The 255,846-nt window shown below is 33.0% G+C and overlaps 3 protein-coding genes across 5 annotated transcripts; 2 read left to right on the top strand and 1 right to left on the bottom strand.

The window, feature by feature from the left end:
• Positions 1–18,918: 18,918 nt before the first annotated feature.
• Positions 18,919–197,856, top strand: FER (tyrosine-protein kinase Fer). Of its 3 annotated transcripts, XM_072537447.1 has the most exons (14): positions 18,919–19,620; positions 68,117–68,307; positions 113,007–113,103; positions 124,214–124,409; positions 141,921–142,058; positions 146,785–147,018; positions 152,313–152,499; positions 157,287–157,454; positions 175,624–175,821; positions 180,898–181,074; positions 182,240–182,453; positions 187,735–187,887; positions 189,729–189,974; positions 193,172–197,856. In XM_072537447.1, exons 1-14 carry the CDS (start codon positions 19,425–19,427, stop codon positions 193,324–193,326), a joined length of 2,550 nt encoding a protein of 849 aa, XP_072393548.1. In that variant the 5' UTR covers positions 18,919–19,424; the 3' UTR covers positions 193,327–197,856. The 3 variants fall into 3 exon arrangements, with proteins under 3 accessions (XP_072393548.1, XP_072393549.1, XP_072393550.1); XM_072537448.1 differs by lacking the exon at positions 157,287–157,454 and having other exon boundaries at positions 18,921–19,620; XM_072537449.1 differs by lacking the exons at positions 18,919–19,620; positions 68,117–68,307; positions 113,007–113,103; ... (3 more) ...; positions 152,313–152,499; positions 157,287–157,454 and adding an exon at positions 161,825–162,133.
• A 3,832-nt stretch (positions 197,857–201,688) lies between these two features.
• On the bottom strand, positions 201,689–233,443 carry LOC140445434 (uncharacterized). The gene is made up of 11 exons (XM_072537446.1): positions 233,237–233,443; positions 223,086–223,431; positions 220,086–220,164; positions 218,790–219,270; positions 215,388–215,642; positions 214,188–214,387; positions 209,859–209,992; positions 209,426–209,673; positions 202,803–202,909; positions 202,602–202,745; positions 201,689–201,809 (listed from the first exon to the last, which is right to left on the bottom strand). Exons 1-11 carry the CDS (start codon positions 233,313–233,315, stop codon positions 201,717–201,719), a joined length of 2,166 nt encoding a protein of 721 aa, XP_072393547.1. The 5' UTR covers positions 233,316–233,443; the 3' UTR covers positions 201,689–201,716.
• Positions 233,444–235,151: 1,708 nt separating this feature from the next.
• On the top strand, positions 235,152–240,988 carry RpS13 (ribosomal protein S13). Its single transcript, XM_072537444.1, has 3 exons — positions 235,152–235,309; positions 235,580–235,707; positions 240,637–240,988. Exons 1-3 carry the CDS (start codon positions 235,287–235,289, stop codon positions 240,939–240,941), a joined length of 456 nt encoding a protein of 151 aa, XP_072393545.1. The 5' UTR covers positions 235,152–235,286; the 3' UTR covers positions 240,942–240,988.
• The last annotated feature ends 14,858 nt before the right edge of the window (positions 240,989–255,846 follow it).

Raw genomic sequence — 255,846 nt, 5'->3', positions numbered from 1 at the left:
TATGTTGTGAAGCATACTCATCAAGATGATACTTATCGTATTGATCTTTAAAAGCACGCGCTGCTTCTAATAGCTCGGATTTCAAATAACACTCCTCGAAAAAAATGTTTTTTTCCACTAGCCATTCCTTGATTGCAGCTTTATTCCAGGATTTGTTAGGGAATCTCTCTTTACGGGAGTGGTACGATGCATTGTCCATTACAATGACATTCCTGCGACCATTATTTGGTAAATTTGATATTAATGTCTCCTTAAACCACGACTCAAAATATGCGGCATCCATTTCATCGTGATAGTCGCCATCATTTTTCTTTGCCAGAAAAACACGCTGTGTGCCAGGAAGGAAACCTCCTGAAAAACCTGCATGCAATAAAACATATCGTGGACCTCGTTTAGTAGGTGCTTTTAAGCCAGTACTTAAACCTTTGAGAAAAGCATCTCGACTGTTTTGTATCGTAGTATCGCACCATTCGTAATTTATAGATTGGCCAACATTAACCCACGATTCGTCCAAATATATGATATTGCAATGGTCTTTTCGCAAACGTCGTATAGTTCTCAAATAATTATGACGCCAATGAATAATATCCTCTCGCTCCACCATGATGCTTCTTCGGCCACGTTTCTTATAAACAAATCCAATATCTTTCAGAAGTCTGTATAAAGTAGAAAGAGACAACGACTGTATATTCTCATTAGTGTATGAAGTTATGTATATGCTTTAAGAATGGCGGCAAATTTTTCATGAAAAATTCACAATGAACAATTCTCCGTAGAATACTTCTTACACCCTCGTCTTATGTAAATATTCTAGAATTTGATTGACACACTCGTTTTTTACGTTTTTTTGGCGATTTCAACGTTCCACTCTGTTCTTTTTCTTTTTTGAAATTGTAAATGCTTCTTTCGCTAACACCAGTCATCAACGAAGTACGTCTTACAGCAGCACTTACATTAAGTTGTTCCGTATTTTGTAAAAAACACAACACATTTAACACTACGAGTTTAGCGCAACCGTTAAATAATTCACCGGATTTAAACTTATGGGACTCCATGCTCTCGTTTTCCAAAAGCACTTTCACCCTAAGGATGGGTAGGGGGTGAAATAGGGAAAGCTTGGAGTTTATCAAATACTAATTATGACAAACAAGTTTATGGCCATATTTAGGTGATTATGTTAATGATGGTAATTTGTAGCAGAAGTTTTACAAAAGAAATGAAGACCTGTTTATAGAAACAACATATCTGTATTTTTAATATTTTACATACAATAGAAAAAATCTAATTTCTATGAAAGAATTGGAAATTTGAATATTATATATAATATCTATAAATAATATCATTTCCAAGTTTTCAAATTCTTTCCTAGAAATTATGTAGGTTTTTTCTATTTTATGTAAAACATTAAAACTACAGTTATTGTATGTTGTTCTTGTAAAGAGGTGTTCAAATGTTACTCTTATGAATATGATTCAATTGTATATCTCATGTTGACGTTTTATATGCAAAATTCATAGTTTTCGTTGTCAATAACTCATCAATGCCTTTTTATTCTACTGTATACGTATACATGATATAAAATATTTTACTCGTACTGCCGGCAGATGCATTTTATCCAAGTCGGTCCTGTGAGACAATGAGCAATCAACAGCTGGAGAAAACCGCCAACCATGCGCGTTTATTCTCCATAAGAAAAGCATTGCCGTATCTTACCCGTACTGCGCTCTCAGTGTGACATTTTCTATAGACCAAAAATGTGCTCTTTTTTCGACAAGCAGACGAACTCGAACGTGGCCGATGGCGATTTTTTTTTCAGTTCCTGAACATTTCTTCCGTAAATTCATATGTTTTATATACATACACAAAAAAATAGTGAAGACAAATCTAGATATCAGTTTATCAAACAGCTTGCTTTTTCTCTCGTAAAACCTCAACTTCATAGAAGAATCGAGAACACACGGGTGTTACGAGAACTCCTAATTTCCATTGGAAAAATCCTGCAAATTCCGTTGCCTGGATTGCTATGGATGAAAACAATTTAAACAAAAGAAAACGCTGTGGAAAGTATCCTAGGTCCAAAGATAAGAAACCTGTATCCTCTTGTAAATTTTGTAATACAACCAAATGTGCGGAATGTACAGAAAAAATTTGTAAGGATTGTTGTGAACAATATATTTGGTCCAATAAATCTAGTGTTATTTCTTAACAAATATGACTTTTTAGAATTGCTATTATATTTTTTCTATAAGAATATGCTTTCATTTTGTGGTTTTGAAGATTAACTGTTAAAATTCTCAACAGAATTTGTTTTAGTTACTAATAAAGTTTTTGCTTGTCAAAATAAAGGGTTTATTCAGAATGTGTTAAATAATCATGTAATAATCAAGGTAGCTCTTTAAAATCTAATATTTTTTATTTATTTTATTTAAAATAAGCCGAAAAACATTATTTTAAAAATGGGCTACGCTAAGACCTCACGTCACTTAGTACGCAACATATTGTGCACCTCACCAGTTAAGAGTTAAAAAATGATATAAATGGCTCATTTAGAATAACAATGAAAATTACGAAAATTTACTTTTAATACTTTGGGAATGTGACAGTTATTACTAGAACATGTGCTGTATTTACCTACTACTCGTACTAAATAAAATATCAAACCCGTGACACCGTGAAGACATTACTTAAAAATTTAACACATTTTGGTTGTTTTCAACAAAAAGTTATCGAAGTGAAACCTATTGTTGATAATAATGATCATAAAATTAATATCCTTAGTTACTATGCTGTTTATCCGGAAGCGTCATTATGTTATGGTGTATTACGAATATCAACGAATTAAAAAAACATAAATTCCAACTCTATTCTTACAGCCCAGTTCAAACTTTAAAGGAAACAGACTATAATAAAATAATATAGTTTGCAGAATTTGTAACCATAAAATATTATACGGTATGACGAACCGAAATTTAAAAAAATAAATGTTTAATAGGCACAAATCGCATTAGTGGAGCGAAGTAAATTAACATTTAACAAGAGTACGTGGTTTTCAGGAGAGATGGGAGTTCAATGTGTTTTGTGGGATCAGAGACAACCAAGTTGTAGCTTTCCACTTTTATGATGGTAACCTAAATGGTTAGAAATTGCGGTTCAATAATTTTATAATGTTTCATTTGCTAATAACTACTTTTTTAGGTGAAAGATATCACAATATATTAGAAGAATTAAAAACCAACTATTAAGATCATTTACCACCGCAAGAATTTAGAAAAGTATTTTTTGAAACAAAGAAACAAAGGAAGATTGTGAACTTAGAGTTCTCAATGCATTCAATTTTCTCCCTGTAGCAATAATTAGACGTGTAAAAAAGGAAAGTTTGATAAAAAGGCTCTATAAATGCTTGGAAGTTCAAGCACAAAATTTTGAACACACAATTTTTTAACTTGTTATTAGAAACAACCAATATGTGTTAAATTTTTAAGTATTCTCTTCAGGATGTTACGGAAGGATCGACGTTTGGTCGATCTGGATACCTTGTAGCAAAGAAAGAACATGTTCATAATATATGAAAAGTACATATACGTAATTTAATAGGATCAATTTCTATCACTTCGTAAAACTGCCAGTAACCAAAAATAATAACAACTATGACAATTATGATATGATGATATCTTCATACACGGCCCTAAAATAAAACAATAAATATCTTACCTTTAACTCTTTTCTTCTGGCAACCCTAATTCGCGACCATTTTTTCTCAGAAAACCTTATATCATCATATTAAAAAAAAATGGTACAGTAGGCGGTACATTAGACTAGCGCGAAGCTTCTCTCAAGTCTATTCTACTATTTTGTAGTGGCTATTTTACTACCCAGTACTCTATGCAGTCGAATGCCTTTTCGAAATCTATAAATGCCATATCCGAGGGTAATTGATATTCATTTAATTTCTTAATTAGTATCTTCATAATTTTAGAAAGGTGATCACAAATTTAGAAGTTAGCCTGTTGGTTATTGTTTTAGTTAGCAGTTTTTTCAGAGCAGCCGTCTCAAAAGTCTGAATAGCTATGATGATTGCCGACCTTCGCCGCGGAGATGGCACTTGAAGAAGAAGCGTAATTGATTCATTCCAGCTACTGGATATGTTTCTTGTACTTAATATTTTGTTGATTAAGATATTCAGAACTTCTCCTGTCACTTTCCCCTCGTTTTCATTCATTTGGACTAATATAATAATACCATGATGCCGTCATTTCAGTATAGTTTGGTTCAAGTTGGAGAAAGTCTTTTTAACATTATGTTCTAAAAATATTTTCTGACAAATAATGCCTATTACCCCTAATCTTACATTTTCTGTATAGTTCAGGGTCGCTACTTTAAGGACTGACTGTCCTTCAGTCAGTGAATTGTTGGATGTAAATACTAGGTTTCGAATGATTTTTTTTAATTCAATGTATAATAAATTTTCTGATATTTTACTATAAGAACGTGATCAATTAAGGAAATTACAAGGTAACAAATACTACTTGTGTAGTATTATTGATTAAAGATAATTTATATTATTGATTGTTATCCATAGCTACAAATAAAATTACAATTTATGAAATGTACAATAGACTGTGGTATTATATTTTTTGTTATTATCGTAAGTACCGATGTGTAGATTACCTTTCTACTTATGCATGTATTTTAACAATATTGTTATCTTTATGATTACGAAACACATAATATTGGCGCAAATTAATATTAGAGTTTTAGGCCAGTTTTTAATTTTTTTTAAACTAAATATTACTTAAAAACTCGAAAATAATGTTAAATACAAAGTAATAGAATCAGTAAACTTTATATAACAGAACAAAACATGTTTACTTTTCATTTCTGTCCTTTTTAACATTATCTTATTATTCTCTCTATCATGTGAGCACAGTAATAGGGATATGTGAAGGGTGGCTCTAACATTCCCTGTTTTCTCTATTCTGTATAGTATAAGAGAATAATTCTCTATATATTTTATATAGTTATACTGTTAGCTAAGAGACAAGAGAGTAACTCGTATGGCATCTGGCAGTGGAAGCACAGAAGGGTTTCTTCTTCAATTAACAGTATTGGCTAACTACTTTAACCTTCCGATAGGCGCGTCCACCAAAGTATCTAGAATGGTCGCGCGTATCTGTGACATACGCGTCTTTAGTTATAACATTTTAAGCAATAATTGAAAATAAAATTAATACATATATAATATTTATTTAAATCTTCATAGAGCTATTTTAAAAGACAAGAAATCATTATGGAAGTAAAAATCTCGATATTTCCGTTGTAATAAGGTACTATTCAAGAACTCCAACTAAGTATAATTTCAAATTTAATAATTTTAACATAAATTTATTTTCGGTAGCTTAAAAATAAAAATTTATCTAAAACTTTATCATTGTATTGGTAGTTTTGTGCCATTTCCAAAAAAATAGCTTTAAAATTTTTTTCTCCTTAATGCTTTATAAAGTCAAGACTGTAAGTTTTTAATATCATCTTCGTCTTCAGATTCTATAGCATTTTGTTCTGTGTCAGAATCCCGTTCACATTCCTGGATAGCCTCAACTTTATCGATGCCACTGTCGTCTATAAAGTTTTCTTTATCACTCGAACCATTGCCTATAATGATATTTGTAAGTTCTTTGACATCTCCTGGATTATCGAATTTGCCCTATTGCAAAACAGTACATTTTTGTAATCATATTAAAAAATTACATAAAAGGTCGCGCATATGTACCACAATCCGCACATACGGATTTTATTAATGGATTACCCAAATTACTTAGGTACGTTATATGTAGTACAGTATAAATCCCAACTAGCGAGTCTCTGCGGCATGTGGATCTGAAAATTCGTCTTCCAACACCATCACTCCATCCTTAGCTCAGGATAATTTGTACACTGCGAGGTTTTGTCGCGACTGAACCTGTAGTTTTGTATCTTCTAACTATATTTCTTATACTATATGTGATAATTTTAAGAAATTTGAAATTTTCGAGTTTGCATTTCAAAAATTAAAAAATGTGACAATTATTAAACAAACATTTTCTTCAATAATCTTTCCTCTGCTGATTTCCAAACCACACAAATACCAAGAGACTTCAAAATGTATGATCGACATATGAGGAATATAAGTTTTTCTCATGGCATCGCAATAGTCAGGTATTTGATGAGTTTTTCTGTTAATATAGGGTAAACATATCAGTTATTGGACATCCTAATTATTTTAACTAAAACCAAGAATTCTGTATTCAGTAGTGAGCGAAGTTTTGTTGGAATGTCGCCATTGTAGGTACTATAAGTATCTATATTGACATAAATGGCATTTGATTGACGTTTCTGTTTTGCCACCAAATGTGAGATTCTTTGGTTATGCACCAAAAAGACGGTTTTCTTAACCCTATTTTAAGAAATCTTTGGTGAATTTTAGTATTATAATTAGTGGTGAAATTTTACCACAGAGCCCCGCAGAAATAAAAAGTTGGTGGTATAGTAAAAGTAAGCATTTTTAAGGTTTAAATCACTATATTTAAGTCTAGCTTATATGTTAGATGGGTGTCCAATAACTACAACATATAAGCATTTTCAGTTGTTGGACATATATCCAATAAATGCATTTTTTAAAGTTTATACAGTTTTTGTGTGAAATATTTGTGCTTTTTCTTGTTTTTTGGCACTTCCATTTTGGTGTCAATATTCACAGTGTAACCAGTAATTGGACGCCTGTCCAATAACTGGTTCACAATCTGTGTCTAGTTTGCAATCATGCCCAAGAAAAATGAATATAATGCGGAATCGATGGAAGCTGCGGTAAATGAAGTCAAGAATATGTCTTAAAAGAAACGTGCCTTAAAGTTAGAATTAGAAAATGAAAAATTGGAGGGAATATGAAAAAGAGAAGAGAATGCAGCAGCAAAAACTTTATAAATGCGGCCCGAGATACTGACAAAAATAATTCATGTATTCTGTGTAAAGTTCGGACAATAAAAAATAATTATATAACATGTAATACCTGCAAGAAAAGAATTCATCGACGATGTGTTCCAAAAAAATATAACGTACATGTTCTTGAAGAAATTAACGAGGATTTATTCATGTGTCACATGTGTTATTCTGACGAAAGCGATGATGGCGTTATTTCAGAAATAGAAAGTGAAGAAGACGGCGAAATGTATAATGAAAAAGACCACATAATGTGTAAAAAAAAATTAAAAAATAGAAAGTGAAGAGGATATCGAAATAGATTATCAAACAGAATCCAACCTCAAATATGTGAGGAGCCGAAAAAAATAGAAAGCACCAAGGATTACTCCGATAGAGAACCAAAAGGAATTGGCAATAAGAAAGATAATAAAATAAACGACCCGAAACAAATAGAAAGTAACGAAGGTAATGAAACTAACAACGAAGTTTATAAAAACCCGGGAGAAATAGAAAATGAAGAAGGAGTCGAAATAGACAATCCAATAAAAACTGAGAGCAAAATGTGTGAGGAAACAAAAATAGTAAGTAAAGAAGATCTTGAAGACTATGGAACAAAAGTGGGCCAGATGTCAGAAAATAATGCAAACGTCGACATGGACGTCAAAAGAACTATTTAATCTATACCAAAATGAAATAAAAAAATAAGTGATTTATAGTAGGTAGATTTAATAAAAGTTTTTAAACACTGATTTTAACTTTTTATTTGTTTTTAATCATTACCTTGACAGTGTCCAATAACTGAAAATTTTAAGTCCAATAGTTGAATTTTTTGTCCAATAACTAACTTTTTTGGAACCGTTCAAAGTCTTTTCAAATTTTCTAAAAAAACTGTTATATTAGGTATATTTAAAACCCGTTAACTTAAAATATCATAATGTATACTATGATCTGGCATAGCAGAATAATATCCGTTGAAAATTACACCAGCGGCAGCGACTTAAAATTGAAAAAAAACTTAACTGTCTTATAACTGATATGTTTACCCTATACCTATAATATATATATATATATATATATATATATATATATATATATATATATATATATATATATTTATAATAACTTTTCTATGGATGTTTGGTTTTTCATATTGTTCTTTTTAGATGAACTGATGATGCTTTCTGATTAGAAAGCGAAACGTCTTCAATAAATAGATGAAGTAGCCACCTTCTTTATCTTTTTTCTCTCCACCTTTTGACCGAAGAACCCTTTACTCTTCGAGTGATCCTTAATATATATATATATATATATATATATATATATATATATATATATATATATATATATATAAATAAGTTCAAATTATTGGGTATAGTGGTCTATAATAAAAATCTTTCTTTTTTCTAAATTACTCAATATTTCGCTATTTATTTAAAAGCTTCCTCAGGAGTAAACTAAAAACAATTTGAACATTACAAAAATGTATTTATTAAAATTTTTTGTAATGTTCAAATTGTTTTTAGTTTACTCCTGAGGAAGCTTTTAAATAAATAGCGAAATATTGAGTAATTTAGAAAAAAGAAAGATTTTTATTATAGACCACTATACCCAATAATTTGAACTTATTTATAAATTATTTTTTGGTCGAAATAATCACTTCTAATATATATATATATATATATATATATATATATATATATATATATATATATATATATATATATATTATAGTAAGCAAACTTATACGTTTTCTGTAGAAATTTTGGAGTGTTTTTTAATTATTAACAATTCAGTGCGATAAAGGCAATTTTTTCGAATTTTCGCTTATCATTTAAAATGTACTTTTTATACTTTGACATGGTAAATAGACTACAACCTTCCCTGGACTATTGCAATGTCCTGAACACGTTTAAATTTTGCTTATTTCCGTGGAGTATTGTAATGTGTTGCATTTTGATATTGTTGTCAAATTTTAAAAAATAACCGATTAAATTGTTTTTTCCATTGAATCTTATTAAAAATTATACGTTGAATAACTTAAGATTCAACGAAATTCTGAAGTAGGTATATATAATTTTTTATAGTGACCAAAAAACTTTAATTTTAATAATTGGGCCAACAAAGAGGGAGAGGGGTTCGTATATCATTAAAAACTTTTTAACAGTTGTTCTGAATAGTATTGTAAACTATCATAATAGTATAAGGTTAAGGGGAGAAAATGTAATGCTACCGAAGATTTGTAAATCTTGTTAGTTATTTTCTGTTTATCTGCTTTGAGTGAAATGAGTGGTCATGTTTGTCTCAAATATATGTAACCGACCATCTTATATCTATTACGAACCATGAGATGGCGACTCTAATGAATTATCCAGACGGCATTTCGATAGTGGCAACTTTCAAAAGCATACTATTAAAATTTCGTATCATTCGAAATATGATTTACCGAGTTACAGTCCTTAAAGTGACGGTACTTTTATGATTTTTATAAACAAGTGATTCAAAGCAATTTCGTGTGATAATTTACTACTATTATTTGATGGGAAAAAGTACCGCCCAAACGGAGCAATGACTCAAAAAGTGTTACCGAGACTTTACTTCATCGATTACAACCATTAAACGATGGTTTGCTAAAATTCAAACGCGGTCGTACCTACACCAATGATGTGCGCTCTGGAAATCCACATGAGATAGTTATTGCCAAAAACATCGAAAAAAAAAACGCTGAAAATTATTACGGAAAACTATAAAAAGATAGCTGACACTCTAAAGTTATCAAAATGTAGCGTTTTCACTATTATATGAGCACATTTGGGTAAGAGAAAGCTGTTTTCCAAATGGATACATCATTTTCTCACACTAGAGCAAAAACAACAACGAATTGATGAGTCACGGCGCTGTTTGGAGATCTTTTACATCGGTATGCCACAATGGAATGGATGAAACATGGATCTATCACTTCTCTTTGGAATCAAATCGGCAGTAATCTGAGTAAAAAGCACCGGGAGAAAGCCACCCAAAACGACCAAAGACGAAACAAACCGCTGAAAACGTTATGGCCTCTGTATTTTGGGACCTGCAAAGAATTAGTTTCATTGACTGTTTGAAACATGGAGAAACAATCAACAGCGACTATCACATTGGTTTATTGGAGCGTTTGTAGACCGAAATTGCAAAGAAAAGACCTAATTTTTTTAAGAAAAAATTGTTGGTTTATCAAGGTAATGCACCGTGTTATGAATTGCTTCCACAACCGTATAGTCCAGATCTGGCGCCAGCTGCTACCACCTTTTTTCCAGTTTAAAAAAATGTTTCGTGTCAAGAGATATCGCTCCGATGATGAAGTATTTAATCGCCTATTTTGAAGGCAATGATAAATCGTTTTACAAGGGCAACATCGAAAAATTAGAAAAGCGATTGTATCGCCGCTAAGCGGATGATTTTGATACTTACAAAATAATTTTTGCAAAAAATGTGGTTTTAGTAGTTAGGCTCAGGACTTGACCGATAATATGTTGGTAATTATTATCTGTCTATCTATTTTGAGTAGGATTGGTGTTTGTCACTCATGTTTGTCACAAATATATGTAACCGACCTATATTTACAAAAGTATTCGTCGAAGAAAAAATAACTTTGTATTCCATTTTAAAAGTTAGTTGTGGTTAGTAACATCTTATTTTTTATCTTGAATATCATTTATCATTAGTTGTTTTAGTCTAGCAATAAATTATGTTGTAAAGTAACACTAAAAAACGGGTTTAATATGAAAATATATAATATGTCAGCGTTTTATTGTATAATGAAGTAATAATAAAAAGACAAATTTGCTATATAACCTACTTTTAATGTATAACGCATTAATTAATTAAATTATAGCTGGACGACCCAATAATTATTTTTGTAATCAATCAGTCTGTAATTGATTGAAAACCAATATCAGTTCATAATTAGTGATATAATTAGGAACTCCTTGTCTTTGTCAAAAGGTAATGCACTGTTTAGAACCAATACAGCGTCCAACCAATTTTGCTTTTAAATATAAGTCAGGCATATTTCAGTAGGCGTGGAAGCTTGTACCAATAGTCCAATCCGTATGTGCTGATTGAATACTTAAAATATGGATAGAAGTAGAAGAGATTATGTTATAAGAACTACATTTTACCGAGTTAACTTTCTAACATTCTTTCTTCTGGATCATTTTTAAATTAGGTTTTCCCCATACAATATTTTTAACCTGTCTCATTTCCATTCTGACTAAAAGCCCTAACCATTGTAGTCTTCGTGTCTTTATAATGTTATTTATTGTTGGCTAAAAATTTCGTACAGGTATTTATTACTTATAATTCACTCAAGACTACACAAATATATTTTATCCATTCGGTTCAGAGACAAACGCAATCACTTGGTGACTACCACAAAAGATATCATTTTAGCCTATAATGTTTCTTCTACTGGGCCTGACGAAGAGGTAAATATTCTAAGCCGATAGTTTATTTTATTATGAATATTTTTTTTAATTTTGAGCAGCTCAGCAGATCACCAACGTTTCCTAGTATTTTTTTGATACCACTTTAAAAAAAATTTTCAAAATTTTTTTTAAAAGCTCTAAATTTTAGTGGTATTGTTTATATGTAGTTTGCTATGTCTACGTGACATTCCAGTAATCGGCTCAATTAAGAATTTATAAACCTACCAAGTGATTCCTAATGGATGGTACATATTATGCGATGATTTGCTGATTTTCTTGAGTCCTCTATTGTTTAACCTGATTATAGATGAAATAATAAAAAAGTAAGAACTAAAAAAGGATATCAAAGAGGAGAAAAACAACTTTTACTATCCTCTCAAATTGAAGATGATTTACAACGTATGCTGCACCAATTTACTATAACCGCCAGAAAATTTCACATATTAATTTCCCCAAAAGAAGACAAAATGCATGATTATAACAGACAAATTTACTAAGATGTAAATTGAAGCTGGAAGGTCAGATAATAGAACAAGTGATGGAGTTTAAATATCTAGGCATCACATTTTCTAGCTACGAAAAGCCCGAAAGAGAAGTGGAAGATCAAGTGAATTGAGCGAACAGAGCCGCAGGTTCGAGGAAAGAAATGAAAGGCAGAATTTACAAAACTGTCATCAGACCAATAATGACATATGCGGCAGAAACATGACCTGACACGGAGAGGTCAAAAATGATGTTAGGAACAGCAGAGATGAAAAAACTTAGAAAAATTGATCGTAAAACACTATGGGACAGAGTTAGAAATACAGATATACGACTTAGATGCAAGGTGTAGCACATCAAGAAATAGAGGAGTAGAATGGATCGATCATATAAGCTGAATGACAACAAATATAGTAGTAAAAACGGCAAGAGACGGTTCCCCAATAGGAAGACGATCAGTAGAAAGACCACGAGAACAATGGAACGACAATTTCCGGAGGCACATTGAAAAACAGACATTGTCATGTCTACATAAAAAAAGAAGAAGAATATTTGCTACACATAATTACTTTTAGTTCTTTATAGAAACTAATCATGGTCTTCTTCTTGTTTTAAACTAGTGAAGCATTTTAAACAAATCTTGAATGTCTGCATTTTCAATTATTGTTTGTCAAAACACAAAATAGATTTTTTTTACACACAGCAGCATCAAACACGAAAGGTTATTAAAGGGTGTTAAAAGATTACAATACAATATAAGTTTGTATACAAATAAAGTTATATTTATTACATTCTGTAACGATGTGCTGGAATGTTATCAGGCACCTTCAGTATGAGTAGCTTTTAATTGCTCGAAAATTAATGCCATATGACCAGTTCCTGGTTGATTTATCACCACCTGTTGTCTTGTTTTTTCTCATAGATCGAGCCGAATATTGATAAAAGATTTTTAACTATTTGGATTTCAACTGATAATTGGTAGGAACTGAACAGACTTATTTTATGTTTTTGAGTACAAATCATGAATCTGTGATAGTAGAAGTTTATTTACTTATTCCGTTACAACCCTTCATAGGTTTTAGCCGACTTGACAGACGGCCTCCATTTGTCTCCGTCTCTATCTAATTCTCCACGTCCATAGCCTCTTATATTATCTCTCCACCATAGTAAAATGTTGTCATCTGTATAATTATCGGTAAAAATCTTAATATAGTAGTCATATTTTGTGAGAAATTCTTAATATGATATTATTGAGGTTATACTTTCAACACTCTTTGGCTAAGCTGTTAGAGGGGTATTCATTTTCCAGGTTTAAATATTTTGATTGTATGTTTCTATCGTAGGAGATGTTATTTGTAAAGGGTGTTTTTTTAGAGGTATAGAACTTTGAAATAGAATAAAACAAAGATGATTTTTATTAATTGACTTACTCGAAAGATAATCTTTTGGCATTATAATTTAAATATGATTTCTGGCGTATATCCGTCATGGCTGGCTCTGACGTAGTCTAATCTGAAGGTCCAATCTATCACTTTTTCCAATATTTGTCGCTGTATATCGGCAATAACGCTGCGAACGTTGTCCTCCAAGTGGTCAATCGTTTCATGTTTATCGGCGTAGACCAGCACCTTCACATATACCCACATAAAATAGTCTAGCAGGGTTAAATCGCACGATCTTGGAGGCCAATTCACGGTTCGAAACGTGACACTATGCGGTTACCAAACGTTTGCTTCAATAAATCAATTCTGGCACGAGCTGTGTGACATCTTGCTCCTGCACATCATGATTGTTTAATTAAGGAATGAAAATGGCAGTAATCATGGCTCTATAGCGGTTACCATTGACTGTAACGTTCTGGCCAGCATCGTTTTTGAAGAAGTACGGTCCAATGATTCCACTAGACCATAAAGCACATCAAGCAGTCAGTTTTCAATCCTCAAAATACATTTGAGGATTATCTTAACTCCAAATAGGGCAGTTTTGTTTGTTGACATAGCCATTCAACCAAAAGTGAGTTTCATCGCTAAACAAAATTCGATTACGAAAATCGGAATCAACGGCAATCTCGTTTTTAAGCACGCAAAGCAAGATCTTTTCGCATAATCTTCCATAAAGGGGATTTACACGTATCCAACTGCTGTGCACGATTGCAGATAGATTGATTCGGGTCTTCCTGTATGCTCCGCTCTACAGCAGCAACAACTTCTTCTGTACGCACTGTACAACCTATCTGTGGATGTATATTCATCATCATCACTGGCTCGACAACCCTTTTTGGGTCTTGGCCTGTTCCAGGATTCTTCTCCATTCTGATCTGTTTCGTGATTTTTTTCTCCAGTTTTTTATTTTTAAGGTTGTTATATCATTTTCTATTTGTTCTAAGTATCTCAGTTTCGGTCTTCCTCTTGTTCTTTTTCCTACTGGCATCTGTTTGAATATTTTGTTTGGTATTTCGCCTTCTTCCATTCTTTCTACATGTCCTATCCAACGCAGCCGTCCTATTTTAACGAATGTTATAATATCCGGATCCTGGTATATTTTGTATAGTTCAGAGTTGTATCTTCTTCGCCATATTCCGTTTTCTTTTGTGCCCTTATATATGTGTCGCAAGATTTTTCTTTCGAAGGTGGCTAACAACGTTTCCTCTCTTTTAGTGAGTGTCCAGGTTTCTGAGCCATATGTGAGTACCGGTCTTATTAGGGTTTTATATATTTGGCATTTTGTTTTTCTTGCGACGTTATCTGATCTTAGTTTCCTAATTAAGTCATGGTAACATTTATTTGCAATAAATCTTCGCCTCGTGGATGCATATTATCATTTAGAATAAACTTGGTGCAAAAACGTTCCATTATTAATCAAATTACTTGCTCTGATGGACTATTATGTTGACCATAAAATGGACATAGTGCATGATACGTATTTCGAACATAATCACAATTTTGTAACATAAATTGGTACAATTTGAAAGCGTTGTTCAGGCGTCAAGTCTATTCATGTTGAAATGCCAAACCAAACTTAACATAAAATACTTGACAGCTGTCAAAATGGCCGACAGTTAAAAAAGTGTTACCAACTTACATTTATATACCTCTAAAAAAATTACCTTTATGTATGAGAAGGTAGTTAGGATTGCTAATATTGCCACACAGTTTAGCAGCGTATCTTAGGTAAATATTATGTTGTCTTGTTATAAATAAAGTTGGTTCGCTTAGTGCAGCTTGAAGACTTGCCACTGAACTAGAACAGAAAACACCTAGAAAGTTTTAAATACGGGCTTTGGTTAATATATAAGATTATTCAGCACCCCAATATCTGTTAGATAGAATTTATGTTTATTTTTGGCTGACAGGATAAAACTATCTTGTTATATAATTGGCCCATTTTAGGTGGCTGTAGAATGTTATCCCAGCACGTCAGTTAAATCTACTTGTTCTGTTTTAATAGCATTTAGAGTAAGAATGGCTTGCTCTAGATTTTATTTTTACTTAATAAATAAAATAGGTCTAAAACCACTTATAAAGAAGTTTATAAAGAAATGACTGTAGGGTTTTTTAGCAAGACGGATATTTCAACTTCTAGTTTGAACTATTAGATCATCGGCATATAGATTTGCTTTTAAAGATGGCTCTATTTCTTATACAATATTAATGACAGCTAATAATAAAAAAAGTATAAGAAAACCTTATATATTTTACAAAAATCCCTAGTAAGGTCGGTAAAGAAATGAAAGGATACGTGAATTCATGATAATTAATCATACTAAGTATATAAAACTAAAACCAGACAACTAAAATGATATAGCCATGTCCAAAGAGTCTAGAGGGTATAGAAAAAGCTGGATTGAAAGCATATACATTTGGAAATGCAAGAGAGACTTAAAAAAAGACCAGTGAATATAAGGATGAAAGTGGTGACTGCCTACTCACATACTTACTCTCACTGACACCTAATCAGTTGTAGTAATACAAAATATTAAGACTGGCAATTTTGAGATCAAGAACGGGGTAACATAAGGAGAAGCCATCTCAGCGCTTTTGTTTAGTCTCTTGCTGCATGCAGCATTACCCAAAGTTGACATCCGCGGAAACCTTATAATCAACAGTAAACATATAGCTGCATATGCGGATGACGTCATGATACTTGGTTGTAATGAGACAGCATTATAGAAGTCTTTTGAAGACCTTAAGAAAGCGATGCGAGATGTATGATTGAGAATAAATGAAAATAACACGAAATATATGTTTATATCAAGCACAAGACAAAACAATAGAAACTTCTTCCAAACACGTCTCTACAGCTTTGAAAGGGTAGCAGATCTCACGTACTTAGGATCCCTAGTAAACAAAAGTAATGATGTAGAAATAAAGAAGAAAATAAGCAAAGGAAACAGAGCATATTATGCAAATAAAAGAAATTCTAAAATACTAGGGCGGAATTCGAAGATACAATTTATTATACAAAACACTAATAAGACCTTTTGTGACCTATGACTATGAAACATGGACCCTGCTGAAGGAAGCCTTGATTAGAGAGCGTCGAGAATGATTTAAGGATTATGGGAGTTCGGAATTGGAGAAGAGATGATAGCAGTAGGAAATGGAATACAGTTGTTGAACAAGCCAAAACTCACAGAGGGTTGTAGCGCTAGAGGAAGAAGAAGACGTGGTGAGTGAATTTTATATTATAAAAGTTCTAAAACATGAAACTATTTTCTTATAAGTACTTAAGTGTTCCTCTACGTTGTTCTGCGATATCCACTTACAAATTATTCTTCTTCCTATATAGTATATATTCAGTCACAGCATCCTCCTACGAGGACACAAACATAATAGTATCATATTGCCAAATAGTGGCATTTAACCTTACGAAATAATATGTTACCTGTATGTACCTCTGTACCCCTACAGTACCAATGAAATACAGTTAATTACGTCAGTTTCACGCGAACTGTCTAACCTCCATATACGCATAAGTTTCTAATTGATTTACACATAGAATTATGTTTTATAATCTATAAGCTTAATAATTTATAGTTTTTTTATTTAAGTACATACTTACCGTTCTTGTAAACTTTTATATTTTTGTAAACATCGATGTTCTTCAGGAAGAACAAACGTACTTCATGATACAAATTGTGACAGCAAAATTTTTCGATTTTAATTTATTCTAGTTCTGATGTATTTCTAATTTACTTTGTCATCATTATCTAAGCATATTTTATATTAGACTATTTATAAAAATTTAATGGGCTATTAGAGATGTCAAAAAGTAAGAAGAATCGTCATCACGAAGTGGTTTGATAATAAACCAGTGATTTTTACGTTTAGCTTTGTTGGTATATGACAACTGGGTAATTGAACAAGATATATTGATGTACCTATTCAGTTTCATGTCCTCCTCGTACAATTCTGCAAAAAATTGTGTCCATCTTTCTGCTACGTCTTTTTGTCTTGTAAGTATATCTCCTTCTTTCCCTGTTATTTTTGATTTTTGTTTGCTTGTGCCTCCTTTCAGGCTTTTTGTTATTACGTATAGCGTCTTTGTGTCATGTATTTGTGCTTTTGTTTCTGCCTCTTTTGCGATTTGCTCTATGTGCAAACTTTTATTCAATTGAGCTAGTTTTTTAGCTCCCTATTTTTTCTTTGTATTCGTTCCTCTATGTCTCTTCGTCTTATGGGATTTGTTGTCTTGATTAGTTTTTTTCTATTGTTCTTCTCTCTTCAATGTTTGTTTTAGTGTCCTGGTTATCCACGGTTTGTCAATGTTTCATTAATATTCAATATTGTCTCTATTGATGTGTTTATGTTTGCCTTCTTATATATTCCCCATATGTCCTCAACATTTAATTTTTCTTTTTGTGTTAAATTCCCGACATATTTTCCTAGCTTAACTTGGTACTCTCTTTCTGGAAATATTCATATGATTTTATGAATATCCTTACGTGGGAACAGTGTTACTCCTATAATGAAATTTTCGAGCAGAACAGAAACAATTTCCTATACTTTACGTTTTCTCCTCTCATTACATTTTACTTTCCGTCGTTGTTTGTTCCTACTTTAGCATTACAGTCTCCTGTAACGATTTTAAAATCTCGTTTATGAGTTTATTGTAAGTTGGCTAAGAGCATATACATTTGTTCATAAAACTTGCCTTTGAATTGCATTTCTTGTGAATTTATTGGTGCCTAGACGTTGAATATGATTGTTTCTAAATTTGCCCCGGAGTCTTCCCCATATTATCCTTTTTGAAACATTGTTTTACTTACTCCCAAAATATCCATGTTGTATCTTTTTATTTATGTTAAAATACATAATGCTCGGCTGTATCATTAACTCCATAGTCCGCCAATTATCATTCGCTGTTTTGTCTATTCTTTCGAGATATGCTCTGAACTATCCATGACCCGTTAGAAAAAAGAAGTAGTTCGTTACTCTTATAATTTAAATTAATCCACTCCTCCACATCCGGGATTAGCACTCTCGTCCACGTAGCCCTCCGTTTATTTTCCCATTCTTGTCACATTCTTATTGTTTCGCTTCTTTTTTCTTTCTTTTTTTACTAAGACTACCTAAAGTAACTTTGTCCTTGTAAAAGGATATTTAATAAATCAAAAACCAAAAGGGCTATAGCCAAATTCTCTGTTTTGAAAATCTTCAAAAAAATAATAGAAAAAGGCTGGTAAGTTTCAGATTTATATATATATATATATATATATATATATATATATATATATATATATATATATATATATATATATATTATTTCTTCTAGCATGACTGAAAGGGATATTATATTCTTTGACTTTTTTTAATTCTACACTTTTTTAATATTTTCATTTATTTTGTGTAATCTATTTTATGTTTCAATCTTCTAAACAATACAATACTAAAAATACACTAAAACGCAAAACACACACATGAGAATTTCACTGTATTCTATTTTTGTTACAAGGTATCGATACCTCACAGACAGGCCTACAGCGGTTAAGTAGGTTCTGGCCGGTCGAGGAATCCACGTTTACGTTTCTTCACTCCGCGCACGACAGTTCCTCGAATCGAGACAAAACAACTTAAGTCTGTACCTACCCGTTGTTGCCTGCTGCATGCAATTCACAGGTATCTCGCGGCGGTCCATTCTCCAGTCCTCGACGTATTCATATTTTAGTTCATTCCTTTGTCCAGTCGGTTATGCAGCAACGCTAAGTGAGTAAGCTGCGCGGGTGATAAATGATTTTTCAATTTGAAAATATTTAGTTAATTTGAAAACTGTTTACACAAGAGCCATAAGCTAGCAGTGGTGTATGTGCATTTAAAAGAGATACAAAAACAGCTGTTGTAATGTATTCTAATAGATGTTTATAAATATATGGAGAAGTTAAGTTTTACCGTTCTTGTTTTGGAATTACCGCCGCGGTAGAGAGCAGTTGACACGATTTATCGAGTTCTTGTTACGACGTACGAATAATAAAGTGATGGTGAATGTGTTTTGTGTTGACCTGATGTTATAAACGGCCTAATTATGGGGTTTTCGACCAATTTACAGGGCAAGATCGCGCACGAAGCGCTCTTGTCTAGACAAGAGGCCGAATTGAGACTTTTGGATTCTATGAAACGGTGTATTGTGTCCAAAGTGAAATGTGATAGGGATTATGCGGTAGCGCTGAGTTCAGTGGCCACGCAAGGGTTGAAATTTGACAGGAGCGATGAACTTTCTGGTATGTTTATTTTGAAATTTATGAACAAGTAGCTTTATTAACTTTTATTTTAAACATGATATAAAATTCCTAAATAATCAGTTTATTTTTTTATTTTATTTTAATTAAGTGCTAAATATTTTCATTTTCTTCTACATCAAGATTTAAAAAAATCGTATGCATACTAAGTTAAATTGCATAGTCCTAGAAGATACAGAGATTTTTAGATCTAAATTCTAAAAAAATATTTTGGGTTGAAAATCAATATTTAATAATATTAAATAATTAATCAATAATCATTAATCAATATTAATGTCATGTAATGAGTATAATATGTCATGTAATGAGTATAAAAGTTCAAATTACGGGACGCCTTTACTACCTACTGATAACACAGAAACAAAATTAAGGACTTTTAATATGTATATACGAAGAAGGTGTATAAAACGATGTAGAAGATCTTAATACCATGAAAATCAGGCAGTGGTGAAGGAAAGTATGCGACAGGACAGGGCAGAATGGAAGGATGTTCCATTCTACTAATATATTTTTATACAGGGTGCTATGTCATAACAGACTGTACATACTCCATACTCCTACCTCGTATGGAAGCCCCTATGGGGAATAAGGAATGACCATTAAACAGTGTCTGCACCCATTGTTTAATAATATACAGGGTGAGTTGTGAATTTTGACTACCCTTTCTATACGTCATAACTTTTGAACGGTAAGTTCAATGTGTCTCATATTTTGGCCTTTTCGTAGCCGAGCTACAGCAATAAATTTTTTCTTTTCGTAATAAATTAGGAATAAATTATAGTATTAGTCTGAATTCGGCCTTATAAAATGGATATGCTAACTTTACAGACATCTGATCGTCTTCCTATTGAAGAACCCGTCTCATGCCGTTTAGACTATGTCGTCGTATATCCAGGGACGGATACACGGGGGAAATGGGAAAATCCCCTCCAACAAGGTCCAAAATTAAAGAAGATCTGACACTGCCTATATCTGTACTTTTAGCTAGATCGCATAGTGTCTTACTATCAATTTTTCTAAGGGTTTTCATCTCTGATATTTCTTGCATTCGTTTTGTTCTCTCTGTGCCGGGTTGTTTCTGCCGCGTATGCCATTATTGGTCTGATAACTGTTTTGTAAATTCTGCCTTTTATTTCTTTCGCGAGATTTTCATTCCTTCGTATTGTTTCATTCAGGTATCCTGCAGCTCTGTTTGCTCTATTCTCTTGATCTCTCATTTCTGTTTCGAGCTTTCCGTAGCTAGACTAAGTGTGATGCCAAAGTATTTAAACTCCATCACTATTATTTGTCCCTTTCGCGAGATTTTCATTCCTTCGTATTGTTTCATTCAGGTATCCTGCAGCTCTGTTTGCTCTATTCTCTTGATCTCTCATTTCTGTTTCGAGCTTTCCGTAGCTAGACTAAGTGTGATGCCAAAGTATTTAAACTCCATCACTATTATTTGTCCCTTTTCCAGTTTACATCTTAGCAGTTATAACCATTTTTTTGTTAAAATTATGTTAAATTTTCTGGCGGTTATATTAAATTGGTGAAACGTACTTTGTAAATCATCTTCACAGATTAGTACTGCGTCGTCTGCGTAGCAGATTATTTTAAAAAATGAAAAGACTGTTATGTTTTTGTACACACCTGTGGCAAATCAAAGAATGGAAAGGAAAAGTATTTTTAAAGTGTGTAAACATTTATTTTCTAGCTGAGCGCTTTCGACTTACAAATCCATCTTCAGAGCTGTGCTACAATAGAACACTGATATAAATAAATAATTTATATTTTACAATGTTTCATTTATGTCAAGTTTTTAAAAAGTACCACTACTAAGGAGAGATCTCATTTTGGTAGAATCCGCAATTTTTCTTTAAGCTATTTCTGTATGTTAAAATATTTTTTTGGAAAAAAACACAAAAATACTGTACACTGGACTCCACAAAACACTAAAAAATTTGGTTATGGTACGGGTGTCAGAAACAAAAAATGACAATTGAAAATATAGATTATTTTAAGTTGTTATTCTTCCATTTGAATCTTTTTTTCATTCTTACTTTCTAATAATTTAATTCGTTTAATCCATGATCGGGTTGAACAATAAAGGACTCAAGAGAATCCCCCTTTTTCCATGACAGATTCCCATAGATCTAATGAACAATATCAAAAATATTTCGGAAAAGCTGCAGCTCCCATGGTACAGATGATCGAAGAATTGGGTGACAAAGGATCTCTGAAATACAAGTTTTTCGTTGATAATTTATTTACCAGTACAAACTTGTTAAGTACTCTAAAAGCTAATGGGTACGAAGTTACAGGTACTGTGAGGGATAATAGAATTCCTAGAAATTGTCCTCTTGTTTCCAAAAAGACGATGGAAAAGAGGGCACGAGGGGAATATTGTTCAACATTGAATAAGGAGACTGGTATTCAATATGTTCGCTGGAGGGACAACAAAGTTGTAACAGCTGCAATCACATGTTTTGGTGTTGAGACGGTCAAAAATGTGGAAAGATATTCCAAAAAGGATAGCAAGACAATACAAGTACCTAGGCAATATCTTCTTTCGCAGTATAATAACAGCATGGGAGGAACTGATCTCATGGACAGTAATATATCTTGGTAAGAAATAAAAAGCAATATTTATATGAATGAAAATATATGGGTAATTTTTTTTAATTACCGAGCCTGCATACGTCCCAAAAAATGGTACTGGAGAATATTTACGTAGCTCATAGACGCAGCTCTTCAAAATGCTTGGACGATATGTAGGAAATCCGGGAAGAATATTAGTCTCTTAGAGTTTAGAAGAAGTATTTGTCAGGTAAAAGTATTTTTATACAAAACTCAGAAAATGTTTACACGATTCATTCAATTTTTAGACCTACTTAACGACATATAAAGTCCCCGCTAAAAGAACTGGAAAAATAGGTAGAGCAGCAGGAAGTGATTTTCGAGTGTCTGACTGCGTCAGGTTTGACTGCAAGGATCATTGGATTATCTCTGTACCTGAGGGTAAAAGAAAGAGGTGCGCCATGCCAGTTTGCAGTTCAAAAAGGCGTACGTGTTAAAAATGCAACGTTGGGCTTTGCATTTCATGTTTTAAACCATTTCATACAAATGGGACAAATTAATGAATTGTTTCAATATTTGATCTTGCCAAACGCCTAGTGGTCCCGTATGGGATCACCTTTTTTCCAATTTTTTTTATTTCGGCTTAAATTTAACAAAAATAAGTTGTTTTTACGTAGTTTTAAATAAAATTATTGTATATAAAAAGAATTTTCTTTTCTCGTCGCTAATGGGTTAAGATAAATACACATTTTTCATACTAAATAGTCTCGCGCAACCAACTAATATTTTTAGTACTGAAGTCAGTAACTCAGTACTGAAATTAGCATAATGGCAAGCGGACCTAAAACTAAAAACTTGAAAACGCCGCCTACACATAAATTAATGCTAGGTTTATAATTTCTTAATTGGAAACAATTAAGAGTTTGCAAATATGAGGACCTGTAATTATGATCAGATTTATTATACCTAAAACCACAAATTACAAATAAATCGATGTCTCAAGCTCAAGCATCTTTTTTGGTTAATTGTTGTCCCCTTCAGCTCATTGCTCATTTCCAGGAGTTGCTAAGTCACAGCATGTCTACGTACCGTAGTACGGCGTTTTTATGCAATTTATAAAATAATGGAGGAGGATAAATTATATCTATATTTGTTTACTCAATATAATTTGAGTTTTCGTATTTTTGACTGTTTCATTAAGTAAAAAAGAGCTTTGCTGCGGCTTTTGCACATTTCGTACAGCTCAAAAAGACAGAAAACGATAGTCCTTTTTGCTTAAGGCTACCAAAATAGGTTACGCTTTTTGCAACAATACACTAGAATAGTGGAAATAGCAGGACACATTCGCTGGATTTCCGTATTTGAGTTTGTATCTTCCCCACTGTCTGAAGAAGTAGGACATACAGAAATAAAGTTATAACAGTCTATTGATATTAATTCATACACGGAAAGTTTGACGAATTATGTTCCTTTCGCCGTTTATTTTTATATATTTGGCGTCTTAATTCATATATATATATATATATATATATATATATATATATATATATATATATATATATATATATATATATTTACGATTATATTACGATAATTACAAGCAAGGAAATAGACTACACGTAATATTTACTTACAACTTTGTAAAACAAAATTAGAACAATTAAAAATAGAAATGAACTATTTATTTACTTTGCATTCCAAAAGATCTTTTAATTATATCGAACATCTAAGAGTGTCTAGTTCAATAAGTAAACTTTTGGCAAGATTTATGAGAAAAGTAAATTTTTCGAAGGCGGAACCTAAATCTGCTATCCAGACGTTGTGTTTCTAAATAAAGTTGTTAAAAGGAGAGTGAGTTTTGGTGTCTATTACTCCTTTATGTCTAATGATATAAGGATAAAGTTAACACAAAAGAAAAAAGAAAAGTGGGTGTATATATTAAAAGCGGTATTAGCTATTCAAAAATAAGTTTTTTTGTGTGATTATCTACAAACCAGATGAAACAAAACCGATGAATTATATCCAAAAAAATAATCATCAAGAATCAGCTCCAAAGATACATATTCAATATTTAAGGGAAAAACAATACAAACAAAATGCAAAAAAACATAATTAGAGTTTTACGGGAAATTACTATTACAGAAATTAAATGGTCCTAAGAAAAAAAAATTAGAAAAACTTTATCACATGTTCAAGATACATCCATCTCAGAATCTGCTTTACATCGAAGATTTCGATGGCTTGGTCATGTAGTGAGCGTGGATGATGGCAGATTTCCAAGAAGAGCTCTAAAAATAGCATGCTGACGAGAAGCCCAAAATGGAAACCATGAAAAAATGTAAGAGCGAAGATACTAACGAAGGTGGATGGAGCGACAAGATGGTAGTAGAATTAATGTAAATTGGATTAAATGATCCACTTGGATCCACAACAAAACAAAAGTGACCGATGTATTAACGCAGATAGCAAAACTTAAGTGGAAGTCCGCTGGACATACCATAAGACAGAAAGACGACAGACAGAATAAGATGATTATACACTGGAGACCATATAGTTATAAACGAAAAAAAAAAAGAGGCCAGAAATGAGATGGTCAGATAATTTGAAGAAACACGCAGGCCCGAAGTGGATACAATCTGCCTACAATAGAGAGACGTGGAAGAAGGATTAGGAGGCCTATGTCCAAAATTGGACTGCAAGGGCTGTATAGATAGATAGATAGATCCACTCATCATCATCATTCTGGCTTAACAATCATGTGTGGGTCCTAGTCTCCTCAACAATTTCTTTTCAGTTCACACACTTCACTTTAATACGTTACTATAGAGTTCATAAATGCTCTTCCAATCCTAATGTTTGTTGCCTCTGTTAAATCTCGGTCGCACCATACTGAATTACAATTCTAATTTCTTTTCCTGTTGTATTTGGTGTCTAATTTCCTCTTGATCTAGTCCATACGTTTTCAAAATTGCTCCTAGATATTTGAACGATTTTACCTGCGTTATTTCTACGTCATTGTTAATCATAACCTCAAAATTAGCTTCATAGTTAAACACTAAATACTCTGTTTTTTGGAAACTTATGTTAATCCCATTATTTATATGCTCCCTATAGTCGTCTCAGCCTAAATTTCAGAACATAGGAGTCTTGTGTAATAATCACTTGGTCATCTGCGAAGTTAAAGCTGGCTAAATAGCCGTCGCTCACTGGTATCCCCATAGCGGCATAGCTGCATCTTCACTGGTATATAATATTCTTTCTAAATTAACTATAAAGAATAGAGGAGATAGACTGCATCCTTGTCTTAACCCTTTAGTTGCAAATATAACTTTTGACAACATTTTATCAACACGAATGTAGGATTTTTAATATCTGCAATTTCTGTCAAAATATTAAGTATCGCCAGAGTACAATATATTGCACTATAAAAAAAAATTTATTATATTTACCACATGGTTCTTGGGTTTGACGTAGGAGTTTATACTTCTTCTTCTTCACTTGCCATATCAGAGTTATTCGACGTTGGCGATCACCATTGCGAAGACTTCTCGATCTTCTCCCACATTTGATATCTCAGTCCATTCACGAATGCTTTTTCACCAAGAAACCTGTTTTTACTTTAAATTAATATAAAATGTAAAATTTTTGATGCCAAATCCGATAACACTTATAGCATATACTATTTTTTCTCTAATATTTTGGGGTTAAAGGTATTTCGTACCAAAATTCAGAAGTATTGACGTTTTTGTCTAGTTTTCCTTCGTTGCCTGTAGTAATTGCACCAAACCAGAGTTATGGAGCTGATTTGTAAAATACGATTATCTCGAAACCTGTTGAGTTTTGAAGTTGTTAAAAGACTTATTTTTTTTGGTGAGATAATGTATCTTTAATATTTTTTGACACAAACAGCGATAACTTGAAGAGCAAAAAAGTGTCAAATTTATGCCACATATGTGGCGTCCTTTATTAGCTACATCAAATTATCTCCTCATACTCAAAAGCCCCGTTATAAATTTTTATACATAAGTAAATGTCTAAAAACATGAAAGTTGTAGGGAAAAAAATGTTTTCATTATAACTTGTAACAACCTGTACCTTTCTTAATACCAACATTTTATTAAAGCAAGTTGGCTTAAATCGTAATATTTTAAAGTGTAGAATCTACTGTTTCTTTTTATACAATTACTTACAACTTTGCAACAAAGAGCACAAAATCGAAATGCATGGAGGAGTTTAAGGGAGGCCTATGTCCAGCGGTGGACGTAATAAATAAAGGCTGGATGATGATGATGATGATGATGATGATGATGATGATGATGATGACGATGATGACCCTGTGTAATTATGTGTAAAATTACTCGCCGGTTTATTTCGTTTTCGCATCTGGAGGTTCCTTTTCTGAATCTGACCCTAAACCATATGATGATATCATACTCCAGTCATCAGAGACGAAAATGTTACTGAACCTCTAAAAATTATACGAACAAGCTGAATTTTGCTGAGAATGTTAATTTTGGGATCACCAAAAAGACGCAAAATAGTTTACCACTTTCACCCTCGGGCTTCCCTTAAACCCCCCCCCCCTCTATAGGGGGGTAAAACGCAAAAAAATCGATTTACTAAGAATATGTACACCGTAGGACAAAATGTTTTACATAAAAAATGTAGCTGAGGTAATTTTAAACAAAAATGATTATTAGCATTTTTTGTGTAGAATGAACCGCTTCTCTTAGAAACAACGCTTAAAGTGAAAGTCGATTGTGCATGTCAGTTACGCGCACGAAATCAATGTTCAATAACATTTTTATCAGCTGGACGGTCAAAAATTCGATATCTTTTGATATCGAATGACCTATCGACAAAAATCAAGTGCGTTTTAAAGTAAAGAGTTCAGCTTTCGTATGCAGTTTTGGTATTTTGCCGCAAATAAACTCAGGTTTTATACAGGTGTTAAATAAATAAACGTGGTGCGATTTTTATTTTTTATGATTCTCATGAGATCAATACAATCTATCCCTTTCATTGACTGGCCACTATGAAGTTTCTATTACTAGATCCTAACCTTTAAAAGCTTTATCATGAAATCTTAGTTTTGAGTTTTGGCAACAAGGCATGTGAGGCATTTGAAATATGCTTAAAAAACGATGGATTTAAACTTTCACACAACAAACGATCTAAAACATTTAAAACTTTTTTTTACAATTACACTAATACGTTTTTTCAAAAGAACAAAACTTTTGCAATAAATTACACCCAAAACCGTCTTGTTAAATGCATTTCTTGTGACGTGTGGTCGTTTGTAATGTAAAATGTAGGGAAAGTATATACTATTTGTTTTCATAGTTTTACATTTAATATTTTTCTTTTAACGTGTACTATAATGTGATCTAATTCAATCCTGTATTCTAACGACTTTGGTAAAATATATTGCTTCCTGTAAAATTGTTAAACTGGCCATCTCATGTATTATGTTTTAAGTACGGAGAATTTGACTTCTCTTTTGTATTCTGTGTCACAAATATGCACACAAGTGTACGGTTTCGTATTACGGTCTCAATTAACTTAAATTATCGCATTCAAAATCACAATACAATAGGGTGATTTATTGATGTACCCTCTTCCACCCAACGGCCAAAAGGTTCTTTTCTGACCTGCAATCTCAAGACACTTCCTCCCAAGACAGCGAACGAAACACACGAAGTTTTTTGGCTCTCGTGCCATAGAGCCGCGTCGGCGGACGTCCCGACGTACCAACGAGATTTCCTTGGCTAAGAATCCATCAATATTTCAAAGGGTAAGTCTATATTCTTTGTACAAACATCAATAATGAGTAAGACCAGTTAATTTCTTAATTTTTTTACAGTTGTGTTTGCTATTTGTCGCTAATTTATTCACAAACAAAATATTACATTTTTATCTTTATAATTATTTATCTACTATCATTTAACCAGCGACCTCTTAAGTTTTATACAAAACAGTTACCATAACTCAAAATTGAAATTTCATGTCATAGGTTTTAAAGACTAATCTCTAAACTACAACTGGTCAATAAAAGTGATCAATTTTATTGAGCTCATGAGAATTGTAAAAAATGGCAAAAATCGCATAAGAAAGCTGCACTCTTTGCCTTTAAAACGCCTATTGATTTTTGTTGATAGGACATTTGGACCAAAAGATATCGAATTTTTACCGTCGAGCTGATACAAATTTTTTTGAACATTAATTTCGCGGGCTTAACTGACATGCAAAATCGACGGTGACTTCAAGCGTTGTTTCTAAGAGAACGGTCCATTCTACAAAAAAAAAATGCGTATAAATATTTTTGTTTAAAATTATCTCAGCTACATTTTTTATTTAAAACATTTTTTTCTACGGTGTACAGATTCCTGGTAAATCGATTTTTTTGCGTTTTTACCCCCTGCGATGGGGGTTTTAGGGATTCGCGCGGGGTAAAAGTGGTAAACTTTTTTGCATCCTTTTTGGGGTCCCAAAATTAATATTCTCTGCAAAATTCAGCTTGTTCGTATAGAGGTCAACTCTCTGAGTATTCGTGACATCAGCCTACTATTCCCGTAATGCTTTAAATAAGATTGGGATTGCCTCAAAACTGGCTTCAAATAAAACATTTAGCAGCCATAACAAAGCATTGTGTGATGTTACATAACCATCATTGAGCTGTTTTTATAATAATAAAATATTAATTTTGTGTATCCACGGGTATTCAGTGCTTTAACGCACAAATATCAGAACTAAGAATTATTATGCAGCTGATTTGTAAAATGCGTTATTAACAGATATATCTTTATTTTAGTTGAAATAATATATTTTTAATATTTTTTGACACAGATAACGCAAAATGAAGAGCAACAAAGTTAAGCGCAAATTTACTATCAGCTACATCAAAATATGCATCAGATTATAATTCCTTATACTCAAAATCCCCCATTTATAAATTTTATACATATATGTTAACAAAGATGATTAACGTCCTGTATCTTTCTAATATTAACATTTTATTAAAGCAGGTTGGCTTGAATCGTAATATTTTAAAGTGTATAATCTATAAATTTATTTTAATACAATTACTTAAGGACTACCTTGTATAACCAATACACAAAAAACATTACTAATTACACACAGAATTTAATTCTTCCTTGAAAGTTACGATAGGGTATTCTAAGATTTAAAGCCTCCAAAAATTCATTTTAAAATTCCTTTTAAAAGAAATGTCTTTATTTGTCTAAATTCTTGTAAACACATTGTGTGTGTTCTCAGGTGAAAATTATCAGTACAATGTTTACACATAAATCAACCATCAATTTCCGTCCCTTTCGAAAATGAATAGGTCCGCATTCTTTACCTAGTTCACTTCTTAATTTTGTTGTTGCTTGTTCTTGTTGGTGTATACCTACTTCAAAGAAGTCAAACCCATCCCATTCATAACTTGAATGACCTCCTTTTAATCGCAAATTGACAAAACGTCTACATAACTTCTCTGAACGATTTCTACAGTGGCGGCACGAGCGCTGAAGAGTTCGTCTTGGTGTGTGGCCTCTGACTAATCATGATGATGCTTTTACCTGAAAACACAATGATAAATAGAAGTTATTTTATAAAGCGTTCAAAAAATTGGAAGCTATTACTGTGCTATTACAGTAGACTCCCTCTATAACGAGAACTGAAATGACAGACTAATTACCTCGTTATAAGCCGATCTCGTTATATCAGACAACAATAATACTGTGCATACATATGAATATGTAGTTTTCTAAAATATTAACTCCTATAGTGAAGCCATTCGGAGCAATATAAGATGCTAATAAATACCTATTGTTCGAGTGGCTTTTGGAAAAAAAGTTGTTTACTTTTATTGTCAATGAAATACATTAAAAGAAAAAAGAGTTGTTTATTTTTATTGTCAATGATATACGTTAAAACAAAAATTCTGTACTTACATTTTTTTCCAACTGCATAATGTATAAAGCGTATTTTAAAGGATAATAATATAACCTATTGCTTTTACAATTGGAAGACGTCTGTCATTTTTGACTTCTTAAATTGTCCAGTATCATTCTATCTATCATATTTTCTAAAGATGTGAAACAGTTGTATTTATTGTAAAGAAGTTTATTGCGAGCGGCAGTTAAGTTTATTGCTGGGCAGTTAAAAAGGGTATTTATTTATAACTACGTCGGGTCAAGAGCGTAAAAAACACGTTTTTCGATCTTATTTTCTCTCGTTATAACTAAATTTGCTTCGCTATAGAGGGTTACAATTCAATAGAAATGTCACGGGACATCTAATGTATCTCGTTATAAGCGAAACCTCATAATAACCGTGTTCGTTATAGAGGGAGTATACTGTAATATTAGCTTATTGGTATTCAAAGTTATATAATGTGTATAAAGATATATGTACAAACAAATAATAATATATGCTTATAATATAAGACTTCTTCGTTGAAGAAATCAAGAAGGATGATTGAGGAAATAGAAAATCAGGGGAATATGGATCACTTGTAACGATTTAATTTGCCTACCACATTGGGTATCACTTATAGGGGGTTGAAAGTGGGGACAGCAATTACTGGGCTGGAGATAGGGTAAGCAACCAAAAAGAATCCTTTGCGAACGGCCACTCTTAATTTGGTTGGAGAGCTGGGTCGTAAGTAAGTGAATAAGAGGGACTAGAAGGGGTAACTACAAAGAAAGAAATAAAAAAATACTTACAGAGATTTCCTGGGCAACACACACACAAGAAGGTTCCTAAACTATTTGAAATGGACGCTGTTTAAAATAATCCTCTTGCTGGATAGAAAGAAAGGCTTTTCTTTGCTAAATATTAAAGGGTGATAATCTTTTTTAAAGGAAATAATTCTACAACCCCTGGTTTAGAGAGAAACATTACATATTTATTATTACTTCACATCAACAGTTATTACAAATAATATTAACAAAATTTATCAACAAACCTTACATGTTGAGCGCTATTTGTAACGATTTACAACAAGTTCCAGACGTAGCGACACTTATAGGAATTATAAATGAAAATTATCTAAATTTTTCAACGGAGCTTACATTGAGATTAGCCTTTAAACAAAACAGAATTCAAAATTCAGAAAAGGCTAATACCGACTATCATATGTCGAAATGAAATATCAAACCTATTTGAAATATTAAATATTAAAATTAATTGTATTTAAAAGAAGACTAATATGACGATTAGCTAATCCATAAAACTTATAATTTTATTTATTTATAATATTTTAGTTTGTCATGAAAGAAAAATGTTTTTTTATGAAAAAAATGTTTATTTTTACTTTGAATAATTTTAACAAAAAGTACCTGGTACCACTGGCTGATGTATTTCCTTTAAGAAAGTTTTTGGGATTGGAATTGAATCAAAACACTGCAAACAACACACAACTGTGTCCCACACAAACTGGAATTGGTCTGGGGGAAAAAAGTTCTGTGAGGTAGAACACTGATTCCGGCTTCGGATTATCTTGGATTGACAGCAAACTGCAATATTCAAAACTCGGCCCCTCAATTTCTTCTTTAAACCATGTGGACCTCCCTAATGGTTGGAAACGCCGGAAACATAGGGCACAGCATAAACAACCGCTGATTAACTCAACACAAAATTTCCAAATAGCATCTTGAGCAACTTAAAAAAAATTGCCGGCTTTGAAGACTACACGCCGAAAGCTATCTCTTCCACTTTACACTTGAATTTCCGTAACAAAAACGAATAACGAACAACAAAAAAACAATAACGAATTTAAAGAAAAATCCGGACTCAAACAATAACTGACTGCTTCCGTGGTCCATCGTTGAGTTACATCATAATCTCTCCGCATCACTTTCCCACCAATCTAAGTGGATATTTATTTGATGCGCAATATTAAGCGGAATCAAGATTAAAGAAATACCAATCTGTGATATATAAACAAAGTAAAAATGTTTATATTATCTATCTCAGCGACGCAGGAAGATCGAGAATGTTTTTCGATGTTTTAACATATACGAAAATCGAAATGCTACAACTTTAATGACCGGACTAGTCGAGAAAATAGTCATACAATAATTGAACAAATTGGAGAAAATATGGGGAACGACAACGGTGAAAGCCATTGATATACCTAACCGAACGAATAATGAAAGGCTTTTAAAAGCATAAAGATATTTAAAAAATTAACTTTACCAACCATTGATTAACAAATCCTTTATTAGATGCAATTTAATTTTTTGTTATTATGTTGGGAGGGTACGTATAAGCTTAAGTTAAAGTTTATCTTGGAAAAGGGCTGCAAAGGGTTTTCGCGCAAATTAAATTGTTTATAACTGTATATCATTAAAAGTTAACAAAAATAACTAAACATTTTTGACAAATTTTATTTTGGGCCATATTAACTTTTTTCCAGTAATTTTACAATAAATTAACATCAGAGCAATATTATAGAGAGCTTTTCAAAGAATAATTTTCACTACAAATTTGTATAATTTCATTAATTTTTCTGGGTTTTACAGCGCTCCAAAGTTAGTAAAAACGAACAATTAGACTTAGTTTTCTGTTATATTTTTTTTATTCATATCATTTTAAATCAATTTATCATTTTCGTAACAATGTTATTATTAATTTATTATAGACCCTTTCTGACCCCACAAAACTTACACCACCTCGTGCGCTTGAGTCTCACGGAAAAGCACCAATTGACAGACATAAAGTTTAATAAGAGCACCGTATCAGGATTATCCCAAGATAAATTTCTTAATAATGAAAAGAACAAAACAGACTTAACAGACCTTCTCAAAACAGCTCTATCAGAAATGGGTTTTAGTGTCACCGGGCTGAATGTGATGCAGATACAGTCTTCATCCTTTCTGCGCTTGCTGCATTCCAATCGTATGATTCTGTGACTATCGTAGCAGAGGAGATTGGCATCCTCGTCTTGCCCACGGCATTAGGAAGGAAGCAAACCAATGTTGTGTGTATAAAGTGTCCAATTTTTTTAAACCTTTAAAAGGGTGTAAGTCGTATTAATTATAGAGTCCTTAAAGTTTTATATATGGCGACGGCATTGCAGAGAATTTGCTGTTTCTACATGCTTTTTCAGGATGCGACACAACATTAGTAGCTTATAAGATCAGCAAACTTAATTTCATCAAAATTTTACAAAAGCTTCCTAAGTAAGCTAGCGGAACAGCATTATTTTTCAGTGAGAAAGCCGAGCCATATTTGCCCATTGTCGTTGGCGAACGTTTTTTCATCAATTTATATGGTGGAAATAAAGATGATTCTCTAACAGCATGATTGTTGACAGTGACCAAAATTACATTTAACTTATCATCGCTTCCGCCAACACAAGATGCAGATCGTTTACACAGTGTTAGAGTTTATCTCCAGGAAACACTGCGATCCTAAAGATTGGGACTGGAAAAAGCGTGGAAAAATTTGGATACCAACAAAACTTTCAAACCTCCAGCAGCCCCCGAACTTCTGAATTTAATTTTCTGCAGATGCAAGGGAAACTGTGAAAATATGTGTACCTACTTGCCGATAAATAGACCTCAAACGCATTCAGTGTGTCTCAATTGTTTTGGTGAAACCTGCAGTGACATCATGGATATATTAAAATCAATCAAAAACTTCGAAGAATTCGAAGATGACTTACCCACATTGACGCCAATTCTAACTTCCGACACATTCAAATTCGATACTGAATTATGCTCAATATTATTTCGCCTGGAAATTGTGAGTGAATTAGGCCTAATGTGGATACCACTTAAAAAAACACGCCTCCAGACTACTTCATAGGTGGTCCGGAAAAAGGTCGATAATAAACTAATCATCATCATCATCATCATCATCACCCAGCCCTTTGCGTTCACTGCTGGACATAGGCCTCCCTCATTTCATCGGGGTAGCGGGTGGGAACTCCTTTGGAGTCCCTTGGATTCTATTGGATAGTCTTATCAGAGAAAGTGAATCAATTCCTGCCCTCCGCAGATTCCAGGAGCTTCTTGACCTGGGAAGCTAGCACCTAATAAAGGTTCCTTGTCCAAGGTCACGGATAAAGTCCAGAATGGCATCCAAGGCGACGAAGAAATACTTTCGGTACGGCGAAGATGGCGGAGTTGGCAACCCTTGATTTTAGGGATAGTATAAGACCACAACCCGCGGCGTCTGATCCAGAGTGGGCGGCCGCAAACAGCGTCGGACCCAGAATGGGCGACTGAAACAAACACTCTAACACGTCTAGCCAGCGTGGCGTTTAAAGGCTAAAACCCCTCATGAAAATGTCAGTTGAAAACACGCAAATACCCCAGGCAAGTAGGAAATTATTTCCAGGATCTTGCACTGATAAATTATATCAGTCTGTCCCATGGATTCTGGGGGGAGGGGGGACAAAAAAAATTGATAATAATACTAACTAATTAATAATACTAACTTAACTAACTACTTAATAATACCGTAGAAATGTTAACAAAATAATAAATTAAATGAATAAAAAGATATATAATAAAAACTAAGACTAATGGTTCGTTTTCATCGTATTCTTATAAGTATCAAGTAAAAGTTCGGAGTACTGTAAAATCTGTTTATGAAAGAGAAAAATTTCACATCAACACATTTGTAGTGAAAATTATCCGTTGAAAACCCTCTATAATATTGCTCTGATGTCTTTTTATTGTAAAATGTCCAGAAAAAAGTACAAAAAGAAAATTTTTTCAAAAATTTTTAGTTATTTTTGTTAATATTTTTTATTTTTCATTTTACAATTAAAAGTAATAGGAATAAAGATGTAGACAAAATAATATTTGCTCCAAATAATGTTTAATAAAATTTTTTGTAGTGTTACAAGTTTACGAGATACAGCGCGAAAACCCTTTGCACGCCTTATTCCAAAATGGTGAGTATTAAAGAACCATGTCAACTTTAGAGCGCCGTAAAATCCAGATAATTGAATAAAATTAAACAAATTTGTAGTGAAAATTACTCTATGAAACCCTCTCCCATTTGTCCAAGATGGCGGCCGGGGGACAAGGGTGGCGACCCCACAAACTTGATTAAGCCTATAATTACCCCTCCTTCATATAAAAAAAAATAAGATTGGGTCCTCTCAAAAATGTAATCCCAATTCAACTTTTCAATGGACTAATATCATTATCGACAAATTAGTAGTTATGTTTTTATAATTGTGTTACTGAAGGGATTTTTCCAGATGTACAAAAATTAACAAAACTACTATCACTATTAATTCACAAAGGAATCTTTAGACGAAATTGGAAATTATCATCCCATCTCAATCATTTCCATTTTCTGAAAATTTTTTTAAAGTATTCTAAATGTTTGTTTGACAGAATATCTAGAAAAACACATTGTAATCTTTAAGGCTTTAGAAAAAAGTACAGCATTACACTAGCTACACAGAAGATTGTGAGAAATAAAGTTGATGGCTTGGAGGGAGGTCATTTTGTGTCTTTGACATTATGTGACTTATCCAAAACTCTTGACTGCGTTTCGCATGAATTACTGTTGTAAAAAATGCATAAATACGGTATTAGGGGAACCACTCTTAATCTAATTAGATTACACTTAACAAATAGGAAACAGGCAGTTTTTCTTAATAATAGCTATTCTGATTTTATCACTTTCGAATATGGGGTTCCTCAAGGTTCGATACTAGCACCCACTGTGTTTCATATTCATCTAAACGATTTGTTTCACTATTCACTTTTCCTATAAAATATGTATGCTTTGCAGACGATACAAAATCTGATTAAAATACATGCCAACAAAGGCAAGTTTAATATTAACTCTAACTTTCATGATCACGATACAAGATCTAAAGGGTATAAAAAATTCGACTAATGTTGGTTTGTATAACTTTTTGCCAGATGAAATAAAAACTCCACATTTATTATTATCGTTTAAGCATAAAAACAAATCATACTTTTTAAAATATTGTCTCTATTCAAAAACAGAGTAGCTAAGTACAGCTTTTATAACATAATGCTAGTTTGGTCAGGGTATTTGCGGGTCTATTATGACAATGTTTCATGTTTTTATGTTTTTATTTAGTGTGTTGGTCGTTTGTTAAATTGTTAGTATTAAATATTTGACTGTTCTATATTTTAAATCCTTTTGACGTTTCAAAAACAAAACTATTTTGTGGATTGACCAAATAAATTCTTTTTTAGTATTACTTACTCCTTAGTATTACTACTTAGGTTCCGTCTTCTTGCGAAATTGACTGTTACTGTTTTGCTAGTATTGACAGGGAGTCTTTCTCTGCCGCACCACCTAGTAAAGATATTTAAGTCCAAAATAGGTATCTTATTTTGAAAATAAAAATAATGCACTTTTGCATCGAATTATTTGCAGCTGTTTTCTTCCTATTGATGTTTTCGATGCTTCTATAATGGTTCCTTGCTTGTGTCGTTTAAAAGTCTATAAATGGTTGCCTCCCCAACTCCAGGGATGGTTATACACTTAAAACTATACTTCGAACAGTACTATAGAAAATGTCACACTGAGAGTGCAGTACGGGTAAGATACGGGCAATGCTTTTCTTATAGAGAATAAACGCGCAGGGTTGTCGGTTTTCTCCAGCTGTTGATTGCTCATTGTCTCACAAGACCGGCTTGGATAAAATGCATCTGCCGACAGTACGAGTAAAATATTTTATATCATGTATACGTATACAGTAGAATAAAAAGGCATTGATGAGTTATTGACAACGAAAACTATGAATTTTGCATATAAAACGTCAACATGAGATATACAATTGAATCATATTCATAAGAGTAACATTTGAACACCTCTTTACAAGAACAGCATACAATAACTGTAATTTTAATGTTTTACATAAAATAGAAAAAACATACATAATTTCTAGGAAAGAATTTGGAAACTTGGAAATGATATTATTTATAGATATTATATATAATATTCAAATTTCCAATTCTTTCATAGAAATTAGATTTTTTCTATTGTATGTAAAATATTAAAAATACAGTTATGTTGTTTCTATAAATAGGTCTTTATTTCTTTTGTAAAACTTCTGCTACAAATTACCATCATTAACATAATCACCTAAATATGGCCATAAACTTGTTTGTCATAATTAGTATTTGATAAACTCCAAGCTTTCCCTATTTCACCCCCTACCCATCCTTAGGGTGAAAGTGTTTTTGGAAAACGAAACTACACTTCAAAATTTAGACCGAGTTTCAACAGAGAGCATGGAGTCCCATAAGTTTAAATCCGGTGAATTATTTAACGGTTGCGCTAAACTCGTAGTGTTAAATGTGTTGTGTTTTTTACAAAATACGGAACAACTTAATGTAAGTGCTGCTGTAAGACGTACTTCGTTGATGACTGGTGTTAGCGAAAGAAGCATTTACAATTTCAAAAAAGAAAAAGAACAGAGTGGAACGTTGAAATCGTCAAAAAAACGTAAAAACGAGTGTGTCAATCAAATTCTAGAATATTCACATATGACGAGGGTCTAAGAAGTATTCTACGGAGAATTGTTGTACAGCCGTTGTCTCTTTCTACTTTATACAGACTTCTGAAAGATATTGGATTTGTTTATAAGAAACGTGGCCGAAGAAGCATCATGGTGGAGCGAGAGGATATTATTCATTGGCGCCATAATTATTTGAGAACTATACGACGTTTGCGAAAAGACCATTGCAATATCATATATTTGGACGGATTTGGGTTAATGTTGGCCAATCTATAAATTACGAATGGTGCGATACTACGATACAAAACAGTCGTACGATACAAAACAGTCGTGATGCTTTTCTCAAAGGTTTAAGTACTGGCTTAAAAGCACCTACTAAACGAGGTCCACGATATGTTTTATTGCATGCAGATTTTTCAGGAGGTTTCCTTCCTGGCACGCAGCGTGTTTTTCTGGCAAAGAAAAATACTGGCGACTATCACGATGAAATGGATGCCGCATATTTTGAGTCGTGGTTTAAGGAGACATTAATATCAAATTTGCCAAATAATGTTCGCAGGAATGTCATTGTAATGGACAATGCATCGTACCACTCCCGTAAAGAGAGATTCCCTAACAATTCCTGGAATAAAGCTGCAATCAAGGAATGGCTAGTGGAAAAAGACATTTTTTTCGAGGAGTGTTATTTGAAATCCGAGCTATTAGAAGCAGCGCGTGCTTTTAAAGATCAATACGATAAGTATCATCTTGATGAGTATGCTTCACAACATAATGTTTATATTTTAAGGCTTCCTCCATATCACTGCGAATTGAATCCTATAGAAATGGTGTGGAACCAAGTTAAGCGATATGTAGGTACCCATAATACCACTTTTAAAAACGACGAGGTACGCCAGTTGATCGACGACGGTTTTGCACGCGTCACAGAGCAAAATTGGCGCAATTATGTCACTCATGTTGTGGAGAAAACGGAAACTGAGATGTGGACTGCGAACAACCTGCAAGATGACGTAGACCAATTGATAATACACGCGAACACAGGGGAGAGTAGCGAAAGCGAATCCGACCTCTCGGATGTAGAGGACGACTTTAGTATAATTAATTGAATATCTGTGAGTAACCTCGATTATTTTACACTGTATAACCAATAAAATGCATTTACCAGTCCAATCAGTATGGGCTTTTCGGATATTGGGCTGGGTGCACGGAAATCGAGTTCCCGGAGGTTCCACCCTGTATATTTATAGCTATCAAGAAATGTAATTTAAAATATATTTGTTAGTTTAATAAAGTATAAATATAATATAATGTTAAATAACTTACACTATAAACCTTATACCTGCTCATCTGGTCAAGTGTGGGCAAGGAAAACCATGATCCCATATGGAATAACACAAGGTTTCGCTGAAAACTACCAGGTTGCTATGCCAAGGAACTAGGTAAACTTATGTTGTGTGTAAAAAATGCGAGACTGCATTATGTTTTAACAAGGACAAAAACTGCACTTAAGATTTCCACAAAAAAAATTTTCATAGTAGGTGTTAAAATTTCGCAGTGATTCAAGTGAGCAACTTGTTGTTTTAATAACATCGCCGGGATTAAAAAATGTGCAAAGCTTTTTCGATATTCCCGTTCCTGATAATTTTTCACATATTTACAAAAGAAAAAGTTTTTCTTGGATATTGGGCTGGGTGCACGGAAATCGAGTTACCGGAGGTTCCACCCGGTATATTTATAGCTATCAAGAAATGCAATTTAAAATACATTTGTTAGTTTAATAAAGTATACAGTTTTATAATAAAATTCTCGCTAAAAACTTAAGGTCTTTTTATTCAAATGCATGCCTCTTATTTGGCTACTTGAAGGCAATTATTTTATCAATATATTATTTTATAATAAATAACAGAGCCCGGCGTAGAGATCTGGGTACGGTTCTGTGACTACCACTTGGACCTGTTTGTATCGCCAAGCACAAGGCGTGAAATCCGGCAATTGTGCATTCCTATATTAGCCGTTCTGCACTCTCGGTGTGACATTTTCTATAGTTGTGTGTTCATGTACAAGAGCGTCATGAACATTTAACTCTTCATTTAAGTCTTCAAATGCACTGTGCTAAATGAAACTATAATCTCACAGGAGTAAAAATTTTCATTTTCTTTGCGATGATATTGTTCTTGCCGTGCAAGAACAAATACAAAAGAATGATGATGAAATGCTATAGAGAGGATTCTCCATGGTGCACTATGGCTTTGTGTTTATCCAAATAATTTTTTCAAATATTTTTACTATATTATTCAGATCTTCTACAAAAAAAAAATACTGTAGACTGTATTGACTTATCACTTTCATCTCGGGTATGACTTTTTTCTCAACTTATACAGTTGTCTACTGCTTTATCCAAACTGCTTAATTTTAGAAAACTACAGTATCATCGCTAATACTTTATATACGAAGTATACTTCATAATTTGCTATCAATCGTATCGATCTTAGCTACGAGATAGGAAAAGTAAATATGGCAGCGAACAATAAAGTTTTTTATTAACGAAAAAACCAACTCTATCAATTAAATTATAAGCACTAGATAATTCGTATATCAAAAGTATCTAATATTTATCTACCTAAGCTTATTCCTTGCAAACAATGCAATAAATGTAGTCCTTGATACCAAAAATAGTTTTTATTTATCCTGTTTCTTTAATAAGTTTCTTATTTATTTATCCCAAAAACAAACAAAAGAAAATATAATTTTATTATAACTTTATAACTAACATTATAACTTTTATATCAAATTTATGAAAAAATTAAGATTATTACTGATAAGCAGTTATGTAATTATTATATATTTAGACCACCTTACAGATCCTCAAGTTTGGTTTTATGTAGTCAAGATCATATATGACTTTGACCTTCATAACTCAATCATATTAACCTATATATATATATATATATATATATATATATATATATATATATATATATATATATATTATTCCAGATTTAGCCATACGGCTCACACTCCCTCTAGGGGGAAAATTCACTCATCCCAGATACCTACGGTATCAAAAGGATTGAGCTCTGGTGGGACTCTTTCCATGAGTACTAGGTGACTTGGTACGTCGGTGTATCTCCCAAAAATTTTAGCACGCATCTGGACGTCGAAAGTAGCACAGCTTTCTGCATGATCTTATATAGATGTTCATTTAGACCCAGCTTTTTTATGTTTTCTAGGAGGTTCTTCAGGATGACTCCAGTAGTAGAAAGAATACTAGGTATTGTCTGGGTACTTTCCATTCTCCATTGTCTCCTTATTTGTATTTCCAGATCTCTGTACTTGGCGATATTTTCGTTATACTTAACACGCAGATTATTGTTGTTAGGTATCGCCACATCGATTAGTGTTGTTTGTCTTGTTAGTTTATTAACTAGCACGAGATCTGGTCTATTATGTGCTACAGTTTGGTCTGTAAGCACAGTGCGATCCCAGTATAGCTTGTAGTTGTCATTCTCAAGCATACTCTCAGGAACGTATTGATAACATGGGAGATGGTTTGTTTGTAGAAGTCCCAGTTTAAAAGCTATCTCTTGATGGAGGAACTTCCCTACTGAGTCATGCCGTTCCTTATATTCAGTTTGCAGCAAATGCCTGGCAGCCCCCGGTAAGATGTTGGATAGTTTCTTGGGCTTGACATCCATATCGGCATTTGTCTTGCTTTCCTGATGTCAGCTAATAGTTCGACGCTATATTGTCGACATAGTCTTGACTGACTTCATTCGGATGTCGCCCGTGCAGAGGTTTACCCATCCAGATGCGCATTTTTTCGTTCTTAGTAAGATGGTTTATGCGCATTTCTTGTTCCCTCAGTTTAATCAGTGTTGTGTCATCTACTGCACAAATCGCGCGATGAAGAGTAGATGTCTCCGCCTGCACCTGAAAATAAGTTCGTAAATTATTAATCTGTTTTTCTAATTGCTCGCTTATATCAATAAGTCCTCGTCCTCCTAAATACCGCGGTAATGTCGTTCTTTCTACTGCACTTCGAGGATGGTGTTTTTGTGCCTTTGTGAGGTGTGTTCGTACTTTTCGCTGAAGGGTTTCTATATCCGTTTTAGTCCACTTAATAATCCCAAATGAGTAGCTAAGCGCTACACATTATAACAAGAACTAGGGCGAGAACTGCGGAAATCCTAACCGAGCTAGTAGCAGCAGCAGAACGAATGGGGTTACAGATAAATCAAAATAAAACCAAATTCATGGCGACTAACACAAACACAAGAGCTGGAAATGTTGACACAAATTTAATCATCAATGACCAAAACTTCGAAGCAGTCAAAGAGTTCATATATCTAGGGACATCGGTTAACCCCAATAATAACACATCTGAGGAAATAAAAAGGCGAATAATAATTGCAAACAGGTGTTATCATGGTCTATCAAAGTACTTAGCTAACAAACGTCTGTCTCAAAAAACTCGTATAAGGCTGTATAGAACACTGATAGTCCCCGTTCTCACATATGGATCAGAGGCATGGACGCTAACGAAAACAGATGAATCCGCTCTATCGATTTTTGAAAGAAAGGTGCTACGCAAGATATTCGGAGCGGTCTGTGAGAACGGAGTATGGAGGCGTAGATATAACTTTGAACTGCAGAATATCTACAAGCATACGTTGGGTGGTAAAGATATTACCACTATAATTAAGCGAAACCGCCTGCAGTGGGCAGGACATGTAGCCCGGGCCCCTGAGTCAAACATGATAAAAAAGATTCTAACAGCGTAACCCGTAGGAATGAGAAGACGGGGTAGACCAAAGCTAAGGTGGATGGACGGGGTAACACAAGATGCCGAGAAGATCGGAGTCGGCAACTGGAAAATGCAAGCGAGGGACAGAATAGAATGGCGTAGAAAGCTTGAGAAGGTCGAGGCCCTCTAAGGGCTGTAGCACCAAGATGATGATGATGATGAGTAGCTAAGCGCGGAAAATGCGTAGGTGTTTAATGCCTTAAACAAATTTTTACTATTAAGATGTGAGCGGAGTAGCTGTTTTACTCTTCGTATGAACTCTGACGTTAATTCGATTTTCATTTGTTTATGGTCAATTTTCCGCGCTTGCTTTACTCCTAGATATTTATACATGTCATTTTCGCCCATAGCCTCGATGTTTTGGCCATTTTGCATATTTGCATTATTATTATTATCCAGATTTAGCCATACGGCTCACACTCCCTCTAAGGGGAAAATTCACTCATCCCAGATACCTACGGTATCAAAAGGATTGAGCTCTGGTGGGACTCTTTCCATGTTATCGAGTCCTAGGTGACTTGGTATGTCGGTGTATCTCCCAAAAATTTTCGTACGCATCTGGACGTCGAAAATAACACAGCTTTCTGCATAATCTTATATAGATGTTCATTTAGACCCAGCTTTTTTATGTTTTCTAGGAGGCTTTTCGGGATGACTCCAGTGGTAGAAAGAATAATAGGTATCGTCTGGGTACTTTCCATTCTCCATTGTCTCCTGATTTGTATTTCTAGATCTCTGTACTTGGCGATCTTTTCGTTGTATTTAACACGTAAATTATTGGTGTTGGGTATCGCCACATCAATAAGTGTTGTTTGCCTAGTAATTTTATTAACTAGTATGAGATCGGGTCTATTATGGGCCACTGGTTGGTCTGTAAGCACAGTGCGGTCCCAGTATAGCTTGTAGTTGTCATTTTCAAGCATTCTATCAGGGACGTATTGATAATAAGGAAGATGGTCGGTTTGGAGAAGTCCCAGTTTGTCAGCTAGTTCTTGGTGGATAATCTTTCCTACTGAGTCATGACGTTCTTTATAATCAGTACCGACAAATGCCTGGCAGCCACCGGTAAGATGTTGGATGGTTTCTTGGGCTTGGCATCCATATCGGCATTTGTCATTTTGGACTTGAGGATCTTTAACAATATATTTCAGGTAATTTTTAGTTGGAATAACCTGATCCTGAATGGCAAGTAGGAAACCCTCAGTCTCGAGAAACATCTTTCCTGATGTCAACCAATAGTTCGACGCTGTATTGTCGACATATTCTTGGCTGATCTCATTAAGATGTCGCCCATGCAGAGGTTTACTCATCCAGGTGCGCATTTTGTCTTGCTTAGTCAGGTGGTTTATGCGCATTTCTTGTTCCCTCAGTTTAAGCGGCGTCGTATCATCTACTGCGCAAATTGCTCGATGTAAAGTAGATGTCTCAGCCTGTACCTGAAAATAAGTTCTTAAATTAGCAATTTGTTTATCCAATTGCTCACCTATATCCATAAGTCCTCTTCTCCCTTGATACCGCGGTAATGTTGTTCTCTCTACTGCACTGCATATTATTATTATTATTAAACACCTAAGCTGTGTTAATACCACTGAAATCTGGTCACAGTTGACCAATTATCAATTTTTCTTTGACTTAAATTACTAAATTATACATATATTCTAAGAGCTTCATCCTATGGTGTCTTATTTTATCTAACGACTATGCTAACACACAACACAGCACTAGCTCTGCTTTTACACTAATTAGCACTTTGGACTACACTAACTCAAATGGTTTTCTTTGTTTGAGTCTTCTTTCTAACCCAGTATTATCGAAGAGTTGGATGGCCTCGAGGTTTACATAACTATGGAGCCGTTGTTCGTGACTACCTGCCATCTTCTTGATAACTTTATATACATCTTCCATCTCAGGGTCCTTGTGAAGGTCGACATTGATCGTTGAATCTCTGGATGATTTGGATATTACTTAACTTGGCACAGCCCCAGAGTTGGCAACCATACGTCCATACTGGTCTCAGTATTTGTTTGTATAACAGTTGTTTATTATATATGGACAATGCTGAGTTTCTTCCCATCAGCCAATACATTTTTTTGTAACGGATACCTAATTCCTTCTTTTCAGTTTAATATGGACTTTTCAGCAAAGTATTGCATTAAGTGGGATACCTAAATATTTTGCGGAAGATGAATATTGTATTTGGGCATTATTTATTCTAATTGGAATGTTTTGGATTTTTTTGATTTGTAAATTAACGTGAATTAATTTAGATTCATTTAGTTTGATTTTCCATTTTTTAGTCCAGTTATGAATTTTATTTATTAACAACTGTAACTTTTCTGCTGCTACTGCTAACTTTTTTATATAAAGAGAAAATTGTGTTCAATTGTGTATGTTCAATAAAAGTTAAAAAAGGAGTTAACTAACGTGGGAGCAAAGTAACCATTTGCTGAATGGATTGCATTCGTGTCGATAATCTTTAGTGAAGGCCTTGTCATATACCATATTTTTCGTTTTGTTACCAGGCGCCAGAATGGACAAAGCGGATGGTTTGCCTACACGTGAACATACTACGTACAATAGGTACCAGTGATATATAACTTACGGTACGTAAAATGGTAAATTTATAAATGTTGATTACTACTTTGCTGAACTTAAAAAACTAAGATCTAAGAATTCTTAATTTTCAATAAATGTTAATAACTGTTGTGGAAATGTACCTACAACATTGATATTGCGTGGGAAGTTGGGTCTTAGTGTTAAAAATGTGGTTAAAATTTCAGAGTAATTCATTTATTAATTTAAAAGTTAGTTAGGGATAGTGCTTGGTAGACCCTTTTATTGTAGTCAACCACCCACTATCTAATAGATTGTTTAGTCTATTTCTTGCATTCATACTCTACGTCCACTTCAGTTGCCCCAGAACTAACACCCTAATTATTACAGACAGGTTTGAGTGTGAGATCTGGACTATGCAATCTACATAAAGTAATCTATATAATTTCATATTTTACCAGTTGAGTTCCTATAGTAGTGTCAGTTGGACCTTTGATCAATGCTCAGTTTCATAGAATTTTAAAATGTGCAGATCACATCACCATGATTGTGACTGCCCATATAAGTTGTCATATGTCAGATGTCACTTTAACATTTCCGTTAAGACCAGGAGCCATTCTCTCTCCTGATGCCAACCAATATGTAGCTTCGTCGTTTTTTTAAATTCTTAAACTGTTTGTCCTTGTGTCGTGTTGTGTTAATATATCATTTTTAATGTTTATGACATTCTCCATATATTGTTGAATAGCCAAAAGAATTTGACGAAGTAAGTCTAAAACGTTATATTACATAAACATTTTTTAACAACCATCAACTTCGAATTTTTTCGAATTTAATTAATTTTCTTCAGTTGAAAAAACGTTTCGTGGCTTATTTCAGATGCTCCTGAAGATGCTCTAGGAGCGAAAGTATTTGGGCAAGATTTAATAAATAAACTGTGCTCGATATCTGCCTTTTATTTAACTAAAATTAATTTAAAAGTTATTCAATTTGTTTATCTCAAACAATTTTTTTTTGCAATAACATAAGTCAAAAAAATTAACTAAAAAACCCTTTCTAACATTGTAAAACTTAATTATAAAAACATTGCAATTTTTTGTGTATAAACAATTTGAATAACTTTTTTGCTAATGCCCGGGGAAAAATTATTTTTCATATTCAAAAAGCTGGCAAGTTAAAAAAAAGTTACTCTGTTTTTTCAAATTGGTGATTATGAAAAATAAAATATGAACTTCAAACTCGAGCTATAAAATATCTCGGGTTCTTGTTGATGGATTTTGACGTTTCTTTTTATAATTTGTATGTACTCTTGGCTTACATCACGAATATGCCGTTTGTTAATAAATTTAATGTTAAATTAACCTTGTAAATTGTTTGAATAAGTTTTGAAAAAAGAATTACGATATTTTTTGAAAAAATATAGGAATAGATCATTTACAGTTGAATTTAAACGGGTACCTGTATACTCGGATACCTGGAACTACGGGTACCCGTGACGCCTTCTCATGGCGCTAGTTCTGTGACGCTCGCCTCAGCATTTTACTATAGAGAAAAAAGTAAAAAAGAGCAAGTAGAGAAGCCTCGCTTTAAAAATAAAAGATCGATACTAAAATTTGATTCGTAACGATTGTCAAACGGTCAAAATTTAAAAGTAATAAATGTCATCCAATAAATAACAACATTGAATCATCTGTTTAAATTTTTATGACACTTCTCGTTTTAAAATATATATATATATATATATATATATATATATATATATATATATATATATACAAGGATTTCCACAGTTTTCACTGTATTCCTTCACTCAACCGTTTTCTCCAATTTTTCCTGTTTAGCCAGTCCCCTTCCTGTAGGTTTCTTCTGCTCATTGCTTCGTCCACCTCATCTCTGAAAGATCTTCGGGGTCTGCCTCTCTTTCTTCTTCCTATCGGGCTCCACTCTGTTATTCTATTTATCCACCGATTTTGGTCTGCTCTTCTGACATGTCCGTACCAGGTTAACCTCTTCTGTTCGATGTAGTCTATTATGTCGGAGTTCATTCCCATTCTCCTCTTAATCTCCATGTTATTTATTCTATCTCTTCTGGTTACTCTGCAGCTTCTCCTTAGGAATTCCATCTCTGTTGCTCTTATTTTGTTTTTGGTTTTCTTATTTATTGTCCAATTTTCACACCCATAAGTGAGGATACTTCTTGTCATGGTATTATATATTTTTTTCTTTGTTTTCATGCTGATGTTCTTATCCCATAGTACCGGGTTCAATTTTCGTATGCAGTCTCTTGTTTGTCCTAGTCTATTTTTTATATCTTCCTCCGTTGTTCCTTTGTTTGATATTATGAAACCTAAATACTTATACTTGTCTGTTCCTTTGATTTGTTTACCTTCGTTTATTTCCAGCTGTTTTATTTCTGTATTCTCCGTTGTTAGGTATTCAGTTTTCTTTAGGTTTATTTCCATCCCATTCTTTGTATATTCCTGCTCCAGTTTTCTCATCATAAAACTGAGGTCATCCTCGTCTTGTGCGATCACTATTTGGTCGTCGGCAAAACTTAGCGTATATAGATATTCGTTTTAAAATAACTTCATATAAAAACAATATCGAATTTTTAGAATTATTGTATTAAAGTGCGAACAATTACTTATTGGTGAAACATTTTAAGTTGCATTTTTATATTTATACAGTCACAGCAGGCAGCTGGAAGAGTTTATTTATGTAGCGAAGTGGGAGTCCATTATACAAGTCGTCGAAACTGGCCATAATTTGCAATTTTGATTTTTGAAATGTTTTATAATTTTTTACTTAATAAAGTTCCTTTAAACTATTCTTACATTTTATTTTAAACATCTTATTTAGTTTATATAATAATTAAATTTGCTAATGAATATTATTTATTTATGTTTTATTATTAATTTAATATTTAATCTGACTTTGACTAGTCTGTCAGAAGTAAACAACGTATGCTTTGTTGATACGTTAGCAGGTGGCGTTATGAGCAAACATAATAATTTACTGAATTGCCTATTTAATTGTAATAAAAAAATTTAAAAAAATAAGGAACTTGGACAATCGGTAAAGTAGCTATCGGATTAAGTAGATAGCTGCAAAAGAGTTTGCTGTGGAACTCTGAGGACTTCATCGTCTGTTTTATATATAAAGATATCAAAAAGCACCTAATACAAGAAAATAATTATAAACAAATTACCAAAAAAATAAAAATAAAGATTTTATAGTATATATTACATATCAATACTAATATTAGATTTAGGATAAGATTAGAATTAATGTCCTCAGTTACAAACACACAGTAACAACAGTATAATTTGTAAATATTAAATAAAAAATAAAATTGCTTTCTTTAATTTTAAAAATAATATTTAAATTTAAGAAATACAGTAAGCATAGTATGAAGCTACTGTACCACCTTTTTTTTCTTTAATGTGGCAAACATGTAATTTGATAAAAAAATTGTAGTTATAAATAAATCGTACTGAAATATTATGAACATTTTCAATTCTATCAATTATTTACAAAAATTTATTATAAATTCGTGTAAGTGATCTATTCCTGTTTCCTAATAAAAATCGTTCTAAAAATATGGCTTAAAATTTTTTTCTCGAAAATGGCTTTAACAATTTACATTGTTAATTTAACATTAAATTTATTAACAAAAGGAACATTAACAAAGGCTTAACAAACTAGGCTTCTAACTTGGTATAAACAAACAAGTTATGAATTAAAAAAAGTGTCTAACTTCGTCCTTAATTTGTCGAAGGACAATTTTGTTTGAATTCGTGAAAAAATATTCGTAAAAAATTCCGTGCAATAGCGAAAAAGTTATTCTAAATGTTTATAAGCAAAACATTGGAATGTGTTTGTAGGTAATTAATTTTTGCAATGTTGGAAATAGTTTTACTTAATTTTTTCCTAATTCTTTTGATAGAATAATTGTCTTTCTCTCTCTCTCTCCCTCTCTCTCTCCCTCTCTCTCTCCCCCCCCTTTCTTTCTCTCTCTCTCTCTCGATTATGCTATCCGTAGAATCATCGTATGACTTATGTTATTGCAAAAAAAGTTGTTTGGGATAAACAAATTAAATAACTTTTAAACTAATTGATGAATCACTCTGAAGTTGTAACCAAATTTTTAATACTATAAGACCCAATTTTCCACGCAATATCAAGGTTGTAGGTTCATTTTTACAATACTTATATCATTTATTTAAAATTAAGAATTCTTAAGTTTTTTATAGTTTTCTAAGCAAAAAATGATTAAATCAACATTCATAAATCGCCATTTTAAAGCTTTAAACGTGTTTTATTAAATAATTATCTCCAAAACCCATTCAAAGTGTTTTCCTTTTTACTGGTAGACGAAAGTTTTTAAAATGGTCCACTTTTGGCCTTAACTTTAAAATTTTACCTTTAATAATTTTATTTTAACTTTAATAACGTAAAAAATCCATCGAAACCACTGCAGGAAACATACAGATTTGGGTTATCGAGGTCCATAAACTCCAAAAAATTGTCAGATACCTGCGGGTCAAAGTCACAGGAATAGAACCTTATTTCTACCTTATTTCTCTGGACTATAAATGATTTGAGTGGTGTTGTTTGCTAAGCGACAATATGCTGCACTTGTAGATAATTGTTGACCACCTGGGAAGATTATTGTAATATTGTTTAGTTTATTATTCACAAAGCCCTCGTTACCGTTACTTACTTTCAACTAAATATTTATAATATACAACTGTTGTTAATAAACCGTTAGTTAGTTAGCAGAATGGGATTTTAGGTGCATGTGTGACACTTTTCAAACCGATTGGGTTATAATAATTAACATTATACCTTATATTATTATCGACACTCTTTCAATCATATATCATATAATACATATTTTCTATTAGAAAATCTATTTTCTAGAATTACAGACAGAAATTAAATAATACAACTCGTGATTAAATTCTACAGCTAACTATACAAAGGCCCTGAAACACTTAAGAAGCAACCAGTAATCGAGAAGATGTCTGAGAAGTCCTTCGGGAAGAAGTAGAATGGACAATAATTACAAAAATGAAAAGCGGCAAAGCAGCTGAAATAGATGAAATAACAGTGGAACTGCTTAAATACGCTGCCAAAAAAACCTGTAAATCGTAGCAGGCATATTTATATAACAGATTAACAAATGCTTTAGATGCTGCACAGCCAAGAGAGCACGCTGGCTTTAGAAGTGAATTCAGTGCCCTGAATCATATTCATACGCTTGAGAACTAATGAGTAGAGCTAATGAATATGAAATACCGCTAACATTATTTATATATTTCGAGAAGGCTTTAGATTCTCTATATTCCAAGGCAGTAATAGAAGCTTTGACCAACCAAGGCATTGACAAACCGTACATAGAAACTTAAGCAAATGTATACAAACTAGCAAAATCTAAGGTAAAAATTTATGAAAACACTCCAGAATTTCCCACTACCAGATGCGTCCGACAAGGAGACGCAATATCACCAAAGTACTGCAACTCTAGAAAATATAATCAGCAAAATAAACTGATAGAACTAAAGCATATCCATTGATGGGGAATACCTCAGCCATCTAAGATTTGCGTTCGACATCGTTCTGATTGCTTACAATCCTGCAGAACTACAAGAACTTATAAGCGACCTTAATGCAGCTAGCTCAAGTTAGACTCAAAATGAACTTGACAAAAACAAAAACCATGTACAACGAGCTAGTGGATGTCCAAGATGTAATAATCAACAACACTGCACTTAAGACAGTAGACGAGTATGTATACCTGAGACAGTTAATAAACCTGACATCTTACTCCCAGAATTTAACAGAAGAATGAAACTGGTGTGAGCATCTTTTGGTAGAAATGCAGTTATATTCAAATCAAAGATGCCACTCCACCTGAAGAAAAAAGCATTCGAAAAAGACATACGGCTGCGACACTTGGACACTAAAGAAAGGGGTAATAGCGAAACTCAATCAAAGGTCAACTGAGCTATGCATGCTAGGTATAACAAAGAGAGATCGAAAAGTAATAGATCAGACAGAAAACCAAGGACACTGATGTAATCCACATAATTAAATCTTAAAAATGGCAGTGGGCGGGACATCTAGTGAAAAGAACTGACAATAGATGGTCCACTAGAATTACACTGTGGTATCCAAGAGGCGTCAAAAGACCAAGAAGACGTCCAAATTTAAGATGGGACTGTGACAAGGAAACAAGCCGCTACAACATGGCACAGAAAAGCGAATATTAGACAATGGTCGGCAGAAATGAAGAACGAAGAACGCAAGGGAGAGAAGCTGCACCATAATTGGAAGAATACGCCGAGAATGATGATAATAAGCTACTCTGGTTAACCGTATAGCTGTCTTCTTAAGGTGCCGTCTTCTTTCGAAGGTTGGTTCCATTATGATTATTTGGACTCTGTTCATTGCTGCTCTAAAAAGCTCATTAAACGAGCAAAGCTTATATTTTGTTCCTCTCATTTATTGCGTTATTCAGTTCTGTTTCGTTTGAAAGTCTACGCAAGACTTCTTTATTCGTGACTCTGTCTACGTAAGGATTCTTCTGTAAAGACTCATCTCGAAAACGTCCACTTCTCTCATCATCGCTTTAGTTAGAGTGCCTTCCTCTATATCGTATAGTTTTATGTCGACACTCATACACTATATTATTGTGTATGATACATATGCAACACATAACACACGTGCACTAAACAGGAACATTCTACACACATAACAGCACATATTAACAATACTGAGCATTAAAAATAATCAGAGTTTGAATTTTCCATTAAGCAAAACATTCATCCTCACATCTTTTCAACCAATGTCATGGTTACAGAATGGGGAACAAAGAAATCCAAATATTATGTTATGCAGGCGACACCGCATTAATCTACGAGACAGAAGACGAGCTTCAAAGATTAACACACATCTTCAATACAATAGCCAAGAAATACAATATGATAATAGCAAAAAAAAAACCAAATATATGACATCTAAATAACCACTACGATGTAAAATCGAAATTGATGGGAAAATAATAAAAAGCAGGAAACAAAGTTTAGATATCTGGGAATAGATATAACTAATTACGGAGATGTTGAAGAAGAAGTACGACAACAAAGCTTAAAAGCAAGTAAAGCGGCGTGATCTCTTAATGACACAATCTGGAAGAACAAATACCTAAGACAAGACACAAAAACAAGAATCTATAAAGCAGCAATTAGACCTATATTAACAAACACGGCGGAGACAAGATCTGACACATCTAAAACGAGACGACAACTAGAAACAACAGAGTAGAAAATACTCCGATGACTATTAGGGAAAAGTCTGTTGGATAGGGAGAGAAGCGATAAGAAGAGCATGCAATATAGAAGACATAAGTGGATGGGTGAAAAAACGAAAACAGGAGTGGAACGAACACATTAGTAGAATGGCAGGATAGTATGAATAGCACAAGATAAGTTACCAAATGGACGAAGTTTTGGCAGACCAAGAAAAAGATGGTGCGATTATTTAAACAATTTAGGACGCTAATATTGAAGAAGAAACAGGCTTTAAAGCCTACATACAAGAAGGAAGAAAAAGAATCTTTTCAACCAAATGTGGCTGTTGCTAATAACACCGTGGGCAAAAGTGAATCAGCCTTTAATTTTGTTGACATGACATAACCTTGTAAACATTCTTGGCGGTTATACAGATGTCTATGGTTATATACACCGTTTTTCAACTAAATTAGTTAATAATTTTTTGAGAACGATTTTTGGAATGTAAATCGAAACGTAAAATTTTTTAGGTAAAATGTAATTGTCGATACAATCAATTATGCCTTATTCCCATATGAACATATTATTTAACTTGACATGCCACAAGAAAACAGTTTCAAAACCTTATTAAATTTAATAAAATCTTGAGGTTCTTTTAGTATACCTTAAAAATGAAGCCTTAAAGAATCGTAATTACTATTTAAATGGGAATAAGCCACAATTAAAGGTTAAAGTACGTTTATTGACGTTTCAATTTCCACTTCGGAAATCGTTCTCAAAATACAAACATTAGTAAATTAAACAAATTTTGTTTTTTTGTTACTTAGTGAAAAATTCTTCTAATAATTTAATTTTATCTGACTCATTTATATTGACAATTCAGACATACACTATACCTACATTTTAAAGTAGACGATTTTAAAATGATATTGCCAATATTGTTGAGTTGCGTTCCTGGGACGACTTTACTTGTAAGATAGTTCATTCGATTACATGAAATCAACTTTAACTTGAGAATATCCGTCAGAAAAGATCATAGCATGTAATTCGTCTTTAAAAAGACAAATACATGCCATGATGACAGTAAAATTCTCCTGTTAGTGATTCCATAGTAAATTATGAGGGAAAAACCAGGAAAAAAATATCATAATACTATCCCGACATGGTAAGTATTTGGTCGTGCATTTAGTGTACCTTCAATAAACACTAAATTCTGATTTTATGTTTGTTATTTAAAAAACATAAATTATGTATCCTCTATATGTTACTGACTTACCAATACTGGTATTTTCCTTTTAATAACTTCTTCTTTCAATATGGGTAATCAGATCCTACTACATTCTGCCGAGGAATTCGCGACACAATTGGTCTTATTTAGCATAATTAGAGCCGCTTCTTTGATTTTTTTTACCATCCGTTTCGTTTAGGATTATATTTGAATCATTCCATTGAACCCTATATTCATTATCCCATGCGTGTTTACATATTTGAGATCTATCAAATTCTCTATTTTTAATATAGGATTGATGTTCACTTATTCTAACATTTAATGGCCTTGATGTTTCACCTAAATAAAACTGATCGCATTCACAAGGTATTTTATAAATGCAATTCTTTGTCCCTTCTTGTTCATTGTTAGGTTTGGTTTTGGACAAAATAGATCTCAACGTGTTTGTTGTTTTGAATGTTGCTGAAATGTTGAATTTATTTCCTATCCTTTTAAGTTTTCCCGATAATCCTTTTATGTATGGTATTGTTATTTTCCTCGTATTTAAATTCAAATATAGTCCTAAAAGAAACGTATGGTAAAAAGAGAAAAAAATCAAAGAAGCGGCTCTAATTATGCTAAATGAGACCAATTGTGTCGCGAATTCCTCGGCAGAATGTAGTAGGATCTGGTTACTCATATTGAAAGAGGAAGTTGTTATTAAAAGGAAAATACCAGTATTGGTAAGTCAGTAACATATAGAGGATACATCATTTATGTTTTTTAAATAACAAACATATCAAATCAGAATTTAGTGTTTATTGAAGGTAAACTAAATGTACGACCAAATACTTACCATGTCGGGATAGTATTATGAGGTTTTTTCCTGTCATCATGGCATGTATTTGTCTTTTTAAAGACGAATTCATGCTATGATCTTTTCTGACGGATATTCTCAAGTTAAAGTTGATTTCATGTAATCGAATGAACTATCTTATAAGTAAAGTCGTCCCAGGAGCGCAACTCAACAATATTGACAATATCATTTTAAAGTAGACGACTTAAAGTATCATGTATGTCTGAATTCTCAATATAGATGAGTCAGATAAAATTAAATTATTAGAAGAATTTTTCGCTAAGTAACAAAAAAACAAAATTTGTTTAACTTACCTACTAATGTTTGTATTTTGAAAACGATTTCCGAAGTGGAAATTGAAACGTCAATAAACGTACTTTAACCTTTAATTGTGGCTTATTCCCATTTAATTACTTTAAAATGCCACAAGAAAAATAACTTCAGAACAATCTTAAAGAATCGAGTCTGATACACAAAATGTATCTAAAGTGACTGTTTGGGCAAATACAGTTGTTTAAATAATCGCTCTCCGGGATAAACAAATTAAATAACTTATAAACTATTTAGTCGATCTGTTTGAAATTTAGCACACTTTAATAACTCATTACTTGCCACAATTTTGAGTAGTTATATTACATATTATGTTATAATGCAAAGTTTAACATTTATAAATTACTGCAAACTGCCGAGTACTTTGGCTTACTTTAGATTCATAATACTCGATTTTTCCAATTTTTGAAGCAGTTAGATAAGGTCAATAATGGCTAAAACACCAAAAATAAAGAGTTACAGGTTGTTGTACATATGAAGAACTATCATCACACCAAGTTTCGTTACTCTAAAAGTTCAAAGATTTTTTTGCTGCTTGCTTGAAAATTCGAAAAAACGCGATTTTCACGAAAATGATCAATTTCAAACAGCTCTAACTCTGAATCTACTCGATAAATTTTAATTTACCAAGTCTCATTTTAAAGGTAATAAAAAAACCTTTCAAATAAGTCTTATCAAAAGTATTTCTAATTACCCATTCACTATTTATGATTTTTTAAAAATGACCAAAATCTTTAAATTTCGTCCACACTAATTTAGTCCCCGACAATGGATCTTGGGATCTAGGATTTTGAAAATTTTGTAAATAGCTGACGTTATAACAAAAAAAATGAGCTACTCTAAATTAAAATCGGTTTATAGGACATCGAGATATAGCTTTTTAAATATAGGCTAAAGCCTTTTTTGGGCCTTTGAGAAGGGATTTCTCGGGCCCTAGTGTACCTAGAGGCTGAAATTTGAACTGTAGTCTTATTTCATAAGGTATAATAACATACTATAATTTGGAGCAAATCCGAAGACGCCTCCCATAAAAGTGGGTGAAAAGTATTGGAATTACTCATATATATATATATATATATATATATATATATATATATATATATATATATATATATATATATATATTTCACTTTTTAAGATTGTTAAAAAAAAAACAAAACAAAATCAGTCGTACGTCTTCGGATTCTTCATCAGCTACCCCTCATATACCTTTTAAAACCTTACACAGATATTTTTCAAATATCTGTGTAAGATTTTTTCAGCTTTCTTTTGCTTGACCCTTTCCTTGGGGTACAATATTTCCTCGAGGAAAAGGTGGTCCAACAATATTAGTTGAGGCTAAAAACCGAAGTAAATCAGGCATGTGCCTATCAATTAAACAGGAACGTAATTACATTTTTTATTAGCATTACAATTAATTATGGTTTGTTTAATCACGTCTAGAAAAATGTATCAGTTTAAAACATGCCACAGGTAAATAGTTTCAGTACCATACTTAGTAAGGTTTTCACGTTAGCCTTCGTACACATTTGACATTATAAATTCATTGACCAATAGTTATTTCTTAATTATCGATAAAACCCAATTTATGCGTGTATCAAATTTTACCATTACGAAATTCCAATTTAGACGTCTGTAATTGTAGATATTAGTGTAATGACATAATTTGACCTGTAGCAATTTATTTCAAATTAATAAAATCGACCATGATGTTTAGAAAGAACTATTAAGTATGTTTTTCAGTTGTACTAGTAAAAACTTATTGTTTTATGTTAATGTTTTATATAAAGGGCTTACTTAAATGTTTGTTCGATTAGCGCTAGAAATGTTTTTCAGATCGAATAAAAAAAATAACTAATTTTAGGTAATACTCACAGTTTACTAGTATTATTTCACGGCATAAGGAGCGGATATAAAATACATTTTAATACGATATCTCAGGGCTCTTTTACTATTTAACTAAAAACGTGACTTAAAAGTATTTTTTATAGTTGCCTTGAGGAAAAAGAGACAAATAAATTTACAAAAAAGAACTATGAAATTATAAAGCAAGTACTACAATTTTAGAATATCAAATAAAAATATACCATACACGATAATCAAAATAATGAAAAATCAAGCATCCATCAAATCATACACTCAAAATTACCAATAAAAAATTAAATAAACTTATAACCAAATCAAAGACCTCTTATTTTATTCTTTCATTTACTTTTTTACTAGTGGCTGAAAAATTTTATATTTGCTTTAATTTTCTATTAAAAAAAACAAACAATTAAAAACAAATAACTCTAATCTAAATACACACAACGCAAAAGTCTAGGGATATTTTTATAAATAGACGTATTTTGTTTATCTGTAATTAACTTAAAAAAAGTAATACAAAATTTGTAGTATAAATTGTTGTTTAATATGTCAAAAACCATAAATTGCAAAAAAAGAGAAAATTGGAGCAAAAAAATATATTGCAAATTACCCATGTTTCACATATCACCATAAAATGTCACAAATACGAAATGTAAACTTAAAACGAAGTGTGGCCACCACGTTGGTTTATCACAGCTCTAAATCTACTGTTCATGCTCCGAATCACATTGTTAATGTCTACTTGAGGTAGTTGTGTCCATTGTTCTCTCAGAAGCTCTTTTATTCGAAACTCATTGTAGATATTGCCCATATGTGAAGTAATTCTTCGTTGGAGCATGTCCCATACATGCTCAATGGGATTCAAGTCCGGTGGTTGTGCTGGCCACGGCAATACATCAATACCCTTGTTATCCAACCAGTTTGTTACAATATGCGCAACATATGGTCGAGCGTTATCATGCATAAAGTAAGAATTTTCTCCAACAGCAGCAGCAAACGGGCGCACGACAGGTTCAAGAATAGTGTCCAAATATTGCTGACTTGTGAGAAAAGTTCGTGGAAAAATGAGGTCAGTTCTTCCGTCAATCATGATTTCTCCCCATACTATTAATGTACCACCTCTGTATGCTTACACTTCTTAAAGTTGTCGTAATTGTTCTCCATTTCCGGGTCGTCTCCAAACTCTTGTCCTACGAGAATCTGGATGAAATCCATATCTAGACTCGTCACTAAATAAAACTGTGGCCCAGTCACTGTCAGTCCAATTCTGAAAATCTTGACACCAGGTTAATCTTGCAGCGCGATTGCTTCTAGATAGAGGTGGACATCTCAGTGGTCAACGACTACGAAGATTGGCGTCATGAAGACGATTCCTCACAGTAATGCTGCTAATTGTTACATTATGTGGAAGCTGTAATTCATTAAACAGCTCGGGTGCTGTGATTGTGGCTGCCTTCTGGCATTTAAAATTAAATATTGGTCTTGAGCAACGGTTGTAGAGCGACCACGTCCTGGATGTTGCTCGGCTGGACTCCCAGTGTCTCTAAACCGACGCCAGAAACGACTTACGACGCTTTAAGGAGGCCAGCTTGAAGGAGGCCTTACCAGCTTGAAGGAGGCCCACGGCTCTATTCATCTCGTCCAACGTTAAATGTTGTCGTTGCATGGTAAAAAGACAATATGTTTAACTCACCTATTAAGCAAGAATGGTATAATGTGACTAAAATTAAAAATAAACAAAACTTAAAAATGTCGATTTTTTTGTCCCTTATAAAAAACAATCTAAAACACGTATCGCTATCAGTTTTACAATTTTTTTTTTGATAAGAAGTGAGTGTTTGTATCAATAATTATAGTACAAGCAAATTTATATGGTCATGAAATTTCTGTCATTGGTATTGTGAAATAATTAAAATATCCGTAGACTTTTGCGTTGTGTGTAGATGATCGTGCTTGATATTTTCTGTTAACTAAATGACAACGCTATTTTTCCAAAATACGCCTGCTCTCTCCTCTGCCTATCGTTTTCGATACAACAATTCTACAACTGCATTAATCTTTGCCCAACTCCTAACTACCAACTCCAGGAACAACTCCTACTCTTCAGACACAAGGATATGATTTGACTTGGTCAAATATAAACTATACATCTGTTTTTTACTGACAGTATGTCATCTTTTTCTTCAACTTCTTTTGCCTACTACCACAGTTGGAACTCTTTTCACAAACACAAAACACAACTTTTCACAACATTTACTTTTTGGAAACTCTGCTAATTCTCCTAGTCGTATCAGAACAACTGTAATGTCGTCTCCGGGTCTTCAAATCATAATATCTATTTCTTCTCCTGGCAGGACTCACACCGACCCCTCAAACTATACATATGCAGAAGCTATACATACCAGTCGCTCTGATGAATCCTGGTAGGATGAAATACATATAAGAGAATATACAGAGGCACTATACGTGAAATCAAATCTTAACATAAGCTTATTTATAATGAAGTTTTTTAACAATTGTGTCACATTTTAGACTATTATCGTTATTATTTAATTAAAACTTTCTCGTCTAAGACTCATTCTGAAAAATATTTTATAGCTACTTTAAATTTGGCGCCTTTGCTTTCCCGGATATGTCCTCCATATTAAGAGGCCACTTTTATGAATTTTGGTGTCCTTTTCATAACGATTAGATTTCCTCTTTCGTCTTTTTGCTCGATGATACAGAGGCACTATACGTGAAATCAAAACTGTCTCTTCTTTATTTCTATTTACTTTTTATGAGTACAAGAAACCAGTTCACCAAAGATTCTTGCGTAGATGAGTAGATATGTTGTGGAATACTATTTTTAGATCCCCTATGTCGTCCTTTTCATATTTTTCATCATTTTGCCTTGCAATTTATAGAAGGCACAGATTTAAGCAAAAATCTGAAGTTTGGTTTCGTCTTCGTATTTCTACTTTGTGGATTTATATATATATATATATATATATATATATATATATATATATATATATATATATATATATTGATATGATTGGTGTTTAAAGAAAATAATTTATAAGTTATATACTAGATAATATTAGATATAACAAGTATTTGGTTATTTTAAGAAGTTATATACTAGAGAATTTATTAAAAATTATTTATGTGAGGGCATTTTTAAGAAATTAGCATATAAAAAGTATTTTTTTTATATAATTATAATGTTGTAAAATATATTAAGTGAGCCATGTGACTAGGCAACCAGATATAGGTACATACTCTGAAGTGACATTTAAGGAATGGTTATGAATATAAATGGGGTTATAATAATAAAATGTATAGTTTATTAAATTAGAATGTTAAGTTAATGATTTAAATGTATATTCTGATCTGAAAAGCCTAAATGTCAACAAAATTATCAATAGAAAATTAACGAATTCTCCAGAATGCAGAATTTGACCTTTGTTGACGGTGGAACATTCTGGATTAATGGTTATGTCTGTGGATCGAACAGATACTGTTTCCAGAAAATTCAGACATGTATGTAATAGAACAAATGGAACATGATTTCTTACCAGATGGTTCTGGAACATCCAAAAAGATATAAATACCCGGTGATTTGGATTCAGTTAGTCAATCAGTTATTAGTTAGAGGCAGTCAGAAGGCAGTTTAGTAAGAAAGTTAGTCCACTCTGTTGGTCCATTCAGTTAGTTATGAGTTACAGTTACTATGATGGCCAGTTTTAGTATGAAAATTAGTGAGAGGCAGTGAATCAGTTACAATTGTTCAATATAGTGAGTTAAATCAAGATTGGGAAACAGTATAAAGAAGGTATTATTGAAGATTAAAAATTATGTTATGTATAAATGATGATAATGGAAGAAGTATTAATTGAATATTAAAATTAAATAATATTTTGGTGATTGGATATTGATATGTTGAAAAGAAGAATAAAAATAAATGCTGTTTGCTGGTATGCTGGTTTGCCTGGTGGTTTAGAAATGCTGTGAAGATAAATATCTTAAATTGGTGGAAGCTGATAATTGGAAAAAGTAATTTCACAAAAACAAGGATAACCGAAGCTGAGAAGAAGACATTTGAGTGGTAATTATAATCTATATAGTGGAAAACAGTTCATTTAGGCATTCAGTGACAGAAAGGTACAAAATTTTGTTAATATAATTTAGTTAGGGTCATAACAATTTCAATTTTGTAGATAGTTTGTTTAAATTTTACATTGTCTATAGAATTTAATTAGTTTCATAAGAATTTCAATTTAAAGATAGTTTATTTTAAATTTACATTGGCTAGGTTAGACATATATGTGTGTTTCATAATAGATATAATAAAGATAATTTAAAAAAGTACTTACAAACTAATTCTTTGAGAACCGCGATGAAAACCCTATATATTATATTATTAAAAATACTCATTGCTCATCATTCAAACAAACAATACATCATAACAATATATATATATATATATATATATATATATATATATATATATATATATATATATATATATATTGTTATGATGTATTGTTTGTTTGAATGATGAGCAATGAGTATTTTTAATAATATAATATATAGGGTTTTCATCGCGGTTCTCAAAGAATTAGTTTGTAAGTACTTTTTTAAATTATCTTTATTATATCTATTATGAAACACACATATATGTCTAACCTAGCCAATGTAAATTTAAAATAAACTATATATATTGTAACATTTTTTTATATAATTAAAATATTAAATAATTTTTAATCCTTTTACCCCTGTTAGTGAGACGCCGATGGACGTATTTGCAAATAATATATAGGTGAGATCGTTTACCATTAGGAAATTGTATTAGAATCTACCGACTATCTCAAAAGACGGAAGGTCCGACTTATTAAAGACGCGAAGTAGTATACTTTATTGTAGGGCTTAGATAATCCTTTCCGGTGCCAAGAGGGTTCTCTTTTGATAAATTTGGCAAACATCGCCGAAAGCACGTTATAGTATTTTTCCGAGAGAACGTAATTCAGAAAGTTTTATGTTTCTCACGTTTCCAATTGCTAGTACCGTTCTTTACCTCGAACCTTTAGAACCTTGTACATTCCTAGAAATACATACAGGCTGGCCTGTCATTTGTAAGTGGTGGCTATCCCACCCTGGGGAGCTTGTGGAATTTTGAGAGGAAGAACATCACTTCTGGCAGGGCGATCTTTGAGTAAAGACGCTTGCTTATATTACCGTCTCTGTGTTATCTTACCATCTCTGTGAATTTTTTCTTTAAGTGTGTATACACTTCTTAATCTAATACCATATTAGATTAAAGATTGGTATAAACTACCTTTAATTTAATTAACTTCAGTGTTTAATACAAGTAAAGTATTTAGCTTCAGTGAAGAGAGCAGCAGTCATCAAGGTTTATCGTAAGCTGTCATAATCATATTATCTTCAACTATCTGGCGAATCTCCGTCGACTATTTCTTCTCCTGTAGTTAAGGTTAACTACTTGGTTAGCATTCAATCAAGGAACATTTAATATTTTAATACGAAGTTTCAATCAACTATTAAGAACTTCTAAATTACGAATATTTAATTCTCAGTTAATCATTAAACAACAGTGCGATACAGATAATTATCTTGAAACCAAGTGCGGGTTGGTTTAATTTTTATAATACAGAATTCTTGAAACCTTTTTGTATTCTTTAGAATTTAAATTTAATCATTTTGTTATTTGCTATAATTATTATACATTATTAACCCGTTATCTCGAGATAAACCCATAAACAGCAAAGAGATTTATATCAGCTTTAGTTGAATACTATTAAATACTATCAGGCTCTCTTCGCTGATAATTTAAACTGTGCATGATATAGGAAGACCAAGGAAGAGCTGGATAGACGAAGCGAGAACCGATACTAAAGAGATATTGAGGCTGGATAGCTGAAGGAGAGCAGCCAAGGAAAGGGAAGCTTGGAGACGGATGCTGGGGGAGGCCAGGGTCCCACTTGGGCTTTAGCGCTATAGGAAAGAGAGAGAGAGAGATAAAGAGAGAGTGAGAGATAGAGAGAAAGAAGAGAGAGAGTTGTTCCTTATTTCGTTATTTTTTTTTTGTTATATTTCCCCTCATTAGGAAATTGTAATAAAAATTGTATAACCACGTGTAAAACATATTTTTAACATTTTAGTTTCCTATCTCGATGGTTAGTATTCAAGTATTAGTTACCCATTAGTATTCTAAAAACATGTTTAAATAATGCGAAGTCAGTGACTGAACAAAAATGTTTTGGTATATATTTATATATGTATGCGTCTGAGAACTTAAGTTGATTTACATTCCATATGGATATCTTATATAATACTGAATTGTATAAAATATCGAAATATACAAAAAATATTATGTTACCTCGAACTTTCTCTTAATTTACAAAGTAATTAAATTCAAGAAACTTATTCATAACGTTATTTTCTGATTCAAATTTGTTAATTTTCTGTCTGATTCTTTAATAATTCAGTCGTGAGAACAGTAAGATTAAAATACAATAACATGCTTATATAACACATAGTTTCTGTATGTAAAATGTGTTATTCGAAAAATGTTGGTTACCAAATACATAATAGTCATATACTTCTTTAACTTCTACTATATCCTTATACTATTTAAAGGTTCGTTTTTATTGTCCGTATCTTCTATATTTTGTTTTTTTTTCCTCCAGGCTAGGAGCCTTTTCAATTTGTCCTATTTAAAAATATTTAGAAGTAATATTTTTATTCTTAAGTATTATTAAAAGTATTACACTAGTTCCAATTTTACCACTGTTGTTGATTCCCATTACGAGGCGTACATTAAAAGTTTTGCATAGAGCCATCTAGCGGAAGTTAGCTGACTATCATCATTACTGACTTTACAACTCTTCGTGAATTTTTGCCGCGTTTACTATTGCCTTCCATTCTTGTCGGCCCTGAACCAGTATTTCTCATTACCTCACTATCATTTTCTCCAGATCCTCCCGGACTGTATCTTTCCACCTTTTTCTAGGTCGTCCTACTCATCTTCTCCCATCTGGTGATTGCTGCGTATGACATGTCCTGCTCGTCTTAGTCTATTAACCTTTATATGTCTCAATAGATTTTCCTTTCGGAAGAGAGAAACTCTAACATTGTTGTGTCTGTGCCTTCATTCGTTTGTCATGCTATATCTGCAAGAATTTTATGTTTTCATTCCAACAATTGATTTCTTTTTTTTTGTTAGCGTCCATGTTTCGCTTCTGTACCCGACTGTTGATCGTATTACGGTTTTGTATATCTGAATTTTTGAACCTCATGAGAGAAGTTGTGCCCTCATTAGATGTTGCATTGAAAATAAAGTTCTGTTTATCATAATATGCGCGTTTTAACTACTCATTCTACTTTGTTGTTATTGGTGATTGTTCCTCCTAGATATTTAAATTTTTAACCACCTCGAAGTTATGATCATTTATAGTAATATTTTGCCTTATTCGCCTTCGCTCTTATGAAATGACCATGTAACTTATTTTATCTTAATTTACTTTTAGACCGATTAATGTAGCTTCTTAAAAGCTGGAAAAAAATCCTTAACGTCTAATGTTGATTGTGCTCCTACATCTAGATCTTCGGCAAATTCGAGAACGATTTTTTCTGTTTAAAATCTATAAAAATCTTATGCACGTCTTGATTATACTCCAAATACTTCTCAAGCACTGGTCTAATGGTAAATATTTGATCAATTGTCGATCTTCCAAGCCTGAACCCACACTGGTAGTCACCAAAGATTTCTTCTTCTTCTTCTTCTTCTTCTTCTAGTTCCATGACCGTTATCGATCGTTGGATATCATGTTGGCTACCATATTCGCTATCGTGACTTTATTGACAGCAGCTCTAAATAACGATGTAGTTGATTTTCCATACCATTGATTTAGATTTTTCAGCCATGATGTTCTTCTTCTACCAGGACCACGATTACCTTGGATCTTTCCCTGAATGATCAGATGTAAAAGATCATATTTTTCAGGTGTCTCATAATGTGACCGAAGTATTCTAGCTTGCGTTTCTTTATTATTTTGACCAGTTGTGTTGTTTGGTTCAGCCGTCTAATTACCTCATCATTTCTAACTCTGTCGACCCAGCTTATTTTCAGTAGTCGTCTGTATACCCACATCTCAAAGGCTGTCAAGTGTTTAAGGATAGCCTCAGTTAGAATCCACGCTTCCACTCCATACAGCAGGACAGGAAAGATGTAACAATATATCATTCGAACTACAAGGTCAATGCTAAGATCGTGAATGCAAAGTACGTTTCTCATTTTTAGCTCGGGCTTGTTCTATTCGGCTTTTAATTTCTGCGTTTGGATCCCAGCTCTCATTGATATTACTGCCGAGATACACGAGTTTCTCTACTCTGTCCAGTATGGCATCTCCGACTTTTATACCGTCATCCTGTATATAATTTTGTTTGCTAACTATCATATATTTAGTTTTCTTAACGTTGAGTTTTAATCCATACTGATCACAAACATTTCTTCGGCGGATCGTATTGCTTTCTGAACATACGATGGCCGTTATATAACATATAAAGCCATCAGAGAAGGAGGATGAATATATATGTTCAATCTAGAACTCGCTGGTTTTCTTCCTTTCGTATTGGATATGTATATTGCCATAGAAAATAAAAGCGAGAGGAATAAACTCTATTTAAAAAGTAAAATTAATAAACAAATTATATATACATAAAGATTATATAAATCCCTAATATTTACAAATTAAAATATGCGTGATACAGATACAAAAAAAAGTAGTTTCATAACCCAGGTTGCTTTATAAAAGGTGAGAACTAGCGTAAAACACAGCTGTTTTCGAAAACTAAATATTATGAGACGAATTGTGGATATATATATATATATATATATATATATATATATATATATATATCACACAAACTAAACAGTTTGTCTACAAAAGAAATGAGGAATATACCTACTAAAATATGATACGGCAGATAAGACAAATACTATTATAGTATAAATTATAAATAGACACAAATGGTTAAACAAAACTACAATTATTATACAATATAGTAAATCCGTGTTTAAATAAACGTAAAATGTTCTGATACAGTTAAATTTAAATGTTCCAAATAAAGATTAAAATGTCTCTCGATTCACGGTACAAGATTCAATGTTCATGAATGAACGTATTTAAATATAACACCAATAAAATGCATATACTAGTAAACGGTACTCGATATAGCAGCAAACAGTTTCGGCAACAAATGGTGTAGGTTGTACTTTACCAGCAACCACAAAAGTATAGTAAGTATGGAAGCGGAACAGACCTCCCCCCTCACTAAGACTCGACTGGCTTGTTTGGACGATGGAACGACTCTCTGATGAAATGACTCCAAAAACGGCGGTTAGTTCAAGAAATATTTTTACCAGTTGACGCTACGTATGGGCGATAATTACCCAAGCGATCGGCAATTTTAACGAAAGACACTCATTTATCTACGCTTCATTGTTAACATACAATGTATGAAAGAACAGCCTTTTGTTTGCAATAATGTATTAATAACCGTTTATTGTTCGATAGCGTCTGTGCTTTTGTACGCGAAATCTTAGCCAACCCTTAGTTGCAAAATTGCAACAGATGGTAGTTATCTTTTTAGCAATATCGAAACCAATATCTTCAACCTTGTACTGATGACTGAAATTCCTCTATAGTTCATCCATGAGTCCTTTTTTCCTGTCTTATATATTGGCATAATAATACTGTCACACACCATTCTTTCGGCATTATTTATTGTTGCCAGACCTTTTTATTAGTCGATGAAGTTTACTTCATATGTCCGCCTTTTTTAATTAACTCTGTGTCAATATTGTCCAGCCTCGAGCATTTATCGTTTTTTAGGGTTTTTATAGCACTTCTAATTTCTTATATAATTTTATCTTATCTTATATATTTCTTATAATTTCTTATAGGCTTGATGGACCTATTTCTATTTCGACCTTTTGATACTCATTTTTTTCTGTGTCCATCGTTTTCATAGATTTCATCAGTAACGTTTCGGATACTCAGGAGTTCTTCAAAACATTCAGCCCATCTTTCGATTATTATATTTTCGGCTGTGAGCATTTCTCCATTTTTGTCTCTCACGAAATTGGGTGTCCTTATATAAGAACCTCTCATATGTTGTCTTACATCTCTATAGAATATTTTACTTTGATTTAGACTATGTTCTCCTTTTCCTTTTTTAATTTGTTGTTTTAGATATTGTATTTTCTTTTTTTTTGTGTTCTTCTAGCTATGGCTCTCTTTCTATTGAACTGTTGTTTCTATTGTTCTTTCGAATTTTGCGTCAAACTGTTTTTTGTTTTCTCTTTTCTTCCGATAGATGTCTCTGTTGCGTCTGGAAGAGTTCTTTTTATGGAGTGCTATTTCTGATCTAAATCATCACTTCCATTTTCATTTATTGCCAAAACCTAAAACATATTTCTTATTTCTAGTTGATTTTGTCTTCCCCTATCTTCTTCTTCCAGCTTCGCCACATTTCACCTTTCGACCTTCATCTGTTTATCTATTGTTTTTGTTGAAATTCTGATTCTGAGCTTGGCCTTCCAGAGGAAATGGTCCGTGTCGCTATCTGGCCTTCGCATAGTTTTCACTCCATCATGCTTCTAGGATGTCTCTTTCTTATCAAAATATTGAGAATATACTGAGAATATAATTAAATTAGACTATTTATTCCTTAGTCTTATAATACAGATTGTTTCATTAACTGGTTTATCCTCTGGTCTGATTGCAGTCTTTCATTGTCTACAAAACCACATCCTTTTTCATGTCGAGTTTCATGTCCAGACCACAATACTAATGACATGCATATTTTTCCAGACCCTGTCCATCTCATTTCTTGAATGGCTAGTCTCTAGTCTTCTAGTTGTTTTATGTCTGTTTCAGGTGGGTACCAATTTAATACGTTCCATGTTTCTAATAGAATATCCTTTGCCCGTAGTTTTAGTTGTTTGGTTTGATAATGTGTCTTATTCCGAGGCAATAATAACATTCGTTTAGTAACATTACTGTTATATATGTATGGACCGCTGGCGCGAAGGAAACCCCCCTTTTCGGAGAACCATATCTCCCTTCCTCGTTTGCCCTAACCCTGTCTTTCACTAGGGTTGGTTACCCAATCTCCAGAAAGGTTGATCAGGCGTCTGGGGTTCACCCGTGTGGTCAAGAATACAGTTCTTGGATATCCGGATGGGGGAATAACTGGAGACAGCATCTTATAATGCATCAGTACCCCTTTAAACTCTGACTTAATAAATTTTGACATTTCTTGCATTAACCAACATTGACAGATTGAAAATTCATCGGCACGTATAACATCCGAGTATTTTAAGGCGAAAAGCATCGATTTGGTGGGCCATCCTGCATACAGTTCTGACCGTGAAATTTTTATGCGTTCCAGAAAATAACAAAAAAAAAACATTATTATTATACATAAGTATAAAAAAATATATTAAATAAAATTTTATTTATTTCAGGAAGCCTTATGGCCAACTCTTGGAGGAACATGATGGACGAAATGGATAATACCGCTAAAGTAATACGCCAAAACGCAGACAGTATCGAGAACAAATGCCTAGATACTCTCAATACATTGTATGCCGAAAAACGAAAAGCTAGAAAACTATACCAAGAAGAACATACTAGGATTTTACAACAATTTACACATGTAAGTAGAATAAATGAGTGTATAATCTATTTCTTAATGTCTGATATCGAACGCTAAATGGCAAAAAATTATAAGTAATTAGAAAGTAAATCATAGTGCACAGTGTGCAGTTCACGTAAGGATTTTTATCATATAATTATCTAGTGCATATGAAATATAATTATAATAAAAATTAAACGTTAAAAAGTTTAAAATGTAAGGTCTTTAAAGTCATTTTGCAACTACACTGACTGAATGTCAATTTGTTTCGAAATCATTGTTTCAGAATGTCAATTTCAAGACCAAAATAACACTAAGCTATAAATCTGAAGGGGGCACGTGCTGTGATATATGTGTGTGCAATAAATATATATATATATATATATATATATATATATATATATATATATATATATATATCTATATAAGGATTTTTACAGCTGTCGCCGCCTTCCTTCTTTCAGCCAACGTCTCCAGTCCTTTCTGTTCTGCCATTCTCTATCTCTAAGGTCTCGTCTTTCCATGGCCTCGTCCACTTCATCCCTCCATGATCTTCGGGGTCTACCTCTTTTCCTCCTTTCTTCCAATCCGAAATCTTTGCTATCCACCTTATATGATCTGTTCTTCTCACATGTCCATACCAAATTAAACGTTTTTCTTCGATGTAGCTGAGTATGTCTTGTTCTACTGCCATTGTTCGTTTTATCTCCTCATTTCTGATGCGATCCATTTTTGTCACTCTGCAGCTTCTTCTCATGAACTCTATTTCAGTTGCTGTGATTTTGGATCTGTTTCGTTTATTTATTACCCAATTCTCTGCTCCATAGGTCTTTATACTGCGTACCAAGGTGTTATAAATTCTCTTCTTTGTATTTCTGGTAATCTGTCTATCCCACAGTACCCCGTTCATTTGTTTAATACATGTTCTTGTCTGTGCTAATCTGCTGGTTATCTCTTGCTCGGTGGTTCCATTTTTTGAGAGTATAAATCCTAAATATTTGAATTTGTCAGTGCCGTTAATTTCCCTAGTATCGTCCATTTCCAAGTTTCTCACTGGTTCTTGCTCTGTTGTTAAATATTCGGTCTTTTCTAGATTTATTTTCAGTCCATTTTTTGTGTATTCCTTTTCTAATTTTTGGAGCATATAGCACAGATCTTCTTCATCTTGAGCCCTTACCACTTGGTCATCTGCAAAGCTTAATGTGTACAAGAAGTTGTCCCGGATTGGTATTCCCATCCCTTCACATTTCCTTTTCCATGGTTTTAATATTTGTTCGAGGAATATCTTGGACAGTGTCGAAGATGTAGAGCATCCCTGCAATAAGCCTTTTGTGGTCTTAAATTCGTTGGAGTATTTATTGCCGGTTTTAACTCTTACCTTGTTGTTGTTGTAAAGGTTTTTTACGGCTTCTATTAACCTCTGAGTTATTCCGATTTCCTTCATCGTGTTCCATAGTTATTTTCTGGGGACCGTGTCATATGCCTTTTTTAAATATATGAATGCCATGTGTACTGGTCTATTTTTTGCCATTTTTTTTTTCAATTAATTGTTGGAGTGTATATATGTGGTAATGCAAGATCTTCCTGCCGTGAACCCCGCCTTATCTTCTCCGATTTTATTTGAGATAGATTTTTCCAGTTTTTCTTTTAGTATTTTTCCATATAACCTGCCCATACATGCTATCACACTGATGCCTCTGTAGTTCCCGCATTTCTTCTTATCTCCCTTTTTATGTATCGAGGTTATATATGCTTTGGACCATTCATCTGGTATTTCGTTCAGGTTTATAGCGTTACTGAACATTTCGTGTATAATTCTGTGTAGTTTGTCCGTTCCGTACTTAATTAGTTTATTAAGAATTCCTCCTGGTCCCCCTGATTTTTTGTTCTTTAAAGTCTTTATGGCATTCTTTACTTCGATTAATGTTATCTCAATCTGTTCTTCATTCTGATTTTGTTGTTGTTCCTGTTCTGTGTCTGTCTCTATGAAATCTGGGCGGTTTTCTGTGAGTAGTTCTTTATAGTAGTCTTCCCACTCTTTTTCTGATATGTATTGTATTTGGAACTTTTCGTTGTTATTCTTCCTTAAAGATTTCAGTATTTTCCAGGATTCCGAATTCCTTGTCCCTCCTGTGTATTGTTCAATTTGTGCACATGTTTCTTCTCATTCTTCATTCTTTTCTTTTGTCCTTCTTCGTTTTACTTCTCTGTTTTTCTCTTTGTACTTCTGTGTGCCTTCTGGGGATTGGGTGCTCATACTTTTTATATATCGAATTTCCTTCTACTCAATAAATTTTTTTGTTTCTTTGTTTATTTTTACTTTGTGTTGGGTATTTCTTTTCTCAAGTTTCCCCAAAGCTTCTAATGCCGCCTTTTTTATGCTGTGTTTGACGTGCTCGTACGTTTCTTTGACGTTTCTGAAACCGAAATCCTGTAACTTCTGGTCCAGTCTTCTCTGGTATAGGTCCGTTATGGATTCCTCTTGAAGTAAATTTATGTTAAACTTCATTTCTTCTTCTTTCTGTTCATTTTCTATTTGGTCTTCTTCGTGTTCTGTCTTCCTTCTAGTTTGGGTGTTCAACGTGTAGAGAAACCCCATTTGTGAAATTATTAATCGGTGGTCAGTGCCACATTCGACTCCTCTCTTTATTCGTGTATCTCTAATTTTGATAGTACTGCTGACAATTATGTAATCGATAATGGATCTGATGTTTCTTGTTGTTTGTACATACGTGTATCTATATATGTCCTTATGTCTGAAAAAGCCGTTAGTAATTTTCAGATTGTTCAGTTCGCACAGGTCAATTAGTCTTTCTCCATTATCGTTTGTCACATCTTCTCCAAAACGGCCTATCGTGCTATCATTTTGTCGTTTCCCTGTTCTTCCATTGAGGTCCCCTGCTATTATTATTTCTTGTGTTGGTCTCACTTTTCCGATCTCTTCTTGTAAGGTATCCATGACTGTTATCCATATATATATATATATATATATATATATATATATATATATATATATATATATATATATATATATATATACCATATTTCAATGTAGACTAATTAGTTGGTACAATCATTTCCTTTATTTCGTTTGTGACACCATGAAGTGAGTAATCTCCTAAAGATACATCCGAAACGAACGAAAGCATCTTACAATCATAATAATTATCACGGAGTGAAGAAGTCAATTGGCTGAAATGGGCTTGATACGATTATTAAATGGAACATATTAAGGATTTATTAGTCTGTCGTTTAATTTTCATACACCCAGACAATATTCGTTGAACCATTTCCATTGTATTGTACAAGCTAGTAAAGGATAAGTTTATAATAAAAGATTAATCTCTTTGGCAGAAAATATACCTAGTATAGGTATTGGTTTTTTTAATTGTTTCAAAATTGAGCAAATTTAATTAATTTATTTATAAAACAATTACAGATTGTTCGATAATAATAATACATGAATAATAACATGAATAATCAAACAACTAAGAAATGAGAGCAAGCTTTGTTGTTAATAATATCCTTAGGTTCAATCAATATCAGAAAGTAATAAACGTAGGATATATAACACATTTGTTAAATGACTTTCCTATCATCATCATCAACAGCCGATTTGAGTTTGTGCTGAACATAACAACCTCCTGGTTGTTGTGTTGCTGACAACTGCTGACCATTTTGTTATAGGACGTCCTCGATTACGATAAGCATCGTGTTTAAGTTTTCATTCATCTTGGTTTTATTCACTGTCTCCATTCAGGTAGTTTTCTTAGTTCATCTTCCATCTCTGACTCTGGCAGCACTTATTCAATTTGCGTGCCATACGCTGAAATATGTTTGGCCAGTACAAGGTTGTTCATGTATTGTGTTTAAGAAAAGTTAACTTTACGGCCAAATCGTGCTCAAGAGCTCTGGAATGGAGATAAACTCCCCATGTATGTTAACTTCAATGTTTTGGTAATTGTTTTATTCTCATAGGACTCTGCAAAAAAGCGGTGAATAGTTTAGGAGCGATGGTTTGTCCTTGCCTAATAACCTTCTCCAATACTTTTCTATACTAAATCACTCCTTCTTCTCTCCCAATAGCAGACATAACATTGGGTAGGCTTTAATTAGGTGGGTGCACAAGAGATTCCGTAATGGATGCCTATCAGTTAAAAGTTACCCCGGTGCTAAAATATCGTCAGATCATGTTTCTGATTGATAAATTTAGGTTTACATTTGAAAAAGTTACAAAAAAGAATAGTAATAAAAAATATGATATGAGAAGACTAAAAGATAACGAAACGAAAGATACAGTCGCACGGAATCTTTCAGAAAAGCTAAGTAACATGGAGCAAACATATAATCCAGAAGAATCACTCTAGAATATATGTGAAACTTTTAACAAGATCAAAGAACATCTAATAGAAAATAAAGAGAAGAGGAAAAGTTCTCATGGAAGAAATAAGAAAATCAAAAAACAAAAGAATCTCCAAAAATATTCAAAGACAAATAAGAACCGAATACGAAAGGCCAAAGAGAATTGGCTAAAAACACAATGTGAAGAGATAGAGTTGTTAAAACAAAAACACGATACATTTAATATGCTTAAAAAAGGTAAAAAAGCAAGTGGTCTTCAAAAATCCAACACAACTAGTATACTGCCAGATCAATAGGGGAACATCATAATAGATAAAATTCAAGAAATATGCATATGGACCAAATACATATAAGAACTTTTTGATGATAATAGGTCCGAACAACCTCCGTCCTACATATGTAATGACCACTTACTAATCACATCAGATGAAGTGGAAAAAGCAATATCACAACTAAAAGATGACAAAGCTCCTAGACCTGAGAATTCATATACTGAACTCGTAAAGAAAACAAAATCCGTATCCTGCGGAGAATGCGAAGAAAAAATCAGCCATACACAGTTTGGTTTTCGGAAAGCAGTGGATACAACAGAGGTTTTCTTTAGCATACAAGTGTTGTTTCAACGATTTGCGATATTTATGCATGCTTCATTGATTATCATAAAGCGTTTGATACAGTGAAACACGACAAGCTGATGGAGATATTAACAAATATTGGAATAAACACCTGTGATCTAAGAATTATTAGCAATCTTTACTGGAATCAAACATCGTGTATCCGTATAGAGGCAGGAGAATCCGATGATATCAAAATCAAACGTGGGATCCGACAGGGATGTATACTATCACCCCTTTTGTTCAACATATACTCTGAGGAAATCTTTCAAGAAGGAGGATGTTGAAGCCGGAAGTCGAACTAACAGATAATGTATAAATAACATCAGATACGCAGATGACACGGTGGTATTCGCTGACAGTTATGAAGCCCTCCAGAAGTTAATGAATAGAATCACAGTAGTGAGTCAGAGATATGGACTTTCATTGAATATTAAGAAAACAAAATGTATGATGATCTCTAAGAAGGAACAGCAAATTTAAAGAATCAGTATGAATGGCCACTCAATAGAAAGAGTAAAAACATACACCTACCTTGGTATGAACGTCAATGAAAATTGGGACTATTTCCTAAAAATCAAATGTAGGAGAGAGAAAGCAAGACTTGCATTTCAAACAATGGCTAAGCTATTCAAATACCATGATTTATCAGATACAGTATGTTATATCTTTCCTATACTGTTGCATTGAGTTGAGTCGTGTACAGACGCTACCTGCAAAAAAATTGAGGCTTTCGAAATGTCGCTTTATCGTCAATCCTGAAGATATCCTATACCGGCCACGTTACTAACCAGGACGTTTTATTAAGAATACAAAAAGACAAAGAGTTGTTAACCACAATAAAAAAGCCAAAATCGAATACCTCGGCCACAATATAAGGAACACGAATGATATGGGTTGCTGCAATTATTTCTACAAGGAAAAGTAGAAGGAAAACGGAGATCAGGAAGGCGAAGGATTTCCTGGCTGAAAAATCTACAAACATGGTTCAACACAATAACCACAAATCTTGTCAGAGCAGCAGTTTGCAAAATACAGATTACCATGATGATCGCCAACATCCAAAACGGATAGGTGCTACAAGAAGAAGAAGGCTTTAGTTGTTTTTTTGATTTTGGATGCCCAAGGAAATGGGGCATCTGAGAGGGCCTTGTGGCAGAGCAACTTTAGTAGGGGTTGACGTTATGACGCCTTTCTCCCTGGAGGTCTTCAGCTGTAGACCAATTTTTTTCTCCCGATATATTATTTCCACTCTATTTTATCCTTAATGTTCAATTGAGAAATGCAATACTTTTCTTTAAATAGCAAATAACCAAAATAACTCTGTTTCTTATTTAATCGTTCTTTTTCTATGGTTTTAGTCTATTTAGAACTTCTTAATTTGTTTTTCGTGCCGTACAAGGAATTTTTAAAATTCTTCGGTGCACTCACATTTAAAATGCCTTTAAATTACTCAGACTCTTTATGTTTTAAATTCAAGTATCACCTCCATAGGGAACAACGGATCAAACAAAACATTTTACAACCACGGATCTTGAATCTATCTCTAGCTTGAGCAATTCTCGCTTTATTTCTAGTTCTGGGTCAAATTTGTAGTTAATCTAGCAGGCAAGGTATTTGTAATGGTTTACCTGATGTAATATCTTTCCATTCCTCACATTTAAAATACCTTTAAATTATTCAGACTCTTTATGTTTTAAATTCAAGTATCAACTCCATACGGAACAACGGATCAAACAAAACATTTTACAACCACGGATCTTGAATCTATCTCTAGCTTGAGCAATTCTCGCTTTATTTCTTGTTCTGGATCAAATTTGTAGTTAATCTAGCAGGCAAGGTATTTGTAATGGTTTACCTGTTGTAATATCTTTCCATTTATTAGTCTAGGTAAAGGAACATTTCGCTTCTTTTCGATGACTATTATTTTGGTTTTTTTTCTTGTTAATCTTCAGTCCAAATACTCGACAAGCATTATTAGGTTAATCTAGATTTTCTTTAAGTTTGTGTCTGCTAAAAATTAGTGTCTTTTAAAATAGTTTCTAGTTTTCTCAGAAAAAGCTGTTAAAATACTTGGAAAATAGGCAACACGCTAATTGGGCGATATAATGAATGACACTTTCGCGTGGTCTTTATTTGGTTTTGGAATAAGAACAATTTGGGCAACTTGCAATTCTAATAAAAAGTAACCTATTCTTAATACTGAATTAAATATATAAGTAATTAAACGTACGCCTTAGAAATCGAAATGTCAAAATAAAACAAAAAATTGGTTATTACAGTTCATCGCGATTTATTCTCATGTAAAAAGATTCAATGAATGCTGATTTATTTCCCATATTTAAAATTTCGTGTGCTACACGTATCTGGAAGTTCAGTCGTTATTGCGTCTACTATTTCTTTTCTTTTAAATAAATTTAATTACTATAAAGAAATGTAACGCGTGCTAAATTAAAATTATGGAGATCATACCCGATAGTTGTGTCAAAGATGTAATCTACTCACACGATCCGTAATTCAACGCCCATTAAAAATCACTTACGACTTTTGTTGTAGCCAGTTCTCACGCAGTTTTTACAGCCAGTGGAGAAAATAATCAAGCAATTAAGAAAACACCTTTATCTTTTTAACAATTTCATGATGAGCGCGTTCGAAACATTTAATATGTGTAATGTAACCTTTATACAGTATGTCGAAACAGCAAAACGATGTTTCCGTTACGACTGACAGAGCTGAATAACTAATGCGTAAATGTCCATTGCAATTCGTCGAAATGCATAAGGTAATGAATTAAACAATTTTTAACATTTTTGACACACTTTCTGTTTTTTAATAACACATGTTTAATATTCTTGTCTTCGAAAAAAAAAATGTGTCTATTAGACTTATAATAATATAGCAGTGAAATATGCATCGATAGTATAGTAGGTATGTTGTCCTCCGACTACTCAAAGAGTGCAGTTTTAGATAATTTGATTCACATCATTTTAATGTAGGTGCAAAAAATAGTAGCAGTATAATAATATGCACTAATTGAAAAAAAAACCTTTACAGTGCTAGAGACGAAGAAATATGCACGGCCAGTTCATAGTTGTGTACGCTCTGAGATAAAATTCAAATTTAATACGCCTACTTTTAGCCATCGCAAATTCTTTGATCACGTTATCTACATTTATTGTGTCCAATATGTCTTGTTTCAGTCAACAGTAATCTTTTAGTGCTTCTTTGAGTTGTCTTGTTATTCTGTTTAAATTTGTTTTGTCTATTGGGTCTCGAATACTTTGCCATTTTTTTCTTAGATTACTTTTTTCACGAATCAAATTATATATAGTCCGGATATGAGCATGGCTTTTCTTTATAGGAGCTCTCTGGGATAGCTGCCCAAGCAGCATTTTGAATTGACCTAGTTAGGTGTTGTCATCGTCAACATCCTTTGTGGATTTAAGTCGCAGGTTCAAGTTAATTGACTCAGAGACTAGTGCATTAAATATGTTTTAATTTGCCATTATATTCGTTAATGTTGGCGGTCAGTTGATGTGTCATGTGTTCACACTTATGAAGAAGGAAGAGTGATCAGAAGAAAAAATCATATGATGGTTGTATATTTAAGTAATTAGAAGCGATGACTTTTATGACACAGAAGTCAATGAGATCCGGTATTTTTCGCCTATTAGTAGGCCAGTAGGTAGGATGGATTACCTGTGGATAGAGTGCTAAGCTTATTTATCACGGTACTGTAGAGTTCGGCCATGTGTTGTTTTGATTCTTGATCACCATAGAATTGAAGTCGCCAGCGGTAATGAATTTTGGTCTGTGTTTTAAAGTAGGTAGTGAAATTATTTTCCTTTATTGGTTTGTTTGGTGGACAACCAGTCTTCTATTGATATTGAGGTGGTCTGTATATTTATTCTCTAGTTTTACTTGTTTCATGGTGCCTAATACTATTTCGTACTTTATTGCAGTCTCACCATGAACTTTGCCTTGTGGATGTTCAGTGGAGTAGGTTTGTTAATTTTGAACCTTAAAATAAGTTTTATTTGTCATATTTGCCTCAGAAATCAGCATGACGTCAATGTTACATTGGAAAATAAATGCTTTTACTTCTACACTATGGTTTGTCAAGCCGTTGGTGGTCCAGACTCCAATCTTTAGAGTTTTAAACATTTAGTTTAAAATGCAAGTTCTAATATAGAGAGCCATTGATGACAGCTAAGATGTGTATGCATGTTTCATTGATTTCGAGAAGGCATTTGATAAAGTCGCACATGGGAAACTAATCGATATCCTAAAAATATCAGGACTCGATGGTAAGAATATAAGACTAATCTCAAACTTATATCTCCAACAATAAGCAACAGTGCGATTAGAAAATGAACTATCCGAGATCTTCACAGTAGAAATAGGAGAAACAGGGTTGCATATTGTCGCCGGCATTATTTAACATATACTCTGAAAACATCTTTAGGGAGGCCTTGGGCGAATCAGAAGATGGTATTGCTGTAAATGGCCAACTTATAAACAATATTAGATGTGCAGACGATACAGTATTACTGGCAGATAGTACTCAGGGGCTCCAAAGGATGATGGATAACGTTGTAGAAGCATGTAACAAATACGACCTAAAACTAAATTGCAAGAAGACAAAAATAATGATCATTAGTAAGAACACCAACATAAACGTCCAAATTACAATAGACGATACACCGTTAGAAAGAGTGGAAAAAATATTCTATTTGGGCTGCAATATTAAGGGTACTTGGGATCACAGCTACGAAATAAAAACTCAAATTTAAAAAGTCTGAAGCTCTTTCAACAGCTTTAGAAAGATTCTCTGCAACTTATCTTTAAGTATCAATATACGCATAAGAATTCTTAGATGTTACGTCTTTAGGGTCCGCCTCTATGGAATAGAAAGCCGGAGCCTTACAGAAGATGCCATAAAACGATTAAAGGCATTTAAAATCTGGTGCTACCGACGTATGTTGAGGGTCTCATATATACACCACACAAGTAACATAACTATTCTCCAGAGGCTAAGAAAAGACAAAGAAATTATTAACACCGTAAAGAACAGAAAATTGGCTTACTTCGGCCACCTTATGCGTAATAATAAATACCGACTTCTACAAGGCAATATTGAGGGTAAGAGAGGCCCTGGACGTAGACGTATATCCTGGCCGGCCAATCTTAGTAAGTGGACTGGTCTAACGTCAACTGATCTATTTCGAGCTGCTGTGAATAGAATAAGATGGGTCAATGTGGTCGCCAATATCTCTAGAAGATAAGCACATTTAGAAGAAGAAGAAGAAGTTTGGAGATAAGAGTCATCAGGATGTCAAACATTTTGTCCATACGCTTCATCATTCTTTGAATTATTTGTTCAAAGTTGCCATTGCTTGATTGAGGTAGTCTAGACTGAGGTAGTAGAATCTAAGATTTTAATATGGTGGCTTGTTGGATGTTTTGTTGGTTTACGGGTTGATTACTTGTTGTTGCAGTTTCGCAACGATATATAAACATTTATAAAAGATTAACAGACTGTTTCTTAGTTTTGATTCTCCCCCTAGTATATTTAAACGTGTACAAGGGCACAGCGGTTTTAAGAACTAATTTACAAGGACGAGCCATCTGCGAAATAACACCAGACGTGTATTTGGGATAAAAATGAGATAAGAGACGATTCCATATGCCATATGAGACAGACAGATGTGTATGCGTTTTGGGTTAAGAGACCTAACACTTCGCATAGGTTCTGTGACCGGGACAGACGTTAAATTCAGTTGGGGTGGAATGTGCATTATCAACTTTGTGGTTCCTGTGTAACTTGCTTCATATATCAAGTACGTTTACTTGGTATATAGATGTCCTATTGCTTAGAACTTTATATTAGTTGTGCCGCGATCGCGATTGAACATTGTCAAAAAATAACATTTTACGTATATATAAACATTCATTTTAGCGTATTTACTGTATAGTTTAATTATATATTTTATTTTACTATTAATTGATATGTGTAACTATGTATATGACTTATAATATTATTTGGTTTGTTTACCTTTATATATACACAAAATGTTCTATTGCATTGATTTTGGTATTGTCTGTCGTATCATATTCTAGCATATTCCTGTTATAATTTCATCCGGAAAAAATCGGTTTGTGTGATATATAGATATCCATCGTATCATATTTAGTTCCAAACAGCTGTGTTTTTTTTTACTTTAATTCATTCACCTTTCTTAAAGCATTTTTCACGCGTATTTTTTTGCAGATATAAAGGATTTGTTGTAATTAAATGTATGTAATTTTTTTACTGATTTTACTTATTTTGAAACAGAATTTCATACAATCGTCTTATTATTTCTATGGGGATTTACATACCCAATGCGAAAGGGGGAAACCAGCGAGTTCTGGATTGAACAGAATATCTTCTCTTTACTTACTGATGACCCCAATTGTTATATTGAGGTCGTCGTATGTGCAGAACGCAACACTTGTTTTCCCAGTTATATTGGTGTAACCAATTTCTATTTTTAACTTTGGTTTTTTTTTCTCGAAGAGTTTGGAACATTTTCTTTTGTAGTTCTTTGTATACTTGACAGCTTTTGTAATTGGCAGGATTTACTTCATTATTTCGACTTTTTCTTGGGCACTGGCTAGTGAAATGATCTCCTGTACACTTGAAACAACGTGGATTTCTATTTCAATAATTTTTGGTATGACCATAGTTTTGACATGTTTGACATTTAGGTATATCACGTTTAGGACGTGGAGGTTCAATTTTAACCATAGAGTTCATCAATTTGGGAACTTGGTAAATGTCTTTGTTATTTTTGTTTGTGTCTAATTCTATATTAAATAAAGGGAGGCACTTTTTAGTACCTCTTTGCCGAATAGACATGTTCAGGACCTTGTGTCCCAGTTGTTTAAGGGATTTCAGATCCTCCGGAAAACTACGATTTTTTTTTAGTTGGTAAGAGTAAAATTTGTTTTTTTTTCCTTTAGAGCTTTGATTGTTGAAGAATAGTTGTCTGGCGTAGTCACCTGTATTTTAATTTGGTTGTTGTTTAAGATTTTCACAGTGTAGTGTTTGGATGCTGTTTCATTTAGAAGTTCATAGAGAGGTTTAATGTATAATACATTATGTATGTATATATATATATATATATATATATATATATATATATATATATATATATATATATATATATATATATATATATATATATATATATATTGGTGGAGGTTTATTTGATGAAACAGATTTGCTATCGTCATTTGTTTTTTCTCCAGTATTTTCCAGAGCTTAGAATCAATTACTGGAAGTGGGTGGTTGATTCAGCCAGTAGTCTTTTAAAGTTGTTTGTTTTGTAATTTTATTGTCTGGACTATCATCATTTCTTGGTCTTTTCTTGTACTGTATTGTCCATTTCTCTTGATATACTCTGCATATTAGATGATTAGATGTTTAAGTAATAGATTGTGAATATTGTACTGGTAATTTAGGATAGTATCAATTTTGATACATCATACCTTGGGGTTGACACTATCCTGCGTCTGGCATCGGGTTGGGATGAGTGGTTTTGATGCATTTTGCACTACAGCTTATTGAATATAATTATCCATAATTTATAATATTTCTTGTCACACAAACTTCTAAACTCATAGCAATAATTTAGCCGTTACCCAACTATTTATTAAACTGTTATTATCAGTTTTTTTTGTTTATCTTTTTTGATTTTTTTTGTTGTTTTTGTTGTTTTTTTCCGGCTTCAGGTATTGCCTTCCACCTCAACGGTTCAGAGAAAACAGTGCCTACTGTTTCAAAAACAACGACCACCTACGAAGGTTGCAGGTGAATTAGCCAAGAATTCGCTCATTCGTTGTCTATTTTGGTTCTTATCAGTTAATCTTATTGATTTGTTTTGTTTGTTTTCTGTAATTCTTACCTGATTCACCTGTTTATTGTCTACTTTGTATCACTACGGATTAGTTATTAACGAAATTTGTCACACTGACTGCTTTGACTGTTAATTTTTTATTGCAACTCTTGATATATCGGGATTTTTGCAGCCGAAAAACAACAAACTTATTTGCCCACTATTTGCCTTGTTAGTACCTGAGTAAGTAAATGAACAAAAAAGAAGTAATTGAGTAAAAAAATTAAAATGAAAAGACAGTAAAGATTCCATTTCACGTACAAATCGTCTATGTATCTGTTTATACGTATTTCGCTTTAATAAAGCTCACCAGAACAGTTATTCATAGGCGTTCTCAACGTGAAAAATAGATCTTTCCTGTCTTAAGAAGCAACAATAAAATGGCTTCGAAACGGACGCAATAGCGACATCTAATATTAAATCCGTAAAATAGTTTCGAAACACAATTCAGATAACTGCCTTAATCTGAGCCTTCTATAAATTGCAAGGCATAGCCAGACGTTGATAAAGATGTTAATAGAGACATGAGGAATCTAAAATTTGCATTCCACGACATGTCTCCTCAACTAAGCAGAAATCGTTAGCGAATTGGTTTCTTGTACTCATACAGAGTAGATCCGAATAAAATGAAAATTTTATTGCAATAATGCAAATTTTAGATTCCCCATGTCTCTATTAACATCTTTATCAACGTCTGGCTATGCCTTGCAATTTATAGAAGGCTCAGATTAAGGCAGTTATCTGAATTGTGTTTCGAAACTATTTTACGGATTTAATATTAGATGTCGCTATTGCGTCCGTTTCGAAGCCATTTTATTGTTGCTTCTTAAGATAGGAAAGATCTATTTTTCACGTTGAGAACGCCTATGAATAACTGTTCTGATGAGCTTTATTAAAGCGAAATACGTATAAACAGATACATAGACGATTTGTACGTGAAATGGAATCTTTACTGTCTTTTTCATTTTATTCGGATCTACTCTGTATGAGTACAAGAAAAAAATTCGCTAACGATTTCTGCTTAGTTGAGGAGACATGTCGTGGAATGCAAATTTTAGATTCCCCATGTCTCTATTAACATCTTTATCAACGTCTGGCTATGCCTTACAATTTATAGAAGGCTCAGATTAAGGCAGTTATCTGAATTGTGTTTCGAAACTATTTTACGGATTTAAAAAAATTAAGTTAGTTTGAGTAGAGAGGCATTTAAATTTGGATCTCTAAATATTTCTAAATATTTCGCATAAAGCATCATATAGGGTTGTCACCTTTTCGGCGACAAAAAACCGGGCTGATTTTGAACCTCGCGTATATAAAACGCTTGAAAATTTTGACAAACAGATAATTAAAAATGTCTTCAGAAAAGTGGTTTAATGCTTTGGGATAAGAATGCTATAAGCTACTTAAAAGTGAAAGACAACCATCAAGAAAATCAGAATGACTTACAAGATCCTTCAGTAAAGTCAATAACTAAAAGACATTAAAATGAGGAAGATGGTCTTGCTTTTTTGGAAAAAGAAATAGGTGAGGAAAAATTGCTGCTATTTAAAAATTGTCATGAAAATTGGAATGGTGGAGAGCAAGACAAATCTCTATTCCTTTTGTGGAAAAACGTTACCAGTAGACTTCATGTGATTCCAACAGCACAAAATATAGATGGAAATCACATACTCGAAAATTCTAATTCTAGACAATCCCTAAGGCCCAAAAATAACAAATGAAAACGTTAAAATGGCCAATACGAGGATTAAAAATTGAGAATATCCAGGACCTGATTAAGTTCATAGTGAAATTTTCGAAACTAATAAAAGCACAACAAATCATAGTTCTTATTAAGCTATTCAACAACATGTATAAGACTGATCACTTACTAAAAGACTGGCTACTAGCAATATTCATTCGACTGCACAAAAAGTACAAGTACAAGACAAAGTACCACATGGAAACTAATCGATATCCTAAAAATATCAGGAATTTTTTATGCTAAGGATATAAGACTAATCTCAAACTTTTATCTCCAACAAATACATAGTAATAGTGCGATTCGAAAATGAACTCCCAGAGATCTTCATAGTCAGCAAAGGAGTTCGACAGAGATGCATACTATCCCCTGCACTGTTTAACGTATACTGAGAAAGCATCTTTAGAGAATCCCTGGACAATCAAAAGATGGTGTTATAGAAATGGCCAACATATAAACAATATTATATAAGCAGACGATAAGCTACTACGAGATACTACGAAGATACTACGAGAAAAATAACGATACGTGCTAAAATTCAAAGACTAAGATGGCTGTGTCGCATATCTAGAATGAAATGGGGATGAGTTACCAAAAAAGTTATTGCATGGAGTCCGTTAAAGATGATTTGAAATTGTTGAAGGTACAAGATTAGAAAAGCCACGAACAGGACAGAAAGAAATGGAAGAAAACTATTAAAGTCTTGAGTCTCCTCAGACCTGTTGAGCTGAATTTCACACACGTCAATTTATATTATTTTTTTCCAATGAATGACCTCAGATAAGATATACAAAATGAAACGTATAAAGTTTGTTTTATAAGTTAATAAAAATCATTGTCCAAAATGAAAACAACGGAATAGTTTATGTATATAACTAAAAATAAATATTGTACTGATTTCAATAACTGTTCAAAGTGGTTTCCATTTCGATGCGTGAACTAATTCTTCAACTACTCTGACGTAATACCAATGGAAAATTCTCAATCACCTATGGTTATTTTTTATATATAACTAGGTTGTCCACAGGGCATAATTTTATAATTTGTGAACTTTTTTTAAGAAATAAATGTCGCTCTAAATTATATTTCGCTGTAGTTCCGTAATATTTAATAATTGAAATTTGTAAGCTTTCAAAATGCCTGGAAACAGTAAATTCGGGTAAAAAATTGTATTGTAGACTTAAAGTTACATACTGATGCAGAAGTAAATGTTCTACAGCTTAAGTAAATACAAAATCTTTATATCTTCTTAGCCTTCTGTCGTCTATATTTGGACATAGGCCTCTCCCAACTCCTCCCATCGGTCTCTATCCTGAGCAACATATTTCCAATTTGTTCTGGCTATTCTTTTAATATCATCAACCCATCTCATCTGTGGTTTTCCTCTTGGTCGTTTACTTTCGTAAGGTCTCCAATGTTGTATTGTAGTATTCCAACGTTGGTCTTTTTGTCTAGCAGTGTGGCCCGCGAAGCTCCATTTAAGTTTGGCAATTTTTGTTGCTATGTCCTCTACTTTTGTTTTGGATCTTACCCAGTCGTTCCTCTTTTTATCTGACAGTCGTATACCTAACATTGCTCTTTCCATTGTTCTTTCTGTTGTGTCTAGTTTATTCATGTTTGCCTTGGTTAGGGTCCAGGTTTGACATCCATATGTCATGATAGGAAGGATGCATTGGTTAAACACTTTGCTCCTCAAGTATTGGGGTATTTTGCGGTTCTTAAGTATCCAACTAAGTTTTCCAAATCCTGCCCATGCTAGTCTTGCTCTTCTAGTAATTTCCGCACTTTGGTTCTCTTTGTCAAGTCTCAGGATTTGGCCTAGGTAGATATATTCCTGGATTTGTTCTATCTCACTGCCATTTATAGTTATACGTCTGGGGTCATCTGTGTTTGTCATTATTTTTGTTTTCTTTATATTCATTTTTAGGCCGACGCCGACGTATTGGGAGCTGGCTGCTAGTTCCCCCATCATAATTTGCAGTTCCTCGAATGTGCTCGCTATAATCACTACGTCGTCAGCGAATCTAAGGTGGTTTAACTTGTTGCCATTAACGTTAATGCCATAGGTTTACCAATTTGTAGTTTTGAATACGTCTTTAGGGCTAGGTTGAAAAGCTTTGGCGATATTACGTCTCCTTGTCTCACTCCTCTCTTAATGGGGATGGGATTTGTATTTTCGTCTAGTTGTACTATCATTGTTGTATTTTCATATATATTATATATTAGTTGCCTATATCTCGAATCTATTCTACAATTATTAATAGCTTGTTCTATGGCCCACATCTCGATACTATCAAACGCCTTTTCATAGTCGACGAAGGCAAGAAATACGGGTAGTTGGTATTCATTTGCCTTCTCTATCAATGTTCTCATTGTCAGCAGATGGTCTGATGTACTATATCCTTTGCGGAAGCCAGCCTGTTCAACCGGTTGGTAATTATTCATTTTGTAGGTTAACCGGTTGTTTATAATTCTCATAAATAGTTTGTATACTTGACTGAGCAACGATATAGGTCTATAATTATGTAGATCACATTTGTCCCCTTTTTTGTGTAAGAGTATTACTAGACTTTCGTTCCAGTCTTTAGGGATCTTGCTATTATGGAGACATCTATTAAATAGCTCTGTTAGTACAGGGATTGTTACTGTCTTACTTATTTTCAAGAGCTCGGCAATTATACCGTCGTGTCCTGGAGCTTTATTATTTTTTAGCTCTTTTAAAGCTCTTTCTTTCTATTTCGAATCCCTTTATATTTGGTAGTACTTCTGATCCTACGTTTTTTATTTTTCTTTTGACTATACAAAGATGTGTAGAAGTCTTCGACAATATTTGTTATTTTATATTTGTCCTTCTCTTCCTTATTGTTGGCGTCTTTAATTTTGATGATTTTTTGAACTCCCAGTGTGGGTCTTAGACATTTTAAGCCTCTGTTGTTTTCAATGACTCGCTCTATTAAGTTCTCGTTCCATTTTTGTATATCGCGTTTTAGTTCTTTTCTAATTGTTTTATTAAGTTCTCTGTATTCTTGAGTATAGCGTTTGTTTTGCGCTAGTAGTTGTCTTCTTTCCGTCATTAGCTGTTCAGTTTCATTGCTTATTTTGTCTTCTTTAGTCTTTGTTTTCTTTGCGACCTGTAGTCCTGTTGCGAGAAGGTTTTTATTTATGTTTTTATTAATCTCGTCAATTTGATCTTGATTATGTGAAGGATGAGATTCGAACTTATCCGCTAAGACCTCTCGGAATTGCTCTTCATTTGTTCTTAGTTTAAAGGCATCTATCCTCGTTGTTTTTTTTTGTAAATTCTTTTTCTCTCTTCTTTCATGTTAATATTTATTTTTGCTCTAACTATACGATGGTAACTACCCGTTGTTACGTTGTTTATTGTTGTGAGGTCTTCAAATATTCCTTTGTTGTTTGAGAGAAAATAGTCTATTTCATTTTTGGTAGTTCCGTTAGGTGCGACCATGTCCACTTTCTGTTAGGTTTCTTTTTGTAGAAGGTATTCATAACATACATGTTTTCTTGTTCCAGGAATTCCATGAGTTTTTTTCCTCTTGTGTTTCTTGTGCCGAATCCAAAATTTCCAATCTTGCTTTCAGAGTCTTCAATCTTACTTCCAATTTTGGCGTTAAAGTCTCCCATTATTATTATTTTGGATTCTTTGTTGTTGTCTATAGCTTTTTTAAGGTCTTCGTAAAAAGAATTTATTTCCTCATCGGTTGCTTTTTCAGTTGGAGCATAAACTTGCACGATCTTTATTTTAGTTTTTGGACTTAGTTTTAAGACCATGTATGTAACCCTGACTGATATGCTGTCAATTATTTGAATTTGAGATTTTCTCTTCTTGTTGATTAAGAAACCTACTCCACCGTATGTGTAGTCTTCCCTGCCTTTATAATAAAGTCTGTTGCCTGAATGTAAGTCCACATATCCTTCTCCTCTTCTTTTAACTTCTTTCTTTCTTTTCTAAATCTTTATATAACAAAATTAAATAAAACTAATTTAAATTTAAATAAAATCGCATCGTTATCATCTTGAATCGCATTTATTTTAAATAAATGAATTAAATAATACGCATGTCCAAAACGTAGTCGATTTATGGTGGTTATATATTTACGTAAGTAGTCTACATATTCATTATCTTTGAGTCCAATAATGTGCCTTAGCCCAAATAAATTTTATATTGAAGCCAAAGTCTGCTAAATAATAATTATAATAATAAAAATAATAATTCTCCTCCTCGCGACGGTCAGATGTGTACGAAAATTTTTGGGAGATACTCCAACATACCAAGTCACCTACGGTTCGATAACACGGAAAGAGTCCCAGCAGAGCTCAATCCTTTTGATACCGTAAGTATCTGGGATGAGTGAATTTTCCCCTTAGAGGGAGTGTGAGCCGTATGGATAAATATGGATAATAATAGAGGAAGTGTGAACAGTATGGCTAAATCTGGATAATAATAATGTTTGTTGATTTCAATGTACAATAAAGAATTATAACTAGCAGTTTTTTTACATACATGTGAATTTTACATTTTATATTGGTCGAACACGGGAATAGTGTGTAACGCTATTTAATTGGTTTAACTGATCCTTTATTAAAAATATATAAGGATTACTAAAAGTTTTGGATAAAACAGTATTATTTATGTTCTGTAGAACTGAAAGGCAGTCTGGGAGAATTAACGTTTTTTTAATATAAGAGTTTTTAACATATTTCAACGCTTTAAGTATGACCAATGATCCCGCCGAGAAAATTGAAAATTAAAAACTTTCAAGTATAAACTTTCATTGGAAAGCTTTATAAATGTCTTTTAATCTTAAGGGGAGGCTCAAAAGCTTCAATATGTAGTGTTGTATAGGGGTAGATCTCATAGCACCTAAACATACCCTCAAGGCAGAATTTTGAAAAATGTCAATTTTTCTTAAAAGATTTTTGGACGCAGAACCATAGAGAGCATATACCGTATACGCAACACGCAAGACGTTTATAGACATACATTATTTTTTGTCTCCCTGGACCAGTTAGTGTTACCATACGATAATACCAATATCTTTGAGGTTATATTACAAAACTTGAAATACTCTCATAACAAAATTTAGTCTAGAATTAAAGAATAAATATCTATATATACCCTTTTGTAAATATTTTTCGTAACAAATCAAAAACCAAGTTTTAATATTACTTACTCTAGACGGATGTCAATATGTCCAATAACCAACGCTTATTTCAAATTAGGAGGACCAACGCAAATTCCGATCGAACCAACGATCAGAAAAGCTAGGTGTCTTGTTTATGTGTTAATAATTGTCTAGTATATTCATTTGATACTTTCAGGCGTTAGGAGGAAGCACTGCAAATGGTTTATGAAGAAAACCTGGACGTTCACGAAATATTCATCGCGCGTCCTGATCCTAACGTCCTCATCGACGAGGATTGTGGTGATGAAGATGGTGGTGGATTTCTGGATAATTTAAGCGGTTGACAGTTGACACCAGCAGCTGAATTATTCCCTCCTCGTGCTGTCAGAGCTTTTATCAACGTACCTGAATTAGAGCCAGTTTCAAATATCGACCGCGGTGGGTCAGAAAAAATGTCCTGGATTGAAGGTGAATTTGAAAGTATGAACAGGAACTTTTCTAAACCAGATTATAGCAAATATTTACTATTATAAAAGAAAAGATGAACTATTTAGATATATTCGAGATGTTTGTTGATAGAGAAATAATTGACCTACTTGTGAACGAATTAAGAAAATACGCACTTTTCTGCAATAAATCGGATCCAAAAATTTCTAACGAAGAAATGAAATGTGTAATTGACATTATGATTGAATCAGGATATAATGAGTTACCTGGAAGAGATTTTTACTGGTATTCCAAACAAGATATGAAAACTATTTTAGTCACTGAATCTAAATGGTGACAAAATGTGGAAGCTACGTCCACGTGAGCCTTTTCAAACGCCGCTTTATTGACAACTGGATAACTGACCAGAAGTTGAATTATGATGAGGGTATGATCAAATACTTTGGGAAGCATTCATGTAAACAGTTTGTTCGAAGTAAGCCCATCGGATTTGGGTATAAAATGTAAATGTAAATAAAACTTACAAAATAGATTTTGGAAAATTTGCTGATACTTCATCATCATCATCATCATGCAACCTCTTCTGTCCACTGCTGGACATAGGTCTCTCCCATTTTTCGCCATTCTTCAGAAGCACAGAACCGTGAAGAGTGGCGAAGAGTGGCTGATACTTCACTTTGCATGATATATGAGTTTTTGGGTGAGTAAAAGAGCTCCCATTTTACTTTACATTTTTCTTCAACAATCTTTTCACAAGCTTCAATTTGCTATTTTCCTTGAAACAAAGAGGTTATGATGGTACCGGAACTATGAGGGAAAAAATAATTCCTACAAGTTACGAGTTATCTAAAAAAGCATGATTTCGAGATCGAAAAAAGAGGAGACATGATGACATAGTGAAAGTAGCATCTACATGTCATGGCGTCAATCCAGTCACTCAAGTCAAACGCTATTCTCAAACCGAAAAAAAAAATTTCTGAATATAATCGGTTTATTGGAGGCACTGACTTCATGGACCAGCAGATATCCAGTTACAGGATTTCAATTCGTAGAAAAAAGTGGTGGTGGTCAATTTTTACTTGGTTACTAGATGCTGCTGTAGTCAATGCTTGTTGTCTATCCAAGAAGTGTAAACATCAAACACAGCTTACCCAACTAGAATGAGAGATTGCTCAAGTCTATCTTATAAAATATGGCATGGCTTCAAAAGGTGCTGGAAGGACTGCGGCTGCTAAATCAAGTTAATCTTTCAATAGGGTTTCAGATAACTTAAGATATGACAGAACAGACTATTTTTTGACAAACATTCCCAATAATAAGAGGTGTCGATGTGCCGGAGAAGGTTGTAGTTCAAGTATTGGCACTGTGTATGTCAAATGTGATGTAGGATTATGGCTAGAGTGCAACATAATGTTTCACAGCTCACAGTTATAATTTCCTTGCCCAATAATTTTTTGTATACCATAGCCGGTTATCATTACCAAAACGTAACGGCATTTTTGAAAAAGTACATATATTTTGAGAAAAATACTTGTAGCAATATGTTTAGTAAAGTGTTTTGACCAATATCTCTAATACTTTTTTTGCAAAAGCCGCATTCCGCCGTTAAAGGGTTAATGTCGTATTAGGGATATAATTGTGTATTTGTCTGATTGAAGAATCTATTGCAACTGGCTGAATGACTAATATCTGGGTCTCAATTCGTATTTATTCAAATAATTCTATTATTTGTTTTATTTTCGATATCTGTTTGTCGTTTATTATAAAAACTGTTAATTCCATATTTTAAAAACGTATAAAACATTCTCATCATTGTTTTTGTGATTTTGCAGGCATTGTAGGACAATATTGCTTCATATTGATCTTTCGTAGTTAATACAAAATTATAAAACATGCATTTAATCCATGTGCGTATTTATATTCTGACAAGCTTTTTTCATTACTCCTACCAATAGATTTTATTGTTCACTTTTGTTCTTGGAAGTCCTTCAACGTTATCACTGATCATTGATAGTAAACTTCGTATGCAGTGACATGTACATGTATAAAACATTAACGAGATATGCCTTTGGAATTATAATTTTTGTATGAATATTCCTTTGTATGTTCGGAATTCCCAATTTAAGGCATGTGTTGGGAATCAGTGAGAGTATTTTCATACACATAGTTATTTAAAATTGCTGTTTTCTATGAGAATTTTCATTCACGTCTTTTAATAAACTTTTTGCTTTAAAAGTATAGTCTTGAGCATAAAATAATCTATCTCATGTGACTCTAATATAAATTCGCATACGTTCTAGGTGTATACTTTATTTTCATTGCACACATTTTTTGAAAAATTGAAGACTGCTATTGACACATTAGATTTTAAGGAATTTACGATTAACTTCCATATACAGAACGTCCATACACAGTCCAAGATGATTTCTAGTAATATCTCATGGGAAAAATAAAACGATATTACTTGGTTTTTCAGTCATTTAACTTAGAGTTGTAGGTGTTTTCAAAACAGTGTTGTTTACTACACTTAGTGTGAATCTGCGCCATAAGTGATACAATAGAATACGTGCAATTCAAGCACGCATTAAACCAGAGCGCGGAGGTCCTCCGTCTTATTTCAAATAAATTTGGCAATACAAATGGAGTAAGACAAATAGAAACGAGTAGGCCGAATATCCAAATTCACAAATATATATGCCAATTAATTACAGAAGCATCTTGTAACGATTATATTTTGCCTACCTCAGGGTAAGATCATAGGGGTAGAAAATTGGGGACAGAAACTATGTGGGCGAAAATAGGGCAAGCAAAACAATCGTTACTTGTGCGAACGGCACTCAGGGTTTGTTTGGAGAACTGGGGTCGTGGATAAGTAAATGACAAGGGTGTCGGATTGGGGTAACTACCAGAATATGAAACAAAGGGATACTTACATGAATCTGGACAACTGGGCAAATATGGACAACAAGAAAGGGCTTCTAGCAATTTAGGATAAGGGCGCCGCTTTGAAGGGTCCTAATCTTGCTGGAGGAAAGGAAAAGAAAAAGGCTCTTCCTTCCTAAAAAAAGTAAACACAAAAAAGGTTAGGAGATTTTTCTAAAATAAATACAACAGAATAATCAGACAAATAAAATAAATATTTATTTTTGTCTCAAACAAACAGTTATCAAAAATACAGATTGCACAAGAAGCATGCTAAATAACATAATAACAAAATTAACAAAAACTTATGTGCTTATCTATTTACAAAGGAGATTGCTACAAAAATTTTCGAAATGGTTCCTAGGTTATTTATTAATATGGCCAAATTAGATTATTAAAAATTAAAGATATCCTTGTTTATGAAAATATCTTAAAATTTAACCTTATACATGAAATATCTTTTCTATATAATAATCAAATTAAAATTGTTTTACAACAGCAGATTTAAGCCAAAATGTCATATGTCAACATAACATTGTAAGACAGAATAAATTATGACACTTTGTTGGCCACGCCTCTAACACAATATAGAACTTTAGATATTACAAATTCTTTTATTTTAATGAAAGCAATTATCAAAAATAATGTCTATTTAATTTGGAAAAATTAATATGTTAATTGTTACCTTAATTCACAAACTTTTCCACTTAACTTTGAAAAACTTGCTACTATCTCTGGGATTGGAGCTGCAAGGACAAAACTCTCAACTGGAACAAAATCAGGGACGAAGATCTGACGTAGATGGGGTTGGATCAAGCAGACAAACGACAACAAGCTGGTGGGACATCCTATATAATCATTTTCAAAATTTCATCAGTTCCGGTGTACTGCACAAATCTTATGGTTGATACTCTGTTCTAAACTGCATTATTGCAAGAGTATTATCCAACCTTTCACCGGTCTTAAGACATAACAAAAAAAAATGAATCGACTCCTGATTCAAAATCGCCCAAACATCTTTCTAGTCTGAATCTCTTGCTTGACCCCCTATCTGCCTTCAATTCCCCTCGGCCGACTACCTCTGCCACCCTTTCAAATCTAACCTGTTCTCACAACAAAATTTCTTGACAAACAGGGGATTTAACCTTGAATCGAAACACTCTTTTAAATTCGTAGAAATAACACATATTATATTGATTATTTTAACTTCGTAACTCGATTTTTTCTTTGGGGGATTTGAATGTAAATAAAAACAAACAGATTTATGTATATAGTCCAGGAGTTATTAGAAAATTTTTAATATATAAATATTTCGTAGTTAAAAAGATTTAAAACGCTACAATCTTAATAAACAAATTATTGATAAAATTGGCTCTTAAATTTCCTCACAAAGTGAGATTTAGTTCCAAAACCTTTATTCAATGTCGGAGCCATTGGACAATAGACCAAGCCCTCAAGAAAGGGATAGACAATTAATGTCAACGTGTCTCTCATCATGGAATCGTTAGAAGACGACTTGAACTTACTGATTCACTGTCGGTTGAGAGATTATATTAAATTGTTTTATTTCCTTTCTCCTTGTAGTGCCTATCCGTTTCGGATGTTGGCGACCATGATGTCAATCGGCAAATCGAGAAAATTGTGGTTGTTGTGTTGAACCATGTACGTAGATTTCTCAGCCAGGAAATCCTTCGCTTTCTTGTTCCTCGTTTACCTTCTACTTTTTCATGTAAAATAAATTGCAGCAACCCATCAGAACATCTTTCGATGTTACCCATGATGTGACCAAGGTGTTTGATTTTGCTGTTTTTATTATGGTTAGCAGCTCTTTCTTTCTGTATTCTTAATAAAAGGTTCTGATTAGTAACTTGGTCGGTATAAGATATCTTCAAGATTCGACGATAGAGCCACATTTTTAAAGCCTCAATTTTCTTGCAGATAGCGTCTGTGAGAGTCCACGACTCAATTGCGTACAACAGCATAGGAGAGATATATCATCGTAGTAACCTGATTTTTATGGGTATTTACTGATAAATTATAACATTTGAATATAGCCATTTGTTGTTTTCTCTATCCTACATCTGATTTCTAGGAAATAGTTCCAATTTTTATTGACGTTCGTTCCAAGGTAGATGTATGTTTTTTCTCTTTCTATTGGTTGACCATTTACACTGATTCTTCCAAATTTTTGTTCCTTCTTAGATATAATCATACATTTCTTGTTGATACATTCTCTGTTAATTCGAATTCCGGCTTCAACATCCTCTACTGCTTCTTAAAAGATTTCCTAAGATCCTAAGAGTATATGTTAAACAGTAAGGATGATAGTATATATTACTCACATATATTTAACTTACCCATCAACATTCTGTATTCGCTTATCCACTGCTGAACATAGATCTCCCTCATAATTTTCCATCTATTTCGATCTTGTGCCTCTTGCATCCAATTCCTATGGCAACGTTTTAGATCGTCAGTCCAACGTGTTGGTGGACGACCTCTGCTTCGGTAGGCATCATCTCTTGGTCTCCATTCCAGTATCCGCTTTGTCCATATATTATCTGCCATTCGAGCCACGTGACCTGCCCAGTTCCATTTCAGTGTTGCTACTCTCTTTACTGCATCAGCCACTCCTGTTCTTTGTCGTAGCTGGCGATTTGGGATCTTGTCTCGTAGTGAAACGCCCAACATAGCACGCTCTATCGCCCTTTGACACACACGGATCTTTTGGACTGTTCTCCTTGTCATGGTCAACGTTTCCGCACCGTAAGTTAACACTGGCAAAACACACTGATTAAACGTTTTTCTTTTAAGGCATATTGGTATATCAGACGATTTGAAAATATGGTTCAGCTTGCCGAAGGCTGCCCAAGTCAGTCTTATACGACGGAGAAGCTCAACGGTTTGGTTATCTTTTCCTATGCGAATCTCATGACCTAGGTATTTATAGGCCATTACCTGGTCTATGGATCTTGTTCCTACGCATATATCTTCGCTGACTACAAGATTTGTCATCATCTGGGTTTTAGATATATTTATTTTCAATCCCCCTTCTAGCGAGGAAAGGTAGAGCTGATTTAAATGTTCTTTGGCCTCATCTATCCTATCAGCTATTAGTACAATATCATCTGCAAACCTTAGATGGCTAAGCTTTTCTCCGTTTATGTTTATGCCCTTGTCGGTCAGTTTTGCCCTTTTACATATATATTCCAAAAGCGTAGTGAACAGTTTCGGCGATATGGTGTCCCCCTGGCGTACTCCACGTTGTATCGGGAATTTCTGGGTTTGACGATCACCCACTCTAACACTGGCTGTTGCGTTTTGGTATATGTGTTTAATTATATTTATATACCGATACTCACTTCGGCATTCTGTCAAGGCTTCCAACATTTTTTGTTGATTTACGGTGTCGAATGCCTTTTCATAGTCGTCAAATATTAAAGCTAGTGGTTTATTTTATTCAGTGCATTTTTCTATAAGATTTTTTATTACCAGTAGGTGATCGTTTGTTCCATAGCCTTTTCTAAAACCCGCCTGTTCTATGGGCTGATAAAATTCTAAAAAAACTCACCCATAATAATAGTTATATCTTCTTTTAAGTCGTTTAAGTGAATTTATCAATAATTCATAGAAGTGCTCTACCTCTTCTTCTGATTTATCGCTGCTGGGAGCATACACTTATAAAACGTTTAATTTGACCACAGTAGTATTCAGTCTGATTATTATTAATCTTTCAGAAACAGTTATAACATTTGTAACGTATTGACGTAATTGACCATATACCATTGGATTATTCCAACCCCATATATCTGTTGAGCGTCATCACTTCCTGAGTGGTATACCATATGGTTGTCAACAATACAACCACCACTATTTGGCTACCTCATTTCGCTTATGCCCAACCCCAGGTGGGGTTGACATTTGAATAGTAGAGGCTATATGTTGCGCATGACTATCCCATTACATCCCTTTATTTATTTCTTGGCTCTGGTAGGGTTTTTGGCATGTTATTGCGCCCTAGGTGACTTGATATGCAGGACTATTTCCTAAAATTTTCGTATACAAGAACTGTACGTTGAGATTAGTACAGGTTTCTGCATGGTCTTGTAGAGATATTCACTAAGATCCAGCTTTTATGTTTATATGTTTTCTAGGAGGTTCTCCGGAATGACTTCAGTATTTGAGAGAATGACTCCAATATTAGGTATTGAGGTATTGTCTGGACACTTTCCATTCTCTGTTGTCTACATATTTGAATTTCCAAATCTCTGTACTTGGCGATCTTTTCGTTATGTTCAACACTCAGTTTGATCACCAACAGGTCTGTTTATTCTCAAACTTCTTTCCTGAGGTTTTTCCAAGTTAATTGTTCCAGCTAATTTTACCACTATTTTTGTTCTGAATAAACCTTCGTTCTCATCTTTTAATATACACTATTTGATTCTTAGTGGTCCTTTCCGATATTTTGGTTTTGCTCCATTTATGTCTTTAATGCCTAGCACACGCAGTTTATGTTGACATACAGTCTCAATTAAAATCCGTTGTAAAATTTGTAAATAATATCTAAAATTCTGACGTACGTTTCTTTGTTAACAATATTCCTATGAGTTTGTCATCCATACGAGTAACATTTACAGAATTTTTGAAACATCATTTTTTTTTCTATCGTTATAACATTATTTAGATAGCGTGTGAAATGCCTTGTTTTGTATCAATCATTGTTCGGTGAACCGTTTTAATTAACGGAATATTTGAGAATCGTTCAAGCTATTTCAGCGCGAGAGTTCCATCATATAAACCAGATAGTTTGGTATTAAAACATCAGGGAAAACCGTATTTTGCATGCAACTATATTTAAAATTATTTAATTTCATTCACTGACGCTCCGTTGATCCAAAAATAACTTCACAATTCACGCGTATAAGCCCATACAATGGAATTTGTATAAAAGTAGTAATTTTTATTTATAAGCGATATCGTGAGATTCCTAATGTAATTTTTATAATTAAATAAAATAATTGTCAGTAACAATTATCTATAATTTGTTTAATAATATATCTTAAATATTCTGATAAGATTGCATAATATAATTTTCCATTAAAAGAGCACCTTTTGTTTTCGAAAGTATTCTTTAAACTGCCCCAAAGAAGATGACATAGGTACTTTTAAATTTCAGCAAATCAAATTACTACACAAATCGTTCAGACATTTAGTAACCCCGCAGCATCCGTAAGGTCTTACCCTTTATGCATGTATAATAGTATGTACATGTATGTATATATTTTTGTAGATTGATGCGGATCTTTTCAACCCCGAAGCGGTGAGCCCAAATGGCTGGTAGGGAACGTCCTATGGTAGGACAGGTGTGAATAAGGTATAACCAAACAAACACTCTTCTGCCAACTTAAAACATGGCATACTAGCTGCAGCTATGCCATTACTGTAGATTTGTTAATTGAATATGTCCCACATATACAGACACACAGACACACAAACACATACATATAAACACTTTTTACACCATGGTCAGTAAGCAAATCACATATATCTGCACTACAACTGGCTCATCATACGGTCAGTTTTGTGTTACAACTACTGCGCTCCCTAATACATGGTACAGGAGAAAATGTGTTGCCTTAAGCGATGCCCCAGAGAGCTGGCGAGCTCTGGAGGATTATAGCCTTAACACGCTAAGGTTGTAAAGCCGCGCCTGACAATATTTCGTCCCAACTCTTCGTCCTAAATGAGTAACTCTACTGAGCTTAAAAATATAAAAACAACGGAAACGATCAGAGAGGTGATTCCAGTCGCGGATACTGTCTCCGCCACAAATAGTTAGCCAGAAGGTCTTGTAAGAGGAGCATACTCTGAGCCAGTTGTCAGAAAATGCAGTTATCTCTGGAACTCAACCGTAGAGGATGAAGAAAGTGGCAAAAATGGCTGCTGTGACATGAACCACACCCACAACAAGTACACATAAAACCAATGCTGGGGTACGAGCAAAACCCGAGTGTAAAAAGAGTCCTCGGGAAGAATACAATTAACCCCCCCCCCACGCAACCAAATCATATAGCAATATCCCAAAAGTATTTATTTAGCATGGCGGTGGCACTCAGACACCAGCCTGATCCTTAACTAGATCATGCTTAAGCAGGCCTGATCATTAACAAGCTGGAACAAGCACAGTGGATAAGGCTCCTATATCAGAAATCAGAATAAATATCTGCAGTTCCATAAAACAACGTGTAGCCCAGGGACCTTGTGAGCAATCTCAGAAACAGAGGGAGCATTCGACAATACCTCCTACAAACAACCACAGTAGCGATTCGTCTACAAGGAATATACGAAACAAGCTGCAGATGGAAAGACTTCATGCTGAGTCATATATATCATAAACTGGACATAGACGTTAATAATACACAATTTGGGTTTCGCAAAGGTCTAGGAATGCGTGAACCTCTTTTTTCACTTAAAATGCCGATCCAAAGGTGCCTGGACGTCAATCAAGATATGAAGTGTATACGAATTTTATTAGTAGTATATAGTAGACGAAATTGAAATTAGACGTGGGTGAGACAGGGATGCGTATTGCCGCCAATTCTTGTTAATGCCTACTAAAAGAGATCCTGAAAAAAGCTCTTGTGGGTGTAACAGCTGGAATGAAGATACATGGAGTTTCTATTAACATCATTAGATATGCAGATGACACTACCATCTTAGAATATCGAAAACTTAATGAAAAAATGAGAATCTTCTAAGGTGTACATCTTGGAACAATGATTAACTTTACAAATAATTCCTTTCAGGAAATCAAAATCAGAATAGAAAGGTTAGAGAAAAATTCAAAAAAATGAGAAGAGTGCCCTTCACAAGAGATTTAAAATTAGAGCTAAGAGTTAGGTTGTCGAAGTGCTACGTTTTCTCGACTTTGTTTGATGGAATGAAAGCTTGGAATGTTCCAATGAAAAAACTGGGAATCATTCGAGTTGTGAATGTATAGAAAAATTCTGAAAATATCGTGGATAGAACACGTCACACACAAAGAGGTTCTGAGAAGGATGAATAAAGAAATGAAAATCTTAAATACAATCAAAAAAAGAAAACTGGATAATCTCAGACATACTACACATGGAGAGGGATACAATTTGCTTCCACTGATTATGCCGGGAGAAATCCAAGTAAACAGAAGCATAGTGAGACGTAGCATATCATGGCTGCACAACCTGAGAGAATGGTACGGATGTACATCAAATGAACTTTTTCAGAGCAGCCATCTCTAAAGTCCGAATAGCTATGATGGTTACCGACCTCCGTCACTGAGCTGGCACTTGAAGAAGACAGGTAGCGAGTCAGGAAGATAGAAGGAGTCTTATTCCCTCTTTTGTGGAATCTGCTCTTGTGTCGGATGATACCTAGACTCAGTAACAGAAGGCATCATGTTCTGGGCTATGCGGATGACCTCGTCATGAAATTTACTACAAACACAATGTTTTCTATAAAACTCAGAGGTCGCTGGTTAAATGAATTTAAAGATAATAATGAAGAAAAAATGCAATATTTTAACTGTAAATAAATTAGTGAAAAATAGCAAATACAACTGTGAATAAATTACGAAATTAACTGGTCTTAACCCATACTGTTGTCTGTACAAAGAATATGAAAGAATATATTTCACCTTTTGAAATATTGATGTATTCGTAACGGACAGAAGAATTGGTCGCGGTGCGTCACGACGCCAGCCAAGGCACAGAAGGAAGGACGCCCCGTGTTACTGTTCGCTGTTTCGGTGTTGAAGTCGAAGTGTCGTCTGGAGACTTAAGATGGTCAGAAAGAACCCTCTAACCGTTACGTGGTGGTCCGTATACCAAGGGGGTATACCAATAAATCACTCTATTGTATTGCGATTTTGAGTGGCGATAATTTAAGTTAATTGTCACGGTAATACGATACTTTACTCTTGTGTGTATTGGCGACACAAAAATAACAAAAGAAGTCAAATTCTCCGTACTTAAAACATGATGAATGAGATAACCAGTTTAACAATTCGATTTTACGAAATAACAGGAAGCAATATATTTTAACAAAGTCGTTAGAATACAACATTGAATTAGATCACATTATAGTACAGCAAAAGAAAAATATTAAATGTAAAACATGAAAATAAATACCACATACTTTCCCAAACACAAATTTAGAGGAATGCCGTCTAAACCTAAATGGTACTCATGTTTGATGTGGTGAGTGATGTAAAGTATCTTGCGGTAATATTATATTCGCGGCTTATTTGGAATCAACAGATAGAACTTATAACCAAGAGAATGGTAACTACGTTGTTGGTAATCAAACGCAATCATGGAAAAATGTGAGAATTTATAACATAGTGGAAAAACCAACAATTACATATGAATCAGTGAATGTCAGAAAATTTCATCCTCAAGCTAAGCAAGGTACAAAGTCTTGCTCACCTTGGAATCATATGGGCTATAAGGAGCATACCAATGACAGATATGGAGGCCCTACTGAAACTCCCACCTTTACACAGAGAGAAGCTCCCGTAGGGTGTTAATTCCTTAGCTCTTGATGTTTTTACTAGATCAGTCCATACTGGAACGCGTAGTTTTCCAGTTTCTTTTTCAAAAAGGAGGCGAAAGCGACAGCCTTCACATATTTATGCTGATCACCATTTCTGTCAAACGGCTGTAGCTATCAAGCGTTGGGGAAAAAAACGCGGAAGCAATTAAAAATATTAAAAATACATGTTCCAAGGAAATTATGGTAAATATGGTATCAGGTTATAAACCTGTCAGATAATTTGTTAACAATTTAATTATTTAAATGAATGTATCTCCTAAACTAACTAATCTCCTAAAGTTAACTTTGATAGGATTGTTAGAACGAGAGTTATAATAAATTTCGTGAAAAACAATTGCAAAATAGGCATTCGATGCGGCTTTTCCAAGTCTAACTCAGCTTTTATACGTGCGATTAATTTTTTAAAACCACCTCATTTTTAAAAGTAATTGCTTTAGCTTTAAAACTTTGCAAAAATATTTTACCTTTATTAATAAAAAAGTTATAACAATTTTAAACATTAAATATTCCACTAAAAAGTTGCGAAATAATTTGTTTATAAGGGATTTAAACAAAATTAAGCTATAAACTTTAAAAATCTGTCTAAATGGAAGTTGTAAAACAACTCAAAACGAACATTTTAAGTTTTGGTAAATGTTTCTATATTAATGTTTGACCAATCTCGTTGAACTTTTAATGATGATCTCTGTGGAGCACAGTCAGCTTCCAGCGAATAAAAGAGATTTATTATTATAAATAAAACTTTATTGTTATAAATAAATAAGTTTTAGCAGTTTATACTCAAAATTTTCGTTAAAAAGTGGCCAATTAATTTGTTTATAAGAGTTTTAAACTAAATTGAGCCATAAACGTTGACAGTTTGGTTAATGGACATCATAGAACAATTCAAAACGAATATTTTAAGCTTTATAATATTTTTAAGCTTTTTAATAGTTATAAATTCTTTATCAATAAAAAAAAAGTAATTTTGCAAAGTTGATTTTAAAGCTGAAACAATTACCTTTAAAACGAGGGGTTTCTGAAAGTTAATCGCATGTAAGAAAGCTGAATTATACTTGTGAAAGCCCCATCGAATGTATATTTTGCAATTGTTTTTCACGAAATTTGTTATAACTCCGGTTCTAACAATCGGATCAAAATTTACCAAATGTCATTTTGTCCATTTTTTCAAACGGAACAATTTTCTTTTTGATAAAATGATATATCTCTAATAGTTTAGTATACCTTTACAATCATTTAAACAATTAAATTGTTAATAACAAATTATCTGACGGGTTTTCAGCTTGATATCCTCGAAAAATCGATTCTGCGCACCAAAAACATAAAAAAAGTCAAGATACCGAGGGGACATCAAAGTACATACTCAACCCCCCTGGCTCCTAGACTAATATTACTGTATAATATCGTCGTCGTCGCGGCAAAAGTCATTAAGTCCAAAATAAGAGATCTAAGAAAACGAATATTTTAGTTTTAATTGTTGTCTAAAATTCATCCTTATAAAAGTCAAGGAAAAAACCGATGCAATTGTACACGTCTAGTAATGCTTTGAGATCTGAATACATTTTCTTTTTTGAAATCATTGTTATTTGGTCAAAAACAATATTTAATGGACTTAGTGATCTCTGGCAAGTTGATAAAAGGTAAATATAGTGAATTAGTTAAACACATTATGAACATTATTTATTACTTAAATTAAAGTAACTCACTAAAATAAACACATTTAGAGAAATAAAAACTAAAATTCAATGAGCTTAGATTTGCTGTTCGTCTTCGCTTCTCTCTGATTCACTATCGCTATAAATACTGGGATCAGTATTTCTGTCAATAACTGATTTGGAGGTTGGCAGAGACGAATACCAAGCATGGAACTCCAAAGGAATAACGTCGGTAGTGCATAATTTCTGTAAATCATTAAATTTTGCTAATGAAATTGGACGCATACCTAGGTAAGCTTGTTGAAGTTATAGGGAGGCTTGTGTTGGAGGTCTTCCTCGTCCATAAATATTTAGTTCAAAGTAGGGACCGTAGTGCTCGTAGCGATATTTGATGATACCTGGATATTCCCTCTCCATTCTGAAACATTTTATTTGCAACCACCTAACTTTTTCACCAGATGTATTTATTATCACAAGTAGTTTCCAGTTAATAAAATCTGAATATTGTAGCTCATGGATTACAGAAGGGTCCTTCTTTTTGATGCCTCTTTTAGACTTAGCTTTGACAAAAATATTTTTCCAGTCATGAAGCGTGTATACTGCTACATACCTCTTTTCTCTCTCGATGGCGCTATGCATACTGTCGCATTCGATCATCGTATGTCCTGACTCTAGAAACTTCTGCTCGAGAACAGTAATATTGTGGCCAGATAACACATGAACAAAATAGTACAACATTGCGATGACAAATTGATTCCTGTTTTGTCCCTCACGAGTATCGGAAAACAATGATACTTCGGTGACTCTCGCAGGGAGGTTTTTTAAATAGCGATACAAACATGTCGCAATTTCTAAGCTTCCTCTGGCATCATTAAGTTCAGTCCAGGTAAAACAGTGTGCATTATTTGAGTGAGCTCCTTCATAAATGCATAAATTAAAGGCAGATAATTTTCTACTGTAGTATAAGGGTGATACATCACTATTTGGTATTTGCAGCACACTTTGAAGGTCAAAAGTAGCAGTGACAAAATCAGGATTTTCAGTTGCTCTTTTCTTATCGCTGTCCTTAGCAGCATTGCCTTTTCGCGCTGTTTGTGTTCGTTACAGACTTGCTGTAAATTTATTTTGTCCTCACCTGTTGCTAATTTATATCTTCTTCTTTAAATAACAAACGTTTGTTACAGAAAGAGACAGCAAATACAAAATAAATTTTATCGTTCGTTAACTGATACTCTTTACTAGTATCTGCTCCATCGTAATCAGGCAAACATCATTACGTCCAGTTAGTGACTTCTGCCTGATAACAAAATGGTAATTTTGCACTTAAGTATCTTCAATGCTGTAGGCAGCCAACTCTACGTGCTTTGTAGGACTTAGTGATATCTGCCAGACTGTGAAAATTGATATTGTGAATCGATCAGTACACTTAACTCAACAATTTTGACAAAAATGGACTTAGTGAGTTTTGCCGTGACGACGACGATATGATAAATTTTAATTACCTTAAGGTATTTATTACGCATTAGATCATACGTTTTTAATGACAGTTTTTGTTATTTTTTTTTAGCTGAGTTGTACAAATTGCTTATATATTCCCACGAAAAAAAGTTTTACCATTGTTTAGTTTTACTTATTAAGTACATGTTATAAAATATTATCTTCACTATTTCATTAAAAAATTCGCTGACTAGTTTTTATCGCAGGTGAATTATTCACCTATTTGTGAACAAAATTGTAGAACTTTCATAAGTAAATTGATTATTATTCAAATTATACATATGTTTACTCCTAGTAAAACTAGTTTAAACAGTCAATTATATAAATGGTTGATATATTATGTCGTCAGCAAAACATAATACGAGTATTTGTTATATATAACACGTTATCGCGTAATAATAAACCAATATTTCTGCGCCTTCTTTTCAATATTAAAATATTTTAAAGCCTGTTCCAAATATCTGGTGGTCTAATAATCCTGCTTTGCTGATTAGGGCGCTGCGGTTTAAAAAAAACATTAGTTCTAGGAAATCTAACCTTTTTGTATACTTGTCAATTAATTCGCGTTCTCAAACGACTATAGATTATAATAAAGACTAAAGATGTCGGACGAAATATGGGTATCGTTTGTTGACATTGTAAATTTGATCTTCTTTTGGTGCCTATCGTATGTGGATGTTGGCAATCACGTTGGTTCATACAACTTTGTTGACAGCTGCTCTAAATAGATGTATTGTAGTCATTCCTGCCCACTGTCTGATGTTCTTCAACCACGATGTCTTTCTGCACCCTTGAGATCTTTTGTCTTCTATATTGCCTTGTAAAATTAGTTGATACTTCTCATTGCGCATCACATGCCCTAAGTATGTCATCTTTCTGATTTTCACGATACGAATAATTTCCAGATCTTTATTCATACGTTGGATCACGGTGTTGTTTGTAACATGATGGATATGGGAAATTCTGGGCATGCGGCGGACATTTCGAAGGCTTCTAATCGTTTGGATGTTGCCTCCGTCAAGGTCCAGGCTTCTACTCCATATAAAAGGGTAGAAAATACATAGCATCGCAAGACTCATGTTCTTATATTAATGTTCAGGTGCATATTACATAAAATCCTCCTGAGGCGATTGAAGACAGCTCTCGCCTCTTCTATACAACATCTTATTTCCTATGAGTGGTCCCATTCCTTATTTAGGCTGCATCCAAGGTATGCAATTTTGTCAATTATTTTCAAGGGTTCATTATTAGCTGTGAATTGATGCTGTATTACGTCGTTTTTACTTACTACAAGAATTTTGGTCTTCTTAAAGTTTAATTTCATGCCGTATCTGTCACAGATTCCACTACACGGTCTATTAATGTTTGCAGGTCCTCCGCATTATTAGCAATCAAAACCGTATCGTCCGCATATCTTAAATTGTTTATGATTTCACCATTGATTTTTATAGCTTCTCTTAAACCATCAATAGCTTTCCAGAACAGCATTTCCGAGTAAGTATTGAACAACGTCTGTGATAAAATGCAGCCCTGACGTACTCCCTGTTTTATCGTGAATTCTTGTGAGGTTTCGTTGTCTACTCATACAGTTGCCCTTTGCTGTTAGTATAAATTTTTAATTAGACCTAAATCTTTGTCATCAATACTAAATTCTTTCAGTATCTGAAATAATTTTTGATGTTGCACCTTGTCAAATACTTTTTCAAAGTCTATAAAGCATGCGTAGACTTCGCAATTTACGTCTCTAGCTCTTTGTATCAATACTTGTATGGAAAATAGGGCCTCTCGCGTTCCCAGTCCGCTTCTAAACCCAAACTGAACACTGCTAATGTTTTCTTTAAGTTTTCTATATGCGAGAGTGAATAACAGAAAGAAGGATTTTGAGTGCATGGCTCATTAAGCTGAAAGTAAATTTGATAGCGAATTTTAAAAGACTCCCTAGTTGAAGGGCAAGCACGCTTATTATTTTTAAAATTTTATGAAATTTATACCAGTTTTAAACTCTAATTTATTCAAATTTTTGACATTTATCCCTATTTTATTAGTTATCTATTTTGACAGCAGTTGGCAGCACAGTCGTTTGAGAACGTGAGTGGAGCGATGAAGCCATCACTATATTTTTGACAGCTGCATAAAGTTAACGTGTTTGGAAAAATAGAGTATGCGGAGAAAACGATTTACTATCATTTTTGAACGTCGCAAATAGATAGAGTAGTTATAGTTATTTATTAAAGTAGATACCTAGACGGATTACCATTACGACAAATTGGGAAAATCAAGGTTAAACAAGCTAATCTGGCTTTGCAGCTTTGTGTGAGTGCTAGCCCAATTTCATTCCAATCGTCCCTGTGCATCGCCTTCCTCCGCCAAGCACGTATTCCCATATTTCTCATGTATTCGTCGATGCTATCAAAGAACTTTGTTCTGGATCCTCCTCTTCTCTGACTAATGGGTTTATCAAGAAGCGTTTGTCTAGCTATAGTTTGTTCCATCCGCATTACATGCTCTACCCACCTCAGACGTCCTACGATATCTGGGTATCTTCCATCTTTCTCATCACTTGTATCTTTCGTTATTTCCGGAAATTTCTATAAAATTTGCAAACAATATATAGAAATTGGACTACAGATTAGCGATCCGCAAATAAATCAATTTTTTCTTAATTATCAAAGAGGTAAATGTACGAAACAGGTGGTAAGATTAAACAAACAAATAGCCGAATATTTAAAGTTAGCAGATCCCAAATGTACACAGGTCAGTGTTTAAGACAAACTTCTGCCACTATTTTGGTAGATGCCGGTGGTGATTTAATGGCTCTTAAACGACATGGCGGATGGAAATCTTCAACAATGGCCGAAGGATATGTCGATGAGTCAATATATAATGAGACGTCAACAGCCAATAGAATTATAAATTCAATTGAAAGTAATTTACAGACCTTTACATACACTGAAAATACCAATGTTCAAAAAGAACACACCGTACAGTTTACGTCATCTCACCATTCACCACGTATTATTGAACAACTGCCAAACTCGGATAAGGGTATAGTTATAAATATTTGCAAAAATTTTACAATTAATTGGTATAAATAAATGTTTAATTTAAATTGTTCCCGAATTTTGTTAAATAAATAAAAGTTACTTGTTATACTTTTTATTTTTATAAATGAAAATAATCGTAGAAAGGTATAGTACACAACTTGAGTTGTAAGCTTATTACATGCTTGTAAAATTACTGCGCTCGCCGCTACGCGGCTCGCAACTCTTTTACTCGCATGTAATAAGCTTCTTACAACTCTCGTTATGTAATATACTATTTTCTACTCTCTTACTAGTAAATTGTATATTACCTACTATTTGGATGCTAAGTAAATACATCAATAGATACTGACACGTAATGACCAGCACGTAATAAAAAAAATTACGCTTCAGTTCTATAAAAATGTGTAATATCACATACGCCTTGTAAGTCAGTTGGTCAGTTACCATGGAAACGAATTAACAGACGTTATTTTGACAGATTAAAAATTATTAATCTGTCAGGGTAAATATAGTGCTAATTTAAATACAGATAAATAAAATGAATTCATCGAATAGTGAAGATGAATTTAGTAGCACACCACCCAATATTATGCAGTTAGCTGCGAACACTACCGAGAACCTATTACCAGAAAAATGTAAAGGAAGATATGAAAAGGTATATCAGCAATTTATGGATTGGCGTACAACAAATAATGTAAATTCATTTTCTGAAAACATACTCTTGGCTTATTTTGGAGAAATCACTAAGAAATTTAAACTATCCTCATTATGGGCAATATATTCTAAGCTAAGAAGTGTTATAACTTTGAAAAATAATGTTAATATTGAAAATTACCCGAAATTGCGAGCTTATCCAAAAAGGCAATCAGAATGTTTTAAAAACAAAAAATCTAAAATTTTACTTCCTGATAAAATAAAACTTGTTTTAAATGGAGCTCCTGATGTACAGTACTTGTTAATAAAATTTAAAAGTATAACATAACTGTGCCTACTTATAATACTTTTATTTTAAGGTTATTGCAATTATTGGAATATGTGGATCTTGTAGGAAACAAGAGTTAAAAAATCTTAAAATTTGTGACATTGATGATTTAAGTACCATGTTATTGGTTAAAATTCCTGATACGAAAACCAAAATATGTAGATCTTTCGTTATTTCCGGAAATTTCTATAAAATCTGCAAACAATATATAGAAATTCGACTACAAATTAGCGATCTGCAAATAAATCAATTTTTTCTTAATTATCAAAGAGGTAAATGTACGAAACAGGTGGTAGGATTAAACAAAATAGGCGGTGTTCCTAAACAAATAGCCGAATATTTAAAGTTACCAGATTCCAAAATGTCCACAGGTCACTGTTTAAGACGAACTTCTGCCACTATTTTGGTAGATGCCGGTGGTGATTTAATGGCTCTTAAACAACATGGCGGATGGAAATCTTCAACAACGGCCGAAGGATATGTCGATGAGTTAATAAATAATAAAACGTCAACAGCCAATATAATTATAAATTCAATTGAAAGTAATTTACAGACCTTTACATACACTGAAAATACCAATGTTCAAAAAGAACACACCGTCCAGTTTACGTCATCTCACCATTCACCACATATTATTGAACAACCGCCAAACTCGGATAAGGGTATAGTTATAAATAATTGCAAAAATTTTACAATGAATTGGTATAAATAAATGTTTAATTTAAATTGTTCCCGAATTTTGTTAAATAAATAAAAGTTACTTGTAATACTTTTTATTTTTATAAATGAAAATAATCGTAGAAAGGTATAGTACACAACTTGAGTTGTAAGCTTATTACATGCTTGTAAAATTACTGCGCTCGCCGCTACGCGGCTCTCGCGCAACTTTTTTACTCGCATGTAATAAGCTTCTTACAACTCTCATTATGTAATATACTATTTTCTACTCTCTTACTAGTAAATTGTATATTACCTACTATTTGGATGCTAAGTAAATACATCAAAACAGATACTGACACGTAATGACCAGCACGTAATAAAAAAAATTACGCTTCAGTTCTATAAAAATGTGTAATATCACATAAGCCTTGTAAGTCAGTTGGTCAGTTACTATGGAAACGAATTAACAGACGTTATTTTGACAGATTAAAAATTATTAATCTGTCAGGGTAAATATAGTGGTAATTTATGAATTCGAATAGTGAAGATGAATTTAGTAGCACACCACCCAATATTATGCAGTTAACTGCGAACACTACCGAGAACCTATTTCCAGAAAAATGTAAAGGAAGATATGAAAAGGTATATCAGCAATTTATGGTTTGGCGTACAACAAATAATGTAAATTCATTTTTTGAAAACGTACTCTTGGCTTATTTTGGAGAAATCGCTAAGAAATTTAAATTATCCTCATTATGGGCAATATGTTCTATGCTAAGAAGTGTTATAACTTTGAAAAATAATGTTAATATTGAAAATTACCCGAAATTGCGAGCTTATCTAAAAAGGCAATCAGAAGGTTTTAAAAACAAAAAATCTAAAATTTTACTTCCTGATAAAATAAAACTTGTTTTAAATGGAGCTCCTGATGTACAGTACTTGTTAATAAAATTTAAAAGTATAACATAAATGTGCCTACTTATAATACTTTTATTTTAAGGTTATTGCAATTATTAGAATATGTGGAGCTTGTAGGAAACAAGAGTTAAAAAATCTTAAAATTTGTGACATTGATGATTTAAGTACCATGTTATTGGTTAAAATTCCTGATACGAAAACCAAAATATGTAGATCTTTCGTTATTTCCGGAAATTTCTATAAAATCTGCAAACAATATATAGAAATTCGACTACAAATTATCGATCTGCAAATAAATCAATTTTTTCTTAATTATCAAAGAGGTAAATGTACGAAACAGGTGGTAGGATTAAACAAAATAGGCGGTGTTCCTAAACAAATAGCTGAATATGTACACAGGTCACTGTTTAAGACGAACTTCTGCCACTATTTTGGTAGATGCCGGTGGTGATTTAATGGCTTTTAAACAACATGGCGGATGGAAATCTTCAACAACGGCCGAAGGATATGTCGATGAGTCAATAAATAATAAGACGTCAACAGCCAATAGAATTATAAATTCAATTGAAAGTAATTTACAGACCTTTACATACACTGAAAATACCAATGTTCAAAAAGAACACACCGTACAGTTTACGTCATCTCACCATTCACCACATATTATTGAACAACCGCCAAACTCGGATAAGGGTATAGTTATAAATAATTGCAAAAATTTTACAATGAATTGGTATAAATAAATGTTTAATTTAAATTGTTCCCGAATTTTGTTAAATAAATAAAAGTTACTTGTAATACTTTTTATTTTTATAAATGAACATAATCGTAGAAAAAGTATAGTACACCACTTGAGTTGTAAGCTTGTTACATGCTTGTAAAATTACTACGCTCGCCGCTACGCGGCTCGCGCGCAACTTTTTTACTCGCATGTAATAAGCTTCTTACAACTCTCGTTATGTAATATACTATTGTTCACTTTGTATGACACTTTTCACAGCATTTGCTGAGTATTATATATATTTTGCGTCATTTGTTCTTGACTGTAATCGATTTTCTTGGCGTATAAAATAAATTTGTCTTCTCGTTCTTGGCTTATGCCGGGACTGTTGTTTACATAGTAGACATAATATGTGTAGTAGATTATGCACCGTATTCGTTCTGTGCGTGACTGACGCGACGCCTACCGCCTTCATCTGACAGTTTTGGACCTCCCAATTTGAGTTAAACTTTGAGTTTTAAAATTTGAGTTTTAATTTATGTTATAATCTATTTCTAATGAGTGTAGAGTAATAAAATCTCATGAAGTATTCAAAAGCGCTACAGGGTAATCCGTCAATAATCCGTCAATAAATTCCGTCCGCATTGCAAAATTCTGTCGTTTCATAAAGAGCAGGTAGGTATCACCCTGTTTTAAGGGATTAGTCCATTGTTATCGACAGATAAACACTGAGCCAGAGGCGCGCTAGTGGGTTAATTGACAAAAGAATATGCATTCTTAAAAATCATATTAAAGGAAATAAAAATGTAATACAGCAGAACAGTGTTATTAAAAAAATATAAAATGTAACAATAAAATATATACGAACCGAAATCGGGAAATACTCACAAACACACACGAATGAACTTTACATATTGAAACACTTGTGGGGAGTTTAAATCAATTTATTCACAAAAACTACAAAAACTTTACTGGATACGTTATTACAATTCTACATCACTATAGTCTTCATCCGAAGAACTGTCATCATCCCCTGGTGTTATAATTATAGGGTCAACCACCTGATCGACCAAGTTGTCCAGTTCCCACATTTTATCTTCCTCTTTTAAAACATGCTGGATTGCTTTTTGCCAGTTTTCTGATGTGATTTCCATAATGGCTTGATCAAACAATACCTTGACATCTTTCATTTTAAATGTGGTATTGTGCCTTGCAACATATCCTTTAACTTGTGCCCATATAAGTTCTATGGGATTTAATTCGCAATGATATGGCGGTAGGCGTAGCACAGTTACTTTATACTTTTCTGCTACATCTTCTACGGCATATTTTATGAAGCGAGATTTATGTTGTTTTACTACGGCTAGTAGTTCCTTCTTTATTGAATTCGTCTCAAACTGAATACCTTTATTTGACAGCCAGTTAATAATTTCTTGCTTTCTCCAAGCTGAAGTTGGTACCTTCTCTATGCGCCTTGAATGGTAGCTTGCATTATCCATAACCACGACCGAATCAGCTGGAAGAAATTTTAACATTTCCCCGAAGTAGTCTTCGAAGACATCCGAATTCATGTCCTCATGATAATCTCCCGTCCGACACGACTCAAAGCTTAACAAACCTTCTTTTAAAAATCCTTCTTCGCTTCCAATGTGAGCAATTATAAGCCTCTTCCCTTTTCCCGAAGGCACTTTAATACCCGTCGAAAGGCCTTCTATGAAAGCTTGGCGAGCACTTGTTACATTTTTATCTTGCCACATTTTTTGGACTATATAACCTTCGTTTATCCACGTCTCATCAAGATAAAAAATTTTCTTGTGCTCTCTGCGGTACTGTTTTATAGTTCTCAAATATTTTCGTCTCCAGCAAATGATTTCATCACTTTCCAGTAATAGTGCCTTTCGATTGTGCTTTTCCCAGGAAAAATTCATACTTTTTAAAGTTTTCCATAAAAGTTTTCTGGATATCAAATTAATATCGTTATCTTGGCTTATCTCCATTAGTATTTTGTCAAGGGTGGGTATTTCCTTTTTAAAATAAAACGAATGAACTTTTCTTCGAATGTCACGTTTGGTGTCTTTACCTAAGATTTTTATTGGTCTTCCTGATTTTCTCTTGCATGGACTTAACTGGCCTGATATCTTTCTTTCTCGCAATAATTTAAAAATCGTGGACTGTCCAATTTAAAATTATAACTTTTTCACTAACAGATAGCGGAGAATTTTTTACACCTCTTTTCTTTGGAGTAAATGTCGCCATTTTATAACTTTTTTACTATTTCTATATCACAATATTACTGTACGTTTAATTGGTGTAGTAACAATTACTAACTCGAATGTCGAATGATAATAATAAAATAAAAGAGGGATTATAATGAAAGTGTAAGTAAAACCTCATTACGCGTTATTAGTCTTCATGTTGATTTATTTTAGTTCTTAGTAATATTAGGAGGTGCGTCATACCCTTATCAGTTTCTTCTAATGCTTTTATTTGTTCAGTAAGGAAGTGAATTTGTTTTTATAAATAAAAATGTAATTAGCTTTAATTACCATATAATGGAATACGAGTTTGAAGAATAAGTTAATCGAAAAATTAAATAAAATTGGTTATCACAAAATATCCAAAATATGATATTTTGAGGTACATCAATTTTTGACGACGAAGTTGACATCCGTCCATTTGCCTACGCCCATGACGATACCGAAATTCAGGCAAATTTTATGACACTTCATGATTTATTACTCTACACTCATTTGAAACCAATTATAAATACATACGAAATTGACAGTTTGACTGGGTTTCTAAAAATTCATCATAATTTATCTTTTTAACCCCAAACGGAAAAGAAAGGGAAAAATCTAGTACTGGCAAATCAAGTTTTTCATGTGGAAGAGCATGTAATTAAAAACAATAATAGTAAAAGTTATGATATAAAAGCTAAAGTCATCAGGCAGACTGCAGTTAGTTTAAAGCCTTATGAAATATCATTTAAGGTAAATTATTTAAATTTTTCCTATTTCAATTGCATAAAAATGAAATTATGTGATATTTACTTTTTCATATTAATAGCACGAATACATTTTTTCTTCTCTCCAATTTATATGTAATCTTTGTAAACCTATAAAAACAACACTCATGTATTTGCACCCATTTTTGATAAAATTTATGCGTAAAAAGATAGGTCCAATTTTGTCATATTTCGCCGCTACGCACGCTGGCATCGTTTTAAGGTACCCCTACCATAGTTACGCACGGAGCGAATACAGCAACGCAAAAGTTGGATTTTCTGACACTGGCACCTTTGTAGTAAACTGTGGATTTGCCTCAAGATTTTATGCATTCACAGCATAGGTAACCATGTTTTCATAATACCTTATAGAAACCATTTAACGATCAAATGTTCTTTTTATCCATAATTTTAAACAAAATCTAACATTTTAGTTTATGTTTAGGTAATTAAAGAGTAATCGCAATTTTATATTTTCAGTTATCTGACGAAGTTAATCGAAAAAAGACCGAATACCAGAAATATCTAGAGTTATACAAACAAATGAGGTGCAAGTTTGAAGAACACTATATTAAATGTAAGTATCATGTGTTTATTATTTTATTCGATATTGATAATTTAATCCAATCAGATCAACAGGTATCTCCGTCAATTTTTGCACTTTTCTTATTGCACAGAGCCGATTCCATGGTGTTCCATGTATCATGTGAGCATATTTTCCTACATCTCGCATTTCATAAACATCACTCTGGACAGTGGCGGATCTAGACATTTACCTTGGGAGGAGAACTTACAATGAAACACCAACCAAAAGACACAAAAAGATAAACCCAAACTACACAAAAGACATAAATATAGTAGGTTTTCTTTAATTTTTGACCTTCTTGTGGGGGGGGGGGGGATTATATTCCGTAGTCGCCCTTGACTCTGTATCAATTATTGCAATTACGGCTTTTCTATTTCATCCTTCTTTATCAGTTTTAGTAGCTATTAGCTTCTTCTTCCAGGTGCCTTGTCTGGTCTTCCGAACGTTCACGATCGCTATAGTTAGAGTTTTTTGTCTTCTGCCATTTGAAAAGGTGTCCAGTACCCCATATGCCAGTCCAGCACTTCGTCTGCCAGTATATTTTTGCCTGTTTCGAAGTAGTAATTGTTATTTTCTTCCAAGTTCCGTCGACCTTCGATTTTACCCTTGACTATTAGTTGTATTATATGGAGGGTAGATAAAATTAGTATCTATACAATATGTCAAACATGAAGATTCCTAAATAAGAGAGTTTATAAATATAGGGTGCTGGATACAAATATGAGAGCTTTTACCTGTAATACAGAAATGTCTTAAACACTAACGGTTCAAAAAGCTATCCAAAGGTACGAAAAATTTATTAAATGAAAGAGAAATACAAACAGAAATCCTAGACCTAAAATACTACCTACTAGCTAAAAGTCTTTGAAATATCTGTGCACTATTGTTCAAGTCACTATCAGGTAGATCCTGATGGTAGAGACACAGAATAAATAACAATCAGAATGCCCACTCTGTTTGTCAAGATAAGTACGCACATCTCGTTCGCGCAACCAGTGCTGTTCAGTGAAATTTTATCTCGTGTGCATAATAGAAAAATTAACCCGGTTTTATTGATTTACGGCAACCATAGACATAATGTGCAATATTTTATGCCGTACTTTTGGTTTAAGAACAGATTAAATTATTTCAAATTTACTAAATTATTAATCCCTAAAAATTTAAATTATGGTTCTTTCGTAGCTTGTCACAAATTTCTCAATTCGAGCCTGTGTTTCCGTTTAAAATATGGCGATCGCGTGCTGACACACTTCAAAAACTTCAAAGGCGGCATCTGAGAGTGGGCATTCTGATTGTTATTTATTCTGTGGTAGCGATGTGAAGATGTGGCAATCCTAGGTGTCTAAGAGTCAAAAAACTATATGAAATTTTCTTACACAAACTTGTTGGTTTACTTAAAATGAATTTTTGTGGGTAGTCTCTCTCTTCAATCCTGACCCCAGGAGAGAGTGTAGTGGTCATAGTGATGTCGTGTATTGTCCGTCCCTAAAGATCTCTGTCTAGTCATTTTTTTAACTCATGCATAGGTCTTTTGTTTATTATTGTAATTTGGTCGATCCATCTTGCTGAGGATCTTCCTCGTGATCTTAGGCCTTCGACTTTTCATTGGATAATAAGTCTTTCCATGTTTGTGGGTACTGCAAACTTATAATTGCTCTTATGCTAAAAGCGAGACTAATCTTTGACAGATCTGAGAGCACTATATATGTACATATATGTGGTGTAAATCTTTAACGTATTTTTGAGAGCATCTAAAACAGATGTTGTTTGGTGCTCGTTTTAATTCGCTCCGCTCTTTTAGGCAGTGATGCCTGGTGTTCGTAGAGTCTCTTTGATACTCTATTTTTTATGACACGGAGCACTAATATTGTTGTAATTCATATATTTATATTGTGAGGAATTAACAAATAATGTACTATTACGAATTAATAGTAATTAAATTATCACGAACTATTCCTTCAATAGCTCTGGCAATCAAATAAAATTTAAATAGTTGCAATAAATAATCAAAAACAATTTAAAGGTTGAGGTAAAACTAGGTGAAGAACTTACCGCTAATTACAATGATTTGCACTACTTTACGAAACAACGAACAAAACGAATTCAATATGAATGCATCGATGCACTAGCGGGTGCGTCTGTCCCTCTTAACGACTAAAACTCTTGTGTCTTTAGCGAGATGTGTTCCCAAGCCTCAGCGGTACTATTAGGATCGGATGAATACAGGGGAGGAAAAATGTATTGATTAATTTATACCCAAGAAGTGTAGAGCCCAGACAAAAATTTACCTAAGTTTCATATGCGATAATTATGCATGCTTCATTGATTACCATAAAACGTTCGATAAAGTAAAGTTCGACAAGCTTATGGAGATATTAAGAAATATTGGAATAAACACCTGTGATCTAAGAATTATTAGCAATCTTTACTGGAATCAAACATCTTCTATCACAGAATCCGATAATATCAAAATCAAACATGGGATCAGGCAGGGATATATACCATCACACCTGCTGTTCAACATTTACTCAGACGAAATCTGTCAAGAAGCACTAGAATATGTTTAAGCCGAAATTCGAATTAACGGAGAATGTATCAATAACATCAGATACGCGGAAGATACGGTGGTATTCGCTGACAGTTATGAAATCCTCAAGGAGTTAATGAATAGAATCACAGAAGTAAGTCAGCGATATGGACATAAAAATGTGTACAAATTAAAGGTGCAGTCAGACAAGGTTCTGCACTGAGCCCTATTCTTTTTAACATATACTCATAAGATAGTATTCCCAAACGCTCTCGAACGGACAAAGATGGCATAAAAGTGAATGCAGTATTGATTATTAACTTAAATTATGCCCATGGCATAATTATAATTAAAGACAGTTTGGAGAGCTTGCATTTTTACTTAACAAATTAGCTGAAGCAGATCTATTTGGCTTAAAAATTATCACCGAAAAAACAAAGATATTTGTGGTAAATCGAAGTTCAAATCAACCAGTACGCGTAACTTGTATACGGAACAAACAACTAAAGTTTCCAAGTTGTAGTACCTGATCAGCTGCATCGATAGAACTCTTAATCCTGATTTGGAAATCTTTCATATTTGGAAAATTTTCTAAAGTGCTACATGTACGTGGGTCGTCCGGAAAGTAAAGAACGATTGCGCGTCACGCGCGGCTCCGATCCCCCACCTCCACAATTTCGTTCCCGCCAGTTATAAATGTCTATTGTATCAGTGTGAGCCGTCTGATTACTGTGTGGTCACGTGATTTTGCTCTTTAACATTTGAAATGGTGGCACCCATTGAAAATCCCGCTAAATGTGAAGTACGCAGTGTGATTTGGTTTGTAAATGTAAGGCGGTAATTCACGTAGAGTTGCCTAAGGGTGAAACAATAAATTCTGAAGCCTATTGCGATAAATACTAAAACGTACAATACATAGCAAACGACGTGGCATGTCGATATTGGTGTGTCTGATTCAGCATAGAATTTAGCAAGAACGTCTACATTGGGTAATTTGTGTTTACGACTTCCGTAAGCTCTGATTTTAAATAATCTTCAAAAGTGATATCTTTCTCCAGCAACCATGTCTTAATTTGATCTTTATTTAACGCTTGTGTCGGAATCAGTTCTTTTCTCCCCGAATGGTACGAGGAGTTGTCCTTCACCACAACAGTTTTCTCTGAAAGATTAGGAAGCAGCTTCTCCTTAAACCATTGTTTAAATATAGGACCATTCATCTCATCATGATAGTCCGCTGAGTTTTATTAGCTAAAAACCAAAAAGCAATATATTTCACAAAGCAAAATTCACTACCCGCATGCACTATAACAATTTGGAGGCCTGGTTGTGTCGGCTGTTGTAGGCCTGTTGACAACCTCTTACCAAACGTATTCCCGACTGAAGTTACTGAGAGGTCCTTCCATTTTTTGAAAACACTATGTTCGACATTCACCAAAGTTTCATCTAAATAAACGACGGTGTATCTTTGGGAACGAAATTTTTTTATCTCACGCAAATACTGATGCCTCCATTTCAGAATATCGGGCCGTATTATCGTCGACTTTACTCTTCGTTTGCAAAAAAACAAAGTTCATTTCATAGAGTATACTCCACATTGTTGTGCGTAACATGTTTGGTAAATCTTTGTCTTTTTTAACCAGTACAAAACCTATGCCCAATGGCGCGGACAGCTTTTGAACTACTAACTACTGCGTCGTAAGTGAACTTTCTATTATTCACGCTACTTTTGGTACGTTTTCTTGTTTTTTTTTTTTACTGGCATTAGTCTTCCTTCCGCATCTTCTTTGCGTCTTTTAGAAATAGTACTAGAACCTACTCCCGCCATAGCACTTACTTTATCGATTAAACACTTTCTCCACTCTTTAAATTTAGATGATAATTAAATACATTTGTTTTGCACGGACGTCCAAGATATTACCTTGGCTTAATTTTTGAATTTCCATTTTTAATTAACATTAAAATGTGACTTCGGAATAACTACTAAACAACCACAAAGGCTTGTTATCATTATAGGTACGAGGTACGAAGATAATTAGTCTGTAATGACCATGATTCTAATAGCATGTTGTATTCTCACCGAAACACAATTAACCTGTCGTTAATATAATTAAAATAATATAAAATACAATTATCTTTTGTAAATAATATTTATTTCATTAAAATCATTTTCTCTACTTTTCCTCTCTTGTGTCCGATGGGCACTTCTGATCAGTTACGTTAGAAAACATTCATTTTAATTTATTTCTGTGAAAAAGAAAATACAAATACAACCCTGAATCGTGCTTACGCTCGTCTTGGCATCGGCGCACTTCTATCGTCCATAAGAAATACGTAGCCCTATCTACGCAACGTTTCGTTCTCAACGTGAAACACTACGGAAATTTTTTAAAAAGTTCCCAGAATAAAAAATTAAGTAATATAGGTGTCAGATATGTGGATTATCATTTTTAAAATCTAGCTCCCATTATCAACGAATTCTTAATATAATTATTTAAGTCAGAGGTAATTTATAAAGTTTATAAGATACTTAATTTAATTGTTAGTATGATTCACACATGATTTAAATGGTGCATTGTCTTTAGTTTTCGCAATGAAATGCACTAATTTCGTGGGACGATGGTAAGCAGGTGTCATAATAGGCGTTAAAAATAAAAAAATATCCGTCTAGTACGAGGGAAATGTGATTAGTTCATTTACAAAAATGAAGACTATTGGGTGTAGATCCGCTTATTTGACAGTAAGAACTTCAAAACAAAAAAATAAAGAGTGTGGTTTATTTGAGACTTACTTGTTGATCCAGTTCTGTAATTTTTTATGATTTTCCAATTAACTGTTCAATAGGTACTAATGGCTTGTTTTGGCAGATATTCCGGTTTTCTATCGTCCCAACACGTTATATAAAGGAAATAAAGACAAATAAATCTTCTCTTTTTTTTAATCTTACGAAAAACTCTTCGATATAATTAGACAACCTTTTGCTTTCCTTGGGCGTGGACTATTTTCCTAATATGCCATTTTAAAACATTCAGACTTTTTCCGATATGGCATTTTAAACGGTTCTGGTCCAATACAATTATGGCCTGACATCCATAACAAAATTTCTTTTTGAGCTTTGGTAGTTGCTTAAGGAACTGTTTGCAGATAAAGCTGTAAGTTGCATACTTAAGCCTGTTTAGCCCTTATGCTCACCTTTGATCTGGATGTTAAGTGAATTGGGTTTAATTTTATATTTATAAAATAAAACTCAATGTTCACAAATAAAAAATTAAGTTTGGCGATTAGGTTTCAGTTCGTAGAAAGCTATGCTTGTCGCAGCTACTATATGGAGAAGAAACTTGGATATTAAAATTCCAATACATAAAAAAATCGGAGGCAATCGAAATGTGGTCATACAGGCGTATTCTTAAAATTCCTTGAGCAGCTAAAATCACAAATGAAGAAGTATTAAGACGCATTGGACACAATAGAAAACGTCTGAAGACAATTAAAATAAGCAAAACATCCTACCTGTGGTAGGAAGAAAGAAAGTGATCGCCAACCTTCGTTAGAAGATGGACGAGAAGAAGTTAACAATTTTCATTTTGGTTAACTCACAGAACTGTTCTATATCGAGGAAAGACCTCTTGCGAGTATATCATCTAAAAATTATTCTGTTAATTCTTACCAGTTCTTTAAAATATTTTTTGCAGCCCTAATCAGTATTAGCTTAAAACTCCAGATATGAAGGTCTTTGCTCTGTTTTCTACATCTAAGGTAGTTTTGAACGCTGATTTGTATAGGGTGTACTTCCACCTAAAAATGAAGGAGAAACAACTGCATATTGACTGACGTATAATAAAAGAAGTACAAAAACTTTAAAATAAAACTTGTCTAGTTAACATAGAAAATCACGAAGGAAAAGACAAAATTATTTCGAACAAAAACAAACAAAATCGAAAAAATGAGCAAATCTACATTAACAAAAATCTAACTAAAGAAGAGATGAGATTTGAAATGTTAAATTTGGAAATTGACTATGAGTTCTGTGTTCAAGAGCCATGACCTCACCCTAGACACACAAACAAGGCTCCTTAAATGTTATGTGTACTCAGTGCTTCTGTACGGAGTAGAAACGTGGACATTGAAGGTGGAAACTCTATCAAAACTTCAGGCTTTTGAGCTATGGTCATACAGAAGGATCCTGAAGATACCATGGAGAGACAGAGTCACCAATGAAGAAGTACTGCGGAGGATGAATACAACTGCGGATTTGGTCAACATCGTGAAGAGCCGTAAGCTGCAGTACTTGCGACATATAATGAGAAATCAAGGCAGATACGAGCTACTTGCAAGGTAAAATTGAAGGAAAAAGGGCCCCAGGACGAAGAAGAATATCCTGGCTTGCTAACCTGAGAGCATGGTATAGAAAGACCTCAACAAAGCTATTTCGTATAGCAACCAACAAAGTCATCATAGCCAAGATGATCGCCAACGTTCGGAACGGACAGGCACCCTAAGAAGAAGAAATTTGGAATAAGAGCGAAAGAAGAAAAGAAAAGAAAACAGACAAAATAGAATACAAAAGATAATTATAGATGGAAACGATGTAAGTAGAATAAGGATAAGAACATATTGGAAGAAACCAACCCAACAGTTTAAAAAAAAACACAATACAAATAAATCAAAAGAAAAATGACCTAGAAATGGTAACAGACACGAAAATTGTAAATAGTATATCTGACTAAGTACATTGATAAATCAAATGGGAAGAGAAAAAATATAGACTTAGAGTCAACGATTTGCAGAGTCATTATGCATCACAAAGAAAATATAGCAATATCACCTGGAATATAACGAAATAAACGGGAAAGAAGTGGAGTTTGCATCTTCTTTTCCTTTTAGTGGCGACTCCACTAATGAAGATTGGCTATAACCATTGCAAATTCGTCTCTATCTTCTTCTTTTCTTAAAGGCTTCTGTGAGTTTATCCCGGTCAAGTCGCGAATGTTTTTCAACCAGGATATTTTCTGTCTACCAGGACCTCTATTTCCTTCGATTTTACCCTTCATAATCAGCTGCAACAACTCGTACCTATCATTTTTAAGTATGTGCCTCAAATATCTTTCTTCTCTTTTTAATGGTGGTCAAAAGTTCTCTGTTTCTTCCCATTCTGTGCAACACCATTTCGTTCGTAATATGATCGGTCCATGGTATTTTCAAAATCCTTCTCAAAAGCCACATCTCAAAAGCTTCCAGCTTTCTCATTAAGCTAACATTAACAGTCCAAGCTTCGGCATCATAAAGAATAATAAAGTGGATTATAACATTTTACCATCCGATATCGGATTTGCAGATTGAGTCTTTGGTTACTCAGAAATTTCCTCATCTTCAAAAAGGCTGCTCTTGATTGCTCTATTCTTGATCGAATTTCTGATTTCGGATTTAGATCTTCAGTAATCCATACTCCTAAGTAATCGTTAGTATAATTTTGTCCACTTTTTCAATATCTTCATTTTTTATCCGGATCCTTACTGATAACTTTACCCCTCTTACTGATAAGCATGATTTTTGTTTACTTTATGTTTATTGTTAAACCAAACTGTTCCCCAGAATCACAAATTGTGTTTAGGAGCCTCTGCAGGTCTTTCTCACTTTCAACTGTAATGACTGTATCGTCGGTATAACGCATGTTATTTATATTTACACCATTTACCTATCTTGATCTCTTCTGTACAGTTTACAAGTGCGTCTGTAAATAATTCTTCGGAGTATATATTAAATAGTAATGGTGGAAGTATATAGCCTTGTCTCACCCCTCTACTTATCTGTTGCGCATCTGTGCTATTTCCATATAAGGTTACCACAGCCTTTTGGTTCCAATACAGATTTCTCACTATGTTAATATCATGTTTGCCGAGTTCTTTTTGCTTTAGAAATTCCACGAGAATTTTATGTTTAACTTTGTCGAGAGCTTTTTCATAGCCTAAATGCGATGAAAAGATCTTTTTGTTGATCTCGACATTTTTGAGCAAGAGTTGTGAAACTATACAGAGCTTCTACTGTTCCGAAGCCATTACGAAAACCAAACTGTCTATTACTTATATTCGCTTTACACTTTCTAAATATTCTTGCATGTATAACCTTAACAAATGCTTTCAATGGTTGTGACATTAAGCTATTAAGCTGATTAATCTATAGTCTATATATATATATATATATATATATATATATATATTTATATATATATATATATATATATATATATATATATATATATATATCTATATATCTATAGTAGCCTTTCTGTAGCTGTATCTCACCAGATTTGTATATGTTGTTCTTCTTCTTCTTCTTCTTTTTATATAGACATGACTCTGTCTGTTTTTCAATGTGCCTCCAGTAAGTTGTCATTCCATCGTTTGCGTGGTCTTTCTACTGATCGTCTTCCTATTGGGGAACCGTCTCTTGCCGTCTTTGCCGTATATGTTGTTAAAGAGGATAATTAGTGCGCTTAAATTGTCTTCATCTATAAGATTATTAGCTCAATGTGAACTTTATCTTTATCTGGCCCAGGCGCGAGCTTCCTCGATGTCAATTTGTGTTGGTTTCGTTCTTATGTCCATGAAAAGATCTTCAATATATTTAGTCATGTTTCTATCATCCACTTTTCCTCAGCCTCTTTTATTTTGTTCCGTATTAATTTGTTGTTTTCTATATTTGGGTTTTTTTTTCTATATTATCTTTTTTATTCCATGATTTGAAGTATTTCTTGAGTCATCCAAGGTTTTCGGCGTTCTTGTTTCTTTTGTAGAGTTTCGAACTGTGTCTTTATAACAGAATCTTTGATTTTGCTCCACAGAATGTTCATATTCTCATTATTTTCCATTTCTAATGTTAATCTTTTTATTTTTTGGTTTATGCAAGTTGAACCCTAAGCACGTATTTCATTTCTTAAGCAACTTTAGAACTTTTGGATTTTATTATCTTTTTTACTCTGATGAAGTAAAGGAGTTTTAGTCTGATGGGACATCTGCTCCAGTGTAAGTCGTAACGCTTATAATAGAATTTCTCAATCTTAGATTGGTTAGTATAATGCAATTTTGTTTATTATCCTGTGGTGACCTACAGGTATACAGTCTACGTGGTGGTAATCAAAACCATGGTGTTTATAATCGCTAGGTATTCTTCTTGACAAAATTGAGCCAATATGTCGCCTCTAGCATTTCTTGTTCCTATACCATAATCACCTATTATATTGTCCACTCGGCCTTTTCCTATCTTTGCATTTAAATCGGCCATTATTATAGTAATTTCTTCCTTCCTGGTGTATTGTAAAAGTTCTTTGAGTTATTCATAAAAATGTTCTATTTCAGCCTCTGATTTATCTGTAGTTGGAGCATACACTTGTACTACATTAATGTTCACTGACTAACCCTGTATTTGTAATAACAGCATTCTATCCGAAAAGGGAATAAAATTTACAACGGCTGTTTGAATTCACCTGGAGATGATTATAACTTCGTATAGATGATCACAAGTGTCATTTCTGGAGTAATATATCATTTTATCCATTACCATTGGTTTACCGGAACCAGGCCAGCGCATTTCGCTTATGCCTAATATTACTAGGTTCAGTCTGCTCATTTCCTGAATCGCGTTGTGGGTATTTCCTTGTTCTAAAAAGCTTCTCACGTTCCATGTCTCGAAATTTAAAAAATAATTTGTTCTCTATATAGTTATTTGCCACATTGGGTAGCTCCTGGATTGACCGTATTTTGCATGGTCATTCTAGGAAAATCTAACGATCTTTAATGTAGTGGTCTCCCGCTGCCTTCGAGATCCTTACGTCGTTGATAACATATAGGTTCATCCGTCTTTGGGGCCAATTTCTCAACCCCAGGACAAAAAAGTGCCCTACCACTTACACTAACTCATCTGCCCGAAGCCGTTGGTCAGTTAGTGAAGGATTGCTTATACCGATAATCACTCGGGGAATGAATATGTAGTAAAAAGAAATACCCTCTCGGAAACCTAATAGTCATTCCGAGTCGGAAGAAACAAGAGTTAGCCAAGAGAGGCTGATAGGAAAGATTAAAGACATTTCAGATGTCTTGAATTTGAAGGACAATATCTATAAAAAACAAAGGAATGCAATAAACGATATTTTATTTATGTGTTTATAATAGAATACGAGACAGGACCTTCTTCATCACTATTTAATTAATCCTTTAGTTCTGAATCCTTTAATCCTGAAGTTTAAAATTCAGTGATAAAGTTTAATTAACCTAAATAGTGACAAGAGGACTTTCATAACAAAAGCGATGCAACTTCTCTTATAATATCGATAATAATCGATAGTGTAAGGTGACACAACTCAATATCTGATTTGTATATTTTTTATTATTTTTACTTTAGTGACATGAAAACTATTTTAAACATAAAATATATTATAAAATTAAAAGGGAAATATTATCCCCTAAAAAATATAATTCATCTCTATAAATACTATGTGTAGGATATGAATCGCATTTTTTAAATATCCCTCGTAACATTCACTACCTTTAAAATTAATTTCTATTTTTACAACTTTCGTAGCTGGTCGTGGAGGGAGAAAATTGGACGATGTCAGAGACAAATATCAAAAAGCTTGCAGAAAATTACATTTAACCCATAACGAATACGTTCTCCTGCTTTGCGAAGCTGTCGAATTTGAAAAAGACTTTAGGACTGTGTTACTACCAGGACTCTTAGAATATCAGCAGTCACTTCAAGAATCATATATTTCCACATGGTAAGTTTAAATAGAAAGTCCGCATTGCTATAGAGCTGTTTGTCTTTTAGCGTTTTAGATTGTTATTAATGTTATTTCTTATGGGAATAATGCTGTATAATTGGAGAACAATTAAATCTTTGTGTTTTTTATATCAAAACAATTTTTTTGGGAAAAATACCGCAATAAATAAAAAATGCATAATTTCTTAATTAATATCAAAAGAAAAAGTCTAATTTGAGTTTTTTTAGCTTGTTTTTCTTACCTTTTGCTGTATACTTACAGTTTATAATGAAGTTATCCATTCAAATACGTTTTTCAGATGAAAAAACAAAGTGAATTCTAAACTATTACAACACGCTCCTTTTAGAATGCCCCATAATCTCCATTTTTGTTTTTTTCATAGTTTAATATATATATATATATATATATATATATAAATATAGAATAGAATAGAATATAACTTATTTAGTAAATATACAAAAATAGTTTTGTTTTTGACAAGTCAAAGGAATAGTCACAATTTATATACATACATATAAAAAAAATTTTACGAATTTAAACATTACAAACAGATATTAATATTAACAATTTAATAAACGATAAACACACTAAATAAAAATATAAAAACTAGTACTATTGAGTAAAAGGTGTACTTAGGTACTCCGTTTTTGAATAGAAACAATGTTTCAAAAAGTGTGATTTGATTTTAAGCTTAAACGATAACGAGTGAAGACTTTTTACTTCATCTGGCAAAAAGTTATACAACCCAACATCAGTCGAATTTTTTATGCTCTTTGTCAACCTAAAACGTTGTGCTATAATAGCATCTCTAGATCTTGTATAGTGATCATGGAAGTTGGAGTTTATGTTAAACTTACCTTTGTTATATGGCATGTATATATATATATATATATATATATATATATATATATTTAGATATATATATATATATATATATATATATATATATATATATATATATATATATATAGATATAGATATATATATATATATATATATATATATATATATATATATATATATATATATATATATATTTATATGAAAATTACTAAGTTCTCGGGAAGAACCGCGTTGGGAATTTAGTACTCGACGTTTCGGCACCCATTTTTTAGTCATTATCAAGAGTGATACGGTTCCGTTCGAGTCGGGGTCTCAATCTGCCTACTCCCCTCACTCGTGACGTACCAGTATCTTGTTCCGTATAAATGCGAGAATTGTCAAAGGTCTCAATCTGCCTACTCCTCAGTGTCGAGTGACGACCGGTCTTGCCCTGTCCCTGTATGGCTGCTTTTATACTCTCAGGATGCGCGGGAACGGTATGCGCTGACGTGGACTGAACAGTGTGGGCGGGAGGTCGCTGAAGCAGGGGTCGCCATGTTGCCGGTAGTCGTTTAGCGTCATCGCGCGTATTTAAGCTGTTAGGCCGGTTTGTCTGTCCTATGTATGTACGTTGGCAACTGGAACAAGGTATCCCGTAGACACCATAGTCTTCATTGGGGATTTGGTCTTTTACGGATCTGACGAGATTGGACAACTTCGAGTGAGTAGTGAAGGTGGTTTTGATGTTTAGAGGAAGAAGAATTCTACTGATCTTGTCAGTGACACCTTTAATAAAAGGTAGAAAGATTTTGGGTTGATCCGGCGGCAAGGTCAGCTCAGACCACGTCAGCGCATACCGTTCCCGTGCATACTGAGAGTATAAAAGCAGCCACACAGGGCAAGACGGGTCGTCTCCGAACTTCCGAACTCGAACGGAACCGTATCGCTCTTGATAATGGCTCCAAAATGGGTGCCGAAACGTCGAGTAATAAATTCTCAACGCGGTTCTTCCCGAGAACTTAGTATTTTTTAATTATTCTGACCGCGGAAACTTATGGTTAGAGATGTCTCTCCATTTTCTTTATGCAGTGCCCTAATGTTCCAATTTCTAACATTTTGCTTTTCTAAATTTTCCTTCGCAGCGGTCTTGTGGATCTTCCTCTTCTTATAGATACCCTTATTCCTATTCTTAATACTATCTTCGGTACTCTTTTTTGATATACAGAGTTTAGATAAGGTATGGAATTAAGTAAATATCTTTGAAACGAAAAAGACGATATTCATGAAATTTTATATGCAAATCCAATGAAAAAACGTACTTGTTATTACTACTCTACGTCCCTTTTCACGGAAAATACTAACTTATTTAATTTAAATGAGGAAGTGCTCATGAAGCACATTCCAAGCGTCCAAACAAGTTGAATTTTTGGTTTAAATATTATTAAATATTAAAATTATTTTAATATAATTAAAAAACATTTTCTAAGAAAAGCAGAAACATAATTCAAAATATTTTACCTTAATTTAACTACAAAATGGTATTTCTAACTAAAAGGTAACACCCTTTGATTATATAACTCATATTCATTCTTAGCCAGGTATTTCAATTTTACTTATTTTGATGATCAAATTCACAATACAGTTTAGCTCTATGCTGCATGCAGTATCCTTTATGGTAAGCTAAGCTTCGTTTTTCTATCTTGTACTTTGCAAAAATAACACCTAGTTTGCATTACTAAACTTGTGGGATGTTGTGTGGCAAGGTCTTCAACTTAAAGAATGCCACACATTTTTTTGTCAGTGATTACTGTATCGAAGCTATTTGAAGTCTCTCTCGCATTAGTGGTTTAATTAAAGCATTTCCAAATATTTCAGAAATGTTCTTCTATTATTAGATGTATTTTCTTTTCAAGGGCGATTTGCAGGAGAAAATAGCAGCATTGCATTTATACCACTTGCATCAAGCATGTTAAATGAAATTCTTAGTGGCCATCGCATCGTCTGGATTTTCGTGATGCAGTATAAGAATGGCATACTTGGTCAAACGTATCTGTTCTGTACCTCCTTTTGATTCATTATAGGTGTGTATAGTGTTTGGTTTTCCTGTAACAGCATTTAACGAATCATTGTGGTGTAATGTTGACAGCAAAAGAACAACTTTTTTGAGCTTTGGAGTGTATGAGAGGGTAGTTTTATTTTCGTCGAATACAAATAATGATGTAGCTAGTTCCTTTTTACCGAGAAAGGACGGTGTAATTCCTCGTTTATTTTTCTCAGTGTACTTAAGAGAGCTAGTCTGATTTGCCTCATCATTTGATCAGGCAGAGATACTGAGGTGAACCAGTTTTCTACTATTATATTTCGGTTGGTTCCATGTATTGGTTCAGAAGTATTTAGAGCGGCAGTCAACAGGCTCCGCATAGCCATGATGATTTCTAACCTTCGATAGAAGACGGAACTTGAAGAAGAAGAGTCGTCATTATCGTTATTATTCGCGTATGTATGCAAATTTATCTGCTGTTTTTCTTATTGTTCTTGTTTCTTTATCATCAAACCTTAGGCATACAGCTAGAAATTGAATCTCTGATGCAACATCGTAACAAAAAATATTCCATTACCAAATTGTAGGGACCAAACTTCATCAACGTTAGAGTTAGAAACTTTTTAATGCACCAGATAATAACAATAACTCAATGAGGGCTTTCATTTCTGTTTAATTTGTCAATCTGGTGTAACTTTGCATAGCGGTACTTTCACTTTTGTGAATGATTTCTTCATTTGTTTAAAGGACGATAATATCTAACATTTGTTCCTTAAACAGTAAACTCCAGACTTCTTCAGGAGACTGAAGAATCCTGGCTTTTCCTTTGGGGCCTGGTAAATGCGTAACAATATTTCCGGCTGCTGTACGATGACGCCTTGAGGATTGTTCTGTAGACCAGCGCTGCCCATCTTTTTCATGTAAACTTGCAATATTTCTAACTGGTTCATGATCTACTTGACTATCACTGTTCACTTTCATTAGTATTGGTATTGAAATTTTGTTCTTCGACGTTCGGAACTTCCGACGTTCTGACTTCATCAGATTCGGAATCGGCACCAAAGATATCTTCACCATCATCCCCGTTGTTTTCCTTAGCAAATAAATTTTCGACTTCCATTTCCACTTGGGGCAATGGACGACGTTTTCCCCAGTTTTTTTTCCAACTACATGAAGCCATTTCACTAAAAAATAATTATAAGGAAAATTAATAAATTATCACAAACCTCACACATGGGTGCTACATATCCTAGCGCGCATTCAATAATTTTTTGTTATTGGATATATTGCTCAAATGAGACCGCAACTACAAACTCAGCCATGGCAGACTACAGACTGAATTAACATGAAGCTGCATAATGGCATCAATATTGCATTGCTGCTGCTCATGCTACATTAAGCTAAGTGTCTGGATGGGTATCTCACACCCAGGAGTGAGCTTCCAGAATAATCACCGTTCTTGCGTCTAAACTTTACTGTATTTCGAAATTATCTTTGGTAAAAATAGGATATCTTTAATATAAGCTTGAAAGTTAATTTTGCTAACATTAGCCTCGAAGTACTTAAATTTTAATTAGAGTCTATTCGGTGAACTTACATGAGTTTCGAATTAAACAAATAGGCAACGAATCAACTGACCGACTAAAAATCAATATTTAGGTTGATGCTTTAGATGGGTAACGGCAATTGGCATCTGAAAAATCCTATGAAATCATAAGGAAATACATAGATTTAAATTTCATAACTACCAAATTGGTGACACTCGACAGACTCGAAGACATTTTATAAATGAAATGAAACTTGTTATCCTCCAGTTAAATGTATTTTCCTAATTGTTAACGTATGGTGTAACTGTATATCCAAAAGCGAAAAATTAATTGAGGATTGGTGGAAAATAAACGAAATAAGCCCAATCATAATAACCATTACCGGTGACGACAGCGATGCCGGCGATAATACCATTGTTTAAATAGGACTAGTTAGACAATCCTTATGGAACAAACGTTTGACTTTAATTCTGCCGTCACATGGCGGCCTCTAGTCATAAATTTAAAAAACTATTAACAGAAACTTAAATCTCTGCAGGATTCTATTCGAGTATATTTTTGCCTGTCTCCTAACTAAGGCAAACCTGTACACGGATGCCAGATTGTGAAGAAAATATAAAACTTTAATAAAATGCTTATTGTTATTATCGTTGTATGCGTCTAGTGAAAGATAACTTGACTATTTCGAGCGAATATTTCAAACTGTTTTTATACTTTGAGACTTGCTAAATCTAAATCGGTTAGTAATCTATTTATATGAAGTAGGTAAATGCTATCTTTTTTAAATTTTTATTAGTTTACCAGATATTTAATTTGGTTATATGATTTGCTAGAAAAGGATTAAATATTTAATTGAAATATACTCGATTGCTATCGTCTTAGAACACTAATGCAGAGGTTTATTTTTTAGTCAAGACTTAAGTTTTATCATTGTTTAAAAAAGAAAATCTTTTTAAACAATGGTTTTATGTATGTTTTGAGAAAATTAAATTTTCAATCTTTTAATCTTTAAAATGACGTTTGAAAATATAGTAAATTTATAGGTATGGTTTTTTGATAAGAATGTTTTTGAAACAAATAAACACATCGATATGCCACAACAAGAGGCAACACATATTTAGGGAAAAATTAATCTGTGTGTTGGGATAAAAGGAATAATAAAACAACACTTTAATAAATAGTATCCTTTATTTTATTTATTTATGTATTTTATGATATAAACACCATTTTTGTATTTCTGTTTACATAAATGAGAATGTTTTTTTCAATCAAATCGACCGATTTGAGCTGTTTATTAATTGAATAATTTTAAATTACAAACTGATAGATATTGCAAAAATTAAATTCGCATTATTTTAATAGTTATATACCACTTATCAAAATTCTAATATCTACACATAGACAATATTAACGAAATAATAATTCAAGATAAAAAAAACAAAACAAAATTGTTTACATTAATAGTTATAGAAATTGATTGTAACATTGTTTTCATGACCTAAAATAAGCAATGTATGTATTGCGAAACATTATTGGCACTGGTTGAGGTTGTTTTGCTATCGAATACGTATAAAAAACGAGTGGTGTCGTTAACAAACCTTCCTCTTCTACCTCACTATATTTTTTTGGTTTGCATTTAGATATTTTTGGACAAAATGCTTACTGCAAGGAAATTTTTTTTTAAATCGGGTAGCACCAGACTTTCCAATGCAGCATTACCTACAACAATATTATTATTAACACAACTTAAAAAAAGCAACTTTCTGCACAATAAAGTAAAAAAACAATTTAAGTTCTGTATTCAAAATATAAATAACTTCGCAGTTGTGCCAATATATATATATATATATATATATATGTATATAGAAAAGAAGAAAAGAAATATATATATATATATATATATATATATATATATATATATATATATATATATATATATATGTATATATATATATATATATACATATATGTATATATATATATATATATATATATATATATATATGTATACATATATATATATATATATAAGAGTAAGAAAAAAGAAATTTTTTAGATAGGAAAAAAAAAAAGATCCCATAGGACTATCAGAAACTAGTCCTATGGGATCTAGTCTTTCACCCATTCTAAGTAGCTATGTCATGGATGATGTTATAAGTGATTGTGATTGTATCAACAATTGCACTTTTTTCATTCCTTTTTTTAAAGATATGTAGATGATTTAGTTTTGGCACTTCCTAAACACAAAATTATTGAAATAGTCAACATTTTCAAGTATCATAATCAACATATACAATTTACAGTTGAGGAAGAGATAGACAATTCTCTAGTTCCTTATAGTAGGTTTCAAGTCCAGTGGTTTATACAGGCGGGTGAATTGTTTGCAGTTGGTAAGTTTGGTATGGTTGATTCGTAGTCTTGTATTAGTCGATGCTTCTCTTATAGTTATGAAGTCTAGGGAGAGATGACCAATAAAAGATTGAAGTTTATGAAAAGTTGTTTTGCTCTTTTGTTCTAAGTTTTGTCAAGTATCCTCTACCGACTTTTTTAAAACGAATTTCGAGATTCGTTAGCTAGTTGATTTGGCATGGTTGGTAGCTTCTTTGGCACAATGATCTGCTGATTTATTACCAGTAATTCCGGTGTGAGAAGGCAGCCATATGAGAGAGACTGTTACATCGTAAGCAGAGAGATTTTGGTATTATGTCATGAATGTTTTGAACTAATAGGTGCTCAGTGAAAATTGTATTGACTAAATGGATATATGAAAGTTAATCTGAACAAATAGTTTAGAACAAAGGTTAGAAGATTCAAGTTTGTTAAAAATAGTGAGTGAGGTATATATTGAAGTCAGATCTTTAGCCCAGAGGGGAAGTAAAGGTAGAGGAAATGAACTAGTAAGAAAAAGGTCAATATTTTTAAGTAGTGGCAAATTAATTGAGGTATAGGTTTTATGATAAGGTGTTGGTTATTGTTAGTGGAAGAAGACCTGTGGCAATTAGGGAATGAACGGGATGAAATGGATTTGCGGATGTTGATGCAGCATACGAAAGTAGAAGTGATTATCGTCTTGGGTAGGAGAAAGTTCATTAGATTCACGGTATACACTCTCAATAGGACTAAAGCGAAAAGCGCTCAGAAGTAGTTTTATTGGCACCCCATTGAAGATGACTGAGGGTTTTAAAAATGTTCAACCTTTTAAAACAATTGATTTTAAGTTCAGAGATTTGATGTTTTCAATTTAATCTGGAGTCAAACATAAAACCGAGAATTTTACAATAATTAACAACAGAAAGTAGAGAATTGGTAAATAAAATTTGGGGTAAGGGAGTGGAAATCCCTATGGAAAATTTTATTAATTTGGTTTTGCTCTCAGAGAGTGATAATCTTAGTTCGTTAGATTTACTACACTTTGTATAAGTTTATATGAGGTTGAGACAGATTTAACATGGCAGTAAATGATTAGGTCATCAGCGTATTGAACATATTTGATGGGAGGCAAATTTCGTTGATGGCAAGAATGAATAAATTTAAACTTAATACAGATTCTAAAGGGACACCTTAATTTTGAGGAAGAGATTGAAAAAGTTTACCCTTGGCAAGGACTTTAAAGATTCTTTCAATTAGATATTTTTTTACAAATGAGAAAATATTACCATTTAAATTATAGTGGGAGATTTTGTCAATGATTGCTTTTCTGGAGATTAAATAAAATGCCCCTTCAATGTTAAGTACAGTTGCTACGACATCTTGTTGATTATAGATTGCTTAAGAAATGTGTGTGTACAAAAAGGGTGTACATATGTGAAATTATGAATATAATTTCGGTGTATGAGGACTGTATTACATAGGGCTGGTTCAAATAAATTAGAATATGTGGCAAAAGGTTATACAGACTATATCAAATTAATTTTATATAAAGTCTTACCAATTCTTCATGCGAGAGTTAGAGTGGAGAAAAAGCGCGGTAAGCCTGTACCAAGCGATAGATAGCGATAGAGAGATTATACGTCTGCCTAGTAGGACTCAGCAGACGAAAGAGAGGACGACTGTTTCTAGCAACAGTCAGCAGTCAAGTGTACAACTGTCTGTATTTCTAATGGAGTGGGGTTAAAATGTGAGTAGGAAGGGTTGGAGAACGGGAAATAATTGTAAAATTGTGGTAGAATAGTAGCTAGTAATACAGCGAAAAAATGACATGTCATGAAGACAAAAACGATTTGTCTTCATGACATAACCCGTTTGTGTTCGTTTGTTCTTTGTAATGATCTTTCTTTTATCTTAGTATAGATTAGGGCAAGATCTTTCATTAACGATTGTCAGCGGTATGTCAGTGGTAAATTTACTGGCTTCATTTAGAGGGTCGTTGGTGCCTAAGGAATTTTCGAGAAATTTTTCAAGATTATTCTAGAAAACCCTAATTTTTGTGTTTTTATAGGATTTGAGTGCAGCTTTTAGTTCGAAATAGTTTATACGAGAGTTCGGATAATTGGTATCTTGTGAAAGTGAGGATGAATAATGAAAGGGCGAAGGAAGAAAAGAGTATATATGGTTAGGTTCAGATTTGTTGCAAAACTTTTCTTTTAAATTTTCTGCCAGAATCTTGGCTGTCTCTTAATTGTCAAGGATAACCTTTCGATTAAAAAAGAGATTGGAGATTTTAAGGTTATTTTTTATTCACAATTTTTTTTCCACACTGGGCTAGTATTTGAAGTACATAAAGTTTTCTTACTTAATTAAATATCGTGTCTAAATTTGGCAAAAGATGAAGTAAAAATATACAGAGAGCAGAAAAAATGAATAAATGCGAGAGAAATAGAGAAATTCTATTCATCATGTATGCTGTGATTAGATTTGACATCAGATTTATCAGAGGATGCACTTATATATACTCTTGTAAGTCGGAGGTAGGCTGTTCTTTTAACTTTTTTAAGATTCTAGTAATACGGTTTTTATTGATCTTTTCCTTGTACCTATGTAGAGCTGCAATAAGTCCTTTTGAATACCATCTATGTTGGAGGATTTTTAAGCTTCTTGTAGTGGGGTGATACATACAAAACAGTTCTCAAGAAATGTAATAAGTTACGTGGAATTAAGTGTAAAATTAGTCGGATTATCTTTGTAAATCATTTTTATAGCGGAAATATAATATCCGATTATATAATTTCGATACCACCACTTTGGGTGGTATCCAAAATGCCAAAGGAGGAAAAGAACTTAATAGAGCAAGAATACCGGATGAAGATAGAATGGTAGGAGTATCAGGAGGACTGTCATTGAAGTGTCCCCTTTTTTGTCCTACTGCCAACATGGGCTTTGAATTAGTACGACGAGGGATGGATAAATCCATAATGGCAGCCAGGATGGGTATGTAGTTAACGGAGATGGACTCAATTTCCGAAGATAGAAATTCTTTTGATGAAGTGAAGGATTTAGGATTAAGGACTCCTTAGAGTCAGCTGAAAATGAAAAATAGGGAGGAGCATTAGCTGCAATGAGTGTGTGATCTGGTCAACTGGAGACTTTGCAATCATACTCCACGGTACGACCCGTAAGCTTACAAAGAAAACACTATAGTCTGTCAGAGAATAAAAATATTTTAAAGGATGTATTTTCATGGTTAATTAACAGAGAAGATTGCACTTCGAAGTTCACCTTGTCAGGGATTACAAATGTTACCCTAGGAAAACTCCTGATAATATGCCTATTGATCATCTGATGTTCCGTATTTTTTAGGGACGTCTCGATTAGTGAATGCGGAATGGAAGGAGATACATTTGAAATAAGGATTCTTTTGGTCGCAGAAAGAAGCCTGCAGATAAAGATGACGGTGAAATTAATTATGACGTTCGGTGTATTAGTTGATCAACGATGTCGGTAGAAGTGAGGAAAAAGTGGATTCGATTATTCGAAATGCGAGATGTAAAAGTAATATTTTTTGGATAAACCATTTCACCAATTTCTGTAATATATTTAAATAAAACAGTATTCAAAATGGAGTGCATGACAATAACTTGTTCCCTTTTAGGAAACGAACGGGGAGGAGGTCTAGAGACTGCGGCAACGACATATGATTTTGGGTTGGAATTAAAGCTGTTTTGTGTAAATGTAAATATTTAATTGCTGTTCATGATGTGTAGTCATGGTTACCCAGACCGTAACACAATACCTAAATGTGAGTACCTAATGGACCCTCTCCCAAACTGGAAAGAAAGAAAAAAGGATCTCACCTATTTCTTGTGATTTTCACTGGTTTTCTTTAATTACACCAATATAGCCGCAATTAAATTCGACTATTGAAATATAAAACCAAATTTGATACTTGTTTTCTTATCACATTGTGATTAAAGAACTTCGCTTCGTATTGTTAACTCGTCGATGAATTACTTTATCTGTTTAACACTGTTTAAATCTTTAAAATCCGTGAGGAACTTTAAAAAGGGTGTTTAACCTTTGACAGTTATTTGACGTTTTTTGAATCGATTATTTGAAGCTTTATTTGTAAACTTCAACATTTTATTAAAAAAACAGTTTGAAAAAGTGCTTTTTAGCTTCTAAACGTTTATACTACTTTTTATATTTTTCATGTCATACGGCTGTACGTAGGCTCAATGAAAAGCTGGTGTAAAAGCACAATTAAAAAAAAAAACAGAAATTTCCATAACCAATAACAAGAAACAAGCTGAGATATTGCAGCGGACAGATCTCCCTTGCATTTTTCTGTGGCGATATTTTACGATTACCATTATTTTAATGTTTCAAAACTAATTTACTTCTTCACTGTGTATGCCATTTATAAATCGAATTATAAAATTTAGATATTCTTTTACAATGTGTTCAATTTTCAGCCTTAATGTTAATAAACAATGAAAATATTTGCAATTTCTTAAACAAGAAAAAAAAATACTATTTGATTTCCTCTGGGCAATAGAAGGTTTTGGTTTTTTTTAAATGTTTAGCTTTATATTGAGCCTAGATACAAGTGTAACACATAAAAAAGTCAAAGTTATTAGAAATTTTTATATGCTAAAAATTTGTTATTCTTCAAACTGATATTTAAACACAAATTTAATATAATCTTGATGTTTGTTTTTAATAATTTAAAACGAAGCCATAAAAATCGATTTCTATTTACAAAATAACCCTAGAGTGACTGTTTGGATAAGTACAGTTTTTTAAATAATCGGACTCCTGGATAAACAAATTGAATAACTCATAAACTGTATGGTCGTTCTGTATGATATTTAGCACCCTTTAAAAACTCATTAACTGCCATAATTTTAAATAGTTGTATTACATATCGTTATGCAAAAAAGAAAGTTATTTATATGTATATTATTTATATTTATATTAACATTTATAAATTTTACAAAAATAAGGGTTTTTAAATTATCTCGGTCAATTCTTTATGTATTTTAATTATAAAAATCTCAATATTAGAGAACATTTTATGATCTATAACTTTTATTTTAATCATATATCTCTAACATGAATAAGAAACGTTTTATGCGCATACACTTTTTTCACTTTTTACGATTGTTTAATAAAAAATCAAAGCAAAATTAGCTGTAGTCTTCACACAATTGTCATCAGCTACCCCTCATATACCTTTTAGAGACTTTAAATATCTGTTTAAGATTTTTTCACCTTTTATTAGAGTTGTAGATCATAAAAAGTTATGTAATTTTTGAGAGTATCCAAATTAAAATACATGAAACTATTAACCAAAATAGTTGCAAAAAAAACCTTATTTTTGCAGTTATTTATAAATTATAATAACTCTTTTTTTGCGCAAGGACATGTAACATACCTCCTGGAAATTATGGAAATGAATAAGTTATTAAAGTGCGCTAAATATCAATCAGAGCAAATAGTTTATAGGTTATTTATTCTGTTTATAAACATTTAAAATAACGTTGATATCGTTTATGCCACAAACTTATTTAGATGCTTATGAAAAACTGGTGAAAAACACACTTTCTAAAAAAAAATAGAATCTTCTATGACCATTACTAGGCAAGAGAGCATTTTATATTTAAAACCAAAGCATTTTATTCATAAAATCATACTTCCATTGTCTATCAACAGTAAGAGCTAAAAATTGAAGGAACACTAAATGAAGATCTGAATTGTGCGTTCCAACTTACATATGGCATATGCGGTAAAGAAGTAAAAATTTATAACCCGTTAAAATGATGGTATTCTTAAAATACCGCTCCGGAAAGTAGAATGGAGAACCATTTGAGCTCGGTTTTTTTTAGATTTGAACTTTTTCAAAATGAAGGGCGATTGCAAAATTTGCAATATCTTGGCTTCTGTTGCACGTAAAACATAATTTTTTTTTAAACTGGGATAGCTCAACAAAAAGTTGTTTACATAATCGCTTTCTACGATAAACAAATCGTCACTATTTTTATTAGTTACATTACATACCATTATGCAAAAACTAAGTTATTAAAATTTATAAATTTCTGCAAAATCAAGGGTTTTTTGCAACTATTTTGGTGAATTTTTTATATATTTTAATTTAGAAACTCACAAATGGAAGAACTTTTTGAATCTACAATTTTTATTTTAACTATTTTTCTCTAAACTGGATAAAAAACGTTTATAGCCAAAATCACCTGTATGTCTTTACAGATTTATTATTAACTAACCCTCATATATCTTTTAGAATCTTCAAATATCAGTATCAAATTTTACGTGAAACCAATAATTTTTTCCCAGATGGACCTTTGTATAAATTAGTTCTCCGATAAAGATGAACTTATTTCTACTTTTCAATACAATAACTAAAAATAGCTACAGAAATACATATTTTAATATCTAATACTTTGTTTATGTTTATTAATTTGATATTTATTCACTAATTTGTTTTTCCGAAGTTTATTATATCATAATTATAATACCAACGAAAACGTAAAATTGAAATTAATGCATCTCGAATATGACGCGTGCACCCTGGCGATAATAAAAAATGATGAATGAAAAAAAAACATTTTTTCAAGTTAATTGCGTAACGGAAACGGTGTAAAATAAAAGAATATAAAAAAAGTTTCTATTTACTTACCAGAGTGTAATATCCATGTTTGACAAGCCGAAGGATTTTTTGTCGGAAATCTGAACATTCTTAATCTATGAATTTTGTATGGTGATAAACCACATTTGTAATAACAACAAATATTTCCAGCCATCTGTAAAAAACCATTTATTTATTATGGAAGTAACATTACTTTAATTTAAAATCACTTTTTTCAAATATTATCGAATGTATGTATTATCCGGTAAAATTTATTTCTAAATACCTAATTTGTTCATTTCTCATACAAATGTTTTTTGTTTTAAACACATAGAATTAAAATGTTCTACTTACCTCGGACCAAATTTTTGTAATACACTTCCAAATAAAATAAAATATTTAAATTCTTTAAACTTATTTAGATATAGGAAAATTTAGAAGTCACAGCACGTTTATGTAGGTACAATTTTAGTTGACACGATATTTACTATGTAGTTGATAGTAATAACTCTATTTTAAATGAATACCTATGATTCATGTTCTGTTTTTGTAACATTTTTATTATTTGTAAGTAAACCTGTCGCTACTATGTCAGTGAAATATTGCAACGCTGGTGAATTTAATTCAGTGGATCAAAAATGGACGTTTAGTTTAGTCCTTAACTTTTTCACATAACACCATCTAGTATAATGTATATCAAACAAACAATGGTATATTAAAATCTATTGAGACAGAAAGAGTGGTGACATCTAGTGACTGTCTCAATTAGAATCAAACAAATTTATACATTGCGTTGGCTAACTAGTCCTATTTAAACAATGATAATACTATGAACAATAACGACTAAATTTGAAATCGGAAGTATGTCGTAGCTAAATTTTTAAATTAAAAATAAACTAAATTTGTAAACAAAAAAAAAATTATATGGTACATATAATTAAAACAAAATTAGTGTGCATTATAATTATTGTACTTGCGGTCGTTTTAACATATCACTTAAATTATTGTTTGTTAGTTTATACAAAACACTTTTTTTTAACATTCGAAGCAGTTGGCCCAACAAGACATCGTTTGTTATCCAGAAATAGTTCTAACAAATTTTGAATGAACTCTCCCTTTTGTTATTTAGCTTACTGCCTTAGAGAGAACTGGGATTTCCAGCAAGAGATTAAGTTGAAATATTAATTTTATGCAATATACAACCAAACAACCTATAGGGGAAAGGCGTGTACCTTGGAACGGTTTTACCTTGGGACAATCATTATAAAAATGTAACCGTTGTAGCGAGAAATCTGAGAAATTTGTAATATGATGGCAACACTGTCTCCACTTACATCAAACATTCGCGTTTCCGTCAGCAGCCATTTGATGTGACGACAAGTGTAAAACGTTTTGGTGTCCGTGAAGTAAATTTTATCCATCTTTATAAAATAATAGGAAAAGCACGGTAAGAACTATTGGTTGAATTTTTTCGGCGTATTTCGTCTTTATATATTTAATGCTCACTGTAAACTATATTTTATGAGAAAAAACTTTACTTTAAATTGATGAGGTTAGATTTAGTAAAACATGTGCTTGGTTGTACCTTGGGACGTTGTTATGGTTGTACGTAGGGACTTGTCCCAAGGTACAACCAGATATTTTTCTTCACCGTGTTAATGTTAATCTTATTGTTGCAGATGGGAAGAAGTGCTACAGGAAAAAAAAGGGTGAAACCAGATGCAGAAGCATTAGAAGCAGCTGCCAATGAGATACTGGCGCATAGTCGACCTTTGAGAGAAATAGCTAATCTGTATGGTGTTTCAAAAAGTACTCTTGGTAGGCATATTCAAAAACATAAAGTGTCTATGAAAGCGACTTTCAAGTATGAAGCGAATAATTCAACACGCAAAGTCTTCAGTACTGAACAAGAAAACGAACTGCTCACTTACATTATCAAAGCTGCACAGTGGAACTATGGCGTCACTGTTGAAGAAATGCGAAAACTAGCATATCAGTACGCCAAACTCAACAATGTGAACTACCCTGAATCATGGGATAATAATAAAACTGCTGGTAGACAATGGTACCGATGTTTTAGAACTTCTTATAATAACAAAATATCTCTTCGGAAGCCTGAAGCCACAAGCTTAGGTCGAATGGCCTGTTTCAACAAGCCAAACGTTTTAATATTTTTTGATAAATTGGGAGAAATTTATTCGAGATTAAAGTTAACACCTCAAAATGTGTGGAATCTCGATGAGACCGGCTGCCCTACTGTTCACAAGCCAGTTCGTGTGCTTGGCGATATAAAAGCTAAGCAAATTGGAGCAGCTACTTCTGGCGAGAGGGGTATTAATGTTACTATGATAGCCTGCGTTAGCGCTGCCGGAACATTTATTCCACCAGGTATAATTTTTCCACGTGTTCACTTCAAAGAGCACATGATTAACAACGCACCACCTGGAACTATTGGTATGGCAACTTCTAGTGGTTGGTCCAATGCTGAATTGTTCGTTGAATATCTTCAACATTTCATTTCAGTTGTGAAGCCATCTCCTGAAAATAAAGTGTTGCTTATCCTCGACAACCACGAAAGCCACCTCTCATTGGCTGCTATACACATAGCTAGGGATAATGGAATAGTAATTTTAACCTTTCCTCCGCATACCAGTCACAAACTTCAGCCGTTGGATAGGTCTGTGTTTGGGCCATTTAAAAATTATTTCAATAATGCTAGCAAAGAATGGATGCTGAACCATCCGGGAAAGCCTATATCTATTTACGACATGTCAGAGCTGATAGGAAAAGCATTCCCATTGGCGTTTACCCCAAATAACATTTCGTCAGGTTTCAAAGTAGCAGGTATATGGCCATTTAATGCAAACGTGTTCGGAGACCATGAGTTCTTACCAGCTGAGGTGACCAACAGGCCATATGAACCAAAACAAACTGATATTGAAGAGACAGAACTTATGGAAGTTGATGAAGCCATACCATCAACAAGCAGTGCGCCATGTTCCACTACTGGAATGACCCCTGAACAAATTCGCCCATTTCCGAAGGTTCCACCGCGTAAGACTGGTGGAAGGGGAAGGAGACCGGGAAGATGTATGATTGTCACAGACTCACCGGAGTTGCAGAAAATCAAGGAGCAGAAAATTAAAATATGTAAGCCAGTCCCGAGGAAAAAAGAGGCAGTCAAAAGAGCACTAGTTGTATCTTCTTCTTCGTCTGAAGATGAAGACGAGCTCGAGCTTAAAGACATCTCTGATGGAAGCAGATTTGACTCAAGTTCCGAAGATGAAGATGTTCCTGATTTCTTTCCATCAGACAAAGTTGCACTCAATTTTACCATTGGCAGCTGGGTTGTGGTAAAATTTGAAGTCACTGGAAAAGCTACATCCACTGATGTTTACTATGCTGGTTTGGTTCAAGAAAGCATAAACCAAGAAGTTACTGTGAAGTTTCTCCGAAAACGGAAAGTTTATTTTGTCTTCCCAAATGTTGAAGATATTGCCGTCGTAAAGCATTCAAGCATAGTGAAAGTGTTGCCTGTGCCCAAAATACGGCGAGGATTTCATTCATTCAACATTGCCTTTCCACAAAATATTTCTTTTAAATAATATATAAATACAATAAAATACTTTTATTGGTTTTTTCATCATTAAAAAAGTTATTTCAATATTTGTTTTATTTATATAAATACAGTCAGTTCATGTCCCAATGTACAAACAACACTGTCCCAAGGGTAAACCACAGGTTGAACCTTGGGACTAATATCACTGTACACTTATATGGTAATTACTGATTTACTCGTTGGTTATTATCGATATTTTTAATATCAGTCCAGTGCCTAAATCTTCATTCTTTTACATGGATCAAATACATATCAGTTTCAGATGAAAGAAAAAAACATAAAAATTTAAAAGTAAATTTTGTCCCAAGGTACACGCTTTTCCCCTATACAATAATTTTGTACAGATAATCAGTTAAATCCATGGTTATTTACTTAATCTTGGACCCATGTAAGTTCACCGAATATGTGGACTGGACTTACTTTTGTTATTTATATAATCTAAATAGTTAATTTGTTGTAGGAAACAGATTTTACATGACGTTGCAACTAATTCGGATTTAACTTCTGAGAAGTTCAAAGAAATTCAAAGAAAAATAGAAAATAGTATTGAAAGTCTTAAACCTTCTGAGGAATATAATGATTTCACCGAAAAACACAAGTAAGTATTTTGAGTTGTGCTCCGGAATCTTTCCTTTTTCCTCATTCCATCTTTGACTCTCATTACATGACCTTATGTATCATTTTCTTGCAAAATTAACTATATATTTTTGACCTTTCTTCTCTCTATAAATGCTAATCTTGACGGTTTGCCTCACTGTACAGCAATATATATCTTCGTGTTAGATAAAATAAAACCAATATTTTCAAGTTATTCATTCTTGCTGTGACTAATAATGTTAGTCATCTAACTTTTTATATCTCTATTATTGGTAATGTCTTTTATAGCGTAATAATATGGTTCAGATAATAGCTCTTTTTATTCGTTATCAAATCATATCCATTTGCATATTGTTTACAGTAACATAAAACATTAAAGTCTTAGGCTATGGCTCCACGAGCGACAGATTGTCGCTAGCAGTAGCAGTAAAATTACGGCGGCAGTAAAGCAGTAAAATCATGGCTCCACGAGCGACAGTTTACAGCGCGCATATCGCCGGGTTTTGGTCTTGTAGTGGCTCCATGAGCGTTAATATGACGAAGCTACAATCAGTGGTATCTTGTCCGTTTATCTAGTGTCCGTGTATATAGCAGATAAAATAAATAAATAAATAAGTAAAATAAATTCAGACCGATAATACAATAATATAGTATGGATAATCTATCATTTCAACAAAAAGTTGCTTTAATATTGGCATTGCGCCGTCGACGTAGGGTTAAAAAAAGGAAATGGTGGATTCACCCTGTTCTAGTGCCTAGACAGACAGAGGGAAAATTTTTTCTTTTACACAACAAATTAAAAGAATATCCTGACAAGTTTTTTGAATATTACAGGATGTCAATGTCTTCTTTTAATTTTTTATTAGGTGAAATAGAAGATGCCATACGAAAACAGGATACATCAATGCGTGATAGCCTAAGCCCAAAAGAAAAATTAGCAATTACCTTAAAGTAAGATTTCAAATTACATATTTTATAATCCTATACATGTATCTACCTAAAAATAAAAAGAAACAAAATATTTAACTATTTAACTTTCATTAGAATAAAAAGGGGCCGCCACCACTTCTTACCTCTGCGTATTCTGTAATTCGCTACTGAATTATCAAGTAGATCGACGGCTCCCATATGTCAATTATATTCATTTATCATATTGGGTTGATGTAATGAATCTTCCTTTTCCAATATCTAACTTGTTTTTTATGTTACAATAATTTAAAAAATTCTGATGCTACATAAAATCTGATTTGTTGCATTCCTTTATTTATGAATCAGGTCAAGCTATCGAAAACGAAACATTAGTACTGAAGGGTAATAAAATTTTACTATAAACAATAATTATTAAAATTTTATTTATATGATATGATTAGACAACCACTTATATAGAAATGAATCACCAGTTCGAAGAAGGAAATCCAAAAAATAGATTTTCGGGAAATCAATAAAAACTGTTTATTCTCTCTATTCAACTTTTTCTTGTTTAATAATGGCATCTATTATAAAGTACAGTTTGATAAGATTAATTGATATTGAAAAAAAAACCATCCATTGATTTTCGTTATCTAGAATACCGTTACAGAAAATATTGGATTTCTTTCTTTCTTAGAAGTTATAATTTTTGAAAATTGTATGAAAAAACTTAAAAGTAATTTATAAAAACAAAGAAACAACTTAACAAACACAAAAATAAACAACCAAGAACAAAAATATCCGATTAAATGGCAATTACCGCTACAAGCGACACATTACTGCTAGTGGAGCCACAAACGCGCTGCAAATTACTGCTAAAAAATAGGTCCGGACCTATTCGAACGCGACACGACCTTGACGACGTGTCTCGGTCTCGAAACAAAGCGACAATCTACAGCCCGTGGAGCCACTCAGTATCACTGCTGTTGTTTTCATTTATCAAGCTACATTTTACTGCTACTGCTAGCGACAATCTGTCGCTTGTGGAGCCATAGGCTTAAGCGGAAAATACACCTAAGTGATCACGACGCGATGGCGACAGCGATTTGACCAGTCTCAAACAAGTGAAGCAGCACGTACTGGTCGCGACCTGCTGGCGATCAAAGGAATTTCGGAATTTGTGCACCGTTCTGAGCAGCAGTTTACGTTTATCGCTGGTCGCGTCGATGCAAATAAAAATAGATATCGAAAAACTTATTAAAATTGTAAAAAATATGATATATTGTTCGACATGTCCAACCCAGATTACAAGAACGTTCGTAGGTATTAAAAATTATTTGTACGTATTTGTCTGATCTAAAATCTCATCAAAACTTTCAAAATTCGTTCTAATATATGTATAGAAACGGTTCTCATCTTTGCGAATTTCTGGGTACAATTTATGAAATTCTCCGTGTTTTCTTGGCTTCAGGTTAATGTTATCCCAAATGTGCCAAACATATCTTCTTTTTTTCCAAAAAAAACTGCATAAATATCAGCATTTGTAAATGAAAAAATTAAATCGTCTGCGCATACCTTTTATTACATTTTTTCAACGCTTTTTCTTTTTGTAAATCAGACATTTTATTAACTATATTTCCAATTGTATTTGAAATCGCAGGTCGCTATCGGTCCGATGTGTTCACTTTCTACAGAAACCAAAACCATCATCGCCATCGTGGTAGCTTAAAGGCGCGTACACATCTGGCGAACGCATGTGACCGAATCTTTGCATCTTCGACCGAATTCATTCGATGTTTTCGACGTTCGATGGAAAATTTGGTCTTTTGTCCACATTACAGCGAACGAATTCGTTTGCATTCGATCAGTTTCGCGGGTAATTATGGTGATTCGTAACGTGGCAGTTATTTATTTGATGTACATTGTTAAAAATTACATCGGATGAGGATATAATTATTGCAAATGAGTTATATATTATTATTAGTGAGGCGGGGGCCGAAGCAGTAAAAGACCTCCCCAAAAAACTACGAAAACAGCTCTGGTGAACAGCATCATTATTCAAAAGCAGAAGCCGGTATAGAGGGATAGACTTATTTAATGATCTAAAAGCTGAATTGAAATACGGGCTTTTTCAAATTTTTTGTAGAATGAAGTCTACTGATTTTGAATGGTTATTAAATGAAATTGGTCCAAAAATTTCGAAAAAAGATACAAAGTTTAGAGAAGCGATACTGCCAACACTCCATTATTGCAAATTAGAAAATCAAAACAAAATCGCGACGACGTTCGACACTTTTACTCGGAAGCGTACACATTAAACACAGCCAAACGAATTCGTTCTTCAATTTTCTTTTGATGCATCACCCAGTGAACGAACTCTAGCGAAGGCAAACACATGCGTTTGCTATCGTTTGTTGGGGCGTACACATTTACCGAAGGCGTTTGGTCGCAAGGCTTCGGTCACATGCGTTTCCAAATGTGTACGCGTCATTAGATGTGTTCTCCGCTTTAATCCTTTGCGGTCGAACACAATGACGAATAAAGCGACGTACAAGTCGTTGACATGTATTAACGTGTCGCTGTTTGACACATGAAAGTGCACTGAGGTCGTCGTGGCCGTTTAATCAATCCAATATTTCTAACAACGTTATTTAAAATTGCTATATCTTTTTTTCTATTTATTCTAAAGAATTTGTATTTCGTAGAACTGAACAAAACATGTTAAACAAGCTACAGCTGAATTTAAAATTAAATGATGTGAACTCTCCTTTGGTTCAAATAAAATTCATGTTTTTATATTACAATTTGTTGTTAAATTTTATTAGCATATTATAAACGCAAACTTAAATTAAATTTAAGTTGAACTTTATTAGACTAGTGTATATATTCTTTATAAAAAGTATCAATTTATAGGATATACGGCATGTGGAATGCAATTTTAGATTCCCTTGCCGAGTAATTTATCCAGCTGTTTGTTTCGCAAATTTTAGGAAACACAGTGGTAAAAAATTTGAATTTGGTTTCGCTAGATAGAAATCGTTTGATTTCTCTTTTTGTTTTTACTTCTTTTTCAGTTCGCGGCCCTCCTTTACAATATTTTTTTTTAATACTACTCACAGAAACTCCTGAAAATCCAACCCAAAAAGTTTCAGATTATATATTATTCTTATTAGATTATTTATCAAATTATAAATTTATAATTTTGTTTAAAAAATGTATAACCGCCAAAGTTGTTTACGGGGTGGATTTTTGCCTTACGGAATTTTAAATTCTTATTATTTCTGAGTGTTCTGGATTATTAATATGTTCCATATGCGTTTGTGTTTGAGAAAATGTTCTTGTATTGTGTACAAGTGTTGTGTGTTGCATATGTATTTTGTATGAAGATGAGTGTCTTATAATCCGCTATTGTTGGTATATTTTTGTTGTTGACTTCTTTTCGTATTCGGGCATCTGGCAATTTATAGGGGTAGCGATAATTTCATTTAAAATATTACAAATTTATAAAATTGTAATTGGTTTTCCAAAATTGTCGTTTGTGTTGTTCTGACGGTCTATTATGCGTCTGATTTCATTTTCCATGTTTATATCATGGCAGATTTTGTTATTGTTTTGGTAGACTCATTCATTTATTGTTTTTTCTTTAAATATTACGGCGAGTTGTTATTTGCTTTAGCTTTGGTACGTTTTGTGGAACTTAAAATCACCATATCATTTACTTGATAGGAGATGGTCTCTGTACTCGTGGTATTTTAATTTTAGTTGACTTAAATGGTGGTTACCTCCATGAGTTTTTATTAACAAATTTTGTTTTTCAGAACAACGCCTCAAGAACCAGTAAAATTTATATTTGACGAAAGCCTCGTCGAAGATTCTGCTGGAAAACTGTTACCTAATCAACTAACAGTCGATAATTTAACCGTAGAGTGGCTGAGAACTAAACTAAGCGATTTGGAAACGAATATTAAAGAAATTCAAGAAAAACGTACGTCCATCACAAGTACTGATAGTTTGGTGAATGGGAAAACGACGAACAACGAAGCTAGTAATAGGTAAATTTGTTAAATTATATATTAATATACTAAATTTCTTGTAGTAATTTACACAGAACTTCAATGAACAATGTTGATAAGTTGCAATTCAGGCGAACGCATTTGGTGTTGTAAGCAATAGAGAGCCGAGAACAATTTATCAAAAACATGGAGGTAAATAAATAATAAATATATGAAAAGACAAATCCACTGTTCACATGGATCCATTCCATCTTCTCCTCGGTTTTCCTCTACCTCTCTTTCTATCAACTTCTAACAGCTCTATCCTTCGTCCAACATAGTTCCCATTTCTACGTCTGATGTGACCAAACCATTACAGTCTTTGTAGTTGAACCTTTTTTGAGACTGTAGTCACCCCACCGCTCTCCCCGTCGTTCCTGATTATGTCCTTTTTACTCTTACCCAACATCCACCGTAACATTTTCATTTTAGCTAGGTACTTCCATCTTCTTTTCCTGAACCCTCTTTATTCACCGTCGCACAATAACGCCTCAGCACACTCTTGTATATCTTTCTTTTCAGCCCTTCGCCGATTTTTCGATCAGAGAGTACCCCGCTCATTCGCTTCCAGTTAAACCAACCAGCCTGTAACCTGTGGGCAATTTCTCGATGTAGTGTCTTATTTTCCGTTATGTAGGAACCAAATATTTAAATTCTCCTACTCGTCCTAGTTTTTTTCCAAGCAATTCGATGTCCCCAACAATTCCTGTTCCTTACCAACACATATATTCCATTTTTGACCTGCTAACGCCAAGAGTTCCCTCTTCAATAGCTCTTCTCCAACCCTCCAACTTCTTCAACATTTCTTTCCTCTCCTCCACTAATAATATAGTATCTGCAAACAGCATTGACCAAGGAGCCCCGTCCCTTACCTTCTCTGTCAGTACATCCGTACCAAGATTAAACAGGTACGGACTCAGTGAAGAATCTTGATACAAACCAACCGTTACTGGAAAACTTTCGGTCAATTCGACAGAAGTCCTTACTTTGGTGTACGCTCCTTTATACATGTCCTTCACGAACCTTACGTACTTTTCAGGAACCCATTTCTTTCTCATACATCTCCATAGCTCTTGTCTGGGAACTGTGTCATACGCCTTCTCAAGATCCTCAAATACCAAATATAGCTCTCTTTTCTTTGTGTGCTACATTAACTTTATCGCTCCATAGTTTTTACAGTCCTGAATGTCCCCTTTATTTTTATCCAGTGATACTATCACGCTCTTCCTTATTACTCATCATTTGCCACAACAAATTAACTCTTTCCTCGCCTAGAGCCTTTCAAACCTACACAGGCATTCTATCAGCTATCATCCTATTTATATCCTCAACAACTTCATTTCTCGTTATACCCGGTATTACACTCTCATTTGGAGTCCTGTAATGTCCTGTATCTTCTTTGGTGTTCTTCATTATACAACTTTCTGAAATACTCGTAACAACTTTGATTTATTCAACATCGGATCTTAATACTCTTCCTCCTTACTCTTAATCTGACGTACGTGGGTCAAGTCCTTTGATTGCTTTTGTGTGTATAACTTTTTCATACCCTCAGGTGTTTCCAACCCTTCATACAGCTTTGCAGACGATAATTCGTTAGCAGTAGCTACAGCGCGCTTTGTTTCCTTTTCTCTTCCTCTCTTTTGGACCTCTCATTCCTTTTTCTAGCCTGTTTCTTCTCCCTAACCTTCTCCTAAAACACTACAAAAAACTGGATAACTTCAATGTAGTGTATTCTATTACATGTGGTTCCTGTTCAGAGGTGTATGTCGGTCAAACCAGCCAGAAACTCTCAAAAAGAATAGCTTTGCACAAGAGTGATGTTGTGAGGAATCCTACTAGTACAGCTTTTAGCCAACATATTAAGAATACTGGACACATTGCTAACTATGAAAATGTGGAAGTACTAAAAAGAGTTGACAACCAATTTAAGAGAAATTTCATAGAAATGTGCTACATCCATAACTGCAGCTCTTCTATGAACTGTAAGAAAGATGTTGAAAACTTAAGTTGTAGGTATTTATTCTTTTTTGCTTCAGCAGGACTTGACAAGATGTAACAAGTTGAAAAATGAAGGTGGCTTACCATAACATACACAGATGACCTGCCTGCACTTGAGAGCAGACTTCATTTCCTTGCTATTTTGGTTTTTCAAAAGATTACTTCCAATTTCCATTTTATTGCACGAGGTGCAGATGTAAATATAACCTTGTTACATATGACATCTAGGTATTGACAGAAATCAGAAACATTGTCATCAAAAAAGAAGAAAAATTCTTCTTTTCTACCTTAAACATGAAGATGGCGAAGATGCGGTTTTTGTTGGGTTTTAGATGTTTTTTGTGTTGTATTTGTAAAAATACCCTTTGGTGTTGTAATGTTTTTATTGAAAATTTTAAATGTATTTTTTAACAATTTTAACATATTTATGACAGTGTTCTTCACCACTAGGACCAACTGAACATTTTCAATGTAGGTTTTTAAATGTTAACTTCCACCATTTGTACTAAATAAGTTTTCCATTTAGGTGCATATGAAGGTGACAGCCTATAACCGAAAATTTCACATTTAGAATAAAGTTCTACACCAAACTGGCTTATACCATCTCTAGCCGATCCTTGACTTGACGCTTTCCCGAAAGTTACCTACCAAAGAATTATATATAAATATATATATATATATATATATATATATATATATATATATATATATATATTTATATATATATATATATTTATATATATATATATATATATATATATATATATATATTTATATATATATATATATATATATATATATATATATATATATATATATATATATATATATATATATATATGTAATAAAACATAAAACATCATCATCATGCAACCTCTTCTGTCCACTGCTGGACATAGGTCTCTCCCATTTTTCGCCACTCTTCACGGTTCTGTGCTTCTTGTTGCCATTTCTTGGATATTCGTCCAATGTCGTCCATCCAGCGTGTTGGTGGTCGTCCTCTGCTGCGTTTTTCTTCTCTTGGGCGCCAGTCAATTAGTTTTCTGGTCCATCTTGTGTCTTTCAGTCTCGCTATGTGACCTGCCCAATTCCATTTCAGCTTGGCTATACGTTCGACGACATCACTGATACCTGTTCTTTTCCTTTTTGTCTTTTTTTGTCACGCCGAGAATTGATCTTTCCACTTTCCGAATTGGCCTTTGTGCCACCCGCATTTTTAGTGCTGTTGTTTTTGTGAGCGTGAGAGTTTCTGCTCCGTATGTCATAATAGGAAGAACGCATTGGTCAAATGTCTTCCGTTTCATAGCTATCGGCATGTTGCTCTTAAAGATTTCTCTTAGTGAACCATACGCCGCCCAAGCAAGTGTTATTCGTCGTTGAAATTCGCGGGTCTGGTTGTCCTTGCCTATTCTGATTACATGACCAAGATATATGTACCTTTCTGTCAATTCTACCACTTGATTTTGGATGATTAGGTGTTCGCTGAGAACTAAATTTGTCATAAATTTGGTGTTACCGATGTTCATTTTTAGACCTATTGTTGAAGATACGTTTTCTAATTCTTGTACCATTTGTTGTGCTTCGCCCAGATCTTCGGTAATAAGTACTATGTCGTCGGCAAAACGCAGATGATTGAGCATTTCTCCATCTATTTTTATTCCTCTATTTTCCCACTTTAATATTTTAAAGGCGTATTCGAGGACCGTTATAAATAATTTAGGTGAGAGAGTGTCGCCCTGTCTCACACCTCGCTTGATATGAATTTGGCGGTATCATGTAGTTTTACACGCATTGTGGCGTTTTGGTATAATGTTTGTACTAGCTTTGTGAGCCGGTAATCTATTCTGCTATTGCTCAGAGCAGTTATAATGCTGTCTAATTCCACGGTGTCAAAGGCTTTGTGAAAGTCTACGAAGATAAATACCAGTGGTCTGTTATATTCTAGCGACTTTTCTATTAAGGTTTTTACTGTTTGCAGGTGATCGTTTGTTCCGAATTTAGAGCGGAAGCCAGCTTGTTCTCGGAGCTATAAGAAATCTAACTTTTTCTCTAGTCTTGTCGTAATTATTCGGGTAAACATTTTATAGATGTGGTCCATTAGGCTGATTGGCCTATAGTTTTCTAGGTACTACACAAGAAAGGAGACAAGGCGCACCTAGAAAACATAGAACAACCGGCAACAAATTCTAACTCTCCCTACTTTGTTTGCCCCTTTTAAAGGTCAACGCTTCGCTATTTCAATATAGGAATTATTATTGTAAACACGGGGTTTTTTAAGGTTAAATTTTTTAACACACCTTTCAAATAATGAGTATGGTAATAATACTCATTTTCTGAAAGTGCAAAACTTCAAATTAAATGTACCTTAAAATATTTCGTAAATATACGACAATAAACTGTTTCTAATTATGTACATCGTCATAAACAATATGCCACAAGAAAACAGTTTCAGAACCTTTTCATTAAAGATAGTTTCTTATTCTAAAATAATGCTTTTTCATAGATCATTAAAGGTATAATAAATGTGGTATGCAGCGTAAACTGATTAAACGGTTCAATGACTACGTTGAAGGTTGAAAATAGATAATAAAATAAATTAAATTATTTTGACCATTGCCGTTACTATTCTCTACCGGGTGGATTTAATATATTCTTTAGTTTAAGCTTTTGGATGTTTTTATTTGGTTCTCTTTTCAAAATTTGTCATTTATCTGAAATATTTCTCAAAATGTTATGCTCAGCATTCCTTAAATTTATCTAGCGATTAGCCTTATAGAAGATAGGTTCCATTTATTTCCAATAGATACTTGGAAATTAAAGGGAAAATCATTTCTTGGCCTTTTAAATAAAGTATGTATATCAAACAGAGGAATTGCCAATAAACTGTATGTGAATAGATTTTATGAGCCACGTTTTCAAAATCTTTACGGCTTAAAACAATAATTTGAAAACTAAATATATCAATAAAGTAGTCTGCAAACCACCGGTAGACGATTACGATTACATAATTACAGCATATGGTATTGAAAAAGAACGAACTCAGAACATGACTTGTCTCGGTTTAAATATAAACGACAATTGGAATATGAACCTAGAGGACGCTCACTAAATATAAATAAACCTTAAACTTTCGAAATGTGGGTGTATAAAAGGCTACTACGCATAATCTAGGTCGATAGAGTGACAAATGAAGGGAACTATGGTTAGTTTATTAATAACTTTTTGTTGTTGTATTTATATAATGATATTTTATTAAATTCTTGAGTCGATTAAAAATTTTTTTTATTTTTTAGGCTCTCTACTATAAATATAGATACTTCCAAAAAGGAAATAAACGAATTAAAATGCCAAGAGAGGAAGATGCTCAAACAAACCGAACTGATAAGAAGTGCCTTAAATGAATTAGGTTGCGAGGAAGCTCCCGCCGCCTGTGATCTCTCCATAGATAGTCAAAATTCGTTCAATGGTAATACAGAAGAGGTAAGTAAGCAAATCATATTATAGTATGGGTAAAACATATGAAGTCTTAGAAGTAGATTATAGAAACAAATAAATAAGAAAAATTAAAATAGAAACAGAACAAAATCAATCCATTAATTTTTTAGATTTAAAAATCATCAGACTTAAAAATTAAAATGAGTTCTCCGTATTTCATAAACCTACCCATACTGATACGACTATACATAATTCATCATACCATCCTACACAACATAAACTGGCAGTCTATCATAGCATGATACATAGATTAACAGAAATTCCGATGTCAAAATACAACTTTGAGACAGAATTAAATATTATTGAGCAAATAGCAGTAAACAATGGGTACAACGAACAAACAATTAATAAAATTCTAAATAAAAAACTACACAAGAAAACCCTGAAATTAGTTTTTCCACCACCAGAGAAAAAACCCAGTACCTTTTGCTCGATTACATATACAGACAAAATATCAACAAAAATAGCCAAACACATAAAAAAGAAAGGAATAACAACAGCTTTTAGAACAAACAACAACTTATGCAAATATATTAAAAATAACAAGAGCCAAAATAAAAAGCACTTACACAGTGGTGGATACAAACTCAAATGTGGCGACTGTCCAAAAACTTACATCGGTTAAACTGGTAGAACTTTTAACAAACGTATAATAGAACATAATAGAAAAACATTCTAATAATCATTCTTTTAATGACGAATTTCACATTCTTCACATCCAAAATAAAGACCTTAAGCTATCTTCGGCCTTAAGTAACGGTCGAATCCATCACTTAAATAAGAAAAGGTTTGATCAAATCAAAAATGTTTTTTAAACACTTCAAAAATGCTTTAAACTCAACGGAATCTATGTGAACAACTTACGGTAGGATGTCAGAGTTATTATAGCTAGAACTATTGAAGCTTTACTAGAAGTAATAAAACAAATGTAATGCCTATAATAAGGAAAGGCAGCAGAAAGAGAATTAAAATGAATACATACAAAACAATTGGCTTCATACGCAATCTAAATCGCCAAAATGAATCTTTGTCTGTAACAAACAGGAGTTCGTTACCAAGATTTAATACCTTGACATATATTACGATGTGGCGCACCAAGGGGGGGGTTTGTGGGTTAACCCCCCCCCCCCAGGACCCTATTCCGACACTACATTACTCATACATTTTAAGGACTCAAAATGGAGGTAACATCATTAAAAATTTTCGGTGACCAACCAAAACCCCCCAGAGGCAAATTCTAGGTGCGCTACTGAACAAAAGCATATGAATGCATTGTGTGGTAATACCGCAAGGAGGAACTGTAAGTTGCCTACATTTGGCGCAACTCTGAAAAAAATGTGACTCTACAGAATTTAACTATTTTTATCACATTTCATTCATTCATAATACTGTATGAATTCTAAACATTTACTGTAGAAGTAAATAGTATGAGAGGCCTTTGAAAGGTGTGTATTGCAAAGAATCTTAACATAACGCAGAACAAATGGAAGTGTGTTACAAATAAGGGAACCTACTAGCATTAAGATAGTCGGTTCATTATTAAAATACCGATTTATCCCTTTGAAGGCCAAATATTATTCTTAGAACCTTTCTTTCAAATACTAGCTGCTTATTTACTTCCTGCTGATGTAAAGTCCATGTTTCACTTCTATATGTAACAATTGGGGGAATAATTGACATGTACCTACAGTCTTAATTTAGATTGTCTTTTTAGCAGCTTGGTTCTTAATAATGATGATAGGGAGTATAGTGATCTATTCCCCGCAGCTATCCTTGCTGATACCTCTTTTTCTATGTGGTTGTCATCTGTGATTACCGCCACCAGATATTTAAACTCTTTTACTACTTCGAAGTTGTGGTAAATAATATGTTCTGCATAACTTGGTCTTTCACTTTACGTTACTAGCATGTATTTCGTCCTATCTTCATTTATTCGAAGACCCAGACTACATGTTTTCTCCTGAGTTATGAAAATAGCTCTCTCACATCTCTTGCAGAATGAGCGACTGTATCTAGATCATCAGCAAAGACCAACAATAATTTTGATCCTCGATTCGCAAATCCCCCTGTCAGCTCAGACAATATTTTATTAATTGCATATTGCCCTAAAGCCAAATTGAATAGCAACGCCCTAAAGCCAAATTGAATAGCCAAATTGAATTTGGTCTAAAGCCAAATTGAATAGCAACGGTGATAAGGGGTCTCCTGATGTTATACTAAATGGCATCGATGTTCTGTTTCCTATCTTTACCTGTGCATATGAGTCTGTCTTGAACATTTGAGATAGTCCACTAATTTTCTTGATATTCCTATTGCTGGCCGTATGCTTGCTGGAAATCTACGAAAATTTTTTGTACATCTCGGTTGAAATCCCAGTTTTTTTCTAATATTTGTCGGATTGTAGATATTTGATATATTCTCTCTCTTCTTGTGTATGGGTATTTTATAACGCTTCCATTCCATTCCCTAGGTATTTTCTGTTGTTGCCATACTCTCAGAATAATGTCATACAATTTTTGATGTAAAACGATTATTCCTTTTTTATTAATTCTGCATTTGTAACATCATTTCCTGGCGCTTTGTGATCTTTAAGATATGCTATCGCATTCTTTACTTCTTAAAGTGTTGGTGCTGGTATTTCCACAGCTGCAGAATGGAATGTATTATCTGCTTCCTCCATTTCACTTTCAACATTTAGTAAACTCGGAAAGAGTAATCCTTCCATCGTTCGACGATTTCTGTTTCTATCATTATTACTTCACCTGCGTAATTTTTCGTAGCTAGTGTTACCCCAACAGTTCCACGTTGTCTGACTGTCTTCACTTCCCTATAGAATTTCCTTAGTTGATTCCCCTCGCCACTTATGCCCATTTCTGGTATTTGCTATTCTAATTAGCTCCTCTTTTTAGTTCTTAATAGTCGCCTTGCCTGTGTTCTTGTTCTGTGAAAATCTGCTTTGTTCTCATCTGTAGGGTTTTGCAGCATTTCCAATCTTTTAAGAGTTTTTATTTTCCAGTATTTCTTTGCATTGTTTGTCAAACCATTTCCGTTTTGGGCAAGTCTTCTTTTTTCCAATGGTTTCCTTCGCTGCTATTCTATAACTGATGCCACTCGCTCCATGCTTCTCCTCAATCTGCATTATGCTCTTCCTCTCCCAACAATTCGAATCTGTTGCTTATGGCTACTTGATAATCCAGTTCTTTATTTCGTGTTTGAAGAGCTTCTCTGTTCCATCTTTCTCTTTGTTTTTGTTGCTGCAGGTTTTGTACTGTTACTCGTGTTCTCAACTTAGATTTTACCAAAAAGTGATCACTATCGCTATCCGCTCCTCTCATACTTCGCGAATTTGCACCAATGGGGACATAATCTATTTGGTTACGTGTTCTTCCATCATTTGAAACCCATGTGACCTTGTAAATATCCTAGGCACTCACCTTTGAGTCTAACATTTCAGATTCATTCGTTTATTGGCTTGAAATCTATGACTGCCGGATTTAATACTTTTGCAATGACAAATCCCCATCCGTATTCAGGTCTGTTCTCACTACCCAACCAAAAGACTGATATAGCATCTTCCATTTCCTAATTTCCCGTTGCTATCCATCTAATTTTCTGTATTGCTGTTATATCCATGTTATATTTTTGAAATTGTCTAATGGCTCTTATCGCTATTCCAGGTCTGTACCAACTTGTGCTTATCCGTACTATTCCGAGGAAATAATTTCTGTTTCCTAGCTTTAAATTTTACATGTACGTAACGCCGGCCCATAGCGCAACCCCTTTTTCGGAGCACGATTTCACCCACTCTCATCAATTCCCGACCCAACTTTCCACCCGGATTGGATACCGGATCTCCAATTGGGTTGCTCGGTTTAACAGCCTGAAGGTGAGAGTCGGATTTGAGTAGAATAGGCTAAGTGGAGTAAACTGGAACCAACTCCATGTTTTCGCGTTCTACTCCTTTACCCTTTCCCCCCGATGCTACATCTACTCCAGATTGTTATATGGAGCTGAAGCTTAGACCTTGAAAAAATCTAACACCAAAAGACTATAAACTATTGAAATGTGGATGAACAAATGCTTGAATAGATTTCTTGGACTAAACGTCAAATAAATGGGCAAGTATCATCGTACAGAAACCACGTGAGCTAATATGGAATACAAAATAATACAAAGTTAAAATATATTATCACATGTAAAGAGAAGAGAGAGATTTGCCCTATTTCAGCTTATCATATAGGGTAAAATAGAAAAAAAGAGATTGAGAGGAAGACGAGGAATCTCATATTTAAGAAACATCCGTTCATGATTTGGCTGTACTTCCAGAGTTGTTCAGGGCGGCAGCATCAAATATAAGAATAGCTGCAGTGATTGCGAACCTTCGCCAGAAGGTGTCGTCATAAAAACTGTTAGTCTTAACACAACCAAAAATTATGTGGGAGAAAATTATAAAATCGAAAAATATTAACTTCTAATACGGATTAAACTAGAAAAAATAATAGACAATAATAATAGAAAATAATAATAAGTTCCTGAAATTGTCAATTTCTGGATAAAAATAAATTAAAACTGAATGTAGCAACGGTGGTTATACTATATTTATCTAAAGTTAAACCGTTATAAATTATCTAACACCATCACACAGTTTATTAATGGTTTATTTAAAAAATATTTCATATTTCAGGTGCTTATCCATATTATTCATATTATAATTGTAGTTTTGTAGTTATAATAACATAATTTGGTGTAGGTTTAACCAGTACTAATTTTAGGGTAATGGTTCTCAAAGTACGCTTTCTAAACGTAGTAGGTTCGAGCCTCAGAAGATAGTTAAAATGTTACGTAAACCCTTTAGACGAAAATCAGATCCTTCGTCTCCTGTTCCTCCTCCACGCAGGAGAAAAGATTCTGCTACTTGTAGTGAAGGGGGAGAGTCTAGCGTAGGTGTTTAGATATATGAAGCATGTCTCTGCTGCTAGCTTTTGCATGTTAACTTTAGCTTTAAACAGGTGTAACGTTAGTTAAGTTGACTGTTGCTTCATTAGTGTTAATAATTCAACTTTTTTGTTCATTGTTATAATTTAGGCATTGTGAGTGGCCCTTAAAACCAGGAAAATAACCAAATGAGGTAAAGTGAAATTATATTGACTAATCTGTATTTTAGTTCCAAAGGATAATCGTCAAATTTGAATAGTGGTTCGATTTTGTTCAGTAGATTTGTAGGCAGTCTACAGGCTTTTACGAATACAAATTCGAACGGTGTGTACCTGTTGCTGAGTGTACCGAAATGTACGAAAATAATAATATTGTACTCATATGCCCCACCTTTTCGGGAATTGTAACAGTTATATCCTAAAGCACACATTCAGATGGTTAGGAGTATTTTCTGAAGCTCCAATTGTCTCGTGGTGATACGCTGTGGAGTTAAGTTGCTATATTTGCAGCAATGCTGCTCATGTTTCCTTAAATATTCTTGCCATAAACTTTGTGCCTTGGTCTGTTACTATTCTTTTGGGTACTCCATACGTTAGATTGAAATTTTCTATCAATGATTTGGCTACTGTTTCGGCTTCTTTGTTTTGTATTACATATCCTTCTATGTATTTGCTTAACTCGCACTGTAGTGTCAATAATTATCTATTCTCATTGTCATCTATCTCAAATAGGCCTACTAGATCTATAAATATCGTGTCAAATACGCTGGTGGCTGTCGATGTGATAGTGAGGAGTTTGCTGGTCATGATTGAAAATAAATATATCTAAAACCCAGATGATGACAAATCTTGTAGTCAGCGAATATATATGCGTAGGAACAAGATCCATAGACCAGGTAATGGCCTATAAATACCTAGGTCATGAGATTCGCATAGGAAAAGATAACCAAACCGTTGAGCTTCTCCGTCGTATAAGACTGACTTGGGCAGCCTTCGGCAAGCTGAACCATATTTTCAAATCGTCTGATATACCAATATGCCTTAAAAGAAAAACGTTTAATCAGTGTGTTTTGCCAGTGTTAACTTACGGTGCCGAAACGTTGACCATGACAAGGAGAACATTTCAAAAGATCCGTGTGTGTCAAAGGGCGATGGAGCGTGCTATGTTGGGCGTTTCACTACGAGACAAGATCCCAAATCGCCATCTACGACAAAGAACAGGAGTGGGTGATGCAGTAGAGAGAGTAGCAACACTAAAATGGAACTGGGCAGGTCACGTGGCTCGAATGACAGACAATAGATGGACAAAGCGGATACTGGAATGGAGACCAAGAGATGATGCCTACCGAAGTAGAGGTCGTCCACCAACACGTTGGACTGACGATCTAAAACGTTGTCATAGGAATTGGATGCAAGAGGCACAAGATCGAAATAGATGGAAAATTATGAGGGAGATCTATGTCCAGCAGTGGATAAGCGAAGATTGAATGATGATGATGATGATGATGATCGAGTGCTTATTCGTGGAAATCGTCGCAACTCTTCACATCTATTTTAACATCTTTCTGCTATCCGTTTCAGAAATAGTATTTCCTTATATTTTTTTATATTACATTTATTCCTGCATGTCCTCCTGTAGGTACAGTCAAACAAATCATTAATTAGAACTCTTCTTCATTTCCAAGCTGCCATGTTTTGCTTCTGCTTCTTTAAACATTTTAGTATCCTTTCGTATTTCATCAAGAATTGGCCGATTCTTATCATTTTTTATTATTATTAGTTCCTTTATATTTTTCTGGGCGCACATGTGTACCAAGTCTCTCAGCGACGCTCGGAGTGCAAACGCTGTTGAATCAAATAAATAGTGTCATTCTCTTTATTATGCTATATTTTTGTCTGTATGTACATTAGCGCAGGTATCAGGTAGTACCGCTCTACGATTCCGATAGAGGATACGCTGCTACGGGGTTTGGTGACCCTGCCTTATGCTAGCCGCTGACGTCTCTCCTTCCTATTATGAGGGAGCCAGGTCCTTATAGCTAGCAAACTGCAAGATCAACAGTGGAACATCATCACAGATAAAAATCAAGAAATATGCATATGTGCCAAATACATACAAGAAATCTTTGATGATAATAGGTCCGAACAACGTTCGTCCTACATATGTAATGACCACTTACCAATCACATCAGATGAAGTGGAAAAAGCAATATCACATCCAAAAGATGGCAAAGCTCCTGGACCTGACAATGCATATGCTGAACTCATAAAGCTATTTAACACCGAAGGTACTCAACGACTAACAAAAATATTCAATGACATATATTTAAACGGAATAATACCAAGATCATGGCTAAAGTCAACGTTTATTGCCCTACCAAAGAAAACAAAATCCGTATCCTGCAATGATTTCCGGACCATCAGCTTAATGAGCCACATTTTAAAGTTATTTCTAAAAAGCATACATCAAAGGATATATAGACTATGCGAAGAAAAAATCAGCCGTACACAGTTTGGTTTTCGGAATGCAGTGGGTACGAGAGAGGCTCTTTTTAGCATACAAGTGCTATTTCAACAATGTAGAGGTATGAATTGCGATAATAAAGCATTTGATACAGTAAAACACGATAAACTGATGGAGATATTAACAAATATTGGAATAAACACCTGTGATCTAAGAATTATTAGCAATCTTTACTGGAATCAAACATCGTCTATCCATACAGAGGCAGGAGAATCCGATGATATCAAAATCAAACGCGGGGTCCGACAGGGATGTATACTATCACCATTGCTGTTTAACATATACTCTGAGGAAATCTTTCAAGAAGCAGTAGAAGACGTTGAAGCCGGAATTCGAATTAACATAGAATGTATCAATAACATCAGATACTGGATGACACGGTGGTATTCGCTGACAGTTATGAAGCCCTCCAGGAGTTAATAAATAGAATCACAGAAGTGAGTCAGAGATATGGACTTTCACTGAGCATTAAGAAAACCAAATGTATGATGATCTCTAAGAAGGAACAGCAAATTGAAAGAATCAGTGTGAATGATCAACCCATAGAAAGAGTAGAAACATACACATAGCTTGGTATGAACATCAATGAAAACTGGGACCATTCCCTGGAAATAAAATCTAGGATAGAGAAAGCAAGATGAAAGTCTGAAAAAACTGAAATCGGGTCACTTCTTTTATCAGGTCGGTAGTGAAACTGAAGTATATCAGTAAAAAGTTGATGATAATAATAAATAATAATGATGTACATTAGCACACTCCAGTTTCATTTGTTCGTATTCGTTACTATCTATTAGCCTCACTTCGATTGTATTTTTCGGGAACTTCAACTGTTCGACAACGTCAGGTTGATCAGTCTTTTCGTCCTTCGAAATCTGTATTTTTTCCAGTTCTTAGCTTTTGCTCTCGGTGACACCAATAGGTTTCTTTCTGTTTCTGTTTTAAAAAAAAACTGTTCATATTAATCTTTAGTCAAACCTCCAAGGAGGCGTGATATAATTTTTCAAACATTATTATTACATAATCCATACGATCGGCTATAAGGACAAGGACGATGTCATCTGCAAATCTCAAATGACTGAGCTCCATTTATATTGATACTATACTCGTTCAGATGTGCCTTCTTACAAGTATGTTCTAAAAGCGTCGCGTGAATAGCTTTGCAGAGACTGTGTCTCCTTGCCTTACTCTTCGCTGTATATATATATATATATATATATATATATATATATATATATAAAGGTATATGTGTCGCGTGTCAGCTAACCACATATTGCAACGATGAGAAAGAAATGTTTACGCAAGATATCTAGAGGACAATGACGTCGTATGTAAAAGAAGAACAAATAAAGAAGTAATGGAGCTGCTCTACAATCAACCAAATATAATACGAAAAGTAACAGCACAAAGAGCACGGTTGATGGGAAACGCTGGATCTATTAAAGGAACCCAAAGCTTAAAAGGGTTGTTGAACTATAAAGAAGAAGAATCTCACTTTTATTATATTGAATTATATTGAAAAAAATTGTCGTATTCGCAGAATTCGACTTGTTTCTGCATCGAAAAATATTTGGCAACAAATATTAAATTCAAAATGAATAACAATTACAACAGCGCATTTTTAGAAAAATTCAATAATACGAAAATCCAAAGATAAAATAAATCTTAACTATTATCTTATTAAATGAACTAAGGTCTATGGAGTTTTTATAGATTAGTTTTCATGTTATCAAAAGATATCAAATTAATTGCGAGTATTCAGGTTTTAATAAAATTTCGTCGAATAAGCATGCAACATTTTTTTCCAGAATATTATTTTCCAAGCTCTCACCGATTTATATATGTTTTAAATCGAATTCATTTTAGTATACGCACTGCATTAAAATGGATATTTATAGTAACTTTGTAGATATGATATTATAAAACTGTCTATCTCAATTTCCTTTGATAAACACATCAGGACAATAGAATGAAACATTTCAGTTCGACACATTTTTTAAAGCAAGCTCATAATACATTACTAAAGGTTGATTAATATGTTGCATTATGTGTAACCGTTAATTGTTCTCCAGTTTTTAACCACAGGTGCATCCAAACAGTTGAATGTTGATGGTGTTAAAGTTTCGTGAAAATGTTTACCTGCTGTGGTATAAAGAGAAGAAAGGTAAGATAGTATGTTTTCGACTTGTTTCTTTGTTTCACGTTATTAGTATCTAATATTAAATATTCTTTCATATTCTGTTGATGTGATCATTTAATTCGTGTTTTTTTGAATAGGCAAATAAATATCTTTTACATTTAACAATAATAAGGGTAATGTGAAAAATCAATCAAAAATTGTCGCGGCTACCCTCCTAACTCCTCAGGTCAGTTGTTTCTGTTTCACAAGTATCATGAGTTTTTCGTTCTATCAAACACTTTATCATAATCTAAAAAGTAAATTGACACATCTACGGACACTATTTCGTTTCTCTTATCTTCTTTTGTATTCGTTGGTGTATTTGACTGTGTTTATGTTTATTTGTATTTTAATCTCTTACTTAAACAAATACTTTGTTTATATGAAATTATTATTAATATTACCAGCTGAAAAGGGCAACGCAACTGTAATCATGGACAATAAATTCAATCATCATCTGTGACCACTGACGGTCCATAAACTATGGTCGCCTATTGGAATTTCTAGGCTCTAAATATTTACATGGTATGGAGACCAGCCACACAACTCCTCAAAAAGTCCAGCGTATTATATCTAAAATCGTTACCTTTTAGTTTGTCTTCTTTGAGGAGATAATTTCAGTGTCAGTTTTTCTTTCCTTTGCTTGGTTTCCCATTCTCGTATTACTAGTTCTTTTAAATCCTGGTTAATACCATCAATCCATCTCTTCATCAATCCATCTCTTCCTGGGCCTACGTCTCAGTCTCTTCCCATTTACTTCTTTTCTAAGTACTGTTTTTATATTTCTCTTATCATCCATCTCTTCTACGTGCCCCAACCAACTCATTCGTTTACTTCGTATTTCTTTTGTAATAGTGTCTATTAAATATTCAATTTATTTCGTGGTTCATTTTTATACGCCATTCCCCATTCTCCTATATCGGTCCATATATTTTCCTTAAAATTTTTTCTTTCCTATCTAAGAAGTTGTTCTTCTTGTTCACGAGTCAAAGTCCATGTTTCTGATACATACGTTACTGCGGGTCTTATAGCTGTTGTGTATATTTTTTATTTTTGAGTTAAGAGATTCTAATTTTGACTTTATAATATTCTGTAGGCAGTAAAAGCATTTGTTTCCAAGTGAAATTCTCGCTGTTACCTCATCACTGTTTTTATTTCCTTCTGGAATAAATAGTAACATTAATACTACTAACAACGAGGTCCGTATTGCGTTAATTAAAATGAAAAACGGGCGATCTCCAGGACCTGGCAATATAGTTGTAGAGTTACTTAAAGCAGAAGGTCCACTCCTAATAGAACGAATAACTTTTCTAAAGAATCAATGCTGCCAACAAATTAAAGTACCATCTGAATGGAAAACCGCTCACCAAGGGTACATCTTTAAAAAGGGTAATCGAAAAGATCCTAACTGCTACAGAGGATTATCTTACAAGCTTACAAGATGATGTAGGACATCCAATTAGCGAAGACCAAAGTGGATTTACCTCTGGTAGATCTTGCACTGATAACTTGTTTATACTCCAACAATTAATAGAAAAAAGAATAGCAGTTAGTACCGAAGTACATCTAGCTCTTATCGACCTAGAAAAAGCGTATGATACAGTTCCAAGACTTAAATTGTGGCAAGCTTTACAACAACTCGGCATTAGTCCATACCTTTCAGGAATACTCACAGAAGTATACAGGGATAACACTACTTACCTAAAAATTGGAAATAGACTATCAGAGCCAATAAAAGTAACTAAAAGACTAAGACAAGGATGCAGTATGTCACCCTTACTGATTGGAAAAACCACTGCCATACACGGCAACCACGGCAATCCCTGTAGGATATGACGTACTGTTCTCCCTGAACTTTGCGGATGACTAAGTCGTCCTAGCTCAAGATTCTTTTGATCTAGAATTTATGATAAAGCGTCTATACAGAGAATATGTAAAATGGGGGTTACAAATCAGCATGAAGAAAACAGAATATTTAGCTATCAACTCAGATGCAAGGTTTGAAGTGTTAATAGACGAGGACATGGAAATCAAACAAGTGGAAAATTTTAAATATTTAGGTGCACTCATTGGTAAGAACGGCTTGGGAGAAATCGAAATTAAACACCGAATTAATCAGGGACGTAAAATTGTAGGATGCCTGAACTCCTTATGGTGGGATCGCAACATTTCCAAAAGGAACAAAAAAGAATAGGGTATACCATGGTTGAATCAGTTCTCTGTTATGGCTCTGAAGTATGGACAATTAATGCAGACCTGAAGAGAAAATTGTTGGCAGTTGAAATGGATTATTTGAGAAGAAGTGTTAGAACATTAAAGCTGGAAAGGAAGACCAACGAATCTAAAAGAAATAACATGAATGGTACAGAAACGGTTATTGACAGAATAGAAAGAAGAGGTTTAAAATGGTTTGGACACTATTGAGAATGCCTGACGAACGTTGGTCCCAAAAACTTCACAGATGAAAGCTTCCTGGAAGAAGAAAAAGAGGTAGACCTCGACGCTCATGGAATGAAGGAATTAGAAGAGCGATGGAATCGAGAGGTTTGGAGGAGCAGCATGCCTTGGAGCGGGAGGATTGGCGGAGGAGAACGGGAATACGGCGATAGCCGTCTCCAAAATGTATTGTATTTCCAAGTTGGATCTTGTAATATATATATATATATATATATATATATATATATATATATATATATATATATATATATATATATATATTATATATATATATATATATATATATATATATATATATATATATATATATATATAACTATTGATCCTAAATATTTGAAATGATCTACTCTTCTATATTTTTGTCCGCTATAGGATATACGAGATTAACTTCTAGACTCATACTGTAAACGCCACATAGGAAGATCCAACCTCGTGCATGTGGCGTGTGCCGACTGTATCCGAAGAGGTGGATAGTGACGTGATTATGCTGTTAATATAATTAACGGCACCGAATAGTTACCGCTGCGCTACTGACAGCGTGAAATATGTAAACAAGGCGCTCGGATCGAATCAGTACGAAAATAAGGATTTGCGCTGGATCTTCGTAACTGGCGCCTACTGTAGTATGTGCCGCTTCTTTAAAATATGTATTCTAGGTCTTTTAATATCCAGCTAATTATGTCTATATCGTCTGCGTCAGCTATGACTTGTTTAATGTTTGTAAATATTGTACTTTCTCTATTTATAGGAATTTTCCTGATAACTTGTTCCAAAGCAAGGTTAAAAAGTATTATGGATAGCGCATCTCCTTTTGTTAGACCCTCGTTAATATTAAATTCATCGGACAGTTGATTTTGGATACTTTTGCTTTGGTATTGATTAGGCATAATTTTACTAATCTGATTAGTTTTTATGGCACATTTAACCCTTGCATTGCGCTATAATAATTCCTTTTTAATTATTGAGTCATACGCTTGTTTGAAATCTACAAAAAGATGATGTAGTTCGATGTTCCGTTCGTAGAATTTTCCCAGCGTTTGCCTTACTGAAAATATTTGGCCTATAGTTGAGTTACCTTTTCTGAATCTGTCTATATTATTCCCATGTTTATTATTCCATTATATTGCTTAGCCTTCCTTCCAATGTTTTCTTTTCAACGTTTAATAGTGATATTCCCGGTGATTATTGCATTCTAACTTATTTCCCTTCTTATGTATTGGACATATTACTGCAATTTTATATTGTTCCAGCATTATTTCTGTCTTCCATATATCTAGCATTAACTTTGATATTTCACTCTGTATTCCATCCTGGGACCGTTTTATTTTTAATTTTTTTATTACATATTTTATTTTTTTCTTCTATTGGTGCTTATAGGTCTGCATCAACCTGTCCGACTAATCTTAGCTCTTTTATTTCGTAACGTTGGTTTTGTTTATTCAACAGTTCTTCGAAATATTCTCTTCACAGTTTTAGCACTGCTTTTTCATCTGCTATTAGCTCACCATATTTGTCTTTGCATAATTTTGTTCTTCTTTTGTTTCTTGTTTTGTTTGTCTTTTGCATAATTTCCTGCAATGCTAAAATATATTTTGTAGATTTTTATTTGTTCAATAAGCTTTTGTAGTTCTCCTATTTCTCCCAATATTCTTATATTCTACGTTTCAATTAAAATTTTTCCACTTTTCTTATTTTTCTTTTTTCTGCTGTACTTCATCCTATTCATATTTTTATTTGTTTTATCCTGTTTACTAGTCTCTGCAGTACATTCACTCTTTTTGTCACCAGTCTTGTCCCTTTCTATTTTATCGTTATTTGTTGTACTTTGATTATTTTTTGCGTTACTTTGACTACTTTGTACTTTGCGTTAATTTGACTAAAGCTTGGAAAATTCTCCGATGTACCTTCAGCGGTCGACTGATGATAAAGGTCATGTTCAACACTCATATCTCTGTTATTGCTCTGATTTTTTTTAAAATATTGCAATTATTAGGAATTATGCATTGATTTATGCAGTTTGATCGTTTTTCTGACCTACCTTTATAACTGTGCCCTTAAGATTGAAGCCAACATTAATATTAAAATAAATATCAAAATTATCAATAGTTCTCATAATAAAAATCACCAATATGTCTCTTACCATAACTATAACTATTTTCAGCCTCAATGCGGACGCCGTCGCAATAATTCTTAATCACCTTAACATTATTTTTATATTCGTTACTGTTACTATTAAATATGCTACCGACTTACTTACTTGTTTCTTGAGTGCGCTGTTTTCGTTATTTTCGTTGTTCTTTCTGTAATAAATGTCCATTGATAACTCTTCCTCCGAGAGAGATCTATCACTATATTTTCTAGCTTTATTATTTTCAAATCTTCTATTACTACAGCTTCATTTTCTTGTAATGTTTGCAGTTTCCTCAGCGCGAATAATTCGCCATTGAGAAGCAATTTGTTATAACCAATACCTGCATTTTGACCTTTCTCTCTTGCTTCTTTCTTTGAATTTGTATGTCTTTTGGATAGTCTTCATTTATAAATATGTCGGTACCTCTTAAATTCTTTGTTTTCTTGAGGACCCCGTTCTTTTTATTCTAATTTTTGAATTCGATTAGGATCGATATTTTCTTAAATTAATATTTTCGATACTAAATCTTCGTGTTTTTATTGATCTGCATTTAGTTCTACTTGCAATTTTCTATAAATTTCTGATATCTTATGTTTGATTTGCAGTTCGTCTTCATTTTCAAACTCTTCTACTCCTTTGATGTTTAGATTATGTTTTCTTACTTTCTTGTTTTCTTACTTTCTTACGTACTTTTTTCTAAAGGTACTTATCTTTCTAATACATCTACCTTTCTTTCTTCAATTTGCAGTATTGTTTAAAGTTCTTGATTTTTTCTTTTAAATCTGTTTTCTCTGTTTTCTTCTGTTAGTTCTGCCATATCATTAAGTAATTGTGTCGATTTTGCCTTCCGTTCTCATGTTTTGTTTTTCCAGTAGATCTAACCTTAGCAGTTTTTCAAGGATCGCATCAATTTTCGCATGAATTTTCTGTTCCATGTCTTTACTACGTAGAGTTTTAGTGTATGGTCACCTTTATTGTATCGAACCGTAATTACTGTTCTGAACAAAAACCTTTCTTACAATATAAAAAGTTAATGTATTAAAATTGATTATGTTAAAAACATTTACTTTAATTTTAAACAATAATTTAATAATTTTGAACTTTTCCCTTTATTATAATATGAATGGAATTATATTTCCGAGCTTCGTCTCAAACTCTTGTTTGCATCTATAGGTATGTCGTCTGACAGATCTTTAATTGAAATATAAAGTGTACATACCCATTTTCCCAAAGAATTAGTCACAAATATACCCTAAACAAAACTAAAAGAGGATCCAACCAAATTATTAGAGAACACACTATATAAAACACTATACACATTTAAGGAATACCTGACAGATTACCAAAGAAGAACATTAACACCACACTACAGTAGGATACTGTACGGAGTACTATATGGAGTCCCAATATCTGGCATACTTTGCCAATATTTTCTGAGTGTGTCGACTTTTTCTCGAATTTTACATTTTTTGGTATTTTACATTTTTATATATAAAAATATGCAGATATATGCAATTTATTGTAAACATATGAAATTTATGCAAAATGTGCCAGATATTTGCATATATTCCGGTCTCAACTAATAACAGTAATTATTTTATTTGCCATTACGGCATACACTTAACACTTCAAAAATGTTATATTTATTTTTCCATTCTCGAGAGCATTGCATATATACCATCAAAAGTCATGTTTAGATATGTACATAGATATAATGATTCATTACACGTTTTTTGTTAATTATCTAGAAGAATATCCACATACACTACACAAAAGGATTATTCCGCTAAAAACCTTGGATGGTTGATTCAAATAATTCGAAAATTAAATAGTTTAATGTATGTATGTATCTACAGCGTTAACAGGCCCATTGCTGGATGGATAATTTCCATCATTTTCTGTTCTTATCTACCAGCTTCCAATCTCTGATTCCCATCTCTCTGATATCTTTCATCACTACATCTCTCCATTTCTTTCTTGGTCTCTCTCTTTTAATTCCCTCAGGTACTCTCCAAGCAATATTCTTGACTAGTATATTACCTTGCATTCTTTCTAGATGTCCGAGGCATTTTAGTCTACGTTTTTTCACCACTTTTGTTATTGAAGAGTTAGCATACAAATGGTACACTTCTGCATTAGTTCGTCTTCTCCATTCTCAATCTACTACTTTTCCACCAAACATTCTGCGAAGTATCTTTCTTGTCCATGCTTCCAATCTGATCTGTATGGTTTTATTCATAGTCCATGTCTCGGCAGCGTATAGCATTGTGGGTCTAATTATAGTTTTGTATACTCTTATTTTGTATTACGAGATATATCTTTGGCCTTAATTATTTTGCTCATGTCTCCAGCACACCTGTTGCTCTTGATCAGTCTCAGGTTGATTTCAGTTTCTTCCTTACATGTCTGATCAATACGAGTACCTAAGTACATATCCACCTTCTCGAATTCTACAACTGATCCATCCTACACCTCCAATCCTACACCTCCAATTTAAAGGATCCCCTGGAGTTTATTCCTTTTTTGCTCGAGATTTCCTTGTACTTCGATTTATTAATATTAACTGTCAGCTCCATTTTAGAGCTTTCCCGAATCAGTCTTTTTGCTATATTTGCCAGTACTTTTCCATTTCTTGCAATGAGAACATTATCGGCGTATGCTAATCATTGGTGCTCCTTATATAAAATAGTGCCGGACCCATTTATCCCACTAACTCTTGCAATTTTTTCTAGAACTATATTGAATAGTAATGTAGAATGAAAAGTACTTGTGCTGAAATGTTGTATTCATAGTAATTGATCAGGATTTGTTTTAGCATAAAAATTTGATCGGTTGTTGATCTTCCTTTCCGAAATCCTCCCTGGTATTCTCCTAGATTCTTCTCTACATATATTTCTAATCGTTTTTTAATTAGTATGGCGAGCACTTTATATATTATCTCTAATAGGGATATTCCTCTATAGTTTGCGCATTCAGTTCTATTTCCCTTTTTGTGTATAGGAATTATAATCGACTTATTCCATTCTTGAGGCATTTCTTCGACATTCCACACTTCTAGTATTAGCTCACTAAGTTGGTTTATTAAGGCCTCTCCTCCATATTTTAAGTTCTCTACCACAATGCCGCTCTCTCCGGGGCTTTTTTATTTTTCATATCTTTTATTATTTCTTCAATTACAATTATTCAAACTAAAATAGTTTATATTTTCGTATAACAATATTTATAAACTTAACCGCAAAAGTTTTGCAAATCCAAAAATTCTGCGTATTTTGACAGTTGATTGTCTCGTGAACGGATTATTTTTTTTTTATTATTTTAGATTTTTTCTTTGGTATTTACACTGTGCAAAGGTTTACTCAAACTTCTCTTTTGGAACTTCTCTTTTTTCTCTCAAAAAATATTGAAAATGAGCATACTTTTTGGTGGTGCAAATCTTTTGCGGTTATTAAGTTTAGTATTGGCAACACAAAATTTAATACCTACTGGTCACTGTAAGGTACTGATTCAGTTCAAAGATCAAAATCTACCCTATGGTAATATGTGCTTTTCCTCTGGGGGTGGTTACCTCCCCTACTCGGGAGTAGAAGAATTTTATCAAAAAAAAACTATGGTAATCGCTAAAATAGTGAATTTTAAGACAAAAATGTCCTTTAGAGTTTTTTCTAAAAGTCAATATTTCTTATTCATCGAATACAAAAATCCAAATATATGATGTTGAATAACTTGAAGACGGTAAGTTTTCCATAAAAAAGTTATAGATTTTTTTAAAGATCTTAAAAAAAACCTTTAAAATGACCGACCACTGGTCAAAGTGATTTGCATGAAAATGAAGGTAAACTATAACCAAAATAAGGTTTGCTTATATTTTTTGTGACGCAGAAAGTAAAAAAATCACCCCGCCAAAACCACCCTGGTTGAAACTTTTTGTTGTTCATTTATAATTTACTTTACTTATATACAAATATTACATTATGGATGTTTTTAATTTTTTTTTTTTTTTTCAAAATCATAACAACTAGAACATCATTATCATCATCACTGGCTCGACAACCCTTTTTGGGTCTTGGCCTACTCCAGGATTCTTCTCCATTCTGATCTATTTCGTACTTTTTTTCTCCAGTTTTTTATTTTTAAGGTTTTTATATCATTTTCTATTTGTTCTAAGTATCTCAGCTTCGGTCTTCCTCTTGTTCTTTTTCCTACTGGCATCTGTTTGAATATTTTGTTTGGTATTTCGCCTTCTTTCATTCTTTCTACATCTCCTATCCAACGCAGCCGTCCTATTTTAATGAATGTTATAATATCCGGATCCTGGTATATTTTGTATAGTTCAGAGTTGTATCTTCTTCGCCATATTCCGTTTTCTTTTGTGGCCTTATATTTGCGTCGCAAGATTTTTCTTTCGAAGGTTGCTAACAACGCTTCCTTTCTTTTAGTGAGTGTCCAGGTTTCTGAGCCGTATGTGAGTACCGGTCTTATTAGGGTTTTATATATTTGGTTTTTTTTTGTTTTTCTTGCGACGTTATCTGATCTTAGTTGCCTAATTAAGCCATGGTAACATTTATTTGCAATAAATATTCGCTTCTTCACTTCCTACGTAACGTTATTATCAGACGTGACTAGGGATCCCAAGTATATAAAGTTTTTGACCCCCTCTATGTTGTATTCTCCTATTGTTATATTTTATGGCTGTCTTATTTCTGCGTTTTTACTTACCTGCATATATTTTGTTTTGGTCTGATTGATTTTAAGACCACTATTTTGTGCAGCTCGTTCTATTTGGTTGTATGCCTCTATCATTTCTCTTCTTGATCTTGCGATTATGTCAACATCATCTGCAAATGCTAGTATTTGCACGCTTTTATTAATGGTTGTTCCTCGTGTATTGACTGTTGTGCCCCTCAGTATTTTCTCGAGTACGATGTTGAACAAGATGCATGATAGAGCGTCTCCCTGGCGTAGTCCCTTTTTCACATCTATTGTTTCCGTTAATTCATTTTGTATCCGGATTCTACTTTCTAGTTCTAACTTCTAACAACTAAAACATATATAAAAAAAATGCCAGAATACAAAAAATGACATTTTTTATTGAAGATTTTAATTTTAATTTTATTTCTATAGACTAAAAATTTAAGTCCTTCGTTGTCAAAAAGGGTTACGCTGGAGGGGCTTGAAGATTGTGCTAAACGCATGCGAATATAAAATTTAAACAATCATATCTCGTTTAATTTTTAGTCTATAGAAATAAAAAAAATCCCGTTTTCTTGTTTTCTAGCACTTTTTCTTTATTTTTGTAAGTTATTGAGTTATTTTGAAAAAACGGTGATTTCTTGATAAATTCCAAAAATAGTGTCTTCACTTTAAACTCGAATTTTTTTAAAACTAAACTTTATAAATTAGTTAAACGTCCAAAATATAATGCTTTTTAACACATGAAGTAAATTGTAACTGAACAACGAATAGTTTCAACCAGGGTGGTTTTGGCGGGAGTGAAGTATAGTAGGATCGTTTTAGCCTGTCGCATAAGTAATAAAAGTGTCTGTTCAGATTTGCCCCAGGTAGTCAGCGTTTCTCAAATTAAAAATGTACGGTTTTCTTAATTTGATAATACGACATTAGGGATTTTTTTAATAAAATAACTTCGTATTATGTTTTATAATAATTGAATATCATAATGTAAATTGATAAACATTGAGTATGAAATATACAGGGTCATTCACGCAACATGTTGGTTAAAAGTTTTCAAAGTTCTGGTCGTCACTGGTTTCTGCAAACTTGGCATAATGGGTTATGCAAAGCATTCTTCATTTTTTAAATATTTGCATTCTTCTACCACTTCCGGTTGTACCGGAAGTCGCCATTAAGTTTCTTATTTTAAATAGAAACTGTGCTTTTTGTTATTTTTTTTTTTAGAATCTATATAAAATTCTGGATCGATTTTTATTGGGATACCATTCTCGAAACATAGCCGTTTTTGAGATATTTAAAGTTTTTGAAAAATTTTTCATATTACACATGCAACTTCAAAAATTAATATTGTGATTAATATTTATGCTGAAAAAACAAAAATTCTTTTTCAGCGTGTACTAAACTCTATTTTTATTTAAGCATAAAAAAATTTGCCAATGTTAATACTGGGTATTCAAAATTTTGTATTATATTTTTATTTTTATATATTTTATAAATATATCTATAAAAATATATATCTATATAAAACAAAGACTTATTCCTACTTTCCACACACACCTTCCCAAACCCACCGAGGTAGGTTGTCCTCCTGCGGTACAACCATCCCCGGCTTTCATCCGCCCCCTGGTCTTTGGAGCCAGGTCTCGACTATTTCGCGGTATCCCCCGTCAGGCAATGGGAGATTTCTGTGTATTTACATTTAAGTGGTAGGTTAGCCCATTTGGCTTTATCACTACCGGTCAAAGCAATTGTTCGGCGATCTAATGATGGTTGTGTGTGCCGATACTTGCTTTCCCTTTTCTGCACCAAGTGCAGTCGAGAGCGAGCAAGCATCGAATCCTTTCATCCGTCGTCTAATACCCAGTCATTCGTCCAGTCATATCCTTAATCTACCTTACTTGCTAATCTGATTTTTTTGGTGCTTGCATTCAAGAGCGTCGTGCGGCGTGCCTCCGGCTCTCTCCTGCATGCGGTTTTTGTTTTATTTTTTTTTTGTTTTTTTTTGGTGGTTGGTACCCTTTTGTGTTAATTTTTCTATCTACGTCTTAATCTATGGACAGGTATCATCACTATCTGACTCGCTATCCGATTCATCTGAATCTTCATCATTACGAATAATTAAAGGTCTTACTTCATCAATAACTTGTTCTATTTCATATGACTCTAATTTTTTTTTTTCAGTATGCTCAATACATTTCGGCCATTGTTCCTTATTGACTTGGTTTAGTGCATCTTGCCAGAGTTGTAAAATGCTGGCTTCGTCGGTGGTCTTACATGCATGTTTATCATAGTAGTTTTTAGTGATGCCCCACACCAATTCAAATGGATTGTACTGGCAGTGATATGGTGGTAGTCTTAGGACCTCATGACCATATTTTAGTGCCATTTGGTCAACGAAAAATTTTTTCTCAGTAATGTGTTCTTTGCACTTATTTAATAATTCAGCTTTTAAAACTAGATGTTCGTGTTCTATATTTTTCTCCGACAGCCACTTTCTTAAGTCTTCTTTTTTCCAGCTGCTTGTGGGAAACTTTCCCTCCTGTCTGGTGTGATACGAAGCATTGGCTAAGACTATTAATGACGGATTTTCCAGATTTTTTAATAATTTTTCCTCAAACCAATGTTCAAAATTATCGGCGTCCATATTTCCGTGGTAATCATCAGTTTTTTTTGTCGAAGAAAATATAAGACTAGCATTGGGTATAAAACCTTCCGTATTTCCTTCATGCAATATAATATATCTTTTGCCATTACTCGCACTAGTACTCAAATAGCATTTGGTAGAATCATCTTGCCAGGATGATTTGGTATTATTTCCTTTCGCAAAAATCCATGTTTCGTAAAGAAACACAAATTGTCTGGCAAATTCGGAATTCTTGTTTTTTAAATAGTTTCTTATAAATTTCCACCTTTTTCCAACAACATTGGACAGCTCACACAACACTTTACGATTATTGGTTTTTTTGTATTTAAAACCCATAGCTTTTAATACTTTTGATAAACTGGTCAAACCCATATCACAAAGTTCTCTGTCCTTTATTTTTTGAATAAGTGTCTTTCTTGTAACATGTTCTTTTGCTTTGTACATGTCATAAATGATATTTCTGATTGAGATTTTAATACCTTGTGGCAAGTCGAGGGTTTTCGGATGCAAACGAATCCTTTTATTTTCAGTACTGATGTAATTGGTCCCATGTTGATTTTTTCTAAAGTAAAATAATTTTCCACTTTCAACACAATTCGACGCTCACTCGGAGATAAAAACTTATATTTAGGTGTTCTATCGTTTTTACAAATCATTCAATTTGCGTTTTTTCACGATTTATAAAAAAATTGTTTTGGTAGCGCTGATTTATCCTCAAGTACTACAGCCGACCAGTAGGAGTTTCGGTACTACAAAGCAGGTAGAAAAGGGAAAGCATAACAGAGTGGCTGTAACTAGAGTCATAAATTATTTTTCGGGCGTTAATCCGAAATACGACAGGGTAAAACGACTTCACTATAGTAGAAATACGTTATACGTAGTTACTTTCTGCGTCACAAAAAATATAAGCCGACTTTATTTTAGTTAAAACTTACATTAATTTTTATGCAAATAACTCATTTTTTGAGTGGTCATTTAAAAGATTTTTTAAGATCTTTAAAAAAGGTTTTTATAGTTTTCCATGAAAAATTTACCATTTTCCGGTTATCCAAACATCATAATATAATTTTTGTTTCGATTAATAAAAGTCTACTTTCGAACAGCCATATCTTTCTCGAACGAATCTCTTTATTTTATAAGCTTTATTTTACATCCAAAGAATTTTCCCGATAACATCTAAATTTTTGGAGTTATTCGTGAAAAACCGTTTAAAAACATTTTTTGACGTGTAATTTGTGAACTTTCAGTCACGAATCAGAACTCCAAAATTATTGATCTTTCAGCTAGTTTATACCTACGGTCAAAATTTCAAATAAATCCATCCATATAAAAAGAATTCTGAGCAGAAAACCGTCATATCCTGGACTATTGGGAATATGTTGTACAAATAAATGAATGCATGCAATTTTAAACATGTCTATAGTGATACTACTACCTTTAGTATTAGTGATTTCTAGTTTGCTTGTATGTGCTTTTACTTTTCTCGCATATATTAGTTTTCCCATACTTAATTTTTTTTGCCATTATTTTTAATGTTTATTTTAATTTCTTCAGGTTCATCTTACCACAAACAAATCGCTAGTGGAGGAAGAATGGTTCCATGGTGTGCTTCCCAGAGAAGAAGTAGTCAGGCTGCTAAGCGTAGACGGTGATTTCTTAGTTAGAGAAACTACAAGGAACGACGAAAGTCAGACTGTTCTTTCGGTTTGCTGGGGAGGACATAAACATTTTATAGTACAAACCACCGCCGAGGTAAATAATTTTAAATCATAAGCACATAATCTTACATTAAGAATGAAATAGTATACCAGAATTCATAATGAATTCGATTGAGCCATAAGAATGTAATTTGATTTACATTCTATCTATTACAATCATATCTAACTTGTTTTTTTTTTTGACTATTTCTACACTAAATCTGCCGTGTTAAGGTAAAAATCAGTAAGTGCCAAAATAATGGTTTTGAGTTATTTGTAATTTAAGATTTTTTTTACACACAATTTATTATTTCTTTAATTTTAAGCAGAAAAACATTAAAAAACATTAAAAAATATGTCTTAATTTTTGACAAATCAAACAATTGTGTTACGTATTTTTTTTGCTGAAAATTCAGCAGTTACTGCTGTTTGCCCTAATAATGAAGTTTTAATCGGTTTTAAAAATAAAACAAAAATGAAGAATAAACCGGTAGTGTAATCAAATAAAAAATCAAATATATTTCACATTAGAATAAGAAAAAAGTTTTAATTAAGTACATAATATTGAAAAAACTATTCGAAATTTAATACGAATCAGTCAGTAGTCTTCTACGTCATCTTCTTTTAATGAAAGCCAAAAATGCCGTCTGTTTTCAGGTATGAGAGGGCACAGTTGCGAAGTTATACCTTTTTTCTTTTGCGTAGGGACATCTCTACAATTATCGCGTAATTTACTAGGAATTTCTAGTTTAAAATTTGCTTTAAGAAAATTATATTCTTTGAAATTTTCGTCGTTAATATTATTTTTATAAAAAAGTAATCGACTGTCTCGTCTGAACTGTACCACAGATATATCGCAAAGCAAAGGTCTATCCGTTTTTTTTTATTTGGCTTTTGAATCTCTAGATTGCCAATTTAAAACATCTTCGTTTTTTAAACAAATTACGTTCATTTTTTTTTTTCATTTGACTTTTCTACAGCCTTGAAAAAATCGTTGAAGTCGTAAATATTTCCTTTATTTGTAATCTTCATGCTCTGTCCCACACCGTGATCAACAGAATCCGCACTCATGAAGGTGTTCCCTGTCTCAAAATAAGTGTAATTTCAGAGGTGGCAATCATTTTTGAATTTACCATTGTGACAAACATGGTAAATAAGCACCAATTTTTATTTTGGGCTAGGCAATTGTCTGTCCAATACAATACTTTTGAACGGCGTCTCTTTCTTCAACTAAAGCTCTACAATATGCAGATGCAATTTCTTCTGCCTTTCTTCCAGCCACTCCTTCATGACACAAGACTTGATATGTTTTTTTAGTGCTTCTACTCTTCTTGTTTGCTATTGATGCAAAGTAAATGAAAAGCCACAAGTACACACAGTAGCCGCACTCCTCATTTCCTAATTTTGTAAAGCTAATGTTTATGTCGGACAGCACTTTTCGATAGGTGTAATAACTAACTTTATTTTCCGGATATTTTTGAAGGTAATCAGCATGCATATTGCGAATTGTGATATCGTTAGCTGATGCAAACGATTAGGAGCATGTTCTCTTCGGTAGTGACTTATACATGGATGAAATGATGAAATATAATGTACCCAAATTTGACGATTACATTTGTTAAACTGTACTGCTGATCCTTGTCTATCTTTATTTTGGGGTTATTGATTCCGGTGTGGAATTGCGTAACATCGTTGTGATAAACTTATCGTTTTTTTTTAATCATAACCAAGAGTTCTTAAAAAGAATTTTTTACATATGCTCCGTGTATGTGCGTTTTCATCCGGTAACGTGTAGATTAAAGTTCTACTTCTCTTTCTTACTTCCACCTTAGTTGTTCCACGTGTTTTATTGTTTTGGGTAATTCAACCATGTATCCAAGCTCTTCTTGCATTATAATCCATTTTATAGAATTCGTTTCAGATGGCTACTCTTCTTTCCTCTTTTATTTTTTCTATACATCTCTTCCTGTATACACATGGACTCCTTAACTGATGACTTCTCTTATCTCTTTCTCTCCTTTCTGAATTCCTTCTTACTCTTTTCCTTTTTCGGGAGCGAATAAGTTCATCACCTATGTTTTCAGATACATTACCTTTAGTAATATTATTATTGTCTTCTGAACTATCAGCCTCAGGGAGATAATTTGGATCGTCAGTTGAATTGTCGTAGTATCCACTAGTTTCATCTTGTACTTTTCTACTGTCTTGTGCTTTGTTAACCGATAAAGCAGGTGTTGAAAGGTCTAAAATAATAAAGTTATGTAGAGTTAAATCCGAATTAAAAAAAAAACATGATTTACCTTCTTGATCTGATGCTTCTGGCACATGCGTCTTAAAAGCGGGCAGTTGGGCTTCAGTAGTTGTAGTAACTTCTTCGTCGCTTTGTTTTTTGATAGCCGGTACTGATGGGTTAAGAGCTGACAGGTCTAAAATATAAAAGATATTTATAATTATTAAATTCGCAGTATTTCACGAAAAAAAAAGATCAAATTACCTAATGTTTTTTTTCTCTAAATTTGTTTATTCATTTTGATAATAATAATATTTATTACGAGAAAAAACATCAAACAACAAGAGTTAAAAAAACTGACTAAGTTTAGATACAACTAGATATTAGACAAAAGTAAAAAAGGACTATATAACATCATTATTAAATAACACAATAAAACTAAAAATCATAATAAAAATTGATACTGTAGCAAAAACCGGTGTAGACATATTACACGTTTATAACAAAAACGTGTTAATTTTAAAAACATAAATATATACCTAGCATCTTGAGCTGATGCTTCTGCTTGTGTTATTAAGGAGACTATATATTTACTCCGTGAGGTGAACATGTTATTTGAATAGTTTTGGTGTACTCCATAAAATACAACACCTTACATACACTTCAAACAGTAGACTAAATAAATCCAAGTACGGTCAGAAACTGCAAATTACACTTTCTGCGCAATGTCATGTGTTTATTTTAACAGATGTTAAATCAGGTGATGTTTACGCAAATGGCAGTATCTTAAGGTGGGTACACATATGCAAGCCGAACTGTTTGCGAACTGCTCGTGAGCTGTTCGCGAAGAGTTCGTTGAAAATATGTTTATGTTCAGGCTATCCAATACCCTAAGTATCTAATAACAAACCGAGAATTAATTTACTTCGTTATTCTAAACATTTCGGTATTTTGTTTAGATTATCTGTTATTAATTTCTCTCGTTACTTTTGAATAAGCTGCGCTCGTTCAGCAATTTTGTTTAACCGAATGATCTCATCGCACACTTAGCAGAAACAATTTATAGACACAATTTATAGTTCTACGAACATTCTTTGTGTTCGTCCCAAAAACCGACAGGCTGTGGTTCCTGACGAGCAACGAACGAACAGCTCGCAAGCGGTTCGTTCCGTCGTACAAATTAACGAATATAGCGTTCACAAACGGTTCGCGAACAGTTCTGCTCGCATATGTGTACCCGCCTTAAGATACTAAAATTTGGGATAAGGATAGTGCCTTATGTTATGATGTAATACAAACTTTAAATACAAATGTGAAGGAAAATAGCAGTATCTACTTTACTAAGTGGATACTGCCGTTTACATTCAATTAAAAATTATGTTGCAGATCTCTGTGTAGGCAAACAGCAGTAATTAGTTATTACGTTGGATACTGCCTGTTACCATCACATTGAGAGTTACTTTGTTAGTTACTGCTTTTTGCCATTGCTAGTTCTGGTATAAGTTGACTTAAATGTGCATCAAACCCTTTGTAAAAGTAAGAGCAGTTACTACTTAGGTAGGATACATTAATATCTCATTTTTGTCAAAAATGTCACTTACTGGCTATTACCTTACCACGGCAGAAATGTAGTAATTTCTAGCCTTTTTAACACGGGTTTCTTTCATTTGTTTTTATTGATTTTTTGTTTATTCGTTGTGAAAAAGAGTGGTACAAAAATGATCTTAAGTAAAGTTGTGTCTTCATATAACCTCATTGAAGTTAATTGAGTTGCCATGAAGTTAATTCTGTTTATAGCTTAAACATCCTAGTATTTTATCACCAAAAATGTAATTTAAAATTAATTTAACTATATTATTACAATGGTTGTTATCCATGTATTTAGAGGCTTCAAATATGTAAACTTAGAAAGCACTGATGAGGGAATAGGCATTCCGAAAGCATTCTCTGATGTAGCGCGATAGAGTTTTTATATTAATATACAAAAGATTTCTTTTTGAATAAAAATTTTTGTGATTCATGGTATACAGACAGCTATAGGAATTCATTTTCCTTGTGGATACGAATATAAATATTGTGAATATCACTAGACTCTATTGCGAAATGGTGTGACAAATAGATGCCACACAACTACTTGCACTTGAAGTATGGAATGAAAGTTATGCACTCTGAATCAGTTCACTGACGATTTCTCACTATATATTTGATTGCATGCGCTTTTCCTAGACCAAAATAGTTAGCTTATTAATTTACCAATAATAAACGCGTTATACGTAGACACTGTAAAATAGTGCCTTTGTTCTTTTTTATTACTTTTTCATCAAAATACTTTTTGTATTATGTAATTATGTATATATATGTATATATATATATATATATATATATATATATATATATATATATATATATATATATTCCAAATTGTATAAAAATATTACTGTTCATTCACTAATGATCTTACACGGTTGATTCGGATAATTGAATAGGTATCTGGATAATGGATAAATTGAGAATCTTTCATAAATAATCTATTATATATTGATTAGTTTGACGGTCATTAAGAAGTTCTATCACAGCTTCTTCAAAAGTAGTCTAGACTGGCAGGACATCTGCAAATGTAGATACAAGATATAAGTGCAGTAGGAAATGATGTCCTTCCAAGACAAGGATATTATTTCCTACTATACTTATATAATGAATGTACTTCCTTGTACGACACGAATTTTTATTTATTTTAACTTTAAATAGGCGTCATCCTATCTAAATCTGCAGTATTTTCTAATAAATATGATAAGTACAAATCTAAAGTAATAAATCATTTAATAGAAGTAGATAACGTCACAACGTTAGTTTCTATGACAGTATTTCATTCCTAATGAGAATTTATTTGTTTTGTTTTAGGGACATTTTAGGTTTGAAGGACCGGCATTTCCCAGTATTAGAGAACTTATTTTGTATCAGTATAATAGCGAACTGCCAGTAACAAGTAGATCTGGTGCCATTTTACGTAATCCAGTACCGCGTGAAACGTGGGAACTCAATAATGACAATGTAGTTTTACTAGATAAAATAGGAAAGGTAAATATAAGGTTATTAAGTTTTCCATTAAATCAAATCCATAAATATATACTAACAATTCGCTTGGATATGAATACATGGCACATGGGATGGGCATAGGAAAAACCTTATCTGCAAGTAGTTTCATTTTTGAAGTAGTTTTTAAACCGTCTTAAGCTTATACTGAGCCTATTCACGAAAGATTTGAAAATATAAAGTTGTTCGGCTGAATTTCGATTCCAAATATGAAATTATCACTAATATTTTCTTGTTTTCCAAACTTTTCTTCTTCTCCTCATTTTTCAAGTGTTATATTCGTTAAGGAATTTGGCCTTGGATTGTGAGCAGATTCAAGTATACGATCATGGAACCTATTACAAAACTTGGTATATCCAGCCCACCACTCCGTAAAGATCTACTGGTCACAAACCACCAGGGTTTGATGGAAGAGTTCCTTGTGCGATATGGCAAAACGACGCAAAAATGTCTTATCAAGTTTTTTTCAAATACTTTATCAACAGGAATCTTACCAAAAACTTTTAAAACTACAATGAAAATCACCAAATTAAAACCAAACTAGTAATTCAACAAGTCCGAGAGCTACAGACCAATAGTTCTCTTGAGCTACAACTACTATAAACTAATGGAGAGGCTGTGGCTCAGCAGAATACGGTCAAACGTAGAGTTCGTTCGTTCGCAATTCTTGAAGAGCAAGCTTGCTTTAGGTCAAATAGAAGCTGCGTAGTCCAAAAACAAGAAAATATATCAGTTGTTTTTGTAGACTTAACACTGTCCATGATAAGTCTGGAAGGAATGCCTTTTGTATAAACTTATTCAGGTTATTCCATGCCCCACCTTAGTGAGATTTTTTAGCACCGTGTAGTTTGTGAAACAATTTTACCTTGTTATAAACATTCTACATTTTAAAAATATGTTATATTACCATGTGTCCGATACGCTGAATAAAAACTAAATCTCCACGCATTAGATATCCCAGATATTGCAGTTTTCTGTCGTCATTCTTGTTGAATTTCAACGTTCTTAACGTAATCCTCACATGATATCAACAATGTCCACATCACAAAGAAGATAAGTCTTCTTATTGCGTCTCTGTTCAATGTACACGATTTAACTCCATATTATAGAAAAATGTATCCGTACAAATCTCTAAACTTCTGTGTTTTAGGGTAATTTTGGAGATGTATACAAAGCGCAGCTAAAAAATAACAACTCCATAGTTGCCGTCAAAACTTGCAGAGTGACCTTGCCAGAAGAACACAAGAAAAAGTTCTTGCAAGAAGGCAGAATTTTGAAGCAATACGATCATCCCAATATTGTAAAATTGATCGGTATTTGTGTGCAGAAGCAACCCATAATGATTGTTATGGAGTTAGTTCCAGGTAAGTTTTATCTATTTATATAAAAGGCTAGGACCACAAGTCACTCTGTTTGTCCAATAGGGTAACTACGCCATCTAGGAAAGAAATCTGAACTACCAACATCTGACATTTTAATCATTTTTTGTTCTTAAAACGATACTGTTGATTTATTGCAAATTGATTACTACACAGTAATTAATTTTTTGGCAAAATTGGCAAATACTGTAATAGCAAGGTAAATATCTGTCACTCCAGTGAATAAGTGGTTAAGTCGAATTTTTGCCAAAATGGGTTAAGTGCACAAATGAGGAAAGAATGTGAACTCCGATGTTGTGAACAAGTAGTTAAGTTGTAAGCTGACTCTAGCCAAAGTTATACGTATGTGTATTTTTGGCCATCTTTAAAATTTACGTACTATTTAGATTAACTCGACTTACCTAATAACATATAAAATAATGTCTTAGGAAATAAATGGTTAAATTAACCTGCCCAGTTATGACCAATAATCGTTTTCTGTGCTTAACAGGTTAAGTCGAGTTGACCTTTTTTGGACCAGTGTGCACAACTGGTTAACTATAATATAAGTTATTACATCACGACATTTTCTGGCTAATTTACGATCCAAAGCAGATACCTTTGGATGAGCTACAGCGTAGTTATACACTAGTCGTTAGATAGCGTTGTATGTACATTTATTGAATTATTAATTAACACTATTCGGGGAAGTACACGCGCATATAACGATATTATTATCGAGGATAAATTAAAAATTTACATTCATTTTATTTTTACTCTGTGACTGATAACATTATTTCTTCGTACTATTTCTGCATTCTGTTTAAAATATGCATTCCCGGTCAATATTTTTGAGAGAATTAAAAGAAAAAGCTTTGTCAAAAAAGATTGTGCTGCCTGCTTTTGATTCAAACAAACTAAAGGACAATAATGATAGCGATTTAATGAAAGGTAAGGTACTTACTTAGATTTGTGCAAAACCTTTCTAGAACAGTTCTTTGTTTCAGATGTGGATGTCGCAAATACATCATCAGCTAGTAATATCGTTGCAGTTGGCGTGCTGGAAAATTTCAGTTCAGATGATAGCATTGCTGATCCGATTTATTTACCACAGCCTGGATATTCAAGCTCGTCAGATGAAGGAAACTCCAACATTAAGCGGACGAAAAAAACAAATATGTGCCAAGAAGACAACAAACTAAAGGACAATAATGATAGCGATTTAATGAAAGGTTACTTACTTAGATTTGTGCAAAACCTTTCTAGAACAGTTCTTTGTTTCAGATGTGGATGTCGCAAATACATCATCAGCTAGTAATATCGTTGCAGTTGACGTGCTGGAAGATTTCAGTTCAGATGATAGCATTGCTGATCCGATTTATTTACCACAGCCTGGATATTCAAGCTCGTCAGATGAAGGAAACTCCAACACTAAGCGGACGAAAAAAACAAATATGTGCCAAGAAGACAACAATGGAAGTAATTCATGTAACACTGAAGTTGTTGAGGTAAGAACTAATAATAATAAAAAAGATATTAAAAGAGGGAGATCCAGACATCAGAGAGCCGAATGCAAAAAATTGAGAAATTTAGTAAAATCATATATAACCGAAAAAGGAAAAATAATTTCTGAACGAACAATGGGTACTTTAAAATCATGTAGAATGAAATGCAATGACAGGATAACAGAAAATGATAAAAAAATTTGCTTCGAAAACTATTGGAATTTAGGAAGTAGAAACAAGAGGGCCAGTTACGTTGGTTCTTTAATAGAAATAAATGATAAAAAGACTAAAAAAAATATTATTAATCCAAAAAAAGACAGGTCATGCAGTTGCTCGTACCATTTAATAGTTGATAAACAAAAAGTAAAAGTATGCCGAGATTGTTTCCAAAAAATATTGGGCGAAACAAAAGGTTTTGTCCAATTAGTAATAGAAAAAAAGACCAATTCTGCAAGTGGTATAATACAAAAAGACCAACGAGGTTTAGCCTCGCCTCAAAGTAAATGGAGCTTAAAAGATTTGCAGGATGTCAAATCCCATATTTTGTCATTCCCCAATTACGACAGCCACTATTGTCGAAATCGAACTAATAAGAAATTTTTACCATCCAATTTGACTATTTCAAAAATGTTTGATTTGTATAAGGAAGGACGAGCATCTTCTGTTTGCCTAACTATTTACACTAAAATCTTTCGTGATTTAGGTTTAGCCTTTAAAAAACCAAAGCAAGATACATGTCACAAATATGACAATTTTAATGTACAAATTAAATTATCCTCAGGAGAATATAAAACCCAATTAATAGCCGAAAGAGACGAACATCATAACATGGCTCAATTTGCTTATGAGCAGAAAAGTCGAGACAAGGCAATTGCTAAAGAAAATCAATCGAAAGGAGTTTATGCATTTGACTTGCAACAGTGCCTGCCTACCCCTTACCTTACAACCTCAGTTTCTTTCTACAAGAGGCAGCTGTGGAGCTTTAACCTCACGGTGCATGACATGGTAACAGACAAAGCAACTTGCTACTTGTGGGATGAAACCATATCTGGCAGGGGAGCTAATGAAATAGCCTCATGCCTTAATCATTTTTTAACACACTTGTCTTCTGAAAAAACAGAAGTATCATTTTATTCCGATACGTGTGGCGGTCAAAATAAAAATAACGTCGTTGCATTAATGTTTCTTAATTTTGTGAATCAAAAGGCAAACCTGAAGATCAACCACAAATTTTTGGTTAGTGGTCATACCCATATGGAGTGTGATACTGACCACTCCGTTATTGAAAGGGCCAAGAAAAAAACTAATTTAAAAATAAATCATCTTAACGACTGGGCACAGTTAATCAGAATTGCTAAACAAAAAAATCCTTTTGAAATTGTTATGATGTTGAAAGAGAATTTCTTCGATTTTAATTCGCTTGTGAAGAAACATGGCCCTTACATTATTAAAAAAATTGATAATGATGGCGAACGGTTTCTGTGGAAACCTGTCCAATGGCTTCAATATGCTCAAAGCGGCGGCCAAATTTCATTTAAGTGCTCATTAAAAGAAGAAGATCATTTCAAAACAATAAATTTTGCTCGTAGAGGACGTCCAACTATATTATTTAGTTTACCCAATAATAACAACGAATCAGTACCGATAGCAGCAGAAAAGAAAAAAGACTTATTGTCTTTATTGCCTTTAATAGATCCTTCATTCCATTCATTTTATCAAAACCTGAAAACGAAAAACGATGTCGCCAATGATCCTGACCTGGAAGAATTGGATCCTGACGAAGATACACCAAATAATTCATAATAAATGTTTTTTAAACTGTTAAACTGTTTTTGTTAAATTTAAAATAAAGAGATATCCTTTTTTATGTTTTAAGTCATTAAACCAAGAAATAAAATACACAGATTGGCTTATTTTTATTAATATATTGATGTGAATAACTGGGTAAGTCGACGGTGAATAAATGGTTAAGTCTCATATCTCAGTATCCTAATCACTTAGTAGTTACAGAATGAGACCAATAATACATTTGTATTCTATCTAATTTTTTTGTAAATGTTTTAGCATTCTATCGTATAAAATCGATTTATGACATGTCAAAACTTGTAACTCATCTCCTGAAAACTATGCAAAATTGACTTAACCACTTATTCACTGGAGTGACAGATATAATGACGTAATAATACATATTTATTATGCATAATTGGATAAGATACAGATATACACTTACAATAAAAATAAAACGACGTCTAACAAACGTCAATGTTTTACCAAAATAAAATAAAATTAAAACTAAATAAAATTAAATAAACTTAATTAAAAGTAAATAGAAGAAAGTAGTATTAAATCAAGTTAAACAGAATTACGTAAAATTAAATAACAATTAAATAAAATCAAGTAAAATTAAACAAAATGAAATAAAAGCTATACATGTAAAAAGGCTGACCGTTTCTGCTTCATTTCCCATGTAAAATCCCACAAGAAAACGCTAAGGTTTATTCTGCTCATTTTTTGAGCGTTTTGTGGTGGGGGCAGAATAGTTCGTCGGATCGTGATGTATGATACATTATTGGAGAGAAGAGAGAGTAGCGACTATATTGAGACAGAAAAAACACAAATGGCAGCATTGCGAAAAGGGCATTACACCGTTGTTATTGGTCCGATTGGAGCATGTGATGTGTTAAATAAAAGGGAAGGATATAACGAATATATTAAGATAGAAAAACAAACAATGCGTCTACCAAAAAGGCTCTACACTGTGTCTTCATTATTAATGAATGTACAGCTACATACGAGATATCATAAGACACTATGGATAAAAATAATTTAACTAAAAGACAAATTTTGATTTATTGACTTAAAGAACACCTCTAGCTGAGTACAAAATAAACAACTGAACAAATCCTAACATGCGACATAGTAAATGAAAGGGGACGAAATAACGGAAATATAAATTAAGAAAAAGCAAACAATGCGACTACCAAAAGGGCACTACACAGCATCTTCGTTATTAATTAAAGTATAGCAACATACGAGATATCATAGGGCACTATGGATAAAAATAGATTTATCATAAGAAAAATTTTGATTTACTGACTTAAAGAAGGACTCAGACTGAGTACAAAATAAACAACTAATCGAATCCTAACATGCGATATAGTAAATTATAAATATGAATATAAATAAAGGGAGGATAAAACGAATTTATTCTGAAGGCGTTTAGTTTATTTAATAAATAAATTATTATACATTATACTGAATACATAAAAATTTCAATAATAATTTTTTTGTTATAAAAATCATTTAAATATCATTTTACTAACTACTTTTTTTTCATAGATTTTCTTTTGACGAAGGAAAATAAACTCATTATAAAATAAACGAGCACGCCATTGTTGTAGTAAACTTACCTCCAACCTCCAAGTAATAGATCTTCATGACACCCTATCATTTTTATTACTACTGCAATCAATAACTTTTTGACCAAATAAACGTGAAACATTTATATACTCCTACGACATCACTTTTTATTGACTGTCTTATTCCTTCTGCTAAACTAATTTTTTCAAGTCGTTCTTGTAAATGCTTCTAAATTTACCTTTCCCAGTTTTTTGGGTTTAAAATTCACAAAGTAACCAAAAGTGGGAGGGACTAACAATCTGAAAGAAGATCTTTATGACGAAAGTCCTGCTTTAATAACTTTTTTTCGATGGCTCCTTATTACATATACATATATGGATTGTTCTATATAGATATCTAAAACATTGATATTGTTATTTTAGGTGGATCTCTACTTACCTTCTTACGTAAAAAGGCAACTCTTCTTGTTGAAGGTCAACTTATGAAAATGTGCCTTGATACAGCAAGTGGAATGAGGTATTTAGAATCGAAAAATTGTATACACAGAGATCTGGCAGCTCGTAATTGTTTAGTAGGTAAGTATATAGTCAGATGTCAGATAATTGACTTGAAGTGTTATCTTTCCTGTCGGCCTCTCTTGACCAACCCGATTTTCCAACCTCGAATTGTTATTAGGATTCCGATGGCAGACGGGTTCCTATTTCCTTCCTAGTATATTTTTGGCGGAAGGAAGAAAGGCCAAACTATGTTGTTTTACGTTGTTGAACCATCATGAATGTTATGATCAGTAGACATAGTAATATCTTAGCCAGTTAGAGTCCAGGGCTGATGCTATGAAATAGGCTACCGTTCATGGTAATGTAGGAAACCAGCTACACTATGGAAAGCAAGGAACTGGAATAAAAATGTGGAGCGTCCTTAAAATTGGTACATGGAATGTTTATGACTGTTGTAAATCGGAAAATTGGACGTGATGGTGGTATGTTGTTGTAGTTCTAACACAAAGTTACTGGACCTATAAAGGACATTTGACTTTGAATAACCAAAGTGATCTACTTCATAGGCAATAACAAAATACTAGTAAATAAAGACCAGTTTAATTCCAGTTCTGTCAATATTAATCTAGTACAAGTATATAATCCAACAAGCTAACCTCAAGATTATTCTACAGTACATTGGAACAAACACTATACACCAAATAAGGAAGTCACAAATGCTGGAAAATTTCAACGCCAAGATTGGTGGAACTAAAGATGTGTGATTAGGCCGATAACTGTATTTTTAACATGTTTTGATACGGTCTTGAAACAGTTTCGGCAGGAAATCGAATATTCCCATTCAACACATTCCTAAACTACAGCCGCTATAGTCCTATCACCTAGGCAAAATTCAGAGAAAGGATTACACAACTATATTTTTAGAATTGTATTATTATTTGACTAATTTCCGTACAACCGTAACTAAATTCAAAATTACCAGGTAATCCGTCGGTAAAAAAATCAAAATAATAACTTTCGATAATATAAACTCTTTCCTCAACAGATAATATCATTAACCGAATCTTAAAACTCGGCAGAATTGATAAGATGCCTATTATCTATAGCTACTTCTTGTGACATAGCGCTGTTGCTAATATAAAATGTGGACTGTCTGTCCCAGTAGCATCCAATACCATGTTACATAGTAATTTCAGAACACATGCGCATCGATATTGCTTGAGATATTTCGATTACGGCCGGATGAAAATAACGTTTGAGACGACTTCATTACATCAAATAGTTTTGTCGATTTGTTGCCATTACGATAGTATAGCATTATATGGATATAATAGATCATATTATCGAAAATATTTGTTCATTTTTGAAGCAAAACACAAGTTCGTATCAGACTAGAGGAGAACTCATAGAGGCGGTACAATATGTCTTGATAGAATGACCATGACTTAAGCGATCTCGAGGAGATTATACTAGTTATTAAATGAGTCTATATCATAGACATATAATGCAAGATAGACTGATCCTTGCAATACCAGCCTGTTTCCCCAGTGCGATAGGGAAAACTGACGCAAAGCAGTCACTGCATCTCTTTCTAATGGGCCGGGTTTATCGACCACGTGACATTATCATTGGTCATTTAGGTGGTCATGCAGGGATATTGTTTGTTTTCTCTGTTGCACTAGGGGAACGGACTGGTATTGCAATGCTCCCTCTATCTTGTATTATATGTCTATGTTCTATATATTATTATGATAACCTTAAATTCCGTTTAATATTATTTAATAAAGTATATTACAGATACGTATTCAGTTATATATTACTTGCCACCTACCAACTACGTTTAAGAGAGTGAGCAAGTACTGTACACTTAGTTTGGATTTAATTATTTCACAAAATATGTTAAACTGTTTTATTTTCAGGTTATAATAATGTAGTAAAAATATCAGACTTTGGAATGTCCAGAGAAGAGGAAGAATACATAGTTTCAGATGGTATGAAGCAAATACCCATCAAATGGACTGCTCCCGAAGCCCTTAACTTTGGGAAGTATACTTCTTTGTGTGACATTTGGAGTTATGGCGTCTTATGCTGGGAAATATTCTCTAAAGGAGGAACGCCATATAGTGGGATGAGTAATTCCAAAGCTCGAGAAAAAATCGACAGTGGTAAATATATTGATGTATTTTAGATTTATTCGTGAACAACGTGACTAGTCTTTCTTGCTATTTGTTGCCGTTTATTCTTATTTAATTTTTTATTCAGTCATTACTTAAAATTCTTAATTTGAGCACATTTGAAAATCAGCTGAGTCAACCGATCACATTTTACGACACTTTTAAATAGATGATAATGGCATCGACAAAACGATGACTTATGTATCTGGTGTTACGTAGCTAAAGCACAGAATAAATTAACAATCAGAATGTCCACTCTCAGATACTGCTTTTGAAGTTTGTCAGCACGCGATCGCCATATTTTAAACGGAAACTAGACTTGAATTGAGAAATTTGTGACAAGCTACGACAGAACTGTAATTTAAATTTTTAGAGATTAATAATTTAGTACATTTGAAATAATTTAATCTATTCTTCAACTAAAAGTACTAATAAAATGGTGCATATTATGTCTATAGTTGCCGTAAATAAATTGAACCGGGTTAATTTTTCTATGCACAACAGATAAAATTTCACTGAACAGCACTGGTTCCGTTTAAAATATGGCTGATTCCGTCTGTGCCAACGAGATTCGCGTACTTATCTTGACGAGCAGAGTGGGCATTCTGATTGTTTATTATTCTGTCACTGAACCGACAAAGAAGAGTTTTTTAAATAAAAATTATTTTCACAGACAAAACACAACCACACAGTTCGTTCGTTACGTTAAAAAAATTGACGCTCTAGGTGGGTACACATATGCTCCGAATGCCGTCTCGAACCCCGTCGCGTTCTCAAGTGTGGACGCCGTGGACGGAGTCATGCAACCGCGTACCGTACCTCGACGCGTCAACAACGTACATCGAAGCGATCCATCGGTTGTCGGTAAAATGCCTTCGCATCAAAAGAAATTTGAGCGCGACAATGTACACCGCGAATTCATGTTTGGACTAGCTTGCGAATCTTTTATCGAATCTCCAGTCATTCAAAATAGTCAGTCTGTTATTTTTTGAAATTGAAGGTGTTTTTTTAAAGTTGAGTGCATCAAGATGGAATGGACGGAAGAGAATAGTTTACTCTTAATAAAAAATTATCGGGAAAAAGAGATATTATGGGATACAAATAATCCCAGATATTACAATAAAATAAAAAAAAAACGATGCATGGGAAGATATTGCTTCTAAAATGCAAATTACAGTGGATAAGTGTAAAAAAAATGACCAATCTTCTATCTGCATCTTGCACATGCAAATTCAACTCAATTACTGCTGGAACGCTAAAATGTTTGGTACAAAGTACGGAGCGGTGTTCGGTTCGTTACTTATTTCAATGACCCCTGTAACAACGTCGCGAACTTCTGTTGATCGCGTCGCTGTACGCGACGGGGTTCGAGACGGTATTCGGAGCATATGTGTACCCACCTTTACCACTGCCCAACCAAGGCGTTTAACCAGAACTACAGAATAAATAACAATCAGAATGCGCACTCCCAGATGCCGCCTTTGAAGTGTGTCAGCACACGATGGGCATATTTTAAACGGAAACATAGACTCGAATTGAGAATTGTGACAAGCTACGACAGAACTGTAATTTAAATTTTTAGAGATTAACAATTTATTAAATTTGAAATAATTTAATCTATTCTTCAACTAAAAGTACGAATAAAATAGTGCATATTATGTCTATGGTTGTCGTAAATAAATTAAACCGGGTTAATTTTTCTATGCACAACAGATAAAATTTTACTGAAGAGCACTGATTCCGTCTGCGCGAACGTACTTATCTTGACGAGCAGAGTGGGCATTCTGATTGTTTATTATTCTGTGGCTAAAGATTGTTGTTCTATAGCTCGAGTCAGCGGCTATAAAAAATTAATTTTACGTTTGATTTAATAAAAATTAAAAATAAAAATAAAAATTAAATTCTTACATACCACTTCGAAAACTCTACCATACCACTCCGTAGCACACGTGCCGTGGGCACAGAATAATAAACAATCAGAATGGCCACTCTGCTTGTCAAGATAGGTACGCACATCTCGTTCACGCAGACGGAATCAGCCATGTTTTAAACGGAACCAGTACTGTTCAGTGCCATCTCCTCTAAGAAGGTTGGCAACCATCATGGCAATTCGCACTTTCGATACCGCTGCTCTAAAGAGGTCAGCAGAAGTGCAGTTAAACCAAGCTCTCAAATTGTTTAACCAGGAGATGCGTCTTCTTCCGCGACTCTTTCTACCCTGTATTCTTCTTTGTATTATTAATTGCAGCAAGTTATAACGCTCGCCCCTCATGACATGTCTCAGATATTGCAATTTTCTGACTTTAATTGTATTTAAAACCTCTTTATCTTTTCCCATACTTTTCAACACCTCGACATTCGTGACTCTATCCACCCAACTTATTCTTAATATCCTTCTGTAAGCCCATAATTCGAAGGCTTCTAATCTGTCCGAAACATCTTTCTTTAATGTCCAAGCCTCCAACCCATAAAATAATACGAAGAACACGTAGCATCTCAGAAGTCTTATCTTTAAATAAATTGAAATGTCCCTGCTGCAGAGTACTTTTTTCAGTTTGTTGAAAGAATTTCTTGCCTGTCCTATTCTTGCCTTAATCTCTTCTGTGTACTCCTAATTTTCCTTAATTATTGTATCCAGATATTTATATTTTTCAACTTTTTTAATTTGTTCTCCATGTATTGTTATCTCTTCTTGGCGCTGTTGGGCTTTTGTAATTACCATAAATTTTGTCTTTTTTTGTGTTTAGGGACAGTCCGTTTTCTTCACTGACTTCTACCACTCTGGTGGTAGAAGTAATTTACAGTCATTTACATTTTATTCGTACTTTTAGTTAAAAAATAGATTCAAATATTTCAAATTTCCTAAATCATTAATCTCTAAAAAATTAAGTTACAGTTCTGTCATAGCTTGTCACAAAATTCTCAATCTGAGTCTATGTTTCTGTCATCGGTTTCCGTTTAAAATATGGCAATCACGTGCTGACACACTTCAAAGGCCGCATCTGAGAGTGGGCATTCTGATTGTTATTTGTTCTGTGCCGTGGATGGTACCACTACGTAGCACACGTGCCGTAGATTGGCTACCCGTGATGTAACCTTGTAATTACTGCAATATGCTTTCGTAATTCTTCTTTCTTTTTAACTGCATTTTTAACTTTTTAATTTTAATTGAATCAACTATTTTTTAGGTTACAGAATGCCAGCTCCAGACAACACTCCGGACGAAATGTATCGACTGATGTTGCGGTGTTGGGAATACAAACCTGAAAATAGACCAAACTTTGAACAAGTTTATAGTGTAGTTGAAACATTGTGTGCTGCCTACCGAGTGACATTTTGTTGATAAAGATCTTAATAATACTTCCAAGAAAACACAAAACCTTTCACATGGGGAGATTTCCAATACACAAGCTTAAAAAAGTTGAAGAGAAGAGTTATTTTTATTAAAATATCTAAAAACTAATTAAAGTCAAATAAAAACCAGTTATGATTTAACAATTTTAAAAAATTGATATATTATTGATAATATTTTTTATTTTCTTGTGTTCATCAGTGTTTGCCTTTGGTCTTAATAGGTTTTTATTTATCATTATTCGTTAATATTAAATCTGTGGTTCTGTAGTTACAAATATTCACAAAAGCAGCTATGGTGTAAAATTAGATGCAAGGCAAGGTATATTTTTTCCTTACCTCTAATGTTTAACATGTACCTACTTACGTGAAGGTTATGATAAATCTGTTAACATGGATGTCGAGGAATAATAATTATTGACTTGGAAAAAATAATGAAATAAAGTATGTATATTAGTTGGTTCGCAGGATCAGTGAGTTAGCAGAAACATCGATGTGTGTGGATTAGGTACTAGGTAGATGGTTCCACTCACACGCTAGTCAGGAAAAATTTTCAAACACAGCAATAGAAAATCCAAAGTGTCTGCGGCTTTGAATTTCAAGGTCACGAGTGAAATCAAGTCTGTCAATGGATGAGTCAGATAGGGACTCACGACTATGTAGAAAATCATTGAGTCTTTTTGGTAAGCGTTTGAAGGCTAGAACCCCGGAATATGGAATAGTGATACTGATTACAGCACATTTACCTTTACCAGCACATCCACTAGTATTTCATCGCAACAAACTGAAACTAGCTAGTTATATAAAAAACAACTCTGACATGTGCATACATAAAGTATTGCCAATATAGAATATTAAACTAACGTAACGGAGAAATGATCGATAGCTCGGCATTCTTTCACTGAAGTAATCAGTATGACGTTAGTTACTAATAAGTGTTAATCATGGTTAATCTGCTGAATTTTTATTCAGACAGACTTTCGTAATTTTAAAATCTACGCAATGTCACTTCACTATAATTGGCATTAATGTCGACCACAATTCGACCACTTTCTGGTATTTTATGTATAGTTTCTAAACTCACATTTTTCTTCTAGACTTGTTGATTTAGTTTTATAGTTTTGTTCGACGGGTGTGTTATACTAAACGAAGAATTAACGGTACCTGAGGTATATTTATTATATATTGGCATTAGACAACTAAAAATAAACACAGTTCGACGAAACTTATGAGTGAAATGAATTATAGACGTTATTAATCATACTTAAGATATAACTGGTCATACTTGGATGCATATAAGAAAATACAAAAGAATATTTATCGTAATTAATGATAAAAGTACATGTTCAAAAACAAAGAAGCTACTAAGATAAGATTGTTGATCAACATAAAACAACGGTCTTACTGAGTCTTCGATGTGCTTTTTACAATTGTTTAGAATCCAAGATTTGTTCTGTATACCTAATGCGAAGTATAGATTGAAAGAAGTATTAAAACAAGGAATCATAAAAAAATGTTGCGTAAAACATTAACAAAATTCACATTTTTAATATAATTATATAGTTGCGACACTTGTCCAATAATTTTTTTAACATATATTGTATATTTTACGTTTTTTCTTGGAAGTATTTTTCAAATAACTGTGATGAAATCCATAATCATGGATATTTTAAATTAAAAATGGTGGAAGGTATTAAAATAGAGTTGAGCCAACAATTTTATTATTATTGTTTTATTAATCAGAATCACCTCTATGTAATACGACTGCGCAGCTTTAGAGTTGTAGTATGGATCTACTAACAAAATCCAGAATTGTTCAAAATGCAAATATCATAAGAAATTTGTTTTGTTTAGAATTAATACGTGAAGAGAAACTGGTGTCATGATAGCATTACTAATATGGCTTATTTGGCAATTTGTATGATTCTCCCTCTGTTTGATATTATTTCTTTTTGTCTTTTGACTGTAATTATATGGCCTGAGATCGGACTAGAGTAGGAACTCAAATGTTGTCTGTTTGGCCTGAAATATATTTCTTTACGTTCCATTTACCACCTGCCTTGTTAGAATTTTCATACATTTGTTATGTTCTTGTTACTTTCTCATATTTGTGTGTTTTTACATCCTTTTTTTGTTGGTTTAGTTTGCTATTTTGTTTGTTTATATTTAATTTTTCCGTGGATATTCTTCTTTTATATTTTCTAATATCTGAAATTATTTTGTCTCGCTTGTTTTGGGACTTTTTCTGTGTCGCCTGTTGTATCAATGATAGCTTCATTTAAAACATGCATTTCTTCCGTTTCTTCAACTTTATTTATAATTCTACGTCACAACATTTGAATTTAAATTTACATATTTGTGACACGAGAAATGTTTGCACACTTCCGGTAATGAAAGGATGAATTAAGAAATAAACAAATGTTATGTCACCGTAACGTTTGTAATCACATCTCTAGAAAAAAAAACTAGCCGTTTTTATGGAGTTCGAGTATGAAATTATTTTTAGGATAATATAAAACTTTAGAATTCAATATCTCTAAAAGCAAATGAAATTTGACTTCTTCTTCCATTCTGCTTCATCTTTTAGAGTGGAAGTATAATAAAGTTAGCGAAAATTTCTATAAATTATATAAAAAATCCTCTTTCTCATTACTTTATTCTTTTAGCCATTGTCAGAGCACACTCTAAATATTGTTCGCTTGCTGCCTTCATTGGCTGCGATGCTGTGCTAGATGGACGATTTCATGTAGGTATTTTCAAACCAGAGTCTTTATTTGGTTTGTCGATCTCCCTCTTGGCCTTCTACCTTTACTTCTACTAACAATAGTTCCATAGTTCCAAGTAATTAATTTAGCGGTTTCTGATGACCTATCGCCATTATCATGGACCCAAGTATACAAATCTGTCTACTACTTCCAAATGCGCCACTTGGCGTATGTACGGTAGAGTATTATTTGCCCCGTCTGTGATCATTATTATTTTTGTTTTTCCGGTGTTGATCTGAAATCCGAATTATTTGCTTATCCGGGTTAGCCGTTCAACGATGGTAGTCATTTCGTCTTCGTTTGCTGTTAGTATTAGTGCGTCATTTCCGTATCGCAGGTTACTGATTTTTTTGCTTCCTATAGTGATTCCTCTATCCCACTAATCTAGTATTATAGTAGTACCATCTTTCTAATAGACTTAGTAATATTCAGCTCAGTGGGTTGTATTGTTAGAGGTGTGAAATTCCATAAACAATGATCTCCTAAAGAATGATCCCCTCTTTATGGAATTTCACACCTCGAACAGTACCAAGTAGCACCCCGATGAGCTGAATTTTAGTCGGTCTCTTAGAAAGATGGTAGTACTATACTTTTCGATTATATTCCTTTTCAGAGTATATTTTGTATAATAATGGTGATAGTATGCAGCCCTGTCTAGTTCTTTTTTTTGTTTTGAACGCAGTTGAATATATTCTGTTTACTTTAACTTTCGCTTTTAGAGTGAGTTTTTATCCTACAGATTTTTTATTAGGTTCACTAGGTAGTTAGGCACTTCCATATATCCCATTGTACTCCAGAGGTGATCCTATTTTACTAAAACAAAAGCCTTTGTATAATCCATGAAACAAGGCAGCATTCGCATATTGTGTTCTATCGCTTTTTCTATTACCTGTCTGATGTTCAGTATCTTCTCACGCGTTCCTTTCCCTGGTACGAATCTGTAGTATTCGGCGATCTTTGGGAGTAGAAAGTTATTTAGATGTTTATAGTTGTACGTAGCTGAATTATGCTTGCATCAGGATTAAGGGCAATGGTTCTGTAATTGCTGCATACAGTTAGTGATTCTTTCTTATGGATAGAGATAATGGTTGATTTGCACCACTCATTAGGCTATTCATCTTAGATCTGAGTATTACATCTACGCCAATCTTGCCGATTGCTTTCAGAGTCTCCGCTGGTATGCCATCTATCCTTAGGTTTTTCATTGTTTCTTAGTTGGTTGGAAGCCTTTTCTAGGTTTGCTCGTAAAATAATTGGTTCTGCCTCTTAGATTGCATGTTTTTGTTTTGTTTCTGAGACTGATGCATCTTTTGAAGTGTCTTTGTACAAATTGTCTATATAAAAATGAATGGTGCCAAACTTATCAACGACTAATTTTGAGACTTATATAGCGTTGGTTCAACTCTGCTGTTATATAAACATTACTGAAAAAGTATTGTATTAGATCAGTGTTTTAATTGATGTTTCGTTTGTTTTTATAGTTAATTTTGTGATCATTTTGTAAAAAAATGCTTCTTTTATTTTCTATTTTATCGTGTAACTCTTAAAAACATGTAACGTATCAGTTGGCAGAGTTATCATGCTCTAACAATGACATATAAATGACAATCTTGTTTAATGCGAGTAAAAAAATTTAGATATTTACTATTTTTAATATAGACTCTGGTCAACTGATAAAAATAATCGATTATAGACTAGTTAAAAACTGTGTATCCAAACGTTGTTGAAAATAAAAGCAATAAAATGATTTTACTGTGTACTATATTTTATTAAAAATTATCAGCAGTCTTTTATTTTTTTCTACCAGCTCTCTTAGACCACATCTGCCTAGCACTAATCTTATATTATGTTTGTGCTTTTCGTCGTTGTATTATGAGGAATCTTGTGCCAACAATGTACGACGATTCGGTTGATTGTTATTGGTGGCAAAATATTCCCAAAACGGCTTCTTCAAGGTTTAACAGCGATTTTGGTACAACTTAACAAATAATTAGAAATATAGCACACTCTTTCGGTCCATGCAGATCTCTGGTCTTCTGAAACACACTTTAACTCTAATCGTCTGAGTACTGGTCTCGGCTCATCATCAATTTACAGCTAATTTCTGGAAATAATTTTCTACGTCATCTAGCCACCGAATTCTTAGCTTAGCTCGTTAGAGGCGTTCGTTCTGGTATTTGCTGTACCATTTGTATTCGCGGAGCAACTCCCAAAATCAGCTGTCAAGACGCAGGTGCGTCTTTACAATCATCCTAACATGTTTTCATTATTTTTTATTCGAGTCCAGGTCTCTGAACCATATGTTACTGGGCGTATTATTGTTTTGTAGAGTTTTATTTTTGTATTTGTCGATATTATTGCGGATTTGCAAATTCTGCAGTTTATCTCTGCGGTAATATTATTTTCAGTATTAAGGAGCGCTCCCAGGCATACAAATTCGTTCACTGCTTCGATGACGTCATTTTCTATAAAAAATGGTTGTAGGATTTAGGATTGCGTGCTTATTTTCATATACTTAGTTTTGTTCTTGTTTATTATTAAACCCATTTTGTAAATGATTCTTTTAATCCTACATACGCCTCTTGCACAGCGTTTTTCGTTCTCTTAACAATATTGATATCATCAGCCTATAGTTTATTTTTATGAACGAGAGAGTAATTAGCATAATTTTAACTGGTAGCTCCGACCACTCCATGGGCGTGCTCAAGATTAATTGAAAAATTACTTTGAATAATTGTAAAAAATAAATGAATTATTTCAGTGTTATAAAGTGTTATGTGTATGTAAACAAAAGTGACCTCTTTTATCACACACTATATTAGAACTGACTGGCCTACATTAAAAAGGGTTTTAAAAAATTCACATTTTTTTTAATTTTTAAAAATTACAAAAGAGAAAAAGAGTTTTTAAAACCGTCTAAGGTATGTTAAATAGATGAATAAAAATATTAATATAAAACTTACAGCTACTTGTTACAAATCCAAATCAGATTCAGAAGATGAACTTTCAGAACCAAGATTTATAATAACTGGCTCGATCATTTTATCAGTAATATTGTCCAGCTTCCACATTTTTTCCTCTTCTTTAATAGTGTGATTTACTGCCTTTTCCCAGTTTTCAGGTTTTACATTATTTACGGCCTCCAAAAACAACTGTTTAACATCATGAATTTTAAAAGTGGTATTTTTTCTTGAAACTTCACTCTTTATCTGTGCCCATACCAGTTCAATCGGGTTTAGTTCACAATGATATGGTGGGGATCTAAGTACTGTCATTCCACGATTTTTGGCAATTTCATCAATTTCGTATTTTTTAAATTTTTCTTTATGAAGGGCACACAACGAATAAAGTTCCTTTCTTATAGATCCGGGATGGTACGTAATATTTTTTGAACTCAGCCAATTCTGCAAGTCTTTTTTTAACCACTTGGTTGTGGGCAGTCCTTCTATAAGTCTGGAGTGATAACTTGCATTATCCATTACTATTACACAGTTCTTAGGAAGAAGATCTATCATTTGTTCGAACCATTCTTGAAAGACATCAGCGTTCATGTCTTCATGGTAGTCACCGGTACGAGTTGATTCAAAAGTTAATAAACCACCTTCAACAAAACCGTTTGAACTGCCAATGTGTACTATTATCAGCCTGCGTCCCTTTCCTGATGGTGGGTTTAAACCAGTAGATAAGTTATTTACAAAAGCGTGCCTTTGACTTGTAACAGTTTCATCCTGCCAAAATTTATTTGGTGTATGACCCTCGTTGATCCATGTTTCATCAAGATAAAATATTTTTCTTTTTTGGTTTCTCATTTCCTTTATGGTTCTTAGAAAATGTCTTCTCCATATGACAATATCGCTTCTTTCTAATAAAATAGACTTTCTGGGATTCTTTTTCCAGCGGAAGCCTATTTCTTTTAAAAGTTTCCATAACGTACTTCGACTCATTTCTGGGTAATCCTTATCATCTCGAACTGAGACAAGAACTTTATCCAATGTTGGAAATTCTTGTCTAAAGAAGAATTCATGCACTTTCCGTCGAAGTCCTTCTTTAAAATGATATTCTATTTGAAATTTTGGTTTCCCTGGAGCATTACGTGGCATTTGAAAACTACCACATTTCTCTTCTTTAATAACTCTGTAAATCGTAGATTTCCCAACACCAAGTGTACTGCTAACTAACTCAACGGTCTCATCAACACTTTCACATAAACGTTTGTCTGTAAATGATTTAAAACAATTAAATATTAATGTTTTTTCATTAACTGTTAGAGGACCAATTTTTCGGCGTTTACACGGCACTTCCAAATTTTCAATAACACTAGTATACACAATAAACTGCACCTTGCAACTGAAGTACCTACTTTTAGTGAACTGTTAAGAATTTTGAATACGCCACTTGGACCTTCCTATATACAAAATGGAAAAACCCACTATCACATTTTCTGTGGAATAAGTTTAGAAGGTAATTATCTAGTCAATTACTGTCGTAGATTCCTAGAATTAAAGAATTAAATGTTTGATTGTTGAAACCCTTACTTCGTGGAATGCACTCATTTCAGATAAAATAAAACGTTTTATTTTATCTAAAGAATTAAACTTTATTTTGCAAATAGGCAAATAATTAAACTTTATTTTGCAAATAGATAAAATAAAACGTTTTATTTTATCTAAAGAATTAAACTTTATTTTGCAAATAGGTAGGTACTTATTAAACTTTTATTGGTTATATATAACCAATAAAATAAACATCTTACATTTCTTGCAAATTCATTAGTACCTGTTAACCTCCATCACTCCGACACTGGCAACCTTATTTAGGGATTAGTAACCCTCACAACTATTGTATTCTATTCTGCTCCAACCTTTATACCTGGTGGTCATACTCAATTTAAAATTGTTTTCCTATATACTTCTGTAAACTTGTTGACAAATATCTGTTTTTCATTGAGTCACCCGTATCAACAGTTTAGGGATTTGCATACATAATTTATTGTTTTATTACTCTCTCATACATAAAAATACACTATAGGCAAGGATTTGCACTGATTTATTATATATTGAACCAATGGTTGCGATTTGTGACATACGTATTACTTTTTCCAGAGCCAGATAGAATAGTATACAGGAGAGGGTCTCCTTGGAGCAGCCCGCTATTTGTTTTAAAAGGTTCAGACAGTTCCTCCTAAATTCGTACTTTACATTCAACTTTGTCAAGAGTTAGTTTTGTTAAATTTACCAATTGATTAACCATTTCTCTTCTATTCACAGAGTCGTAGGCTGATTTGTGGTCTATAAATATGTGATTAGTATCAATGCCATATTCCACTGTTTTCTAAAATTTGTTTCAAGGTTGCAATCTGATGAATTGCCGATTTACCACTTCTGAAACCAGCCTGGTATTTTCCTACTATCCGTTCTGCATATGGTGCCATACGGTGACATAATACTGTGGAAAATATTTTATACGCTGCATTTAGAAGCGTAAATCCTCTATGGTTAGAGCATTCAAAGATGTCTCCTTTTTTGTGTATGGTGAGAAGTATTCCAATCATTGGTGAGAGATTTCTGGGATCAATTAAAAAAACTCAAATTAAAACGGTAAAAATAATTTATTTACATTAATTATTATATTCTTGCTGTACATTTTTCCATTTCTCTACCAACTGAGATACTCCTTTTTTCTTCATTGTCAATCCTTGTGCTAATTTCACCTGAAATAAAACACAATGTGGAAATATATACGATACAGTACAATATACTTGAATAACAAAATAAATAATAACTTTAGATAGTACTAATATAAAACAATGAAATGCGAAAACAATTGTAATGTTTTTTTCATGTTTCATATAAATGTTTTAGTTAAATTGACTATATCAGTATAATTTACCCAACGTTGACAAATTTACACATCAGGAATGCAATTTAGTCATTTTAAAAGTGACGTAAATCAATAAATGAAGTTACAGAGCTGATTTTTTGTTTCACCAAGTTCTTGAAGACATATTATAGTTCCCACGAAATTTCTTAATTTTCTTTAGGGCCTTCAATTCTTTATTAATTTTCTTTTCCGTCATATTGTCGCCAATCTTTCATATTCTGCATCTATTTTGCCATATCTAGTAAGTTTTTGTAGCGATCTTGCCGACAGTTGGCTCTTCCCAAATGATTCATATTCTTGACCTATACTTCACTTTATTGTCCTAGTCTTTTAAATTACCGTTCATATTGTCCAATTTTGTTCGCTTTCTTTTAATGACTCTAACCATAGCACCGGGAAAATCAGCTTCCAGTGAATCCGTCGTAAAGCTGAGGTTTTATGAGAACCATTTAGTCTTTTACAGTTGTTAAATTTTACAGCTCATCAGGTCTTTATTACCAGTTTTTTTAAACTTATCTCTTCGAACAGGTTTTTCCATATCTGTATGGAAATGGAATTTTTGAAGGGCTTTATACTTATTTATACTTGTTCTAGAAAAAACTATATTACAAACCATACACACCTTTGGTTTCTTCTTTTTCTTAACAGTCTCTGTTGGAAGTTCAACAGGAGAAACGTTTTCTTCTTCTTGTTGAGGCGGTGGTTTTGGAGACGAAGTTATAGCTGCAATATCGGAATAGAACGAGTCCAAAGCAGAATCGAGATCCTGTAAAAGAAAGTAAAACTGTAGAAAACAGTTGATTCTCACCAAATCAAAACTTACTGGTGGTTGCGGGTTTGTTGGCGCCAATTCGCTTATGTCCACTCCTGGAGGATGAGGCTGACCATTGTAGGTGAGTTGTGCTACGGGACTAGTAGGAAGAGGAACACCTAAAAATATTTAAATCATATAGTTACGCGTTGATGATGTGAATTATGATTCGTAACAATACAAATGCATTTTGTTATGGTATTAAATGCACTGTCGGTAAGATAGTCAAGTAAGCGAGTGAGAAAGTAATGAGAAAAAACCGAATATCCTTCATATCCCAAGAAGTAAGACACGTTTACAGTAGTGGTTCGTCATATTCATCCCACAGTGGATATACAAAAAATTAAAAAAGAAATAGAAAGCCAAGCACATATCGTACTGCAAATAACGAATATGCTACAAATAACTATAAAAAACCCTACCACTATTTTTTGTGAACTAAAGTGCAAGAAAATAATAAAGAAATTTATAAGATGTAATATTTATTCAACGCAAAAATTGATGTCAAAGCTCCAAGACTAAAAAAAGAATTAGTTGCCAGATGCCAAAGACATTATGTGATGAGTAGAATTATTTTGACAACTTTTACGCAAACTTCATGTTTTCGCTTTTAAAAAAACTCAAAAAAACTACTTTTTCCAAGTATAAGGCGGGAAAACCAAACATAGGATTTTGTTAATTTTTTTACAGCATCAAGATATAATTATAAGAAATACTTAGGAATTTTTTGAAAATTTTTGAATTTACAGTTTTGTCCCAATAGGAAAAAATAATATGTTTCGGCTTATAATAAAGTTACCGGTAAGAAACCGAAAATTTTTTTAATAACAACATATATAAAACTGTAAAAGTGAAAAATATTTGCAATAAAACGTTAAATATTTTTTCCTAAACATATGAAAAATCTCGTTAAACAAGAATTATGTCTTGAACTGTCGCCTTCAAATTGTAATGTAGGGAGATGACTCCATTCTGAAACCAGTTTGGACTTTGGATTAGAATTAAGGGAAACCACCGTACATTCCAATATTGAAACAATACAAAGATTTCAATCCAAAATATTAAGAACAGTATTAGGAGTTCCACGGTTCATAACCAATGAAGCCATCCATCAACAACGCTCCGTAAAACTGCGCGAAAAAACATACAGAGAAACTTAAAGTGCACCCGAATGTGTTCGTAGAATGTTAAGTAAATAAGCCGCATACAGTTCGAAGGTTAAAAAGAAAAGTTCTTAGTGATAAAACTGAGGACAAATGTATAAAAAATATTTAACCACTAAATTTATCAAAATTCAAAAATGGTTAGATAACACCGGACTTTCCATATCCGAGTCTAAAACCAATACCTGTATCTTATCTAGAAATAAGAAACAACTATCAGAAACAAATATCCATATGAAAATATAAATGATCTCGTATTAATTCTGTGAAATACCTTGGCCTCTACCTAGATAGAAAACTATTACGGAAAGATTGCATTCACCAAATTATTTAAAAAACAAATAATTCTATAAATATTCTAAGAGGTTTTTGTAAAGCAAAATGGGGGCTGTACTGTTTTGCAAAAAAATGGTAAATCAATAATATACTATGCAACCACAACGATCGGCTGTATGGAACTACAACATATACACATCTAAATAAAATTGAAGCACAACAAAATAAATGTCTAAAAATATGTTTAGGGTACCTTAAATCAAACCCTTAATTATCATACAAGCCGAAGCAATGCAAACTCCTCTCAAACTTACTGATAAAACCTACTTCAAAGAAAGCCCCTTATCTATATAGATATTGGCATTCTAAGAAAACTCCCCTTATAGTAGAAAGTTTCTCAGAAATGGCTAAGATTAAAGGTATAGTTTATACCAATCAACTTCCTCTGATCCTAGCTTACCCACCCAAAAATATATTTTCACAGAAAATTTGTACTTATTTTGAAAATCAATCAAAGTTCGACGAGATGAAAAATAATTACTGGCCAAATTATGAACGCATTTTAACTGATGGATCAAAATCAAATGAATATATAAGTTGTGCCTTTTAGCACTATGAGGAAACCTACCACAAAAAATATATTTTACCGAAGGAAGCTTCCATTTATACTACAGAATCCAGATATACATATTACGTTCTTAACATGACAAATTTATGATATGTGCAGATAATAAAGGTGAAATAGACAAACTTAAAAAAGGAAAAATGATTAAATCAAAAAACCAAATTGAAACACAAATTCTGAAATTACAGAATGAGATTCAGAACAAAAAAGTCATCGTATATTTACACGTAAACGCAAAGGTATAACAGATAATGAAATAGTGGTTAGAATAGCAAAAGTTGCCCAAACTAAAGGAGGGGAACTACGTTTACTACCTCCTTCTGACCTAGTCATAAAACAACAAATAGAAACTTTATCAGTACAACAAATCGAATATGTGTTAACCATGCACTAACACCGTACTATAAGCACCAAATGAAAATTATAGATAATCCTTACTGCAGTTATGGTAGAATGGGAACATTAGTACATACTCTACTTAAGTGTCCAATAAAAAACATAAACATTAATAAATCATATAATAATTTAATTGATTGCCAGATAAGTCTTCCAATAGATCTAAACTGTATTATTTTTTCAGGAAAAAACAATTTTTATATACTTTATCAACACATAAACATAAAAAAGTATGTATAATACATATGTGGTGAGAAACTTGCGACAGTCAATAGCAGAGTAGCTACCAAATTAAGAAGAGAGTTACACAAAAGTTTGCTGTGGAGCTCTGAGGACTATGGTGGAGCTCAAATTTATTCTTTCGAATTTCATTTTCGCAGGGTGCGGAATAGATGATCCTTCTATTTTCGAATGAAAAACTTAGACGACATTGGATCATATTTTCAGTCTGAAAAGTGCCCCATAGTGATTAAAACACTAATCTAAGATAATCAAAGATATTAATCAAAAACCAATTTTTGATATTTTATTTTGACAACTGCACCAGCCCTTTTTTTCAAGAAAAAAATTCGATAGAGTCAACGATACTGTTTTTTATTAATTCATTTCAGTTATTGGGACTATAATATGAAGAAAAAAGAAAAAAAATAGTCAATATAAAATGAAAAACTGCTTAAAAATTAAAGAAACATAAAAAATCACTGTGAACGATACTCTTTCTTAGTATCAAATTTAGGCATCAAGACATGATTTGAGCGTATTCTTAATAAATCAGTCTCTCCTCTGTGGCCCACAGACGGTAGCACTTGTTTCTGTAATTAATTTGACACACCTTTCTTTGTAAGTGGAGGTTCTGTCTTGGTTTTCCAATCTATCATATCGATATAATCATCAGCATATATATTTAAAGTACTTAGAAAATACGTAGAGCTCCGATGTCTGATGTCTCTCTGATCTTCAATATTCTGCGGAGTGCAAGTTGTCTGACGTACTATCTGTTGTCGGCTAACATTCCTAGTAGTAGATTCTCTGGATGTCCAAAGAATGCATTTCTCTATAATACAAATTTGCCTAGTCTTGATATCCGGTTCGCCATTGTCAACCATCTAGAATGAACTAGCTTACCAGGATTTTTTTCGCAAAATTTTCATCACAATGTCCACTATTGATATACGGACATATTTGTACGAGATATAGTTGATCGGTGCTTAACTCTTGTGTCGATTTGGTAATATCGGGTAACGCACATTTAATTGCATCAAACGGAACAACTGGTAATACTTCACAGTTCATAACTGCCTTGCCAATGGGACCTGTGAAACCTTTTGGTCCACATGTAGTGCCATCTAGATGTTGAAAAAGATGACGCAATGTCAGTTCATTAGCGTGTAGTTGGCATATGAGCCATTGGAGTGGACGTTGAAACTTGATTTCCACTAAACGAATAACGATACATTTGATTCCTGTATTAACGGCAATCCCGTCACAACCAACAGCCATTATTTGATTGTCATCGATAGACTTAAAAAGAAAATAAATGTCAGAATAAAGTTGCAAATCGTTTTGGCGTCACCGTCACCAGTTTTCAATGAACTATGGCCTAGGTATTCATTCAGAGTCCGCTCTTTTAATAATATGGTAATATGCTCTACCTGAATCTATCTTCTACGACCATCTTCGTGTATCAACGTTTTATCTTTTCTACTATCGTAAAATAATCCGATGAAGTCTGCACCAAAAATTGTAGGTTCATCTGTCAATGTAGCTCTAGTTTTGGAACGAACTGGTCGAACTCTACTTCTATTCTGTTCATCACATAACTCGTGATGAATCTAATTCAGTAATGAGACCAATGTCTTGCAAAGCTGCAGAAATGATTGCAGCTCCAGCCCGATCTGAAACTCCATGACGATCTAATGTTCTGGCAACAACCGGAAATGTGACATCAGTCTTTGTGAGTGAAGAAATGGAAATATGTAATCGATTATGATTGGAAGACCTCGATTTCACTATTTTTCTTTAATATATCTGTTTGTTGAACATTCGATCGTACCTTTGAAGTTAGTAGGTAATTTAGAAGTACTAGGAATGGATTCCACCTCTATTTGCAAGGCTCTTTGTGCTTCAGGTAGTTTTTGTTGGTGTAATCTATTTAAATTCATCTCAATTTTTTTGGTCGCTTCACGATCTAAATAACAAACAATTTCTTGCTATCCTCATCAAACTTAAATAGCTTCTCTTTGTAACCTTGTAATCTAATTTATAGCAATTGTAAATGAATTGTAAAACTGAAAAAAGAATTCAAATTTTAAAATTAAAATCACGTTGGAGCAGATGCCAGAGCGAAAATATCAAAAAATGACAATGAACTTGTCGAATCCTTTTTCTCAGGAACACCCATTCCGCACCCCGCGTTTGTGAAAATCGTTATTTCATTTTTCTCCATATAACAGCGCTCCACCGTACTCAGAACCTCATCGTCGTGTTTATATATAAACACATCTTGACCAAATGAGACTGGTACAATAAGCAACGGTGCAAGTAAATTTAACTTACTATTAACTTACTAACGAATACTAATAAACAAAATAAATATAGATGGTTGAGTTTCGATTCAATTCGAGTCTCTCACCATTGTCTTACACGTGTTTTGAGGTTTACCTTTGTGGAAGACTTTGTGAGAAGACTGAATTGAACCGACGCATACCATCCAGATGCAGGTGATAATTATTAGTAAAATAATGCCCTAATAAATGCTAATAGCGACCTCTGACGAGGTAAAATGATATCGTCAGTCTCGATAGCGATTAAAGTAAACTGTAACCACTACATGGAAAGAGAAAAAAAGCGAAAAATATTGAAACACATATGACCTTTATTGACTTGGAGAAAGCATATGATAGCATGATCAGGAAACAACTATAGACTAAACACAAAGACTGGCAAATTAAGTTAGGCAATGAAATAACAAAAACAATCACCGCAACCAAAGGTCTCAATAAGGGATGTGGTCTATCACCTACACTTTTTCACATTGGGGGACCTAAGATAAATATGTGTAAGACTGAATACTTATGTACCTATTAGATCCGAGGTTACAGATTTAAACTTAAGTTTAGGAGTAGAAGCTATTAAGAGTTGTAAGACTTTTAAGTATTTACGGTCAATGATAAGCCAAGATGGTACTTGTATGAAAGAGATAGAAATGAAAATAGCACGGGGACAACAAGTCACGAAAGCACTCCATGGAGTGATGAATATTATCCTATATGGAGCGGAAGTATGGCCAATGACAACATCAATACGAAATAAAATAAGAACAGTTGAACTGCACTTTATGAGAAGATCTCTACAAATTACCAGACCGGATAAAATAAAAACAGAATGAAAGTAGAATGCTACAAGATGGAAAACATAGAGAGGAAATGCTATGATAGATAGAGACCTCAGACGAAATCGGCGAACTCATAATGGGAAAAGCCGAAGAAGAAGAAGAAGAAAGAAGTAAACAATAGTACATCAACAATTTACTCACATAAATCGCCATCATTTTTGTACTCTTTTCGTCGAGTAAGAACGATAAACAAAATAGATATACATGGTTGCGTTTTGATTCAATTCAATAAAGTAAACTATCTCCTTCTTAGAGTGCCGTCTCCCTACGGAGGTTGGCAATCATAATGGCTATTTTATTTTTGAACTTGCTGCTCTAAACAAATCAATCGATCTGCATTGATACAAATCACGTAGATTCTTCAACCATGAGTTCTGCCTTCGGCCAACAGATCTTCTTCCTTGAATCTTTCCCTGAATGATGAGTCTCAAAATTTCATATTTTGAGGATATTCGATGTTAGGAATATTTATATTTCACTAGTACATTGATAATACTATATAATACTACTAATGCTACTAGAATACTAATAAATTTATTACGAATATGCTCAAGTTGTAACATAGTTATGGCACCGACTTCATAAATCCAATAAAGTCAGGCTAATTCGTCCCAACCAAAGCAATAAATACAAAAAACACAATCGATCAATAATACTATCAATGTCATGTGTTGTCATATTTTCTGATAAGATCATATTGGAAAATTTTAACTACTTATTATCGTATAATAAATGACTAGTCGCGGAAATATTTAAAAATAAAAATAAATGTTTTTCTTACTATGTACAATAACTTCATCGTATTCAGCGCAGCTGATAATTGGTGGAGGAGGCGGGGATGGACTTCTTATCTTGGGTGGAAGAGGGGGTAGTAACACTTCTTCGGGAGGCGGCGACTCAATCTCTTGTGGCGGAGGCGGCGTTGTAGATATATCCATGGCTACGTCGTTAGTGTTCATATCAGGCTGTGGGTACTCCCACTGACTAGTTCCGGAAATTTTGTTCTGGTAGAAATACCTTCTGTGCGTTCTAAAAATAACGATTTTTTACTGTATTATTTACCGCTAAATTAAAACAATTTAGACGATTATTTGTTTATTAGAGTCGAATCACCTTGAAGCTGTAAGACTTGTCCTAGAGACGGTACTCATGTATCGTTTGCAGAATGTTCAGTAATAATCTATTTGTTCACAAAAAACATGTTAAAACCTTACCTGTCCCATTGTAACATCCATCCAGTAGGCGCTGCTTCTTTTTCTAGTTTCTTTAATTCTGAACAAGTATCATCTAACCATTTTTTTAGATACGATCTCTTCAGTGCCCCATCATTCATAGCAACCACAAGAGTCTACAATAAATAAAAAAACATGTAAAACAAGAGCAAATCAAGAGCTTACTGGGCAAACATCTGTGATTAAAGACAGGAATGATTTATTGATTTCAAGCGTCGATCAACAGATTATCCTCTGATCAGATTAAGGCAAACGGACCTGATGAGTTACCAATAGAGCTCCTTAAATTCATTGATGAAGATAACGTTAAAATTTTAGTTGAGATTTTTTCATCTTAATTTCCCATTATATTCGTAACACTGATCAAAAATCCGAACGCCAAAGAATGTTCTGACCATCGTACATGTGTCCTCATGAGCCACACTCTTAACGTTTTTGTTTATAGTTACAACATAATATTTGAGAAGGTAGACTCTGAAATCAGCCAGAATCAGAGAGACGTTGTGTCATAATCTATTCTTGCAAGGATGTTTGGATATGCATCATGACCTATGTATATGTATGTTTTATAGACTTCAAAAAAGTATTCGCCGGACTTACCACCGGAGTGGACAAAAGCACATATTAACAACATCTACAAAAAAGGAGATAGAAAGAATTGTTCAAACTACAGGGGGCTAAGTGTCATAAATTCACTCCCAAGACTGTATGGAAAAATAATAAAAAACAAAATTGAAAAAGAGATGACAGATGTTGAAGAACAGAATGGCTTCCGTGCAGGCAGATCCTGTATGGACAGTATATTCTCTCTAAAGCAAGTTATCGAGAAAAGATTAACAACCCACAACCTTTCAACTCATATAGTCTTCATAGATCCGACAAAGGCATACGATAATGTACCACTTTCAATGCTTTGGGTAGCAATGGAAAAACAAGGAATAAGCAAAAAAAATATACAAGCAGTACAAAAGTACAGCTCTACAAAAATATGACGGCAAACATTAAAACTGGAAATAGATTAACTAGAGAAATTCCTATTAGTAAGGGCCTAAAGCAAGGCTGCTGCATAGCACCTACACTCTTCAAAATATATCTAAATGAGGCACTCTCAGTGTGGAGAAGAAAGTGCTGCAATATGGGCATCCCAATCGGAGATGATAGATTGTACACGATACACTTCGCTGACGACCAAGCCATTCTAGCTGAAGACGAGAGTGATGTAGGCTACATGCTTAGAAAACTGGAAAATGAGTATACCAAATGGGGTCTCACAATTAATATACAAAAAACTGAGTACTTAGTTGTAGGAGAAAAACCAGAAAGCCTACAAATCGAAACGGGAACTATAAAACCAAAAGACAATTTTAAATACTTGGGAGTCCAAATAACATCAAAAGCAGGAAGTAGCGAAGAAATACACTCCAGGATTGGCCAAGCAAGATCAGCCACCAGAAATGGAAATCGATCTAGACATAATAGACACAATCGAAGCCAAAAGACTTAACTGGTATGGACACCCTCAGAGAATGCCTGAATATATATATATATATATATATATATATATATATATATATATATATATATATATATATATACACTCATGGACAAAAATATCGAATATTTTGGAATTTTCTAATTTTTGTTTTTTCAAAATAAATTCTGATCAATCAAGTCGTTTATTGTAAAATATAGTTTATTTTAACAATGTTTAATGAACAATTTTAAGTTTTTATACGGAGAAAATTGTGAAAAACATAAATTTTTAATATTAGGTAAATAAGGGTATTTTACTCTAAACTTAAATGATAATTTAAATTGCTTAAACAAGTCGTTTTAACTGAAAGAAGTGCATGATCAGTAACGAATATTCCCCCCTGTAGCTTTTATTACTGCTTGCATCTTTCTCAGCATGCTTGCAAGTAAATTTTGGACATATCCTTGGGAAATTGCATTCCATTCATCCTGTGCAGCAAGCCGAAGCTGCTCTATCGTATTTGGAACTTGATTTCTTTGTCGTATGCTGCGTTTTAGGTGATCCCACATGTGCTCTATTGGATTTAAATCCGGGCTAAACGATGGCCAATCCAATCTTCGAATTTGGACCTCATTAAGATAATTACTCACTATAGCAGCGGCATGTGGTCGAGCATTATCGTGCATTAATGTGAATCTTTCATATCCAATATAACCATATGACAAAACATGATCTTGCAGGATGTTTTAAACGTAAGAATCACTAGTCATCCGTCCAATCACTTCCACAAGTGTGGTACGTACCTCCCAACTAATACCTTCGCAAAGAATTGTGCCATCAACTCCAAAACTAGTTTATATATAAATATGTCATCGACATATTTATATATAAACGGCAATTCAAAAGGTAATTGCGTAATCACATTATCTAAGAGATGATCAGTTACAATAGTTGCAAGGATTGGACTAATCGGGGAACCCATCGGTGTTCCAAAAATTTGAGAATAAAATTTACCATTGAAACTAAAGTAAGTGTTGTTAAAAATGAACCTAAGAATTTGTAGAAAATTGTCATCATATGTCATCATCGATGACATCATATGTGCAGTTCCATCTTATCACATCAATACCACACTAAACATTTTTAATTCATTTAATAAACATCTTCAGTTTACAATTGAAACTGAGACAGATTTTAGTATACCATTTTTAGACACAAGAGTAATAAGAACAAATGACAATATTTTGACATTGGATTGGTACCAAAAACTGACAGCATCAGGCAGATATATAAATTACTATTCAAACCATACCACCCGTCAAAAATATAATACCGTACTAGGTATGAAAAACAGGATAATGTCCATTGTTGATGACAACTTTTTACAAAAAAATCTGAACATAATATACAAAATTTTTCGTAACAACGGATATCCTAAACAAATTTTAAAAAAACTGATTTACAGCACTAATTTCTATGACGGTTCCGTCCATGATTCTAATACCAAATCAATCAAATATAAAAAACTTCCCTTTATTAATGGTCTAACTCATTCTGTCATATCCATATTCAAAAATGTTCCTAATATTAGTATAGCTAAATATAATACCATGAACAGCAAACAACTATTTTCAAAAATCAAAGACCCAGTACCAACCTTATATAAAAGTAATGTCGTTTATGAAATACCGTGTTTAGGATGTCAAAATAGATATATTGGTCAAACATCACAATGGCTAAAACAACGCATCACACAACATAAAAGTGATTGCCGCTTGAGAAAAAATACTTGCGCAGTGGTTGAACACTATGAAAACACTGGTCATATGCTAGACTATAACAAAGCTCACATTTTGGCACAGACTGATAACTACAAAAGTAGATTATTTCTTGAAATGTATTACATTAATAAAAATAAAAACACTTTAAATTATAAAACGGACACTGGACAGTTAAGTAACATATATTGTAACATATTGAACAAAATTTATAAATATTAAAAATAGCCAACATTCATCTTAATAACAACTAACCTTAATAATTCATCAAATAAATATTATTCTTCTAACTTTTCTTTTATTGTTATTTTTATTTTTACATTTGAAATAATTTTAATTTTTTATCGTATAGCTGTAACGAACGTGCTTAAGACAATTTAATCTTGACATTCAATATTTCAAATACTTCAATGTCAGTTTTTATTTGCAAAATCTTTTAAATTCTGTAAGTGTTTTAAAATGTATTTGTACGCCATTTTTTGTAATGTTCAAATTGTTTTTAGTTTACTCCTGAGGAAGCTTTTAAATAAATAGCGAAATATTGAGTAATTTAGAAAAAAGAAAGATTTTTATTACAGACCACTATACCCGATAATTTGAACGTATTTATATATATATATATATATATATATATATATATATATATATATATATATATATATATATATATATCTTCAACAAAGTTTAGGTGAGTTGGAGTCAATATAAGGGGTAGTCTGTTAGAAGACTATTTTTTATTACTAGAGCTTTCAGGTGTTTATATTTCTTTTCAAGGGCAGATAAAACTAGATTTGTTAATAAAACTGCTGTATTAATAATTTAAATATGAACATTTAGTTAAGAAAAACTTTATGGATGTAATCAACGTTTCTCTTTTTATATTTAAAAATTATTTAAAAAAATACTACGACATGATAAAATTAACATATTTTCAATTAAAATTGCAGTTAATCCCCATTAAATAAACTAAAAATGCCAAAAGAAAATATTTTCAAAGCCATAAAATCACACACCTAAGAAAACAGACAGTTCGATTCTGAAATGTGACTATAAACTTACCTCAGCTTGTACTAGCATCACCTGTACCGACGATATTGGCGGTCTACCTTCATTTAAAAATGTTAATTTATCTTTTAAATTACTATATGTAATATCAATGCCTTCCTTATCGATTAGATCGTCTTCCTCTTTACTATTGGACCCTTCGTTCCTGGTAAATGAAGGCAATAGAACATCTGATTTGACAAAAGCTACACCACCTAAAAAAACGTTAATATTTTATGGTTTACTGACCAATGATACTAGAAGGAAACTGGAAAATGCCAATAAATCATGAAGCAATTGAATATATGCGCTTAGCATATCGCTGTTACTATACTTGAAAATAACAACAAGTGGTAGATAATAGCCCGAATCTCTTACTAGTAAACAAACAACGCTTGCTGATGTGAAGTTACCTAGAAAAACCAATCTGCAGGTAAAATACAAGGAGAAAATTGATAATTATAGAGATCTTGAGATACAAATATTGAGAATGGAAAGTATCCAGTCCATAACTATTGGTAAAAAGTTATACTGCTGGCGAAGTCCTGATGCGTCAGAAAAATACCATAGCATAGCAGGTTATCTATAGTGAAATTCACACTGAAAGTGAAGTACGGCTAAGATAAGAAAATGCTTTTTCTTATGGAGCATAAACGCACAGCGTTGTTCGGCCTCCAAACTCACACAAAAACTCCACAGAACTCAAACCCTTTTGATACTGTAGGTATCTGAGATTCATTTTTCTCTTAGAGGAAGGATTTATCTTTTCAGAAAAAATAAATAAAAAATTGCGATGACAAAAGATAATTAAGTATAATATGAAGAATTTGTATTATTATAATATTGAATAGTGCAGAAAAGATTGTCTAATGATGATGTCAATTGAAATGAATTGTCTCTTTTGCTTATTGATTAGTTGTTTGCGCTTAATTTACGATTAAAATGTTTCTTATCCACAATGAAAATAAAAAGGCTGATGTCTTTGACCAATTAAAATTAGAGTTTGTTCAAGCTGACCTTGAAAAATAGAAGACCCTCTACTTTTAGAGGATTTGATCAAATTCAGGATAAGATGTCATATGCTATCAATTTTTTGGTTTGCTCAACTAATTTTATGTAAATGTAACGCTACATATATACATACGTCTACCACACCAAACTGGGAACGATTGCAGAATACAAAATACTAGGAGTTTTACTAAAAAAATTCAATACCTTTCTTAAAACCAGGATATAGATTCTCGTTCCCTTTTTCTGAAGTAGCTACATTTTCTTCGAAGCCAAAACCTGTTCTGCGTTCCTCATCGTCTCCGATTTTTTTCGCAACAGTTACGACTGGTACTGACAACTTCTTCTTTCTCATAAATAATTTACTATCGAATGGTTGAGTTACTGCAGTTTTGGGACTTTCAATAACAGCCACATCAGGTTTTGGTGTTATGAAGTCGTTTATACTTACAGGTTTGGTAACTTAAAAGGTAAAATTATATTAATAAATTTGCAATACAACTTGTTGCATTAAGAGATACTGTTGAAAATCTATAATTAATTCATTTTTAGCTATATATATATATATATATATATATATATATATATATATATATATATATATATATATATATATATATATATATATATATATATCTATATATATATATATATATATATATATATATATATATATATATATGTATATATATATATATATAAACTAAGGTACACTCGAAGAGTGGTGGGTTTTTCGGTCAAAGTGACTTGACTCACTTTGACCGAAAAACCCACCACTCTTCGAGTGTACCTTAGTTTATTTTGGATTGACGGTCGTACTCCTTTTCTATATATATATATATATATATATATATATATATATATATATATATATATATATAGTAGACTCCCTCTATAACGAGAACTGAAATGACAGACTAATTACCTCGTTATAAGCCGATCTCGTTATATATCAGACAATCATAATACTGTGCATAAATATGTGAAACAGTTGTATTTATTCATTGTAAAGAAGTTTATTGCGGGCTGCAGTTAAGTTTATTGAGGGGCTGTTTGAAAAGGTATTTATTTATAGCCACGACCGGACTAAAAACGTAAAAAACACGTTTTTGGATCTTATTTTCTCTCGTTATAACCAAATTTGCCTCGCTATAGACGGTTATAGTTCAATAGAAATTTCACGGGACATCTAATGTATCTCGTTATAAGCGAAACCTCGTAATAACCGTGTTCGTTATAGAGGGAGTATACGTATATATATATACGTATATAATATTTATACCAGTATTCTGTAAAGTAATATGTAGTAAAAAAGAATAATTGCATAAAATGAGTGAAGAGTTAAATAAAAAATCAAGAAAAATAGGATTAAAGATAAGCTATGATAAAACTAAAACTACGACCAACCAAAACGAAGACCTCAATATTACGAGAACACGCAAACTAATATGTACACTTGGAGCATATCACAAAACTGAGGAAAATCAGAAGGAGGGAATTAAAAGAAGGAGCAGATTTTTAGCAATGTTCTTCTGGTGCACTCCATTACTGGAGTTTTGCGATCACTACATCAAAATGTTCTCTATTCCGCGAAACTCTTAGTAATTGTTTAAAGTTTATGCCCATCCAAGCTGTTATATTGCGAAGCCATGACATGGCTCTTCTGCTTACCCCTCTTCGGCCCTCTATCATGCCTTCAATTATTATTCGTAGCATGTTATATTTGTCATGTCTCATTAGTAGATAAAAGGTTTTAATTTACGACTTATAAATCTTCGAAAGAGAACCACATTTAGAATTGTTTATCCAAATCCAAATGTTTATTTACATTGATCAATGCCGCTAAGTGAAATCAAATCGAAGACTTTGAAAATCTTACCGACGAGAGCGGGGCCTATGTTTGGTTTGGGGATTTTTATTCTGGCGGTGGTCAGTTAAGATCGCGTTCGGGGCTTCGGTCCTGACTCAAAGAGTCTCTTGAAAGAACACCGCTTTTTCAATATAGGTGTTAAACAGTTTTTGCAGTATTTTTCCTTAACGTCCGATTTATCTCTTGGTCACAAGATGATAAGACATGTCCAGCTGCCTGCTTATGGAAGCGGAGCTGAATCGGTGTTCTAAAAACAAGAACGTATGATATAATTGGTGAATACCAGCCAGGTTTTAGACAAGGAAGGAGCACAACAAAACAGATTTTCTTGATTTTAGTGATAGGGAGATAGGATAAATGATAAATCATTATTTTCTTTCTGTCCCTTTCTATTATATTCAATATCAAGTGTGTCGAGTAATTAACAGGTTGAGTGCCAACCAGAAATTGAGTAGATGAATGGATTTTTTAAGTTCAATTCCCATTCAAATACAAAAACCTTTTTATTTATCAAATTGTCAATTTTTGATTCATATTGCTTAGCTTATGTGGTTCACAGAGCCAAATCTAAGGTCTTGATTTTAGTTTTTGAAAAAAGTTAAGTAGTTGAATAATAATTTAACCAAAAATATACACAAACTGGCGAATTATCCGGAAAACCGAAGATTCCAATCAGATTTTCACCTTTTAAATCATCATAACTCTTGTTCTAGCGTCCAAAATGGTTCATTCCGAGTTGAAATTGAAGGTATTGGTGTCAACTGATGGCTCAAATGCTGTTCAAAAGGTAACGTCTCTTAAACTAACGGTGTATAACTCAAACAACTGCGAAAAAACGGTGAAAACGCCGGAAAACCGACGCGACGGTTCTAATAAGACTTTCGTCGTTTAAATCATTATAACTCTGGTTCTAAGGGCCCAAAATGGCTCATCTGGGGTCCAAATTAAAGGTATTGATGTTAGCTTTTGGCTTAAATAACTTTTAAAATAGTAGGTCATCTCTAACTATAAATGCAACTCAATAAACGGCGAAAAAACGAGAAAGACCGGTTTTTTCGATTTTTAACTGCCTTGTACCACTTTAAAAGTTCTTAAAAAATTCTGGAACATAGTTTTGGTGATTGCGCATTATATATATTTTTTCCAGCGATACATAATTTTTGTTATTTTTTTGTAGGCGTTTAAAATTTTCAAACGCTCCAACCAATTTGAATTTGAGGTTGTGTCGATATTTTGTGCTATAATTTGATGAATCTTCATTTTTTGTGATGCCAAACATTATTACAAAATTTTCATTTTTCAATCAAGTTTCCGCTGGGGAAATTTTGACATTCTTATCCGGCTAAGTCCTTTAAAAAGTTTATAGTTTTCGCCTATAACCGATTACCTTAGCGGACAACGATGTATGTATGTTAAATACGCAGGATTTGCAGACACTGGAATTATAGTCAAAAATGTATATGAAGTCATAGCAGATACGGGTGTCTGCTCTGACAATACTAGTCAGATACCCCTGAGCAGACACCGGTGTCTGCTGTGGCACTAAACCTGTTAATGTTATTTGCATTTTTGCATTTTTATTTATTCGTGACACTAAAGCTAGGAAGGCCCCATTAACAACAGTACTATCAGGCTAATGATAAATTTAATCTTTAAAGATATTTGACAACAAAAAAATGGAAAAATATTGACTAACACAAGATACAAGTAAATAGGTAGAATATATAACAAATATTTACCTGGAAATAAAGTACTATGAGCCACAGGCAATTCCTGTTTCACTTGAGGAATGTTTTTAATTTCTTCATTGTCTTCATCGCTATCACTGTCACTGTAATAACTAGCAACTAATGAAGGCCCTGTTGTTACCTTTTTATTTGAAGTCGGCGTGTCTTTTTTGGAATATTCTGGTAATGAAGGAGCGATTGGTACTCCCTTATTGCCTTTTTTGGAATATTCTGGCAATGAAGGACCGATTGGTACTCCCTTATTGTCTTTTTTGGAATATTCTGGTAATGAAGGACCGATTGGTACTCCCTGGACAAGTGGACTCGATACTTCGCTCTTGGTATTTTCTACAACGCTTTTCACTTCTGCTGGAATGTCACCTCCGAGTTCTCGAAGTTCCTGTGCCCTTTTCTGGATTTTTGCTAAGATATCTAAATCGTCGTCATCATCATCAGAAACAGAACTTTCACGCTGTTTAGACGGAGGTATTTCCTAAGAAAAATTAAAGGTTGAAAGTAAGTAATCTATCTGGACCAATGTTTTCCCAAAAACTGAAAAAGCTTTCCGAAAATTTCATACTGCTGTTCCGTTTATCTTGCTTGCTTTCTCTTCATTTTAGTTTTGTTTGTTTTTAAGATAATAAAAACATAAGCACATGGTTTTTACTAGGCTTTTTTGTGAAATATCCGGGAAACACATTAGTCCATTTACAAAAAAAGTAAAATTTGATCCTCAGCAACTGTGAAACCTCAACAAATAGTATTGGAGATCTCTAACAGTAATTCATCATAAGATCTAGTATTGACAAATATTTCAGATTGAAAACTTTAGAATCATATATTGCAAAAATGCAATATCTGGAAAAGTTGTCATCATTAACGTTGAAAGTATAAGAATATTTATCTATTACGCTTTATAATCTAAAAAATCTGGAAAATTACTTTAAAATGCTACATTTAAAATAAAAAATAGTAACATTAGCGAAGACTGCTAACCTAGTAGGAAGATTCACCTGACATTTCCAAAAAAATTTCAAATTAATAAATCTGCCTAGTAAATAAAAGTCACTAATAACTAGAAATAGAGCAACGAAATGACGTAAAATATTTTGTAAAATCTTTAAAATTTTATTTATTAGCTCATATGAGTACATGGGAATGCCAATGACGGTGTGAAAGTTGAAGAAAGTGTATTCAAGTTAAATAATATAGAGTGAAAATTGAAAATCGGAATGAAAGACAAAAGTCATTAGGTACTAAGATTATCCTTGTAGTTGTTTAATACTAATTATGTGTAAAATTACTTGCCGGTTTATTCTTTTTCGCAACTGGAGGTTCCTCTTCTGAATCTGACCCCGAACCATATGATGATATCAATACAATTTTCCTAAAAAATTAAATTATTCTTAACAAATTATAAAATATATATTTATATTATTATTATTATATATTTATATATGTATATATATATATATATATATATATACGATATAATATTATGTATTATAATATTACATCCTTTTATTGTTTATTATACAATTCTATTTATCTGTGCGCCCCTGTATACTAATATGAACACATAGGTCGTATAAAAAAATCGGCATTAACAGCTGTTAAGGCGTTGCACATTATTCCATACGGCGATGAAGGGGTGCCACGACAAACAAGAAATAACTTGCGGAGTTTTAGAAGCTTTTCGTGGAATAAAAAAGCCGCATTTTTATATCTGGTTCAGAAGACGACGTGGTTGAACGTATTTGTTCATTTTTGAACGAGTTACAGTTTGATGACGAAGAAGACGATGAAGACGACGACGCTGACGACGAGGGCGAAGATAAAGACGCTTATGACTTTAAAGACCCTTATGGCGATGAAGACGATAAAAACACTTATGACGATGAAGACGATAAAGCCATTACTGACGATAAAGACGATAATAAATATCATGACGGAATTAAAGATAAAAAGAAGGCTTTAAATACGAGGAAGAAATCAAAATCAGTTAAGATGCCGACAGGTAGAATAAAGGTTCATTTGCCTTAACTTTTAGAGACGTAGAAGACAGTATAAGGACTTTCGACGGAAAAGATGGTTACCTTATAGGAAAACGGATTCACGAATTTGAAGAAAATTTCAAATTTGATTTACAAATATTAATTTTTGCGTAACTATCCCTAAAAGGAATTGCTAAACTCTATATAGTCGGAGAAAGGAGTGAGGAGCTGGAAGGTCATGAAGAAAAGACTTATAAGGGAGTTCGAGAATAAAATAAGTACTGCAGAAATATATAAAATGCTGATGCGTAGAAAGAAGAAGCATGGTGAAAACGTACAGGAGTATGTGCTGACGATGTGGTTACAATAACCGAAGATGGAATAATTGTATATAAAAAAGTAGATCATAATTTTGTCATGAGGATTACAATTGACGAGAAGACGGACAATGATGATCTATAGCTCAACAATATAAAAGAGCTGAACAATATTAAAGGTCAAGCTCCAAAGGAAAAAGTCAAACTAAATAGTGGAACTAGTAAACGAAACTCACTTATCACTCACTGTTGGTTCCGAGGACGATTTCAAAACGGATGATATAGAAAAAAACCAAATAAATCAGATTGAAAGCGCAGCTAAAGGATATGAAAAAATGGGCAAGCAAATCTTAGACAAAGAATATAGTATAGAGAACGAGAATGTCGATAAATGTGACAGAGAGTCAAACAGAAAAAACAGCGAGAGCTCCGATGAAGAAAATCAAATAAACCACGATATCTCAGTACAGATCAAATAGCAGAAAATGAAGTTTGTCATAAAGAAGATGAGACAATAGAAATGGAAATTGAAAAAGAAGTTACAGATCAACATCAAAATAAGACCGATAATGAAATATCTGATAAAGTTGACAGTAAAATATTGGATAAAAGTTCATCTATAGAAGAGGATACAATTGAAGAAAACATGAATAATTGCGAAAAAGAAAATGACAATGTTGGAAATGAAAGCCCAGAACAAGAACTGGGACAAATAGAGAGTGAAATTTCCGATGAAGTAGAACATAAAGAAGAGCAAATGGATTATTAAAATCTAGTAAGTGTGGAAGATAAGGAAGATAGAACAAAGGATGAAGAGGTAACAGCAGCTGATGAAGTAAATACCGCTGATGAAGAAAATACAGCTGATGAGGTATATACAGCAGATGACAGCTCGCAACTTGAGAAGAATGCTGAAACAGAGGAAAATTATAGTCGGGATGTATCAATAGAGCAAAATGGCAAGAACACAGAAGAAGATCTAAGCCAAGACATCAAGGACAATGACTTAGAAGAAACGGAAGAAGAACAGAGCCAAAATAAAGATGTAACTGAGCAGCAAGAAATGGGGGGCAATTGAGAAACAGGCAATGGGGAAAATAAATGTAAATACGATCCACGAAGAAAAAAGCTGAGATTTTTCAAAGTGGGATTGAAAATGGTAATCAAAAGGGGGATGGGAAAGGAGAAACAGGGGGATTTAGTGGCAAACAAAAGAAAACACTTTCATGGAGAACTTAAGATAATGAAGAATTATTTAGGACCGTACGTGGTAGTGAAGGTTAATCCAAATGACTAATATGAGGTAAAGCAATCAAGATGTCATGATGAACCTCAGAGTACATCGACGTGTGCAGAGTATATGAAGCCATGTATATAGAACCACTCAAAATACGAGTTGGATCCGGAACAGGATGACCGAATGTAGGATATCTCAATATGTATTATAATAATACATACTAATATGAACACATTATGTTGCTTGAAACGAAAAATAAAGAATTTTAGTTAACACATAAAACAACCCCTCGACATGTGAACCAATTTTAAGTAAATATAGGAAGACGAAATTAAGTACCGAAACGAACCGCAGTATTTAGATACAATCAGCTACTTCTCAAGCCGTGCTGTTGTTTATTTAGCAAGATTGTAGGTAATTCGATGTCACAACATATTTGCATATATGTGTTTTGTTGATATTCGGTGTTGTGTTCCACCCACCTATCCAATACGTCTTTTTTTGTATTCAGTACATGTCCCTCCTTACCCTTACACATTGCTTCAGTGGCTTGTAGTACCAACGAGAGTATCTAAAGTCAAATGGAGTTTAAGAATGACGAAGAATAAAGCATTACTAAGTTATGAACGAAGGTCAGATACTTTTAGAACAAATCTTGTAGTTATATATTTACAAAAACATTGGAGAGATCCACAAGCTTAGCACTGGATGAGTTACGTTAAAAATATAATCCATCAAATAAAATATAGTGAACACTTACTCATCATCTGACTGATCATCTTTTGGATAACGCCTCTTTTGTGATTCTTTTTTAGTAGCTACTGGTCGTTTTTTAGCACTAGTGGCTTCGGCAACTGAATAAACTTTTACAGATTCTTTTGGTACAAGGTTCGACGCAGCTGCTGGAAACAGGGAGGAACTTTTTGGAACATATAACGATTTCGGCTGGGAGGTTTTTGGTGGTAATTTTGGTGGGGGTTTTTTCTGAGGTTTCGAGGGGGTTTTCTCCTGTTTAAAACCAGCGGGTACAGTCCAAGTAACTTCGTCAGTCTTTTTGTTCCAATAATATGGATACCCAGTGAGCTTGTCAAAACATTGTTTCCAATCTAAAACAGAAACAAAAATATAATGATTTCGGTTCCAAAGTAGAACTATCATCGACTTAAAAATTAATCACTAATTCTTAAATAAAGATTCTATAATAGTATTAAGATATAGCATACGACTAGTGTTTAAAAAAAACAAATTAAAACTAACATTTACAATTAAACTTAAAGTATTGTATTTGTGATGCAATAAGAAAAATGTAAAATGACACCAAAGTACAAAACAAAACATAACTCTAGTTCTATTTCGTAAAATTATTAAACGGAAAATGATTATATACTTTTTATTAATGTTTATAAACAAATATTTTTTGTAAAAACACCCACATAAGAATGTGAGTGCTTTTAAAATACTTACTTTCATAGAATTTTCTGATTTAAATCTGATTTTTTACATATTGATCTTGCAAAGTATGTTTTCACATATTTATTAAGTAACTCTTTTATATCCCTTCCGAGAACCTTCACACCTTGTCGTGGCGCTTAATACTTTCTCGTGCTTACTAATTCTGTGAGGTGAGCGACCTGAACACCTGCGACTTGAAGCTAAGAGCAGCTTAATTCCAGATACCAGGCGACAGCCAGGTTTCATAGCCTTATCTCGGCAGGTGGGGCTCTGCTGGGAGTGATCATCCATTCCCTAGTTTCTCGTGGGAGAAGAATGGGCCAGGAACACAATCAAAACTGTGATGAAGATCAACAACGATCGAAAAAGGTTCAGCCAGCGAGTACGCGCAGCTAGAAAGTATTTGCTGAAGCAAAAGAGTCTGAGCATCTTAAAAATAAAAAACTACTTTGCATATGAAAATTTGATAATTGATGTTTGTAACGTTGTCAGATTTGCCATTTTTCTGATATCATCAGTCACTTTGGCTTTTTAAATTTAACACCCTGTATATTTTATCTTTATTGAAATCTCGGTTTCAGGAAGGGAAGAAGCATCCATGACCATGTTTTTACACTCAAGCATCTAATACAAAATGCACGAAATACAAGCACGGAACTATACCAAGCCTTCATAGACCTCGAAAAAGCATTTGATAGAACCCCGCGAACCGAAATAGACAAAAGCCTAAAAAAACAGAGAAGTAGACAGCAAACTCAGAAAAGCTATTATGAGCCTATACAAGAACACAAGAAACAGAGTAAGAACAGATAATATGGAATCAGAAGAGTTTAGAGTCAATGATGGCTTACGACAAGGAGGTGTACTAGGCCCCATCCTGTTCAATATTGTACTAGATGATGTAATGAAAGAAACTAGAGAAGAAACATCGAGAATATTTGTTGGACATAGAAACCTGGAAATGATACAGATAGCGGAGTGCGCATTTGCAGATGACCTCGTCATATTTGGAAGAAACGAGGACGCACTTAAGAAAAACCTCCAGAGATGGAGAGATAAACTCGAAAAACGTAACCTGAGAATTAATGAAAGTAAAACCAAGGTCATGGTATGTGGGAAAACAGACCAACATACAAACATTAAAATCAATAACTATACTTTAGAACAAGTCGAAACCTTTAAATACCTGGGAGTGCAACTAGAGAGTAGGGGTACACAAGAAGCAGAGATAAACAATCGAATAGCAAACGCTTCCCGGATATACCACGCAATTAAGAGTACATTCCTATCGAAAAAAGAAGTATCCCAAAAAGCAAAGATAGCTATCTACAACACAGTTTTTGTACCTATCTTAACATTTGGATGTGAAAGCTGGACGCTCACCACCAGACTAAAAAATAAACTGCAAACTATTTCAATGAAGTATCTAAGAAGAGTACTAGGGGTGACCAGAATGGACAGGATACGGAACAATGAAATAAGAGAACGCCTTAAAGTCCAATCAATAGAGAAGAAAATCGAAGAAGCCCAACTGAGATGGTACGGCCACATGGTAAGGATGGATAAAAAAAGCCAAGTGAAACAAGTGTGGGAAGCGAGAAGAACCTTGAAAAGACCGAGGGGCAGACCCATGAAGACCTGGGACGATGAAATTGCCGCCATCCTAGACAGGAGAGGAGCCACCAAGGAGCAAGCAAAGAAATTGGCAAGCAACAAGAAGAATTGGAGGAAGTTTGTATATGAAACCTAAAAAGAGACTTTACACCCAACACCTTAGGGTAGAAGGGTTATTGATTATATATATATATATATATATATATATATATATATATATATATATATATATATATATATTGAAATCTCCACTTCAATATCAGTTCAACCATATACAACACTTTGGATTTTATCTAGTCAGGAACATCTTAAAAAGATAAAACAAAAGCTTAGAAGCTTTTTCTCTTGCCGTAACACCTTTAATCATTAAAACAGTACTTCCATCTTTTTCATTAAAAACCACCTTTAATGTAGAGATTTTAAAAATGCATAAAACAACTGTCAGCTTTTGTTACTAATATAATTTATTTTACAAATCTTTTCAATAAACGTCAAGCTATTGTTAGTTTTATGAATTAATGTCAAAATCACGGCATTCTATGTTTACTGAATTACTTCAAAACTATTTGACTGAGAAATTTTATTTAATTATGACTTTCGTGACTAGATGAAATACCAAATGTTTCATATGGTTGAACTCATATACAGAGTGTTGTATTTAAAAAACCAAAGTGACTAATGATATAAGAAAAATGGTAAATCTGGAAACATTACAAGTATCAAATTTGAAATCTCCATATTGCCGAATAGGCGTATCCCGGTTTTTGTACAATTCGGACCATCCATTTAAGAGATAATTGGCGTTTCCAGACTTGCGTAAAACTTTAAAAGTAGCTGTAGCAAACATTATCGTTGTAATCTTCATATAACTAAGGTGAAAAAATTGTTATCGTCGAAAAAATGTAAAATGAAAAAGTTTAGCACAGTGAATTTAAAGTTTTTGCTTAAACTCGGGAAGTTGGCGTAGGAAAGTTATAAAACATGTTATTAAGGGGAAGGAGGATGTTGAAGATGACAAGCGCCCCGGGCGGCCTATTAAGTATTAGGGCTATTGTTGGACATGTGGACATTAATAAAGAATTAATAAAAAAGCGATGAAACAAATTTTTGATAAGGAACTACACATGATGAGTAAGTGTGTGCTAATCTTGTGCCCAGACTTCTAATAGCGGAAGAGAAGTTGCATCAAAAAGCCATTTGTTTTCACCCTGGAATGAGCAAATCCAAATAAATTCAAGGTGATATTGATTGTTTTCCTCGATGTTCAAATGGAACTATTTATTACTATTGGAAGGTTTTACGAAAACATCGAGAAAGCGACAAAATATAAAAAATCTATTGGATCCTCCATGACGACAACAAACCAGAGAAAAACATAAATTTCGAGTCAAAATAGAGTTGCGTACTTAGCCCTTATTTATTCTCGTTAGTGTTGGATCAGATAACAGCGAAACTAGAGGGTAACATTCCCTGGTACTTAATGCATGTTGCTGATGTGATCTTGGAAGAAAATACGGAAAGAAATTTTGAGCAAAGAGTAGAAGAGTTGAGACGTTCTCTTGAAGAAAAAGGTTTAAAACTGAGTAGGACAAAATCAGAGTATAGTTGTAAAAACAAAGGGAATGAATGAAAAGTATGAAAATTTTTTAAGCAATCATCGTACATATAGGATTGATTTGGACAATCACAGCAATAAGTTTGTTTCACCTTCTTTCTGGCTTCGGATCTTCTCAGAGAAGGTATTAAATTCTTATAGCAAGACTCCATTTCTATCTAATGTCTCTTTCATGTATATATTCTTTTTCTTTTTTGAACCATATTTCTGTCAAATATTATTCAGACAGGTTGCAACTGCCTGAATTCTGTGACGAATTTAAAACAAAATCATGTTAACTACATCTTAATAAATGCGTCAAATTGTTTCAAAATTATTTTTTTTTTAGACTTTTTCTTCTACGAAATGATGTGGCGCCTTAAGAAACATTGTCACTTATATAAATATGCCCGACATGGGCTTCAAAAAACATCTGTCAATCATATAAATCAAATGAATTTCTACATAATCGGAAACATGGGACAAAACTTTAACATTGGTATCTATAATTTCGAAGAAGTACAGTTCATAGTTCTCTTACCAGGGAAGCATTACCTAAGAAAAAAAAACAAAGAAAAGGGTACAAAGAACTCTCAGTCCCCGGAAAGACGTTTCTCCCGGAAAAGCCCCAATGTCAACGGCATCCACCCCGAATTTATACTCAATTGCAGGAGATACAGAAAAATCTGGCTTGCACATTTCTTTACAAACATCATTCAAACCGAAGAAATCCACCACTAATCGACTTTATGACGATCTCAAAACCATTACCAAAAACCTATCGACCAATTTCTCTGTTGTCTATAACGTATTAACTAGGTACATGAAAGACTAATTTTTAACAGAATAAGCCCAATAATCTTCAAAGTTATTCCAATCAAACAAGCCGATTTTGGACCAAATGGAGGTTGCACGGACCAGGTCTTATCACTCTGTACTGACATAGAAGCCGGTTTTCAAAGAAAACTAAAGAGTTCTGCTGATTTCATAGATTTGTCAGCAGCTTCCGACACAGTTACAAAATATATTGACTGTACATTCGTTTCTTGAAGTTGCATTGAATATATCTGGTTCGTAATTACAACCATGTAGTAGTTTCATATCATATAGTTGTTCCATGAAGAGCTCTCAGTTTTGAACTCAATCTGATCATCACAGATAGAGCTTTTGGCATTGAGTTTCAGTATTATCAGATGACAGGAGATTCTTTAGGTGATCTCGTCATGTTTAAAATCAGATTTTAAGCATTTATCTGGTCACTTCCCTTATTTCACGCTAGACTAACACATTAATTTGTAACTTGGTGTATTTTTACAATTTTCCTTATTACTTTTGGTCAAAAAAGAAAATGGTCAAAACCTGGTCATATGATCTATCTTATGTAGCACCAAATAAAACAAATGTATACTTGCTTGTCTATCATGTCGAACTTAAGTTCAACACAATTTGCATTGCATTTAATAAATTTGGGTATGACCCCAGAAATTACCATTTATATAGTTATTCCACCTGCAAGGTCCATGAAACTGGTTCAATATTTGATCTGACGTACATCATGATGTAAGATGTTTGTTGTTATTGTAGTATCTTCTCTATTACAAACATTAGACAAAATGTTGGGTTTCGAACACAATTATTGAATATGTTCTGTTTCGGCTCTGGAATATATGATTTTGGCTAAATCTTTGATATATGATCTTCACGACTATTTCGTTTGTATCAGTTGCTCCAGAATATTTGTTAATCAAGACTATAAGAAGCAAATTTAGCCAATCTGATCTTCTATACTTACCAAAAAACTTAATTAAAAATGTATATATTCTTCTATATTTGTACTAATACTAATCATTTTAACTATTAAGAATGTTTAAAAATTATTTATAAAATTGATAATCTAAAATCAACACAAATCCGAAATTTTGTTAAAAATCGTTTATGTAGTAATAACATATTTTTTTCCTTGAAAATAAATTGCAATTAAGAATAATGATAACTTAAACTACAATATCTGTTTTATTGCAAAAAATACACTTATTATTTTCTACCTACAAGACGTATTAGTGTGTTATAGTCCAGCGTTTGAAGGTTTTGAAAGGTATTTACGTGAAATTTTGACAATAAGCAACGCAATAATTACAAGTGATATTCTACTGATGTGAACTTGTACCGTGTGGTGGATGTCACTCTTAGGTGTGACATCTACCTAACTGGAATATCGCTCTGTTGTTTTACATAAATTAGTAAAATTTTGGATCCAGTTTTTTTAACTAATTTTGGATACAAATGTTGTCTTTTTTTAATCCAATATATATTTAATCATATAAGTGTGTACAAGATGACAAGGCCTTCTCGGTTGCCAACAGACGAAATCATTGACAATCTAGTGTAGAGAAAAACCTCACCAGCTGTACATGGAATGTTAAAACATTATATGAGGCAGGTAAGACTCATAATGTAATCAAGTATATGGATACAGTATTAATAGATAATATGGGCATAAGCAAAATGATATGGATGAACTCTTGGAAATGAATACATGAAAATGGAGTAGGTATAATCTTAAACCAAGAAACTACCAGACATGTTAATAACTTTGTACCCATATCGGAAAGAATGCTTCTTCAACTCAATACCTACCCAATTACAACTAACGTCATCCAGATATATGTCCCTACAGCTGACAAACCAGATGACATAAGTGAAGTATTCTATAATGAATTATCCAACACCTTAAAAAGTATTCCCAAAATGGATTTAACTTTGATTATGGGTGATCTAAATGCCAAGATTAGTAGGGAAGAATCGGCAGAATTCATAGAACAGTTCGGGCTTGGAGAAAGAAATGATTAAGGAGACCAATTAGGTGAATTTGTAGTACAAATCCAGTCGTCAGAGACGAAAATGCCACTGAACCTCTAAAAATCATATCAACAAGCTGAATTTTGTAAAGAATATTAATTTTTAAGTTTACCACTTTTACCTCCCGGTTTCCCCCTAAAACCCCCAGGGGGATTGAAACTCGTACGGGGTAAAACCGTATTTAATAAGAATCTGTATGCTGTAGAAAAAAATGTTTTAAATAAAATAAGCATTTTTTGTGTAGAATAAACTGTTCTCTCACAAACAACGCTAGAAGTGACTGTCGTTTTTGAATGTCAGTACGCGCGAGAAATTAATGTTCAATAAAACTTGTATCAGCTCGACGGTAAAAATTTGATTCTTTTGATTTGATTTTGATTCAAGTGTCCTATCGACAAAAATCAAGATGAGTTTTAAAGGTAAAGAGTTCAGCTTTTGTATGCAATTTTTGTATTTTGCCGCAAATAAACTCAGAACGTAAACATAAAATTTTAGTGTTAAGTTTTGGCAACAAACATTTGAAATGTGCTTAAAAAACGCTGGATTTAAACTTTCACGTAACAAACGATCTAAAACGATTTTTTTTTTAATTAAACTGTACGTTTTTTAAAAGAACCAACCTTCTGCTATAAACTACACCTAAAATCGTCTTCTTGGAGGCATTTCCCGTGACGTGCGATCGTTTGTAATGTAAAACATTATTCTGTGTTTTTATTTAAATTTCAAATGCCTCATATTTTTTGCCACAAATCAAAATTGAAATTTCATGTCATAGGTTTTAAAGATTGATCTCTAAAAATGGAAATTTTACTACGACTGGTCAATGAAGTGATCAATTCTATTGATCTTACGATAATCCTAAAAAAAGGCAAAAATCGCGCCACATTAGCGCGAAAGCTACACTATTTATCTTTAAAACGCATTTTAACTTTTGTCGATAGGACACTTGAATCAAAAGATATCGGATTTTTACTGTCAAGCTGATACAAATTTGATTGAACATTGATTTCCCCCGCGTAACTGACATTCAAAATCGATGGTCGCTTCAAGCTCAAGTTCATTCTACATAAAAAGTGCTAATAAACAATATTGTTTAAAATTATCTCAGCTACATTTTTTATTTGAAACATTTTTTTCTACAGCACACAGAACCTTAGTAAATCGTTTTTTTTTTGCTTTTTAAGTTCCCTACAAGGGGGTTTTAGGGAGAATCTCGGGGGTAAACTGGTAAATTTTTTTGCATCTTTTTTTGGGTCTCATAATTAATACTCTCAGCAAAATTCAGCTTGTTCGTATGATTTTTAGGGTTTAACTCTCTGACGACTGGACTATAGTAGAAGTTTTTTTGATATTAATATAATTATACTTATTAAGAACTATTTTTTTCTACAAATGTGCTTGTAACAAGTTTTTTTTAATGATTGAAACATTTAGAAACATTATAAAATAAATTCACAAAAAAGGGATATTTATTCTTTAAATTCAAACAGATTTCAGTACATACTTCTTAGCTTTTTAAGAGCAAACTGGGCACATTTAACTTTTTATACAGATGGTAAGAGATGCTTAATCTCAAATTTTCATGAATAATAAATTTTTTACTGTCAAATGCTGGACTACTCTCATTGTTTTGTAGTTTTCTTGATTCTAAACCAACTCAATTATCCACTATTCTTCATTTTGCTATTTTTTTTGCAGGATATACAATATATCAATATCTAGTACTTTTATTTATAAAACTTTTTTACCAAAAGTATGGATAATTTCGTTCGTTTAGAATCAACATCTATATAAAACTTAGTGATGTAATATCATCACTAATAGTTTATTTCGATTAATAGACTGTTAATAATTCATATAAAACCCTTATAACTAATAATTAATTAGGTCAATATGGAAAGATTAGTTTATCAGAGATGTATATAGACACTTCCGTAAACAGTTCATATAATGTTTAATTATTATTAGGATGCCACCAAAAAGAAATAGAGAGAGAAACACAATAATGATGAATAATAGGAATATGGATCACAGCATTGTATTAAAACATGGTGAAATATGTGGTCAACTAATATAAAATTAACACTGCAAACATTAGTTGCACAATTCAAGAACTATAATGTTAATGTCTTGGAGAAAAAAGCTAGTACACAAGTGAAGCAACTCTACAATAAAACATTAAACATATTGACAGAAACATTCAAGGACAAGGTATAAAAATGGACAGCAACAGACTAAATCTGTAACAATTCCAAACAAGAACTAACAGTACAAGATACAACTAGTGGGTAATTAGGAAAATAGAAAACAAACCTGTTGTATCCACTTGTAAATGTAAACAACAATAAAATAAAAAAATTAATGAAATAAAAAATAGAATTATAGAAACTACCTGACATTTCTGTATAAACAACTTGGCTAATATGAAAGAAATTAGTCTTGAACCAATCCCACTTAATGGAGTATAACTGAATAGCTATTGGATGTAATAGATTGTAGAATATCATTATAAATGTAAGTTTGGTAATGATATAGTTAATGATAACATGAGACAACTCTAAAATGGAGCATAAACATACTAGTACTAAAAAGCAAATTATGAAAATCAAGAGCAACAGATTACATGTGCAAAATTTCACAAGAACTAACACAATATAAAATCAAAAGATAACTAGGGAAAAAATGGTATAGGAAACAAATTTGTTTTTAAGGCAGAATTAAGCTATTCAACAGCTGAGCGTCTTAGTTAGCATATGTTGAGGATACTAAAACAGATATCATTTTCAATTCACAAGGAAACTGAATTCCTGTCAGGGAAACTTAGGAAGTCAGAACTGTGGATATCACTAAATTTCCTTTGGGAAGGAATTTTAATATGGGCAATTAATAAAAACTTTACTGTTTTGCTGTAAACTCTTTCAATTTATGTCATAAGTAATGTCTAAAAAACAGTCATTAAATCAAGCTATTTTAAATTAAATATTTGGAAAATTTAGCTTCAGGTGAAAAATCAGGTTCAAATTAATAAAATTAATTTGAGATCTACCAAAAGTATGTTGCAGCTATAAACAGCTTTAATGACAAGTTAGTGTTAACAAAGGTTTGTTGCCACAAAAAAGTTTGTTACATATATTTATTTTTTTATACAATTTTGTTTAGAACATACTCCTATCATTAAAGAATAATTTACTTCTTGTAAACCTTTGGTAGGTAGATTGACTTTGTTAGTAATTATTTTTACAAATTACATTTTTTAACAGTATGTCAGTCTGAATATCTAAATATTCAAAATATCAGCTTTGTATAGAGATCTAAACATTAAGTTATTCCTATGAGCACAACAATAAATTTTGAGTTTAAAATTATATTTTATTTTAAAATGTCTTTAATACCTTCATCCTGAACCTCTTTTAATGGTGGAGGTGCTATTTCGTTTATTTCATTAAAAAAATCATTCACTTTATATTCCATAATTCAATTGGAAATACCCTTCTAAAATAAGTTTTAAAACAATTTTCCCAAATAGCAGAAACTACTTTTGCACCACCTAAAACACATCATGTACAAAACTACTATACTACTTCTAACCTTGAAAGAAAAAACATCGGACTTTTATCTGTCATTTATCTGTCATCTTTCTCTCTCTCTCTCTCAATTTTGCATAGAGCCTTTCTTCCTTCTGTTGCAGGCTGTCAAAAGGTAATTTATTTAATATACAGTATAGACACCGAACAACCGTTGTTCGGTGGTATAGATTATTTCTTTTAAAGTCCGTTTTAGGTCATTAATGTAAATCATGTATAGAAATTCTCTAACAATAATAATTGTAAAATGATTTTGCTTATAATATTTTCCATAAAATAAAATATATAAAATTGGTTGAAGTTACTGTTCAAAAAACATAAATATAATTATTGAAAAACTATAAAGTAGTGACATTTTAATGTATGTAATGAAATTACTATTTAAATGGGAATAAGCCACAATTAAAGGTTAAAGTACGTTTATTGATGTTTCAATTTCCACTTCGGAAATCGTTCTCAAAATACAAACAATAGTAAATTAAACAAAATTTTGTTTTTCTTCTATGTAATAGTAATAAAGATGATAGATATACTCCATTCGCTTAGCTCGGGCATATTTTGACAGATTCATTGTCGGAAACCTACAACCTACAACACAACAATTCCTACTTCTCAGTATTAATAGCTCAAGTATCCTACTATTGCAGACTTCTTTCTTTAAAAAAAGAAGAATTATTCTAAATAGTGGAAGTGTATACTAAACCCATCAAATTTTGGGTACTATGTATTTCAAAAATATATTTTAGTTGTTATAATTTAACATAACTATTTATTATATGATGAAGATAAATAAATATTGATTGTCGGTAATTCGCAAAGTTCTATTTTATTTACTATTTAGTATTTATTATTTTATTTATTTACTATTTACTATTTAGTTTGTTTACTAATAATATTGGCTATGAGTACGTGTGCTTGGTTGTATAGTAATTTCCAGCCACTTTTAGTCTGTCAAAAAGTAACTAACTTCGCAAAAAAATAATTACTAAATTCACCAGACAGTTAGGACTGGGAATAGCGAACCGAGTATAGAAATAGTTGGTAAGATCCATTCGCTCAACTCTGGCATATTTTGACAGATTGATAGTTGGAAACTTACAACATAAAAGTTCCTAGTTCACAACAGCTTAAATAAACATTTAATACAGACTTCTTTCATTAAAAAAAGAAGAATTAGTATAAATAGTGGAAGGGTATACTAAACCCATAAAATTTTGGGTAGTATTGATTTAAAAAATATATTCCAGTTGTTATAATTTAACATAACTATTTATTATATGGTGCAGATAAATAAATGTTGATTGTCGGTAATACGTAAAGTTCTATTATATTTACTATTTAGTTTGTTTACCATTAATATTGGCTATGCGTACGTGTGCTTGGTTGTATAGTAGTGATTCTGATTGTTTATTATTCTGTGATAGTGTTTCTTATTTTGTGCTATGGATTTCTAAGGAAATGACGAATACCAAAATTCGACTCAATTGGACAGGTAAATCGATTAATCATTCGATTTATACAAAATATCCATCATACTTTGCGCATGTTGTCAACTTATAAAATTTTCTAACTTTTAGGGAATAAGATTAAATACAAGATAAATATCATTAATTGTTTTTAAATTATGACTTTTTTAAAGAGTTTTCACCAGTTAAAAATATAACAAACTTCATTTATTACTAATTTTCTTCCTTTATACCTACGAAAGTTTTAATTAATTGAGAAAAAATATTTATTGCAATCGATAAGATGACTATACGTCAAAGCACTGGCAACACTGTATTCTATGGTTCTTTTTCTAAGTGAAGCCATCTTGGCAAACGTTAGTAAGGTGAAATAAAACTTTAAATTTTTCAACATGGGTCGTATGCACGCACCAGGGTATGTTTTTAAAATTTAATCCATGTTTGGAACTAACGGAATTAAAAAATAAAACAAAATTTGCCTTTAGTTACATTTAATAAAACTTGTAAATACATCACTCTAGGTTATGTTGCCATGTGGTAAAAAAGTTTTTTGATTTATTGGAAATTTGTATTACTTATTATTGATACATTAACAAATTTTGAATGAGTTGTTCTCAATATAATTAAACGTAGAGCTTTTGAAGTTACATGAAGCTGTTTGTAAGATATTATCTTTTGTTTCTAGAAAAGGTATTGCCCAGTCCGCATTACCATACAGAAGGAGTGTACCAACATGGTTGAAAGTCACGCCAGAGGAAGTAAAAGACCATATTTTTAAACTTGGCAAGAAAGGATTGACTCCATCACAAATTGGTAATTTTTATGCTTCATATTATTTATGAGATACTTTACTGAAATGATACTTTTTATTTTAAAGTGAGTTTCTCATTAACAAGTTTTTTACTATCAAGCACCCATAAAAGAGTAATAACATGCTTTATCGTTCGAGTTTTCCATCTTTTACCACCTTTTGAGGAGTTGCCAAATAAATTTTTAACAAACAGAATTTATTTTTCTTGTTACTGTAGACAAACATTGAATAAAGTAAAATGGCAAAATACAAATGGTAATTTGTCCAGGATAAAGTATGTTTTTACTTACAAGAAAAATTTATTTTTCTTGGTACTGTAGACAAACATTCAATAAACTAAAATGGCAAAATACAGATGGTAATTTGTTCAGGATAAAGTATGTTTTTACTTGGTCAGTTTTCATATACCCTTCTCTTATCTGCTGAGGTATCCCTATCCATTTTTATTTTACTGTGTTGGTTGATCTAGGTGTGGTCTACTTTTGACAATTAACGAATTCTTCTTCTCGTAGCACTACAACCTGGGGTGGGTTTTGGCTGACTGCACAACTTGCTTCCATCTTGAACGGTCGTCCATAATAGTTGGGTCAGTGGTTAGCCCCATTGTTCTTAGATCTGACACAGTGGTGGCTCATAGCTTTAGAGACAGGGTCGACAGGTTTTTTATCGCTTCAGATAGGTATGTCATCTAATAAAAAGGCTCAAATATCATGAGATTTGTTGATTTTTCGCTTGTTTTTTTTTCCTACAAATTTAGAACCTAAACATGTTTATAAATTAACTCTAGTCTACGTTGTTTGGAAGTAGCGAAATGGATTATGTCATCGTAAAATTTATTAGAGTTTTTGAGAGATTAAAATTTTTGTTTCTATTGACATTTGAGACAAGCTGGACATTCTCTCTTGTTTCATGGTGTTTGGACAATATGTTGTGATTCTTTTGAGGCAAAAGAAATCCCCTTCATTTGAGACAGAAGTTGATGGTAATGAGAGAATTAATGAAAATAATTTATTGATTTCGATAACAGTTTGTTATGATGAATTGCAGTATATAAAATTATACATATCTTGCAACTTATCCCACCTTCCTAAAATATTTTGATCATCATATACAACTTTTAATTCATTCAAAATTAATGTTGTTACACATATCCTGCAAAGTAAATTATTATATGCGCATGACAATGAGTAAATAAAGCTTGCAGTGCAATAGTTTTAACTTTTGCCTAAAGACCATTCAATTCACCGGACAACACAGTAGCCTCGTCATAAGTTTGCCCTGCCAATTTATTTTTGATATCAAAAATATATTCTGCCTTATGGCTGTTACTCACGTCTGTAAAACCTAAAAAAACTCATAAATATTACCAAGTAACCCGTATCGAACAACAATTGATAATAATTGTGAATGACATGATATATCAGTAGTTTCATCTACTTCTAGCGAAAAGCAAATGGTTTCATGAATCTCATATTCAATGTTATTCAAAATGTAACTAATTGATTCTATTAATTAATTGATATAAATTAAACAATGTAAAACTTCATGATTATTTTTTACAATTTCGTTATGTTTAATAGCATTTTCACGAACATTTTCCAATGAAACATACATATTTTGTTTTCCAAATAATCTGGCTGTATGATCTTTCGAAATATCATGTTTCTGTAAAGTACTAAATAATTCCTTTAAATTATAGTAACCAGATTCACACCATGAATGTTGATGTTTGCCCTATTTGTCGAAAATAAGATGCAAGGCCAACAGAAAAGTTTGTTTTTTATTTCACTTTGTTAAGCCATGAGTACTTGGTGTACCAATTATTATCTGAAAATCTATTACTTTCCTTACCCCCCGCACTAATATTTATAAGCCGGGACATTTTAGACAAAGGATGCCCCTTATTTTTAATATCAATTTGTTCTTTTTATGGAATAGGTGAAAACCCATTTTGTAACAATTTTCAATATCAGATTTATCAGTGCCTGCAGTTTCTCCCATATCTTTCATTTTTAGGTTAATTTACCTGAATTTGTTTACACTTTAATTTTAAAAAAGAAAAAACTTCAAATATATCAAAAAAACCCTTTAACTATTTACGGCAAAGATAACTTAACACTGTATTACTTATAAAATTACAGTAGTAAAACATTAAAACAAATCAATACAAAATGAATCGATCGATACGCTCTCAGGAAAGCCAGTCAGTGCACTATCGCGTACTTATCCCGAAATAACATTTCATTTGCGTTCAATACCAATGAAGCATCGGCAAATTCAATTCTGCCGTACCTACCGTTTAAATGCGTATGGGCAGAAATGTATATTTAGTTGCCTATCGACTAATATGCCCTTGATTTTTACAGGTAAATCTTAAAGCTATGTTTCGAAAGAAAAATACTAAGGCGCATCTATGGAGCGGTAAATGAAAATGGTGTCTGGAGAAGACGATACAACTTCGAACTCTATAGGATATACCAGGAACCAGATATCGTAAAACACATAAAGATAGGACGTCTAAGGTGGGTAGGCCATGTTATGCGGATGGAGCAAACCGACCCAGCTAGAAAAACGCTCCTTGATAGACCTATTGGTCAAAGAAGAAGAGGAAGACCCAGAACAAGATTCCTAGATAACATCGATGAAGACATGAGAAATATGGAAATACGTGCTTGGCGGAGGAAGGCGATGGATAGGGACGACTGGAGAAAAATTCTTGGGGAGGCTAGGACCCACACAGGGTTGTAAAGCCAAAATGATGATGATGAATCTTAAAGCTTGGGATCGACTTGCCGAAACGAGCCCGTATAAGAATTCACCAGTCGGATGCACGACTAGATCTCGGTCATTAATTTAAAAAGTGTCGATGCGCAGGGATTACTTAACGCTCGAATTGATCGAATTCTTTTAAAAACCATGAATAAAATTTAGTCTGTATTATCTCACATATATTTTTTTTTATTTCAAAGAAACAAATGACATCAACTTATTACCTGCGATAATTAATTACTGAAACACTAATTAAATTAAATATTAAAAAAATCTATATCTATAAATGTGTGGGTTGGCACTGCCACCCTGACTGGCCGCCACTGATCTGACCATATATTGTCTCTCCATCACATTTGTGGATGTTCTAAGGGTTTTCTTCCTATGGGGGCTTCCTTCCATATTAACTTGGCAAGGCGGTTATTAGGGAGTCTAGGGACATGGCCAGCCCATCTTAAATGTTGGGATTTAATCTCTTGGACTATATCGCTCGCTCTATACATACATCTGCTTGACCTCAGCATTTGTTCCCATTCGGTATTGGTTGCTATTAATGTCGTGATAAGGCCCAAAGATTCTTCTGAGGATTTTCCTCTCAAAATATCTAAGTTTTCTTTCAGTTTCTTTGGTCAGGGTCCATGTCTCACACCCATGAGGCTGTACATACATCTGTTTGCTGCCTGAATTCTTCCTTTAATGTCTTCCGCGATATCGTTATCTGCAGTGATTGTTGTTCTGAGATATTTAAAACTCTCCACTCTTTCAAAGTTATATGGGTCTATTGTAACATTTTGCCCTATTCTAGCTCGTCCCTTTTGTCTGTTGATGCGCATTCTTTGCCTCTACCTCCAATTTATTAAAAGTCTCCTTCACATTGGTGACTGTGTTTCTGTCAATGTCATCTGTGTACGCTAGTAGTAATTTTGGTCCATTTACGGTCAGTAATTCTGTTTTAAGTTGTGCTGCTCTTACTACTTTCTCCAGGATGATATTAAAGAGGAGAGATGACAGCGCATCTCCTTGTTTCAGGCCACTGCTTATTTCGAAAGATTCTAAGAGATTGTTACCTATCTGTACTCCGAATCTACAGCTATTCACCCATAACATAACAAGCTGGAAAGTTTTTTTGGAACTGAAAGTTTTGTCATTCCATTCCACATCTGATCCCTTATAATGCTGTAGTACACTGCCGGAAATATATGAAGAGATTATGGATAGTTCTATTGAATTCCCATCCTTTTTCATTTTTAGAGCACTTGGTTTTGTCTCCCTTTTTATTGATGGGGATTATTACACTTCCGTGCCATTTTGTTGGTATTTTCTCTTTGTTCCATATAAGTGTTATTCGTTTTGTGTATTTATGTATTAACGAATTGATGATGACAATATAGTTTTTAAATTACAGAAAATATGACATGCTTTATATTCGAGTTGTCAGAGATTTGACCTCTAAAAATCATATGAACAAACTGAATTTTGCTGAGAATGTCAATTGTAAGACCCCAAAAAAGTTTTGGAAAAAAAAGGGGAAAAACGGAAAAAATCAAGAATCTATAAACTAAACTTCAACAAAAGTTTCTTTTAAAACTCTTGCCACACTAATATTCTTCTTAGCTGTCAATTAATCAAAACATACAATGAACTCATATATTTTTACTAAAAAAATTACTATTGGTGAAGTGTCATTTTTTAAGCTAGAACTAATATTAATATGTGTAGAAAGACAAATGTATGAAGCTAGAATTAGAGAAGTGTACAATAAGTATTTTACATTCCTCTTGTACACAAAATCTTTGATTGATTATATTTAAATTGACTAGACACTATTGAGTATTCATTTCATTACACTCTTTAGACACCTAGTTCAACCAGTAGCCATAAAGCTTATGTTGAATGGCTTGCTTGCAATCTTAAATTATATTTCAATACTGATGATACTATAATAAAATCTGAACACATCACTGTATGTCACTTAAAAAACTCTCCTTTGCACTTTGTAAAAAAATTAACTGATGAAATGGTAAATCCATATTTTATATTATATTTATTGGAAGTAAACCTCTTGTGCTGTAAATCTTTTGAGGATGTGAAAAAACAAATTTATTTATAATGCAATTTATCCATGCATTTTTTTCTGTTTTTAACTAGTATTAATGTTTTAGGTGTTATCCTCAGGGATTCATATGGTGTAGCCCAAGTAAGGTTTGTTTCTGGAAACAAAATCTTGCGTATCATGAAAGCTATGGGTCTTGCCCCTGATCTACCAGAAGATTTATACTACCTTATCAAGAAGGCAGTAGCTATCCGCAAACATTTAGAACGTAACAGAAAAGACAAGGACAGCAAATTCCGTTTGATTTTGGTAGAATCACGTATCCATCGTTTGGCTAGGTACTACAAAACCAAGAGTGTGCTGGCACCCAACTGGAAGTACGAATCAAGCACAGCATCTGCTTTGGTTGCTTAAATTGTGCTTTATGTTAAGTTTATAAAATAAAAATTTCTACTAAACAATTAGTTTTATTTCAATATTGGTATAAATTTTGGTAATTGAATATTTAATTATGGAAATTTTTAATATTTAATACAACTGATTTAACAGAATAATTAAAGGTCTGTGTGGCTTTTCTGGAGCTGATGGCTAAATAATTAAATATTTAAATAGTTTTATGTAGCAGTTATCAGTTCTCTCCAAAAGTGTTCTGTTTCGTGGTCTATATCTCATACTCATATCAGGAATTCAAGTCATAGATTTTTTTATCGGATTAATTTTTTCTTGCATGTGTTATTCATTCTTCATTTGGAGGTTTTAATTTTGTTAACAGCTTTATATTACTTTCCACCTTTGACTATTTCCATTTCTCTGGAAAACAGCATAGTGGCCTAACAGACTAATATCCAGATAAGATCAAGATTTTGAAGAAGTGACATGTGGTAAGTGAGATATTAAGTAATATTATTTACAAAGGATACATATATACAAAAATTATTGATTTCCATATACAATATACTCCCTCTATAACGAACACGGTTATTACGAGGTTTCGCTTAGAACGAGAGACATTAGATGTCCTGTGAAATTTCTATTGAACTATAACCGTCTATAGCTAAAGAGAGAAAATAAGATCCAAAAACGTGTTTTTTACGTTTTTGGTCGGGTCGTGGCTATAAATAAATACCTTTTCAAACAGACCCTCAATAAACTTAACTGCAGCCCGCAATAAACTTCTTTACAATGAATAAATACAACTGTTTCACATCTTTAGAAAATACATATTATGATGGAATGATACTGGACCATTTAAAGCAGTTAAAAATGACAGAGTTCTTAAAATTGCAGAAGCAATAGTTTATGATATCCTTGAAAATACGCTTTATACATTATGTAGTTGGAAAAAAATTGGTACAGATTTTTTGTTAACCCTTTCGCTACTGAAATATTAGACAGAGAAAAAATTTTTTTTGGTGGAATTTTAGTTAAATAGGTATAAATAAATGGGATTATACAAAAAAAAATCCCCCACCAGATGTAAAAATTTTATTGTACACGTTTGTGTACATTAGTACCAAACAGTAGTTGAGCTAAATGGTAAAAATGTGTATTTTTTATGTAAAAGCTTTAAAAATAAACCGAAACAAGTAATAATTATTTGTTTTATATTTAGCTTATATCTAAGATTAAAATAAACGAAAATTTATGAATCGTAAAAAAATCTAACACAAAGTCATTTTGAGTGGAAGGTAAAAAAGCAGTTCCTCTCCTTTCCTAGACACAAATAAACATTACACTTGTGGCGGAGGAATTAGACAAGGCGACAGTTTAAGCCCCTTCTTGTTTAACCTACTCATGGGCAAAATTATAAACAAAGTAACATATCTCAGATACAGAATGGGCAACAAAAGAATTATGGTGTGTTACGCAGATGATGCAGCAATTATTGCCGAATCAGAAGATGATCTTCAGAGACAGCTCTTTCAGTTCTTTCAAATAAGCTGCCAACTAAATATGAACATTTCTACCAACAAAACTAAATGTATGACAATAGCAAAAGATCCGCTCAGATGTAAGTTCGTGGTTGAGAACAACCCCATAGAACAGGTGATGCAATTCAGATATCTGGGCATATATATATATATATATATATATATATATATATATATATATATATATATATATATATATATATATATATATATATGTATATATATATATATATATATATATATATATATGTATATATATATATATATATATATATATATATATATATATATGTATATATATATATATATATATATATATATATATATATATATATATATATATATATATATATATATATCATCATCATCATGTGCAGCTTTATCAACCGTTTCCAATTACGGTGCAGCCTCCCTTATTTCAATGTTATTCATTGTTATGTTATTCTCATGTTATTCTCCCTATTATCAATGTATGACAATAGCAAAAGATCCGCTCAGATGTAAGTTCGTGGTTGAGAACAACCCCATAGAACAGGTGATGCAATTCAGATATCTGGGCATATATATATATATATATATATATATATATATATATATATATATATATATATATATATATGTATATATATATATATATATATATATATATATATATATATATATATATATATATGTATATATATATATATATATATATATATATATATATATATATATATATATATATATATATATATCATCATCATCATGTGCAGCTTTATCAACCGTTTCCAATTACGGTGCAGCCTCCCTTATTTCAATGTTATTCTATGTTCTTATTATTATTCGACGATGTCTTAGTTATTCGTTGTTCTAATAATTTGCGCCCATATTTTTCTATCTTGTGCTATTCGAGACCACGTTCTATCTTGTGCTGTATATCTTCTTCATGTGCCTTGTCCGTTCCGAACGTTGGCAATCAACATGGCTATTCTGACTTTGTTTACTGCAGATCTGAATAGTTCAGCAGATGATAATCCGAACCATTGCCGCAAGTTTTGGAGCCACGAGTGTCTTCTCCTCCCTGGACCCCTTCTGCTGTCTATTTTCCCTTGAACGATCAGTTGTAGTACTCTATATTTATTATGTCTCATAACGTGACCCAAGTATTCCAACTTTCTTTTCTTTATACTTATTCCTACCTCTCTCTCTTTACCTATCCGGCGTAGTACCTCTTCGTTGGTCACGTGCTCAGTTCAGGATATACGTAATATACGTCGGTAAGCCCACATTTCGAAGGCCTCTACTTTTTTCATCAATGTTGCGGTCATTGTCCACGCCTCCATTCCATATAACAAAACCGGGAATACATAACATTTCAGAAGTCGAATTTTGAGAGGTAGGGTGAGGCTTTTAGAGGTGAAAATTTGCTTCATGCTAGTGAACGATGCTCTTGCCTTTTCTACTCTTATACGTATTTCCTTCGCTTGATCCCAATTTGAGTTAACTGTTGTTCCCAAGTAGATGTACGAATCCACGTGTTCAATTCTTTCATTGTCTAATATCAGTTGCTGTGGTGGTTGTTGGGTTTTGCTTACTAACATCCATTTGGTTTTTGTGATATTTAGTCTGAGTCCGTATTGTGCACTTGTTTTTTGTATCTTACTCATTAGGCAACTCAGTTCCTCCATGCTACTTGCTAGAATCACAGTGTCATCAGCATACCTTATGTTATTAATTATTTCTCCATTTATCTTTATGCCTTCTGTGCTTTCCTCCAGCGCTGTCTTAAATACTTCTTCTGAGTATATATTAAAGACAATAGGAGACAAGATACAGCCCTGTCGTACCCCTTTCTTGATCTCAATTTTATTGGTCAATGTAGATCCTACTTTCACTTTAGCTGTTTGGCCCCAATAGAGACTCGCTATTGTTCGAATGTCTCTGTAGTCGACTCCGATCTTATGGAGAACTTCAATTATCTTTTCGTGCTTTACGTTATCGAATGCTTTTGCGTAGTCTATAAAGCATATGTACACATCTTTGTTCATATCTCTGCAGCGCTGGATGAGTACCTGTAGACTAAAAAGTGCTTCTCTTGTCCCAAGAGAATTCCGAAACCCAAACTGCGAATCTCCAATGTTATCCTCACATTTTTTGCTTATTCTGTTGTAAATAACCTTGGTGTATGCCTTCGAAATGTGGTTAATTAGACTTATCCGATGTTGATCACAAGACTTTGCTTTTGGTTTTTTCGGTATGGCAACAAAAGTTGACTCTAGCCAGTCTTCAGGAAACTCCCCGCTGTTATAAATATTGTTAAAGAGTCTAACGAGTGAGTCTAGAAATTGACTGTTTGTTTCGCACAGCATTTTCAATACTTCCCCGTATACGTTATCGTTGCCTGGTCTTTTGTTATTTTTAAGACCCTTTATAGCATTCTCCACTTCTGATTTTAGAATAGAAGGGCCAGTATCATCATTGCTCAGTGTATACCCACTAGGACGGTCATCATTAAACAGTTGTTCCACATAAGTTTCCCAGATTCTAACTATTTTGGTGCTGTATATATATATATATATATATATATATATATATATATATATATATATATATATATATATATATATATATATATATTATAAACTAAGGTACACTCGAAGAGTGGTGGGTTTATCGGTCAAAGTGGAGAAATAAAAGACAAAGAAGGTGGCTACTTCATCTATTTATTGAAGACGTTTCGCTTTCTGCTCAGAAAGCATCATCAGTTCATCTAAAAAAAACAATATAAAACCAAACATCCATAGAGAAGTTACAATAAAAGTGTATTACCTTACAAAGACATGTAGCAGTCAAAGATGTTAAAAATATGAAAAAGCTTACGAAACTGGACATTTAGAGTAAAGTTGTATAAATCAATTAATTGAAACTTGGTATAGTTTGCAATTTAACAAAATTAGCACAGCAAAAGAACATGTGATAAACATACATGTATATAAAAAAGTTATTATAAAAACTTAAAAAGTAAAAAAACATTAAGATTTATTTTAAAGTGTAAAGAACTAGAAAGATCATGAGAAAGCATTTCCAACAATTTATTAAATCAATTAGATTTTAAATTTCACTTTAGGTAACATTATAAGTTATTTAAATTAATTTAGTATAAAGATAAAATGAAGTTACCAGTCTTGAGCTTACTGAGTCTCGCCGATAAATGAATTTACAGGTTAAACACCTACGCAAACACGTGAATAAGGTGGCCTTGAGGTCAGAGTGACAAGAACAGCAAGGCGAAATACCAACCTCTATGTAATAGGGCGGTGTAATCAAAAAAAGTTATAAATTTGGTTGACCCCTTGTCGTTAAAAAATCAAACAATGAAAGGAAAAGGTGGTTAAGGTCACCATTCATCCTACAGTGATTGATTTGTCAACAAAGAACAAATTATGAAAGTCAAACAAAATATCATATATTATAATATGACGTCACTGGTTAGCCAGCCAACAGGTGAAGATTAATACAACTTCCACAGTCCAAAGGTTCAAATCATTTCGGACCGTAATGAAAAAGATTCTATGAATCAAATTTCAGTTTAAAATTTTAACAACTAAGTTCATCAAAAAGAACAATTACTTAATTATGTAAAAGTGATATTGACAAATAGTTAATAAAATGTAAGTTGATAAATCTAAGTTTAAGAAAGAATAATTTATTTTATTTTATTTTTATTTAAATTTATTATATGAAAATATGATAAGAAAAAACCCATGATGGGACAAAGTTTGAGTAAACAACATATCAGGCCTAATTCTGCAAAATTAATGCATGGTAAATTTGGCTCAAATTACTAATGTCGGTTCTCTTATTAAGGGTATTAGGGTGTTTTAAAATTGAACACATTTCTAAAAACTGTCTTTTAACGAGATTACGTCCAGTGCCAAGAATTTTAACTTCATTAAAGTTTACTTCGTGCTTAGTGCTAATAGCATGTTGGGCAAGAGCACAAGTATGTTTAGATAAATTAATATCACTGCGGTGTGTCGTAAGACGTCCTCTCAGTGATCTCCCTGTCTGACCGATGTAACATGAGTCACACTCAGCACAAGGTATATGATATATTACATTAACTTGTTCCAGAAGGGACAGAGGTGTTTTAGTTTTAGAAAACAAATTCCTGACAGTCTTAGCATTCTTAATAGCAATTTTAACCGGTACGTTGTTATGTTTATACAGTTTAACGAGTTTCTCAGTAACTTGAGGAAAGTAAGGTAACGATGAGTAATGGGTAGTTGGATTCCCAAGTACAGTATTAGGCAGAACAATGTTGTTAATTGAATTATTTGATATTATTCTAAGTTGGTCACCATTGGGTATGTCATTTAAAGAAGAACCATAGCTTTGAACGAAAAGGTATTTATTAATAAGGGAGGATGGATAGGAATTCTCAATCAGAATATTCTTAAGTAATTGTAGGGATTCCCTTCGATTAATCGGATGTGTCAGTCTATTTAGCCTGCAGCTTAAAGCTTTAATAAGGTTTAATTTGTATTTAAAGGGATGACAAGAGTGGTAGTTGAGAAACCTGTTAGAGGCCATTGGTTTCCTGTACCAACTTGTAGTAAGGGTGTTATCTCCCATTCTAATGACACGCATGTCTAAGAAGGGAATACTATTTGTGATGGAGTCCTCCAATTCAACAGTGAACTGTAAGTGAGGATCAAAATCATTGAATAAAGACAAGGTGGCCTGAATCTTGTCTGGAGGTAAGGCTAGTAATAAGTCATCAACATACCGTTTAATAAAAGGGATTTGAAAATCTAAAAGACCCAAACGGTCAGATACTAAATCATCCAGTACATAATTAACCAGGATGGGAGAGATTGAGGAACCCATAGGTGTCCCAAAAATTTGAAGGTAATATTTGTCGTTGAAGACCAAAAAATTAGTGTCAAATATTAATTGTAAAAGTTCTGCAAATACATCCCAGGATACAGGACAGTTAGGTTGGATGGAGTTCCAGTGATTTCTTAAGGAGGTAATAACGCTAGAAAGAGGTAAGTTAGTGAAAAGAGATACCACATCAAAACTCACTAAAATGTAGCCTTGTGGAAGTTCAAAATTATTAATAAATTCACTAAAATGAAAAGAATCAACAATATTAAAGTTGTTATTATAATTATAAGATTTAGATAAGATGTCAGTTAAAAATTTAGCAATATTAGTGTTTGGTGAATTAATTGAGGAAACAATTGGCCTCATGCTTAATGTGGGCTTATGTATTTTAGGTAGACAATAAAATCTGGGAGCATATCCATCATATGGATATGCTCCCAAATTTTATATATATTGAATATTGTCTCTATTTAATGTTTTCTTAGGACTCTACTGATTTTTTCCGTAGTGCCCTTCACGTACGGTAAAATCGTCTTAGCAATAGGTTTTTCTTTTTCTTCTGTTGATTCTTTGCTTTTTCCTCCTTGTGATTTTTGTGCCTTTTCAATTGTGTAGGTGGTGAAGCCATTTTTTCTTAATGCTGTTTTGACCGTTTTCATTTCTTTGTTCCTGTGTTCTTCATCTGTCAACAGATATATATATATATATATATATATATATATATATATATATATATATATATATATATACATATATATATATATATATATATATATATATATATATATATATATATATATATATACATATATATATATATATATATATATATATATATATATATATATATATATATGTATATATATATATATATATATATATATATATATATATATATATATATATATATATATATATATATATATATATATATAACGACCCACTAAAGGACCTAAAGAGTCAGATCAACAAAGATGTCTGCGGAAGATAATGTGGTCAAATCCTTATATGCGCACAGATAGTAAAATTAGAATCTACAAGACTTGCATACGACCGATCATGACATATGGCATAGAAGATTCCAACAAAACGAAACAGATGCTAAGGGTTGCCGAAATGAAAACCCTAAGAACAATAGTGGGCAACACAAGAAGAGACAGGGTGAGAAATACACACCTCAGAGAGCAGTGCAAAAATCCAGATATTGTAAGATGGAGAAGGCAACGTAAGAGGATGTGGTACGATCATGTAAGATGAATGGATGAGAATAGACTCCCAAAAATTGTCCTAGAAAACAACCCGCCCGATTCAAGACCTCCCGGAAGACCACCTAAAAGATGGAGAGATAGTTGGCAATCTACCTCCCAGGAAATTAACAAGAGGCAGCTTCAGAATTAAACAGATCGAAAGATCTCCAAGAAGTAGAAGAAGAAGAAGAAGACAAGTTTAGCATTTCCTTACGAGGAGGAGAGTTGTCATATACTTGACATTTTAGTATTTCCATGACATGACACTTGGACGTTGACAGATGTCATGGTACGTTACTCACTTCATTACTTACTGAGTTACGTTATGTAGGTTACCACACACATCTTTTTAATTAGTGAAATAAAGAAACATATATACATTCAACACCATTTTCATTACATCACACGTACATATACAACAGGAATACTATACTTTTACGTCGGGTATTATGAAATGCCTACTATTCCATAATAACCGACACGCGATCTTGGAAAAATAACCTTTAAACTGATGGTGATGAACAAACCATTATTGGTCATAGACATATAATAAAAATAAACCGACTGCTGCCATACAGCCGCGGTCCCCCAGTGCGACAGGGAAAACTGACAAAAAGCAGTCCCTGCTTCTCTTTCTAATTTGCCAGATTTATCGACCACGTGACCTAAATGACCAATGACAAGGCCACGTGGTCGATAAAGACATGCAGGGACTGTTTTGCATAACTTTTCTTTGTCGCACTGGAGGAACGCGGATGTATGGCAGCAGTCAGTCTCTTTGTATTATAGGTTTATGCTATTAGCTAACAAACGACCATGCTATTCAAAACTACACTTCTTTTACTTTACATTATGATTAACCTCAATGTTTAAATCAAATGTATTATTAAATTGTAGTAGTAGATTAAAATGTTTGAAAACATACAAAACAAACTTTTTTCTGTAGCGCGTTGTACAACAACAAGCGGTCAATTCTAACTGCATAACAATAATGTGAGATGTGAGTATTATTCGGTAATTCACGTTATTTCCACACGATAGCAGCACCTAAGAGAGCTGTAAACTCGGTATTGCATATTTCCCAACCAGAATATAATAGGTATAGGACCCTCCCCTCCTTTATATGAAAAAAAATATATTGAAAAAAATGTGTAGGTAATAACAATATGAATCGACATGTTCAAGCATTTTTCGCTCTCATTTATTTCTAATTTATTCCATTTGACTGATCCCATAGCACTTCTTAGGAAACCACCCTATCACATATAAAAGAGGACGAAATCAGTCTCAAATAAATTATGACACGAAAAAAATACATGAATTAAGGACTGTAAGCTAACAGTTAGTTAGATTTTTAATGCAACCACATAAGTTGTTTATACTGTACATTTAAATACTAGGTATGCGAAATTAAACCAAAATATAGGAGGAACCCACAAAACATTAAATTGTGGGTGTTAAAATGTAAGAAAGAATGTGAATTGGCAGGTTGAATACAAGATAAAGTGAGCTAGAATAGAAAAGGCAGTCCTAATTTAAATATTTAATTTAATTACGTACATAAGCAGTCGTAATTTATATAGGGTTCCGGCACATTTATCAGCCACCCAATTCCGTGAAAAATTTTTGTAAATCTTGAAAATATACATTATTTTAAGCTATTTACAAAAAAAAAATTTGCGGAATTTCCATTTGTTTAAATAAAAAATGACTTTGAAAATTGAAAATTTCACACTTTTTGGGCGGCCATATTGAGAGTTGACTGCGACGTTTCCAAATCTATAAAAATGTATAGTATCACAAATATTCTCTATAATTTAAATTTTATGATATATTTTTTGAAGGGAATACTTCTTTTTACGTAATATACGTGCATAAACACTTATTACTCTGCTCATCGACTTATATAAATACTATTTTAGAATATAATGATAATCTAAATGCAGCAATTGAACATAAATACTAGATAATAATGAAAAATAAAAATGATCAATAAATTCTGTATTATATTTAACAAATTTTAGAAATTACTAAAATTATTAAACAAAATTTTTAAAGAAAAAAATTAGTTTCTTATATTTTAAAGAACTGAAATTCTTCTTATTCCTCTTTATAAGCAATTCTGCATGTTCATTGGCGGATTAATACCTCTATGGAAGGCTGTCATTCCACTTATCTCTTGCTATTTTGATGACACTGGTCTCCTCCATTCTGCTTATGTTGTTATTCCATGTTTTTTTTTCAATTTTGTGTTCATTTATTTATACACTGTACGTTACGTTTTCTTTTAATTTCAACACTTATCTTTTGATCTCCGAGTTCCTGTAATTTTTCTCATTACTAAAGAACTTAAATGTGCGGTGTTATTATAAAAAAATTAACAATTAAGTAATATATTAACGATTCATTTTTAAATGAGGAACACTTTACGTTTTTATACTAGCTTCAGTGGTAAATATACAACAATTGGAACTATATGCAATAGACTAATAGTTTACCTGTGCAAGGTCGATATGGAAAATCGTGGAAAATGTTAAAAAATATATATTGAACGTCTTGTTATGTTTAGCAGACCGATGGTGATCTACAAACGTCGGTAGGTCATCTCATAGCCCCAAAAAGGAACTCAATCTATCCTAAACTAAACGAAACTAATTAAGATAAAATATATTAATCGGTGTTTATTATTAAGATAAAAATATACGAGTTCCCTTCCTGGGGTGTGAGATGACCTACCGACGTCCTACGGACGTCGGTAGGTCATCTCACACCCCAGGAAGGGAACTCAACCTATCCTCACCTAAATAAAAATAATTAGGGTAAAATATATTAATCGGTGTATATTATTAAGATAAAAATATACGAGATAAAAATATAGAAACCAAAACTAATTTAAGATAAATATATATATATATATATATATATATATATATATATATATATATATATATATATTATATATATATATAAATTATATATATATATATATATATAAATTATATATATATATATATATATATATATATATATATATATATATATATATATATATATATATATATATATATATATATATATATATATAAATTATATATAGTTTTTTTTTTTTTTTTTTGTCATTGCTAAATTCCAGTAATAGCCTAAAAAGGTATGCGTATTGGACGTATAGCTGACAGACGATGGGGGAAATCTTTTTCTGGTTGCTTGAAGAGCAGCCACGGAACAAGACACCCAGACGCCCTACGGGCGTCTGTGTAGTGCCGGATTAACCGCATTCCGGCTAAAACCTACCACCGTTACTTAGATAGAAATCTAATTTTTTGTGCCCATCCTAACCTAACCCAACCACACCACATTTAACTTAACCTAAATAATACTATTTAAAAAGAAAATATATTAGTGGGTGTCTTTCTCCTACGGAGAAAGAGAAACCGACGCCCTACGGGCGTAGATAGGTCATCTCATGGTCCAGGAAGGGAACCAAACCAAAGCTAACTTAACGCAACCTAAACCTAACCTAACTCATATCAACCTAAACTAACCCAACCCAACCTAAACAAAAAAAACTAATTAACATAAAATATATTAGTGGGTATACTGCTCCTACGGAGCATGGCTAATCGAGGATCTATGGGAGTCACTAGGATATATAGCGGCTCATGAAGGAAAATTTACAAAACTAAAGAACTAACTAAATCAATCTAACCTAAGCTAATCTAATTCAACCTAATCTAAAAAAACATACCATACTATACTTTAATATATATATATATATATATATATATATATATATATATATATATATATATATATATATATATATATAAATTAGTTATATCTCTGTCTAATGCAATTTACTATGTTCTTAAACCTATCATGAGCATTGCGTCCATATAATGCATCCCACATCACTCCAAGTCGTCTTAGGTATTGTTTAAGACGAGACCAATACCCTTCTACCTGATTTGTACAGACCCCTAAAAATTTAGAGTGATTCACAGTTTTGTGAATATACCCTAAATTTTTTAAGTTGGAATATCCCTTCCACTGGTCTGTCCAAATTTCACTACCTTCCCGGACGTGTTTTTTAATAATCTCCACCAATACCTCTCCTTTCCTACTTTCTACATATGTTATGTACCCCCTTTTTAAAACTATATCGTACATTCCCAAAACCCATTGTTCTTTAATTATTCTACCACGGTTATATTTTCGTTTTGTTACAACACTTTCATCAATTTGAACTGTGTGTCCTTCTCCACCTGCAATAATAAGAATGTGAAAAGTAACTAAATGTTAATATTTTGTATTGTTATTTTACCCAATAAAAATGGTTCTTCCTCTTGTAAAAGTTTCCAAGAAACCACATCTCTCAAATACCGATATATCTGTATAACAGATCGTTTTTCCAAATTAATTATTTCTGCGGCACTTTTAACTGGCGTCTGACTTGCCCAAAGCCACATTACATAAAATAGAGTCCTGACTGGTACTCTCAATCCTTCAAAAAATGTACCTGTACATACGGAATACATTTTTTTGCATTTGCCGCACCAAAAACCATGGTTTAATTTATACCCATTTTTCTGTCTCACTACACATGGACGTCGACATTGTCTAACTTTACATTTAAATTGTTCTTTAAGTAATCCAATATTTTGTAAATATTGAATTAATTCAGTATCGCTTTCTTGTGTTATATTATTTATGTCAACAATAGAATTCACTTCCATTTTTCAGGAATAAAACCAAAACATAAATTAAACTTGTTTTGACAATTTATAAATTTCATCCAGAGATATTTTGATTTGTTTAAATAAATGAGGAGCAGACTTTCTATATGCATTTTGTCCATTTTTTGTAGTTTTGGCAAATAGAGAAAAACTGCTATGCGTTTGGCAAGAAATTGAACGAAAAACTGATTAACCTAAAATATGGATGAAAAATCATTCAAATATTATACTTATATGCTAAAAATCTAGGATTGATAATATCCCAGAAAACTTGAAAAATCTGTTGGACAAACTGCATTTAGATTGTCATCCTTGGACAAAACGCATTTTGATTGTCTACACCAAGCGGTATGACAGACTTTTGGTAGTAACGATGTAAAAAAACTCAAATAGCTTCATAAAAATAGTATTTTATTTTTAAATACAAAATAATGTTAAAAAATGAATGGAACAATAATGGCATTTTACATATCATAAAGGTCCCCATGGTCATCATCATTGCAATCATAGCACTCAGCTCCTTCGATAACGTCATCATCCTAAGTTTCACCACGGTTAACTTGGTTGTCATTTTGCTCACCAGTGTCATAAAGAATTGGTTGTAACCATATTAGCTCAGAATCGTTGACAAAATTTATTCCTGACAGTTCCACTAATAGTTTCGAGAGGCTCTGGAGTTTTTTTGGTTTAATTTCGTTTTGGAGTTCTACAGCAGGTAAGTGTAAAGACGAAAGCTTCTTTCCATTTTCACGTTTCAATAATGTTTGGAATTGTTTGGATGCATCATCATTTCTGTAGAACAGTTCAGTCTTAAGCAAAATATTGTTGTTGTTTTGTGATCTCTTAATAATAATTCGTTTGGCTGCACTGATTCCTTCAATTTTTTTTCAACAGGTTAACGCAGTTTTTATATCATAAACAGTCCAGTCTCTACCAAGTTGTTTAACTTCTCCCTTCTTGGAGTAAATGTCATAATATTGTGTAGAGGTTTTTATTGTACTGTAGGATCGTGTTACTATTTCTATTTGCCCGAAAACACGCTCCGCTGGCAAATATGAATGTCCGCGTACCGGATAAATAAGTACCACAGATTTAATATTTTGTGGGGCATCTCTGTATAACTATAGCATGAGCATATGCATCATGTGTGCATTTTTATTCTGCCCCGCACAACCATCTGCGAATAGTCTTAACTGTTTTATACCTGATCCAAATTCAGATTTATTAAGAAAATCACGTAGAGCAGAACTTGTTTCTGCAAATCCCCTTTTTGCTTGATGTTCCATCCAGGTGTAGAAAACTGGCTTTTTAATATCCACGTCGGTTACACAAAAACAATAAAAAGACAACTGCTGGACGTAAAATGCATCTTGAATGGGCACTTTCGGTAAGACTTAAACCTGCTGAAGGTCAAAACAGTAGGAAACAGTGTGTTCCGGTTTTTCCTTCATTAGTTTAAAAAATTGTTTGACCCGTATTTTATATACACGTAGAGAAGTTAGTTTCTCTATTTCAGTTTTGTCTTTACAAAGGCTAATAGAAGTTTGGGTCCTGACACAAAAGCCACATACACCAGTAGCAGGGCTTCCAAATGCAATATTAAAATGACTATTAAAGATCCTAATAAAATACTTATAATTTACTTTCAAATTTTCAGCAGTACTTTGATTGTACAGATTCCATAAAATAGTAATATTATTTTCAGATGATAGATAAATGCGCCGAGATTTAGCACTCCCGTAATGACTTTCATGTCCTTTCAAACTGGCTATAAATTTTTTAACAGCTTCAAATTTTTCAACATTCTTGAAAGACCGTTTGTCCCTTCCACGGTTCTCAACAATACCCCTGCCAGATTGCATTTTTCATTTTTCATTTTCCTGCAATATGGATAAGAATAATTTCTGGCAAATGTAAATTTTTTTCCATTCTTCCAAACATAAAATAAAGAATATTACCTTCATATTGTGTTTTTCACCGTGTTTTTAAAATATCTAAACAAAACCTTTTAATGCTAAATAAGATTTTATTGTAAGTAAAACTTACATGATATCGTATAAAGAGATTGTGGGATTTTCTTTCTATTTTTGGGTTCCGACTTCTATCTGGTTTTTCAACATCCATAAAATGCCCTAAATGATTATCCTGTACATTTTTGTTTATTGTTTCATAAAACATACTTCTAATTGTCCTAATATCGTCTTCGGATACTTCATTACAGCAAAAATCTTTTCGATTACAGGAAAAATCAACAAAATGTTCCAAATTAGGATAATGATTTGAATGCCTTGAAAAGAGAATGATATTAAAATATTAACAACAACATAAGAACTTAAGATAATATTGTTTAAACAATACCAAAATACAAAAGTAACCTATAAGTCATTAAAGCTTACCTAACATCGCTTTTACGCTCTTTGGAAGTTAGATGTCTTTTTCTTTTTCTGCTACTGCGGTCCATATTACCAACTACATGATCTCCTGTCACAACTACATCCATTATTTTATATTGTTTTGTCGAAAATCGGAAAAACAA

The sequence above is a fragment of the Diabrotica undecimpunctata genome, chromosome 7, assembly GCF_040954645.1.
Source record: "Diabrotica undecimpunctata isolate CICGRU chromosome 7, icDiaUnde3, whole genome shotgun sequence".
NCBI lineage: Eukaryota > Metazoa > Arthropoda > Insecta > Coleoptera > Chrysomelidae > Diabrotica > Diabrotica undecimpunctata.
The sequence above is the reverse complement of the archived record's forward strand: the minus strand, read 5'-3'. Positions and strand labels throughout refer to the sequence as shown.

What these genes read in the sequence shown, in the direction of transcription:
- LOC140445434 (XM_072537446.1), bottom strand. Translation starts at nt 233,315, where the DNA reads ATGGAATATAAAGTGAATGATTTTTTTAATGAAATAAACGAAATAGCA. An exon ending in TGGATGTTACAATGGGACAG is followed by an intron (nt 209,674 to 209,858) that starts GTAAGGTTTTAA and finishes CGTTATTTTTAG; the next exon opens with AACGCACAGAAGGTATTTCT. An exon ending in CAACAAACCCGCAACCACCA is followed by an intron (nt 202,746 to 202,802) that starts GTAAGTTTTGAT and finishes TTTCTTTTACAG; the next exon opens with GATCTCGATTCTGCTTTGGA.
- RpS13 (XM_072537444.1), top strand. Translation starts at nt 235,287, where the DNA reads ATGGGTCGTATGCACGCACCAGG. An exon ending in GGTCGTATGCACGCACCAGG is followed by an intron (nt 235,310 to 235,579) that starts GTATGTTTTTAA and finishes TTTTGTTTCTAG; the next exon opens with AAAAGGTATTGCCCAGTCCG. An exon ending in ATTGACTCCATCACAAATTG is followed by an intron (nt 235,708 to 240,636) that starts GTAATTTTTATG and finishes TTAATGTTTTAG; the next exon opens with GTGTTATCCTCAGGGATTCA.
- FER (XM_072537447.1), top strand. Translation starts at nt 19,425, where the DNA reads ATGGGGTTTTCGACCAATTTACAGGGCAAGATCGCGCACGAAGCGCTC. An exon ending in TTTTACAACAATTTACACAT is followed by an intron (nt 68,308 to 113,006) that starts GTAAGTAGAATA and finishes TTATATTTTCAG; the next exon opens with TTATCTGACGAAGTTAATCG. An exon ending in TCAATGGTAATACAGAAGAG is followed by an intron (nt 152,500 to 157,286) that starts GTAAGTAAGCAA and finishes TACTAATTTTAG; the next exon opens with GGTAATGGTTCTCAAAGTAC.